General features: G+C 42.4%; 3 protein-coding genes across 3 annotated transcripts; 2 read left to right on the top strand and 1 right to left on the bottom strand.

Moving 5' to 3' along the window:
* Positions 1–32,049: 32,049 nt before the first annotated feature.
* Positions 32,050–186,763, bottom strand: SYN2 (synapsin II). The gene is made up of 13 exons (XM_066326944.1): positions 186,330–186,763; positions 131,731–131,788; positions 128,914–129,005; positions 123,962–124,118; positions 108,601–108,690; positions 72,216–72,278; positions 69,834–69,976; positions 63,936–64,010; positions 60,317–60,419; positions 53,677–53,826; positions 39,561–39,621; positions 35,522–35,783; positions 32,050–33,097 (listed from the first exon to the last, which is right to left on the bottom strand). Exons 1-13 carry the CDS (start codon positions 186,701–186,703, stop codon positions 32,962–32,964), a joined length of 1,764 nt encoding a protein of 587 aa, XP_066183041.1. The 5' UTR covers positions 186,704–186,763; the 3' UTR covers positions 32,050–32,961.
* TIMP4 (TIMP metallopeptidase inhibitor 4) lies at positions 80,769–104,819 on the top strand. The gene is made up of 5 exons (XM_066326943.1): positions 80,769–80,974; positions 98,033–98,130; positions 102,591–102,705; positions 103,362–103,486; positions 104,011–104,819. The coding sequence occupies exons 1-5, from the start codon at positions 80,830–80,832 to the stop codon at positions 104,206–104,208; spliced, it is 681 nt and encodes a 226-aa protein (XP_066183040.1). The 5' UTR covers positions 80,769–80,829; the 3' UTR covers positions 104,209–104,819.
* Positions 186,764–187,180: 417 nt separating the features above from the next.
* On the top strand, positions 187,181–188,428 carry LOC136366196 (proteoglycan 4-like). The gene has a single exon (XM_066327094.1). It carries the CDS (start codon positions 187,181–187,183, stop codon positions 188,426–188,428), a length of 1,248 nt encoding a protein of 415 aa, XP_066183191.1.
* The last annotated feature ends 49,563 nt before the right edge of the window (positions 188,429–237,991 follow it).

The following is a 237,991-nucleotide window of genomic DNA, read 5'->3' as shown; positions in this document are numbered from 1 at the left end:
CAGGGACGGCGAAGAAGAGCGGCACGGGAGAGGCAGCGGGGCACTGAGGATGAGGATGAGGAGGAGGAGGCGCGGCTCCTCCCTCGCTGTCCCCTCGGGCCGCCGCAGCCCGGCCGGTCCCTGCGGAGCGGGGCCAGCCCCGTGTACCTGAGGGCAGAGCGCGGGCCCCGCGGCGCAGCTGGAATTTGATCTCTGCTCCCTGTAATCTCCCGTAACCGAAAATTCGCTTTTTCCGCCTGCCGGCTGCTTTCTCTTTTGCCTCCCCATTCCGCAGCCGAGCTCCGCTCTGCGCTGGCTGCTTTGGCTGGGTCACCCCACGTCAGGCTGTGTCCTGCCGTGACAGGAGCAAAGGCTTTTCTGAAAAGGTTCTTAGCAGTAACAGAGGTAAAGCGAATTCTTTTTCACTTTTTTTTTTTTTTTTAAACATTTTTTTTTCCGCCTGAGATGATCTCCGGGCGCTCTCCCCCCGCTCCCAGGAATGCGGGGCAGAGCGGTGGAGGCTGTGCGCGGTACCTCTGCAGAGGCAGCAAGCCCCGACAAGCCTGTCACCTCCTCTATCTCAGCCTCTGAGGCTTTGAAAAAAGAAGTTAGATGTGGAAGGGAAAAAAAAAAAAAAAAAAAAAAAAAAAAAAAAAAAAAAAAAAAAAAAAAAAAAAAAAAGGCATAAGATCAACAGGCTTTAGAGAGAGAGTCATCCTGGAACTGGAGGTGCCCCGGGATACAACAGTTTATCTTGAAAACCTCCTGATCCCTTGGACATCACTGGAAGGTTGAGAGGATCCCAAATTTGCCTCATTATGGTTCTTAGTCATCCAGCGTTTTGAAAGAGAGCCCACATTTGCTTTATTATTTGTATACTGAAGGCAATTTATAGATTAGGGTTGAACACGTCAAAATACCTGGACTACCTACAGATACTAACTTTGCCTCCAGCCTTTTGTTTATGAGAACAATCTCTCTGTCTGCAGAGGCTTGAAGCCTTGTGTTAATTTTTATGAGAATTATCTTTCTATTTGTATAGGCTTGAGGTGTTACCTCTGCCTTGACACATCAAGGATTTTTTTTTTTTCAATTCCTTCTTTTTTTCCTTTCTTCTGATTTTTTTTAAAACCTTGGAAATACATTTTTTAAAGTGGTTATTTTTTATTGTTTGGGTTGGGTATTTTAAAAATTATTTTAACATACTGCAGTAATAACCTATTCCAGTAATACCCTGGCTCAGAATTAGAAGCCAGCTCCTGAAAACAAGTAAAACAAACCCTCAGAATTACCATGGATGAACAAAGAGGCAAACGTGGGTAAAGCAATCTTAACAATAAGAGGTTTTAAATACCTGGGTTATTAATATTTCTACCACTTTACAGCAATAGCTGAGGTGGAGTTTCAACAGAAAGTTAAAAGGAGAAGGATCTGAGGTGGACACTCACAGAGTTCTGGTGAGAACAGAACTGCTGCTCTCTGCCTGAGCTGCTGGAGAATCCCCCATTTATTTAAGTGTCTGAAAATAGAGGATCCCTCCCCAAAATCAAGGTTTTAACCTGCAAACTTTTTCAAACTCCCTGCGACTGGAAGCATCCCAGAAACTGGCAGATATCAATAACACCCAGTTGTGGCTGTGCTGCTTGGAGCCCAGGCTTTTAATAAAGGCAGAAATACAAAGCCGAGTTTGGATTTTAATTAAATTGCACGGGTGAGACAGATATATCTAAGTCAGCCTGGAGAAATCAGCCAAACACAGCTTGCACAGAAATATTACAAATGCAGTATCAGCCTATTTCTGTTCTCAGCATTGTTTCCTTTAGCAAGTTCACCTTTTGAAAAGAACTCATAAAGCAAAATCAGAATGATAACTTATGTAAAAATTACTTAGATTTTGTAAATGTGAGTTTTAGCAGATTGAGACAGGAAAGGAAAAGATTACTTAGTCTGATTTCCTGCTTAGCACAGATTTTTAGGTAGGATTTGATATCTCATTGAATGTTTCTTTTAGACAGATAATCTTAATTTGAAGAATCAAGAGATGAAATGCCCATACATTTCCTCTGGTAATTAAAAGTATGTCTTATTTATAATTTGAATTAATCTGGGTGGTTTTTTTTCTTAACAAAGAGTGAGGTTTTTTCCAAAGAAAGCCAATCATTTCTGTATTGGAAAAGAAATAAAACAGGCTACAAATACATTATCTGTGCTGTAATCAAGTTGCTTTATACAGCAATGAAATGGTCATAATAAAGACATTTATCAGTTTCTCGTAAGCTTTTGTTTGCATTGTTTGGCTGGGCAGTTTTTGATGATCCAGACTTTCTCCCCTGCTTATCTGAGAGAATTCCTAAGTTTGGCTGGGACCTCCAAGAGTTATGAAACAAGAATGAAATGTCAGGCTCAGGCCTTCCTGAGCCATGGGCAGCTCTTCCCTCAGTTCAAAGAGAAGCAGAAAAGCCTCTCTCAGCATCAGTTCTGCTTTTAAAATTAGAAGATAATTTGCCTTCACACAAGATCAATTATACTCTGTTTTTTCCTATTGGGTATAAACCCATTAGTTAATTCTTTTCATGTGAAAGAATTGCGTTTTATATTAACTTTAATCAGCCCGTTTGTCGTGGGGAGTCTTTTTGAAGCATTTATTGCATCTGAAAAAAAAATAATGTTATTTCTGCTTGCAGTTATTACTGACTGACTGTACATTACGTGTTTCAATTATTCAGAAAACTTGAAGTGGATTAAATTGAATCGTGGCAAAAATAGTTCTCACTGAGATGAGAAACCGAAATGAGTACTTTGTGGAATCTCCAGATGGATAAGGGTGTTAGCAAAGACAAAATACCCTCCCTGGAGCAGTTTCATTTCTCTTTTCCATCTTGATAAAGGAATTCTGTGCAACACTTGCTAAGGAATCCCAAGTAGGTGCTTATGGTTAGAAAAACGAATTCATTGGAGGTGAAGCTGTGATTTTTTACAATTGGCTCAAAAAGAGTGGTGACCTTACAAGGATTTCTCTCCCTTCCCATCTCTGCAAAGACCCAAATTCCATCTTTTCCTGACATTTGATGTTTCCCCTGAGCTCTCAGTGTCTGGGGTGCATTGCTCAAGTTTGGAATCATCACTCCTGCAGCGCGTCCCATGCTGGTGTTGTGGGCTGGAATGAAGGAGTAGCCAAGCTTTTAACATCTAGAGGGCAATCTCCTACCCTGAGAGTGCAGCCAGAAATCTGACAGCCTGAGCAGCAAGTTCTGATTGTGCAAATTGCATTGCTTTAAAGGAATGGAGTTTAAAGAAATTAAAAATGTCCTGTATGGCTGCCTTTTTTTTTTTTCTTTTCTTAAGTTACCCTGTATGTGCTTTCTCTTGGGTAATGTAATATTTTAATACATATGTCTGGTGTCCTTTTATTGATAAAAAAGCATATCTTGTTTGCCTCAGCATATCTTCTTCTGTCTTTATTGGCAGTTTTTTGGTCTGGAGAGGCATGTTTTTAAAAAGCAAGTCATAATATCACACCACACTCCTATCTGCAGCTTGCACACTCTTTACTTGAAGGGAATTCGAAGATTCAGCTGCTATCAGTAGCATTTTGCACAGATCTATGGCAAAAACTGGGGTACAAAGTGCATTCCTTTAAGTGCTGGTGGAGGGGGATGTGCCTGGGTGAATTTCTCCTGGGATCCAGCAGGAGGGATGGAACCAGCACGATGCAGATTTCTCACAGATAACTGCAGAGCGGGTCAAAACAAGAACCCCTTAAAAATCAGCCTCCTCTGCCTGAGCTTCGAGGCTTGGATAAAAAGAGAACTAAATCCAAACCGAGCCTGCTTTGAGTTCACTAAAGCCAAGATCACACCAGCCTGCCTACATCTAATTATAATGTGGGTTTTTTTCCTGACCTTTAGTGTCCCCCCAACTCTGAACTTCTCTGATTTCATCCTGTAGGGAATAACTTCCTCTCTAGGTCTGGGTCTTCTATAGTTGGATACGATATTCCTGTTCTGATTAAATGGGCCCGAATTGCACATCAGACAGTCAGCAGGCAAAAGAAAATAGAGGAATGAGGAGCTCAAGCACACAGTGATATCTGCCAGATGTGTTAATCCATCCAAAATTGATTTCTGAAGGAATCCCTTTAAAGCAACCAAAAGGTCATTTTGTGCCTCATTTAAAACCAGTTCATCCAAATTTCTGGGGTGATCCGCTAAGATGGATTCATGAATGTAACTTAACTTCAGAAATCCAGGTTTCTACAATTACACACGCTTGGACATCGGAAATGAGGAGCTGATGCAACCAAGGCTGGGGGTTGTGCTAATCTGAGATGGGAAGGAGGTGGCTGGGTTGTGGTTAAAGCATGGGACTGAGCTGCTGAGAGGTCTCACTTCTATTCCTGGTGCTGGCACTGACTTCCTCTGGGGCACTGAAGTTGCCCAGCTCTGTCTCCTTTGACTCAAACGAAAAATAGAAATAATATTGCACAAAAGAAGAAATAATATTGCATTTCTGAGGCGCTGCAAGACAAGTCACTGCAGTCCATACAATTGTTTTATGCTCATAAAAATGATTTTATGTCAGCAGATCACAACCATGTTCCTAAAGTAACTCCTTTGGGATAATTTGCTGTCTTACACAGCAAGTCAGTGATGCCAGTAAAGACTAAAAGCTCAAAAGTGCAAACTTTAACTAAAGAACTTTGCCTCCAGATTCCAATCAAACATTTGTTCATGAGGAGGATTGTGTTTCCCTTGTGAGAGTATGAGAAAGGTACTCACTCCCTCATAATTGTGAAAAAATAATTAATTCCCCCCTCCCATTGTTTCTTTCGGAGGACTGCTCATTTTACTCACATACAAAATAGCAATAATATTACACTGCTAAAGCTTTGAGAGACAAGTCATTGCTGTCCATACAATTGTTTTATGCTCCTAATTTGTGTAGAATTGCATCAGCAGATCACACTAAATCCCTGAATTTTTGGGAATATATCTAGTTGTAAAGCTATATTCCTGGAGTAACTCCTCTGGGATAATTTGCTGTCTTACACAGCAAGTCAGTGATTCCAGTAAAGACTAAAAGCTCAAAAGTGCAAATTTCAACTCAAAATATCTAGAGAACTTCGCCTCCAGATTCCAATCAAACATTTGCTTGTGAAGAGGTTTGTGTTTCCCTTGTAAGAGTATGAGAAAGGTACTCACTCCCTCATAATTGTGAAAAAATAATTAACCCCCCTCCCATTGTTTCTTTTGGAGGACTGCTTGAAGATCTCTTGGTACTTCCATTTCCTATAACCTTTGTCCCCCTTTATAGTTTTTATACATTGTTGTGATGGAGTTAATTTGAAGCACTATTTTTAAAAATCCCTGGGTTTTTTTTACATATTTTCCCCCAAATCTCCTGGGGGCTGGGATGGACGTAGGAAATGTTGATGATGCTGTGGAACAGCAGCTCACACTGCAGCTCCTAAATCCCAGGGCAAGCCCTGGAATGGGGAGCATCTCCTTGTCCTGAGGATCAGCTCCAGCATTCCTGTCATGGATCTCACATTCCCATCCCCACAAGTTTTATTTCTGCTGCAAAGAGGTTTTTTAAACCAAGGGCATCAGGGTCTCTTTCAAGTGTCCTGTGCATCAGGTTTATTTACTTAAATGCTTAAACACATTTTGGAATTATTTAGGGTGGATGTAGGTAATGAAAACTGAAAGAGAATGAAATGACATTCAGATTAATCCTACAGATTTAATGGTGGATATAGGAAATAAAACTGAAAAATAATTCGATGACATTCAGATTAATCCTGCAGATTTAATGATGTTTGTTAAAATGCCTTCATCAGTCTTTACAGAGAATGGGTTGCATGGCTTTTGATAAAAGACCAAAGGTTGAATAAAGCAGATTCTTGATTGTCTTTGTGATTAATAGACATTATTATAGCACACTTACATTATTGTGAGTGTTTATATATATAATAAATGTCCTAAAACAATGGCATTTCAGTCCTGTTAGTTCTGAAAGAATCACCAGGAGAACCAACAATAAAATGGGCACAACATCCTCATGTTACATCTCCCAAACGGGGCTGCAGAGGCTTTTTCACGCACAGATGTGACCTCACAAAACTCACACCAAACTCTGCCTTCTGACTTGTACCCAGGCAGGAGGGTGAGATCCAGACAGAAGTCTGTGAAAAATGACCCAAATATTTGTCTTATTAGGGCATCCTACATGCTGGGCTTGTTTTGGGTAAAAATGCACACGAAAGATGCTGAACCCAAAGGCCACAGATGAGGTTTTTTTAAAAAAATGTAATAAAAATCTCTTTACTCCATGATTAAACCTCCATCACAAAAACGTGCAGGGAATTCAGCTGGGCAGAGAAGCAGTCCCTTTAATCCTTAATTGAATTATTCTTTTGCAGAAGTAAAAGAAAACAAAATATGGCCAGGCAAAGCAGCTTGAAATAGGCGTTACATTAAAGGCACCACGTCCCAGCCATGCAAATTGTTCTCTTGGTTTGTCTCTTCTCCTTCTGAACTGACTCAAATAAGTCATTATTCTCATTTAAGATCTGAAGGCTCCTGAAAAATAAAGTTAATAACTGGTTGTTAGTCTGTGCTGAGCATTAGAGGATGCCAGGTAACTGGAGCAGTGAATCAGGGGCTATTTTGGGAGAAAAATATTACAATAATTTTCAGGAAATAACCTTTTTGTTCCAAAACAGCTGTCATTGAACACCATTATATCTACAACAATTAAAATTATCTTTGGTAACTTTTAGTATTTGGCACGGCTCCATCATTGTTCAGTTAAATATTTTTCAAGTGTTTTAGGACTTCTGCCCACTGTGCCTGAAACCCTTCACCATCACCGGAGAAGCTCCTGGGTTTGTCATGTTCTGCTCTCCCAGGACATTTGACAATTTCTGTGGAGGTTTTTTTTTTGCCATTCTATAGCTGCAGCCCTTCTGCTGACTCAGCCTGAGCTCTATAGAATTTGCCTTTTCATGGAAAGGGTTGAATGCCAAAAAAAAAATTAAAAAAAAAAAGTGCTAGCTAACGTATAAAGTGAATTAGGAAGCATGTGCAAACATCCTGGTGAATTTAAATAGCTGGTTGGATCAGAAATGGAGGAAAAATAACATTGGGTCAGGAACAACACACAAAGCAGCCAGAAACCTGGCATTTCTAATTGAGGATATAAATACTCCCTGCTAAAAATTTCTTTGTTACGAGAGGCAATTGATTAAATCAAGGCAGGTTTAGAGCAGGGGGTAGTGTTGGTTGATGGCTTTAATATGTTTTAAACCCCAAATAAAAATATTTCCACATTGCTGGGGTTTTTTTTTATTCTCTCAGATTTTAACTAGCTGATGATGCAAATAATATTTTTTGCGTTTTTCGGGATGAAATCGGAGTTATTTTTATTGTAAGAGCACTTGTGATTGCTCTCTGTGGCCCTGAGTCCTCAGTATGAGCAGAGGAGAGCTGAAAAAGCTCTTCAAAAAGTCTTTTATACACACCTAAGATGTGGTAATTTTTTATTACTGCCTCATTTGCATACTGTGGAATGTTTACTTTTATTTGCATCAAATAGAAGAACATTTATTTGCATAATAGAGAAGCATCCCTGCAATGGGACGTGGAGCAGATGTCATCAAACTCATTTCTTCCTACACAAGGTTTTTCCTCCATGAGCTTCATTTAACAGCATTTTCTTACCCTGGTGGTGTGTGAGCAAAACGATGCAATTCTGAGAATTTACAGAGGACCTTGTGCTGATTTCTGGCATTTGAGTTTTATATAAAACAATAAATAATAAAATGTAGCAGTTCAGTGCCCCATGGAGCAGAAGCTGGCGACCCACTGTTGTTTCAGTGAACTAAAGGAAATTTAATATAAACTCCCCGGCTTTTATTTGAAAATAAATTTAATATAAGCTCCCCCACTTTTATTTGAAAATAAAAGTAAATTTAATATAAACTCCCCCTACTTTTATTTGAGAATTTTGGAGGTTTGGGTCTGGCCATTGTTGTGTGCACAATTCTTTGCTCCAGCAGCTGAACCTGAAGCCAAACCTGTGGCAGCAAAGTGTAAAAATAGGGGTGGAATGGAATAGGACAAAAAATTGGATTCAACTGGGAAATTCTCACGGAATATCATGATTTATTTTGCATTTGATTTCTTCCTGCTCAAACATGCTGAGTAACAAACTCTCCACTGATAAAACCCTTTTTGTGTTGTGTGGAGTTGGGCACTTTGCTGGATATTTTTTCCTCTAAATAGACTTTATAGGTAATTCAACTTCTATCATAAATCAGTGAAAAACTATTTTTAAAGGGTAAAACACAGACAATAAAGTGTATCAGAAATCAAGATTATCTTATCCCAACCCCTCTGCTCAGGGTGTGACAGCTCAAATTGGGTTGCAATTTTTGGGTGAAAAGCTGGTTTTCCATAATTTTGGGGGTTTTGTTTTCAAGAATAATTTACACCTGCTTCCATTGAGCACAGAGTGAATCAAACATCCCTTTAAATATGAGAGGGGGAAAAAATATGCAGCTTTTTTTTCCAGACAGAGCAGAGAAGTTTCAGCTCACTGAGGGGGAGTTCTTCCTCTCACTCCTAGAAAGAAATGGGTTCCTGCTGAGGGGAGAGAGAAGTTGCAACAAGAAAGATATTTTTGGGGAAAAAATTGGCTTTTTGTAGACTGGGACTTGTGCAGCTTTGCTCTTCAAGGACATTTCTGCAGGCAGGAAAAAACAAGAAGGACCCACAGTGGTTTATAACAGAGTGAAAACATAACAACAAACGCCCAAGAATTGAAAGGCAGAAATTTCAGGTTTAATATTCCATGCAGTAATGCAGAGTAGGACGACTGCAGGGTTTGAACTTCCATTAAGATTAGGAGAACAGAAAAAGATAACAGAACTGTCTTTGTCTGTAGATATACGTGCAGAAAATTACTAGAAATTGGGAAAAAAATTACAGGTTTTAAGGATTCAGCCTTTTCCTCAGAACTGGATTATTAAACCTGCTAATCTTAGCACAGAGGAAAGAAAAAACTTGGGGTAAGTGCTCTTACCTATGGCAGCAGCTCCTTCCATTCTCTATTTTCTGCTTCCAGTTTCCTGTTTACTCATCACACAGCTCCAGGATGGTTTTGTCTGGAGTTTGATTCATAAATGGACTTTTTTTTTTTTTTTTGTGGTTGGAAATCTAAGCTCCATTGATATTTTACCTCAGTTTTCAGGTTTTTTGTTTGTTTGTTTGTTTTGTTTTTTTTTTTAATTTTATAATATTCCTATTTTTTTAACTGATGTGATGTGGCCTCTTATGGTCTGACCCATTAACCAGCTCAGGTTTTTAAATGCTCTCAAACTTTACTTTAAATTAATGTTTGTATTTTTGAGAAACAGTTCTTATAAAAATATCTGGCTATTTTTTTTTCCAAACAGAAAAAATACATATACTTATATAAGCAGTATAACTTATTTCCCAGAGACATTTATTTGGTTCTCTAATACTCTGAAACCACTGAAATTGAGAAAATTAATAAATGTTGATTTCTAGCAGCCAGGTGAGAGTGGGAATGTGCACGAGCTGCTCTGAGATCTGTGGGTATGGCAGCAAACCCACTTGTTAAATTCACCTCTCTCCATCTTTTAGTAATGATTTTCTAAATATTTTATATCTGTGTTTCTCCAATATCTGGTCAAGTTATTTATAAGCCTATATTTGACAACTCCCTCCCGTGTCTAAACCCCATTTTATAGATATTTCCTCCTGAGTGCTGTTGGCTTCCAGCTACACTTTTCCTTCCTACTCTCCCATTGCTCTGCTTTTCCAGGAGCCAATTATCTGTTTCCCTTAAATAATAACCACTGAGCTGGTGCTGCAGCTCTTCTGAGTGACCATTTAAATAAATTAGAAAACCAGTGCTCATTTCAAATTCAAATATTTGACTCAAAGGTAGAAAAGTTGCTCTAGACCCAAGCCAGTCTTAAAATTCCTTTTAAGTGAGACACGACAGCAATTGTTTCGGGATCTTTAATTTGTTGGACCATCATTTGTTGGGTTTCAGCTGCAGGAACATCAGCAGCCCCCAGGATTTAAAAAAAAAAAAAAAAATCTTCTTTTTGCTCTTTGTTTCTCTCAGAAAGGCCACACCAGTGGGGGATTGCAGACCAACACAAACCAGGTAGAAGAAATAATTCCTTGATCTAGAAATTTATGTTCTTTTTATAGAACACAACAGTAACCCCAAAGATCCCAAATACCAAACCAAAACGAAAGTAGCAGCCCAGAATAATGATCAAAATTCGCTCGAAAGTCTTTAGATTGGTTTGCATAATCAGAACATTAAGAAAAGCCAGAATTCATTGAAGAAAGGTTGACTTCAGTTCTTCTAAATTGGAAATCACCCTCATTAAAACCTGTGTTTTCTGAGCCCCAGAGACACCCATGGATGTGCTGCAGTTTGCCTGAGCTGAGAGAAATTAATCCAAAATTCTGGGACTTTATTCCCTGCCTGAATGGTGCATCCTGTGACCTGTGCCCCAAAATTCCATTTCTCCTGCTCAGCAACTGGCCAATTCAAGAGTGGGAAATGAAATTCCCCTGTTAGAGGAATAATTCCCCTAAAAAATGAGGGTAGCAGAAGATTTGGTTACACCTTCTGCCCTTTCAGAAAAGCCAAGCTGCAGGTGGGGAAAGCTGGATTTCAGAGAGGACCTTTCCAAAACATATTTCCAGATTTATTTCTTAATAAACCTGGAATTGGCCTTTTGCAGAAGAATTTTCTCAGTTGTTGAATCTCCAGGTTGGTGTGTTGGTTTATTTGTGGGGGGTTTTTTTGTGTTTTGTTTTTTTGGTTTTGTTGTTGTTGTTGTTGTTGATCTTCTGGTGCTAAAATTTCTAACTCTGAGCTTTCTAAAAAGCGCTGCACTTTCTCTCTTGGTGGGTGATGCTCCCTCTCGTGTGATTAAAAAGCTGGAATTAGTGAGAAATGTCAAAGAGAAACACAGCCCTGAATTAGCCATTACCTGTTCCCTCAGGTGAATGGCTCTCTGCTGGTTTATGGGCAGAAATGTTAAACATTAAAAATGTGCTCGATTGTGTACAAGATCCCCAGAGCAGATAAATGACCCTGCAATAACTTCAACTCCTAAAGCAGATGTTAATTAGGCTGGGGTAATTTTTTTAAAGCATTGCCACAGCGAAAGTTTCCAGAATGTTTTCTGCTCAGAGCAGAATTTGGGAGATTCCTTTTGCCAAGTGGCTTTAGTTATTCTTGGGATATAAGCGAATAAAGACATTTCCATAAATTATTGATTTTTATTGTTGTTTTAGCTCCTGAAACCAGTGAGGTGATTTGACTTTTTTAGGGATTTCCCTAAAATACAAGAGCTGAAGGATCAAGCCGGATTTTGAATGCTACAAAAGTTTTCTGTCAGCAAAGTTCTTCAGTATTTTCTGCCAATTTTTAAAACACCTTTTTATTATCAGTGCTTATCCCACAGTGCCACACAGGCTGACACCAATCTGCTGTCACCACCATGGAACAATTCATGCTCATGGGGTATGAATTGTGTGCCCAGGACTGCAGGAATCAAGGCTTCAATTCAAGTCTGACAGAAAGATGAGCAGAATTTAGGCTCTTGCTCCTTTTCCCATAACCATGGGCAGGTTTTGAGGGGGTTCTTTGCCCCAGCTCTCTGTTGTGGTGAGTGATCTGCAGCCCACTACAGAAAACAGACATTCCTGAACTGAAAATAATGAAAAAACCCATTGTTTTCTGCAACTTTGGTTCCTCAGGTCTAAAAAGCCATTTCAGACTCCTGTGCAACTCAGGTTGCCTGGCCGAAACCTGGTGTGCAGACAGGAATATCCATTCCTGCTAAAAACCCAAACCACCCTTTGTACAGAAAAATAAAAAAAAGCCTTCAAAAATGGGAACAGTGGAAGAGCCTTTCCTTGGACCTCCAAGCACAGGATTCCTTCCTGAGGGCGAGGAAGGTGCTGGAAAGTGACAAACTCATTCCGGAAAGGTATGGAGTTCTAAATCTATCTCAAGGGTGAGTTTATATCTGAAAATGACCCTCAACTTGTCCTCCTTAGGGGCATCTTCTCCCTGACTCTTCTTTTATCTACTCTCTCTGATAACTCTGGAAATATTCCTGCTTGGCTCCTTTGCTGGTGGTTCCTGATGAAGTGTTAAAGCTGAGAAAAGGCCCTGGCAGCTTTCTGCCCAGAGCCTTTGTGTGATCAGGAAGATTTTGGTTGATGCAGGGTGGTTCTGTTCTGTGCCAGAATGGCCTCACAGACACGGCAAGCAGCTTCTTTAGGTTTGGTTTCAACACCACCAAAGAATCCAATTAACAGTGATACGAGAAGTGATGAAGTGTCAGTAAAAGCAGGTGATGTTAGCAATTAATTAATTGAATTAATTAGCAATTTTAAATGGGCTTCTCCATTGCAAAGGCCACTGGAGTAGTGTTGGTATGACCTAAGGGTAATTTACAGCGTGTGGGAAGCTGGGCTGGGACAAAGTAAAAGCCATTTCTTTGTTGTGACCTGTAGACACCAGGGAACTTGGGCTGACCCCGAGAAGGTCAAGGTCAATGGATTGGGATCAAATCAGACCAAACCTCTTCTGTCTTTAACACCACCAGTGTCATTCTTTATGGGAATTTTTTTCTTTATGTGAATTTTCTTTTCTGAATGTTGAAAATTGGAAATACCAAGCAATTATTTGCCTTCATCTGCAGTTGCTTTCATCCATTCTTTCCTCTATGCTGAATAATTTCACAATCAGTAAAATCCATGTAATCTTTCCCTAAACATTAAATTTGTCATCACGTCGCCTTCATTCCTTCCTGAATCTACAGGAGCATCATTATCTCCATTGGAAACTTAACACAGAACACTCAGCTGTTCACAGTATTTTATTTATGTTATTTGTTTTATAATATTCATTATTTTAATCTATTTATTATAAGATATTCTATATTATTCAGCATGCAACGCAACTTTTGCATTCCAGCTTAATCCCCTGAAACTCTGTATTTAATCTCCGAATCCCTGAGATTCAGACCCTCCACTTTCTGCTCCTTATCTTCTTTTCTCCAAATGTGAACTGTTTGGCCAGGCTGATATCACAGGCTCTGCCAAACAGCAGAGAAAGGAATTGGAGTTCTCTGAGCATTTCAGCTCCAAATTCTCCAGTTGTCATCATCTCCCTTGCTGTAATCCTGGGGCTCCACGATCAGCAATTCATGGAAATCTGCTGACACAAACGGAGCCTCGCAGCCTCTCTCTGGGGCTGGGATCCATCCTTCCCTCGCCTGATGGGAAGGAAATTTGTTTTGTACATCCTGGTGCTGTTGTTTGAGCAGCAGCCATCCCTGGTTCGTCAGGGATTGCCACCTTTGTCCCCGTGGTTGAGGAATGTGCTAAAGGCAGCAGCTGGGATGAAGTGCTGTACCATCCCCACGGAATGGGGCAGCGGTCACATTCACTCTTGGCAGGAGCCTCCAGCCTTGGATCCCGTTCCTCGCATCCTGGGGCTGAAAGTTCTGTTTACTACAAGTTTTCACAATAGCCTCGGAGAACGAGGACTCCCAGAACACAATAGTGAACCTCCCCAGGAGTTGCCAAGAGGGGAAAAAAAAAACCCATTTCCTTCTGTGGCGGTGGTGGGATGTAGGTAAGGCTGCAGCAGCCCTGGCCAGCCAGAGGGGCAGAACAACACTTTGGGCTGCCATGGAGTTTCATTGGAGAAAATGGCTTTTTCCCATGGTCAGTGGGAGCCTAGAATGACTCTTCTTGTTCGAGGAGATTATGTAAAGGGAAGAAAGAAGGATGGAATGCAAACAGTGAAGGCGAAAGGAAAACTGTGGACATCTCAATTCTCCACCTGCCCTGCAGGTAACGAGAAATGCCATTTAAAGTAGAGGGTGCCCTGAGTGCCTATGGAAAACACGAGGACATCTTGATAATAGGCAGAGGATGTCTGGAAGATAGACATTCCTGAACTGAAAATAACAAATAAAAATGTGGCTTTCTGCCACTTTGGTTCCCAAGTTATAACACTGCTTATTAAATACCAGTAACAGAAATTCTAACGTGAGGAATAGACTGGGAATGCCCCTGAGAAGTTTCTGGAAGTGTGAAACACCCAAGAGAATTAACCAGAATGTACAGGGCTGCTGTTCCAGGTTTCTGCTGGTCCTTCTGGTTCCCAAAAATCCTTTTCTTGCATGGGAGAAGGACACAGGGGTTGAGGTAAGAAGCAGGGATGATATCCATGGTGTTTTTCCCTCCTTTTCCCTGGAAAGTGGGGAAAGAACGGCACAGCTCTCACTGAGGCTGGGCCTGGAGACCAACAGCTCCTTTGAGCAGCAACAGGACAGAGATAAAAGTGCTGGAGGACTTGGTTCGTGCTTTGCAGGAGAGAGAATCAGGAAAGGATAAAATGGAAACAAGTACACTCAGTTGGGAAAGGGAAACAGAGGAGCCAAACATACAAGAAACAGAAAGAGAAAACAGATGAGTAGAGGAACTCCATCTTCTGGATTCTGTCATTTGTGTTTCCCTGTGTCTGGTACAGATTTTAGCAGGATGGGAGCTGATTTTGAGTCAGTTAACAAAACCAGAGCTGCGCTCTCACAGCTTGAGCAGTAGCCCGAGTGCGGCTGCTCTGCAGGCAAGAGGCCTTTGCTGGGTTTTTTTTTCAATTGTGGTGTTAGTTTTGTTCATCTTCAGCAGCATTTACAGCAGAATTAGTCAGACTTGCACTCAGCTCGAGAGACATGTTTTTTAAATTAAGTTTCAGTCGAAGAACAAATGGGTTTTACTAACAGGAAAATGTGTTTCTTGTGAAAAGTTCCGTAAATCCCCAAACTTAAAAACCCCAGAGGTGCAGTGACACCCCTTATACAACCTCATATTTTTTTCCTCATCTGAGTTACCCTGTGCTGGACTGCTTGAAATTCCCAGTGCCTTTGGAAGAGAAGAGAGCTTGTACCTTCCACACCTCGGGAACTTCACCATCTTGGTTCAGAACTCCCAAATTTTGGCGTTCCCGGGGGGAGCTGGGGCCGGTGGCAGCCCAGGTGAGGGGCACAGGGCCAGGTGTGCCCTGCTGGGGGACTGCTGCAGGCTGCAGTGGCCAGATGCAGGATTGCTCTGGGGAAGGGGAGGATGAGAGAAGGAGCGTGGGCGGAACGCGGGAGCTCGCTCCGGTTGGCTGCGGCGGCGCTCGGCGTGGAAATTTGCTGACTTTTCTGGGGATGTGATAAATGGGGCTTTTAAGAATAGCAGTGATTTCTTCATCCAGTTTTGCAAGTACAAACAATCACGATGCCTTGTTAAAAAAAAAAAAAAAAAAGAAAAAAAAAAGGGCTGCTTGGATTCTGTAGTCCCAATGTAACAAAGATCAAACTTTCAGCTCCTTGCTGGTCAAAAGATCAAACTTTAACTCCTGTTAGAGGGAGGAGGGCAAGGAATGCCAGGGCTCAAAATCAAATATTTCTTTTTTTTTTTTTTTTTTAATATATGTGATTTTTTGGGGGGGAAATATTCCAAATGGATCCTACATTTTTATTCTTTTAAGCACTGGTGGCTTTAAACCCGGTCGCTGGTTTGTGCTGCAAATTCTGTGTGAGTTTTCTGACACCCCAGTGTGTATTGAAGTAGAAAAGGAAGGCATTGGAGCCCTTCGGGACAGAGCAAAGCAATTTTCCCTTCACACTTCCTACATTAGTGACGGGATCAGCTGGATTGTGCCCTTTTTAAAACACATGGAAGACAAAACCATTTTATTGTGATACATGCACAGCTGTAGTTCAGTTTTAGAAAGAAAAGGAAAACACAGGATGAGGTTTAAGCTCTATATGCCCCAAAGAACCCAACGTGGATCTTCAGTTAAAACACAAAATGTGCATTTTTTGCCCAGTTGAAGCCCAGTCCCCGACAAGCAATGCTGCAATGGCATTTGGGAACACACAGGGAATAAATCAGCACAACGTGTCAGTGTTGGCAGGAATATTTCTCTGTGTGTGGAGGATAATCCCAGGCCTGCTCTGCCACACGTGCTCTGAGCTGTCTCCCATCCCAAGGGTGAGTTATTCCCTTAACACAAGGCTGAAGGTGTTTATCCTTTTAAAGCAGGGATTACAGAACCTATGCACAAAACTGCAGGGAAAATGTTATAAAAATGGGGTTTGTTTCTCCTAGCTGGGATGCTCTAGAGCTCTGAGTTTAATGCAGTTGTAACTTTCCTGTAGGCAGCGTGGCCAAGATCTGTTTCAGAGCCCATGGGTGGAAAAAACCCCAATCTCTGTTTCTCCTTTTCTGTTCCCTCGTTTCCCTTCCATCTCCCTGTTGTGAACAGGGGAATTGGCACCGAGGTGCACTTGGGTCAGGGCCGGAGGAACAGCCCCAAAAAAATCTCCTTCCTGCAGCTGCAATAAAGAAAGTGAAATGTGCTGTGTGCCTGTACTCAGCCAAAGAGCTGAATGTGGAATTTTTAATTGGGTGGGTGTATTTCTTTTTTAATTTAGAGCTCTACCTAAGGATTTCCCTTTACAGCAGGCTTTTAAAATAGTGCAATCATTCTGAAAATGAATTTGTTATCAAAGGTAAGACACGGTGCATGATCTGGCAATATTTTTGTAGGTCACTCAGTTATTTGTAGCCTTCTCTCTCTCTTACTTATTATTTCCTCCTCTTGCAAACCCTTTTCATATGATTTCTTATTGTGTGCACATGGAAGTTTCCAAGCTAAGGCTGCCCAACCTGAGTCCAGCAAAAAGAGGAAAAATGAGGAAATGATTAATTGTGTTTGAATTTGATCATTCTTTCAGTTTTAATAGCCCTGGGGCTCTCAGCACTGAGTGAGTTTGGAACAAGCACCAACACGAGGTTGTTGCTGTGTGACTCTGGGATAACCTGAGATGTCCCTGTGGTTCTGGGCAGTGGGATTGGAGGGATGTGGGATGGGATGGGGTGGGATGGGATGGGAGTGGGATGTGGGGTACAATGGAATGGGATGGGGTGGGATGGGGTGGGATGAGCAGCTGGATGCAGGTGCAGGATGCAGGCCTGGATGCAGGGCTGGACAGGGGCTGGGACAGGAGGCTGGCTGCGGGGTGGGATGCGGAGCTGGACGCGGGGAAGGGCGGGATGCAGTGACCCCTTGGTGGCTGCCAGGACCCGCCCTGGAAGCGGTTCTTCGGGGCTGGGTGCAGGGTGGGCTGCGGGCTGCGGGATGAGGGGTGCAGGATGAAGTTGGGGATGAAGTTAAGGATGTGGTTCGGGCTGCAGGATGGGGTTGGGGATGTGGTTTGGGATGCAGGATGCAGTTCAAGGTGTGGGATGCAGGGTGCAGTTTGGGATGAGGTTCAGGATGAGGTTCGGGCTGTAGTTCCAGACGCAGTTTGGGATGTGGGATGCAGTTCAGGCTGTAGTTCTGGATGCAGTTTGAGATGCAGTTCTGGACGCAGTCCGGGGTGTATTTCAGGATACAGTCTGGGATGTATTTCAGGATGCAGTCCAGGATACAGTCTGGGATACAGGTATGATTAGTTAAGGATACAGTCCAGGATACAGTTCTGGATACAGTTCTGGATGCGGTTCGGGTTGTAGTTCTGGATGCAGTCCGGGATGTATTTCAGGATACAGTTCTGGATGCAGTCCGGGATGCAGTCCAGGCTGCTGTTCTGGACACAGTTCTGGATGCGGTTCGGGTTGTAGTTCTGGATGCAGTTCAGTATACATTTCAGGATACAGTCCGGGATGCAGTTCAGGATACAGTTCTGGACGCAGTCCGGGATGTATTTCAGGATGTATTTCAGGCCATAGTTCAGGATGTATTTAAGGACACAGTCCGGGCCGCGGTTCTGGATGCAGTTCTGGATGCAGTTCGGGATGTATTTCAGGACACAGTCCAGGATGTATTTCAGGACACAGTCCAGGATGTATTTCAGGACACAGTCCGGCCGCGGTTCGGTCGCGGCTCTCCCGGCGCCGCCAGCCCCGCACGCCAGCGCCGCCTGCTGGGCACGGCCGGGAGCGCCCCGAGCCGCGCGTCCCCCGGAGCCCCGGAATTGGGGACAAATCCCCCAAAACTGAGGGGCCGCCTCACCGAAACCAAGCTTAGGAAAGGAATTTAACAGCAGCGACTGCCGCGGTATTAACGCAGAGGAAGCTTTGTTCTAAACCTAAAGGAGAACTGGAAGCTGCCTTGTCGAGATCTGCTCCATGTATCCACAGCTTTGATCTTCTAAAAAACACCTATTTCACTTTTTTCCGTGATATTTTACGCTTTGGCATAATAATAAGCAGTAGATCTAACAGATAACACAAATGCGAACCCAAACCCTGGGTGGAAAACTCTTACAAATAATTACAAATGAATTAATGAGCAGCCATCTGAAAATCAATAAAATCGATCTCCCCGCCGCTTGCATCACCCGGATTGTAGGAGATGTTTGCCTGACGTTGGTGGGGCTGGGTGTGGTGGCAGTTGTTGGACCGGTGTGCTGCCTGCGAGTTTGGTGATTCATGGAAGTGCCAGGAACTCGGGACACGTGAAGGATGCATTCCCGACAGCAGTGGGATGGCTGCAACAGCTGGGGAGTGACAAATCATTCATTCTACACGAGCAGCACCACTTCCAAGAGCTCTGTGCATTGCAGCAGGGATTAGGCAGCAGACAAGTTAATTTATACAGCCTACTGGTTTCCTTTCTCTTTGCTTTGATTTTTTTTTTTAATGATATTGTGATCCAGCGTTTTTACAGAAGTTTTCACTGAGAGTTTTCCTTTCCAAATCCACGGTGATTATATGACTATCAGGAATCCAGCGGCCGAAGCAGAATTACAGAGCATCTCCAGTGAGAAATGGCAATAGGCTTGGCAAATCCATCCTGACCAAATCTGCCTTGGGGAAGGGACAGGGTGGACATTTGAGGTTTTGGCACATATTTTCTGTGTACACTGTTAGAAAAGCTGATGTGCTGGAGTGAGAAACGACACAGGTCACCGAGTGCAGTGACAGATGGATCACAAATATTGTGGGCACTGGGAGGGAGGAGGCTGATGTGAGCTGTCCACTCTGCTGGTGATCAAAAAGCAGTTTTGGACTAAGATGCACAGAATTGGTAAACGTATGCAGATAAGGCTGAAAAATGTTTCATTCCACAGCGCCTCATTCTGATTTTTATTTCTTTTTGAATCTATTTTAGGAAATTCTTCTCCAGGAGCTTGCTTAGGGCTGGGGCCCTGTGCTGTTCCCTTGGGTGAGGATGTGACAAAGGGACCTGGGTCAGGTGTCCCCACCTCCCCTCAGGGCTCACCTGCTGCACTCCAGGCTTGTCTTGGAAGGCTCCCAGAGCCTCTTGATCTCTGCTGACCGATGTTTGGTCCCTGAGGTTTGTGTTTTTCACAGCAGAACAAATCCACGAGGGTCCTGGTGTGCTGCTGGTGTCACTTTTCCTGTGCAGCAGCAGAACTGCTCAGGGTCACCTGCTTTTCGGGAGTTTTTGGCAAAACACTTAGAGGAGAGAGCTGGGCACAAAGGAGACTTCTGTCTTCTGGGCCCCCTTTAGTCCTGAAGTCCTCACTGGGTCTTGAAAATGACAGTGTTTGCATCTGGGAGATGGGTATTCCCTGCATTATGAGTACACCTTGTGAAGTAGTAGCATACAGAGTAACGCACACTCGCTCTTGTTTAAAATGGAAATTATCCCTGTGCTGGACAGCAATCCATTCAGCAACATCATGGCCTTTTCTGGCTCGAATCCTCCTCACAGCACACACAGCATTTTTAGCCTTCATTGATATTAAAGTGCATTTGGCTCATGAATTCAATGGACTCCTTTTGGTTTGGGTTTCATGAATAGAAAATGTTTGCCTTAGCAGCAGATCGTGTGCCAATATTTCACAGAGTGAACCACTCTGCTCCAAAAAAGTGACCAACTCCTCCAAAACTGACATAAATTAGTTTAATTGTTGCAACCCCACTTTCAACGCTGTTGCAGTGAGATCAGCTAAATAAGCAGAAAATCTCTTGGCCTTTCGTGAGGGTGTCAGGAGCTCTGTGAGAACTGAGGCTCTGATCAGTTGTGCTGTTAAATCACTGTGGATGCTGATTCGAAAGAGCATGGTGCTGAAAACCACAGCTGGCACGAGGATATTTTCTGGATTAGGTGATGGATTGTGTTTTGGAGCTGCATTGTGCAAACTGGGCACGAAAGTTGCTCTTGACTTCATCATCATTTCATCGCCTTCTCCAGCTTGCTGATCTCAATGCAAAGGAAACGGGCAGAATCCAAAGTCACTTTGAAAGTCTCTCCTAAACTTCACAAACAGAACCTAGAAAATGCAATCCCCATTTCAGGAATTGCTGGAACACCGCATAATAAATGACAAAGATTGATTGGTTTAAATGAATATTTTATTTTTCTTGTCCTTGTCGGTTTTATTCCCATATGTTTGTAATCACTCAGGATTTTTCAGAGTCCTGCTCTAAGGATGAGGCTGACTGGGAATGTAACTCTGAGATTTTTTCCACTTCTTGGAGGCCACTGTTTAAACATCCCCCATCCCAAAGGAAATGTCTGTTCTGTCACACTCTGATGACGAAATTCAAGTCTTGTGACATCTTGCTGAAGCATGCACAGACTTATTATTGCTTCCTGTCAGTGCTCAAGGAAGTTTCTGATTGAAACGTCAGAAAGCAGGCACAGAGGGGAAAGTGAGGCTCAGTTTTAGTCAGAGGGGGCTGCAGGTTTGAGCTGCACTCAGAAGTGAGGCAGAAATGTGGGCAAAGTCCAAGTGCCTGAAGTTTGGTCTCAACACCTGTGCTCAGGAACAGGCATAAATGTTCCTGCACCTTCTATTTCTAGCACAAACTGGTCAATTCTGTGAAGACCAAACCCAAATACCCACAAATACCCCCTTTTCACTCCCTTTTCTTGTGAGGAAAGAAATAGAATTTGTTTTCCACTACTGGCACAATTGCAATCCTGTTTCAGAAGAAATTTTGGCAACCTAGCCACAGTAACTTTAACTTGGACTGGCTTGAAGTGATGGGTGCAAACTCATTGCTTAGAGGGAAGAACAGAAAACCCTCCAGAATTCTCCTGCTGGATCCACCCAATGCTCAATCAAATTCAATATTCCATCTGTAATGGCATAATAAAAAAATAATTAACAAAAGGTATTTTACTATTTTAATTCAATATTTGACATAGTTACTTTTGTTAATCATAGTGCTTTGATGTACTGATTGATGAGAATTTGATGAGCTGTTCTACTTTCCTACAGAATGGACAAAATTCTGTTTTTTTGAGAATGTCAAAATCACAAGGGAGAAAAAAATTAACAATAATTTTAAAAATTAGAAAATTAAAAAGAACTAATGAATCACCAGAATGATCAGGGCTGTTTCCTCTCCTGTTTTGGTTCCAAATTCGGGTTTCCTCTGCTGTGCTGCACTGACTTGCAGCAGTGAGCCCTGCTGGATCCACTCACTGGCCACTAAAATTCAATATTCCATCTTGAACGGTGGCAGGAGGGGATAATAAAAAGAGGTATTTTATTATTTCAATACAATATTTAACATAGTTCTTTCTGTTAATCATGCTGTAGTCAGTTAATCGTAGTGCTTTAGTGTGGTAGCCAAAAGACAGACTCCTGATGGATGAGAATTCGATGAAGTGTTCTACTTTTTTCTTCAGACTTCTACAGAATGGCCAAAATTCTGGTGGGTTTTTTTGGGGGAGTTTCTTTTTGGACAATGCCAAAACCACAGGGAAAAAAAAAAAAAAAAAAAAAAAAAAAAAAGAGAGAGAAAGATAGGAAAAAAAAAGAAAAGATCTAATGAATCACCAGAATTATCAGGGATGTTTGCTCTCCTGTTCTGGTTCCAGATTCGGGTTTCCTGGGCTGTGCTGCACTGACTTGCAGCAGTGAGCCTGTAACTGAGCAGAGCAGCTGCTGAGCCCTGCACTCTGTTTTCTGCTGCTGGATCCACTCAGGGGTCACTAAAATTCCATATTCCATCTCTAATGGCAGTGGGAGAGGCTAATAAAATGAAGGTATTTTACTATTTCAATACAGTATTTGACATAATTCCTTTTGTTAATCATGCTGTAGTCAGTTAATCATGGTGCTTTGGTGTGGTAGCCAAAAGACAGACTCCTGATGGATGAGAATTTGATGAGGTTGGTCTATTTCTCTTTTCAGACTTCTACAGGATGGGCGAAATTCTGGCGTTTTTGGTGGCGGTTTTTGTGTTGGGTTTTTTTGTGTTTGTTTGTTTGAAGAATACCAAAATCATGGGGGCGGGGGGGGGGGGGGGGGAGAAAAAAAAGAAAGAAAAAGAAAAAAAAAAAAAAAGGAAAAAAAAGGAAAAGTACTGCTGAATCACCAGAAGTAGCAGGGTGTTTGCTGTCCCGCTGTGGCTCCAGACCGGCATCTCCTGCGCTGACTTGCAGCAGTGACCCTGCCTGGGGTGGCTGCTGCAGCAATCCAGGAGCTGCTCCCCAAAGAGCCCCAAAGGCCTGCTTTGGGGGAATTTCAGCAGCTCCCCAGAGGAGAAGGGGGCGGTGGGGATGGATTCCTGGGGATGGCTGAGCCAGGAGGTGACACGAGGCTGTGCCTGTACCAGCGGCAGTTCTGCGGATAATCCCGGGCACAGCCCGTGTTCCAGAAGCTCCCAGAGCGGATCTCAGCTCCTCGCTGAACCCTCGTGGTGGCAATTGTTGGGAAAATTAATCCACTCCAGAGGTTTGTGTCCCCAAAGGAGACAGAGGAGTCCCATAACTTCATTCGAATAAAGAGAGAGTGACGCTGTTGTACGCTACAACGACACGAGGCTTCAGAAGGCTGGAAAAGGGACTTTTTTATTGTTGGGATGTGTCTTTCTTATATACTGTTTTATACAGACTAATTTGGTTGGTGAAACAAAGATTAATTTCTTCAATCGCGTTGGTCAGACCAGAGGGACAGCAAGAAGAAGTCCTCCTTGGGGAAAGAATGTCAACAGATTTGCAGTAACAAAAACAAGTTTCTTGTTTACAGAAAAATTCCTTGGGAAAAGAATTTCAGAAAACTAAAAACATCTCAGGCACGAACTAGGGCTACAGGAGATGCCATGGGGCATTTCCCCTGGGGTGTCTCCAAGTTCTGGAGGGCACAGCCTCCTATTTTATCCCAATTTTCTGCTCTCTTCCTCCATTGGCTGAGGTACTTGAGAGTTACTTCCCGGAGTGCCCAAAACCTAAAATTCCCCTTTGATGTATAACCCCCCCCTTTCAATTTTTATTTCTTATGGAATTTATGGGTTTCCCCCATTGTTTCTTTCATCTTTCAATATCCAATTTAATTTATTAGCCAACTTACAGTTTGTTGGTAAAGGCAAATATCTTCTTTTCCATTCATCCATTCAGTGGAATCCTCTCCATTGTTCCTTTTATCTCTCAGTGCTGGTTTTATCTTCCACCCATGTCTGCCATTCCTCTCACCATGGTTTTATGTTTGCTGAATTTGGTTTGTTGAATTCAGCGTATTTTTCAAAGTTTTTACACTTTTATAACCCGAAGTGTATGCCTATATTTAATAAGCCAATCAAAACCAGCCACTAATTAGTCTTTTGCCATCCCTACTAAAGCAACATGTTTTGGGTTCCCCAATCCCTATCACCAGGAATAAAAGGTGGAAAATGTTGAAAGGCTGCGGGAAATAGCAGAGATATTCTCCATTTTCAGTCACTTCTCTAATTTTGCCCACAATATCAGCTCGTATCTGTTTAATTAAGCCACTTCCATGTGTGACTAAGCTAATAATGTTTTGTTACCAGTGGAATGAGGACCAGAAATGCTGCTTCATTTATTTTGTGAGACAAGAAGAAACTGTCCTGAGGATGTTAAGCCTGACCTGGAGAGAATTGTGATAAAAATTGTTCTGGTTTCTGCATAAAAAATCGCAAACAAACCAACCAAAACCACCCCAAAAAAGTCAAAAAACGACGAAAAATAACAACCAAAAAAACCCTACCCACCAAAAAAAAAAAAAAAAAGCCTCAGTGCTAGCAAAATGTTACTCTGGATTTTAAATTGGATATAGCATTAATGTAAATGAAAAATCACATTTTCAAGAGAGCTGAGGGAAATGGGAGATCAATGTATTGCTTGTTTTACTTCAGAAACTCTCCAGTTTAAAAAGTAATTGATATTCCTTCTTCCACACCCTCCTTCCATAATTATGTAAAGAATCTGGATTATGGTTCCGACTCAATTTAACTGTTTTATAATAAGTCACAAACATACCTTGCCTACTTGATGATATTCCTTTAAGGTTGTGCCAGTCTTTCCATTATTAAATCATGTTTAGTGTTATGTACTGGTGGCTTAAAAAAAAAAAATTCATTTCAAGCTTGAACTTGCCACGCATTCTCAGTTAGCCATTTGTGTGAGGGAGCACAAACCCATCACTGTGAACAGCTCAACACTCTGGTTTTCAGCTTCATGGAAATGTTGGCCTCTTAAAATGTTCATTCATGAGATCTTTAGTGTGTTAATTGGGGGAATAAGCTTAAAAATAAGGAAGAGCTGTATTTTGTGAATATAAAGCGTGTCCTGCCTCTATTATAAATCTGAGCCACTCACAGGAAATCTGACTTTTGGGTTGATCTTTGAATTTTCAGTAGGGAAATTCAGATACAAATACAGGTCCAGGAGCCCCAGTTACCTCCTCTCCTGCTGTGGACTTGTTGGTTTATCTGAACCTCAGAACTGGATGAGAATTGAAGACATCTTTTTGTAACGTTTTGACTTTTCCAGGCACATCACCCTCATCCCACAGGAACACACTGGGACTTTGCCTCTCAGCATCACTGAGCAGTCCATAGAAAAATTATGGTAAAAAAAAAAAAATCATCTTTGTGTTTTGTAGAACAAGGTAGAACATTTGAATAGTGAAATTCATGTTCCAGCAGAGTTAAAAATTAAACTTTTAAGTCCTTTATGTGCCACTAGGTTGAGTGGAGTGCTGAGTTTTTTTTGCATAATGTGCTGAAGGTCTGAAAAAAAAAGATGATTTGAAATATCTCCACCTCAAGAGGATGCAGGAAAATACCTGTGAAAGAGGAGAGCAAAAATCTTATTCCTGGCTTTGGCCTGAGGAACAAGTGTCCAGTGGCTTCAATCATTGTCCAGGGTGCTGCTGCTGGCTCTGCCAACACCCATTTTTGTGCCTTCAGTCCAAAAACTGACCTGCTCTGTGTCCGTGGACATCATTCGATTTTAGCCTCTGTTTGTCAGAATTGAATTCAAATGGAAGTCAGCCTTTTTTATTCAGTCAGTCAGCTTTTATTATCTGCTATTTGTAAAGAGAACTGGGGCTAATTAAGCCTCCAGTTTGTTGGGTTTTCTTTTCATTTTAGGGTTTTTGTTTGTTTGTCTGGGTTAAGGCTTTTTTTTTTTTTTTTTTTTTTTTTTTTTCCAGGGGGAAGCATTTTTAGGGGGATTGATTTTTCTTTGGGTTTTTTGTTTGGCTGGTGTTTTTAAAGACCAGTTTTAGGCTTTTGCTGCAGTCAGAGACGGGTGGGCTGAGAAAGGCACCCTAAAAGCCCCTTGGTGGGGACATTTAGTGTGGCTGTGTGTTGTGAGCAGCATTCCCATCCCATCCCATCCCAGCTCTCAGCCCAGCTGCATCCTGTGCTCACATTTAATGCTGTGTGGGATTGCCAAGTGGTCTCCTCTCCAAAGACTTCCTAGGCTGGGCTCTGCTATCTCCCAGATCAGGGAGACGGATTCTGATGTGGCTGGAGACTCTAGACAGTTAAATTCACACAAATCCACTGAAGGCAGCATGCTTTTCAGAAGTTGCTGAGGGCGAGATTTGGCTTTTCGCAGTTTGAGGGTGGGCTGTTTAACCTGAGCAAGTTTCAGCTTGTTCAATTGTAATTTAACAATGTCTTTTCCCCCTGCTCACCGTGTTCCTCCCAAGAGATGCTTGCACCTCCTTGCTGCATGAAAGGATGCCTGTATTTAATGTGCATATTAAATTAGTCTGTAAATTCTCACATAATTTTACATTTAAAAGTCCCACTTGAGGTGTGTGTGTGTGTGTGTGTATAATTTTGTTAGGTGCAGGTATAGAAATAAACCAGTCTTTGCTCTTCCCTTTTGTACCTCCTCAAGACATGTAATCTACAAAGCAGGAGAATTGCATGATCAAATGTGCCAGAGTGGAATGCATAATTATTCCAGAGGAGGGTAAGTCAGTTCAGAACTTGTACTGACATTCTTAAGGGCAGCAAGGAGTCTTCTTGCCATGAAATTACATCAGCTCCTGTGGCCCAGAGTCAACACAAATGCTTTCCCTTTCTAGTAAAAAAGGTGTGAGAAATGCTAATGCCTTCAGAAACGTACCCTAGAAGCAAGGTGAGGGAAGGAATCTTTATTGGAGTGTGGAGCTCACCTGGCAGTGAACCTCGCTGTGAGGGGAGAAGGGATTGAGACATTCCCAAAGGACCATCTCAGCTTTTTCAGTAGATTCAGTCGTGACTTGCAAACGGACAAAACCCATCTGAATAAGAAAAAGAAATGCTTCCTTGATCCTAGTTCAGAGACATTCCCACAGCAGGTGGGGCAGAGGCCTTTAAATTACAGGTCTCCTGCATCCACCCAAATTTGTTACGGCCCCGTCAGGTGCTGAGCAAACCCCGCTGGATGCAGACAGAACTCCCATTTTCAGGGGGGTTAAGACATGAAGGCTTGGCTGGGATTGTGTGGTAACAACAACTGAGGTGGAACCCATCCCACGTGGAAACACCTCCCCCAGTTCCCCAGGAGCTGGGAGGTGATGCCTGCAGCCCTCACTGCCAGGGGATTAATTGGGAATTATTGTCACCAGGACAAACACGACTCAGCACAGCTCCAAATTACCAGCCCTGCTAAGGTAGCAATTAGCTCTGGTTCAGCTGGTGGGTAGGGAGTGACTAATTTCCATTTCCCCACGAGCAGAGGGGAGGAAAGGAACATTTCCTTTCTCTTGAGCTAAAAAATCTGGCCCTGGGAGCTGTTTGGTGGATCTATTGTGTGAGGCCAATCTCCCGTGCGCTGGGAGCTGATGTGTCACCCTGGCAGCGCCGTTTGTTTGCACACTGAATTCCAGTGGCACTGCTTTCTTGGCACATCCCCATCTCTTACAGCCACGAGGCCACTGCAGCTTGGGACTGAAGGTAAAAATGGTTACATCTGGGGAAAAGCTGCCTAAAGATTCCCTAGGCTTATGGCACTTGGGGTGCAAAGCAAGGAAAGTGAGGGAAAAAGGAGTTGGGCTTAAAGCAGCCCAAAGTCTGAGGTATTCAGTGGTGATAGAGAGCCAGGATAGAAATCTCCTGTTTAGAGTAAATCTCCTGTTTAAATGAGGATTTCCATCATCCCCAGCTGCAGAGAGGTGTACAGCAGCTCTCCAGCTGCAGCAGCCCTGGCAGAGGGGATGGCTCTCATTTGCCCCCTCTGCTTCTTGGTGTGTTAAAACCACTCCTTTTCAGGATTTCAGGGGAGGAGGCATTTTAGGAGAGAGGCTGTGAGATGCTCATTTTGTCACAGCAGGTGTGAATTCAATAAATGTTTCCTCTCACATTATGATTACCCGGAAAAGCTTTGCCCAGTATCTCCAGTTCCCACCAAAGGAACCTTTGGTGGCAGAATTTGCTGCGAAGTACCTGAGGGGCAGGGGAAAAGAAGCATCAGCATCTTGCTTTTCCTTAAACAGAGCTGCTAATCCACATGAATTCTTTGGGGGATCACCTTGGCTGCTCTGAGTGACAGGAAAATGAAATCCCCTCTTTAGGGGGACTCACCAGTGAAGCCCAGCTCTTGTTAATTTTAATTTCAGTGCTATCCAGAGTCTCTTCAGCACTGCAGACATTCTGTGAGTGATGGAGCAGATCCAGCTGGGTAATTTTGAGTCCTTTCACTCCATCACCTCTGAAAAGTGCCTGTCACTCAAACACTTGTAACAGATTGCTGAGAGGTAGCAGCTCCCAAAAGAAAAAAATAAAATAGTGAAATATCAGCCCACATGCTCTACTTGTTTCTTTTCTTTGCTTTCTCTTCTGGAGAGACAACAGTTCTTTTGTATTGCCAGGGTAGGTGCTTTATAAATCTGCACGATTTTTTACCAGAAAATCATTGCTAGTGACAAAAGCAAGAGAAGAGCACAAGCAGCTTTATTTTTTTACTGCTTACTGTAACTGCCTTCATGGTGTTGGGAAGTACAGGTCAGTGCAAGGCAATAATTACAACCAAAAGCTTGTCTTTGGGTAAAAAAAGAAGGTTATTCCTCAGCGCTTACAAAGCCTTGAATGAGAATTTGTCCTGGAAAACTCAAGTGTTGGATAATGGGATGTGGATCAGTCTTTAAACACCACATCCACCCTTGGAAGTGCTGAGCGATGCCACTGCTAAAAGAGCTCAAAACTTCAGGCCCAGTAAAACCCCACAAATTCTGTTCATTTTATTTTGTTTTGTTTCAATTGATCCTCTCTCTAATTTTTTGTGTTGTAATTTGTGGTTAAAAAACTCCCAAACCTGTCTCTCCTGGGCTATCTCCGTGTGAAACAGGGGATGCTGTTTCTGTTGTTCTTCTTGGCTTATTTGAAATTAAAAGAACTGACTTGATACTTAAGTATTATTGGAATTCTTTCTCTTTTTTTACAAAAAAAAAAGTTTTATTTCATTATCTTTCTAATCTTGAGTTAAGTTTGGAGCTGCAATAATTTAGCTAGGGAGGAGTAAATCACTGTTTCATGAAGCCTGATGTAAAGTATTATCCCAAGGTGGAATGCTCTTCCTCAAAAAAGGGGGTGGGAATTAGAGAAACTGATGGGATTTTGCAAATTTAGCTGCTTATTTGAATAACTGAATATGCATTTGGGAAACTAATCACTAATTTTAAGCACCTGAATCTTTTGATAGGAGATTTTAAAAAACATCTTAAAATTTTTTGCTTGTTTAGAGGTGCCTGTCAGAGAAAAAGCATTTCCTTGTTGGAGACAGGTATTGTCACTCAGAACTTCAATCGATTTGTGGTGACACATGTGAGAGGTTAGATGATCTCTGAGTCCAAAATCACTTCTAGCTGCTTTTGATATGGAAAAATAAACTCTGCTAAGGACCAAAATTTGCAGATGGTTCTTTGTTTGCAGCCCTGCCTTGCTGAAGAGCTTTGATTTGCCAGGGGAGCAGAAGGGCAGAGCACAATTAAATTGAGCCCATGCTGGAGGAGTGACCAGGGACAGCACCCAGGGAATGGCTGGAGAGGTTTGGGGATGGATATTAGGAAAGAATTCTTCCCCCAGAGGGTGCTGGGCACTGCCCAGGCTCCCCAGGGAATGGTGACATTCCCAAGGCTGCCAGAGCTCCAGGAGTGTTTGGACACTGCTCCAGCAATGGACAGGGTGGGATTTCTGGGGTGTCTGTGCAGGGACAAGGGTTGGATGGGTGATCCTGTGGGTCCCTTCCAGCTCAGGATGTTCTGGGGCTCTGTGCACAAAGGAGGAGACAGCAGAGTGTCCAGACAAAAAAGGAAACTCAGTCCTGACCATTGGCCAGCTGAGTCCTTTGGGATGCCTCCCACAGATCCCACCTCACCCCGTGGATCCTGGTTACTGACAGGATCATCCAGCCCCCTGCACCCCTGCTGGAAGCTGCTGTTGATGGACAAAAGGCAATTAATTCGTAGTAATCAGCCAAAGAGCCCTGGCAGTGCCCAGACAACTGCAGTGCCTTTCCCAATTTCGTAAAAGGAGCTTCCCTGCCCGTGACCCGTCCGTGGAGGCAGCGCTGGCTCGGAGAAGGGGCTTTGGTTTTGGGAGGCAGGGAGTATGCAAAGCACACACTGTGTTTACCAAGTACCTCAGCACTATTTTGACTAATTTTTGCTGGAGAGTTGGTGGTTGTTTCAAAGTTGGATTAGTCACTTTGACCATAATTACGATCTCTTGAAATCTGCTTCAGCATTTTGGATTGGCTTCAGGCCTAATGGTCAGAAAAGGGCTCCATCTCAATTTCAAGACTAAACTTGATTAGTAGCTCTTAGCTTTTATTGTCACTTTATTTATCTCGTAGCTTTCTTGCAGCTCTTCCTGATTTTGAAGTGAAAGATGAACAAAGATGGAGTGCTGCGCATAGAAACCTGTGGCACTGTGAGCTGCCTGTGGATGGAAAGGTGCAGGAGAGGAACAGAACAGGGCTCCCAGCCTGGGGCTGGCAGAGATGAGCCCCCACAGACACCCAAATCCCCACTGGAGTGGAAATTCCCTGCACAGCATCCCATGGGATAACTGGCTGCTCACACCTCGCACACCGAGCCGAACCACAACCCCTTCGAGAAGCGAGACAAAACAGCCCAGGTTCGAGCAGCCCTCCATAAAAAACTCCTTTTTTCGCCCTGATTCCGCTCCGGACGTGTGCTACGGATGGAAATGCCTTAGCCAAGAGGCAGAGCCCGGGGAGGGGAGCGTGCAGCAGCTTGTGTGTGACACTCCTTGGCAGGCTGGCAGTGCGGCGTGTTCCGCACTCTGTGTGGGAGGAAACACCAGGCACCTCGGATTGCATCATCCCACCGCCTTTTTTTTTTTTTTCTTTTTTTTTTTTTTCCTCTTCTCTCCTTTCTTTCTTTTTTGTCTTCCAGATGGTAAAACAAAGGCTGTAGTGAAACCCGTTTTCTCCCAGGAAGAGGTGGGAGGGAATTTTTATATGAGCAAGAAACTTTGCCTGGAGTCGAAATCTGGGGCCTGGACTAATGAAGTACCTGTAATTCATATTGTACTAAATATTGCTGAAACCAGGCATGTACTAATCATGAACCGTGCCAAACTATGCATAATTACTATGCTTTCTCTGTAGCAGTAATTAATTTGCGTTAGCAACTTTGATTAATCTTTCTAATCTAAAAGTAAAGTGCTTCTCAGACATGAAAGGCTCTCCAAGTGCTCAGGGTTGTTGTTGCAGCCTCGTGGAGGGTGTTTCAATCCGGTGGGGGGCAAGAAGGGGACAAAGATTTTAAAAAAATCAAAGTCTAGCTGATATTCATGAGCTAATAACTAATAGGAATAGTTATAGAGTTCTGTTTGGCCACAGAATTCATCAGCTAAGACACTGGCTTCTGTCCACAGTGAAAGTGAAAACCTCTTTCCTCCTGCAAGAGAAGAGAATTGTCAGTCAGAGAGCTTCTCCAAGGGCTGCTCCAGAGACCAGGGGCTGGGATTTCATCTCACAGAGGGCACTGAGTCTGAACTCCCCCAGAAATTCATTTTGGTCCCAGCCCGAGGCCTTGTTCTAGGCTGGGTTCAGCTCTGTCCCAGTCCTTGTGGTGAGTCCCACAAAGGTCAGCTGTGCTTCCTGGGGCCCGTGGAGCTGCCACTGTGCAGGAGAAGGGTGTGCTGAGCTCATGGAGTGATGGTGCTGCCCAGGGGCTCAGTGAGCTCAGCTCTGACACCTCTGCACCTTCATTTCCACACCTCACCGCCAGCCTCCCTCCCGCAGGGATCCTGCTGGAAGCATTTGTGTCATCAAAAGGTGCTTGTGATTAACCCAGGCTCCACAAGCCACCACAGCTCCAGGAGCTAAAATCTCTGAAGCAAACAGAGGTGTCTCTACAAACCCACTACAAATCCAAGTGGGTTTTTAAGTGACCACGATGTTGCTCTTTTTCTCCCTGAGCCATGTTAATATAATATACGGTTTTCTTTCTTGTTTCCTCTGTTAGCACTGCTTCATAGCAAGGATTGCATGTAATTCATGGTAAAGGATTCAGAATGACATGAAAGTCATTTGGAAATGGATAGTCTAGAGCTTACTAACAAGCTTCAGTTTGATTCTGGTAACTTTTGTTACAAACTGCTGCTACTGCCTCAAAGTCTGGGATCAATTCTGTTTGCACAAGTCAGAGAAATATTTTTAAAACACACGACTCAGTAGAAAATGTAGATGTGATTCCTCGAATTTGTAGGTGGCTTTTTTTATAATGCTGATTCAACAAAGGGATTCATTGTGATAGTTTATTTTCTTACAGCTGTAGTTTGTGTCCAAATATTTTATAATCATAAAGCTACTCTCTTGATATCAGTCAAAATAGACAATATATATTGATGTCGAAACAAGCTTTGTAGAAGACATTTTTTTTTTAAATCAGGCATGGGACTTTACATTTATTAGGAGGTGTTCACAAAAATAAGGGGAACATCATGCATATTCTTTGCAACTAAACCCAGTTATGGTTACAGTCTGGAAATAAATCCTTTAAATAGACATGTGGAGATACAGTAGTACATATACACTCTATTTATGACATTTAGTGTACTGATAACTCCCAGCAATACATCAGAAGTCCACAACCAGCTGATGGAAGGATTGGATAAGGAGGAAGAAACTGCTTCAATTTCTCACATTATTTACGTGGCTTGACAAGAAATGTCAGTGTGAATGGCCTTCCGAACCTGGGAGGCAAGAACAAGTCAAGACTCTACTTCTGCAGTACAAAACATTTACACACGAAATACACATGCATTGCAAGGCATTGGAAATGGGCAGAGCCAGGAGGAACCCATTCCTCAACGCTTTATTAACACAATTCTACAAAGGAGTCTCAAATAGGATTATATGCTTCAGTCACAGTAAGGCCACAAAATTACAATGGATAAGGACCTTAGAATTGGACATTCTGTGGGAGAAATGGAACCCTTCCTTCTTTCCAGATGTTTTTCTTTTGCATGTGTTCCTGGACAGGATCTCCCTCACCAAAGTCCTCCTGCCATTTCCTTTGTGTTTCTGCAGGTTTAACATATTGCTTGGTACAACAGTGAGCACAGTGGAGAAGGGTGCTGGCACGGGGAGAGGACAAAACCTATGGGACATTCACGGCGGCGTCAGAGGCTCTATTGGGTGGACACGAAGCTGCTAATCAGAGAACAGGCTGGCAAAGGATTTCCTCAGGTTCCGGATGGTCTCGGCTTTGGCCTCGTCCTCGTTCACGGACGACCTGAAGAAGGAGGACTCTGTGAAGCTGAAGGCGTTGGTCAGGGACTGCGACTTGCTGCAAGACACAAACACAACGAGTTCTGCATGGTCACGCCGTGCCCCAGCCTCTCCCTGCCCCAGCACCTGGATCACTGGTGAGAAGAGGGGAAATTGTCCCTGAGCCTGGGCAAAAATGGGCTTTCGCCACCAGCAGTAGTTATGTCCCACACAATTCTGTACCCCTGACTCGAGAGGAAGGCTTGAGGAGAATATTTCTTTCAAGGAACACACCGATGGTTTTGTTTGCTTTCTCTGGATCTGAGTTGGATGATGAAAGTCAGAGCCTTGAGGAAAATGTGGGCCTGGCTACTGAATCCAAATCACAACCCAACAGGGATGATTAATAATTGTGTTTTGGTGAGGCTGCAAACAGTCGAGAGCAGAGAAAAATCAGGTATTTTACAAGAGCTTGAATCCTAAATTGTAGTGTGTTCTCCCTCTGTCTAGATGTACTAAACATTAGATCCTTAATAGAGGCATAAAGACATTTTATATCTTGGAAAAAATGCCTCAAATCAGATAGATTTTTTCTTTTCTATAGGCAGCGGTACTCCATTCTTACTGCTATCATGGAACTCCTGTGTAAGTTCCTGTAAGCATGTAAAACATGGCAAGGAAACCAAGAAGGAAACCAGCTAAAGCTTAAAACTTTAACTCGTGACTTGTCTGATAAAATAGCATCGGAAAAATAGGCTTGAATTGAAATAGAACACATTAATGAGTTACCAGCTTTTATAAAGACATCCCGACGTTGCTAAAATGAGTTACCTGATTTCATTTTTTCTCTCAGCACAATGGATTTCAGTTTTGGCTCCAGTAAAACTGAAGCACTTTCCTTATTCAGATTGTCTCAGACTGCTCATGGTTTGCAGCTTCTCTCCCTCTAAACTAATAATGTACAGCAAACAGTGCTGCAGGCGTTCTAGGTTTTTCATAAATTATAGTTGTGCTAATGAGAATAGACTGATAAATGTTTGTTTGTACTCACTGAAAGAGGGAGGGTGGGAAGCAGCACTTGACTTGATTAGTAACACAATAAGTAGCCTAATTAAATATTTATTCACAGATTAATAACATGTACATACAGGTTAGGCAACAGCATGTGGGTGAATACAAAGCATACACATGCAAATAGAGTTAATCCTACAGGCAGGAGATCTGAGCCTTGGTGTGGACCTAAAACTGCTTCTGAAAGTTAGAAAGCTGCTCTTATTATGGCTTGCATCTTAAAAACTTTCATTTCTCCTTTGTTACTTTATTTTAAAGAGAGACTCTTCCATTTGAAGAAGAGAAAAATGAATCTAGATGGGAACAAAAAGCTTAAAGGAGAAAGCTGGGAAGCAGCATGTGCTGGAGTTCTCCTGTAACTGTTCTTAGCTGCTTTTCTTCAACCTCAGAAGTTAAGTTTCAAACTAGGAACTGATTTCCATCTTGCCTAAAAAAAAAATCCACCTCTCTAGTCTCTATCATCTTAAATGATGGATGAATCAATTTGAGGTTTATGACTATAAAACAGAATAAAGAAATACATTGTCCCAAGGAGGCAAGGGAAATGCTGTCCTCTTGGCACAATATTGTCATCCAGCATGTCTTTGGCACTGAGCTGGGCTCAGGGGAGGACCCAGGGATGTTTCCCACCGGTGTCAGCTCAGGAGTGGGTGGAACAAGGGGATCTGTGTTCCTTGGAGGAAACAAAGACTCTGTGCAGGTCTTTGTACATACCAGACTAAGGAGATGTGTCTGAGATTCTCCTGGCAATGGTTGTGTTGGGGCAGCTGTGAGGGAAAACTGCAAACCTCAGCTGATGCACCCCTGAGGTTTCTGCTGGCTGGATCTGAGCTCTGAGGGGGCATTTTTTCCATATTCCTTACTGGCTGCAGGTAAATCAGTGGGGCAACCACTTGGTGTTTTTTAAGTTTTGTGCAGCCTTCTCTGGGCAGGGCTTGAGCACTAAGGCAGTGTCTCTGCACAACCAAGGGCAGCACAAAGAACCAATCTGGCAGCCACTGTCCAATGTTATCCAGCCCGGATTGTCCCTTTGGGAACGGGATCTGTTGTCCCAGTGACTGCAAGGTTAAAAGTTGAACCAGATAAGACTTCCTCTTGGAGGGCAGGCTGACAGCACACCCAGCCCATGAGTCAGTGGCACCAGAAGGAGGAAACAAAGACAAGAAAGATGAAGCTTTTTCAGACCTGGCTGGGGCAGGAATTGCGCAATGGGCGGACGAAATTTTTGTGCGGCGCTTTGGACAGAACTAATGCTAGTGGCTTCCTTCACTCCATCACCAGACATTAACCCTTTTGACCTGTTTAACCTCACTTTAAACTCGGCAACAACACCTTCATTTTCCCCCTGGCTGTCAGAGCAACCCCCCCAAATCCCAGTCCCGCAAAACCTGTGCCCTGTGGAGAGAAGAAGAACGGATAAAGCGACTCTTACTTAAGCTGCGGATGCGACTGAGGCTTTTGCTGTGGCGCAGGCTGTGGCTCCTGCTGGGGCTGTGGCTGTGGCTCTGCTTCCTTTGATAACCTGGAGCTGGGAGGACCTTGGGCCTGGGGCCGTGGCTGCTGGGTGGTGGGTCCTGGCGGGCGCTGGGGCTGCGAGGCTGCGGGCTTTGCTGCCTGCCCCGCGGGGAACACGCGCTGGGGCTGCAATGGCTCCTGGCTTTGGGATTGCATTCCTTGGGGATGCACTGGGCCCCCTAGGTTTCAGCACAAGAGAAACTTCATCATGTTATCGTTGCAAAGAGGCCTTACTTAGAGTTCATACCCAACACTTTAAAAGCATCCTCTCCAACGTGATTAACTCTACTCTCGAGGCAAAAGTCTACTCACACGTGCTTGCATGGAGGCAATAGAACTGTTCACACTCATTAGGAACTTGCTTGGAGCCCCCATGAATCAGCCTTAAAATTGCTAAATAGCACCCAATTCACCCCAGGTACTGACCACAAACCAAATCAATGGAGTTCCACCCAGAATAGTTTTGGCCCAAGTCAAGGAGAGGCTGTGAGGCAACTGAACACAGTAACAATATCTAATTCAGCAAGACATTCACTATTTTTGGTGTAGTTACTGCAGTTTTCTTCCTCCAAAGCCTTAAAATCATTTCTGTAATAGTCCTCTTAGATTCATTCTAACAGCAGTAAAACAATCTCATGCTGAAATTTGCTGGCTAATTGAAAGTATTTTCATAACTTACTTTAACCCCTTAGTGAGATATGTCAAGAGCATTACAAGAACCACAAGAGTCACTACTAATTGTCTACCAGGAAGGCACTTTACTGCATGAAGTGGGAAACTACAACGTGCAGGAGAGACTCAGGCTGTGAAATCTACAGCTGGAAGATGCTACAGCATCAACCAGTAGTGTTTTTTCTGCTTTTTGACTGAACGCTGTGTCAGGCATCAGGGCTTGCTGCTTTTATCTCAGCTCCCAGGTCTGACTGGGATTTGCTGGACTCATGGTTGTTAAAACTGAATTTTAACCCTTGCATATGCAAATGCACTCAGGACATCTGACCTTAGGGGAGAAAGGATGGGATGACATTCTGAGTGTTTGTATAACTCTTCACTCAGGATAAGAGCTGTTGTAAATGTCCCAGAGCACACCTGAGCGAGACCTTCTGGATATCTGGGCATTTTTTAGTCTTGCACAGATATTTAGTGCAAGTAAAACACTTTATCTGCTCAGGTCTCTAAAAGCAAACCTTCGTATCTAAAGGTACTGCTGCAATACATTAATTTTTTTTTGTTTTTAAATTGCTTTTATAGTTATCTTTCCCCTTACTGCATGAGTTCCAGTGTGTGTGTGTGACGACAGCACGTGCCAATGCCTCAGTGAGTTTTAACACGGTTGTAGCAGTGTATTGTGGTGTGGAAAGATAAATAGCACGTACTGAATGCTAAGGAATGTGCCTTCATTGTTTATTAATTTGAACCGCTTTTGTAGGAAATATTTGAAGGTGATAACATGGCCTTGCAACATCTTAATAAGGAGCTTTTTCTTATTAGTCTCCTTTCACTCAATATTGAAAACCAGAAAGGTTTCTTTCCCCCACTTGTACGTACAGGCTTGAACGCCAGAAACTTTACACTGAAGACAGATATAACTTTCTTTTATTGCACATTAAGCTGTACAAGAGATTTCACATAAAAGATATACTGCTGTCACATTTCCAGCGTTTGCTCACTTTCTTGCAGCTGGGTTGTACAAAAGGCAACAATCATGAAAGAAACTTTTACCAAAAATAACTCAACAGAACTGAACATTAAGCCTACACTGTAAAACATCTGTTCCCTGTTACCCACAATATTGCACCTAAGCATGCTGACATGCAGAGAGACATCTTGGCTTGTTTCTTGGCTGTGGGATGTAGGAATTGTGTGTGCCCCTGCGAATCCTTCCCAGGGAACAGGCTGGAATCCTGTCTGAGACACCCAGGTCTTCCACACACACACAACGCACAAATGTGGTGTGAAAAGCACTTGTGAATACTGGCACTACTCCATGCAAAAAAAAAAAAAAATTTAAAAAAAATAAAAATACCAACTGCTTGAAAGGAAAATCAGTCATCAGATTCAGTTCTCCACCCCAGGGCAGTATGGTTTGTTGTCTTTTAGGGTGTCTGGAGGAAAGGATTTGTGAACCTGATTTCTAGGTAGAATTTCCTTGATATAGAACAAAACAGCCAATGCCATCGGTGGAATGATCACTGACCCAGACAAATGCTGATCACTAAAGCAAAATATTCATGTAATTTACTGATAGGTAGTAAACAGTAGCACTTACCACAAACATTTAAATAGCTAATAATGCATACCTTAATTCTCATCTCACCAGCCAGCTCGTACAAATAAAAGAAACACTGAGAATGATGAGACTCACTGATAATTTTTTCCAGTGTTTGTAGGGAAAACAGACGTAGAACATCAGGCTGTTTTCCCTTTAAACATAATTGTTTGCACTAAACTAATGGCCACTACTCATCTTTGTACATATCCAAGATGAAAATTACAGTTTCGTGGCTCGCTTGCAACTCAGCTTTCTGGTATGCCAGCAGTGTGCAGCTTGTGATTCTAGGTTAGATTTCTCACCAGAGATTAACTGCCTGCCTGTGGAGCTCTCACAGCATTGCACTGGAAATCTCTCATGTAAAAATCACAAAGAGTTCACCTACAGAAAATCTAGCAGTGGTCAGGCACCTCAAGTCCTTTTGCATGTTTGGTGTCAAAGCAGTTCTCAGAAACCCTATTAGCGTGGATAACGTCGGGACTGGATTTTCTTTACAGCTCTCTGGATACTTGTAGGTGTAAAGCAGGAGACCTGAGTTGGTTCAGAAAAACCACTGACAGTTTTTTTTTTTTCTGTCTTGCATTTTATAACCCAGGATCCTCAGCTGGTTAAAGGTACCTTGGTCTGCCATCCCCTCACTTCTCAGTATTTGCAATGAAATGAGCTCTTACAGGAAGTTTAACAGTCCTTGAGGTACTTCTCACCAAATAACCTGGGATTTAAGTCTTAGGTAAGTATAAGATTTTTTGAAAGTATTTGCATTAGTTTTCATTAAAAATCTCCATAGATTACTAATTCAGAATGACAACAAAAGGTACTACTTAATTGAAATAGGATACATTAAATACTCACACTTTCACTGAGATATTGCACATAGGTGGCCCATTTACATAGCTTTGTAGCTAATAATTTAATGCAGAATTACTAAAAATATGAATACCAGTATGTAAAATAGAAGGTATTTTAAATATTCCTCGGGAAGAACTGTATTTCATGGAGTCACCAAAATAGCAGACTTCCACTCGCGTTTAAGTAAAACTCAAAGGTTAATAAACTTTATAAAATTATAACTAAAAAGCCTCACTTGCAAATCCTAATCTATGACTTTTAAAAATATATCTGGATCACCTACCTATTGGTCATGCACACGCACAGGGTAAAAATAAAGGCTATGAGTACAGTGTGCACACACTCACAGAGTAAGCAAAGGGACGGGGGGGGGTTTGCACCTCGGGGGGATTTTACTGAACGATATCAAATACTCCAAAAAAATACTGTCTAACCATCCAGGAGGTACAGTGGCACTGGGCTCTAGAGAGAGGCACATTCTTTGTACACTGTTGACAGCAGCCCTGCAATCACAAGTTTTACAGAGGAAGGTTGGAAAGCATTACACGCACAGACAGGAACAAGGAAACAACCAGACGGGAGAGTTGACACTGCATAGAAAAAACACAGTCCAGGTCAGCACTGAAACAATGGCAAATTGAACAGAAACTGGGATGCTTGCATTAGGATCGTTTGTTTCTTTGCTCTCAATTTGTTTTTTTTTTGTTTTTTTGTGGGTTTTTCCACTTTTCATTTTTGCTTTAACCCTTGCTTTTGGTCTCAATTATCTAAGTAGCCTGGACTTGTTTTGGTCCTACTGCAACGCCATTACAGTCGAGAATGTACTGTAAACAACCTTGAGGTGGTGGTCGCTGAGGAGGGATTTTGTTTGGCTCTGGCTCCTTTAGTGATCCACTCTGGAAAATACATTTGAAAACAGAAGAGAGAGAGAGAGAGAGAGAAAATAAAATTAGAGTAGCTCGGTTCCAATTTTCCACTAATTTGTCTTTATTTTCATTAGAAAACTCTCTATTGGTGGGGCTGAACGTATACTTGAAATTTATTCCAGATACCATTTTTTTCATTTAGCTGCTGCCTGACATGATATATGAATCCTGGGCTAGTCCAAGGCTGAGCTCTTATAAAAACTGTTTTCCCTTTGCAGCATGTGATCAGGATGCAGGCACTGCCTTCCCAACCTTACCTCCATTTGGGGAAGGACTTTATCCTCAGTTCCCAGCACCATTTTTTTTGTATCTCAATGCGTCTGCTCTCTTTCCTTTTTTTTTTTTTTTTTTTAAGACAGACTGAATAGGAAATGGATTTCAACAGATACCTTTGTGTAATTTAAGAAATAATTTATTTTTAACTACGTTCACTTGTATCCAGAAGCGTTTGCACAGCAGGAGTTTTGCCAGTGACAGTTTTCAACTTTGATTTGCTGGCTGTAAGTAGGGAGGGAGGTGGGCTGCTCCAGCTTCACTGTTTTGCTAAGCAAAATGAAAGAAGAAAAGCAAAAACCACAGACAAATAATAAAAATAATTGAAATGACTTCATGCTTCTCCATCTGACATGTTATTAGAAACACATGTAATACTTCACTTTTCAAAACAGGAGGTTGATTTGGCAGCATCCTTTTCACATGGATACTTGTGAAAGGAAAAGATGGGCCTGAACCAAAACCTTGGAGCAGAACACCCTCTGGGAACAGGAGGATTTGAATCCAAACTTTGTCACAGGCCCATCTCTGATATTTTGAAACGTGAAAGACATTAAATCATTGGACATAACAGCTTAAGATGGTTTTTTAAGGATCCAGAAATCAAACTGCCATCTGTCAAGAGGAAAAAAATGCAGAATTTATTCAAGAACAAATTCAAAATCAATTAAACACGTTTCTTGCAGAGCTTACTGAGATTTTTTTCTGATAGATTTGTATTTGATCTCGCTCCTAGTGCTTTATTTACAGAATAAATCTTGCTCCTGGTGCTCTGAATTCCTGCCCAGCAATGGCACAACAACTCTCCAGTGCATGCAGCTGCTGCAAGTTGCTGTGTCTGCTTTAGCTGCATGAATAAAAGCACACAGGGCAGCTCTAAAACTCTCATTATTCAGCATCACCAGCCTGCAGGAGACCAAATGAGGAGTAAAAATGATCCACACCAACTCTGCTCCTCGATTTACCTGACCCACTCACACAGTTCCTTGGTGAGCATCACTAAAGGGGCGACGGTAGGTAGAAAATAAGAAAATTTTGTCAGGAAAGACAAAGCCACCAGAAAATGTCACAGTGCTTTAGTGTGGGTTTGGGTCCTCTGTTTTAGCTTCCCTCCCTGCTCTGATTTTCAGAGCCTTGTGCAGGAGTTGCCGGGCTGCCCTGGGCACGTTCAGCACCCAGAGAATTTGTGGTATCCACGGTGAAAAATGTGCTCCCTGCAACATCTGCCTTGGCATCAGGAGCTCCCTGGAGACCAGGGCACTCAGCCCAGGGTGCAAAACTGAGAAGCAGCCCTGGAGGAGCAGCTCCTACCCTGTCCCAGAGCTGGGATGCTCCTGGCACCCCTCACCCTGCTCCCAGGGCAGTGGGACATGCACAGAGCTCCGGGAGGGAAACCACCAAAGCTGGGGCCCAAAGGTGTGACTTTGTTAGAAAATATGCACACAGCATATTTTATAATTGTAATTATCATGATTAGCACGTGATGGGCTCCCTACCCTTCCCAAGGGCCACAGCCCGAGCTGGGCTTTTTGCAGTGAGCTGGGGGAAATGGATTTGTAGAGATACTTTAGAGAAATAAAACTATGAAAGATGCCTTGTGGTAGGACCCATGAGGGGTAATTTTAGATGATTGGCTTTAAGGCAAAAGCTGATAGGCCAAGAAATGTGTATGTATCTGTATATCTACAACATATAATATATTCTTTATTATATATTCTATATTCTTTATATTCTATGTTATATATAATAAAGAATATAGAATACATAATATATAATCTATATATTATAATGTATTCTAATTAGGAAATAGTTTGGCTTCTGATTGTGATGGCGTGAATTGTAATAGCTGTACCATCTCCCCCTTCACATGAGACCGAAAATGGAATAAAAATTTTTAAGACACCTCTCAGGAGCTCCATCTCTGGGTCAGGAAAAAGGAATAATCCCAAAAAAAGAACATTCTAACAATGAGTGTTACCCTTTTTTTCTGCTAAAACAATGGACTATGTAAGTAAAATTCATGTTTTATTTAGAAACATAAAGCTGGCAGTTTAAATTCACATCCACTTGAATGTCAGAACAACACCTGCAGGGCCTGTGTGTGCCCCGTGCCCCGAGGCTGGAGCAAATCTGCCATTTGTTCCTGCAGAAATGTCTCGGGTGTGATCACACATCTGCCCTGACTCGACACACAGCACCAGCCCTTTCACAGCCCTCACCCTGTGAATCTCCCACCTCGCAAAGACATGGTTTTATCCTAAACCAAGCCTTCAATAAACATTCTAGGAGCTCCCTAATCCTTCCCTCAGCTCTCCTGAGAGGTGAGAGCCTTGTGCATTTTCTGTTTGCTGAAGGTGTATTTCCCCCTCTCCAGTCACTGACTGCAGCTGTCCTGATTTTACCACCCACACATCCTTTTTTTTTTTATTATTATTTTTTTTTTTTCCACCAGATATCACCTGGTGCTTCCAGGAACCTCACCCACACTCCAGGCCAATCACATGGGTATATTACTTTTGGCTAATTAGCCAACCCACCCAAGCTGACCCAAAAAAGTCTAATTAGCATCACATTCCTAATTGAGAAACCTTACTCATGCTTTTTCAATGGTCTGTAGTAATCCAGCTCTTTTCAGGAGCCTTTCTTTCAGACACTCAGAAACCTTGATACTTGATATTAAAGGCAGGCTTTGAACGAGCCTTGTTTGTTGCCCTGAGCCAAGACCTTTAATAAAATCCAGGCTCCTTCTAAACCCCAGTTGTTGGCAAATGAGCTGCAGACTGCTCTTCTCACCTCGGCAAGGTGGTGCCAGGGCAGCTGTGGGAGCTCCTCTCTGAGCAGCCCTGTCCTGCACATGGACTCATTCCTTTGGCTGATTTTGTGTTTTGCCCAGCCTGCAGGTTCACCCTCCTACCACCTTCTGGGAGCATCAATGTGTTTTCCTCTGCTGCAGACCTGATCTGCAAACGGGCTGAGCTCAAACACTGCAGGGATCAAGGGTTAAATGCCGGATTTTATCGCGGAAAATGGACCTGCACAGGTCTTCATTTGGATGCTCAGGGCTAAAGAGCAAAATCAGTGGCACAGGAGTGTGCTTGGGAGGGTTTAGGGCAGAATCAGTGGCACAGGAGTGTGCTTGGGATGGTTTAGGGCAGAATCAGTGGCACAGGAATGTGTTTGGGAGGGTTTAGGGCAGAATCAGTGGCACAGGAGTGTGCTTGGGATGGTTTAGGGCAGAATCAGTGTCACAGGAGTGTGCTTGGGAGGGTTTAGGGCAGAATCAGTGGCACAGGAGTGTGCTTGGGATGGTTTAGGGCAGAATCAGTGGCACAGGAATGTGTTTGGGAGGGTTTAGGGCAGAATCAGTGGCACAGGAATGTGCTTGGGGTGGTTTAGGATTACCTGAGTGAGACGCAGTGGTTAATGGCAGGAGGGACCCCTTTGGATTTCATTTTTTGGAACACAATTTTCACATCCCACCCGAATTCCCAAGGGGAAGGGGCTGATGCTAACAGGAACATTCTGGAGGGCTGCCTAAAGGAGCTCTCCTACTCAGAGGGGTTTGCTGTTTATATAACTGACCCCCCAAAATACAGGAATGCTGCAAATCCACTCCAGGGATTTCTCAGCTCTGGGTAGAACAAGTGAGGATTTGGCTGCATAATGACCTTTAGGAATACTCCTAATTACAGCCAGAGCACAAACCCCACTACTTATCTAAAATATACATGTCTGTAGATGTCCCTGTGGCACTTCCTCTCTTTCCATGCTCACCTGAAACTGTCTCCTTAGAGTTTTAGGGGTAGAAGTGGCAGAAAAAGCTGTTTATTCCTCAAATAAGTTGTATTAGAATTTGATCAGGCCATTACTTCTTTTTTCTACCTTTATATAAATGCAGATTGGATTCATAGACATGAATTTTGAAACAGTCTGAAGAATGTTGAAATGGGTGGGAGCAAAAGCAGCAACTTGGCAGGGAAATAGCCCTTGGGCAAAAGAGATGCTAAACAGAGTCCCAGCAAAAATTGATTTTGATTTGGCTGAGGTTGAAGACTTTGTGAACTGTAGTTGGAGCACGTAGAGTTGTTCTTGGGTCTCGTTTGGTTTTCTTTGTAATGCAAGGACAGGAGCTTTTCATAGGTATTTCAATATTTGAGGGGAAAGCCATGTTTTTCAGGTCAAGAAGAAGAGGGATTAATTGAGAGTTGCCAAAATATGAGCTGAGTTAGGGCTCATAAAAGAACAGGAATAAATAGTAAAACACTTAAGCAATAGGAGAACTGAGAAAAAATGTGATTGCTAAGGAGAGAGGTCATTGAGAGAGTTTAAGTGGAGAAATTATGTTTATTTACTACATAAATAGTAAAGGAATGATTGAAGTGTTACAGATGGTGATAAACACAGGAGTAAGGGTAAGGTGGCAGGTGGGATAAAAGCTGAAAATGAGATGCAGCTAAAGATGAAACATTCTTCATCTCGGAAATGAAAACCAGCTGACTCACGAGACACAGAACTCCAGGTTCCTCTAAAAACTGGGAATGGCCAAGTGACACTGCAGGAGGTAAAGCACTAATACCACACTGAGGGTGGGGAGAAAAGCAGTTATTGAACAAAAAGTACTGGGAAGGACGTCAGTTCTCCTGAAGTTGTGATAAAGAATTCAAAACCTTAGAGCAGCTTCCGTTGTTGCCCAACCAACTTTCCAAAGAACTTCTGCAAAACCTGTTGGAGTCTTCCCCTGAGTGGGTAGGAAGTGACTGCTCAGAGCAGAAGACAAGCTAAGCAATGAGATTTTGACTTGGAATAGTATATTAAAAATGCACTGAAAAAAGCTCTTTTTTTAACATTAAAGAGTATTCTAACTTTGATTTTATAGAGTGTTTTTCATTGCTAGATAATGAATTACTTCCCAGACAACAGCTTCCTTCTTAAATATTTTTATACACGGTCTTAAAAATCGTGAAATCACAGAACGCTTTGGGTTGAAAGGGACTTTAAAGATCATTTTTTTCCAACTCCTCCTGGGCAGGGATGCTCGCAGCAGGGCAGGTGGCTGAGGGAAGGCGAGCACCCCAGCAGGATTCAGTGCTGCTCTCACGGACACTCCAGCCTCTTTCCAGAGATACTGCAACAGCTGAATTCCCACTGTCCATTCCAGCCCCATTTTCCGTTACTCTGCTGATCAAGAAATAACTCCAGCTCTCAATTTGATGAGGGTTCTAGAGGAGTAGGATGTGAATTATCAGGGAAAAGGAATTTCTGAGGTACCATCAGTTACTGAAGCTTCCTGCTTCCTTCCACAGCCAGGAAATCATTGCAATAAACAAAGATGCTGTTTTTAATTTCTTCTTCAGCTCTTTTATTGCTTGAAGAAATCAGATGCCCGCTGGGGCTTTTGGGGCAGGGAACGTTCAAAGCAGCAGCTTCCAGGCAGCTCTCCGCAGGGCCAAGGTTGTGGAGCCTGGGATGGCAGCGAGCTCCCCCGTGTGCTGACACAGGGTGAGAGGACTGGGAGCAGGGAGAGAGCTCAAAGACAGGGAAAAAAGGATTCAGGAGATCCAGGGGAACCTCCTGTGGGTGCCCAGGTGAGTTTCCAGAGGAGCCTCCACATTCCCAGTGGGCGAGGCGGGGCTGGGCAGTGCCAAAATCCTGGGCTGAGGGTTGAAGTTGCAGGGAAGGTTTGGACCTTCCCTGAGCTCCGGGATTTGGGGTGATGCTGTGCTGCGTCTGCTCCTCTACTTTTAACCAAAAGAAGGTTATTTTTGTGACTGTTTTGAAATGTGGGGTGGCAAGTGATCCTTGCATGAACAGGGGGAGCTTAAAGTCTGCAGAACTTCACCTTGAGCCACAGAGATCCATCATCACTGGATCCATTCAGAGCTGAAATCCTTGGAGGTGAGAGAACCTGGAGAAGAGCTGGTGGAGCAGCCTCAAGCCCAGTCTGAGCGTCCCCATTTCGTGTTTGTACACAGAGGCGTGGAGTGGGCACAGAAAAGAGGCACGGGGGGAGCCACCCCAGCTCTCCCCAAATAAAAATGAATTTCGGGGCTCTGCCAAGAACCAAACACAAAAACCATTCCCAGCTTCTCTTCTTGCTCCTCCTGGTGCTGCTGCCCTCAGCCACCCACAGGAGCTCTGGGGGCTGCTCTGAGCTCTGAAAAGTCTCTGTTAAAAGCTGAAAGACCCTGGAGGGGGACTTTGAAGCAGCTGAAGGGAAGTTTGCTCTGCTGGCAGCTCCAGAAGTTCATCCCCACATTTCAGAGCTGGAAGTGTGTCTGTGTCTGAGGGTTGATTTTTTGATTTTTTTTTCCCTATGGAAAAAAAATCAAGAATAGTTGAAGAGGAGCTGCTTTGGGTTTGGATTCTTCCATCATTTCTCTTGGTGCTTCTCCTTGTTGCAAGATTTTGACACAGGTTTAGCACGTGGTGCTTATTGAAAATAAACCATGGCAGGGATTTCTGGGGAGAGGGGCAGAATTCCTGCAAGCTCAACATGGAAAAAAGCCAAGCCCTTCTGCTTCCCAGGTCAGAGAAATCAAACAGAAAAGTCAAGTGGAGACAGGGAATGATAACAAAAAGAAAAACAACAAAGAAACAACAACAAAAAAAACCCCAACAAAAACCCCAAAAAACATTCACTACGGTGGGGAATGGAAGGGAGACCAAGGAAAAGCCTCCAGAATAAAGATCTTTCTGTTAGGTTCAGCTTAAATAAACAGGATCAGAGTGTAAAAATCGATGAAAAATAAGATAAAAAAATTTAAAAAAAATCAAAGGATGTTCTGTATGATAGTAATTACAGCACTAAGACAAAACAGGTCCAGCCTGGGCTCTCCTGTCCTGTTTGTGTCTGTGGCAGCTTTTCCCTGCTCTGTAACAATTTGATCACTGCTTCCCTTACTCTGATTTGGAAAAGGGTTAAAATTGGAATGAGGAGAATATTTTTCCAAAAAAACAACAACGAAAAGAGCCTGTGGCACCAAAAAGCTGCTTCTCACAGAAATCTACCAAGAACAGACAGGTCACTCCATCGTGGTGGGCTCAGGATTACTTTAAACCCCAAATATTTTCTTTTTTTCTTGAGGGGAGGGACCATGGAGGGTCAGAATTCCCAACACCATTGGCAGATTGTGAGATGATCAGGAAATCATCTGGCAGGAGGCAATAAAAAGTGAGGAAAAGCATCATTTTGTTGTGGGACTGAGGACAACAATTGAATGTTAATGTCATTATGTTTAAGGGAAATGTGGGAACATGTTTATTAAGTGTAATAGCCATTTTTTTTTCAGTTTACCAAAGCTTTGTGGCTTTCTGAATTTAAAATCAGCACTAAGGCTGAAAAACTGCATCCTACAGACAGCTGAATTATCCAAACCCTCCTGAAGCCTGACTCTGTAAGGGGCTTTTTCTTTTCCTCTTCTCACTTTGTAAGCAAATTTTATCTTTTTATCTTTTTTTTATCTTTCGTTGGCTTTTCTGCAGAAATATTTTCTATTTTTTTCCAGGTACACTGCTGCTGCTAGGCATTCAGTGTAGACCACTCAGAAATTTCACATAAAATAAAAAAAAACAGGGTACACCCAGAAAAGTTCCTTTCATTTGGACAAATTTCTGTTGATGTCAGTATAAATTTTGACCAAATAACCCTAAACCTTTAAAATATGACCTTTGGTGTATTTTTCTAGAATCTAGAATCCCCTCAGAAGGGCAGCCTTGGTTATTCCTTGGCACAGTGAACCAAGCTGAGCAGTGCTTTGATTAAATCACTCTCCTTTAATGGACACATTCACAGCTACAATCCCACAGTGTTTGTACAGATTTATCTCCATTTTTCACCTGGGATTTCTGTTCAGGGGGAGACTCAAAACCAGCTCAGAGCAGCTCCTGTGCCTCCCTTGGCTCTCACTCCATCTGCTGGTGCAGGAGCTCAGGAAGGATTTTAAATCAATTCTTTTCACTTTCGCCATCCCTTTGTCAGTCAAATTCTTGCTCAGTTATTGATATGTTGTGTCCTTATCGATATTAAAGATTTTAGGGTTGATTTTCCGCCAGGAACGTTGTGGGTTTGACTTATTGCAGTACCTGAATGAGGAGTTCAAATGCTTAAAATAAATCAAACTTGGTTAATGAAATGGAGACTGTTTAAAATACACAAAGGTCCCTCATCCAGCAGTTCCAGCTGAGTCCTGCCTCTGTTGTCGCCTCGTGTGCAAAGGTGGAATAAACAACCTCAGAGTAAGGAAAAAAAATTTATACTTGTGATAAATAAATGTTTCTGGATGAACTGTGCCCCAAATGCAGCCTTTTACAAGGATGTGGTGAGCTCAGGCTCCTACTTGTTTATTTTCTGCAGCTTTTCTTAATTCCCTGTGTTTGTATTGGGATCTAAAAGAGGAACAGCTGTTCTCATATTTTCACTAATGTAAATTAGTAATTTGATTAAATAAACACACACACATAAACATTGTGTATATTTATATATATATATAGATAGAAAGAGTTATATATGTGCACATAATATAATACTGTATCACACATATATATAATGTATAATATAGTTATACACTATATAACTATATTATACATTAAATATATGTGTACATATATATTATAATTTAATATGTGCATATATATTATAATGTAATATAATGTATATGCTGTATATATATAATGCACATATATAAACATTATATCATACTATATAATAATAACACACATAGAATAGAATAGAATAGAAATGATTATACTATACTATAATATAGTATTATATATTATACTATAATATATTAATATTATAGTATAATATATATACTAAGCTAGCATATTAAAATATCGTTTATATTATATTATAATAATAATTTTAAAAGGAAAGAAATGCATAACAATAACGTGATGAAAACTTGTCAAGCACGGAGCATTTCTGATTTATAAAATATACAGGAAACAGATTTTTAATGGGATGCAGCTTGTGGAGTAGGACGTAATGCCTTGTGATAAAAAAGAACAGATTAATCCCCAAGTCATTTATTCCAGAGGAGAAGCCACAAGGTGTCGCTGGGATGCAAATAACCAAAATGCTGCAGTAAAGGGGCAGCACCTCCAGCAGAAATGACAGTTTTCAGAAGGGCTTTTGACTTAAATAACCTCTGCAATGTGTTGAGTTTCAGGCTGTGTGACTTCTGTGCCCCTGCAGTATGTTTCCTTCCTCTTTGTGAGTTTTGATGCCAATGGTTGAGATTCTCCATCAATATATTTAGGAAGGCATCCACAAGAACCCTCTTTCAGTATTTTAGGATGAAATGTCATTTATATTACCAAGGATGATTTATTTATGATTAAAAAGGATTTTTATGGATAGTGGACGAATTGTCCATTTCCACATAACCTCATGAGGAGATCCTTCCTAATTCAATGTGTTCTCTTCAGCTAAGATCAAACCAAAAAGCTGCATGTTCTGGTCATCTTAAAAACTTCTGTGATTGGAAGCAAATTGCTGCTCATCATAAGTAGTTTCCTTTAAAAAAATCCCACTAAATCCCAGAGATCAGAGGTAACAGAACTGTGACTACTCCTATGGAAATCCAGGAACAGGGAGATTGCAGATGGATTGATTTTCTCTCTGGAATTCACACTTTTTGTTATTTACACTCTCCACATGTGTCCAATTTTCTCTCTGGACACGGAACAATAAAACTGGATAAACTGCACCATGCAAAGGGTCAGGGAATGCAGAATGCACTGATTTTAGGATTGGTTTGTTAGCACTGTGCCCCTCCTTTCTTTGCCACCAAACAGAGCCAGGATGTAGCTGGGAATGTTCTGCTCCTTGTGGTGTCGTCATGTGGTGGATATTGTGCCTCTGAAACACAAATTCCTTCCTTCTTCCCTCCCCTTAAGGAAATAAATCCCTTATTCTTTCGTGGATAATGTGACAGGATCGAATGAACATTTTCCTAACAGGATTTCCCTCAGCTTCAGCTGCTCACACGTCCATGAACATTTGCATTTGATGGTGGTTCTCATGGACAATGTCATTTCCTCTGCACAATTTCCCCCAGCACAATTCACCTCGGGCAGCTCTGAGGAGATGTTTGACCATTTTTGTTGTTTTACATGCAAATGTCACGGTCAAGGAAGGAGCCTGAACCAGCTCCTGCAGAGCTCTGCAAAGCCAGAGCAGATTCACTGGGGGCTTTAACCTCATTTCTTCATTTTTAGGAAAAATTTGAAAGAGGCCTCTCTAAAGATCTGTCAAAAGTAGTCCAGGAGTTTAGAAAATATGGAAAATTCACAATTTTACTGCCTGCAAAGTAAAGCAGGTTTGTTGATGGAAAAGTTTTCAAACTATATTCCTAGACCAAGTTCTATTTTCAGCATGGTTTGGGGTAAAACAAATGATTTTAATAACAGAACCAACTTCATTTTTGAAGGATTTTTTTGACCATAACAGGCAGAATTTCTGTGAGTCCTCCTGCCCACCTTCTCTGCACCACCAGAACTTACTCCAGAGTCTGGGCAAGAGTTTGCAGATGAATAACCAGATAATAACATAGAAAACACAGATTTAGAAGTCTCCCGTTCAGATATCCCAGATTTAATGCTTTAACAATGCCAGGAGCTGCCCCTGAGAGGTTTCCCGTTGGAATTTGCTCCCTCTGGCACTGGCACAGGGAGAGCTTTGCCAACCCTCAGAGCCCTGCAGGGCCAACCATCCCCACCAGCACTTGGCTGCCCAGGGCTAAACAAAGGCTGATTTGCCCAATCATGGCTTTGTTTTCTGATGGATGCTTAATTGGAGTGGGGCTGACCATTAGAAATTGAGGCATGTTTTTATGTTCAGTTCAACCCAGAGCTACAGTCTGGACTAAAATAGAAACACTTTGAAAACCCTAGATAATTTATAAGAAATATGACAAATTATTATTATTGAAATTATTATTTCATTATATTAATAACTAATGATAATATATATGAATTATATAGAGTTGTTATCTTATTATATGTAATTATTATATTATTATAAATGATTCTATTTAGAACCAATATAATAAATTATTTATAAATTGCCCCCAGGTTATTTAGAATCAATATTATAAATTATTATAAATAAGAGCTAAATATTATTAATTGATTCTAAATGATCAGTGAAGAAATTCAGAGCATGGCCCATCTGGAGCTGTAGTGCTGACCATAGGCTGCTCATTCCAAAGCAAAACTCAGCAATTGCTCTTTGCTCTCTCTAGTGTTTTGGTTTCTACATGTGCACAGAGCTGATTTGGGATAAATTAATGATGGTTTTGCATTTTGGGTCACCTGGAGAAATGGGCAATGTCCCTCTGCCCTGCAGATGAACTGGGTGTCTCTCAAGAATAGGAAATTTCTTACACTAGGAAAGGCTGCCCAAAAGTGAAAGGGGCAGCTTTGTTTAAACAGACTGATTTTTCTCTTAGCAAAACCCAAATTAACTAAAAATTAACTACACGTGAGGAGTTATCTCCTTTAAATTCTACAGATGTGTTGTATGATATTCCCCTAAAGCTGGGAAGGTGAATGGGTACTTGCAAATGGCATCTTCAGCAGAAAATCAGGTCCCCTGTACCTGCCCTGAACTGGGGCAACAAGGCCAATTTTAATACTCTGATTAACTGAGAGGAAAATTAACAGAAATTGCAAATATTCTGAAGGAGGTTCTCTGGTTTTCAAGGCATTTTTCTGCTCAAGCTCAATCCATAGTGTAAGGACAGGTTAAGGAAAAGGAGATTCATGTGGATTCTTGTTGCCATCAGTAAGGGCTGAATCCTTCAGGAATAACCTAAACTAAACAGGAACCTACCAGAAGTCCACCATCCCAGAATATTATCTCTGCATTCACCCAAAACTCTGGTTTAAGAGCAAAAACCCCTTTCCATGGACATGCTGAGTGACAGCAATGACAGGAATTTAGGGAACTTCTGAAAATGCTCCCTAAAAATGGATCCTGTTTTCATTCTGGACTCAGGTGGGCAGTTTTTCCTTGGGAATGCTTGGAAACTTCATTTCCATCCAACAAACAGCCAGTTCCTTTGGATGACAGCAGTATCAGTAAATGCACCTCCTCCCCTGGCTGCTCTGAAATCCAGGACAGCTTACCCAAAACCTTACTTTTTTTCCCCCCAAAATGTGAAGTATCAAATGTGAATCTATTCATGTGGCAGCGACGTCTGTTACAGCTTTAAATTTTGATTTATGCTGACTTGTATTGCCTGGATAACTCTAAATTTGACTCGTTGCTTCATTTTAATACCTGGCTAATCTGTTGCTCCTGAAAGGAACTATTTTGGCAAAAGGTGATTTATTTTTTCCCCTTCTCCTTTCTCTCTCAGTGCCCTTTACAATGGACTTGAGTCATGTTGGATGGAAACTTCTCCATTGTACGTGGTTCTGTGGCTGAAACAATTTTGTGCTTAGTTTCAAGTGGCTGCAGCATAAATAGAAGCCATACCACTCTTTTTTTATTTTTTTTTTTTTTTCATGTGGGATGGGGTATTTTTATGTCTTAAAGCATGATGAGATATTTGAAGAACAAATTAGTCACTCTGCCTCAAGAACTGTTCTGTCTGAGGTAGGCCACAAAATTGTTCTCAAATTGTTTACCTGGTGTGGAGCCTGCTGGGAGCAAAAATAGATCCTTGATTTAGGCTTGGTATTTAGTTATTTAGGCTTGGCAATTCCTGGCTCACAGTTTGGCTGATTCTGGTGTTTGGCTGATGCCCGTCGAGTGCAGAGGTCCAGGGTGGCACCTTAACAGGTCATGGGCAGGCTGGGTTTGATTGTATTTTCAATATATTTGTATTATAGTTTCTCTGCACAAACTGTTCTTGTTCCTTACCACCCTCATTGTAAAGAATTGATGTCTAATCTAAGTATCTTTCAGTTTAAAACCATCCCATTGCCACTCAAAATAAAAGAGATTTATAAACTCCTTTTGAGTCCAGACCCCACAGGTCACCACTTGTTCCTGGCTTCTGTTTAAACACCCACCCAATTCCATCCCCATCAGATTCCACTCAGCAAATCCACACCTCTCCCAGTGTTTCTGCTCCCAGAACCTTTTACAAAAATGCCACATTCCCCAAAGTTATTATGAGGATCAGCACAATAAACTCCACGTTTTTTAAGCATGGAAATGAAAACACAAAGGGGATTCCTGGGAGGCAGCTGGTAGCAAAGTCAGGGGCAGAACTCTTCATCCCCACACTAACTGTCAGGCCATGCAAGATAAAACAAGTGAAATTCATCTCTTTGCAACTTCTGCCTCGTGTCTTCTACTATGCTGAACACATCTCAGGAGTTTCCTAAATGTCTGAGGTATTTTTGTGAATTGCAGCACATTAAAAAATATTACAATGCAATTAAGTTCTCACAAGAACAAGACTTATTCGGTATTATTTTTGACATCCTCAGGACAAGGGCTTTCCATGACAGTGCTTCTTAGTAGCTCCGTGATATTTTATATTTGGGACTGAAAAGAAAGAGTCCAAAGCCTGGTAATTGCCTGAACTCACAGGCAGAAACACAGCAACACTTGTATTTCTTGATTATATCTGGAGAAAATCTCGCTGAAATGTAACAAACTGATAAAATGCAGTGGGGAATTCTCCAATCCTTGAGGTTCCACAAACGTGTCCAGATTCTTGGAGGAAAACTTTGAGCTTAAAATGACAGACCAAGATGCTCTCTTTGAAGGGAATTGAAATTAAATTTTTATCCTACCTGAGGCTGCTGAGTGGCAGTGGGTCTCTGAGGAGATGGAATAGGAGTTTTGGACAACATTTGGTTCATTTTGCTTACGACTAACTCGGTGATGTGCTGCCTGTCTTCGGCCTGGTGCTCCCCAATCAGGGGCATGGCACAGTCCATCACCTGCAGAATGCAACAGGACATCAGTGCTGGCAAGGAAATCCCTCCCCATCCCTGCATTTGTGCATTTGCAGGGTTGTTTTTAGCAGAAGTGCACGAGAATGACAGGAATTGTATTTGTCCCATCAGAAAATAAACGAGAGAATGGCAATTTTGCAATGCTTATGCTTTCCCCTCCCAATCCCCTACAAAATGGACAGAGAAAGAACCTTAAAAAAAAAAAAAAATTCACTTCACACCTGGGCTCACTCTTTGGAAGAGGAAGCACAGGGCTCATAAGGAAAATGAGGTGTTTTTAGGCTGTCCAATGACCTGAAGGAATTGTTCTCTGAAGGTTTCCTCCCTTTTGTGGCCCACCCCACCATCATGAGCTGAATTACAATGTGCAAACGCAGGGTAAAAAGCTTCCCAGCAGCTTGTGGAGTTTTACCAGGGAAATCTGGATCCTTCCTGATTCATGAGAAACTTCAAATGACACCTTGTTATTATTGATACCCTTTTTAAAAACGTACTGTGGCTGCAAAGAATAAGTAAGAATTTCTGCAGGGAAAGCAGGGTGGCAGAGAGGCAGATAAAAATGGGCACATTTCCATTCTAAACATGGCAGGTTAATAGCGGTTATTTATCGAGCCATTCTGAGAAATAAAACTGAATTCTGCCACTTCAGTGGGCCCCCAAGCATTTGCTATTTCTCCAGAATATTTGTTATTTCTCCGGTGTCTCCACTTCTGCCACACCTGTGTTTGTTTCAGGGGAAATAAAAGCATCACACAACCCCGACTATAATTCACAAGGGCCCTGGGCGTTCCTACTTGGAAAAATAATAGGATTTAATTCACTTCTGAGAAGCTGCAATCCTTTTTGCATGTGCATCAGGGCGTGTCCATGCCACCTGCAGTGCTGCACCCTGGTGCTTCTCATGGGTCTGGGTGGAAGAATTTTGTTTTCTGATGGGTGCACAGGGATCAGTCTGAAGAGCAAGAGCACACCCACATTGTGTGGATCCCTCCTGAAGTGGAAGGGGTGGAGTGGCAGCAAAACTCCTCTCAACTCCCCAACCTCCACAGAACACCTCCTTTTTTTACAAAGAAATAGAGTTTTTGCCTTCCTTCTTTTAGATGTTCAAGGGTTTCTAGGAATTAGACACAGAAATCGGGTGTTTCAAGGGACATTGGGGTTTAAAAGAACATTGCACCTTGCAGTAGTTGGGAAGGAGCTGCATTATTAATAATATTAATCTAACAGTTATAAGTGTAATATGATAATTAATAATTATGTTATTCTAGAATATATTCATATAATAACATAGATATAAATAAATAAGCTTTTCAAACTATGGTGAGAGCAACAAAATTCTTCCTGAATGGCAAAAGCTACTTTGTCCCAATAATGGGATTAGCTGCAAGTCCCAAATCATTTCCATGATTCCTCCGTTTGTTCATTTACAAGATTCACTGGCACTTTGTGTTGGCAACCAAAAGGCTGGCAATGCTTGTGCCGGGATTTTCAGATCTAGATCTCCTCCGAGTTTCCTCACAGCCAAAAGGCTTTAAAATAACCCAGGGGAAACAGTGCAATAATCATTGAACTCCAGAAGAAATGTTCCCTGAGAAGTGAATGAATGGTTTTCCACTCTAGGGCCATATCAACAGCAGTAAAGAGATGTTTAATAAGTACACTCAAAGGTTCTTTAAATCTTAGCAACCATAATTTTAAGTGGAACATTCCAATGTCTTCCATTAATTGAGAGAATCTTTGATCAATCAGTAAGAGTTGATATTTCTGAAGAGGTGAAATGCAACCTTGCAGGTTGTGTGGCTCTTTAATATTAATTTCTGTTCACTTACTGCTATTTTTAAAGTTGCATAAACACTTTAAAGATCCACTCCCTTGTATCCTGAGCTGTTTCTTGCAAGAGGAATTTGCATTGTGCCTGGAGGGACCCGAGGAGCCAGGACTGGGAAGTGTTAATAATGAACATGGAATATTTTGGTGTGAAGGACATTGGATGTTTGGTTCTCCACTGCAAATCATCTGGTTTTCAGAGCAGCAGTTTTGTCTGAGCTCTAAAAATCTGTTTTAATGAGAGCTATTCTTAAAAATTTGCCCTATAGGGTGTAGATGAACCCCCCTCTTACCCAACACCAGTTAAAATTTCACAAGCATGCAAAAACCCCCTCCCTTTATTTACCATCCACTTATATTAAAACAATTACTTGGAATGACTGTGAAATAAATTGCCTCCAATAAGGTCCTGCCAGAGGATTAGACAGGATTAAGATCTGGAGGATTGGGTTTGGACCGAATTTCTGCTTTTAAGTCCTTCTACAACTGCAAGTTCCCACATCAGCTTCCTGTGGGAGACACCGCCGTGGTGTCGAGCAGAACTTGAGGGAGAAGTGAAAATAAGGAGCCTTGAAGTGTCAAATCTTCGTGTCCACTCCAGCAGAGAAGTTGTTGCACTCTTTGAATGAAGGATTTTCAGGCACAGTCACAAACTGAGGCAGATTCAAAGGGTTTTGGCATTAAAACCAGAGCCATTTGCCCTTATCAATCTCCTATCACTGGAACAGGTTCTAACCTTGTTAAATCCTTGGGTTTGTTGCCAACAGGGGCACAAATATTATTGGCCAAAGATGTGGCAGCAGAGCCCCTCTGCCACTCCCTGGAAAGCAGCTGAGATCCAGGTGGACCCTTCACATGGTGGTTTTGGGTGTATTTTCTCCTCCTTTCAGAGAATGCAGTCTATTTCCATTCCTAGTACCCGAGTTAATGACAACTGTTTCATGTTTTTATTTTATATAAATGTATCTTAAGAATATTTTGGGCAACGCCAACAGCTTTTAAATCCTGTGAGTGACTACAGGAATGTCAGGCTGGCATTTCCCCCTCCTTCAGGAGATTTGACAAAGTTGAAACACATACAAAGCTCCCTGTTTATAAATAGTCTATTTACAGCCTGTGCTGGATTTAAAATCCCATTTCAACCCAGCCAGTTTTTAGTTCACCATATAGTTCAGCTATTTAAAATATTGGAGTTTCCCACTAAGAGGATTTCACAGAAAGAGAAAAAGGACATCTGTAATTTATAAAATCAAGTCAGTTCCTTTTCAGATGCCAGTAAAAACATGGGTCACCATGAATTACAGTCACTTAATTCATATCTCTGTGAACCTGCATTTATATATCAGTGTATTTTCATTTCAGTAGCCAGTTCTTTGGGATGAATTTCTCTTATCACCCCAGGGACTGACTGTATATATTAGTGGGAAAGGTGAATAGCTAAAATTTTGGGATGCAAGACTGAGACTGGCAAGAGAAAAAAGAGAAAATCTGTAATTAGGAAGGGAAATGGGATGGGATTTATTAAGGAGCCAGAGCAATTATAAGTAGTTCAGTAATTACAAAGGGATTTGTGTTTGAGGGAGAAATTCCCACTGCCGCTGATCACACCCAGCTCGGCTGCATCCCCAGGGATGTCCTGGGCAGAGATTTGGGAATAGCTGGGAAAGGCAGAGCTGGGGAGGTGTCAAAGGAAGGGCAAAGGCAAAGAATCCTGTGGATAAAGTGGGGAAAAGGAGATTCCCAGGATGCTGAAATACAAGAGGAACATGACAGAGCCATCAGTCAGCAGCGCCCAGGGAGAGAGAGATCTCCTGAGGGAAAGGGCCCAGGAATTCCAGGAGAAAACAGGAGAAGTGGTAAGTACAGAGGTAGGAGGGAATAAAATCAGGGAGGTTTTGAAGGTCCATGGCTGGGAGGGTGAGAACTGGGCAAAGCCATTCCCTCTGCTCTGTGAACACAGCAATGTTCCAGCGCAGAAATGATGAGAGACTTCTGAGATTATCAGCTGGATCAAGCTCCCTCCCTGAGCTGAGCAGAGGATTTTTGGTCCTGGATGGGAAGCCAGGAGAAGCAGCTGAGCTTCTGAAGAATTTGAGGCCAAGAGCAGAACTTCCCACACAATTTGCACAAACACTGTTTCTTTAATTCGTGCACTGGTTTTCAGTGGCTGAAAGTTTTCTTCTTGAAATCCAGTTTTGCTTCTTTCTAAAGTCAAAAAGACCACCTGGGAGCTCATTTGAATTTAGCTCAGGGTGAAACGAAGGAAGTGGGAATAAGGCACCTGCAGCAGCCCACTTAATCTAAAACAAAATCTGGGAGACTTCTGGGAGGCCACTCAAAAGGATTCTCTTCCGTTTGCTCTTTTTTACTGCTCTCATCACCACACTCTGAACTTTTATTTGTTTCCCAGAGCTTTGGTTGTCCAAGAATGAAACAGGGAAGATAATATTCAGTGGGACCAGAAATACAAACAATGCTCTGCTCCTTCTAGTATTGAAACCTCAGAAGTGGTAATTTAAAAAGGGGGAAAAGTCATTATATTTAAGAAGTTAAAAGTTTAATGGGCCTTGATTTGATGTCTTACTCGGAAGAAGAAGGGAGGCGGTGAAGTAGCTGCATGTTGCAGTGATGTGTTAATAAAAATCCTGTTTCTACAGCTTGTCTGATGCTTGGCAGCTGAGAATTCCCACCGAGGGGGAAAGAACAGACACCAAATGAGGAGATGAGGCTGTTACACAGAATCACAGCTTGGCCCTCATCCTGATCAACCTGACAGCCCCTCTGCTCAGCTGAGCCACGCTTTAATTAATTCCTTCCTCCCCAGGAGGGGTTACGAGGCAGTTCCTTGGAGCAGGGCAGAACAGGCAGAAGAACCACTGTGTTCCTCTGAAGGAGGCAGGTTTTTTCCCAGAAAAGCTGTTCTGTTAAAAGGCAAAGTTCTCTCTTTACATCCCCAGCCTAAAAACCTGCAAAGAGCCCAAACCTTCACAGAAAAACACGGGTGGTTTTGGGCTTGAATAATAATATAGCACTCCAGTGTTTTAGAATAAAAATATCTGTCAGAATAATAATATCTCTTCAGCAAAACTGGTCTGGATATCTGAAGAACACTTGGGTAGAATTCTGCCCTAATTATTCCTGTTCTCTCCGAGGGTGGGTGACACACACCTCTGTCCTCCTCTTGGGGGCAACTCTGGCTGGATGTTCCAGGTGAAAATCAGCAAGAACAAATCTGCAAACGTTATTTCCCCCCATGAGGGAATCTGTGTTTTCCTTGTCAGGAGATCTCTGCAGGATTGAGGTGTCAGGGGTACCCAAACAATCATTTTTTTCCTGGGCATCCCCATGGAAAGACGAGGCCACAGCTCCCAGGATGGAGCTGCAGCCCAGCATTTCTGCCCTGCCTGTCCTGCTCAGCTCCCTCCAGTCCAGCATGCATGTGCCACACTTAATAACATTAATTTTCCCATGCTGAAAGGAGAAAATTCTCTCTATTTTGGTGCAGACAGTTTTCCACTCCCCCATTGTAGCCCAGAATTCTGTTAAAATTGCAGTGTAATAACTGTTGATATCTTCATTTTTCCAGATGTTCTGGTGGATGTGAACTTTGCAAACGGCCCCACATTTCAATGTCTTTCACAGACTCTAAATATCCCTGCTGACGAGCATTCCCATCTCCCAGACAATTCAGCTGATTCCAGACAACAGCAGGAATTATCACCCTTCCATCCACTCATTTTTTCTTTTTTTAATTGCAGCATCTATTCTGCACCCTGATTAAACTGCTCTGCAAACCCAGCTCCTGGTGGATCCTGCAGTTCTTAGAATTCTGGGGTTTAGAAATTGGGGCTGTCTGTGGCCTGGACAACCAGGGGGTTTGTTGAGAAGTGGGAAGTGAGGCAGTCTCTGTCCATTTCAGAACTTGCAGCGATTATTTCATTTTTAAAAACCTTTCCCCTTTTGCTTTATCGACTTCTTTTGGAGGGGGGAGATTCTGGAGTTCCTTGCCCAGCTCCTGCAAAAATTTCTAGGAACATGGAAGATGCTGAAGAAATTGTGTTATAGGAAAGTGGGGATAACTTGTTTTATGGCTGCAGAAAGTGCTGTTTCTCCATAAAAAAAAAAAACACCTCAAAGGAAATGAAAAACTTCAACTTTTCAAAATTACCTACAGCAGAAACTTCTGATTCATGAGGATTCAGGTCTTCAGGGTAGGATATTTAGGGTAGAAAAAAAAGTGAAGCTGTTTCCACTTCATCCTTAATCTCCCTTTCCCCAGCAAGGTATAATTTCGCTGGGGTTCCCTTGGGATGGTGCTATCTATAAACCTTCCAGGAAAAGCTGGTGAGCCTGCTCAGGAAAGAAATCATCAGGCTTGGCCAAATGTGCCATCCACATTTGGCTTTGTTTTGCACTTTGTGTACATTTCCTCCAACACCAGAAGACTTTCCCATCCATAGGGTTACGTTTTCCAGCAAGTTTTGCCACTAATTTGGACCTGTGGCTTTGTATAATGATTTCAAGAGTGCTCAAAAATACACGGCCTTGCCTGAAACACAAATAAGCCAATGCCCAGCTATCAGGAAGGTTCTTGCCTTGGCTGTTTGTCATATGTAAAGATATTGAAAAGAAAAGCAGGATTTCTTACCTCAAAAATATAATCTTTTCCATCCTTCCCATGTACAGCTTTGACAGCACAGATGTCCAAGCCACCAAATATTTCAGAACAGGTGTCAACCCAAAGCTTGTACCTGTTTCACAAAAACAATTTCCTCTGTGAGTATCTCATCAGGCTCTTGATTTTCTAGAGGCTCCCCTAATAAAGTCTTAAGTATTACATTCACCCTAAATTCAGAATTCTCTTTACAGTGGATTTGGTTTGGTTCCTGTATCAGGAAAATGAGCGAAAGGCTCCATCCTAAATCATGGCAAAACTGTTTTCTAAAGGAGTCAGGCTGGTTTTATTTGTACAGCACTGAGCAAAAGGAGAAATCCAGGCAGGAAAACCCTTCAGGTGGTGCAGAAGGAGCAAAAAACTGACATTGTGTGGGTTGTGAAGGATTATGTTCTTCATGCGGGGTTATAGACAACTACAGCAAAACTCAAGTGGAATTTAAATAATTCCAAGGAGTTCTACCACTCTTAAAAAGGTTATTTCATACAGGAGTGAGCATAAAAATTCTTCAGGTTTATTTCGTAATGTCATGGTGAGAGACTGAAGATGGACCCTTTACCCATTCTACAATTCTAAATATGATTTATTTTCCTTTTTTTTCCTCTATGAATAGAGCCATTATGTGACCAACATGAGAGTGAGGAGGGATTTGTTTAGAAGAGTGAGGCAATTCCTGTGATCCCTAAGCACAAGCACAGAGCTCTGAGAGCCCAAAGGCAAGGACTGAACCCCAGTTCCCCGAAACCCCTGGGAATGTCCAGTGACTCCCAGCAGGGCTGGCCATGGAGGAAATGATGCTGGGATGATGCAGGGTGATGTCACCCACTGAAGGGCATAAATTGTTAAAAACCACCATTTTTAAACATTCATTTCTCATGAATTTTCCTCTCCTCTTGGCTCACACTTGAGTCTAAAGCAGAGTTATTTCCTCTTCCAGCCCCTCTCCTGCTCCAGCCCTGGAGCCCTGATGATGGATTTGCCACCTCATAGTATTTTCCACTGAAAAAACCCCCAAAACCCCCACTGCTGTAATAAACAAAGCATTTGATTTCATTGTGGGATCAAAGGAAATTCCTTGTTGGGCTGAGAGTCTGATTCATGTATAAATATCTTCAGTAACAGCATCCTTTCCAAGTAAACTTATTAAGTCACATTCTTTATATTTTCTTACATCAAATCCGTTCCAGTGGAAAAGTTTTTCTTTTAGGCAGAATACAAAGCAATTGATTTGAAAAGATCCTGATGGTAATATCTTAGCAATGAAAATAATTTTTTTTCCTGTGAGAAACATGGTTTTTGTCCAACATAAGATGGTTTTTTGGATGCCTGACAATTTCAACATCTGTAGATGCACTGACTGACTGGACCTTTTACATGCACTTGCTTATAAATAACTTTTTTTTTCCTTTTTTTTTTTTTTTCTGCAAAACATTGTGTATCTTAGAAAGTCACGAGGACAACAAAACTTGTCTTGAACAGTAAATATCAGCTTGAAACGGAAACAAAAATGAGGGAATCTTCTCTAAAACGCTGCAACATCAATCAGATTTATGAAAGTATATTTAATAGCCCATCGTCTGCCAACAAACACAGAGCTGGAAAACTACATTTGGAAAGAGAGGTTTGGGATATGGAGCAGCCTGGAGTGTTGGAAACCCAAGGCTTTGCACAGTAGGTTTGATGAAAGGTCACGGTTCCTCTTTTCCCAGAGCCGGTGGGAGCAGCAGCAATAAAGGATCAAGGACAAAAGGATGAAGAAGAAAGAAGAAAGGATATAGGATTGCTTTATCGGGTGTGCCAGGGGAGGTGGGCACTGCTGGCACAGCCCTCTGGGCAGCAGCAGCTCTGGAACAAGGGGGAAAAGGGAAAATCTGCCCCTGACATGTGCTGCTCCTCTGCCTCTCACTGTCCCCTCCTGCCTCACTCCTGTCGCTCCCCTGAATTTCGGAGATTGCATTCAGCCAACAATGTCCATCAGCGCTTTCAGGGCGCTTCCTGCCCATTCAGGGCGTGTATCACACCCAGATCGCAGCAGATCCGATGGGGTTTGCTGCCTTGTGACACTAACCTGCCTTTGCCCCGGGTGCCCTGAGAACACTCCCTGGGCAGTCCCGCAAAACCAGGGCTGCGTCACCCACGCCCTTTGCTCTTAGGGGAAGAAGAGAAAACCTTTTCCACCACTTTTTTTCCAGGCTTTTGGCTTCACCAGCATAAAGGAAGTTTTGTTTTGTTGGCCGGTGTGTTGATGGGAAAACGCCTATTCTGCTCCAATGAACTTCCAGTGAAAAAGGGGAGCAGGGGCAAAGCTCAGGGAGCATTTCCAGCAGGAGCAGGGCGAGGGAGCATTTCCCCCTGCTCTGGCACTGCTGTGCTCGGGGCACAAGTGGAGTTTGTGTGTCTGCACTCAGCCCAGGGGCTGTAATTACACAGGGCAGAGCTCAGCCCTGCCTCTCCCTCCCAGGGAAGGCATAACCTCACTTTCTAGAGGGAGCTGGGAGGGAATGAGAAAGAGAAAATAATGTGGCTGCAGTCCATCCCCAGAGGGGAGATCAGCGAGGACACAGTCTAGACAGGGGCTGGACAGCAGGGAGCTGGAATTCCCGTCTTTCTTGTTTTCACCTTCCCAGGGCAGGCACTGCCTCAGTTCCTGTGTCTCCCTCAGCTCCTAAGAGGCACCAAATTGTAGTTTCCAGCCCCCAAACCAACAACCTCCCCTCAAACCAGGGCCATTGTTGAACTTTAAAACACCTTTTAAATTACACTTTCACTGTACAGACTCTATTTCAGCTTCCAGCCTTTGGAGAAGCTGAACAACAGAAAATTCATAGCCATCCAAAAGCCTCTGAGATTCTGTTTTGCAGGGAAAAGGGGTCGATGTGTTGTGGAGCAAATGAGGAGGATTGAGAAAAGAGTTCTGAGCTTCAAAGTGGTGCTGCATGAATGTTTTCAACTGGACTGCACGAATGATCCAGGATAAGAATGGGAAAGAAAAGGAAAAGCACAGTAAACCAAAGTAACAGAGCTGGAATGATGGCACAGGGGAAAGAAAGCTTCAGGGTATCCCAGCAACAGGGGAAAAGCCTCACAGTGCAGCTCAGTGGAAATTTATAAAATGAAAAGTAAGGAATTTGCGATTGAAAGCAGAGAAGAGAAATGGGATTTGAACAGGGAAAGTGAAGCTGCATTGCCTGGTTAGGTAGAAGGATGTAGAAGGAGGAAAGTTGACAAGAGTGTGCATGGTGTGGGACTGGTGGGTAAGAGAGGGCAAATGACCCAGGAGAAATGACTGACAGGCTGAATCTGTGAAATTCAGTTTTCTGAAGGGAATTCCAGTCCTTTTCTAGGAGCAGGAGTGACGTAGGAACCCAAGGGCTCACGGAACACCCGAGGCTGCTGAGTGTGGGTGGGTGATTCCACAGGTAACTCCTGGCCCTGCTCTTTCACCTAACTGAGAGATTCCTTTTCCCCTAAATGAGCCCAATGCATGCACTTACTGTGAACTGGGTACCAACAACGGCATCCTTTACAAATCCACTTAAACCAAAACACCGTTAATTTGGTTTAATTACCTCTTACACGAGACTCCACTTACTTATCTGACATAGCAATTTGTTCCAGCATGGCAGAGCCCGTGTTTGTCTTCCAGTTCCCGGATATGGAAGTTCTCCTGCAAGGGGGAAAAGATTACAAAGACAGCCAGTGGTTTCACGTTCTCATTATCAAAAGACTCTGTTTTCACATGGGAGCAGCAGCAGCATTGGCACCTTTGTCCTCGCTGGCAGCTTGTGACAGAACATCTGAACTGTGAGGGGTTCTGAGAGCATTCTCAGCAATACTTTGTGCTGCAGGGACAAAGGATGGCTGTGAAATTTCAGTTCCCCTTTTATTTATTTAAGGTTTAAAATAAAAACAACAAAAAAAACCCCCAGCCTGCTTTGATGAAGGGGCAGTGTTAGAAATGAGCTGGTGGCAGCTACAAAGGCACTGAATTATCTGTAACACACTGCTACTGCAAAGGTAAATGTCAAGAAGCTACAGCTTCTCCTTTCAAACCCATGCAATTGTGTCCCAACACATGAAAAGCAACATATTAATGCTTCTACCACCTCTGAAATTATCTCAGATGTGTTTTGGAGCTGGATTTTGGGTTCTCCTCCAGTGTTCACTCTTTGCTATTTACTAATACAACCCAAACACTCTGTGTCACTTCACCTTTTTCTATTTAACCTCTAAGAAAGAAAGAAAAAAAAATCCACGTAAAGATTTTTATTTCCTCCTCAGACCTTAGGACTGCTACCAGGGCTGAGAAGACGACTGCCTTGTGAAAGCTAAATGCTGGACTGGGAATAGGCTATGGATACGAGTTATGAAGTGTTTCCAGTTAGTAAAATCAAGGGAACATCTGCAATGTATTAAAAGTCTATCAGGCAGCAGCCAGAGCTTTCTCTCAATTTTTCCATTAAGTTAATTATGAGGGTCAGTAGCAATTGGTGGAGAAATGTTGACTTTTCTCTGGGACTCTCATAAAGTTTAAAGCATTAAGTTCTTCTGTGATGCCATGTGCTTTGTTGCTGTGGGAGGAAGTGGAGAGAAGAGAGAAGAGAAGAGAAGAGAAGAGAAGAGAAGAGAAGAGAAGAGAAGAGAAGAGAAGAGAAGAGAAGAGAAGAGAAGAGAAGAGAAGAGAAGAGAAGAGAAGAGAAGAGAAGAGAAGAGAAGAGAAGAGAAGAGAAGAGAAGAGGCCAACAAAGAGGTTATGTTGTGATTTCAACTCAGTTTTTAAGGTGGTGTTTATATACACATGCCTGCTTAAAAATGAATAACTTTAAGTTCATTACTACTCTACACAGACATTCTGCATCAGAGAGAAAATCTCACAGTTCAATCCTCTTGCAGATTTCTCACGGGAATTCATCACAATGGACCCTTTCAGGTGTCTTTTAGGAATGAAGATGTGGCCAAATCAGGGCAAGAAGTTATCCTGAAGGCTTTTAGCAAGAATTTAGTTCAAGATGCTCAGCTGCAGTGATGGGATCCCAGCACCACTGACTAGAGAGGCAACGCTGCTTTGATTTAAGCCCTATTTTCCCTCCACACTGGGAAAAGCTCCTGCAGAAGTCTCCCAGTGGATGCTTGGCTGGCTGTGAGGATGCTGCACGGATGAGAGGAGGGCTGGGGAATGCTGTGGACACAGAATTAGCTGGTGGAGTCTCAGGAGATTGTGGGCTTGACACAGATGAACTCCAGAACAAGAGATCATGCTGAACTGATCCAAAAGTACCCAACCATACACCCTAAAGCCTAGAGATGATTTCTGTAATTGTATCTATGAAATACGTTGGTTTCCCACTCTTCCTCATTTCTGCTAACTGCCAAGAGTCTTTCACATCGTTGTTTCCTCCTCTTTAACCAAACACTGAACAACAAATTAAACAACTCTTACTCCTTTAAGTGCTTTACACTTAGGCTTAACATGTTTGCACTCGATTTGGTCTTTGCAAGAAGGAAGAACTGTTTTAGAATTGCTAACAATTCATAGTAACTCGAGCTTTCCCTTTTCCAACACCTTCCTGCTTTATTTAGTAGCATTTGCAGTATCCAGTCCAAATTGCTGGGACAGGGACTTGTCATCAGAGAAATATGTAGAAATGTCTGCCTGCTATTCTTGGGTAGGCAGCCTGCTCTGTGGCTTGATCCTCCAGCACTATTCCTTTGCTTGATGTGCTTCACTTTTGCTTTACTGACCTTTTGATCAAAGAGCTTTAAGCCCTGGACTCGCAGTCCTGCATTTGGAAGGGAAGATTTCGATACGGGGCTTTTGTATTTCTGTTTTTTCTACGCTGTGTGTGACCCCTTTAAACCGGATTTCCTTGAAGTCATCTGAGTGCTGCCCGGGTGCCCAGGGCAGTGAAGTGTGTGTCACACAGCCTCCGGAGGGGCTGTGGTATTTACAGGGATCCTATCCTGCTTTCTTGGCCATAATCTCTACTGACAGACGATCAGCACCGCTGTTTGGTGACTCATGGATCCACTTAAACCACAATTTCCCACAGAATTATAAAACTGAGCCTCTTAATAACTCTCTTTAAACTACAAAAACAAATGTTCAGCTGGTATTTTTTGTGGTGGCTCTCTAAGTGCTCTGTTCCTGTGTCACAGAGCAAAATGAGAACCAGCTGTAGAACAATATTCTACTGACATCATGTATATGTATGTGCACATGAAGAATTCTTCAGACATTTGGTAAATCTTCTCCTTTCCATGCCGCTTTGTAATAACGAATCAGTATTTCATTTCGGTGGGTGATTTAAGTGTATGAAAGGATCTGAGGAAAAAAATGATCGCTAGGCTTTTAGCATTTGGATGAACCCAGAGTTTCTGAGTAGAAACTTAAAAATAAATAAAAGGTAGGAGGAACAGGCTGTCATTTTAACTTATTTTTGCTGTCCCTTAGGCCAACTGCTTCTTCTGCAAAGAAGAAACATTTATGTTTCAGAAGGATAAATCTACCGTGGCTGACTCTTCCAAAATGATTCCTGACGCTGAACAGCATTTAAATTTCAAGTCAAAGGGGAAACAAAGTGGGGTTCTCTTCTAAAAAATGTTGTGGCCCAGTTTCTATCACAGGGATGAGCCCACTATTGCATCTGGTAGCTGACCATGTACTGGAGCCATCAAGAGCTGGGCCCTATCCCTAAAACTCTGCCTTTGGGAGCTGCAAAAGGGGGAAAAATCAGCTCTGTTTATTAGAGAAGGGGAAGGATGGGCAGCACAACACAAGGACTCTGCCTGTCAGAGCACTGACAAGAGAGAACAGAGGGAAGAAGACAGAAAAGCCCCGTCCAGCCCTGCAGAGTGCCATGGAAAGTTCTGTGGGGGAGAAGAAGGCTGGGACTGGGAATAGGGGCAGGGCAAGGCTGGGGAATGGCACCGAGGAGAACCCAAGGGCTGAGGGACACCCTGGGGATTGGGAGCAGCTCTGGCAGGAGGGCTGAGGACTGAGAGACGGGAAGGTTGAGGCAGTTTGGGAAAACAGCAGACCTGGAGCAAGGCACAGCCCAGACACGTGGAGAGAAGGGGACCTTGGGGTGGAGGAACGTGATGCTGTCAGAAAAAGTAGGATGGGTGTCCCCAGAGAGGGGGCAAAGCCAGGGAAAGCCAGGTCTGGAGCACCAGTGTGAGACAGACAAGCAGAACTGGAATGAACTCTCCTGGAGAAGCTGGGGGATAAAAGCTCTGTCCTCTGCTTCAGCTTGTGCAGCCTGCATGGAGAGGTGGGGAAGGCCAACACACCTGAATTGCACAGGGAGCTTGAATCACAGCCCTGTGTCACTGAAAACGCTGAGCAACAGAGGATTCCAGACACCTCTGAATCCTTGCGAGCTTTTGGAGTGTCCTGCCTCAGTCAGCACACAGCTCTAAGCTTCCAACCTGCTGTGTGTGACGTTTAGTGAATTCTGGGCTCCAGCCCAGTGTCCCCACTGCAGGGTGGACCTGACCCTGGGAACAGTGCTTCCACCAGATCTGGGCTTCCCCTCCCGTGTAAGGGTCAAACAGGGTGGAAAATAACTTTACCACTAATAATTCTTGTTAGAGTGATATGTATTTTAATTGAGATTGAGATTGAGGGGAGTAATTTCACCAAAGATTCGAAGGAACACCAGAGAGTTTGCTCCCCCTATTATTTTTTGGGGTCTTGCGTATGCGTGGCATTGTACAATCTGCCTCATACATATTCATTTCTTGGCCTTGCCCGTCTTTGCCTCCTGTGGTAATTAATTTTATGCTCCTCTGGGCATGCTCAGTTCATTGTGGTGATCTTTGAGGGTCTTTGGAAGAGGAGGGAAATGGAGTTTTTCTCTAGCAAATTTTCCACTTTTATTTCTTTCGCATGTGCTTTGGCCCTTTTGGAACTTTTTCAAGGCAAGAAATCAGTTTCTGCTGCTAAGAGTTTGTGTTTTTCCCTTTATTTGCATTCTTAATTTTGTTATGCTGTTGAGTTTAGGTTAGTCTTTCTTCTTACTGAGGGCCACTGGATGCTTGTCCTGACTTAAAATATGTAAAGAGTAACAGACACAGCACTCAATATTTAGAAAATTACTTCAAAAATGTAGTTTAAAATACATTATAAAATACAGTGTACGCTCTTAAGTTTACTATAAAGATCAGCTGGAAATTCTAAGCCTGTGTTTCAAGGGAGCAGTGGTGGGATTTCTGAGCTGTCATGGGAAGGCCAAACCTTGGATATTCTTTCTTTCAGTACCAGGTGAGGACAGAGCAGCAGATCCTGGGTCAGCAATGTCTTGGTGAGAAGTCAAGAGTGTGTGGCCTTCCAAAATCAACCTTCCAAAATCAACCTAAGGAGACAACTTTTTCCCCTTGTCCCACCCTGGACCAAAGTTTCTATTTCCTCATGGCTGCTCTAAATTATTTGATTCTGAACATAAAGCCTGTCTTTTAAATTATGAAACATTTTATGGATTTGCTTTAACTCAGCTCCAGCTTCAGCTTCTCTCAATATTTATGGTTTGCTGTAATTCTTTACTGATAAAGAACCTGACTGTACCTTACTGATGATTTAAAAGGATTCCCTGATCCCTCCAACGTTCAGGAGTTCCTTGAGAAATATCTCTGTGTCTGGCTATGTAAATGTGTATTTTTATCCATGTTCTGCTACATTTTCCCTGCCTCAGGGTGGTAAGTGTGAGGGAACAAAGGCACAAGATGATCTAACTTGTCACAAAATGAGCAACGAAACGAGTGTTTGTCAGATTACACTGCCTGATGATTGAAAGAGTCAAAATCTGCATCCACACAGGGACCAGAGCTGAACTGCTGCATCCCAGCTCGGTGTGCTGCTCCAGCTTCACGTTGTGTGTGCAGCTGAAACATCCCTTGGGCCTCTCCTTTAGTCGTGGCCTTTAAACAAACACCCGGGCTCTAAACCCAGCAGAGGTTTCCACGCACCTCTGCCAAGGTCACTGAGAGACTGGATTGTTTCTTTGATGTGTGATGTTGAAAGGAGAGAGAGGGTTTTGTTCCGTGGAAGTGTGACAGTTCAGGTTTGTTTGGGTGAATGAATGCCACCCAACTTCTCCTCAGAGAGGAGAAGAAAAGTTCGCAGAAAATTTGTCCTTAAATTGACAAAAAGCTACGAAGAAATCTGAATTAACAAGTCCTCCATGAAACCAAACCCTCTTCCAACTGCTCCTTTCTTTAAATGAAAATAATGAACATGCTTTAGCAGAAAAACCCCTCTGGCAGGCTCACCTGGTGTCCCATTCTCCTCCTCCCAGCCACCATCAACTGATAAAAAGAATTGTGACACATGCAGAAAGTTTAAAATCCTCTTTCAGAAAGTTTAAAATCCTCTTTCCAGAGAGTGTGACGAGGGAGGCCATCATCTCACAGACTCATCCAAAACTCTTTTAATCTCACTGGTGCTTATCAATTTTGAAACAAAAGCAGGAAAGAACATAAGGATTTGGCTCACATGTATGCCTTGTAGTTACTGCCTATTTTTTGGATCCTGATGTCATATTTGGAGTCTATGAAGGGCTCAGTGGTGGCGTAGGTCTGAGTGAGTGCTACCACGCTGGCTATGTCCTGAAAATCGTAGTGGTTGTCTACCTTGATCTGGAGCCATCAAGCCACAAGAACACAGCACAGACAAGAGAAAAAAAGAGCAATTAGGAATGAAATGCAGAACTAGGTTGCAAATGGCATTCGTGAGAAGCGTGGTTTTGACAACATTTTAAAAAAAAATTCTGATATTTTGTCTGACTTCTCTAACATTCCTGCTTTAAAATACCTCTTTTTTCTCGGCAAAATATTACCTGCTCCTCTGGAGAAAGCAATTTGCAGACACTGGAACTTTATTTTGCCTTCTTTTTTTTAATTTTTTTTTAAGTGATGTTAGTCAGTTATAGATCTGCAGGCCTCACAATTTTTTTTAGGTGTGACATGCAATTCCAATCGATGCAGATTCTTGCTGGTTCTGTAAATTGCTCAGACAATGGAATATGTGTGGACCCCACCAGGATTTTTCACATCATCCCATCAGCTTTTCCCATGAGGGAGAAGCTGAAGGATCCCAAATCCTGGTGAGGGCTGGCTCCAGGCAGCAGAACCATTATTCTCATTTTTCCCTCTTCTCTGAAGGAGTTGGTCTTTCCAGGGCTGGGATTTCCCAGCTCTGCTGAGGTGATGAGAGGCACTAAATTTACATTTAAATTCACGTTCCCATCTCGAAAGAGGAAGGGGATGGAGAAGTGGGGGATGCTGATGGAGGGGAGAGGGAGGAGGAGGTTTTCGAGGGCAGGGGGAGGACAGGGACATCACCTCTGCTCAGGGAGGGCAATCAATCCCTCGGGGAACTCGGAGCTGGGGACAGGGAGCCAAAGGGGCTCGGGAGAGGAGCCTCGGGGCAGGTGGAAGCCAGGAAGGTGGGACTGCACCACGCTGAGCCAAGAAGGACATTTCAGAGTGGTGAGGAAGAGGCAGGATCAGGATCCCCCATGGGATCCAACATCAGGAGTTCACAGCTCTTTGTGTCCTGTGTGCTTCTCCTGGGACAGAAAAGGGGACCTGAGGGCCATGGCTAAGGGGGGAATGTGGCACAAAAAATGGAATTTGGTGGAGATAAAAAAGCCTAAAGTCAAAGTATTTGCCCCCAGCTCTCAAATGGAGAAAAATACAGAGTAATTTGCCATTTGAGAGGCACAAATCAGACACAAGGCCTGGTTTCAACTGGATTTTTTGGAAGCTGACTGGGCTGTGTGGGTCTAACTGGGACCCTCAGGGACGGCTGGGCTTCCAGGGGAACCTTCCTTTGCTCTCAGATTGCATTTCATCTCAGAGGGCTTTAAATATTTCATAGCTAAAAGAAAAAAATATCATTGCTAGACATCTGATATGAGGAACACTCGTGTGCATTATTTCCCCTTTTTCTCTAAATGAGAGGTGAATATCCAAAGTACAGCATAAACATTCTAACACTTCACATATGCAATCCACAGAAAGTGCAGTTTAATTAGTGGTTCAGTCTGCCCCCAATTAAATTTGCTGATGGACTTCCAATGATTTACTAAATATGAAACAAAGCAAAACAGTCACAGGCAAAAAATAACATACAGTACAAGTTGTAATTAAATCAGTTTTCTGTCTGAAAATAGGAGCAAATATTATGTTCACGGAGCTTTGGAGATTTAGGATGATAAATGTAACTATTCTCTGATTAATTGTTTTAAAATCTACACCACTTCTAGCACTGAAGTGTTTTCAGTGAGTGAAGTTGCTCTGCGAGGGCTAGAAATTGTCACTGATAGCAGTGGCGATGGGATTTGAATGCTCTCCCATTGGCCCTGCCCTGTGAGATAAGCGACACCAAAACATCTGTACTCACCACTGAAATGCAATTACTTTGGAGAAAGAAAGCAGCAGTTATACAGAGGTATGAAACAATCACAGGCAACACATCCAGATAGGAAATCACTGTTCAGTATCAAGCTGAAACCAACAGAGAACCAAGGCAAAACCTTCCCACACTCCCAGCTCCAAAAAAGTTGGATTGTGCAACAGACCTCGACTCTTGAAGAGTTTCAGACAACAAATTAATAAACAAGGTTTTGCTTCAAGAAAGCATCTCAGCACAGTTCAAAGCACATCCCACACAGGGCAACCCTTAAACCGCAAAGGCCTCAGCGTTAAAATACTTGGGGCACGTTTTTATTTCCCTAGAGATGCTTTCTTCGAATGGACAGGCAGAGGTTTGCAAGTTTGGGAAGATAAAAGGTAAAATATCGGGGAAGGAATGAGCATGCACGGGTAAGGGGCAAACCCCAGGCTCCCAACATGCAACAAGTAGCATCTGCACCTTTCCCATGCCTGAGTGAGCATGTCCAATCTTCACAACAACAGGAAAGGTTGGCATTGTGAGCTGGGGGGAAACAAAACAGGCACATTAGAGAAGAGAGACACCACGAGCTCAGTGATTAAACAGCATCGTTCAGGGAAATCACTTAAGCATGATCATAATGTGGCCAGAGCTGTTCTGGCCATGTGGAGCCTCAACCTGTCCATCCTCTGTGTTCTGGTGACTTGCTGGGTGTATTTTCTGAGCACAATGTTATTCCCAATACAGACAGTTGGTGTTCTTAGCTTTCCTTAATCATAACATTATTGTACGTCTTTTAACTCCGCTTTTTAAACTGAATTTCTGCTGTTTCCTATTTTAAGTTTTGCTTCTGTGTTTTCTGACCCACGCTCTTCAAGGCTACAATCATTAATGATGCCAAATTAACCACCTTTCCCCCTTCATTCCCACTATTTAGCAGGGCTGTACATACATTTTCTGACCACTTCTGAAAGCAGAGATGTATAATTCACAAAGATTTGCTTTAAAGGCAGTGATACAGAACACCAGAGTTTTCTAGGGAAGGCTCCAGTTTCTGCACAGAATGCAGGGAATAATTTGGAATAATCCAACCACTGAAATCAAATATAGAGAAGCACATGAAAACACTTTGTCTAAAGAAATGGGAATGCTTCTGTCCTTCCAAAAGTGCTCAGGATGACCACTTCTACTTCCATCATTCACTTGAAAAAATTTGAGATCTCCCAGTCATGGGCACGATAGGCATTACTTTTTTTCTGCTTAAAATCGCCCTGTATTGACCCTCTATCAATCAAGGACAAAGCTCATTTCACAGAAGAGTTTTATCACTAGAAATAAAAACCTGAACACCTTCAACGTGTAATTAAACTGGGCAGCAGCAGGACAGTGCTGCAGGCTCCAAACCCTTCCTTTAGTGCCACCTTCCAGCCCAATAAATACAATCAGAGGCAAAGCTGATGCTCTGGAGCATAAACTAAGAATTGTTAAAGGTTTTATGGGACATTGATTGGTTTCAGAATAACCAAAAGCACTTGCATGACACAGTAGAGGTCACCTCTACAGGAATTTAGGAGTGAAGTTCTTGCTAAACTGCAGCAACCCAAGTTCCTGCTTAGTCAACATCCAGTCACGGGTGTATCACTTTGAGATCTTTAAACCAGACTCTTCTTTTTTTTCAATATTTGGGGGTAGGAGGGGAACTACTCATTGCCAGACTCAAGATTCACCAGGGCAGCAGCACATTTCTGTGACTGAGCTGCAAACCACTGCAGTGGGGTTAGTAATGGAAACGCTGGCAGAGCTCTGAGCAGTGCAGATGGCACTCCTGTAATTAACAGCACCACGGATCTTCCTGTGATCCTAGAGCTGTGGAATCCTCTGTGGGCCACAGGAACCAGCAATAACTCACACTAAAAAAAAAAAAAAAAAAAAAAAGAGAGAGAGAGAGAGAGAGAAAAAAAAATAGAAGAATAAAAAAAGGCAAAAGAAAAAAACAGAAAGAAAAAAAAAAACCCAAAACAGGAAAAATATCAAACAGAAAAAAAAAAAAAAAAAAAAAAAAAAAAAAAAAAAAAAAAAAAAAACAAAAACAAACAAACAAAAAAAAAAAACCAGAATGAAAAAGGATTGGAAAAAAGTGCTTTCTCTCTCAGAAAAATACAGTAACATCATTTTCTCTGGACCCTGATCCTGAGATTCCCCCACATCCCAGCACAGACTGAGAGAAGAGACTCTGGATGCTGCAGTTCAAACTTCAGAGAGGAAAAAACCAGGCAGGCAAAATTCAATAATCCCAGCACTTCTCTTGTTTGTAGTTCTCCCTGGGACAGGCCCAGGAAGTTCAGCAGCTGTTATTTTGGGGGTTGAGCAGCTTTTCCTTTATTCCTGCTCTGATTTGAATGATCCCAGTTTTCCCTCTGCCATCGTGCTGCATCTCTCTGTCACCAATCCATGGCCAGGGGATTGTTCTGCCAACAAAACCTGAAATGTCCCATGGAAATTAAAAAAACCTCTTGATCTGAGTCCTCCCATCCATTTCCCAATCTTCTCTTTTCTGGTCATTTTGGCAAAACAGGCACTCCCCAGACTATTCCTATATTTGGTGAACATTATCTATGATACATAACTGTATACATGATATATAAGTGTATACATTCTATATATCATACAAGATATAGATGATAAACAAGTGTGATAGTGACAGTGAAAATCTACCAGCTCCATGGATTTCCCTTTAATTTGCATTATAATTACTGGTACCTATAATTTATATTATAATTACTGCTATAAAAGCTGTTTGCTTTGAAAAGTATCACTGAGGGGAAAAGGCCATTTTAGAAAAATATCAAGGATTTTTTGAAAGCTTTCTTAAAGTCAGGAAAGTGAAAATTCTAATCTGGCAATTAAAAACTTTCGGGGGGAAAAGCCAAAGAGCAACCAGAGAAAGTGAGAAATCTGCCAAGTTCATAAATGTGAGGGATGGAAGTGTCTGCACTGCGTGAGCCCTTCCACACACATAAAATATACACAGAATGCAGCAGAATTAAAAAATAGGATTACCAGGACTTCTAACTTAAATAGCAATGCAATAAACGACCATTATTAATTAGACAGAAACCAGAATATTTGGCAAACGTGGAAGAAAATTTTCCAAATTTATAGTCATAGATGAGTATGATTGGATTGGTAATAAATATTGGTAGTGACTGGAAAAACTCCTGGCTCGGTGTGGGAACACATCTGCAAACAGCTGAGGAACACACTGACATTTGTTAACTCAATGCCATTAATCAAAATAACAACAGTGAGTATTCCAATTTTATCCAGGGAGGATAAATTTCACTTCTAGATAAGCATGAAAATCTAAAAAGCCAGTTCATTTCATTATTCCCTCATTGATGTCACAATAGCAGGAATAATTACTATTAATTATGGTTTCTCAGCGTTTCATCTGTATCCACCTTCTAAAATTGAAGATTTTTTTGTACAGTGAGCTTAAAAGGCAAATATTTTATTGCAGCAATGTTCAGGATCTGGCCACCTAAAGATTTCATAACTGTGCTTAGCTTGTTTTTTTACTGTAGAAAGGAATATTTTAGTTGGATAAAATTCCACAATACCTCCAATATTAGCCTGACTAATCTGTGGTGTAGGTAATTCAGTGACCCAGTAGGTGACTACAGAATTAAGCAGCACAGTCCCCATCCGGATTGCTGTTTGCATTTTTCTAGATGGAATGGAAATCCCTATCCTTCCCCACTGCAGAAATTTCCTGGAGTTTCTAAGTCTGGTTAATACAGTGTCATCCTGCAATTAAAAGTCTATTAATTTAAAATAAAACCTTCAAATTTAAGCTTCATACACTCTGGTGCTCAATGGTTTAAAAGTTCTACTGCAATTTAAATATTTTTGAACCATTTCAATACAAGCTGGTTTTTTTTTTTTCTCCCAAGAGATACAATTTGAATTCTTCTAAATTTACTTTGAATTCTTTTAACTGAGACATGGTGTGAAACACAATCAAAGACTACTACAAAAATAGAACCAGGCAAGGATCATCTGCTAAAAAAAAAAAAAAAACAAAAAAAACCAACCCAAACCAAAAAAAACCCCAAAAAACAAAAAGCCAAAAAACCCTCTGTGCAACAATACAGACAGAAGAGCTTTCTGAAGGTGGTATTCACCCTGCTTTCATGTCCTCGGGGTTGAGCTGACGAGAAAAGCCACAACAGGGGAAAAAAGAGGGGGCGTAGAAGCAGTGACAAAAAAACCCCAGATGTTGCATAAACATGACTTACCTCAAGTTCATGTTTAAATATTTATCTTTCCAATAATCCCCAAGCAAAGTTCATTTAACCACTCGAGTTCCACGTAATTTATTTGTGGAATATGCATCAGCCTAAACCTAATTTTGCTCTGCTTGCTTTGGGGAAAGGAAATTAAAAGTGAAATAATGAAGGTGGCCTTTTATTCTTCTTCTTTTTTTTTTTTTTTTTTTTTTTTTTTTTTTTTTTTTTTTGCTTTCCCAGAAACAGGCAGGAAGAGCCCTAAATCAATAAACAAGCAGCAGATGTACTTTCTCTGGTCTGTTTGGTTTGCAGAAAACACAATTTCCAGATAAAGGGGGGGCTGAGGCAGGCAGGAGCTCCGCCACCAGCCCAGCCCTGGCCCCTCAGCAGAAAACCTCACACTCCACCAGCTGCTGGCCTCGACAAACACAGCACAATTCTGGGCATGTGGAGCCACGTTTTCCACTCAGCAGCTAAAAGTAGGTGTAAAACTCCCTCTGCAAGGAGCGAGGTTTAATACCCCCAAGCCAAGGGGGAAGCTGAGGTGATTTGTGTTATCTTTTTAGCCAAGGCAGTGAAGAAACTAAAAGTTCAAGAGGATAAAACGAGTAGAGCTTTAAGTTACTAGTGGGAGAGGAAAATGCACCTTATCTGTGAGTCCTTGACCCAGAGCTGAAGGTTGAAGTGGTTTGTGATAATAAAGTGTAACACAGGTCCCAGGGCCACCCCAATTCCCAGGGACATCCGTAGGGATTGGTGCAGGATTGGAAGTTCTGAGCTCCCTTTCAGACACCTTTGAGTGCCACCAGCACCTGGAGGGGCTGGGGCTGCACAAAGCAGCTCCCTGTGCCCCCTGAAATCAGGCAAGGCTGCAGTGATCTTGGCTTAGGCAGGGACTCCACCACACCACCTAAAACACCTCGGTCCCCACAACTGGTTTGTCTGTTAAAAAATCCCGGTGATCTAAACCAACACGCAGTGAGTGATCTGATGGCAGAAAGTCTGCTGTTTGCAAACCTGCACAGCATGAGAACAGAAATTGTCATTGAGGAGGAAAACACCAAGTGTGATTGCAGTGAATCAATGACAGCAGCTCCTGTCGACCTCTGGAAGAAACTCCGAAGACAAAAACTCAGCAGAAAAACAAAAAATCTGTTTTGATTCTGACGTCTCAGTGTTTAATTCATCCTTCCACCAACTGCTTGGAAAACTGCTGCCTCAAAAGTCGAGCAACACTTTGCCACCTTATAAAACAATTACCCAAATTGCTGTGACTATAAACTGTCAGGATTTTTTTTTACTGTGGTATTTTAGAGGTGACAGCTGTAAATACCTGCTTGAAGCAGGCTGTGGTTCATATGGGAATCTAAAATCCATGAAAGCTCACCTATTTGGTGAAATGCTACTCTAACTCTGAATTTTCAACATGATTGCACAGTTTGGTACAGGATGTGTAGTGTAACTCCATCAGGTAAAATGAAAGTGGGTTTTAGAGGTAATTGCAACACCAAATGAGAACCAGGGAGGAAAGAAAAGTCAAAGCATTAAGCAGGCAACAGATAAATTATGGGTGTGGAAAATTCTGCCCGCTACCGTTCTCAAATAAGATTCATTTGCCATAATGAAGAGAAAATCAGATTGGTGTGGATAAAAAAATTGGGCTCTGTGCACTGCCAGAAGCTAAAGCACAGGGCAGGCAGGCCAAGCAGAAGACTCAAACTGCCTGACAGCTGGAAGGGGCAATGAGGTGGCTGTGGCATGTCTCATGGCAGTGAAAACCCTTGGAAAAAGCTGTCTGGACAATCCCTGTGCAGCAGAGTTCAGTGCTCCGTGACACAGCCCCCAGGCTGAGTGTGAACTCAAACCCAGCGAGAAATGCTGGTGAGCAGTGCCCAGGGATGTGCGGAGTGAGCGTGTGCTGCTGCCTGCTTGGAAAGAAATGGCAGGAGAAAATCCCAGCACAGCCAGGCACACGGGGTTATCCTGCAGCCCTGGGTTATCCTGGAATCCTGGGTCATCCTGGAATTCTGGGTTATCCTGAAATCCTGAGTTTTCCTCACTTCTGGGTTATCCCCAGCCCTGGATTATTCTGAAATCCTGGGTTATCCTGAAATCCTGGGTTATCCCCAGCCCTGGGTTATCCCCAGCCCTAGGTCATCTCCAGCCCCGGGTTATTCTGAAATCCTGGGTTATCCCCAGCCCTGGCTTATCCCAAAATCCTGGGTTATCCTGAAATCCACAGTTTTCCTCAGTTTCCTCAGGCTGGGATAACCCAGCCCTGCGTTATCCTGCAGCTCTGGGTTATCCTGGAATCCTGGGTTATCTCCAGCCCTGGGTTATCCTGAAATCCTGAGTTTCCCTCACTTCTGGGTTATCCCTAGCCCTGGGTTTTCCTGCAGCTCTGGGTTATTCTGAAATCCTGGGTTGTTCCCAGCCCTGGGCTATCCTCAGCTCTGGGTTTTCCTGCAGCCAGAGGCCGAGGTGAGGAGGGGATGGGCAGGGTGGGGAAGGGCAGGAGAACACCCCGGAGCAGAGTTGCCCCTCCCCACCGCAGCTCAGGGGGATGTCCCTCCTTCATCCATCACCTGGAACCTCCAGAACTCAAAATACCCCAAAGTCTGGGGCTCAGGGGAATCAACCAACAGCAGGAGCTCAGTGGATTTAGTGCAGGGCTCTGGAGGCTGGTAGAAGACAATCAGTGATGGTAATTAATGCCCACACTTGCTGGTGCTGGAGCCTAATCACTGGAAAAAATAAGGAGGCCCTTGACAAATATGAGATGTATTTTTAGCATTTTTGCATTCTACACATTCAGGTGAAAGTATTTAATTCTCTTCTACATCTAGAAGATAGTAGACAACTAATTTGTAAAAAGTGTCATAAAATCATTTTAAAATTTTGTTCTGAGCATAATATTCTTCTATTGATTATGTAACTAATTTGACTGTATACTGGATAGAAAAGACACCCAGAACATAGCTGGATGTGTTGTTCTGGAGAATCCTGAACAAAATGTTCCTTAGGGACTGGTAGAGAAGAGTGTTTGCCCAACATATTTCTTAATTATCTGAATTTTGATGATTGAATTTGATATTGAATTTGATCAAATTGGTCTCTTTAGATGATCTATAACAGCAGCCCTGTGATGTCCTATGGGAAGCAATCAATGGTTCCCAATTAATTCCTTCATCCCTTCCCAGTCCTGCTGCCTTACGTGAGGTTTGAGGATGGAGAGGTAGTGATCCCAGAGCCCTGACACACCTGCCTGTGCCTTCCCTGCAGCCTGAACCCCCTGTGCAAACCTCCAGCCTTTGCCACCCTTTCCCTCACGTAAAAGAACCCCATTTCTTCTAGGTAAGAGCAGAGATGTTCACAGGTCTAAATTATTTTCAGGTGTTAGTCCTGGGCTTGGATCCAAGCTTGTGATTTGAAGCCAAAACTTGAGACTGGAAAAGTAAAAAAAAATCCAAGCGTGGCTGTGTGAAATCAGGATATTTTGTACAGGATTCCTGGCTCGCTGTTCTGTGTGGATCTGAAGGCTAAAAACTAGACCCAGTTCTAATAATTCTGAATATTTGTGAGGTTTTGTCCAACAGACAGAGTGTGTCTTGAGGGGGATGGGAATTAAAAAGAAAAAGATCCGAGCACTAATATTTGTATAACTGCTCAGAAATGAAATAAATCTGCTGCTGTAAAACATGTACACTTCTCTCTAGAGGTAACAAGCTACTTTGGGCACACCTAAACCTCAGCCTCAACAAAATACATTTTCATGAGCCTGGATTGGAACGGTTCAGGTCATGTTAATGAATTTTCAATTCCTAGGCTTGATTTGGGTTGTGACAAAACGCTGAATTGTTTAAGCAGCCCTGCCCTGCATGTCAATGCAGAGATGTTCTTTATTACTCTCTAATCAAACCTCGGGTTGCTTCCTCATGAAACATTTTTCTGCATAAAAAGAGGGTGCCCACAGGTCACACACACCCAGACTGCCACAGCAACCAATGCTCTGAAGGTGAAAAGGATTTCTGAACTCTGCATTTCTGTCTGTACTCCACCTCCAACATCAGCCAGGAAACACAGGCACAGATCTGTGCTGAGCAGGATTTGCATTAGTAAGGAATGCGGGGAAGGAGCTGCGCCTCCAAAACACACCACTGGGATGTTTGTCCTCGCTCTTCTAAATTAAATCTGCGATGAAATAATTCTGTTTCAAATGCCTTTTCTCGCGGCTTTTCTTTGTAACTCGTTATTGCCTGTACCCAGCGATTGTTGGAGGCTCACAAGCAGAGCATTGAGAGGTTTTCTTTCCATGAATGAAGTTCTGTCCAGCCTGCGAACAGGGACGGCACTTCAGGAAAATGCCCAGAAAGCGCAGGGGAAAATCGGGGGCTGCGAATGCAAACGCAGCTTCAAACAGGCCAGCCTTGTTTACTCGCCCAAAAGAAGATCGCAGGGCCGGCTTTTAAATCCCAACTGGAAGCAAACTTACTCGGCCGAGATAAAACGCTCCGAAAATCAGCTTTAAAAAGCTGGGTTTGTGGAAGCTTTTTTTTTTTTTTTTTTGGCGATTAACATTTCCACTCCCGCGCCGCCGGCCGGGGAGCTTCTTTTGGGGGGCCGATGTCACCAATAAATGAGCTTTGAAGCGAGGGAAGGCGGAGCCGGGGCTCGGCTCCGGGGCCATAAATACCACAGTCCCATGTCAGGGCGAGTCGGAGGCGCCGCGGGAAGCGCAGCGAGCATCACCGGGAGAACATCCCCGAGCATCCCGGCACACCGAGAGCCTTTCCCCCGAGCGGAGCATGAGGCCGGCGGGCAGCGGGAGCCGGGCTCGGAGCGCAGGGGCAGCGCTGCTGCTGGCGCTGCTGCTGGCGCTGCCCGCCGCCGTGCGCGGCTGTAGCTGCGCGCCCGCGCACCCGCAGCAGCTGCTGTGCGATGCCGCGCTCGGTGAGTGCCGCCCGGGGAAGGGAAAGGGAAAGGGAAAGGGAAAGGGAAAGGGAAAGGGAAAGGGGCTGCGCTGCCCCTTCCCTGCGGAAAAACGGGCCACGGGGGTGCTCTGCCGGAGGGGTTGGTGGTTATCAAGGCATGGGGTTGCTGGGGTGGAGAGTGGCTTTTTTAAAAAAATTATTTTAATTTTTAATAGAATTAAAGTAATATAAATTATAATAAGCTATAATAATTATAATAATAGAATAATTATATAAATTATAATAATAAAAATGAATTATAATAAAATCTATACAATTATATATATCTATATAATATATCTCTATATATCTATATAATTATATATAGCTATGTAGATCTATATATCGATATATAGATATATAATTTTATAGATTTTATCTATTTCACAAATTTATACCTTTTCCTTACTTTATATATACTATATAAATTATATATAATATAATGTAATATATGCGCTATATGCCATATAATATATACAATATATGAGATGTGTTATATATATGGAATATATTTAATATATACCAGATATGTCATATGTCATAGATTTTATAGATAATATATAATTTTAATATATTTAGTGTATATTATGTGCTTTGTATATTATATTCATGCTGTATTTTATACGTTTTATAGATTTTCTAGATTTCATAGGGTTTATGTATTGTGTATTTTTAGGTGTTACAGATTTTATAGCTATTGAAGATTTTATAGATTTGCATATTAGGTCCTAACTTAGAGAATACCTGAGCTTTCAAATATCTACTGCTATATAGCGCAGTATCTGCTATATATAAAATATTCTATCTGCTATATATAAAATAATCTATCTAAATATGCCTGCCATGTGTAAACTGCTCATATAGATATGCTTATAGCACTTCAGGGGAAAAAAACCCAAAAAACCCCAAAGGACCACCAAATGTAAGTTCCCAGTGCTAACTTGCTGAAACTTTTGAGCTCTGCTCTGCTATTCTCTCCTTGCTTTAATTTATTCGTGGTGTTTTCTGTCATTTTCTGGAGCAGGAAAGTGATAGGCCCTTTATTTTCTGCAGATAAACTGGCTCCAGCAGCTCTGTGTGAACGTAGCTCTCCAGTTTTGGGGCAATTGTGCCTCGTGACAGGCAGGCAGCTCCATGCTTGTCAAACAACTCATAGAAAGAGCCCAAAGATCCCAAAATTAGGCCTCAGGGGGATGAGCAAAAGTGACATTTTGAGAAAATGTGACATTTTGCAGCCTTTTGATTTCATGAGCTCGGGCTAAGGCTGGTTAGCTTCCACGGGGTGTGAGCGGTAAATGTAGAACATGAGTTTCCAAAGTGCCACAGAATTAGCATCTCTATGGGGCAGGCAATACCTTCTGCATACTGATTCATTGCTTTTATGCCCTGACAGAAAATCTTTGTGGCCATGACAAACTCAGAGCTCTGTTTGTGGCCATCAGTGAAATTGGTTTTTAATCTGCCCGTGTTCAGGGATCTCTTTCATGGAGGTGCCTCCACCAGGCATTACACACTTGGGGGTGTTTGAGGAGGGAAAGGAAATTAGAAGTTGTGCTACAGCTAAATGTGTGTGCATTTAACTGTGCACGGGAAAGTGACAGTTTCTCAACAGATTTAATGTAAAAATTTTCCAAAATTCATGACTTTACAGTATAGAGGAAACTTAAAATGTTCATTAAAGAGTATTTTCATTCATAGGGAAGCCATTCTGGTGATACAGATTCATATTTACTCATGTCTTAGATGTACTTGACAAACAGGAGCTGTATCATGCTAGTTTTTATTTAAATACTGAAGATAGTTTTGTGTTACAATGTTTGGACTTGATGCTCAAGCTCTCCCTCCTCTAAATATTCCTATCTAAGTAAACTTCCTCTTTTGCCTGAGGAATGTTTATGTCAAGGATCCCTTTGTTCCCTATTTATACTTTGAAAATACCATCCCTGTGTATTATAAAACGGGAGCTGAAGAGAATTCTTCAGATCAATAAGTGCACAGATATTTTTTGTGCATACATTTGCAAACACACACAAACACACACGTATAAAACCAGCCCTGAGCATTCACGGCTGAATTCCTGGCTGCGCTTTGGCCACAACATTTTGCACGAAGGGAGTGAAATCCCTGGGAAGGAGCTGGAGTGGAGCTGCCTGTCCCGTGTGAGAGGAAGCTCCAGGGAGCAGCTTGGCACAGCAGCTCCCCCAGGCTGGTGCCAGCAGCCTTTGTGCCCAGGAGAGGAGCTGTGCCCGGCAGGAAGGGGCACTGCGGGCTGGAGCCCTGGCCAGGCACTGCTCACACCCTGGGAACTGGGGCTGTGCCTCCACAGCTGCCTTGGGGACACACCTGTGGCCTTGGGGACACACCTGTGGCCTCGGAGACGCAGCTGGGACCTCAGGGACCTCAGGGCCACCTGGCCCCCAGCCATGTGCTGAGACTGTTTCAGTTCTTCAGTTATTAAATTCATTCATTCATTAGGTTCATAGCCAATGAATTAATGCCATAAACCCAGCCAAGGATTTCCTTGCACATCTTATTAAAATAAAGATGCTCAAAACGCCACAGTAAAAGCAGAGATAAAGTCTCAAACTTGCTTATGACACTATCCACCATCTCATGTCCTTCAGCAAGGGACACACCTGTCACCTCAGGGACCCCAGGGCCATCTGAGGGCTCCCAGATGACTCCCAGCCACATGCTGAGACTGTTCCAGTTCTTTACTTATTAAATTCATTAAGTTTATCCTATGGAGTAGCCACAGACTCAGCCAAGGATTTCCTCGCACATTTATTAAAATAAAGACACCCTGACCCAACACTCCAAAGTGAAAGCAGAGATAAAACCTCAGACTTGCTCATGGAGCTACCAACCATCTCACGTCCTTCAGCAAGGGACACACCTGTGGCCTTGGGGACACACCTGTGACCTCAGGGACCCCAGGGCCATCTGGTTCCCAGCAACATGCTGAGACTGTTCCAGTTCTTCACTTAATAAATTCATTAATTCATTAAGTTTATCCTATGGAGTAGCCACAAACTCAGCCAAGGATTTCCTCACACATCTTATTAAAATGAAGATGCTCAAAACTCCACACTAAAAGCAGAGCTCAATCTCAGACTTGCTCATGGAGCTACCAACCATCCCATGTCCTTCAGCCACCGTGTCAAGGGAATATTTTTCATTTCCTCCAGCATGACTTTGATGGAGCTGGAAGGATTGGGTTGATGTTACCTGAACCTCTGACTGAAAGTGCGAAGCCACTCAGCAACAGCACTTTTGGGAGATCCAAGGACAAAGAAGCACAGAAATTAATTAAGTCCGAACGAACTCGTTTGCTTTCCCTTTCCTTATGGTGATTGGTGCCGTGACACTTGGTCCTTCACTGCCAGGAAGGTTTTGTGGCTCTAAATGCCCAGGTAGCAGAGCACCTGAGGGACCTGAGAGTGCCCAGGGGATGTTTGACAGAGTCACAAATGTGACAAATGTGACAGAGTCTGGGGAGCTCCTGGTGCGCCCACATCCAGGGCTGAGTGTGGAGGGAGCACTGTGGGGTCTGTCGGGGTAAATCAGGAGTGCTCTCTCTGCCAGTGCTGCCATTCACCCACCCCTGGGTTTGTTCATCCTCCCACAGAGCCCTCAGAGCACGGGATTTTGTACACACACTGCAGACATTTCCATGAGCTTCTCTGTAGTTTGAAAGTTCACTCCAGAGCAAGGTGACTCCTGATTTGTGGGGAGTGCCCGGCACCACGAGATGCACACCTTTTGTACAAAAATAGAGAGACATCCCTCTTGTGCTCTTCTAAATGGTGCTGAGGCCCTCCTAAAATGTGCTGCATTCCTTCAGCCCCCAGAGCACAGCCCGGAGGACTTTCTCTGCCAATGATGAGGTTTAATTAAACACGCTAATTATCAGTGCAGAGCACAATGCCCAGGTTTTCTCCTTACAAAAGATGTGGGGAGGAGGTTCTGGATGACAAATTCAGTAGTGAGGCCCTGGACTGCCAAGCCAATACATGAAAACTCTTTGGAAATTTGCCTTTTTTTGGAGAAGAACATGGATGCAATTGAGTTTACCAGACAGTGCCAAGGTAACAGATTTCTCTTTTGCCACTGAATTTGTCAGCCTGGCCTCAATTCTGGACCAATGTGAGCTTCAAATCAGGCAGTCTGGAGACAGAAATGGGGAATGGACAGCCCTGATTCCATCCTAAAGTCTGGCACTTTCAACTGATGCTGGTTTTTCCTCCTGGGCTGTTTTTTGGACAGGAGAAGAAATATGTAAATGCTTCACATTTCTTAGCTCTGTAACACCAGTTCCCTTCAAAGCTGGTTGTATTCTTTCTGCTTTACACTGTCTTATTATTGTTTTTTCTTAAAAATATATTGAAAATTATATTTTTACCCAACAGCAATGACTAACAGGTCTTGAATTCATACATATATATATATATATATATAAAATATAGCTTCAGAAAACAGTTCTGCAGCTTTGGAGAAGAGTGACACATTTCAAAATAGGATGGAAACTTTACAGCTGGAGCTTGGCAGCATTTTCAGCCCCTTAAAATCTCCCAGGATCAAACATTGTAAAGATGTGCCAGATAATATATTAAATTTTAATCATATTTAAACATAACAATTGTCTTTAAATGCACCAGAGTTAAGTTTTCGGAGTCAGCTCTTCTGTGGGATAATCACAATATGCTGTTTCTTTATTACCAAGTTTCAAATGAAAACTTTCATGGTTCAGTGTCCCTCGATTTTTTTTTTTTTTTTTTTTTTTTTTGCCTCTCTGCCATGCAATATCCAGTTTTGTGCTGGAATGGATTAATTTGTTCATGATTAGGTGAGAAGTAATTTTTGCCTGGTGGGAAAAATCAGCTTTGGGGACTTCATTGGGAATAGGGACAGTGCTTGTTCTGAGTGAGGAGAGGAAATGAAATTCAGTGTTTTATTGTTATTTTCTTGTTATTGTTATTTTCTTTACTCACTGGCAGGGAGCAGTGGGGCTGGGCAGGGCTGGTCCCTGCATGTCCAGGCTGCTGAGCCCCTTCAGGGGGGCTTTGACCCCAAATTTAGCAGTGATGCCATTGCCCTTCGTGTCTTTGGGGCCACAGTGTCCATCCAAGCAGTGACAACCCCCACAAGGGACGGTGGTGTGACAAACCTTGGCTTTTTGTGAAGCTTTTTTTCTGAATCCTATTAAAAATCTGGGCTCCTGATGCTGTTCCTTGGGCAACACAGCTCCTGGCAGGATCCTGGGGCATGGGTGATGCTTCCAGACCCCCCTGACCTGGACTCATGGAATCCTGGAATTCCTACAGCTTTTTGGACTCCTCCAGAGCATGGAAAGCTCATTTTTCTTCCTGCAGAGGCAGATCCCAGTGCTTTGCACCACCTCTCTCCTCTAGGGTGCAATAATGCACATTTCCAGGATGTCAGTGACCAGGAAGGGATGTGCAGCTGCCATCCCTCAGGGCTCCCACACAGGAGTGGAAGCTGAAATTCTGCTCCAAGAACTGGGAATTGGAGGGTAGAAATGCTGCACTGGGCCTCTGCTGTGCCACTTCTGTCCCAAAGAACAGGTAGAAAAGCACCTGAGTGTGGTTCTTGGGAGGATTTTTGTGCCAGTTCCATCTGCAGAAGCAATGAATCCTCTCAAAACAAGCTAAAATTGTATTCATTTCAAAACTAAGGTTTGTGCAGAGGGGCTGAAAATGAGGCAAATCTCAGCCTTTTCCTCAGCAAGGGGCTGAGGAGAAAAGAATTCTAGCCTTGTGTGTCCCAGCAGTGCTCAGGAAACCAGTGCTGGCGGGCAGGAATCATTCACAGTCATCCTTCCCTAGATCCACATTTTGTTATGTGACAAATGTTACGTTCATCAACAAAAATTATTGAGAAATTAACCCATCTTTCATCTGTTGTGGCTGTAGAGTGCCCTGTCCAACTCTATTAGAGGAAAGAGGACCAGGTTTCTTGACTTCTCTAAGTACAAAAGGAATATGAATTTCTCTTACTGACTTTTATGCATACTTTTATACCTATTAATAGCACTTTCAAATAATTTTTTTAAAAAAAACTGGACAACATGAATTCTAAGAAGTAGTGTAGTTTAAAGGAGCTGCTGATGCATTTAGAGAGAAGAAAAAACATCTGGCACCTTGCAAAGGCCCATCACTGGTCAAAATGCCCATGGCTGGAAATTCAGGAATAATTGCAGGACACAGAAATTGTTTGGTATCACAGCCTGAAACTTCTCAGTGCTTCAAAAAGTGCAAAAATCCTAAAAAAACCTAGCTGCTCTGGCTGCAGGAATGCTCTGATTACAGTTCTGTGGATTTGTACCTGAATATGCAGTGAAACACCTCAAGATTGCCATGGAATGAATTCCTGGAATGCTGCTGTGGGAATGGCACCGAGTCCTTCCTTTTGCAGCTAAATAGTGGAAATAAATTTCACTAAAATACTCGTGAAACAGCTTCCTAAGACAGAGCCTGAATTTCCTGTTTGGAAATAGGAAGAATAAGACCCGAATAAGAGCTACAATTAACCCTACATCGACTTGAGGGTTTAAGATAGAAGCAAACACTTTGAGAACTTAAAAAAATCCAAGGAAGTTCAGTTTCCTAACTCACTTTTCAGGGCTGAATTCAAGACGTGAATCTCACTGTCAATCTCATGCAGCTCTAAGAAACGCTTCCCAATATTGTGTAGATGAGTGCTCTTCAGAACTCTGCCATTTCTGCCTGAAAATGGGGCTCAGAATGGGAAACCCCAGAAATTCTCCTTCCCTTTGCTCGCTGGATTTTCATGGCAGTGCTCCCAACTCTTCAAGGCCGTGGCTGTACAAATGAGGTGGCATCACAAAACTCAACAGCAGGATGGGATTTTAAGGGGCCAAACCCACTGAGCACAACATGCCTGTCAATTAGAACATGACTGAAAACCATAACATAATTTAGCTGAGTGAAAAAAACCAAAAACCTTCCAGAGCTGGCTGTTGGGTAATAAAATGAAATTTCAGAAGAATTGTGCTGGTTGCCTGACTTAGAAGTAACTCTGTCACACCAGCTTGTTGCTGAGTGTGCTCTAAATTCAGGAGAGGACAACTAAAAAAAATAGTTATTTTTACTTAAAATCATTTGTTGTCATTCTGGGAAACTAAACCCCATCATTTCAAAAACACCATTTCCACACAACACACCGAGGGGAGAAACAAAACTCGAGCTTAGAAACAAAGATGAAATAATATAAAACAGAGCCCATGAAAGGCTGCCAAACTCTTAATCCTATTAATGTGCCAACTTTAATCCTAAACTTTCTCATTAAAAACTATCCCAGCAATGTGGAAGGGCCGTGTCCCCATGAATGGAAATCCACAATAACATCGTGTATGTTGTCCTACAGGCTTTGGAGCATAAAGAGTGTGTTATTCTCTGGCTGAAATTAGGCAGATGTTGATTACCAGTCAAGTGATGTGGTATCTGAGGCTGGTGAAGCAGAGAGAAATGTTTCTGGTAACACGAGGAGCAGCTGTGAAAATAGAGCTGACCTTGAGCAACATTAGGAAATCGGGGTAGTTTTTAGGTGATATTTAAGTTAAAAAGAATCCCACGTTTCTGTTAAAAATACGCTCGTTTCTTCAGTTTGAAAGTTTATAAAAATTAAATTCTAAACTCTCATAAATTGAATGTATTCTTCTAATTAAAAAAATAAATAAAACCACATAATCTTCTGGTTTAACAAGGAAGCCAAACCTGATCAACTCCTGCCTTCAACATGAGGAATTTTGGCATCCTGAGCCAAAACCACAGAGATGCACAAAATCCTGACCTACCTGGGAGTCTAATGAGCTTAAATATTCCACACCCTGAAAGCCTGAACTGGAAATGCAGTTTGGATCCAGACTAGAACAGGTCTGTGTTAATAAAACCCTGCAGAGGAACCAAACTCTGCAAAGCATTTACACTGAGAAATAACACAGTGCAAATTAATATCCTTATCAAATAGTAATTAGAAAATCCTCAAAAAATCATTTGCTTTATCAATTTGGACAGTATTTGTGGGGTTTTCAGCCTTCAAAAGTTGCTGTGCAGTTTTAGCCCATGAATTTCAGTGCAAGGCTTTGATTTCTCAGTTACAGATTTGATTATCTCACCACCCTGATTTCCTCGTGTACTGGAAACATCACCAAGAGTAAGAAATGCTCTTCCATACATTGATTTCCATAGATCAAAGGGAAAATCCTGCTGCAGTTACAGTTAAATTCTTTCTCCAACAAGCTCTGTGTTTACAGATCCCAAACACTTTTGTTCAAATAATCCAAAAAGCTCCACAGTTTTTCTTTCTGATGATTTTAGAACCTGTGCTTCAGTTGATTGCTGTGCTGATGATTTAGTTATTTTACAATTAGAAGCGTTTATTGATGGAATTTTTAGGAAACAAAAACACAAAGTGGGAAAAAGAAAACTGCCTCTAAATCCCAACCAGCAGAAACATCTTTTGAACTAAAGATTCCTCACCTTTGGGTCTGGGAGTTGTGGAGCAAGAGTGCCAATGTAGATTTACAGATAAGAAACCCATCCTGAAAACCCAGAGGAGATTCTTTGTCACCCTCACTCAGTATGGGCCAGCTTTGCTGCTGCTCATTCTGTTTGCATCTGGAACTGAACTCAGTCCACAGCCCAAACATCTGAGCTGAGTTACAGTTTGGAAATTAAGCTACTGCTTGCTGCTCTGTCCTGCTGAAAGATTAATTTATAGAGGAGCCATTTGCTGAAAATATTTCTTCTTTTTCAGCTCTTTAAAGATCATCCAAAGAGCATTCAACACTGGCTTGTTCTCAAAAGAGAAATAAAAAATGTAAAGGTTTCCACTCCTGAAAGAATCAGGATGGAGCAGCACCTCAGCAGATCCTGAAATAAACATCTCTCTCTCTCCTGAGGTCTGAAACAATTCAAAGCTGTGCAATAATTCTGAAATCAACCCTGCAGAAGAAGGCTTGGGAGGTTGAAAGCATCAGAGGCAATTATAATATTTTCTGTATACATGAATGTGAAACTATGTGGGACACCTGCACTCCAAGGTGACAGGAGCCACTGGAAGCTATTCCCAGATTTTTTCCCAGGGCAGTGTGTTGTACCCATCTCATCCCCAACCTGGCAGCACCATTAAGAATTTGGCAGCACTCCTGCACGAATTTAGGAGTCATTTTTGACCTCCCTCAAGCACTGCCTGAACCATTCTTCATTCAGTGCCCAGACTCCACTTCCAGCCTACCCCTACCCCAACACTGGGAATCTGCTGTACAAGAATTAAAAAAAAAAAAAAAAAATAAATTTTTGAACCATTTCCTGCCCCTACACTTGGAATCTCTTCTATAAGAATTTCAAAAATGGATATTTTGAGCCATTTCCAGAAGTTGTGATGGTGCCAGCAAGTTTTGCTTTAAAATCCCCAACAAATCCAACTGGAGGTAAAACATACGGACATCCATGGCAAAGGTGGTCTGGAACTGACTGGAAGTGTCCCAGTAAATTCATAACAACCAGATTCTGAAAGATCCAATTAAATAGGAATTGATTTGCCAAAGTGAGAGTTGCCTGAGTTCAGCTCAGGCTATTTATGATAAATAAAGATGAGGATCCATATGACAGAAAGTTGCAAAGCAAATACCTGCAAAGGAGTAAAAAGCAGGGGAGCTTTTGCAAACAGAGTACAAACCTTCTTCATGCAATACAGAGCACCTCGAAGTGTGTGAGGTGGAGTTACAGCACTAGCAGATCCTCTTTTTTTTGGACTCAGACTAGAGAAAAATGAAGGCCATTTTAAGTGAGAAAAGAAATGACTGGCATTTTCATGAGAGGGTAGCTGGCAAATCCCTCAGCATGAGCAGCTAAACCCAGAATATTTGCTGTTCAGGGACTTGCTTTGGAAAGGACTTAATCAGTTCAGGTTCAAGGCAATTTAGTGAGCCATGAAATCACCCTGGTGGCACTGGCAGGGAGGGCTGCTCACGGCAGGAATGGTTCCTGCTCCCAGGGATCTGTGGAATACCCACAGACATTCCCCAGTGACTGACACCACACCACTGCCACTCCTGCTGGGAGCCAACAAGTGCAAATCAAATCCTGAAACACTGAGAAAATAAACCCTTCATCCTCCCCAGAATGATCTCTAAAATAATCTGCTTTAAAAATACCAGTGTGTACATAAAGGTACACATTGGGTATTAAATTAATTATTTTCCAACATTAATTTATGTCAATCAGCCGATAACTTTGGCCGCTTTTTGGGAGCATCAGTGATACCTGTGAGCTTCAATCTGAGTTGCAATCTCTGTTACCAATGCTTCTTTCCTCCTTCCTCTCATCTGTATTCTGAGAAATGACAATATTTTATGTATATGTGAATATTTAAGCAAGTTAATTTGCTCTCTTTGTTGGTGAAATTCAAAGCTTTACTATAAGCAAACACGGCAAGTAAATATCTCTGACACCACTGAGCAATCGAGCAAGTTTAGTTAACAAAAGGCAGAGAAAGGGAGAGTGGCAATGCTGGACAGATGGGACACTTGCTCTAAATCATGGAGGAAGATTTGACAACTTCTTGTACATTTTAGAGGTTTTGTGAGCAATATAAATCAGGGGCCAATAGACCGTGTTTAATTTAGAATCCTGTCCAATTTTACCTTTTCCATCCTGTGCAGAGTTGCTTTAAGGGGATTCATTAATTTTGCTTTTGCACAGATCCCTCTTCTTTTTTCGAGGTTCATTATTTACTCTCCTTGCCTGCTGACTCTGTTCCCTCTCTGCAAGAAAAGTGAAGTGTCTCACACGTTTAGGTCCCTACCTAATGAATATTTTTGTCATATTGACTCCTGAAACCAAAGTGTTTCACGCTGTTCTTGGGTTCCTTGGCAGCTCTGACAGAATTTTGTGCTATTATTCTCCTCCAAGATACCAAGAGTGGACCATAATATATTGGCTTCAGCTTCTGTGCCCTCCAAACACAAAGAAAGTCAATGAAATAATGTGGTCACACCCTCTCTCCACTGATTTTCTTGGACTCCTTGCATTATTTTACTACAACTTGACTTGTGACTGCAGCAGATGGGGTTCTGCTCACAAATTGCTCACAAACTTATTATTTATTTTGCTTTTTGGTTGCTTACATTTAAATTCTTGGCCAGTTCCAGATGCCTGACTCCAAGTGGAGGCAGATGTGAGCTGCAGTGGTGTTTTCTGGCCAGGCTGCACACAGACATTCCCCTGGAATTGCAGCTCTCCCCATGAATTCCAGTGCCCTCCTGGGATTTGCAGCCTCATCTTTGGCCTCCCACTGAACCCCCTGAATTCATTCACCACCCAAACTGCAAATGGACACTGCTGAACATCTCAGTATCAAACTTGTCCCCAGGTTTCTCTTACCGAATACAAATTTTAGCCCTTGTGGTGACAGGGTGTTAATAAAACCCCTTCTTTCCTAATCCCACAGCAAGGAAATCACCTTCTCACCTTTGTTTGAGAAAACTGAAGGGAAAACTCTTTGTTCTAAGCTTTGTTCTGGCTGGAACAAAACCTGTGGCACCACCAACACTGCACTGGGGTATTCCTGAGTGGTTTATCCCAATATTCAAACGAAAATCATTGTTATTACACCACCAATTAGGTGATGCAGCAGTTCTGGAAGCTTCCGTTATGTGACTGCAAAAATAAAATAGGCTACATAAAATAGGAAACGTGGAGAGTGAGACAGTTAAATGAGGAGCTCTTAAAACTAGACAGGCACATCTTTATCAGGTGGTGTAAAATTGCAAGGATTGCCACAGGTGAACTGAGAATAGAGTTCTGTTTTACTGCAGCCAGCTGAGAAAGCAGAATAAAGGAAAACCAACACCTGGAATTAACCCCAGCCTGTCACCTCAGGACAGCGACAGCCCCAGAGCCACTTCAGCTCTTTCCTGCTCTATTCTAATATTATTCTGTTTTATTCTATTACTCTGAATTCTGTTTTATGGTTCTAAATCACTGGAGCTGAAAGATTGCCCTTTACAGCTCCAAACCCCTCCCGTGGACTCTTCTGCACGTTCTTTTGACAGATTCTTTCAGTGCATAACCCCAAGACAGCTCAGAGTCAAAGTCATGTTCCAACCACGTTTGAGTAGCCTGGATCAGAACTGCTGCAGTGCAGGGGAGGGAAAATGGATCAAGAATTACTGGGATTCCTTTGGCTATGTAAAACAGGGTTGGAACTCAGTAAAGTGCAGCAATGGGGCAAAATCCTCATTTTCCTTTCAATAACTTCTTTAGAAATAAAACCAAAAAAGAGCCTATATATACACTTTGGAGGAAATAAAAGCCCTCTTCTCCCCCAGCTCCACAAAAATCATCACTTTGGACAAGAAGAGTTTTTGAACAGAGTTTGCATAAACTCAAGGTCTCTGTGGTTGGGCCTCCAGCAGTTTTCACTGTGGGATTTTCCTTTTACCAAAATTCTGGGTGGGATCTGCTGGGAATTTAAGATATTTATGGAGCAAGTTTGAAGCTCCTGCACCCCAAAAGAGGAAAAAAGTTCTAATAGATAGATAATAGATAGATGATAGAATTAATCTTACAGCAGAAGAGTGCTGACAGAACCAGCTGCATATTGTGTATGAAAGTGCTTTCCTTTTGATGAAAGGGCAGATTTTTATAGAGAGAACTTAATTTGAACATAAAAGCCTTCAAAATCACTCACATCCATATCCTGTGCCCATAGCTCTGCTACATTTCACACTGCACTCTCTGACTGATGTGGTATTTAAGGGAAAATCCCTTTTTGGATGTTTTTTATCTCTGTTTTGGATGCCACCCTCAGTCCAACCATGTGACAACCACACACTTTCATTTCTCTCTCTCTCTCCTTGTGCATTTTATTCCTTCTCTCTCCAAGAGCAGGAGCATCTCAGAACAGCTTGACTCAAGTGTCAGACATTAAAGAGGCAGGTGGAAGGAAATGCTCAAAAATGACTCTTTGTATTTTAGGTAATTAAATGAAAGGGCTAAATTGAGGCTTTCAAATAGAAGAGAAAAAAAAAAGAGCTTCATAAGTCTTGATGATAACTTTTTAGGAACTTACATCTTTTCCTGTCAACATAGTCTTTTGAAGTCTCATTTCAAGGTTTTTGTGGCAAAGCTGATTGTGTTTATAAACTTGTGAGATAGGAACTAAACCTTCCTGATTTCTTGAGAGGAAGAGACGGAGATCACATTTCTATTCAAAGAGCTCTGGTGTAGCCTGTAAAAAACCTGAAGTGAGCTGGAGGCACAACTGAAACAGATTCTTCCTCAATATGCCTATATCTATTTATCTATTTATATTTTATATTTTATATTTTTATAGTTTTAAAACAAGAATGCACATAAGTGTTATATATTACCTATATATCATATATATATATGTTATATAACTTACATATATATAAGATATATATAAATATAATTTCTTGTTCAGCAGTATCTTAAATATCTTCCTAGATATTTCTATTTCTAGATAATTATTTTTCACTATTTTTCACTATTAGCAGATGGAGAAAAAGACTTCATTTGTTCATCAGTTTTTTACCTTCTCCTTTACCTCCTGCTCCTTAAGATTATAAAGTTTATCTGGGGACTGAACTCCAACTCACTTTCCTTTTTGAAGGAGTAGTAAAATTGATTATTTTAGCTGAGTAAAGTTGCCTGTCTTCAAACACTTGGACTGTGAAAAGTAGCTAGAGGATAATCTCACCACTTAAGTCCAGCAATATTATATAAAATATTAAATACTGTAATACAGAATGCATTATTTAACAATACCAACTGGAGACAATGAGAGTAATTCTTCACTCGACAGTTTTCCCGCAGTTATTGCCTTAGAAATAACTCAGAGTGTAAAAAGGACACTTTTTAAGTAAAAGGGAATAGATGAATTTCAAGGATTTGGTTTATCCAGATTCCATCCATCTGTGCCTTGGAATGGGCCCTGCAGTCACTGCTCAGTTCTTTGTGTCTTCTCTCCTCTCATATTTCGTTGGTTTTGTAACCATGGTGGAGTAAAATCAATCCCATGGCAGGGAATTTCCTCAGAGTAAGGAAATGCACCGGGAAGAAAAGTAATTCCTCATACTCACAAAAATCTCTAACACACAAGGTGATAGTACAGTTTGTTTACAGGTATTAATTAGTGTAGCTAATTCCAGAAGGAAATCACCCAGGTTTGGATTAATTAGGCAGGATTAATGCCTAGCTTTATACTCTTATTAAATACAAACACTTTTGTGTTGTACAAACCCTGACACTTTTCTCCTGACTGTATAAACACAAATACCTCAAATGATAAACTAAATACGTTCTGTGTTCGTAGATGATCAGTTCATCTGATCTTCTACTGATTTACAAATGGTTGGGAGAGGTTCACTGTTATTCAGGAAAGAAGGAGTAAAGATATCCTTAACACATTTCTAACCCTGAGTTCCCAAGGGCTGAGCATTGTCCTCCTATACCTCAAACCCATTTCCCTTCAGTTCAGTCACCTGAGACAACCTCCAGCTGCAAAGGGAGGATAAAAAAAATGCCATTTTATTAAAGCTGAGCCCACAGAAAAGCTCCATCCTCCTACTGGAACAGCCAAGTCTGTATTTTTAGTGCAGAACGAATCCGAGGCATTGGGAATTACTGGCGCCCAAACGTGAAATCTGTGCCTGTGCATCGCAGAGATGCAAATTCCTCATAAGGAAGCAATAACAGCTAAATGACATTATTTCTGAACAACCAGGGGCCGTTCTCACTCCCACAGAGAGGCCAAGGCAGCCGTGGAACACTTGGAAGAGTGGCCTGAAAAGAAGTGTAGAGTCAGGGGAACCGTGAGCCCCCCGAAGCACGAGTGAGGAGAGGGAGATGCCCAGGAATGCTCCAGCAGGAAGTGCTTGTGGTTAAACCCAGGAGCAGCCACAGGAATCAAGAGCTCTGAGGAGACAGCCAGACGACACAGATGGCAAAAAAAAATATATATATTAATGCACAGAAAATAAAAATAAAAAGAAAGGCTAGAAGAATGAAAAGTCACCGAAAGATCTCTCTGTGTTTGAATCTGTTTTGAGAAGGAGAGAAGGGTGAAACCCAAAGAGCTGAAAGTTTAGACAATTAAACTTTTGTACTGTTAAAAAAAAAAAAAACACACCTCAATTTGTCCTCCTTTGCCATCTGGAAGCTTTCTCTTAAACAAACAAAGGAATGAAACACACACAGCACAAAAATATTTCTCATTTTCATCTCCACACCCACCAAAAGGTCTCCTCATGGCAAACCCCAGGATGTCACACTTTCAGCCTTGCCCAACTTCGTGGAGACCCCTGGAGCTATCAGGGATTATCTGTAACCTTCCCCTCATGTGCTAGCAAGCAGAATTTCATAAAAACGGGGAAATGCACAATGTTTCAACATTAAACACGTGGGGAAAGTAATACAGAATGTATTATTTAATTATTACTATTATTATGTTTTAATTATCCCACACTGAGTAGGCAAGAAGAGATTTCCTGCACATGAACCACGTCATGGTACTGGGAAAATAATGTTGTTTTCTCAGCCCTTTTCTTCAGAATTGAACAGATTCTTTAATGAGAAATCATTTTTTTTGTTTGTTTTAGGGAGTAATGCTGCAAAGGAGAGCATCTCAAAACAAAACACCCCCACCCTAATTTGTCCCTGCCAGCAGTGTAGAGCACAGACAATCCACAAGACTCTTCCCCAGGAAGGCGATCAGACACACAGTTAATTTGTGGCATTGCTCACATCTGCAGGTGATTAAAGACATGCTGCCACTTCCCGGGTGAAATGAGGAATTTGCTGCTGGTATTTAAAAAAAATGTCTTTCCTGCCAAGAAGTCTAAAATGCTCCTCAAGAAGGGTTCAATGGCTCAGGAGGAGCGGAGCATCCTGCTGCAGCTTGGAAGCAACACCTTGATTATTCCATCCAGTTTGCTGGGCTAATTAGTGAGGAAATGGGAATTGCCCAGGGTTAGGTGGGCCTGACCTCTACCTGCCTGGGTTTGCTATTCCTTTTCTTCAGCTATGATGTTAAATATGATAAAAACGAGGTCAGTCTAGTAAAAAAAATGGAGGTTTTTTGTGGGGAGGGAAGATGTGATTTTGATGTGACAAAACTTTCCTCTGCTCTGGCTTTGCCAGTGTCTCTCCACCAGCACAGACTGTTCTGACACCCAGGAGCTGCAGCCATCCAGAATGGAGTAAAAATGGGGCTCTCACTAATTTTGGGGGCTAAAGTTCCCCCAGATTTTGGAATTTTGGTCAAGCACCATGTTCTTAGAACCATAGTGCCAAAGAGTCCTGGAGTAGTTTAAACATCACACACAAGAGAAATGCCTCAAAGGAAGAGAGAGGAAAAGAATCCATTTCTTCTTTCCTAAAATCTCCTGTTCTCCTTGATTAAAGAACAGGAAATCCATCAGATACATCCAAACAGAAGTAATTTATTTCTACAGGTTAACACAACTAATGGTGTGCTCTGTGAAGCCTCAGAAATGTGACTTGAAAATTATTCTTCTAATTTCATGCATGAAATCAATGCTTTCATCTTCCCTGGCAGCACAGGCTTTCAGGAATTTACTTCAAGTCTATTTATTTGATCAACAATTCTGTCATCAAATTCTGTCCCTTTCCTCTGCTCACTGATGATAATGATGGGTATTTTGTCAAATTTTAGGCGATTCAAGCCTTCCAGAGATTTTGATGGACATTTTTTGTCCAAACTGAGTGGTAACATCAATCAGGTTTCCAGATTCTTGGGAATTGAGATTTCCATCACAGACAGCCCACTGACTTTTGTTTTCAGGAGCTCAGCTGATGTTCTTCTGGTAAAATCTTTAAAACCTACTTGTAGCTGAAGTGTCAAAACAACGCTAAAATCTCTCAATAGAATGTTCATTTTTGCTTGAAAAGTTGGGCATCTGCTCATTGCATTTAAATATTTCTCTCTCTCTCTCTCTCTCTCGCAGTGATCCGAGCAAAAATAATCAGTGAAAAGGTGGTTCCTGCCAGTGATGATCCCCTTGATACCCACAAAATGATCCGGTACGAAATCAAACAAATAAAGGTACATGGAATCACTCAGCTTTTTTGAAGTTCAATGCTGATAATCTCTGCATATTTCAGCCCAAAAAATATAAAATCATTTAACCCAAAATCCTGGGAAAGCTGGAAAAGGCTCCAGCTGTCCCCACAGTCAGACCCAGGTGAACTACACAGAATAAATCTCAGGAGGAATTAAAAAAAAGGGAAAGAAAAAAGAAAAGGAAAGGAAGCTGTCCTGACATTCAGGAAATTTTTACTAAATAATGACATTTTGATAAGGAACTTTGGAATTCGTAATTTTGAAGGTGCCAAAAAATGCTCCTCATTCTGTGAGTGGTGTCAGCACATCTGGTTTTGGGGGATCTCTGATCACCTGTGCCCTGATGGTGTGGCAGCTCTGCATGAGCCAAACTTCCCAAAGAGAGGGGAGAATTCCCAGCAAATGCCAGAATGTCCTGAGAGCAAACCCCTTTGTTCATTGTGAACAGGGATATTTGCAGGGCCAGGAGTCACAAAAACAAAAATCCATTTGTGTGAACGTTGCTGGGGAAGCAAACACCCAAAGACACAGGTTCAGAATCTCCCAGGATTTCTCCATTCGTTGTTCAGCTCCAATAAGGAGAAATACTCATCAATACAAGTTAAGACACAAGTTTTGAGCCCACTGAAGTCACTATCAAACTCTCACTGATGCTAAAATGATCCTGATTTACCCTTGTCTGGAATACACAAGGAGTAGGAAATCTCTCTAAATTAAAATGTGGGAGTGTGCACAGGTGAGGTGGGTTGGTTGGTTGCTTTTCAAGGTAGTTTCATCTCTCCTTTTTCACTGAATATTATTTTGTAATTTTGGCACTTTTACATTTACTGGGAACACTTAAGGAGATCATTATGGATGGCTATGTGCTTTAAAAAAAATGCAGTAATTCAAGTTGTATCCACTGATCCAATCCCCTGACAGGAGTTTGAGCAGGGAGAATCTTTGGTAAACAAGAATATCTCAAAGTATTCACAAGGATGGGTATCACACATGACTTCTGTTAAGGTTTTATAGCAATTTCAACAAGCAAATCTCTACCTGGCTAAAACAAACCCCAAAGCTCGTCACCATCTGCCACTTCCCATCTTCTTCAATATTCAGGATATATTCAAATGTTTCTTTACAGAAATAAGTACAACAATGTCAGAGAATTCCCTTTCCTCCCACTGGCACTTAAATGTTGTGCTGCTACTCTGCAGCACTTCAGGAACTTGATGGAAATTGAAATCACCTTACACTTCAGCACAAACAAGGAGAAGGAGAAATTTAATCTGAGTGATTGTTTCCAGCCTATAATACCATTCTTGATCACTCTGAAATCACCAAAATATATTTGTGTATTGAAACTGCTTCGGAGTTTCTCCCTAATTTTCACCAGTTCAAAACTCAGGCAGCAGGAAGAGGTGTTTATTTAATTCCACTCTGGTTCAGAGGGCAAGTCAGGCAGGCCTGGCCCCAGCAGAGATGTTTTTTTAAATAAAAGATGCTCTACATCATCACACACAGGCTTGGACTGACAACAGAAGGGTTGGGATCACCCCCACCCCTCAAATCCTTCCTTCTGACCGGAGAGAGCTCAGGACCAATCCCTCCCCTGCCCCCAGGACCCAGCTCCCTGCTCCAGGGAGGGAAGGGAAAGATTGTGGTTGGAAAACAGGAGCTCTGTGACCTGCCCAGCCTCTGTGGGGTCACCCCTGCATCCAGTGTGGCACCAGAATAAACCCAGCAAGGAAACAGTGCCCAATAGACCCCACAGGAGTGACAGAGGAGACAACCTGTGACACCCAAAGAACCTAACCCAGGTCAAAATGAAACGTGCTGAACAATCACTCAGTTTGCTGAGCAGCTGAGGGCAGAGCAACAGCTTGGCCACACCATGTCCTACCTCAGGGGATGGCATTTTAAAGAACTGAACTCCACAGAGGGTGGGAGAGGTGAGGATATTCCCTGCTCACCATTCCAACCTTCTCCCCAGTGCTGCTGAGGGTTTCTCCTGATGCAGTTTCTCACAAGCTGCAGGATGCCCACTGGCTCTGGGTAATCCAGTGCATAGGGTGGGGGACAGCCAAGGATTTGCTTTATACAACACAGCAAGAGAGAACAGACTCCCCAGTCATCCCTTTTGAGCTAAAAATACATCGAAAACTATCACCAAAAATTCACAAAAAATTATCACCTCGGTGTGGGTTTGGGGGAGGGCTTTTAGACCACTCGAGATATTCCCACTTTGCTTATCAATTCTCCCCTCTTGGAAAGGGAACACAGAACCCTTGGAGGTTATTTTGGACTGTAACATTCAGCACAACGCTGCTGCTTCTCTGCTCTGGGTTTTGAGCTCTTCCATTAATGTGATGGCTTAAATTCTGTTTTTCTCATTTTAAATCCAGTGCATTAGGCTTAGCATTAAAACGTTGCTATTCTAGGCAGAAATATTAGATATAATTTTGATATTCATTTTCTGAAATAAAAATAAATAACAAGGGGCTATTCATTTTATAGGGATGGGGCTGGCACGTCAAGAAGCCATAAACTTTTTCAAGTACTGTTCTTTTCTTGCAATATTTACAGCATTATATTAAAGAGAGACGATAATATGGGATTTACATGCAATTGAATATTTCTCCATGATATTTTTGTAGCTGACTTGGTCATCACCCTCATTCTAAAATCTGAAAGCAAAGCCACGTGCTGGTGCTGGTTCCACCCCTCAGGAGCACAGGGACAGTTTCCACACAGACTGGAGCAGCAGGTCCACATCTCTCCATCCCCCAAAATCCTCCCCCTGTTTTCCTATTTCAGTAAAGTCCCACCAGGAGCTCAGGTGAACCTGGACCACGCATCAATGCAGAACCAAATCCCACCACTTGATTCCTCTACAGAGAAAGATCCACGCTTTTAGGAGAAGGGGGATATGATTGAGAAGATTAAATATGATTTACTGAGTTAAACACAAGATTATAATCTTTAGAAATGACTGTAACTATTATATAGGTCAAAATCAGAGATAAGTCAGACAGTAATTTAAAAAAAAAAAACCCAACCAAGCAACCAAAAAAAACCCTGCAACAAAACAAACACTCAACTCATTTAAATATTAACCAAATCTCCATTATGAATTTCCATGGATATTTAAGGGGTTTATAGCTCAATCAAGGTGGGTTGTCTGCACAAAGCCTCCAAAGCTGAGATCCAAGGCTGAAATGTCCATGGAAAAGCTGCTCCCTACAACACCCTGAAGGTTTCTGAGCGTGGAGAGAGCTTGAGGCAAAGGACACTCGCAGAGCTCACGTGGTGGCCCCACACCAGACACATTTTCCTCGTCTTTGGGAGCTTTTCTGTGATTCCCACGGCTGCTCTGGACAGAGTGCCAGTTTGGTTTGTGTTTTGCCCTGGCTGGGCCTGTTTGGGTTTTTTCTCCTCCAAAGTACTTCAAATCCCAGCTAATATTTTTGGATCGGCCACGCGGTGACAGCAACGTTGGCTTTCTTCCCTCTCCTCCATAAACAAGGCTTCAGAAAAACCAACATATTACAGAGTATTTTCTAGTGGCCTGTGCTATTTCAGTCTCCTGGGAGGGCTGGAGGAACACAAACACATTTTCCAGTGACACCAGCTGGGGCTGGGAGAGCCGTGAGCCGCTGCCATTGTCCCCAGCTGTCAACACGTGGCATGATGTCACCAGGGCTGGTGGTGGCACACGAGGTGGTGACAGCAGCACCTTCTGCTCCCTCCTTGCTGTGCTGGGACACAGCTAAGCTTGTTTTTCATCTTTTAATGGCTCTTTTTGGATTTCTTTTTGGGGTTGAAACTGCTGGTTAAGGGGCAGCCAGCCCGAAAAGAGCTTTGATCCCAAATCTCTCCATTTTGGGGCTTGCTGGCTCACGTTTTCCAAGTTATTTGAGAAGGTCCCACTGCTGAAAATTTTGGATGTGGAAAACCACTTTGCTTTAGTGACCAAATCTGAAAAGAATGCTCAGGAAATGCTCCGTTCCTCAGCAGGCTCGTTGCCCCAGGAGATCCCACCAGCCACAGGGATCAAGAGAAGATTCCCCATAGGAATTTTCCCCATAGGAATGCACTGAGAAATATTTGCATTTTAGTCGAGGTGAATTGCTATCTCTGCATTGCTCCTTGAATGGAAGGTGCCAATAGAACAGAAATTGAAGAGAAAGTTTTAACAATCCAATAAATATGCTGGAAAAGCACATTTTAAAAGCTATAATTTAAAAAAATTAAGACCTGCTTAATTTCCTCCTGAAACCCTTGGATGTATTTCATGAAGTGTAGAGAACAAGTCCAGTCTTTGGTGTTTTCTCACATTAATTCAGACTTTGGAGCCTTCTCTAAAGAGACTCGCCCTGTTTCTCTTCCAGCTCTTGTTTGCAACTGGTTTTTTCATGCTTGTTTCCCACTACTGACTCTCTGCTTCTGATCATTTTCAGATGTTCAAAGGCTTTGAAAAGCTCAAGGACGTCCAGTATGTCTACACCCCTTTTGATTCATCGCTCTGTGGAGTGAAGCTAGAAGCCAACAACAAAAAACAGTATCTTCTAACAGGTAAAATGGAGCAAAATTAATGTAATGTGCCTGGAAATTCAGAAGTAGCTGTTTAGAGTGAAATTGCTAAAATATGCTACAAAGGAATTCATCTATGTACTAAATACGAACACAACAGGATGTAAAAGTTATGTTCAGCCATGGTCACAGTGGGATCTGCCATGTTTTCCACCCTTCCTCCAGCACTCTTGGAGCAGTTCCAAAGGAATTGAAGGTCAATAATGATATAATCAGTAAACAGAAGTTTTGATTCAGTATTTGCCATTATTATTTGATTAAAACCAACAATGCTGATCTTCCCAGGAATGCAAAGGTGCATAACGAGAAAACACTTGCCTGTGTGTGTCTGCAGGTCTGGGGTTCTCAGGAACTACAGACTTTTCTAGACACTTCTAAAATCCAGTTTAACTGCATTTGCATCCACCCCTCGCTGGCAGATTATCAACATCTTTAGAAAAAGATCCTTCCTCAGTCTTTTACATCCATACAGCATGCAATGAGGAGAATATCCTCTCTGTTAGAATGAAATTAATTTGAAAAATTTTCAAGTATGACTAATTTGGTGCAATTAGTTAAAAAGTCAAGGTGTTCTTACACTTCTGATATTTATAAAACATGTTTATTGCTTTGATTTTTTTGTGTTTTCCACGCTGCAGGCCAAATTTTAGGTGATGGCAAAGTGCTGATCCACTTGTGCAACTACATTGAGCCATGGGATGATTTATCCTTGTCCCAGAAGAAGAGCCTGAACCAGAGGTACCAGATGGGCTGTGGCTGCAAGGTGAGTGCAGAGCACATAAATGTAAATAAACATAATTTATCCGTATTTTTGAGAATAAACCCCTGTCAAAAGGAGGCTGCAAGGTGAGTGCAGAGCAGATAAATGTCAATAAACGCTGTTTATTCACATTTTTGAGAACAAGCCCCAGCCCAGAGGAGGCTGCAAGGTGAGTGCGGAGCAAATAGATGTAAACAAACACCATTTTTTCCCCATTTTTGAGAATAAACCCTGGTTCAAAGGAAGCTGCCAGGTGAGTGAGGAGCAGATAAATACCAATAAACACCATTTTTTCCCATTTTTGAGAATAAACCCCGGTTCAAAGGAAGCTGCAAGGTGAGTGCGGAGCAGATAAATGTAAATAAACAACATTTTTTCCCATTTTTGAGAATAAACCCTGGTTCAAAGAAAGCTGCAAGGTGAGTGCGGAGCGGATAAATGCCAATAAACACAGTTTATTCCCGTTTTTGCGAACAAGCCCCAGCCCAGAGGAGGCTGCAGGTGCTGAAGGCGCTCTCTGCCCCCAGATCACCACGTGCTACATGGTGCCATGCTCCATCACGGCGCCCAACGAGTGCCTGTGGACGGACTGGCTGATCGAGAGGCGGCTCTACGGGCACCAGGCGCGGCACTACGCCTGCATCAAGAGGAGTGACGGCACCTGCAGCTGGTACCGAGGGGGGCCTCCCCCGGAGAAGGAGTTCATCGACATCAGCGAGCCTTGAAACGCTCATTTCTCCTACAAACATGGCCCTGGGAGGCGCCTTCCACCCGACCCTGCACAGCTCTGCACGGCCTCGTGGTCCTCGTGTCACCTTGCTTAGAAAACCGACGCCAGTTTGTCCCCAAAGAGGCCGTGGGGTTGGCAGCGGTGCAGGACGAGGGACAAACAAACCTCCTGGAGGCACCTGCTGTGTGCTCTGTTCTGCTTTGCACAGAGGGCTGGCAATTGTCCTCCAAGGCGGAACAAGTTCCCTTTTTTTTTTTTTTTTTTTTTTTTTTTTTTTTTTTTTTTTTTTTTGCCAATGTGAATGTACAAGAACAAAAGAGTTGCCAGAATTTTGCCCCCTCCCCTGTTTGATAACCTGCAGATTAAGGGCTCCCCCCGTGTTTTATTCCAAAATCTTTCCCATGAACTACGAATGTTTTATAGAACTATTTTTTTTCCTTTTTTTTTTTCCTGTATGAAAGTCTTGAATACAAAAGAATTATTGTACAGTGTATATGTAAAGTATTATAACAATGTGCTATTAAAAAAAAAAAAAAGATTCACAAATATTTCCTTATCTGTTGAAATGAGTTGAACACTTCTGTGATTAAAACAATCTGTGCTCCACATTTTGTATGTTCCTTTATCCACAGAGTTGTAACTTCCATTGATAACTAAATCAAGAAACAGCGTTGATAATCCAAACTCCCTTCCCAAGTCAGCACTAAGCACAGCTTGCTGAAGGAAAAGCCAGATTTTTAATCCATGGGCTAAAGCGTTAATCCATGGATTTCAGCATTCCATGGAAGAAATTCCAAACCCCAAATGATGACAGGCTAAAACTGCTCAGAACTACAAAAACCACGTCCATGCTCAGGGCAGCTGCAGCCCTTTACACCTGCCTAAATACACCACCAGGTATTTTTTAGAACTTCAGAAACTCATGTGGAAAGACACGCAATAAATATTACACAACTTACACTGCAATGGTTTCTGGAAGCTCTCGGGTATTTGACCCTGTTCAATTGGATTTCATTGTTTGTCATTCAGGAACACCCCACCACAGTCTGTCAGTGAATCTGGCTACTTGTGAACTTCAAATAGAGAAGGGTTACAACACATTTTGTCTGTCACTTCTTTAGTGTCTTCACTTCCCTGAATTGATGACTGGAGTTAATAACTAATCCCTCACACACGTATTTCAGTTTCTAAAGGTAATTCAATTCACAGTGGTGAAACTTTGGGAAGTGTGAATGCCAAAGTTCAGACTATTTGTGCCCCAGAAAAAACGGGGAGAGGCCTCAGGCAGGAAGGGAATCTCTAGTAGCTGCCTCTTCTGACAGATTTTACTATCTAAAGGACAGGTTTGGAAACACTTTTCTAAAAAAGATTTACTTTTTCTGTGACTCAGTTTACACATTTCCAACAGGAAAACATGCCATTATTCCTTTAAGGAATAATAACCTCCTTTGAGGTCCCATAATAGATAAAAGCCAATGCTCCACTTTTGATTTGCTATTAATCACTCTGGCTCTTTTAATTTACAACCCTGAATTAAAACCATATCTGTGTGCTGCCAAATGCAAAGCTGAGCTTGTTCTCTGCTTTACTCAAGACAAACCAAAAACTTCCTAACACTAACGATTTGGACCATAGACTTACATAAATGAAACAGAAAGAATAAAAAAAGCTACATTTCTTCCCAAAAAGAATTAATACTGCAGTGACAGTACTGGCAGAGCTATTTACTGACAGTGCTGTGCATTTATATCTCTAATTTTCAGAAAGATTCAAAGCCAGGCCTCAGATTAAACCAATTCCTAGAGAAGCCCACAGAGCTCAACAGGGACAAAGGTTAATATTCAGTGGTTAATATTTAGTGGTTAATAATAAATGGTTAATATTCAGGGGTTAATAGTCAATGGTTAATAATCAGTAGTTAATATTCAATAGTCAATATCCAATACCATCCTGCAGCATTTGTCTCCAAATCCATTTGGATGAGCTGGTGTCTTTTGGATCACACTCTGCAGCAAACAGTTTCCTGCTTTTTAACACACCTGATCTCTGTTCTTATTTCAGTTTTACAGTAATTAGACCTTAAACTCAACTCACCCAGCCCAGATTGCCTTGGCAATGCACCTTGCACAAAGAAATGCTTTCTCTGATATTTATGGACAGACTATAATACAAATTATGTACCACAATTGGCTTTAAAAACATTTTCTATTTGCCCTGCTATAAAATATCCCATGTGAGGAGTTTCACAATTCAGGTCTGTCTAGTTTGATTTCTGGCTGAGCAGAAATCTGCCCAAACTTCCCACAATGGATAGTACAAAGAATATATTTTTTCCCCTCATATCAATAAATGTGGCAAGAAAAGCCTCACAAAAACCCAGCTCAGAATGAGATTTTATTTTCCCTGAGGAAGATTCTCAAAAGGCTCGACTACAGGGTGGTATTCTGAATACATTATTTCAATATCAGGATTTTTACTGTAGGGGCATTGATACTTTATCAACAGCAGATTCTTTCTACAACATTTTCACTTCTTGGAACTGTGTTTGTGTTACGTGAGAGGGCAGAGCAGAAATACAGCCTGGCATAACATTTGACTTTAATTTGAAAATGGCTCACATGACTTTTGAAAAGAGAAGGGAAAAGAAGAGAGAAGGGAGACTGTACAGGTGAACAGGGGAAAAAAATCACCACCTGGAATACTGCTGGTGTTTCCTCCAGTTCCAGTTCAGTTTTAATTAAATTGTTCAGCAATTACATTGGAAAAAGCCGTGTTGTTTCTTGCAGAGAACAGAAGAGGTGGGAAAGCAGTGAAATAAAGGGAACTAATTACTGAGGGCAAGGCTGTGGCTATGACTCAACTAGCAATGAGTTCAAAAGCCTCACAGCGTTTTCTCTAATCAGTCCGGGATGAATGTTTCTGTTTCCAAAAGTGTTTCATTAAAGCAGCTCCGTTTCTACACCAAAGAATGGCATCTTTGTTTATTTACCTTGCCTTGCCTAAAGCCTGGGCACAAACCACCAGCAGAGGATGAAAGGAGCACCTCTGGCAAGCTCAGCTGACCCTCAATTCCCAGAGATTTGGGGCTTTTTCCCCCTCCCCACGTCCCCCGTGAGTTAGTGTTCATTGGAGAGGGGGACAGCTCCAGGTTCCCGTTTGGAGAATAAAAAGGGATGGAGAAAAAGCAAGAGGAGCACCAAAAACATATTTTATACCGTAATTGCCAAATTCTGCATCAACAAATGCAAGCAACGCCAGCTGCTGATAAAAAGTGTTGAAACCCCAAAACAAAACAACATGATGTGATTTCAGTGCAGCACCAGAAAACTCTGATTTCCAGATCATCTTACACCCACTCTCAACAAAATCCAAACAGAATGCTGCCTTGTACCACATTGCCTGATTATTCCCCAAGCCACAAAGTTCCAGATCATTTCTTGAGGAGGAATAAAACCAAATGAGTGTCAGTGCAGCAGCTCTGAGTGGCAATGCAATACCCAAATGGATTCATTTTCTCTAAATTAACATTCATTACCAGAGAAATGTGTAAAAAAAAATTACTTGGCTATGGAGAACAACATCCAAAACATTCAAACAAAAGAGAAATAACTTATAAGTTCTGACTTTAATGAGCAATGTAGAGGGAATGAAGACAGGGAAAACCACTCACAGGGTTGCTACACTCAGAAAAATATGCCATATAAACTTAAAGTCTGACACATTAGTCCTTACCCCAAAATGAAATGTTCTTTGTTTCTATGGACTGCAGTTTAGCAATGCACCCAAAAGTCCTGCTCTTTTCAGTAAAATTACAGCCAATCTCAAGCTGGAAGGATCCCTTAAGGGTCATTGTGTCCCACTTCCTGCCCCTCACTGCTGCCTAAAATTAACCACACCCTAAAACCATCATCCAGGTGCTCCTTGGGCTCTGACAGGCTCATCTCTGTTATTTTTCTGTCAGTAAAGCCCTGGGAATCAGTGTTAGCTCAGGCACCTGAAGGTCACAGCTCACAAGCACCCTGATTTTGGCTGAGTTCAAAGCCCTGCAGTGCCCAGTGCATCATCTCCAAAGACAACAAACACCAGAAAGGACTGGAGGGAAAACAAACCATGAGGGTGACTCCTGCACTTTCAGAGTTGTTCAGTGTCTTTGGAATCATTTAATCTCTCTGAAATCTGCAGCTGGGCAGCTGAAAAATCACCAATTCCCATGTGAGCAGCCTCCAACTCCCCATCACATCAGCACACAATTTCAGGTGGTCACCCTGTCCCACCCCCCCGAAAGCTGCCAAAAATGCCTTTTGGAGGAGACAATAAACGGGAATTGTGTGTCCCAGCCCGTTTTACAGGCACAGAAAGCAGATTTAGCCCTGCTGCTGGCACCTACCATCTCCTTGTGGTTTGGGTAGAACGTCTGCTCGATGAGAGGGAACTTCTCTGGGCCCAAGGTTTTGTAGACAGACACCAGCTGGGCAAACTGCAAAACAAAGCAGGAGAAAGCAGAAAGCTCAGGAGGGAAACCACACTGTCCCCAGATGAGCCCACACTGATATTTAGCTTCTTGTCTTGGGCTGTTTGATAAACCCAGCAGATCCAGGTGTTTGATAAACCCAGCAGATCCAGGTGTTTGATAAACCCAGCAGATCCAGGGGTGCAGCCTCTCCTCTCCTCCTCACACCCCTCTTTAATCCACCCCAGCTGTGGCTTCATGTACAGCTCAACACAGAAAAACACCTTGAAAAGTGAAGCCCTCACAGGTACAGAAAATTAAATACATGGCAATACTGGATTTCAGGTATCTTGTCTGTGTGTTTGGAGGCGATTCTGGGATGATAAAAATCATTATAATTTCACCTTTTCTGTCATTTGTCACCTTAATTCTGTCATATATCTAAAGCCCAGGTATATTTACCAATTTTTTAGTGGCTACCACTCCCTGACATTGATTTGGCAGTGTTGGCAAAGAGATAAAAGCAACTGTGTCATGCTAAGAGGTCAGGTGAGGAACAAACAGAAGTGTCACCTCCTAGGCTGCAGCCATGAGCCATTCCCACATCCTTGGATGGAGATGATTTCAACTGCTCCATTTTACCCCATTTCTACTCATTTTTTAAACAGAATATTCTGATCTAACACGTGGCCATCCTTGGATGGGGATGATTGAAAACTGCTCCATGTTACCCCATTTCTATTCCTGTTTTTTATAGAATATTCTGATATAACACGTGGCCATGCCTGCACCACCACCAAAGATGTGGATGATTTCAACTGCTCCATGTTACCTCATTTCTATTCATTCTTTATAGAATATTCTGATATAATATTCTTTCAGTGCTCCTGTGACACCTCCTGTCTCCCTGTACTCTGGACTGCAGCAGCTTCACACAGAACATTTACACATAAACCAAGAGAATTCTTTATTAAGCAGAGATGAATTTGGGGCTGTTCCTTCTCTTTGCTGAGCAGATAAACTCTCCTCTGGTAACAGTTGGAAAACCAAATCCCCCCCGAGGCCGGGCTGGGGTTTCCAGGGAGCAGGAGGGCTCTGGCAGCCAAGGGCCAGAGCTGTTCCAGGACTCCAAAGCTCTGGCCTGGCCGTGCCTGTGATGTGTTCAGTTGTCACCCTGCCAACGTGGGACATAAACAACTCAGCACAACGCTCTGAATAGTGGGATTTGCTGGTTGCAAACAGCACAAAAAGCACGGGACAATGGCACTCTGTCCATAATGCAGATAAAATACCAACTCTGAGGAGAGGCTCAGGGGGCAGGGAGAGCAAAAACTGTTTGAAGGGGGGAAAAAAAGTCCCCCATGAAAGCTTTGCTTGCGTTTCCAGCTGGCAGAGAGGACTTGTTTAATTCCGTGGTGTTTGCTTAGGTTTGGTAAAATACATCTTTAAATTCAGAAGGCCAGTGGAAAATACCTTCCTGATGAGCAGTCTCCACCAAAAGCCCAAGAAATTGTAGTTGGGGTGTGTGCTGGGCAAATCAGGCCCCAAAGGAAAGGAAATATTATCACAGCTACCAAAATAAGGCGGTTTGTGCATAGGATTCCTGACAACTTACTCAATATTTCAGTTCTGATCCAAGAGCCAAACTCCAGAAGAAAATACTATTAAATACATGATTCTTTGCCAAGCAATTGTTAGGTTAAAATAAATCTATGTACCCATCTTTAAAGTAATGACCTCCAAAGAAAAAATAAAATCATATGATTGTGTTTCCCTGTGACTCTTTCCTTACTTTCTTTTCCATTTTCACTGGAAGGCACCAAAAGACACTGAGAAAGTGGCATTTTCTGCAGGGGTTGTGGCATTCATGCAGGTAAGAAAGTTGTAATTGAGATTAATTGCTTGCAAATACTTGTTTACTTAGAATAAAATAGTATCAAGCACAGATAACAGACATGTATCACTCTAAAGTATCCTCTAATCCAGTTTAAACTAGGAAATAGGTAGGAAAAGTAGGTTTCAGCTTTTGAGGCAAAGGAGAGAAATCTCTCAAATTGCCCCAGTTGGGGGAATGATTTATCCTTTACCCTGCTGAGATGCTGCTTCACCTCTGTGTCTACAAATCTGGGGATTTCTTGTCAATTATTTCTCCCCCCAAAGGCAACCTGATAAACTCAGCCCCAAATCCCATAAAATTTCAGCATTCTAATTGTACCTCCATAAACTGCTGTAAAATATTTGTTATTTTCCCTGATTGCTGCTGGGCTATTTATAAAGAAGAATTTAATTTAAGTTTTGATGAGCTTCTATCATTTTTTTAGTGGCATCTGGACTACATAGTTTTGTATTTGCCTTTTCAGCAGCTAAAGCAAATGAACTCCAGTCCTGGTGCAGGAGCTTCATCTTTTTAGATGATAAATTACTGAATTATCTAATCCAATGTCAAATGTTTACAGACACATGATGTTCATGAAGTAGGAAATAGTAACCGAGTCACTAAAGTATTTTATGTGGATATTAAACCCCATAATCATCTAAAACCCCCCATACTCCTTGAGTTTAAGTATTTCAGGAGAAGTAATTTTTACATCTTAAGAAAAAACAAGAAAGTGGAAAAAACTTCTTCGTTTAACAAGCTGAATTTACTTCTCATTTTCCAAGTCTGCATCTTATTTTCAGTCAAAAAATTTCATCCTCAGGTAGATGTGTTTACAGTTTGCAGATTATTTTTTTAAAAGGAAAATGGTTGGGGTTTGCAGCATTTGTTGCAATGGCAGCTCTTTTCTAAAGTCAGGAAAAAAATCCTTCCACACTGAGGCCAGGACTGGTCCTTTAGAACAGGACAGGACAGTGAGAGCTGTGCCTTTTCTCCTCTCCAACAAGGGCTTTAACACTGTTAAAGATAGATAGATAGATAGATAGATAGATAGATAGATAGATAGATAGATAGATAGATATTTAAAGATTATGATGATGAGGAGGAGGAGAAGGAGGATGATGATAGTTGGTATAGAGACACTGCCCTGTCAGGAATCCTGCTGTGGGCTTTGGGAAGTTCCCTGAGCTCTAACAAGGTGTGACACAGAGAAGAAATATTTAGAAAAATCCCCCACTTATTCCCCTTAATTTTGAATCAAATCTTTCTGGGCTTTCAGCACCCCAAGACTGGAACTCTAAATGTGACTGCACAGATCGTGTGAAACCAAGCAGGAGTTAACCCAAATCCTTTACTATTTTCACAGAGTCAGATAATGACTTTCCTTATCACTCTTAAGGAGTTAAAATGTGCTTAATTCCGTGTATGCCATCTCTGAGAGGCTCAGATTTGTTCCTGAGCCAACCATCCCAACTTCTCCGTGGAAGATAATCAGGTATGATATTTAAAACTAATTACTGCAGACGGTGCTACCTTTAATTCCGGAAAGCTGCTAATCCCTTTTGCCAGGCTGGAGGATTTGTAGCACTGCCCATTCCAGTGGGGAATTTCCTGGGATGTTGAGTAGGATTTTAACTCAAGGAATTGCATCTCCTGCTCCCTGCTCAGGCAGGACCCCTGGGCTGGGGCGTTTATTGAACCCTTTCTGTCAGAGATTTCCCTGTTCTGAGGGTTCATTACCTGTCCTCTTTACAAGCTGACAGCTCCAACTGGTACGTAGAGCTTCCTGGGCACTAAACCAACATCCAGATTCTCTGGATAGTCTGTTACACCCACCCAGAGGAGCTGGCATTCTCCAGGAGCAGAGAAATGGGAAATCTCGGATGGGTGAACACTTCTTTAATCTGTCTGTCATAAAAAATACCTTTCAGCTGAGATTTGTCATAAAAATATCTTTTTCAGCTGAGATTTGACTCATCTCTGGCTGCTCCAAGGTGTGGGCTCATCTTGGGAATGAAGAAATTCCATGAATTACCAGTTCACCTCTGGATGTCCATCTGTAAACCTGCCGCCTTCCAAACGCATTAATGAGGATCAGAATTCGTGACTGAAACTCCTGAAGCGAAATTTCCTCATTTTCTGGTGTGATCTCAGTGTTCACCATGGATGGAGGCCTCTGCAATGGGATTTTCCCTTCCCATGCACACAGGGAAGGTCCCTTTGCCCCACAGTGACCTGCACAGGGCTGGTGGAGGCTCTGCAGGTTTGGAAAGCTGAAAGATGAGCTGGTTTGCCTCAACGGGCTGGCTGTGTTACAATTTCAGGGATTTAACAAGGAAAATGACACATTGACTTCTTCGTCCCTTCAGATGGCATTAGGAAAACTGACCTGAAGTCCATTTTTTAGGCTGAAATGTCCATTTTACAGGCTGAAATGTCCATTTTCAGGCTGAGGCTCAGAAATGTGACTGGTCATTCCAGAAAGAGTGGATTATCTTTAGAGAGTGAGAGATGTTCAGAAGCACAAAGCACAAACAGGGCTCCCTGGAGGCCAACAAGCTGAGACACAAACATCTGAGACCCCTCAGAGGCAGGAGGAATGAAGTTCTGTGGAAAGGCCTGGAAGGACACATTTGACACACGTTCTTTTGGGAGGCAATCAGCTTTGGCAAAGATTTTTCCCTGTACCTGCATTTTATAGTGTCTGTACTGCATTTTAATATTCTATCACTGTATTTTTAATGTTGTTATTACCTGAGAAGCATCTGTTTGTGCTCACCATGTGCTTCTTTGCTGAGATCAGGCCACATCTCCTCTCTTACACTTTAGCAAACACTGAATGCTTTTCCAGAAGGCTGAGTTCACACACATCTGATTCACTCCCTGATCCCTCCAGGGAGAACGGAGGGGAGCAGACCTTTGACTGAAGTCCTCCTCTGTCAGCAGGAGCTGGCAGACAGCTCCATGCAAGTGTTCAAACCCCCAAAGTCAGCCCAGACCTCAGCACGGCCACGGAAAGGTGACACAGTGCCCACAAATCCTAATCCTTTTAATTCCAGCAGAATGCAGAGAAGATGGGGACTGGCAGTGGACCTCCAGTGGTTTTCCAGCCGGACCTAAAGCCAAAGACAACACAGCTGGACTGGGAACGTAAGGATTGCCTCCAGGGACCCTGCATGGTGAGTTTTCTACCACAGGTGAGTTGTTGTGATGCCTTAAGTTTTATCTCCCATGTATTTCAGGTTCTGTGGTGCCCAGGGGTGCAGCTCTGAGCTCACAGTCAGTGTCACTCAGCTCTGCACACAGCAGGGACACAAAACAAATCCTTCTCCTGCTGCACACCAAGGACAATTTCAGCCCCAAAGCACAAACAAGGGTGGGCTGGAGGGAGGAACAAGAAGGATGGGACCTCACAGCCTGGAGCTGGAATTGGACAATTAAATCCCAAGATGCAAATGGACCAAAGCTTATAAAAATGTGAGACCTTGTGACCATATGTCCATTTTGTGACCATTTGGGTCCATTTTGTGACCATTTTGGGTCCACCTTGGGTGCAGCCCTGGCCAGGCTCTTGTCCTGCCCAAGGTGTACCCTAAAGGCCTTTCAGTAAATCCCTGCTTTACTCTCCAGCTCTGTGCAGTGTCTCTTCCAGCTCAGCCTGCCCGAGGCACCAGTTTCCTGAGGCTTTTGTAGCCCACAAGAGTGAGGTGATCTCTGCCTCTCTGAGATGAGATCTGTCCCTAATGCATTTCCCCCTCAAGCCCAGCCCTGGGATCAGCAGATCTCCTCCTTGTCTTGGACTGCAGCTGATATTTCCTCACTTTCTCCACTTTCATCTCCCTCCTCACGCTCTGGGGGTCCTGCAGCACCTCCTGAGATGGAGCTGCTCAGTCCCTGGGGGTGTGCCGGCCCTTCCCAGAGGGATTTGGGCTCTCTGCTCCAGACATCCAGAATTTCCAAGGGCATCTTCTGGGCTCCTGCACCTCCCCTGAGGCATGAGAGCTGCAATCCAAGAGGCACAGCTTTCCCACTGCTGATCACTGCTGTAATTAACTGCTGGAATATTTTCACATTAGAATTACAGCTGATGAGATGCAAACCAGTAAGAGCTTCTACAGGATTGGGAAAAAAAAAAAAAAAGCCTCAAATTAAATAAAAATCTCATGCCCTTGGAAGAACTGCATGGACTGGCTTACAAATTACCAGAGTGCATCTGTGAGAGAAAAAAATTTTAAAAAAATTTCTACAACAATTGGAAAAACAGGATTTTAAAAAAATCCCAAAGAACCAGAAAAGGGTCACAGTCAGAGACATAAAAACATCTCCTGGCTTTTGCAGGGTTGGGCAAGAAGGCATCTGGCAAGGAGAGACACCTTGGCTGGTGGAAGAGGCACTGACAAAATGTGTAAACAGTGAGGAAAGCGAGATTTAAGGAAGGCGTGCGGATTAAAATGAAGGAAAACAGCCCAGGAACAGAAAAGGGTAGAACACAGATCGAGACATGCCTGGGATAAAAGAATTAGCAAAAGGCAATAGCATGAGGCCTAGATCAAGAGGCCTTCTGCAGTCCTCTATTTTGGAATGAAAATTTAGAGAAGGAAGAAAGTTTTTTGTGAAAGTGAGAGGCTCTGGGGACCTCTTCCTGGGTGCTCTTCCAGCAGTGAGAAAATGCACTTTATTCCACTGTTATGGGAACAGGGAGTTCAGTGTTCTGAGCAGGGAAACATTTGGGCTGTTGTTTATTTTGATGGGACTTGGCCTTGTGCTTCAGCACTTCTCACAAGGGTTTGGGGCTCACTGCAGCAGCGAGAGATTTTCTTCTGTGTGAGCTCCAGTTCAAATGGGAGGTTTCCATAAAAATATTGAGGTTAGTGAAACTTGCAGAGGAAAAAAATCAGGGGTGGATTTCCATGGTAGATTTCCAGGGTGCATTTCCAGAGTGGAGATTTCCAGGGTGGATTTCCAGGGTGATTTTCCATGGTGGATTTCCAGGGTGGATTTCCACAGTAGATTTCCAGCATGGGTTTCCAGGGCAGATTTCCAGGGAGGATTTCCAGGGTGGGTTTGCAGGGTGGATTTCCAGGGCGGATTTCCAGGGTGGGTTTGCAGAGTGGGTTTGCAGGGAGGATTTCCAGGGTGGGTTTGCAGGGTGCAATGCCATTCCTCACACACCACCAGCCAACCTGTGCTAGGCCCAGCAGAGAAAGCCAGAGGACTCCTTGGAGTGGCTGATCCCCACCCAGAGATCTCACAGCATTTTAAACTGAACCACCCACTAAAGATCCCTCCAAGAGCAGGGGTGGTGCTCACACATCCCAAAAAGAAACCAGGACACTTTGCATCCATCTCAGAGGGAGCTGGAGCTAAGGATAGAAGTGGGATATCCAGGAATGCCAGAGGGGAATGGCAGGGCTGGTGGGAGTGTGGAGACAATGTGGAAGAACTGCACTGGAGGAGAGGGAGAGGATGGAGTGGGGATTGCCCTGCTGGAGACAGCACAACAGGCAGGATTTTCCTGGATGGGTCAGGAAGGGGAGTCTCACCTCCCTGATCCTCCTCAGCTCTGAGTCACAACAGTCACACCTCAAAGAAGCAGATATAACCTAGATTTTGACTGAAAAAAAAATTTAAGGTAATTTAATGGGGAATATAACACATGGGTTTCCTTTGTAATTACCTATTAAGATTGCTCAAGAAATCAACCTTAATTTCCATAATCTGGCCCTCAGGTGTGGATATTTGCTTTAACCAAGCACAAAAAGGATTTCTGAGTCCCTAATGTAGCAGATAATACAACGGCTATGAACCACAGCTTTACAGTTTTGAATATTAACTTTCTAGCCTCTGTTTGAACACAGTTTCTTTCACTAGAAGGTAGGAAACAGTTAAAAAGTCCATTTGAATTTTCTGCCCCTAGAAATGTTCAATGCAATGAAAGTCTGTAATGGATGTCAAGAGCTCCCAAAAGCTCTGCTGCTTTTTAGTGCAGAGGAGAACGGGGCAAAGTGGTAAGAACCTACTACAAAATTTAGGAATGCAGTCAAAAACTCGGAGTCTACTTTTGCATTAAATTATCCTGATGGCAGTAAATGCTGGTCAAAGCAAAATAGCCCCATACTCAATTTCTGTATAATGCACTTGAGAGTGCAAGCAAGGATTGATAAATACAGAGCTGAGAGAATTACTGGCTGTATGAAACAGAAAAATCACCACACTGAGATTTATTTATTATTTAAGGATCTCTGCCTTTTTTTTTTTTTTTTTTTTTTTTTTTTTTTTAAAGACAGGAATTTCAAGTGAGCTTACTTATTTTAGGAAAGCAAAACCAGCAAGGAAGGCTGGAATACTACCTTCTTATTCCAAGACTGGAATATTCCCTTCTTATCCCAATACTGAAATATTCCCTTCCTATTCCAAGACTAGATTTAACTAATCTATAAAGAGGTGCAAACACACTACTAGGTTTAAGATATTTAGATTTCTAGTTATGCATTTAAATTTATATTTATGAATTTTGCTCCAGTTCAATGTTCAAACCCGGTATTAAATTGTCTTTTGACCAAAAAGCTTACAATGTTTTCACCTTCCTTCTGACACAGTTTGGTGAATTTACTTTCAGCTCTTGCAGAACAAATCCATCAACATGTCTTGCTTTAAGTGGCAAAGAGGGCAAAATCTTCACTGGCTGACAGAGAATTAAATCAGGTCATTTATTCAGGTTTTTTATGGAGTTTTTTTTATTCTTAAGAAAGTTCTGTTTGGAGGAAAAGCACCTGTTTGTTTATTCTCTGCCTGCCCTGGACATGCAGAAGCCTTTGACTTCACCTGAAACCCCTAAATCCAACACCTTTCTGTGAACTCCAAACTCCTTCAGTGCCTTTACCTGTCAGTGAGATCAATCTTGCCAGAGTGGTGGAAACAAGAAAGCTCAGTGCTGGTTTGATCTAATGAAATACATAAAACTGACTAAAATACATCTCAATGTTTCTAGCATTTGTCATGATGGCATATATTAAATCTGAACGTCCCTAAATGTCCCCCCTGTGTGAGCTGCAGTCAGATTGCAGGTAAAGCATTCTCCAAGCCTTGACCTTTAAGAAGATCCCCTCTGGCACATGAAAAAGAGCAATAACCAGCCAAATTCTATCCCATTGCTCAGCATTATTGTACAAATCTGACTTTTGCTAATGAGCACAAGGTTTTCTTATAGTGAAAGAAACACTGAAAATTTCTTTCTTTAAACCAAACATGTTTAAATCTCCCAGATTTACAGCAAATAGGTTTTCAAAACGCTTCCCTTCTCTCACACATTCATTTTGTTTGTTGTTTGCTCTCCAGAAGATGCTTTGACATGAAATTGAATCTCCTCTGCGTGGTTGTGTCTCCCATTAGCATAGCTTCAATAATTTGTGTCAACAGGAAGCTGGAAGGAACAGAGATCATCTCTTTTTTTCTGCTCCTCCCTGCAGAGTCCCGACAAATGTCCTGCCAGTGCCCCAATCTGTTGCTCAAGATTTTTAAAGTGTAACTGGGAGTGGAAAAAGCACAAGAGACCAACTTGGAGCAGTAACACAGAGGAGAAAACAAGATGGGGAAGAACACTAGGAACCATCAAATAGCAAGAAAGGGCAGGTAAAACAGACCTTCCAAGAAAGCCAGGTAAAAACAGAGAAGGTAAATGCCCAGTTAGAGCAGAAAGACAAAGACAGAAAAGTATCTGCAAAATAAACACAAAGCAGAACGAGGGACACGAAACCACAGAGTTGTGTAAGCTTGGCAAGAGGAGTAAAAACAAGGAAAATATCAACAAACTTGCAAAGAAGTGTTTTGCTGTCTGCTCCCAAACTGAAGGAAAGGAAACAAACAACAACTGTGAGATTTACAGTACCACCAGGTCTGACAGAAAAAGCCATACCCAGCCTTCCCTGGAACGGCTGCGGCTGAGCAAGGAGATAAAATTTGGCACAACCAAATGTTCTGTGGCACTTCTGTAACATTTCAAAGCCCTGATAACAATAAATTCCTACAAAAGGGCAGAGTGTGACATCTGAAGATGTTTGAGCACAGGATGGTTCCCATCTGGAGCTCTGTGTGAAGAACACCAGAACCTTCCAGCTCTCTTCACACACTCCCGAGTCTCTCTGCCTCCCTCTCTGCCAGCTCTGGCCCAGAAAACCCTCCCCGCTTGGTTCCTCTGTTCCCACATGCCCGCAGGGATGGAGCAGAGTGCCAGGAGTGCACTTGGATGGGGCCAAGCTGCTCAGTACCAGCTCGCAGCCCTGCAGAGCCAGCTGCCTCTCACAGCCTGGGACAGCTCTGCCCGAGCTCAGCACACCTGGAATTCCCAAATCCCTCTGGGATCCCTTCCACTCCTTCTTGCCTAAACACAGATCCTTCCACCGCCCTGCCAACAGCCAGTTAGGGTCACTGAGCTCACAAATGAGGGCTGTGCCCTCTCCTTCAGTGTGATGAAGGATCTGCAGGTCCTCCAAGCCTCCCAGGAGAACAGATGTGCAGCCAGCTGCAGGGGCTGGGATGGTTTCCCTCTGCACTAAAGGAACCAGGACTGCACTCATGGAACTGACTCTGTGAGGGTTTTCTTCCTTTCCAGTTGTGTACAGCTGCTCTACACAAGTGCAACAATTCTGGAAGGCCTGAAAGGTTCATCACTGTCACAAAGAACCTGGAAGCACCAACCCAGCCCCTGTAATGCCGGAAATTATCATTTCACAGTCAGGCTGAACTGAAATAAAACCCTTTATTCTATCTACAGCAGCATTGGACGTTGAACCTTTCAGCTCCTGAGAATTAAATCAAATTTAATAAAAAGAATAAATTAAATAAATTTAATTTGCCTGTTTGGTGTCACTCACCTCCACCTCCTTGCCTGACTCCACTTATCAGCAAGCTGCTGCACACAGTGGGGTGGGCAGGGAATAAACTGGGCTGTTCCAAAAATACTGCACCCCCATCACCAATGTTTGCAACTGAAGCTAAAATCCAGCAGGGTTCAACTGAAGGAAACCCTTCAGCATGCAAGTTTCACAATGAAACCATGAAAATAGATGCATGCAGGAAGAATTTAGGGGTTTTTTTTTAATTCAGCACAGGACACTGGCAAATCATGTTTTGTATTTTTTTTTAACATAGGTTGTTTCACTGGGGTTTTTAAAGCATTATTCCCCCAGTCTAAATAAAGAGATTTTACCCAGTGCTGCAAGCACTGATATCATCACCATGTTTTCCACTTCCTTCTGGCCTCCACAACCACTTCACACACCTCCACAGAACCACAGAATCATTTAGGTTGGAAAATCCCTCTAGGATCACCAAGACCAGGCACTAACCTTGAACTTCTAAGTCCACCACTCACCTTTGTCCTTGACTTCCACATCTATGTGGAACTTAAATCTTAAATTCCTGCAGGGACAATGACAGCAGGTGCTGTGAGAAAGTTTGCACACAGACTAACTCCTAAGCCTCAGTTAAGGGAAGCCTTCCTTATTTCCTGAATGACATTTGCTAAAGGGAAACAGGTAATTCAAATGATATCAAATATTAACTTTGGATCATTAATGATGCTCGGTTTTTTTTTCCTCTTTACTTTCTTTCCATAAATGCTTTACTGCAGGATCTGCACCCCATGAAACATGAGTAAAACTGTCAGGTGAATTGGGAATCCTACAAGGACAGTGGATGTTTTTGCCTCACCTTAACTCAGTGTAGCTGTAAATTGAAGCAGGTACAATTCTAGTTTTGTTTAATGGGGTTTTTTTCATGCCCAAGACAACTCCTTTGCAACATGACCCTGCAACTGAAACATTCTAATGTTTTAATAATAATTCTTCAGTGAGGGCATGAACCTTAAAATGGTTCCTCCGCAGCTCTGCGTGAGCTCAGCAATAAAGAACTTACTCTTTATTTATAAAGCCCACACTCTCCTCCCAGCTTTCTGACATCCTCACTAGTGAAATTTAAGTGAAATCCACCTCGAGCCAGGGCCATGAATTCTCCATGAGCTAAGTGTTACCACAGCAGTGAAATAACCCGAGCGCTGCGACAACCCCGCACTATGAACACGTTTGAGAACACAAACATCTCACCACACGCACTCAGCCCAACATTTTCTTCCCCCTGGCTGCTCATAGCCCAGCTTCTCACGGGGCTGTAGAGTGCTCTGAACTTCTGCTGTGCATCTGGGGGAGCTGTGCATGCCCTGACACCAGGGAACACGAGCTTTAAGACCTGGTCTCAGTACATTCCTGGCAGTCCTCCCACCACACCCCACCTTTCAATAATACACCTCAGATCAAACACAAATTTGTTCTCAGATCAAACACAAATTTGAACAGGCTCTTGGAAAATCCACAGGATGCCAGAGCACAAAACGAGCTTTCCTGGAAATTCAAGGGCAGGTGCTGCAGTTTGTGGCACAGAGTGTGAATCTGCCCTCAGAGCTGAAAGGATGTTGTACATCTGCAACTGTGTGTTCCAAAAGCAGCAAACACCTGACACGGTGAAGGGCATTAATTTAAAGCCCAAAGACCTTGTACATTGAGTTCCAACTCATTTTATTTGAGAGCCCTTTTATTACCAGCCTCACTTCCCTGACTTCCCCTCCTAGCAGATCTACACTACTCCGAATTTTGTTCTGATATAAGGAAGATTCATTGCCCATGGCTAACTCAATAATTTCCCATCTTTTTAAGGCCCCATTCCATCGCACACCCCCTTTTTTCCCCCTGCTGTTATCAAAGTTGTAATTCCCTCCTGCCACTCCACATCTTACCTGCAGGAAAGCCAATCTATTTCTCATGAATTAATAAAGACTGTTACTTATGGCTTTATGTAGCATTCTAATTCCCCATTTTCCATGGGGTTTTTGCAATTGAAATGTTTGTAGAGAGAACTTTGACACAAACATCAGGGCATTGGTGCTGACAAAGGGACTGTGCAGGAAGAAATCCCTGCCATGCTGTGAAGAGGAGGCTGATTGATGGTAAATCCATGGCCGTGGCCATGCAGGAGCACAGTGGGTTTTATCCTTTCTTTTAGCAGGCAGCAGCAGATTGAGGAGGGCATTCCCAACCACCCACAGCAACTTTCAGCAGAGATTTTGCCCAGGCAGGGAGCACACACCAGACTGGCCCGACCAAACAAGGCAGACAATGATGCTGGCAAAACCAGCAGTGCCTGGATTCTGCTGAACTATCTGAGCATCCAGGAAGTTGGCTGAGTTAATGGATTTTTACTTCTCAGGGTATCTATTCTGGAATAGCTTTATAGAAGCAAAGAATATCTTGACTTGGAAGGGACCCACGAGGGGCATTGAAGTCCAGCTCCTGGTTCTGCACAAGACATCCCCAAAACCCCCCATGGGCCATGAGTTCTTCCACTGTTTTCCATTCCTAAATCTGATGAGGATTTCGTGCTGCTGTGTGACATACCCAGAGGTCTCTACATCTCCCAGCACCATCAACAACACAAGGCAGGATATTCAGGTTAAAAAGCCAAACAAAGCCCCTGGTATTTGCACAGAAATTATTTCTGCGCTCACACTAAAAGCCCACACTCCTCATTAGGCCCCACCTGAAGGGCAGTGTTAACGTGACGAAGACACAGATTGGGCAGTCTGTAAGGAGGAATTACTCCTTTACTTTTTATTGCATATAAATGCTCCTGGCTTTCCCTCTCCACCTAGCTTTATTGCAGCCAGTGAATCAAAGCACTGGGAAATGCCACACAGCTGGAAAAATGTGATGCACTAAAGTAATGAATTCAGTAATGTACAGTGTGTACTGAGAAGTTGTAAATGCTCTATCAATTATTTATTCCCACCCCCCCTGCAGCAGTTTGCTGCAGCATAAAAGGATAATAAAATGAGCTGCAAGAGGAATATGTTCAAAAATGCTGACAACTGTTTGGAGGGGTTTTCATAGTAAGTATTAAAAAATTAACATCTTCAAGGCAATAAAAAGTATTGTGGTAAAACTTCCCTACAGTGTGAAAAATGTTGACAACTATTCTTTTCTTACCCAGCTACCAGAGGAAAAAATGAAGTTGTGGCTATTTTAAAGAAGTGGGATTTTTTAAAGTTGTGTTAGTTGTGTTAGCTGTTGGACAATGGAATTATAGGAGCAGTGACTGCACCTTTTACAGCATCACATTTTAACTTGTTGCTGTTGATATTTAGTTCTTTATGAACCATAAGGATCAACAAATTCTACCTCCATTTCTACAAAACTTGTCAAGAAAAATGGCATTGGCTTCTCCAGCAAAACTGGCAAAGATCAGTGGCTCACCTCACTGCTCCAGGGGTAACTGAAAGGACCAGCCCCTATCCCAGAGGAGCAGGATTATGAAAAGGGCTTTCAAAAGAGGAAACTACTTGCTTCAGATTTCCTTGCTAAAGCAGAGCCCCAAAAATCTCACAGGAATGAGGAAAACACTGGCTAGAGCCTGTTCAAATTATGTTCAAAACCACAAATATGAGAAATATTCTCTGCTTGCTTTTCCCAGGCAAATTGTGAATAAACACTCTTTCCTCACTTGAGGAAGCGTGTTCGCAGTGGGGAGGCTTTCCGTTGCATGCCTCACTCATTTCTCTATTTGTACTACAAAGATTTTCCCCCTCTGTCTCCACACTGGATCTTTGAAAACAAAAAAATAATTTAAGTATCTTAGTTTGGTTTTTAATCCTTCCTCTATTTCAGTGCTCAGCGAGGGAAGATTGATAATTGGTGTTCATGAAGGGGAACGAAACACGCAATTAAAGAAAGTCTTTGCAGCAGCTGAATTGCCAGGCCCAAGAAATTTCCAGGTGCGGGGATGCCTTAGGATTTATCTTTTACATTTTTCAGATCCTGTGCTGCTCTAGTGAAAAACTCTAAACTTCAGATAAAGTGCTAGTTACTGTCTTCAGGTTTTGGTCAGACAAAGCGATTCCTCTCCAGGCCTGGAACTCAAGGACACCTCACTGCCTCCTACCCCAAAAAGTACAAACAAAATTGAACTGGGGAGGAGCAAACTGGGGGTCAATGACTTCATTACCTGAAGCTCTAATTGGAGGATTAAACCTTGATATGTAAATGAACCAAACTCGGAGTTGTCTGAAACCTTGTGCCCATTGTCCATGCTGGATGCAGCCCAAGGTGAGCCTGTTGAAGGCCTTCAATAAATCCCCACTTTATTGTCTTTATTCAGGTGTTTTATTCATAATAAACCTTTTATTATGAAGGTTTTTTATTCTTAAGAAAGCTCTGCTTGGAGGAAAAGCACCCGTTCCTTTGTTTGTTCTCTGCCTGCCCTGGACACACACAGGTCTCTGCCTTCACTCAAAACCCGTAAACCCAACACTCTTCTGAAAACCCCAAAGTTCTAACCCAGCCCCTGCTGTGGGGAGCAGGCCCCAGCAGCACTCACCACCCAGGGCTTGTCACAGAAGTTGTAGATGGACTCGAGGGAGTTGACGCTGGGGATGCCGGCGTACTGCATGCCGATGATGAGGTTGCGGAAGTCCTCGTTCTCCGCCATGCTGTAGGAGTGCTGCCGCACCAGCACGAAGTCGGGCCGGAACGACCTGCCAGGAAACGTGCAGGGTCACAACCCACCACCAGCAAAACAGGCTTCTCCTGGAAGCCTGGAAGATGAGGCTTCCAGGAATTTTAGGCTTTCTGTGTCGACAGGCACTGACCCCCCAAGCAAACACTACGTTTGACCTGAGCCCATTGAAGAGGCTTCCAAAATTGTGTGACTGCACTGGGATTGTGGGTGTGCAGGGTGGACTCAATGTTTTCTGAGCTTGAGAAGAAGCTCTTCTTAAGGGAAACTTTTCAACAGTTTTTCTTTTTCCCAAAACAACCTTGTGGAAACAATGTTCCTTTCCCATAACAACAGGTATTGTTTGCTATATCTATTACTGAGCCAATGGCAGAGGTGTCAGCCCTATGGACCAATAACGTGCCTTTTAGCACAGCAGGTTATAAAAGGGCTGAATGAATTGTAAATAAACCTCCTGATTTCTACTGCCTCCTGACTGGAGTCAGGCATCTTTATTTCGTGTCCTATTGTGACAGTGTAGTTTGAATAGAAGTGTGTGATATCACAGGGTGGAAAATTTAGAGTTTAAGGCTTTAGACTATAGTGATATACATAAAGCAAGATTAAGGTTTTAGGGCAGAGGCCAGTCCTTCTTTTACACCTTCTTCTTCATGGGTCTGGGTGGGATTTTGTAATTGGGTAGAAAAATCCACATTGTGGGCCACAGGTGGTTGGTTATTGGGTTAAAAGTAAAAATAATTTAGGTGTTGTCTCATAATTGGAAAATTTATGCTTAAAAGACCTCGGAAAGCGTTAGAGACAGAGCCATTTTCTACCTTGTTAGCTAAAGCTCACAATTTGTGAGACTGTGTGATAGATAAGAATTATTAAACATCTAAGTCCAAACACAAACACTGTGTTTCCCGAGTATTAGTCCTGGATCTAACAGAAGAAAAGAAGATAAGAAACCCAGTGTTTTCCTTCAACAGCAAAATATGCAGAGGGGGGAAAATGGCTGGTGGGTGAAGTAGGGAAGGGCTGGTAGAACAGCAAACCAAAGGGAAGTGATAAAAGATGGAAAGAGCCATGACTGGTTCACTAAAAACACTCAAACCAAAGGGAAATGACAAGGGGTGGAAAGAGCCATGATGGCTTCATGAAAAACATGAAGCTTCATGATGGCTCCTGAGTGAAGCCACCATGGCCCTTTCTATCTTTTGTCATTTCAAACCAAAGGGAAGTGACAAAAGATGGAAAGAGCCATGATGGCTTCATGAAAATCTGCAACACCCTTGATCTGTTCAGCATCCCCTCAATAATGGGGTTCCATTAAGAGAAATTAAGAGAAATTCTCATGGATTTCAGGTTGTTTTCCTGCTGGTGGACAAATCACATCTATAACCTCTAGGTATGTCCATGGTTTGTGTTCTCCAGTTTCTGAGCAGTGATAACCAAAACTAAAGCACGCAAAGGGCTCTGCCACAAACTTGGGCTTTTGGGGAACAATCTTTTTAATTTTTTTTTCCAGAATTATTGTCAGGCTGTTTTAAGGACAGTAAGGGATGAAGCAACAACATTGCTGGCAAAAGAAATCAGGCCATAACGCAGACAATCACAACTGAACTTTTGATCAAGAGACTTGTCAAAACGAATGTTTGAGAATGAGAAAAGGCATTTCCCACATTTTCTCTCTGGTATCTGATCAGCATTTCCCCTGCTGCTCCCCTCACCTTTGCCAACAATCTGACACCATCTTCACCTCACTCCAACCCTGACATTTTGTCACTGGAGAAGGTTATTGGAAACAGAAAACACAAACCAACAGGACAGAGCCTCCAGAACAGGGGCAATTCACTTCTAAATTTGACTGTTGAAAAAGTATTTTCTGCATTCCAATTTTATAGGAATGACTATAAAAGCTTGACTAGCTCGAAGATTTCAACCTCCTCAAAGAGGTATAATTGCAGGGTAAATTAAATTAGCACAGTAAATTGGGGAAATTATTTACATGCCTTGAATAAATACAAGCTGTTTACTGGAGTGAGACACTCTGAAGATTACAAAACTATTCAGAAGTCTCAGTCTGGTAGAACAAAACCACCAAAACAATTAAAATCCGTGTTAAAATTGCTTCAGCAGTTCTGAGATCCCAGCTTGGATGGAGTAGTGAAAGTAGATTAGCTGGATTCTTAAAATTCACAAAGTATAGAACTGTTTGGGTTGGGAGGGAGCTTTTAAAGCTCCTTTTCTATTCTAGCAGAAGGCACCTTCCACTTTCCCAGCTCCAAACCCTGTCCAACCTGGCCTTGGAAACTTCCAGTAATGGGCATCCACAGCTTCTCTGGGCACCCTGTGCCGGTGTTTTACCACTGTACAAAACCAACCAAACAAAAAACACCAACACCAAACCTGGGTAATTTGGCAAAATCAACATTGTAGATTTGCTGTCAAGAGTTGTTGGAATGGCACTGAAGCTCAATGAGCAAAACCTGTAAAGAAATCCTTGCCTAAAAATCCTTAGGAAGTTTTTAGAGTCCTAAAACCTATCTGCAGCACAGCTCTGAGATGTTGTGATCGAGGTTTCACGGGCGATGCCAAGAGTTTGGAACACAGAAATCCAATTTACTGGCCCAGCATGGATATAATACTTAAGAGGATTAATGATGCCTTCATCAAAATTTCAGATCCCTCAGTGAAAGAAAGAGGCAGCTTTTAATTATTAAAATAAGGGGGATAACACATCCCAGACAGGGCTGTGTTTTCAAATAAAAGAACAGAAAGTGTCCTCTCACAGACCACTTTAATGGAACAATTGGGGAATGTACTTTTTAAACACTAAAAATCAAGAAACACAGTTTTCTTTGCAAGAGCTCCTCAAAGGAATATGATACATTGCCATAATTGTTCCAGTTCTGTAATTAATGCTGGATGGAGTAACTGTATACAGCAGGAGGTCAAAAGAAAAATTTTAATTGTGGCTCAAGCACCAAGATCCAAAAATCTCAGCATTATGTTACAGAAAATGTAATTTTTCATGGTATGATTTTCATTCACAAGAAACAAACAAGTTGGTGCCTGTTAAATACTTTTTTTCCTCCTAAGCTAAACCAGCAAAATTTTGTCATTGACATTTCTATGATTTTGCTAAGTAATAATTTGCTCATAAGTCTGTGATACAAGGTCACTCTGGGCCTCAAATTGTTAACAAATATCTCCAATAGTTATTCTATTCTATAATATTATATCATATATTCTATTGTTTAATAGAGTAATTATAATTCTATAATTAGAATTAATTCTAATTCTCAGAAACAGAGAATTGCTCTCCCATAATGTCTGCACCTCCCTCTCACACCACAAACCAAACCCGCAGGTATCTGACACCAGATTTGAGGGAAAATGATCAGGAATTAATATCAGAAAAGCATCAGGAATTAATCAGCTTCAGATAGTTCTATTTGGGTAAATAAACTGCCCATAAAACTATAATGTTATAAAACCCCTTGTTATCTCATTCTCAGAGTTATCTGATGGCACAAGGATCCTTTTTTTCCTAACACAAGCAGCACTTTCACCAAGTTTTCTCATGACCTGCAAAGCTTTGGAGATGTTCTTTTCTGGAGGTTCCCAGCCCTCATTTTCTCCTGATATGTTTTGACGGTAACTTGGCCTCGATACTTTTTAAAATACTTTTTGGAATCCTGCAGAAAAGCCACTGGGGAGCAGCCATCAAGATTTCTTGGCTCCTAAAGCTTCCATCATTGGGTAAAAAATTCCACCAAGCCTAAGAAAAATCGAATCTCTCACTCTTCTAAGGAAACAATCTTGTGGATTTGGCACGAGATCATTGTTTTTGTATTAAACTGCAATATTTTTACAACATGCCAGAGATTAAAGAGTTGGAATTTTGAAGCATAAACTTATTTTGAATATTTTTCCTGTAGTTTTTGATGGGGTTTTTTTAGTTAGATTTTTTGTTGGTGTTTTTTTTTTTTTTTACATGAATGAGTAGACATTTTCAAATCTTTTATTTGGAAAGATGTTCTGCAAACCATGAAGATCCAGGACATGCATGTGTGGCTCTGCCTTTGAATTCAATTTTTCAGCCAAACAACTGCTACAATTCACTCACACACAACTGCACCAGCCCAAATAGGAGCAATTCTCACAATTTAAATAAAATATTGGATTTAATTTTGCTAATAATTTTGCCAAGATAATGATTTTGCCGATATAACTTTGCTAGTACTTCCTTAAGTTTTTACTCTGCCCTGTTTTCTCCCCTCACATTTATGAGGCTGTTGATGTCCTCATTGAAAAAAACCCAAAAGTTAAATTTACCCTGCCTTCATTGGCATCCTCCTTTTTAGACAAAACAGTTGTTAGGAAATTGGAGGTGTTTAAACTGAAATATTTCAAACAGGATGAAATATTCCAGGAACTGCCCTGAGAGGGCTGTTATGACTTGAATAGAAAATATTCCATGTTGGAAATAAATTCTGCTATTCTGGGAAAGTCTGACACCTAAAAAATCACCAAATCTGGATCTTTCTGTAGCAAGCAAAAAACCCAAATCAATAATCCCAACTACCAACCACGTATTCTTTATTCTGGACTTCACTCCCTTAATAAATCCATTTTCCTCATGATTAAAATGTCAAATGTGTCATCCCTGTCACAAAGAGGTTTTCACAAATAAGATATTTTATTTTCTGCTTTCCTCGAGGGGCAGCACTCCGAATCCAGAGACACAACCAGAGCACTCAGCACCTTTCCCACTCACACATGATGCCATTTATTGCTTTTTGCTGTGATTCCCATTCAGTTTTTCTTACCTGACAACTTTCGTGCCATTTCGAATTACTTGGATATCAACTGCATAATTGCCATCAGCGTGGGCTATCAAGTTGATTTCTGAAAATTCTGCCTGTGAAGAAAAGACTCCCATTAGTCAGTCCGGTTTCTTTTACCTTTATTTTCCTAACTCCCTTATTTTCAGCATTATTTTCATAACTCCCTTATTTTCAGGCCTGAACTGCTGATGAGATACATTTGAAATAAAATGAGCACCCAGAGGGCATTGATCCAGCAGTATTTGTCAAATAAGACATATCACATTTTAAAAGATTTTAATCTAAAGAGAGCAAAAGGTTAAAAAAGAAATGTTGTGAGAACGGATTGTGGGGAAGTAGCAAGTGGATTTATTCTTCCACGTCTGCATAGAAATGTAGGGATTATGTTTCTGCTTTGCACAATGTTATCAAAGAGATTAATACAGGCTCAACATTGACGTAAAGTTTTGAAGGAAACAGCAGAAAAGCACAATTAAACCAACATTTTCTTAGAGAATTTAGTGGCTCCTCATACTGCTCACCCCTTTGGATTTTCTTCATGTGCATTTACTCTTCTTTTTAAAAGATCTGGTGCTAATGAGCAATTGTCTCCCAGAATTCTCAATTAAAGCACTTTTTCAAAAGTCTTCTCACACTGGAGATGTGGAATTTAAAGGGAGCCGCTCCCGTACTCTGAATCTGCAGTTATTTGAAAGGAAAGGACAGGATGTTTTTCATTTATCCCCAGCCTTTCACCAGCTTAGACTCTCAAGGCACTTTACAATGACATTACCCAGCAGAAGGGTTGAAATGCAGCCAACTGTCTTCTGGTGGATAAATAAAAGTGTCTTTGCTGTCCCGGACAGCAGCACAGAATAGAGAGTGTCACAATGCTCATTAGTCTGCTCCTGAGGAATGGAATCACTGCAATTCCTCCTCAGATCTGGGAGGATTTCACACCCTGCTGCTCAGGGGAAGGAGTGCTGAACTCTTCCTCCCACTGCTGCAGTGAGGGCTTGGTTTGCAGCACAGAGCTCTGCTCATTAAACTCAGACACCCTCACACCTCTGGGATCACTGGGACAGCACAGGGGACACTTCCCAGCTACTGCAAAAAAAGTGCAAATGGGGAGAAAATGAAATATTTATACAGGCACTGAAAATGGCAGACTCAATCAACTCACACCGAGACGGAATGGTTCTCTCCAATGAATAAATCACTTTCAAAGCTTGGGGTGTGTGATAGAAAAACACTGTACATTGAGAAAGGCCGGGTAAAAATGAAATAATTAGTATTATAATAAATAGTATTGGCAGCAGGGCACAATGGGGACAGAATGAAATATCAGTACAGGCACTGAAAATGCCAGACTCAACCAACTGACCCCAAGACTCGGAACAGATATCTCTAATTAATAAATCATTTTAAAAGCTTGGGATGTGATAGAAAAACACTGTACATTGAGAAAGGCAGGGTGAAAATGAAATAATCACTATTAATAAATATTATTTGAAATCAGTATTGGCAGCAGAGCACTGCAGCAGTTGTTATTCCTATGTTGATGTGTAACAAAGGGATTTGTGTGGCTCAGACACTTCCAGCCTCTCTCTGGTTAAAGTTCTGGTCCCACTGCACAGCACAGGAAGGGAATTCCAGGTTTACCCCAAGTTTTTGCTCCTGTTCAAGATTTGGGGTGTGTGCTGTCAGCTGCCTGCTCTGCCCTAGGTGTGAATGGACAAATCCTTTTCCTGCCTCTCCCTCACTACTCCTGAAGCCCCCTGGCAAAGCTTCCCATGCTCCCAAGCCAAGGGTGTCAGATATTCAGTGGTGTAAAGAGGGGATGCTGGACCATTACAGTGAATTTAGATCAGCTGGATCCACACACTTAATGAGAATTCTTCCCTCACTCCTTGAAAATCCAGTGACAAAACAACTCAAGGACTGATGCTTCGTACAGCAGCATCCATTTGGGGAATTCAGGACTCAAAATCAATGGAAAGCTTTCTTTAAATCCCTAGCTTCAGCTTAAATAAAACAGCCATCATTCTAGAGCACCCGAAATTATGTACCCATATTTATTCCTATTTATTATGGATTTATTTTTTTTAAACTCCCACAAGCTAGCACTGCACCCAGAGCACATTTATATTCCTGAGTGGGGAATCAGTGATACAGAACTGCCACATGTAATTCATGGAGTGTCTGGGAACTTCACAGTCTCTAAGCAACAACTCCTGAATACAAGATGTTTTTCATGCTGTGAAAATTATGGTCAAAATCTCCTAAGAAGAGCCCACTTTGGGTGCCAAAACAGGGCTGTTGTGGTTTAACCCCAGCTGGCAGCTCAGCCCCACATTTATTCCCACCCAGAGGGATGGGGAGGGAACCAGAAAGGTAAAAGTGGGAATTTTGGGGGTTGGGATAAACAGTATTTAAGAGATAAAGACAAAGCTGTGAGTGGAAACTGAAGAAACCAAACCCCACAGCAGCTACAGGGGGGGAAATTAACTCTGCCCCAGCCCAAACCATCACATTTCCTTAACTGAGAGGGGTTTGGGGTATAAAAACTCTGAATTAATCTGTGCATGTATGCACAGAGAATCAGGGAATCATCTAGATTGGAAAAGCCCCCTCAAATACTCCCCATTATCATTAATTAAAGGTCACAACCAAGTCATGTCCCCAAATGCCACATCCACACTTTTTAACACATGTATATAATACCCCTCTAAAGGAGTTTAAAAGTTTTAAAAGGAGTTTAATAGAAGTGTTTCTACAAATGCAGAGATAGAGAAATAACACCCAGCTGAAGTCAGTTACCTGCTCCACCTTTATGTCATACTCTCCATGGACCTTTTTTCCACGAAAAGCCTTGGCCCTGCAAGGAAAAAAAGGAGAAAAAATCAAAGATTTATATCTCTGTAATCAGTGTCTATAGAAAACTACCTGTATTTCCTCCAATGTCTGAAAATGCGCCAATATACTAATTAAAACACACAAATACATGAATTAAAACACACAAATACTAATTAAACCAACCTGCTGCACATAGACATTCCCCTTCCTTGCCACCCCTGTAATCCCCTCCCACGGTGTTTTGTATGGGAAGGCACAATGTGGTTTCCAGCCCTGAAGTGCAAACGCACTGGAAGGACGGAACATTCTGAAATACCCATTTCACAGCTGTTAAATAATAGAAAAGGAGTCCTATTAACCAGGTACAATCTAGCTCTCAGAGTCAAAAATGCCAGTGGAAATTCATTTGAACAGCATCCTAACAACCACTCCTCTTCATCTTTATCCACACAGTTCTTTTAGAAAAACTGGCTTATTTGGAACACTGTGCTTAGGAACTTTACACTGGTTTTAAGGTATCAGAGCCCTGGAGACTGCTGTTGTCAGATACTTGAGTGTCTGGTTGGTTTCCTAACCAGCTTCCCTTTCTCCAGACTGACTTGATATGAAATAATTAATGTGAAGGAGAGTTTATGAGCAATTATTATGCAGCAGGATTGTTGTGATAAAACAGAAGTGAATTCACTGATCCAGGCCTTACAAACAGAATTTTAAGAATCCATCCCTTGTATCCCTCAGGCTGAATGTACCTGCTTTGGACTAAAAGAGAATTCCAACAAAAAAGATGAACCTGTTGATAAAAAGGAATTGTTCTAACCCTCTGATGTTGTTGAAGGAATATGGGATCAGCCTGTCTGCATCTCCTTTGCTCAAGACAAAGCTTAGAGAATGTTCCCTGCTTCTTTTTTTTTTCTTGTACAAAGAAAAATTTGCTGCACAATTCAAAACCTGAACACCACAGAACATCAGCTCAAGTGTGAAAGAAGAGCAGCTTTGTCCACTCCCACCACCCAACAAAATGCTAGTTTATAACATGAAATCTACCTCACCCATGAAAGCAGTATCAATACATACATTAATGATTTATTTCCACTGTGGTTTCCATAGTGGATGACCCAAATTTCTCAATAATCAAATGAAAACATTGCCTTGGGCAGCATTTTGTAAGGAATAAGGATATTTCTTAAGGCTACAAATAATGGATGGTAGAAGTGTTTATACTGAAATCACACACTAAAATATTGCCCAACCATTAATTCTGTATAAACATGCAATTGGGAAGAAGAAAACAAGGAAGAAAGCATTATTATTATTATTATTATTATTATTATTATTATTATTATTATTATTAACTGTATTCTTGCAATAAATACACAGGAAAGATGAAGTTTGAAATCCATTGTTCTGTTCTAGGAGGTGCACACTCAGCTTAGTGATACCAAATGTTTTTGCTGATACTAAAAGTAGAAGTTCAATATAAACCTGATTTACAGAAATGGCATTAATCACTTGATCATCTTTCCAACTTTGTTTTGGAATCCCAGAGAAAGGAACGTGAGCATCACCTCTTGAAAGCTCTGGAGATTCTGGACGTGTTTGATGGGAAAACCCAGGAGATTTGTCTCGGAGCAGGGAGGAAGGTCTCAAAGCACCCAGCTCCCACCAACAGCCACCTTCAATGCCTCTCTGAAAAACTAAAGATTCTCCACTGCAAAAAATACTCCCAACTCCAATTCTGGTCCCCAAGAATCTCCAATCATTGTCCTGGTTGGATTGTGCTGGGAACAGGCTGAGCTCCTGGGTTTTACCTCTGAGGCAGTAACAGGTGAGGTAAATGTTCATTGCACATCCCAGGACACAGCTAATTTAAGCAGAATTATCTTGGCTACATTGTGGTGAAGCCGCCCCTTGGACACTGGAAAATCAGTTTAAATACAGTTTCTTCAAATTTAAATGGTAACTTGGCCATCCTGAGATGAAACCTCCTCCAAGAGCTGCCCCAACAAATACCAGCAACTGCTGCTTCTTTGAGAGAAGAAATGGAACTGGGAAACCACCAAACTGGGAAACCAAGGCAGAGCCTTCTGCTCTTTACTGCAAGTCCACTGCACGTATGTGTTAGTGAGATAACCAAAATATTCATTAACTGTTAATTAGTGAGCTGTTATTACTCTAAAGTCAGTTTTTCTACTTAAACATGAGGCAATCTCCAAAGAGCTGAACTTTGGCATGATTCACATTTCAACAAATGACTTCAGCTCTGAAAATAAACAGGAGTAGTCAGGACTGAAGTTAAGCAATCTGAGGCTTGAAAACAAACCTGACATTCAATCATTTAAAGAGAATCAATTTCACAGCAGCTTTAGCCAACAGCTTTTATAAAAATGTATAATATTCCATAATATTCTCCAAGTGTTGAGCCATAGACTGCAAGAATTCATCTTGGTGTCTCTAAAAAATAACTGAAAGTTTCATGACTAGAACAAAGTCTGAGACTCACTTAGCACATGTTTGTCGTGACACAGAACCCAGTTTTCATTTTATTTACTCTACCAGGCAATTCAGCCATGCCCTGCTTCAGTTATTTCTCATTTTCAACAAAAGAAAGAGGCAGTGACATTCATTATGGTATTTTTTATTTTTTTTTTAAGCGAGGAGAGCTGAGGAATGAAATTGTTGGCTGGCTGTTACTGATTTACAGAATTCCACTCAATTGTAGCTTTAAATTCCTGTTCAGCCTTATTCCTCTTGGCACGGTGTGTGGAATGGCTGTAACCAGCTCTCAGATCCCTGAGGAGTGTGAGGTGAGGTGAGCAGCAGTGAAATCAAACAACAAACACGCCCCAAACCAGGTAACATTTGTCTGCTGTCGTTGATTAATTGTTAATAATTGTTATAATAATAATAATTAATAATTGTTGAGAATTCTTTGCACTGTAGGTAAAGAAGAAAAGGAAAGAAATCCAGCTGGAACTCCAGCCCTGCTTTCCAAACCTCACAGAGAGAGCAGAGAGCTGTGGGAGGGATGCTGCCCATTGAAGTCACTGCCACGGCCTCTCACATTCAGAATCTGTTCAAAGTACCTGAAATATTGATGCATGTCTTGCTTCACGATTCATTTTAAAAATTAAACCACCAGAGAATATGCAGTTGCCATAGAGGCAGCCTGACATGAACTCACTCCACTCACTGAACTTCGGCAAGGACAAGGAATGAAGCCGAGTCATGAAAGGTGTTTCAAATACATAAAAAAATCCTGATTTGTTTTTTCTGCACAGCAGAGCATTTCCCTGGCTCTAGCACAGCACAGGTGATTCCAGCACGTTCCATGGCTCACACTGCCAGCAGTTCTGTCTGCTGTTCATCACTCAGCTGGTGAAATGCCCTCTCCAGTGCCAGCACAGCCCCAGCAAGGACACAGGGATTGCCCTTCAAAGCCATCCACCCTGGGAGCTGACAACTCACAGAAACCCCCACTGAAATTTGATTTATTTCTTACTTTTTTTTTTTTTTCCCAGCCTGCCAGGTAGGACATGACTGATGCACTTCTTCACTCTCAGTCCAGCATTTTGAAGGGGAAAATAAACTGCTCATTAAAAAAAAAAATAAATAAAAGTGCTTCTGCTAATATGTCTGAGGCTTCATGGTGTCTCTGTACCTGAAATCACTGCATCGAATATTTCTATAGCAGAGTTGTCAATCATAAGAGATGGAAAGAGAATTCCTGGGAACAAAGGCAAGAATTCCTGTCCTGGTGCATCTCAGCACAGTCCTCCCAGCTGGCCTGACCCTGGCACTGTCACACGTGTGACATTCTGATATTCCGGCAGGCTGCAGGGTCTCCTTATCACTGAGCTGCCAATTTGATAAGAGGACCTCAAGGGCACAGCCACCCCAGAGCTCAGACTGAGCAGGAATCACTGTTCCTCTTCCACAAGTTCCCTTCCCTCACTTCTGCAGCCTGGAGCAAAGAACCTTGTTAAGAACTTCCTTAAACCCCAAACCCTCCAACCCTTGCCCAGGAATGGCCAAACTCCTGAAAAACCACAGGGAACACCTCTCAGTGGAGCATTTCCCTGCCCAAAGAGATTCAGCTCTAGAAACTTATTTTAAAAATCCCCATGGCCTAGCTGGAAATAAACCCCACAATTTTATTAAGCATTACTATTAAGCATTATTAATGATTCCATGTCTCTGGGCTGCACACAGCTCTTGTTACAAAGGTGGGTTTGTTTTTTTTTCATGACAGCTTTATGTGGCACCTTCAGAGCCTTCCATAACCTCCAACTCAATCCCTTGTTTTACTCTCCTAATTTATTACCAGCCCTTTCTATTTTAAGAAGTTCTCCCATCCCTTGGCATGGATCAGGTCCCCCCTCTGATCATTTCAGCTTTCATTCTGTCCAGCCCAAGAAACATCTTTGCTGCTTTAATCTGGAGGGTATCTGTTTTCTGGAGCTACTTTAATCTGGAGGGTTTCGGTGTTTTTACTGGAGATGTGATGCAGAGAGGAAAGTGCCTCCTACTCCTCAATGTCTCCCTTGAACAGAAATTTTCTGGCTCTTTAGAACAGCCTGCTCAGCTGAAAATGCCTCATTTTCTGCCCACTCAAGGTGAAACAAGTCCTCTTTCATGCCCAGACACCAGTCTGCCTCGCTGGTAATGTCTCCAAACCCCCCACCTCCCATTATGTAATATTTACCATTAGCCCATTACTTCTCTGCAAGATTTATGGTCACGATGTAACTTCTGTGAGCTCCCTTTTTTTTTTTTTTTGCAAATTGGCTGACAAATGAGAGTATTTATAAATGTTCACTCCCTCATCAGCAGAAGACCCAATCCGTGATGCAACATTTTCTAACCTTTTCCAAATCTGTTAGACTCATCAGGACAACTACTACACTTTCCCAGGGCTGGGGTCATAAAAATATTTTGTACTCATGAGATGAACAGAAAGTTCCAACTTTTCTGCAGGAAAACATCGCCAGCCAAATTACAAAATATTTCTGTTCTGAATCCAGCTTTTATTGGTGCTCGGTGCTCAAGCCTCAAACTGCATCTTCTGCACCAGCTGCCCTGAATTCCTTATCTCCTGGAGCAAATGTAACAATAATCCAAGATAAAGTAAGAAAATTTGGCATTTTCCTACCAGCTAAGGAGTCCATTCCTTCCATTTCATCTGCTGATAACCAAGATAAAGGAGTACAAACAGTTATTGAGCAATCCTGTTTAGAAAGGAATTATCCTGAATAAATGGTAAAAATGTGCAGCTCCTGGTGAAGAGCTTGTGACAGGTAAAGCCCAAACCAGCTAGAAAGGTAATCAAAAGGTATGTTAATTAATTTTTTCTTATTGAGGTAAAGAAAATAAAGTGAACCTGAGGACTCCACACTGCCACTGGCAACATCTGAAAAGCCAGATAAATCAGCATGGGGTGAAAGAGCCTCGGAGACTGAATCCAATCCATTTTTTCATCAGAAATGCATCTGCTTTTTAATTTTTCTATTTATACCAAGTTCTCCAAAGTGTTTCAGATGTTTCTGAGGAAGATGTGTGACTCTGTGAGGTAAATTTGAATCATTTATGCCTGGAGACACTACAGTGTTACTTCATAGACAATGTGTTGGACGATGACTTTGTTTGAATTTTCGCTCCTGAGCATCCTGAATTTAATACAGAAACTGCATCTCAAAAACCTCTCTGAGGTTCTGAATGAACCACCCAAAGGGAGGAAAGAAAGAGGGGGAAGATGCAAGTCATGCACTCCCACTGGCATCATTACAGGAATATTTGAGGCCCCATTTGAACAAAAATCCCAAAGAATTGCTGTAAAACAGCATTTGACATTTCTTTTTCTTTTAAGTAGCTGAAACTTTTGTTTTTATGTTTATACTCAAGACAACCATGTGCTGGCCTTTTTTGGGGTTTTTTGGGGTTGTTGGGTTTTTTTTGGTTTTTTGTTTTGTTTTTTTTTGAGTGGATCAATCAGAAAACCTCCTCTTGGTTTAACACCTGCACAGCTGCATGAAGGAAAGGAGTTTATGGCTTTTACTGCTCTCTCTTCTAGGGAGAAATGCAGATGAGAGTGGCTGAAGGCTGGCTCCCAATCACTGATGAACAGATACATGATCAAACCCCTGGACTTCCTGCCTCTAAGGCTGGAAATATTGGGAATATTTCAGTGCCTGTGCTCAGGGATGGGTGACAGGCACCAAAGGCATGAACCCAACTTGTAAATTGCTTCAATCTGCCAGAAAATACACAATAACAGAACAGTCAGAACACTCTCCATGTGCTTCATGCAGCATTAGCAGCAGCTCACAAGGAAATTCATCACTGACATCTGAGAGATTCAATTACTGCTAATTGCTGATGCTTTCTATGATCCTCTGCTATTTGCAGGTGAGTGAATGAATTATTTTCAAGGTGGGCTTTTTCCCTCACACCTACACAGAGTTTCCATTGGTCTCATGAGTCTCCTCTGACTCTAAACATGGATCTAAAAGCTGGGTGGTTCTTCCCCTCCTCGAGGGAAGGAGAATTCCATGCACCGTGCTCAGCAGAAAACGAGAAGAATTTATCAGTTATGAGGGAAGAAGGAGCCTCAGAAACATGCATTTTCAGAGGAAAGTCCAGAGTGCTGCCACGGAAACTCAATTACTCCAAGATACTCAAGTCCTAATGGCCACGGGAATTACATTGTGCAGAGAATTCTCTTTGCAAATGGATACTAAGAAAGTAGAAAAGGTTTTTTGCCAGTATCACCTTCCCACGGTTTTCAGGCTTCCCAAGTGTGTTAGAAAACTAAACTCACCACCTTGTAGTTTGATATTACACCCTGAAGTACAACCACGTAATTTTGTCTGCACTTCAAATATCCGTGCTTGGTTTATTGATTTCAATATTCTCTAAAAAGCCAAGTAACCAAGAGCCTGTGTTTTGAGGTTTTTCAGCTCCTCACAACAGATTAGGGAACAACAGAAATTTCCAGTGCTGCTGGTTAGTGAGCTGTGTTTTCCACAACAATGAACTGGCACCAGACACGGGCATTACATCTCTTCCCCAGGTGAGCCTGCCCTATGGGAATACAGGCTTTAAAAATCTCTCCACAGAAACAGCCCATAAAGCTCAAAGCCAGGTCAGTCTGTTGGGATCTGTAACACAAAACAGAGCCCAGGGTGAGGAGGTGACAAAGGGGAAGCCGCCAGAGATGAGAATGAACTTTGCTGACAGTGGTGTCTGACACTTTATTTGCTCGTGGTGCATCTAATTAGGAGCTGAATTAAAACCAAAAATTGTCTGTCAGAGAGAGGCACACTCATTCTGGAGTAACTATGCAATGAAATAATACAAAATCCCACCATGGCTCACACCCTTCTCATCATTTGTACAGCAAAAATGAGCCAAGTTTGCAGTGCCTAATGAGCACTGGAACCAGACAAGCTCCACGCTGTCCCCAGGGTTTGGTGCAGAATTACTCCAGCCAAGGTCTGCAGCACTCAGGTCACGTCCAGCCTTGCACTGGATGGACCTGGAGCACCTCAGGTCTGGGATTTGGGGATGCAGCAGAGTCCCCAGAGGTTGTGCTGCAAACCCCCAGCACCCCGAGCCCTCCCAGCTGTGAGGAGCAGAGGCTGTGCTGGGCACAGGCTGGGATCCAAACAAATCTGCCCTTCCCCTTCCCTCTTTTAGTTATTTTTTTTGCACAGCTCAGTGCTGCCAGATCTGAGATTTACTGCTAAAACATGGCAGTGTAAGAGGCATGGAGCAACAAAGATGCAAACAAGCATGATTCTCTTCTGGCACACACAAAGCTAGAGTTGCAATAATTACATAACTGAAGGATTCAGATCCATAGTTTTAGGACTTGAATCCTTCAATTATGAAGGATTAATTAATAGGATTCATTCCCTCCAAGCCTACAGGGGCGAGAACAGGACCACTCTGTGTTCTTTGTTGCACACAACAGCAAAGCCTCTTCCAAAATCTCAGAGGTCTGAGTAGGGCTGATCTCTGTCTGCTCATTCCATGGGTGAATTTCACACAGCCCTGAGCCCAGGGTGCCCAGGAGATGGACTGGACCCACACTCAGGTCATCCTGTGGGATCCACCCATGGTGTCCAGGAGATGAGCTGGACCCAGCTCATCCTGTGGGATCCACCCAGGAGAGGGACAGGAGGTAAACAGGACCCAGCTCATCCTGTGGGATTATCCACCCGTGGTCTCCTCCCTGCTGCTGGATCCTTGGTCACCCAGGGCTGCAGCCCCTGGCAGTGCCTCACCTGGAGCAGATGCTGGGGAGACTTTTCCCATGGAGGAGCTGCCATTTGGCAGAGCCCCCTGGAGCAGCCCTGGTTATGTAAGAGCCCAATCTGCACTTGGTTACTGGGAAATGTTTTCACTTGTGAATTTTCAGCTCCGGGCAGGGACGATCCTCCCGGCGGGTGAAGGATGCCAGCGCTCAGAGGGAGAATGTGTTCCTGATTATCCCACACCGCTCCCCTTGGGACACAAGTTCAGGCTGTGCTGAAAAGCTCCTGGAGCTGGAGATCCGGGGTGTCCATCCTGCAAGCTCAGGAAAGGAAAGCTGCTGCACTCAGTCTGCTTTGCTACTGCATCCACACAAATTAGCCTGTGGTTCTAGCAGGGATTGCTTCCAGGCAGCTCTCCTATCAAAATCCCACACAATGGCGCTCTGCCAGCGTCTTCTCAAATCCTCCTCTTTTTTACTGGTGACCAGGGAAGAAACTAGAGCAGACAAAATGAGCAAGAAATGCCTCAGATCCTACCAGCACAATCGCAAGGAAATGCACCAGGATTCACAGACACGGCCATTAATTCTCCTAAAAGCAAGTCTGTGAATCTTTCTGACTACTTTAGATTTTTCTATCTATTCTCCTCTTTCACTTTAGGGGTTCTTTCTTACCCCCAGTACTTTTCATGACTTTCTGAACCAACCCCTATTTTCCATAGCAACCAGAACACACCTGGTGAGCGCTGTATTCATTAACTTCATTGCAAGCTCCTGCAGTCTCAGTTTCTCCATTCTCATTAATTACTTATCCTGTTCCATTGCCCAGCAGCTAATTCAAAGAAAAAAAAAAAAAAAAAAAAAAAGAAAAAAGAAAAAAGAAAGACGGAAAAAAAGAAATTTTAAAGAAATAAAGGAAAAAAATTTAAAGAAAAAATGCATTCTTGAGTTACAGACAGAAGCGGAAGTATTATTGTGTTTTGTTTTGAAGCTATTTTTAAGATTTCTTGTTAGCGGATCTCATGTTTTGGATAATCCAGCCGTAACATTCACTACCAGTGTGAAACCAAAAAGGGCAGATTCCTTTATGAAGATTTAAGGGCAACCAAAGCCAATCTTAGTGACTTTCAGTAAAGCTTTTTGTGGTTATGGGGGCATTTCTTCTGAATGCATTTTTCATTCTGCCAGCTCAACCAGGATTACCCGAGACAAAAATCCCACATTTCTTTCCATGAGTTTGTATCTCCAGCCATTTCAGACTTCCCCTCTTCCCCAGGAAAGGGAAGCAAAGCCAACCAATTCATTTCTGCGATGTGTGTTTGGTTAGGGAATGAAGAATGCCTGGAGTGAATCAGAGTTCCTGCCCCTTTCCATCACCTACAGCCAGTCCAGCACTGCCATCTGCCGGGAGCTGCAGCTCCGGGCAATCCCTGCCAAAAACACCCAAATGTGGAGTGCTTTCGCCAATTTGTCAACCTAATTGCTGATTAAAAAGTCATGGTGGTTTAATTTTAAACCGGAATATTAATCGCTGTAAATAAAATCGGAGCCACCAAAGTTAATTTGAGCAGTAATTTCCATTTATTCACCATCGCTACCTATTGAGCTCTAATTCTGCCTCTGCAGGATTTCAGAGAGAAGGGAAGGAGCTGAGGTAATTTCTCAGCTGGACCTTAAGTCAAAATTAAGCAAATGAGCTTATCAGAACCCAAGCTTCCACAAGACACACGGGTACAGAGCTGACACTGACCAAAATCCATCTCTGCCTTTCGCTTTTACACTTTACCTCAGTTTGAGACACAGAAATTCACAAATAATATGGAAAAAAACCATTCACGAAAAATTATTGACTAAAATTATAATAACAACTAGATTCGATTCCCTATATTTTTCTTTCTTCCATCAGAGTAGATGTCACTCTGTAAGTTCTGCCAGGGGTGGAGAGCCTGGTCCCCACTAGTGAAGGGACACCTGGGCCTGCTCTGCCTGGGACACAGCTCCTGGGAAAACTCCACGTTGGACAGGGAAGGGTGGAGGGAAAGCAGAGAAATGAACACAAGGCAGGTCAAAATGCCAAAAAAACCGAGACAAATAAAATGGGGAAATTCTCAGCACCGGTTTATGATGGGTTTTTTACATCACTGATCCAAAAGAAAGAAGAGGAAACAAGGTCACTTTTAGTCCAGTTTATCATGAGGTATCTACCCAGGCAATAAAGAACTCAGCAAAATTACCCAGTTTTCATCATCTGTAAGAGACTGAATTTTTATTTTAAGTGTCCTCATCTTGCCAGCAGCCCTCAGTGGCAGCCAGGACAGCTGGGGACGGGGACACATTGGTGGCTGCACCCGTGTTCCTCCCCATCCTCCCTTCCTAACTTTCCCTCAAATTATCCCCAGCACTCATTCCTTGTGGCAGGAGAACGTGTCTGAGACAACTCAGAACCCCAATTCCAACCCATGTGCTCAGAAAGGAGCAGACTGAGGTGAGCAGCTCTGCCCAAAGCTGTGTTAATTCCTTGGCGGCCCTGACAGAAACCAGAGGAGCATTATTGCACTTTCAGACACAGTTCCCAGCTTGAGAAACACCTCGGACACCCTTCCACAGCCACAAATTGGGCTGTTTTCTGCACTTTGCTGCTGCAGAAGAAGGTAATTGGGAGGGTTTGGTATCGACCTTTCTCTCAAAGATGCCTCTAATGACACCTGACTCGAGCCCCAGCACAGCCAGGAGGGCAGAGCAGCTGAAGGAATGGCAATTCTTGTGTTCAACTAATTCCCAGCCCAGCCAGCCCGGCAGGACTGGGAACAGCCTCTCTGCATCCCAAGGGCTGAGCTGAGACTGAGACAGGCACAGCTTCCCAGCCAAGGGAGGGAAGGATTTACAAATCTTCCCAAATTACAGCTTTTTATAAAAACAATCTCCAAAGGCAGTGGGACAAGGCTTCAAAATTTCATCCTTTCCATGCTCCTGTGAATCCCTACATATTGAGCCTCTTTCCTGGACTGACAGCTTGAGGCAAGCAGGTTTTTAAGGGCTTAATTCCAACCCACAATATTGTGGTACTTGGATTAATCTGCAGTTCCAACATGAGGCATCACTTGGTTTCCACTTTCCTGAGGGTTTGTTTTGGTGCTATCCCCCAATAAAAGGTATCACATCTCTCTGGCTCATCCCTGGATTCACAGTTTCTCACTCCTTCTCCCTTCTTTCCCCTCACATATTTAAGCATTGAGAGCTTGAACCCTTCTCAATCCCAATGTTTATCCAAGGTTTCCATTCCATTATCACACTTTTTTTCTTTTTTTTCTCATTCTGTAGGCAAGCTATAGCTCTCATTTCCCTGCAAGACAATTTCCAATTATTTATCCTATTTGCCTTGGATGGAGTAGTCCTGGCAACCAAGTTTAAGCAGACTCCAAGGACTAGTGGTGTCTTGAGATGAAATTCCTCCCCCAAATCCTGCAATATGCTCCTTTCTGAGCACAGGCAGAAAACCCATTAACCTGAACAGATGGGAGGTAGTCTGTGGGCAGGCAAAAGCTGTTAGAGCAAAAACTTAGAATAAAAAAAAAAAATTGAAAAAAAAAAAATCTGACTCACAGGCCTGATAAGAATCACAAGATTGGCATCAGAGATCCCTAAATTTTAAGAGGAAATGTGTATTTAAAAAAAAACACAGAAGCACGATCCTTTATTTTTGTTGACTCCCCTCAAAGGAAAGGTACCCTGATTTATTTGACAGCAGAACTGGGGTCATCATTTGTTTATTCAAGCTTTAACCCTAATTAAAAAACGACGACACAAAGAGAGGTAAATGGGCACAGTGGAACCTCCCTCAACAAACACTCCACGGTCTGCTGCTCAAGCTCCCGGCAAACGCACAGAAAAAAACAACCACAATGATGAGCATTTATTTTTTTCAAACCCGCTATTCCAAGGCTTTATAGTTTTCTGCTTAATTGGGGCTTCTCCTGGGCTTCTCATTCCCAGTGAAATTCATCCCAGAGAGCCCAGGGCACGGGGAAAATTTGTGGAATTATCCACAGTGTGACAGTGACAGGATGGAGAGGAAGATGCAGGAGGAGGAAGGAGTTTGGAAGGAAAGCACCAGCAGAAGAAAACAGACTGAAAAGTGATTTTTCTTGCTGCCCTGAGAACATTTGTGCTGCCAGTGGAGCAGCAGGAGGCAGGGACAGGTGAGGACAGCCTCAAACTTTGACTGGCAGCAGTGGTAGGTGACCTTAAAGAAGCACAGAAATGGATCACAAAATCCACTTTGGTGCAGTTTGTAATTCTGCATAAAGAACACAGTTCTACATCTTGTTAGTAATTCCTTTTAATTTTTTTAATATAAAGAACATTTATATATTTGTATCTTTAGATTAATGTAAAATATATTTATATACTGTAAGTATTAAAACCCCTTTTATATTAATTTTTATATAATATAAATATTTTTATTAAAACTCAGTTCAATAAAAAAACATTTCCATAACTTAGTTCACTATGATATCAATGTACCTTGCTCTGAAAATTGCCAGGCTACAAAAGGAATATGCTGATGTTTCCTTATTGAATTTTTAGCATTTTATCTAACTATAAATTCGTAAATTGAATTTTCCTGCCTACATAGGGCAGGAAAATCATTGCAAAATCACAGGCCATTTAACAGAAAAAAAAAAAAAAAACAACCAACTCTAAAACTGCAGTTTTAGAGGCATAGGGGAACAAGAAGGTGCCTGTAGGAAAACAGACTGTAAGGCAAAACAATTTATTTCCTTCTACACAAATTCCTCTCTCAATTAAGAAAAAATGGCATTACTTAAAAAACAAAACAGGATTTTTTTTCAGCTGGAAAAAAAAAATCAATACAAAATTTTAATTAGAGAATACACAAAACCAAAATGATTCTGTTCCCTTATCAACACATGGCTGAAGCTACCACGGGCCTGAGAGACTCTCAGAACAGAAAATCAAGTTTTCCCAGCACTAAGAGCACTCTTTAAAATATTCCATGACATTCCCAATCGTTTACACCATGGATATGTATTCCACAAAAAAAATATTCCTGATTGTTCAAGGTCATTTGGGTCGAATGATGAATGAAAATCTGAATGCAGGTAGTTCATTCATGGACCCATAAATGCTCTTAACAGACTTCCCTGGTGCTGACCTGAAAATAGTAAATCTCAGAGGTGTATTTATTATTAACATTGCAATTTGATGAGAATTTAATTTACAGCAGGTGAGAAGGGGGAATAGACAAAGGAGTCTACATTATAGCACTAGGGGAAACACAGGTTTTGAAATAAAATAAGAAAACTGAACAGCATTTGCCTTCTTTCTCATAACTCATGTACTTTAAAGGCTCACAAGTCCCAGTAAAGTGTCAGTTTTTCAGGGACTTTATTATTTCTGCAGGCTGAGGGTTGGCAGAACTGCCAGCGTTCAGGTGGGCATCAATGATCCAGACAAAAAGGATCACCTCTATTTTTCATTACTGCGACGACTCTGGGGAATTTTGTCTTCCCTGGGATGAAAAAGGAGGAATTACTTCAGCAGAGAGGCCATTTCTTACTCTGTGTTCTCCCCAAACACAATTTCTGTCACGGCTTCAGCTCCAGGCTGGAGACTGGAGATTCCAGAGCTGCAGGAATTGTGTGCACAGTCATTAAAAATGGGCTGATTTCCCTCTGCCCAAATTTCCCAGCCTCTTCCAGTGGGATCCCTGTCCGAAGGAGCCCACAGCCCTAAAAGCAGGAGCTGGTTATTCCTATTTATTCCTCTTTATTCCTGCTCCAGTCCCTGGTGCTGCTCTCAGCTCTCTCTCCCAAGGTTTTTATTTATAAACTTTATATTGTAAAGTTGATATTGTTCATCTCGCATGGGACAAGGCGGGTTCTGTGCTCAGAGCCCCCCTGGCTACAAAGCAAAATGCCACCAAAATATATTCCCTGCAAATCCCAAACGTCCCTCAGATCCCAGTGGCTTTCAAAGCAGAATATTAGATGAGCATTTAGCTATTAATTACCACTCTTTTATAATGTCAGCATCACCTTCCAAAATGCCATCAGCCTTTGCCTCAACCTGGAATCGAAGAGCGCCATTATTTCATGCAAAAATGTCTTTATTGTGCTAGAACATGTAAAGGAAGCCCTCAGATCTGTTTGACACAAGAATTATCAGCCCCAAACCCTCCTCTGGCCTACAGAACTCACACAGCAAGGCATTCCTAAGGATGGAAAGTCTTGCCTAAGCCAGGTTGTGAGGGTCTTCTTGCTTTTGGAGAAGTCTTTTTGCACGTGATTCCACGATTATGACCAGAGCTAAATTTGCTTTTGACCAGAAAAACGTCAGCACAGGTGGCACTGTAGAAAAGCCCGCAGAGAGAAAAAAAATAAAGCTGAAAGGAAATCTAAAAAAAAAAAAAAATACAGAGCAAAGTGTGGCTTGACAAAGCTCATTGTTGCTAAAAGGGACAGGGACAAAAGGAGTCTCAGCCGGTGCCAATCCCTTGGGAATGTGAGCAGGAGGGATTGCAGGGATGCTGGAAAAACTGGTGACTCATCCCTGTTCCCTCTCGCTGCTCTGAGAGCTTTCAACTCCCTGCTCCTCATTTTCACATCTGGCCACGAGTGTGGTGTGAGCTGCTGGAGGCACCTGGTCAAACACAGACACAGCGAGAGCTCAGCCTCTCCCTGGGCACAGCAGCACCCAGCGCTGCCAGGTGGCAACCTGCATCTTCTTCTCGCTGGGATTATTACACAAGATGGTATTTCTTGTTTGGATTCAGATATTTATTAATTCTTATCTATAGTTCAGTCTCACAAACCAGGAGTTCTACAGCACTTCAAGCTCACAAACTAAAAATGACCCCATCTCTCTCTATACAAGGCCTTTTAAGCACAAACTGCCCAATTAAGAAATGACACCTGAATTATTTTGACTTTTAACCCAATAACCAACCACCCGTGGCCACAATGAGGATTTTTCTACCCAATTACAAAATCCCACCCAGAGCCATGAAGGAGAAGGTGAAAAAAGAGGACTGGCCTCTGCCCTAAATCCTCCATCTGGCTTTCTATCTCTATTACTGTATTCTGAACCCTTAACCTGTGAGTTTTACACCCTGTGAGATCCCACACTTCTATCCAAACTCCACAGCCACAATCCCGGGGCTGTCACTCAATTTTGGGAGCCTTTTCCACGGCCTCAGGTCAATGCAGAGTTTGCTGGGGGTCAGTGCCTGTGAGCACAGGAAGGCTGAAATCCTCAGTGCCCAGGGCTCCAGCAGGGCTATTTCACATCTTGCTGATGCATTTTAAATCAGTAAATTTGTTCCATCTTAGGAGAGAACAACTGTTTGTCTTCCCCTGAGGACATGAATGGATCCAAGTGAGTTTCACACCAATTTCCTTTCATTTACAGCCACATGGTCCTATTAAAGCTGAAATATCACACCAGAATAACCAGGTGAAAAAAACAACATAAAACTAAATTTATGCCAAGTAATCTTTAAAACACCCTAAACTCTTCTAAAACAATCAACTTTATAATCTAAAGAATTATTTCCCGCAAGACAAAAATGTTTTAAAGGGATTTAAGACCAACATTTGCTAAATGGTGGCCTTCCAGATTTGGAAGAGGATGTGGATTTGTCTGTTCTGACAGCTGCCGTATTTTGATTTATTCATCAGAGAGGAGCAGTTGTCACAGAGAATGGCCAAGGCAAAGGGCTGGCGCTGCCTGGCACACAGGGCAGGGCATCTCCTGCCAAGCCAAGGGGCTGCAGAGCTCTGTGGATGCTCCAAGAGGTTTTAGAAATGGGAATTATAAAGCAGAATCCTCAGAATTTACCAAAAATGGGTTGAATTTCAAATCCTGAAACATCTGCAATTATTAATCACGCAAAAATATTTTTTCCTCTCCAAGCTCTTTCTCCCACCTGTGTCTACAGTGGAGAGTAGCTGAAGGAATGAATTTTTTATTTCCAGGCATCAAATGACATAGGAATTTCGTCAAAAAATTAATAACCCCCTCCCCACAGATCCAGAATCCCGCCCTACCAGTGCCTCTGTAAGAAGAGGGTCCATATTAGAAACAGTGACACAAAAAATTAAACTGCTCAGAAGTGATGGAATACACAAATATCTGCTGGTACATGGGCTCACAATAATATTTTATCTTGAATTTTTCAACCGCTGAAATAATTGGTGGTAAAAAATAATGGATTATTCCATGGATTACTATTACACAGCTGAATTACAAAAGGGAATTTTGTATCCATATTCTGTGTCCTTCACCATCCCTTCCTTTCCCAGCACCTCTCCACTAGGACTTTTCTTGAGGATTTTGAAAAGAACAATATTTAATTTCCAGGGTGGCATTTTTCCAAAATACCGTTTTGTTGCTTTTTTGCGTTCCTGACTTAATTATTCTGCAATAACACCGAGTCATTTTTGTGTAACCAGCTTTGTCAATCTGTAATTACACCGAATGCCTACAAATATTACAACTGCAGATACACTGCAATTCAGAAACCTCCCTTTTAAAGAAAGTGCTGCAATTTCTTCAAGACCAGCGTTCCATTGATGTTAAATAATTGCTACTTGTTAAAAGCAGCACCAATAAAAACGGGGAAAAAATCCAATGTGCGCTGCTCAGTGGAAAAAGCCAGGCTTTTTTTTAATCCCCAAATCCAACAAATGTGGATTTAAAAAAAAAAAAAAACCAAACACAATCCAAACACGTCCTTCCACACTGACTTCATAGAGAGGACTGGCTATTTCCTATTATCTTTATTATCTATTATTCTGAATATGTTAAAATCATCCATCTGATAAATAAAATCCGTTGCTTTCTTGCACTATTTATTCTGGCCATCAGTTTAATTGCACACAAAGGTTCTGGAAATAGATGACCTTTGCAAGAAGAGATGAATTCACTCTACGCACTCTGAGTCAACTGGAAGGGATTGAGCCTCAAGTTATGCAAGTCACAAACGGAGCTGAAATCCTGATTTCACATCTATCCCTCCACAGCCTCCTTACACACACCCCCTGTATATAGAGAGATGCAAATCACTTTATTCCACTTCTCCAAAAGCTCCTGTGTGGTAAAGACAGGGAGATCTTCTGTCAGTGAGCTGTGCACAGATTGACTCCTGAGTGAGGAGGAAATTAAATCCTCCCTGAAGGAACAGTCATAACTGTGCATTATTACATGGGAAAGAAGGGCCACACGTGAAAAATAAAATAAAAAATGCACTCAGGCATGAATCACGGACACATACTCAAAATACCCCTCTGGAATTGTCATCACAAGGCACCGTGAGCAGAATTCAATGCAAAATGTGGGTTTATTTTCCCCCCTTGCTCACACAGCTGAATTTTCTGACAGATGGAAGGTGAGTAAGTGGCTGTGGGCTCTCCCTGCAGCAGCAGCAGCTCCCAGAACCGCCCTGCCCAGTGTCCAGCTGACTCAGACTCTGCCACCTGAGCACAATTCCAAAGACAAAGTCCATTTGGGCACTTTGATGCCAGGCAGAAAACCAGGATGTGACACCAGCTTTGCTGCAGACAATTTGTGTCTGGCACAGAGGCGGGAGGATCCACGGCCAGGTCCCAGCACAGGGAGGAGCACCCACAGCATTTCTGTGCTCCTGGCATGGCTTCCCTGCTCACAAACATCAGTGCCAAGGCAGGGATGAGGCAGCAGGGACAGGACAGGATGAGCACTGTCCCTGTGTCCCTGTGTCCCCCTGTCCCTGTGTCACAGCACGGGGACACAGCGCTGGCACAGCCTGACACAACCCCAAGGCATCCACAGCCTCCATGGTGCTCCTCTCCACACCACACATGGAAATTGATGCCTTAGGATTTTGGCTTTTCAATTCTTCACATCCTGTGCTGCTCTAGTGGATAACTCTGGAGCTCCATAGACTGTCAGCTGCTGTCTTCACATTTTATTCCGGCAAAACAATTCCTCTCCAGGCCTGGAACTCAAGGACACCTCACTGCCTCACACCTCAAAAAGGATAAAGGATAAAAATTGAACTGGGGAGGAGCAAACTGGGGGTCAATGACTTCATTACCTGAAGCTCTAACTGGAGGATTAACCCCTGAGATGTAAATGGACCAAACTCAGAATTGTCTGAAAACCTCGTGCCCATTGTCCATTCTGGTGCAGCCCCTGACTGCCCAAGGTTGTGCCTGTTGAAGGCCTTTAATAAATCCACTTTATTCTCTTCAACCTTGCCCAGCCTCTGTTCTAGGGAGCCCCTCCAAGACATCAAAATCTCCAGCCTGGAATGGTGCAGGAGCTGAGCAGGACAGGCTGGGGGAGGCTGCAGTGCCTGGTGGCAGGTGCTGACTGTCCTGTGGTGTATAAACCTCACCCAAAAACCAGCTCTGTGAGACACTTTTTCGTCGACAGAGTCCCACCTGAGGACGGAGGATTTAGAAAGGGCTTGAACTGGTGGAGAGGAATTGCATCACCACTTGTGCTCCTAATTGGTGATTTTTGTCAATTACGTTAATATGCTGAATATGTAAAATCTTATAAAGCTGTATTCATGGGGAGGGGATGGGGAGCTTTGTGGATATTTTCTCTATCTACCCCTGGATGCCTCCAACAAAGACCAAACTTTATATTACTTCCTATACTAATATTATCTCAGAAGTTTTACAAATTAGCATAATTGACAGCAATTCTGTGGGAGGCTGCAGTGGTGGTGGCACACGCCAAGTGTCCTGTGGTGTATAAACCTCACCCAGAAACCAGCTCTGTGAGACACTTTTTCATCAACCAAGTTGATCCCACCTGAGGAGGATGTAGAAAGGGCTTGAACTGGTGGAGAGCATTTGCATCACCACTTGTGCTCCTAATTGGTGATTTTTGTCAACTATGCTAATGTGCAAAACTTATAAAAACTTATAAATCTGTATTCATGATGATGGAGAGAGGTTTGTGGATATTTTCCATGTCTGCCCCTGGAGGCTTCCAAAAAAGACCAACCTTTACATGACTTCCTATACTAATATTATCTCAAAATTAGCCTGACAAAAAAAATTCAGCAAATTAGCATCATTGACAGGAATCACCAAGAAGCTCCTGAAGAACAGTTTTTTAGCCTTGGCTCCCAGAAAGAACCAAGATAGGGCAGAGGCCTTGGAATGTGTTTTGTCTTTCTGCCTAGGGAAAAGAAAGGTAGGGAAAATTCCTGGGAAAACCAGCTACAAATAACTACAACAATAAGCTACAGAGCTCCCAATCTCTGTGTGAAGAACACAGAGAACATATCAAAGAAAAACAGGCCAAAATCAATCCGGCACCACTTATTTACATACCCTTCCTCCTGTGTGACATATATTTAGCAAAGAGCTGTGGTGTTTTTGTTCTCTCTCCTGAGCTGTGCTTGAGTCCTGCAGCACGACTTCCCCTGCAGTCGTGCCTCAATTTTCACCATTTCGCCACTCAGGCACACAAGTGCCCAAAAATAAAACAAGTGCTTTTCCATTAGCAGCAGCAGCTGGGGAAAAAAAAAAATATCAAGCTTCACATTTAAATTTTGCTTGCCAAAGAGCAGAGTCAGATCTTTCTACCAACTTTGCTCCCCTCACTTGTGTCTTCCTCACACCAGCAAGGACAGGAAATGTTTTGGGTACAAATGTGTGGTGGTGAATGTAATTATTGTAAAGCTGTGAAACTGTAAAAGCTGAAGCAGCTGATGAAAAAAAACAGAACACACCAAAAAAAAAAAAAAAACCTCCAGGAATCATAAAATTATTAACAATTACTGCAGCTAGGAAAAGACAAGCTTGTGGATTGTGGATTGTGTAACTGATAGGATTCTGCTCCTATATTTCTCACTGTTGAATAGAATACCCAGAATTAATCTTGGTATTTTTGGACATGTTGTGGGGTGCTTCACACAAGGGATTTCCACATCTGAAGTCCTCTCCATCTGATGGGCTGTGTTCAGAACACCTGCACATAAATTGTCAAAAAATATTTTTTTAATAGGCTCACACTGAGAAAAGTGTGGAGAAATTGTAGAGATTATTTTTTAAGGCTAAGGCCTAACTCATGTAGTTCAAGAACTAAAATTCTGGCTTTGCAGGTCTGAGTCAGATAGCAAAACCCATTTTATGTTATACTCTGCCACTGGATCTTCAGACTAAAACTAATTATAGTTCTTTAGATGATAATTTGCCAGTATTATTAATTGCATCTGGCACCTAAGATGTATCAGCTACACTGTACTCGATGTCCTGACAAACACCTCCAAAAATCAGTCATATGCTTTTCTCACTGGTATCAGAAGGAAAATCGCATAGAATGTGTTTTAGACTGATGAATTTCATGCACAAACACACACAGTTTTTTACTGAAAAAGCTAATTCAGCTTCCCATAAAAGCCAGGCTTTTGTGATCATCCTGTAGCCCTGGTAACTTCCTGGGCACTTCCAACGAAATCTGAGGGACAGATGGAACTTTACAATCCATTTGACTCTGAAAATAATACAGAGAAGTATAAAACGACTGAAACCAGCATTTCAAATTTAAGAATTTCATCCCAAACAAGAACACAGCCGCCAACAGATGCCAAGCAATGGAGTACCTGGTGCTCACTCGCTGAATTTCTGTAACAGCTCATAAAACTTCCACACAACCTCCCTGTTCCAATTCAAACCAGTCCCACACCCCGGGGAAAGCAACTGTTCGTGCCATCAACAGATGATGGAGCACACAACAGAAATTAAAAACCACCTCACCCACCAGCCACTGCTCCCCTTGACAGATCTCACAGCTCCCTGGCTGGATTTTTGTTTCCAGGTGAAAAACAAGTCAGTAGAGAAAATAACTTCTCCTTCCCTGAAGTTGTTAAATCATGTGTGAATTAGAAATGCTCCCTGCACTTGCCTGCTTTCCCACAACTGATATTGATGCTTTTATTTTGGTTTTCACTCCCCAGCTGGGGGGATGTGCCCTTCACAGGTCACCAGAAGTTTGTGGCAAGCCAAGGGTAAAAGGGGAAGATGGAAAAGCACAACAGAGGAGTAACAAAGACTACAGGATAAAATAAGTATGAATTAGGTAAAAACCACAAAAATGAGATTTTAAAATCCTTTCTTTGCTTTGACCCCACTCTGACATGAGAGGAGCATCCCTAGAATTTGAACCCACAAATCCAAAAATTAAACAAGGAGGGTAGAAATCGTCTTTTCCCTGTGTGAACATCCTGGATATAACAAAGACACAGCTGAAGGTACAAAGGAAAATGTCTTTTGAGCAATATTATCTGTGTAGTTCTTTAATATTCATAGTTAATTTGGCAGGGAGTGTCTTCATTTGGATCAAAACACAGGAGAAAATTTCAGATTGAACAAACTGTGCCTGACTTGGAAGAAAAATCAAATCCATACAGAGAGTTTCTGCGCCCTTCCTGGGTTTAGCTTCTGGCCATTACAAAAAGATGTGTAAATAAATAAGGCCTTTAATAGCATCACTTAGTACTGATTACGGAAATACCAATTATTGGATTTCATAAATCCTGACACTGCAAGAGAAATTAGAGTGAATTCATGGCACAGAAAAAGAGAAGGAGTTTCTCAAAAAACCTGCTAAAAAGGAATTGTAGTAACGTTTGAAGGTCTGTGATGACAGCAGCAAGATCTCCTCAAGAAAAATGTAATCACTGGCTTGTGCTACAGGCTCTGATCCACAGATAATTTAAAAACCTGGAATTTTGGGGGCTTCAGTTCTGATTTTCTAATGATGAAACAATATTTTTGAGGAATAGTTATCTTCTCAGGTAAAAAAATAAAATACTTCCTCTTTCATCCTCCTCTTGAGCTCCCCACATTGAGTGTTGTACATTGCAGCAGGGGCCTTCTCATCAACCAACAGCTTTTTCTTTTTTTTGTGCTGCTACTTTGTCTTTTGAAGGTTAATTTTGTTAATGGGCTGGAGCTCAATTTTTTAAACCAATACAAAGCCTTTAGAAAATATCGAAGCAATTTCTTGGAGGTAGGTGAAGAATTTTTTTTTACTTCTGAACCAACCATTCCACCCAACCCAGACCTGACTGATTTTCTGCAGAGTCGTCACCCAGCACTGGCAACATTTTTGGAAGGAGAGCATCCTGAGAGCCATTGAAAATCTAAAATATCACTGCAAGTCCACAGCACCGAGTTTTTCAAGTACTTCTTGCAAATCAAACCCCAATTAGGACACTACTCCAGCTTTTCGACTCTAATCACCATGGGCACAAATACCCTCATTTAAAAGCAATTAGCAAGTTGCATCATTTGTAACAGAACATTCTGAATATATCTGAAATCTGGCTGTGCCCTCCAGTTTGTTTTTTTACTGCTTCAACTCCATTTTTATCACCAGCAGAAAGAAATTGTCAGCCAAACCTGTAAAAACTTGCTGTTGTATTATTTCCAAAATCCAACATTTTTTTATCAGTGAAAGCATACTGTTGTTGGAAAAACGCTTTTGAATAAAACTGGATGAGTATTCCGTAAAAAAATTAAAGAAAAGGAAAAAAGCCTGTATTGTGTCAAAGTCCTAAATCTGCCTGATTCTAGCAGATAAAAGTTAGTGCTGTCATGGATAAACTTTGAAAGAACAGGACCATCATTAACTGTCAGGGAATAACCCAAATTAAATAATACAGTAATTCAAAATGGTACCAAAGTCAAAATTCAAAATGGAAAGCAAGTGACCACCTTCAGCTCCAACGACGTGGGTGAAAACACCTTTCACACAGCCACGGCCGACTCTGCCTCCCAAACCCAGATTTCACTGTCTTTCAGCTCTGAGAACTGCAAATACTATTTTATGGAAAGTGTGTTATCATATTTTAGCAGGAAATACAAATTTCAGAGGAGATGATGGCAAGAGACCCAGCCACCAACACCAGCAGCACTTGGGAACTGTTTGCACTGGGAAATTCCAGAACTCCAAGGTATCTGTGAAGTGCTGGATCCTAATGGCCAGCAGAGTTTTATTCTGGCACAAAGAATGCACAATTCCTTCAGGTCCTCAGCTCTGACTTGGAGAAATTTGAGGTTTTTCAGTGCACAGACACTGACAGATGGGATTTAGTGAGGGAAATGGATCACCTGACACGGTGTCCTGCTGGAAGGATTCCAAAGGGTTGGCAACCTTTCCTGTTCCCATAAAGATTTGCAAGTCTCCATAAAAAAAAAAAAAAAAAACAACCCAAAAAACTCAACAAAAAAACCCAACAAAAAAAACCCCAAACAAATTGAGGATGACAACAAATTTCCAGCAGGTACCTCTGCAATTACCAGATGGAAATGAATTAACAGCTCAAGATGCAACGAGTCTTGGAGGAACCACCCCAAAATACCCCAAATATTCAAAAAGAACCCACCACAAGCAGAGTGCAGGCACAGGTACTCTACAAAACAAGGGCCTGAAAAACCAGGACAAAGAGAAGAAGAAAGGTGTGGAATTATTCTCATTTTCCCAGCTCTAACTCCTCTGCAAAAACCAGATTTCCAACAGACAGCTGTGATATCAAATGATGACATTTTGGCCTGACCTCCACATCTCTCAGAAGCCATCAATTCTAAGCAGTGTTTTTCATCCTTTCAGCTCTGGAGCCGTGCAAACCAAATTCCATTTCTCATTTCACAGCTTATCTTTGAGGCTGTGTGCACAAATTAACATCAGTAATGCTTGAACAGTTAAAAAAAAAGAGAGGAAAAAGGGAAATCAGCAATCTGCAGAAAGCAGTGAGTAATGTCCTGGAGCTTGTCTGGGCCTTTATCACACAGGAACAGATGAACTACAACGAAATCTGAGCCACCTCTGCTGCCAAAATTTTACTTGAAGTGCAGCACATTTACAACAGGTCTACAAAAGGACTTGATTCTAACTTTTTTTTCTCTTTTTTGAAGTAAAAATGAATCCTGAAGGAACAAGAAGTGCGCAGAAGATAAGCATCAAGTACCTGCAGTCCTTTCAGGCCCATTTTGCTGGGAACTGCTATTATGACCATCCTCCAATGTCAAAATGTCGTTTGATAATAAAAGCTTAATATAACTTAGGTGTGACTTGCTGCTGACAAGCAAAATAATCCCCAAATTTTATCACTTACACAACACATAATCTTGCCTTAGTGTGTTCCATGCACGACTCTGGTCCATAAAGAATTCTCTGCTTCCTCAAGAACTTGCAGCATTAACATGTTAATTCAGAAATTTTTCTTAAATTCTTACGTCATGTTGTGGAAAACATAACCAATGGAAAATACAGGTATTAGCCAGGTTCATCCCCATTTTCACAGGAACCTCAAAAACTTGCCTGAAGAAGTTCCAGCTTGGGCTAAAATAACTGGACTGTCAAATAAACAATATGCAGGAAATAAATTAAAAAAAAAAAATCCAACTGGCAAAAATCAGGGAAGGAGTAAAACTCCTGAAAACATAAATCCATGAGGAATACTATGGTGAAATGGAAAATGGGGGCAGAAATTTAAACCACAGCAAAAAGCCACAGAAAAAGGGAGAGAGAACCCAAGGAAGAATCCATGAGGGGTGTGTGTGCATTTACTGGTCCCACACAAATACAAATTGAGTTTATTGCCATGGAATATCTCATTTTCTGTTACCTTCTGCCTGTTCAGTTAATTGGTTTCTGCCAACTGGACAAGAGTTTCTGGTGCTGGATAAGCCTAAGGAGATTCCAATAATACCTCACCCACGGGAAGCTGGAAATCTGCATCACCTTCTATTTGCTCCAAGCTATTCAGAGCATCTCTCTTTTCCCAAATATCCTGAGCTTCAGCATTGCTTGGCCTTGATGAAAAGCACATTCCAGAAGCTGGTGAGTTGACTCATCCACTCGACTTTAATCGGAATATTCCTCCTTTGAAGTCGGTAGCGGAATGCTGACTCAGACCTTCTAAAACCCAAAGACTGCCATGCAAATTAATAAAAGATTTGATTAATGTTGACCGTGAAATTTTATTTTTGTAGGCTGCCCCAACTACTGCGAATGCGACAGAAGGGCTAGAAATGATTTTATGTTCTTGGGGCAGCCACCAAATGGAGGATGGCACATCAAAAACTCGAGTTTGCAAACAAAGGCACTTGTTGTTAAAAATACAAAAATTCCGTCGATTCAAACAAATGTCCAACCTCTGCATCTTTGCAGTTCAGCTGGAAGACACACAATGCGCTTTCCTTCCATTTTAATTCTGCTTTTTATAAAATACTTGGCTTCTGACTGGAGGCAAAATGTTCAAAGGCAAATGACTCAATGCTTCAAAACTGAAAAGGGCAAAATTTTGATTACTGAGAGGTGAAGCATGAAACAAATGAAACTTGCACCAAAACTGATCAGCACATCAATCTATATTTGACCTATCCTCAGAAACAAGCAACAGAAGCTCCTCACACTGGGCTGTTGCAATCTGAATAATTGCCATATGGTGTGTGTGGAAAATAAATGCAAATATTCTGCGTGCAGCATAAGTAGATCCTGCCATAAACTTGTCTGGGGTTTCTCTGTTTCCTTTTCCTGGCAGTGCCAGCAAAGCCAGAGCTTAACTGGGTTGCAGAGCCTCCCATGCCACCAGGTTTAGGTAGCACTCATAGTTACTTTTATTGATGTTTTATTCATGTTTTTCTGGTTTTTTCAGGTTTTCTGTGCTTGAGGAACTCAAGAGAGCTCCAAATTTCTGGAAAGAGGGACCTTCTAACGCCCTTCCCTCTAAACATTGGTGCCAAGCCCTCCACCCTGGTGGTTTCAGCACTTTGGGAGAGCAGAACCTGAGCTTCCACACAGTGGGTGGAAAAAGTCTGGCAAGTTCCCTTGGGAAATTACAGCTGGCCTAATTACACATTCTCAGCTCAGAAAGAAAGAAAGAAAGAAATAGAGTTTTATTGGGTTAGTTAGTGGGAGCAAAACCCTGCTCCAAGGAAAAACCGTGAGCTGCAGGAAAACAAATGTTGAATTTTCCTGCTGGACGGTGTCTGAGGCACTCAGCTGCTCGTTCCTGAATTGAGTGTTCCAGCCCATGGAATTAGTGCCATGGCCCAGGGAACACGGTCATTAAAAGACATTGAGAAGCCCTGTGGAATGTGAACAAAACAATGATGCGCCTCTCAGGCATCAGCATCTAGATAATACCAGTGAAATTTGGTTAAACTGATCCCTAATAAAGTAAAAAAAACCCAAAGCAATCAAACAAAAACTCAAACAAACAAACGAACAGCAACAACAACAAAATAAAATAAAAACCCACAAAAACACCCCAAAAGAACTCCAAACCTGAAGCCTAATTTTTGACCTTTCTGACCTGAGTTACAGTGTAATTACCTTTCATAAAAGCAAAGGGAATGGTACCAGAAAGTACCATTATTATTATTCACTATTATCAGCATAATCTCAATGTATTAGCTTTAGAGAAGTAAAATAAACCTGATATTTCTAAGCAGTCCCTCCCCTCTCTATCAGAACTTGTCCAGACTTATTTGGTAAAGGAATTCCCTCGTTTTCATAGAAGAAGGGATGATTTAACTCTCTATTGGCAGGAGTTTCTGGGCTTTGTGAACATTCCCATCCTTTTCTGCCCAAGGGAGTTCTGTGATCACCAAGACAACAAGTTGGATAAAACCATAAACCCTTTCCTTCAGGCTAATACCCAGTCTATTTCAAGGTTTGTGCTCCTTGAAAACAGTTCAATTGAATATGGAACCTGTAACCAGGATGAATTTATTTATAACTGCACTGGTGCTGTTTTCCACCAGCTGGAATGATTATCTGGCTATTAGTTTAAAATATCATCATTTTTATGGTACTAAATAAAAAATAAATACAATAAATACAAATACAAAAAAATAAATACAATAAATACAATAACGTAAATAAAAACACATCAGCTCTGCCCTAATGACAAGACAACATATTTTGAAATCCCATTTCAGCTGGAGAGTGGCAGGGCTGGGTTTGCTCTGTGCTTTTGCAGCATCCAGCACATGCTGGGGGGTTCTGGTTCCAAACTCTGACACAAACCAGCTACAACAGGAAGGGCATAATCTTGTTCTGAGAGGGATGAGTGTGAGCAGAGCCCCTTCCACAGCCTCAGCCAGTCTCCAATTTCCCCTCATTATCAGATACTTCTGACACAGGCTTGGTGCTTTAATAATTCCCCATTAATTGGGCTGAGTAACCCGTGCAGATACAGCAGAGCAGAAATGCTGAACTCAGTTACAGCAGGAGTCAATTCTGTCAATGATTTATGGAAATAGAACTATAAAATTACGATTTTCTTCTTTTAAAGAGTGTTTTTAAGACCATATCTTAAAAATTCTTCCATTTAATATAGATATTCCAAGGAATAAGCTGCTGAGAGCACAGCTCATATTCTTCTTGCCATAAACCCATCTTTCAGCGAGGGGAAGTGGAAATATACTGAGCATCCACTCAGCACAACTAGAAATAAAATCTCCTGGATGTCAGAGAAAGCTGTCCCCATTCTATTCAACCAGCTGCCACTGAGTAAGCATCTTTTATATAGGGGAAATAAATTTTTAAAAAATCATTTCAGTGGGTGGACATTTAGTGTTACAGAGGAGTTGCTTTCCTCCTCCCTGACCTCTGTTCTGATCAGCAGAATTGTAAACAGAAAATACAGAAAATATCTTCCATTTTTTTTTTTCCCCACAGATGCTTTGGGAACCATAACCTGCCCTTTTATAAGAATAAGAAAATAATTTCCCCTGCTCTCATGTGCCCCTGTTCTAGATTTTAATGACAAAATTTTATCTCTGCAGCGGCTCAGCCTTGCACTAACTGGACTGATATTTCTTTTAGATTTTCTAACGGCAGAGGTGACCTTCAGTGTTTTAAATTCTGCTTAAACAAGGCACAGACACCTTGAAATGCTTATTCCAAACCCAGTTTCCTACTTTCTGCTTATTCACACAAACAGCTCATGCTGAAAACATCCAAGTTTTTTTACAGGTCTGCCCTTCCCTCATTTGATTTTCTCCCTGAACTGGAGAATGGCATATACCAAAAACAGCAGTTTATTTTGATTTGTTCACCACAGTTAGATTTTTGAGAAATTTATAAATTCATAGGATCGGTGGGAAAAAAATAACAGAACAAATAGAATTCGGATTGAGGGGTTTTTTCTAATAACCAAAATAAAAACCAATAAACCCATTCCTCAGCTTCATGACCAGAGCAGCTCCTGTTCCTGCCTGTGTTTTCTGCTGCCCTAAAGATCCTTTCCTCCTTTCCTTCCCTACCACTGGCACCAAGTTTTATAAACTGATTTTTCTCCTCCTGCTTGCCCCTTTCTTGTTGCTCCTACTGCAAAGAAATAATGGTTGTGCTGCAGAGAAATGCCTCAGAAAGCATACAAGAATATGAGAGGAAAAGAGAAAACCAACCAAAAAGCAGGAAACAAAACCAGAAACTCCAAAACAAACAAAAAAATCCACTCAAAAGATAAAAACAAACAAAAAAGCCAAGAGAAAACACCTAAAAAACCAAAGGCAGAAAATAAAAATCTTACACATTTCCCTTTCATAACACATTCTACAATTCATTAAACTTCAGTATCCAAACCCTCGTTTCTAAATGTATTTTTATCTACAAACACAGGCTGTTTGTGCAGCAGAGTTGTGGTTTTGACTTCTAATTTTGCAAACTGAGCAGGTCCCTGACAGAACCCAGCCTGCAGCTGAGGGATGCTGAATGCCAAGGTTTCACCCCTCATGCTTCCAGGAATTCCAGGAGCGGAGTAAGTGGAGCCTAAAATCGATCTCAGTCCATTCTGAGAGCCAGGTTTGGATTTCATGTGGGGTTTTTTTTAATTTCATGAGGCTTTGATGCTTTCTTGGAGCTGTGAGACACAGAGCAAAGCATCTCAGGGCACAAATAATGTGCAAAGTGAAGATTTCATGGCCATGGTTGTACACAAAGAATATTTATGCAATGTTCAGGTTGTTTCACAGGCTATCAGTGAAGTCATTAACGTGTAAATATGTTTGAATCTTGTCAAAAAATACCGTATTTTAAAAGTGGAAAATACTGTCCTCTCAGAAAAGCATCTCGTATACCTCATCATTCACCTTTAAAATAAATATAAGTATTTTATATGAGAAAATAACTAGCAATAGTAGGTCTGTAACATCCTTAGCTCTGGATAAACGCTGAGCAGCGATCAGCTAAAACAGCTCAAAACACACATTTTGTGCCCTTTTCTCCACATGTACCTAAGACAGCAGGCCTGTTATGACCTCCAGGAAAAAACCTGCAATAATTATTGTGTGTCAGGCCCAGAAGAGAAACCCTGCCTGTGGATTTAGCCAGCACCATCATGGGAGGTGATTTCCCTCCCAAAAACACAAAGCCTTGATTGCTGGGAGCCATCTCCTGAACAAAAACTTCAAAGAGCCCATGCAAATCTCCTCCCGAGATCTGCACTGCCTGATTCCAATATTGTCACTGCTAAATGGGTACTCAGCAATCATTTAAGGCTCGATATTCTTCCCCTTGTATATTGACTGGAATATGTTTGAAGCAGGCTATTTTTAAATCCCTGATCTGAGTCATAGGGAAAGCAGCAGGGCAGGAGGGGATGGCACAGGGATTTTGTGCCAGCATCACCCCCCTCTGCAAGAAATCAGAAAGGAATCCTCTCCACAGACTCAGGACAACCCAAAACACAGCTCAGAGGTGAAAAATTCCCACTATCCTGTAATAAAGCATTGAATTAAAAGTACCTGCACGGCTTGTAATTTCCTAAATTCCATTTTCACCCCGCAGAACTGATCTCATTTGTAAATACTGTCCCCTTTACAAATCACCATAATCATACTACAGAAGACAGGGAATAGCTTTATTCACACCAGAGTAAATTCAAACTAATAAATCCAAATAATACTCCAAAAACTGCAGAGGGCTGGCTGTCCTGTAATAAAGCAAAGCATGGCCTTGGCAGGAGAGAAACAGGACTTGTCAACACTGCCACAATTATCATAGCTGGAGATTCATTTTTGGTGTGTCCAACCCTGTTATCAACTGCAATCAATGCCAAGGCACCTAAATCCCACCTATTGCACACATTATTAAAATTACTCTGTGAATGCCACAGCCAATAATTAAAGTCAATAGCAGGGGGAAAGGAGCTGATCAGAAGCCAGGCTTTTCCTCCGAGGCCCCTCCTTTCCTGTTTGTGGAGATGTGTAAAAGCTCACACATTTCTACATCCCATTTCTAAATCCCATTTTGACATCAGGAGGAGCCAGGCAGGGCGGCTGAATTCCCCTGGCTCGGGACAGATGAAGATCCTGGCAGCAGCAGGGGAAATTCAGAGGTGACAGCAAAGGACAGCAGAGATGGCAGTGCCACTGCAAGTGCCAGGACAAGGACCGGGAGACCTTGGCAGGTCCTGCCCAAAATGCATTTCCACACCTGAGCACGTGTTTCCATACAGGGAAAGGTTTAAGATTCGCCCCAAAGCCTTTTAAGGGGAAGAATTCTAGAAGTTTCTTCGCTCTCCTGGCAGTAATTAGCTCGATGACAAGACAAAAACACTGATAGGTCTCTTTATCTGTTCCTCAACAAAGCAGCTATTTTTTACTGTTTGCCAAAAACCCACCTAAATCATCCAATATTTAAAAGAGAGCACGAGGCTTCTCAGAGCATTTTTGGGGTGTTGTAACAGGTGTGTGGAACCCCTCCCTACACTGTGAACAGCTTTGTTCTTTGTTCTTAGATATTATTTTCTTCTTTAATTAAAACCTTTTTGCTTTTTCAAGACACACTCGACCATACCGTCTCACAAAGTTATTTAAGCCATTTTCTGTGAGGTGCTGGAGACCCTCAAAGGTATTGAACCCTCCAGAGCTAATTCCATCTGGCTCTTTGAGAAATTCAATACTCAGCCAATTCAGGATTTTGGTGGCAGCACAGCAGGGAGAAACCACCCAACAGGATAAAAACTCTCAAGGAACACCCCTAAGGACCCTCGGGGTTTTACTGGTGGAGGAATAACTTCAGGAACTCAGACTGATGCCTCGGGCAGGCTGAGCTGAAACAGAGACTGCACAGAGCTGCAGAATAAAGTAGATATTTATTGAAAGGCCTCCAGGATCCACCTTGGGCAGGACAAGAGCCTGGCCAGGGCTACACCCAAGGTGGATTAAAATGGTCACAAAATGCACAAATGGTCAAGAAGTCTTACGTTTTTATAAGTTTTGGTCCATTTGCATCTTGGGGTTTAATTGTCCAATTCCAGCTCCAGGCTGTGAGGTCCCATCCTTCTTGTTCCTCCCTCCAGCCCACCCTTGTTTGTGCTTTTGGGGCTGAAATTGTCCTTGGTGTTCGGCAGGAAAAGGATTTGTTTTGTGTCCCTGCTGTGTGCAGAGCTGAGTGACACTGACTGTGAGCTCAGAGCTGCACCCCTGGGCAGCACAGAACCTGGAATACATGGGAGATAAAACTCAAGGCATCCCTTCCCCGCTCAGAGTGTTGGCAGGCCGCATTCAGCACATCACGTGAAACCATCTTCATCCTGAACTTGATGCCTTAGGATTTGAGCTTTTATATTTCTCATCTATTTGTAATTCTGCAGTGTAGAACTCTAAACCCCACACACAGTGTGAGCTGCTGCTTCCCCATTCTGGACAGACACAACAATTCCTCTCCAGGCCTGGCAATCAAGGACCCCTCACTGCCTCAGCCCTGAGAGATGGGAACAAAAGTGAGTTGGGGGCAGCAAACTTGGGCTGAATGACTTCATTAGCTGAAGCTGGAATTGGGAGATGAACTCCCAATCTGCACATGGACCAAACTGATCAAAGTGTGAAAACCCGTGAGCTGTTGTCCATTTTTGGGTGCAGCCCCTGGGGGGCTTTGTGTGCCCAAAATGTACCTGAAGGCCCTTCAATAATCAGACCAGCTTTTTATCCCCTTAATTCTGTCTGTTGTCTGATTTAGGTAGCCCCAAAAGGCATCAAACCTAAAGAAAATGTGGGATTGTTTTGCCAGGCACTATAAGAAACACAATTCAAGGACAGCACAGAACAACAGAGTTTCCATTTGCTTACAGGAGCTGAGAACAAAACATAAAGCAAACAAACAACCTGGGCATTATTAAATGTATTCTCAATCAAATGCTGATGTTAATTAGCAGAACAAGCAGTAAAGAAAGGCAGGAACAGCCTTTTGGCACCGTGAGTAAATTTTGCTGTCAAAATTGCTCTTGTGAAAAAATAATTAATGTCATTGTATCTTGGCTAGTGCAGACACAAGGTAAGAGAAGTAGAACCTGAGAAATAAAACATCAGAAATACCTCAGAAATTTATAAATGGGATCTGTTTAAGCATCACAAATTGCTGGCTTTACTTTCTTGAGTGCACTCATTTCGGGGAGCATCAGCCCGTGATGGCTTCGGGGCTGCTGTGGGTGTTTGGGGATGTGTCACCTCTGGCAGATTTGTCACCAGAAACCTCTGAATAAACCAAAAACCAGCTCCTGAGGCAATTCCAGCCCTTTAAGCCACACACAGAAGCTCAGCAAGATAACAACCAAAGCTTTGGGATGACTTCTGCACTCAAAAAGAGCCTCTCCTTGGAATGAACCATTGCATTGCACCAAAAATGTCAATCAAGGTGTTGGGTTTTTTCTTAGCCAGTCATTTTCCCATGCATTTCGAGCCATTGTGACACTCCAGAGTAGCATTTGAAGCTCACTCTTACATTGTTTACAGAAGGAAAAATACCGGATCAAAGGAAATGTTTCCATGGAGGAAACTCCACCCTAAACTGTGTCAGACGTAGACATTATTTTGCCTCTTTGCTTTCTTTGCAAACCTATTCTAGAAGGACATTACAATTCTGTCAGGGGAAAATGCTGATTTTTTTGGGTGTAAAACCAAAAGTATTTGTTGATGTTTGTTCCTCTACCAATGCCCTTTACATAATCATCTCCTCCACGCACCTTCACACATTCCAATGGCGTGGGAAGCAAATTAAAATTAACGGTTCCAGTAAAAAGCAAACAACTTGAGATTTGATCCAGGCTGGAAGTCTTCAACAAACTGCCTGCAAGGCTGGTGAGAGTCATGCATGTGTTATATAGGTCAGTGCGAGGAACTCGCTTATTTTAGAGAACATTGTATTCCCCAAAGGGACTGTGAGCTACTGAGACAAAACCAGACTTCATCAGAATGGGAGAGTGAAGAGAAATGGGTTTAGAGTGTCAAACAACACTTTTCTACCCTACCCAACTTACAAAAAGTGGAGGAGAAGAGGCTTTATTAATCCGAATTAACATTATTTCAGTCAAAATCGCTTAGTGTTCCCCTAACTTTGGACAAGTATTCAGTTGTCAGGAATGCAGCCGGTAAATGGCCTGAGAGAATCCCTGTGTGCACAGAAAATCCACTCGACACAAAGGTTACTGGCAGCTTTTATGCCCAAGGTAAAACTCGGCAGATACTCTGCAAACCATTTTGTGAAGCTAAAGGACTGTGAGCAGTGGGAAGGAGCTGAAATGGGAATTCAGAATTCAGTTTTTAGCCTGTGGCCATGTAGTAGTAGCTTGCTAGGAAAGGCTGGAAATAACTCGTTTCGGACTTATTTTAAAGTACTGAAAAAGCAACATCGTTTCCTCTCGAACCAACAGCTTCTCCAGATAGAGTTTCTCACAGAAAAACTAAGAACTCCCTCAGAAAACCCAGTTCCAGTCTCCTCCTGACACAACCTCCACAGATCAGCTGTGATCTCCCAAGCACACACAAATAAACAGTCTTGCCTTGGTCGAGCTACTATTCCTTCAAGGATAAAACAAACAAAGCCAAAATTATAATGAAAAAATTAAAAAAATAGAAAAAAATAAATCCACATTCATTTTGGCTTCTTTTTCATTGCTGTTATTTAACAAAATGGAATTTTTGGAAAACCTGCATGGACTACAGCCAGGACGTAACAGTCACCTGCTGTTTGAAGCTGTGCCTTTGACAGAAATCCCACCAAAAATGCAGGTTTTGATACTTCAGAGAGAAAAACGGAGTTGTTACCTTTACCTGTAGATGTTAAAACTCTGAATTATGCATCCCACCTCCCTGAGGGCCAGGCTGGAGCAGTCACAAACTCCAGTGAGCACTCAGCCCTTGCTCACACACATTCCAGAGCGGCTAAAACACACCACAGAACTCACAGCTGAAAATGGTTTTGCTGGAATCTCTTCGACTTCCTCACTTCTGCTCCCTGCTAAATAATTTACAAAATCACTTTCTGCACTCCCCAGTAGCACAGTTGGTCAGGCACAACCCCGTGGTGTTGGCTTTGGCAGTCCTGGCTGCCTCCCTGGCTTCTGCAGATGTGGATGGAAATTCTTGAGCAGCACAGCCCCAACTGGGGAGGCACTGGGGGAACTGGGAGTGAAGGGCAGGAGCTCCAGACTGGGGGGGACCAAGCCCTGCCTGTGTCCATCTCCATCTCAATGGGGACATGTGGCCCAGAAGTAAATTTCATATATTAGATTACATTAGATTACATTTATATATATATATATATATATAATATTACATTACATTACAGTATATAATATCAAATCATATCACATTACATCATATTATATATTAGATATTATGTTGTATAATATAACATAATTTAATATATTATGTAATATTATATATTACATTAAATTCTATCATATATCATATTGTATCATATATGAAATATTACCTATATTATGTCATGTCATATAATACATAATATATTATATTATATATTGTCATATCATATTCATTGTATCTATTATGTCGTTCAGCTATAGATAAATACATTTTTCAATGGCACAAAAGCAGTAAATCCCTCACTTTGCATTCCTTGCAGCTGGAATGCCACGGGGGGTCACACCCGAGGCAGCTCCATGGGGTGACACCCAGCTCTGGCTGAAGCCCCTGGTGTGGTTCAGTTCTCCTGAGGTTTCTGGGATCAGGATTTTCCTCCAACAAACAAAATCTGGGGTGTTGAAGGGAATAGCTCAGCTGAGGGAGAAGGGATTCTTCATAGGAACACAGATAGATGAATCAGAGCAGAACATTCAGCATGTTATCTTCATTACTCACAGGATTTAAAGTGATTTCCACCCCTAAATTAGATTTTGTCTAATTTATAGATGAGTAGCTCATACCAGACACTTTCAGGATGCCTCTGAGGTCACTATCTGGCACTATTAATACACTCCAGAATTACCAGAAGGCCTTAACTCACAGAATTTTATTACAAAAAAACAAAATACCAAGATATTAAATTTGCACACTCCACCTGAAGAAATTTCCAAATATTTCACAAGATCTATGAGCAAAAAGAAACAAAACTTAAATATTTCATTGTTTTTGTTACTAAATTATTGCTCTCTTCTTCTGGTAAATCAATTTAGATAAAGAAGTTACCTTATAGAAAACACTCTGACTCAAATATAAGAAGCCCGTTATCCTCCCTTGTGGTTACAGGTTCTTTATTTTGCAGACAGTCAACATTTATATGTATTTAAACCCCTCTTTTCAAACTGCTTTCCATTAATGACATTACCTCAATTATGCAAGAATAAGCTTTGGAACACTGTGAGCAGGTGCCGTGATGACACATCAAGCAGAACGTCTCTCACTGCAGAGTTTGGAAAGAGTAAAACCAAATCCTGAAATTTTAAACATGAAAATTTAAAATGCCTACAAAAAACTGAGCAGAAAACTTGGTTTACCCAGCAAGACGATCTCGCCAAAGTGGGAACCTGGATGCCACTTGGAAAAGTGAGAAAAAAAAATCCATAAAATTGCCAATCTAAAGACTACATAAAGAAAATCCAATTGAAAGAATAGAAGTTCTTGTAAACAACAGGGAATTTCCTCATGCCTGCCTTTCTGATCTGAAATGAAAACAAACCTGTAATGATTCAGCCCAAAATAACTTTCTGCAACTTGTGCTTTAAATTAGAATAGAATAGAATATCTAAACTCCTGATCTCCTCTGTCTGCAATGAAATATTCACTCAAACCAGCCCTCTGCTGCCACTTGTTTATCTAACACAAACCCAGAAATCAAAAGCTTCACCTCACCAGCCAGCAGAACCTGTCCAAATCATTTCCCACTGAAAACTGATCTGGAATCCAAGTTGCCCATAAATATTCCAGCCTGTTCTTTCATGGTGAAACATCTCACTGCACTCAAGAGTTCCTGAGAGCAACTGATGGAGGAAAAGGCTTCCACAATCACCGCAGAAGCAACTGATGAATTGTGTACCTCAGAAAAGGGTAGGAAGCATGGGAAATGTTCTGTTGGTTTGCCAAAAGTTGTTTAGGGAAAAAAAGAAAAAAGAGCAAGAATAATTAGTTAGATAACATTTAAACACTTGTACTGAAGCTGTAATCCCCTAAATCTTTCAGGATATTGCATTCTAAACTTCCCAAAATGTCTTCTCAACTGGCACCTTCTAAAATAACTAGAAAGCCTGTCAGATTAACTTCATCCTGAAACCTCAGATCTTTGCTGTGTGCTTAATCTCCACAAAACAGGGTTTAAAATGCCAACACCGCCAAAGTATGTCCAAACCACTACAATTAGCTTCATCATTTACAAGTATTCAATGAAGAAAAACATTTTAAGAGTTAAAAAAGGCTGTCAGTGAGTGAAGAAAGAAGGGGAGTTTTATTAAAGTAACAACAAACTGCTTTTTAGCCAACCTGTAAACTGAAAAAAGGTCATCTCAGTTTATCACCTGATAAAGGGGTGTAATGCAGAAAACTGGGACCTAGGCTGGGCTCTGAGATGGTTTTGAACTCGAATATATTTGGTCAGTGACATTTGACTACAGCACTTGGATACCCACAGGTGAAACCCAGCTGATAAGATGCTGACACTGGTCAGTAAAACAGGATTTGCAAGGTTGGTGTCTGTGGTGAAGCTGTCACACAAGTGCCATGGGAACAGATGCCCTGGAGACTCCAGAGGAAGAATGAGAGCACACACACACACAAATCCTCAAGGACTTCCAAACAGTGCAGCAAGTCAGGAAATTATCTCAATTTTTGTCATTCCAAGCAGGGACTCATGCATAACTCAGCTGTAAACTTGAAAACCAACACACGTGAGAACAGAGAGCCAGGAATGGATGGAACAAGAACTAACACTGCCACACTAAGGAAAACAGGAGAGAGATGGTTTTTTTCCTCTTCCTTTCATTCCCGATGACACAGCAATGCAGAACCTTTGCTGTGGAACCAAAAGCAGGAGCAGCCCTGACCTCCCTCCAGTCCCACAGCCGCCCATCCCCGGCCTTCCAACAAAAACCAGGTTCAATAAAACCTCTGACAGCTCTGACAGCCACGCCAGCTATCTTAGCGTAAAGAAATAAGTCTTGATTCCTCTGATTTCTCCTGAAATGAAAAAAATACCTAATAATAAAGCCCCGCTGAAAAACACGGCCACACTTCACACCGAAGATGTGACAAACAGCCGGAGCACGGAGGTGGCCCAGAGCATGGATGGAGCCGTCCCTGTGCTCACAGAGATGGCTCTGTTCCGGTCATTTCTCCACCTTCCTGCCTGAGTGCTTTCCCCTGGGAACGTGCTGCTGTCTGTGGGACAGGAATCTGGGACTGGCAGGGTGAAGAGGCCTGTCCTGCGTGTGAGAAGGGCCGGGCGGCCGCGGGGAGCGGGCGGCGTGTGGGCGAGGGCAGCGGCGGCACTACCAGCAGCATTAGCAGCAGCATTAGCATTAGCATTAGCAGCATTAGCAGCAATACCAGCAGCAGCATTAGCATTAGCAGCAGCAGAATCAGAAGCAGCAGAAGGAGGAGAAGAAGCAGCAGCAGCAGAAGAAACCCAGAAGCAGCAGCAGCAGCAGCAGCGCAGGCCGGCCCCGCGGGGCAGGAGCCGCGGCTGAGTCACGGCTGTCCCTCTCCCTCCCGCCGGGATTTTCTCTCCGAGCTCACACACATCGCTGTGACGAGCGATTCTTCCTTTCGGGCCCGAACCCGCAGCGTTTTGATGTCTGAATGAGGAATTTGTAGCAGCATCCGTGTCCCTGTTCCGCGGTCAGTGCCACCGGCCCTGCCCTTTCCCCGCAGCAGCTCTGCTCGGGCTTTTGCCGGAGTCCAGGATGGAACAAAATCCATCGCCATAAAACATCAGTGGACATTTTCACACGAATTAATTTATCCTAACAGTTATATTTATTTAAACTACAAAGTATTTGCCTTAGGCTCAAGTTGGTGTTTTTTGGTTTTTTTTTTAATACAATCCGAATCCGCACAATTTTATATTTATCACAAAATCCTCACCAGCCCTGGAAATTCAGGAGACGGATCCAAACTTTGAACTTCACAATTCCTTCGGATAAAAGCTTCAGAAATGTGGCAAAATCTGTTCCAATGGTTTGCTACAATGGACAAGGCTTAGCCTTTGCTGCCCATCCTCAGCTGCCAGGAGGTCAAAGCCTCCTTTCCCAAAATGTTTTCCAATTGACAAGCCAAGGGAAAGAAAAAAATTCCAAGGGCAAGGTTCAGAACTGCAAGAATTATATCATAATCATTAAAAAAAAAAAAAAAAAAAAAAAAAAACAAAAAACAAAAAACAAAAAACCACAAAAAAAACCAACCCATTTGTAAAAGTCAAATGAACAAAAGATGCTGTTTGCCACCCAAACTCTTTAGTATTCCAAGCTGGTTAACATATGGAACACGAGACTGAAGCCAGTTTATAATTACTTCACTGAAAATTTCCTGTTAGTATTTATGTATTTAATTCTACATTTGCTAGATGCCCGTGGGGATAAATATGCTTTGCTGCTCGTTCTGGATGTGTCTGAAAAGCAGCAAAGAAATAGTGATAAATAATAATTGTTTGTGTTTATTTTAAATCCCGCTGTTTTGTACAACATCACTGCGTTCCACCAATTCTTCATCTACCAAAAACAGGCTACAAAAGTTGACCTTGGTGCATCCTGGAGGTGTCCAGAGAAGGACTGGATGTGTCAGAGCTCTGGTGATGAGGTGGGGATTGGACACAGCTTGGACCAGCTTGGATTTAAATCCAATTTAAATCCATTTGCTTAATTTCATGGAATTTCTCACTCCTATGATAATTCCATATTGCTCATTTAAAAAAAAAAAAAAATCTTAAATTTAGGGAGTTCCCTACACGTCATCACCAAAAGCACTCCTGACTTGTAAGAAAACTAAAAACCAAAAAGGCCAATTGGGCTTGCCTGCAATTCCTGTACTCATTATCAAGAAGTTGTGGTGGTTTTAAGTAATTTTCTGGATCAATACCTGACCAAGAGCCAAATTATCTCCTGTCCCAACTCTGCCCATCCTTGCAGAACTGGAGCCCTAACTCAAAGCTGTCCAACTCTCAATTTTACCCTCCTCTTGATTTATTTTGCAATTTGTAACTCTGTGCCCCATGATTCCAGCAAACAAATCACAGGTTCAGGAAAGCCCTGCCAAACTTGACAAGGTGAATGAGATTTTCTCTGCATTCCCCAGCCTGCCACCAAGATTTGTTTCTCCAGTAATTCTCAGCCTTAACACCAAATATAAACAGTTGCTTCTGAGTGTTGTTACTTCTTCCACATGATTCTGTCTTCAATCACAATCCGGAGGCAGATGAAAAAATTGAGATTATTAATGGATGTTCCTTCTCCAGGAGCATCCTGCAATACACTCAGAAAATTCAGGACTTGCTCAATCTGTCTTCTCAAACGCTGAGCTGCTGCAATGCTAAAAATGTCTACGAGAAAAGGGCAATAAGATTTGGAATAAGTTGCTGCACATTTCAAACACTCCCCTATGAAAATGTGGCTCCAATATTCCTCCAGTGTACTCATAACTCACCAAAAAGCAGCTTGGAATAGTGGATATTACAGGAATTTATTTCTGACTTAAGCTATCCAATTATGGAGACCAAATTCCTACCAAAGTCTGCTTTGGAACTACAAGGTGTTGATAGTACATGTGAACCAATATTCAAATTTCACTTCTCTACACATCTTGCCTTAGTCCGAAATCTTTTAAAACACCAAGAGTCGTCACAGGGAATCTGGAAAGTCAATTGGGCTTTAAGGAAAGAGCAGATATTGGGAATAAAGAGCCACATGAATGTGTGGTAATAACAGATTCTTATAGATATTCTAATGAATTAGGAGTACTGGTATTTCACCTTTGATAAATTCTGTTCAAGAGGAACAGCAAGAGGAAAAGTTAATTTCATCCAGACAGCAAGAGCAAAAGGAAAGAACTTTGAATTATGACAACCTAAATGCATTTGATCCTGTAATTTAAATGTATGGCAAAACAATAATCTGTTCAGGTACTGAATGTAATTCACTGTATCTCTGATGAATTGAATATTTCAACAACCAGTCATGAGAATTTTCAAATCCATTATTACAGCTTGAGCAAGGATGATTTCTTCCAGCCCATGTGCCCTTTACAAGCTGAGTTTTTCTAATCAGTGAGAGGTGAATGACCAAAAGGAATACACAAGAATGGGAGAGGGGAAGGGATGAAGAGGAGAAAGCAAACCCAAAACTTCTGGAAACGTGGATTAGGGACGACTTGGCTCTGCTGTAAACTCACCCATCCAACAGAACTGAGGGAGGGAGGTGAGCAGAGCAAGGAGCCAATTTCCAGCACTCTGTTTCCAGTGCCTTGTGCCTTTCTGGTGGAACCATCATTTGCATTTAATCAGGCTCTTCATAAAAGGCCCTTGGAAGGCGACAGAAATAGGAGAATGTAATCCCATTATTGCAACACAAAGGAATAGGAGACTGTAACCCCCTTCATTCCAACACAAAGAAATTCCTGCAAGGTGATCTCCCCGTGGCTGAGCCACGAGGGAATTACCAGTCCCAATCATCTGATTTTATTTTTCTTTTCTCCAAAGAGACACCATAAATGGATGGAAAATTTCTCCAAGTGAAAAAGGCATAAACTAAACACATATTTATCCCACCGAAATACCAGAGAGGGATTTTTAACAATGCCTGCATTAGCTACAAGGACACTTTATGCAGAAATTAGGCAGGTACCTTTGAGAAAATGTGTTTGAATAATGACAAGTATTTTACTTTTTTGACCACCTCTTGAGCTGCACAATAAGAACAATGTCACTCTTAGTTCTGTGATAAATTCTCCATTCTCTTCCAACTTTTTCTTTAAGAGGACTCTGGAAAAACTGAAGGTGAAGAGGAAGAGAATTCCCCAGGTGACAATTCCTGGTGGACTGTGGCTCTCCCACACTCTGGGGGTGGTTTTAAGGGGTAGTTGTTAATGGTTTGTGGGAAGGGGAACTGGAAAATGTCACAATGATCATGGAATTGCAGCTCTCCTGGTCTCAGAGCTGTGCTGGAGCTGCACTCCAATGAATACTTTAATTTGCCTGGAAAACCCTCAGAATTCCTGGTTATGTGGTGTATTTACACCAGTTTACAGCTCAAGCCAGAAATTTATCAGCAGAGTATCACCACTTTTGTCAAATTAACTTCATGACATAACTTTTGCCTATTTGAAATGAAGAGTGACAGATTAAAGCCAAGAATCAATTCCTCAGAAAAAATCCACAAGCAGCCTGAAACAGCTCTTGTAAAAAGGAACAGCAAGTAAAAATGTCATGACTCACCACAGCACGTTATTCCCCCCAAAACCATCATTGCTGCCACATGCACATACTTCACTGCTCATGTGGAAACAACACAAGAGTAAATAAACACGGGAATTGTGAACAGAATGTGCCTAATCACTATTTCGTGCCTTTCAACTGCCACTTCCAAACCACCACAGTAATTTCATCCTAAATGTTCAATTTCGGTTTCAACACAAAGGGCCAGATTAGCAGTTTTTAATTAAAAAGAAGACAATGACACGAAAACTTCATATAGTTGGATTTTTCTTCTTCATCCTTTCCAAAAGGTTTCTGTAATGGTTGATTCAAGCAAAAGTTCTGAAACAGTCTTTTTAAGTAAAAAATTTCAAATTTTTAATAGTTTTTGAAGCCTGCTCTATCTTGTTTTAACATAGTTAAGTGACTGGACACTGACCTCAAAATGTGCAGCAGTGTTAGTGGACAGACAGCAGACAAAGAGAACTGTAAAGGGCACTAACTGTGCATCAGTTTAATTTGAGTTTGGACAGAAAAAACTTTATTCTGTCTGAATACAATAAAAGAATCTACACAGGCAAGTCCAAACAGAAATATTTTTTGAGAGGGTATTAAAGATAACTGAATATTTATAATTTTATCTGATCAGAACCGTTTCTAATCACTTTATTTTCCATTTACAGACATACAGAACTTCTGCTGGTCCTACGTTATGGGTTTTTTACCCCGAGCTTTCAGGCAATGTTTCAGACAAAACTGAGGGATTTGTCCTCATTAAGCAGAATAATTTTATGCCTTGCACAGCTCTTGCAGGAAAAACGCTCCTGGATCCCTGCAGACAAAGATGTGCACACACTTTTACGCGTGTGCAGATTAAGCTGCTTCTTGCCCCAAATGAAATGAGTTGTGTGTGTTGACAAGAGCAGCAGCACACCACTCCAGCCCTGGTGCAGCAGAGATGGGGGCTTTGATACTTTACAGCAAGCTGCTTTTGCTGATTAACATCATTAACTCTGACATAATCCTCTTTTCCAACATGAAAGTTATTTGCTGAGGTCCTCAAAGTGAAAATATTCTGTTCTTATCTTGAGGAGTCCAGTGTCTAGATCTAGAGAATTCCACTCATCTATCAAAGAAGCTACTCTAAAACACAGACTAATTAAAGAAGTACAAAAGTGATTTTAGAACGATTGTTCATCCCTCAAAAATAAACGTTTTCTTGATACCAATTAGGTTTGCTTCCTTTCAAACACTCAGTTGAAAATTCTCAAAACGGAAATACTCCTTGAAATGAAGTCATGAGCTTTAAACCTCACATTAGTGTTTGTTAAAGAGTGACATGCACAGTCCTCATCCCGTCCTGATAGACAGAAAGACAGACAGAGCAGTTTGCCACGTGTTTTTCCAAAGGCTGAAACCACTCCTGGAATTCTGTTCCACAGAAAGCATCACAAATCTACTGTTTGAGCTAAGAAGTGAGTTCAGGGAAAGCCTCCATCAGTCCAGCGACAAGCCCAGCAAATCAGAAAAATCGAGATTTAATTCTATTGTTACCACATAAAGTCACACAGAGCCTGGATTTCAGGACAACAGCACCTGGGGTGTTTATTCTATGTTTAAAGCCTTCCAGAGAGCTGTTCCTCAAATACAGGGACATGATCACCCGGGGATTTGGACAATAACAATCACACTCTGCCATCTCCTTTTACTGTGCAGTTGTATTTTACTCTAAAGGCCACTTAGGAGCTGATTTGTCATCAAAGCACAGCCCAACAGCCAAGGATCTGGGAGCTGAAAAAGACATTTATAATGGGTCACAATATTCAGGAGGAAAAAAAAAAAAAAAAAAGAAAACAAAAAAAAGAAACTCACCGAGCAACAACCCCAATTAATAATAACCCCCATGAGCTGCCCGATTTTTTGGAAAGGTGTTCTAGCAAATAAAAGAGTAAAACAACTGCAAGACTTAACAGAAAAGCACTGCTCAAAGACCCTCAGCAACCCAGTGGAAGTGATTTGAGTAGAAATAATGTAAACCTTCATGCACACTAATTATACTTCATTACAATATATTATAATATTATAATTATCTTAATGTCACTCTTGACTCCTCCCATGTATTACTATTGCCAAGGAAATCAATCTTACCCTTGTGTATGTTGAGTTGCTGCTGGCTCACCTCAGACATTTCTTCCTTAGTGAGAAAATAAATCAGCATCAAATAATCCCAGAACATGGGTCCGAATGAAAGAATGTAGGCAGAGACCAGCCTGACCCCAATCCTGAATCCCTAAATCCCAAACTCCTGCACTGTAACCCACACAGTGGATGCTCATCAGAGCTGCCTTCAAAAGAGCCGAGTGACTTTTCCCTGGCACCACGGAAGAAAGAGCTTCCTTTTATTGCAGTGCAGGAAAACTACAGCCAGGAACAACTCTCCATCTGGACAACATCCACCTGTGAAAATTCCTACAAATCCTTCTCCAAAAGAGCCTCTCTGTGTACAGACAGATAGGATTACATCCACACAGACACGTTCTAGACGGCCTTTCACAAACACTTGGCATTTATTGATACATATTGTGTGGAACAGCCACACAAGACTCAGGAGAATCACTTTTGGTTATTTGTTCAAAGACAAAGGCTTCATAAATAATTTTTCCTCATCAAAAGTATCCCCAGAATTTTTATTTATCTGGAACAGTGGATGGCTGAGACAACAACTCTTGAATAAAACAAGTTCTGCACTCATAGCACACTATGAAACCATATTGCCACTCAGTGGAATTGGATGTATTTATCATATTTTATGATTAAACCTTTTTATCACCCTTTCAGAATCACAAATTTGATGTGATGGGTTTGCTAATATTAGTTTAGAAACCTTTAACATCTTTTAAGGCTTTCTCAATGCTGAGAAAGTGTGCGTACATGTAGAAAGCTTTCATTGGAAATTATCTTCAGTGCAAAAAGAAATGATCTTCAGTGCAAAAGAAACCACTGAAACAAAAGAAGAGGTGATGAAATAATACTGAATCTTCCTCTCTGGAACCATCCTGGCTTCCCTGAGCAAATGTGAGACTTAAGAGGCTGTGACTGATCTCATATTGGAGTTTAATCCTCTAAATCTGGGCCATTTCAGTGGAATTATGATCATTTTTATTAGTAAGGAATCAGAAGGAATAAAGAAGAAATGAGGTCAAAGAGAACAAACATGAGGTCAGGCACAGAGCTGTGTACACACAGAGCTGGAATGAAGGAAATGAATCCCACCCACACCTGGATTCCAGCAGTGAGCAGCTGTGCCCTGGCAGGAGCAGCAGGAGCCCACAAATCCCTCATGTGAAAAACCAGGTTTACTTTTTTGGTGAAATTTAAAAAGTTTAATTAAAAAATAGACAATAGGAAAGGGTTAAAACAGCCGGGTGCTTGCCATTCAGCTAAGAGCACACTTACTGTTTTCAGAAATATTTTTTTAACTATTTTTTTTAAATTTATCAGCCTGTTGCATATTTATAGACTATTATGTATATTTATACTTTTCTACAAGCTAATTTCTACATTCCAGGAACTATTTTGTATGGCCACTCCTTGGGTCCGCCCTTTCAGAGCATCTTTTTGGCTGTGGTTTTAATCTGTTTTTTTTCTTATTACTTCTAGTTTGGGCCTTGGTCTGTATTTTTACAGATGGTTGGTGTTTCATAGTTGGTCTGTCAGCAGCAGGGTCCTCATCATCACCACTGGATGTTATCCAGCCAAGCAGACAGTCCAAGCATACTACATTAACTATTATACTATATCAACTATTATTACTGTGCTTTATTTTGCTAATTGCAGAAATAAAAACTGTATCCATACAGCAAAGCCATTTTAACATTAGTCATATAATATTTGTCTTAATACTTGTGAAAGCCAATATAACATTATATTAGTATTTATAACACTCAGCATGCCCTGGCACAGCTGGAGCTGAGCTTGGTGCTTTCAGAGCCCTGCACTACTCCAGACATCTGGGGTCTGCAGGAAAACCAGGATTTAACATTCAGCATCCTCTGAATTAAACACTTCTAGCACTTCAACTTGAAAAGCACAAAGAAAGTTTTGACCTCAGCCACCTGATGCCTTAGGATTTGAGCTTTTATATTTTTCATATATTTGTAATCCTGCAGTTCTTTAGTGTAGAACTCTAAACCCCACACACAGTGTGAGCTGCTGCTTCCCCATTCTGGGCAGACACAACAATTCCTCTCCAGGCCTGGCAATCAAGGACCCCTCCCTGCCTCAGCCCTGAGAGATGGGAACAAAAGTGAGTTGGGGGCAGCAAACTTGGGCTGAATGACTTCATTAGCTGAAGCTGGAATTGGGAGATGAACCCCCAATCTGCAAATGGACCAAACTGATCAAAGGGTGAAAACCTGTTGTCCATCTTTGGTTGAAGCCATTTTTGCTGGAAGCAAAGGGAAGGAAGGAAATAATGAATTTCAGGGAGGCACATTTCAAGGTAATGACTCTGAAGTGAAAGATAAAAGGAATAACAAGTTTCTTGGTAGACTATGGAACCACGTAGAAAATAAGAAATTCCACTTTGCAACCTATTCAGGATTTGATAATGGCTTGCCAGTAGCAAATTGTGACCTGTTGAAATAGGAAAGGCATGGAACAGAAGGGTATGAAAACTGTAACATTAGATGTTTCATTCTTCTTATTCTGGGTACTAAAACTACATCAAGTGAAGTCACTACTTTTAGAAAATCCTGTGGGAATGTTTAGCATCAACTTTTTAGGGAAACATGCTTCCAGCAAAAATGGCTTTTCCAGCATCCTGCAGTGTTTCCACAATGGTTTACACAAACCCCATTCATATAAAACAGCAAGTCCTCTACACCCTGGAAGCCCCCCAGGGGCTTTGTGTGCCCAAAATGCACCTGAAGGCCCTTCAATAAAATAACAGCTTTTTATTCCCTTAATTCTGTCTGGCCTCTGTTTTTACGTAGCCCAAGCAGGCATCACAGCAGCTGTTTGTCAGGAATCTGTTTGTTCACGTTTGTGTGTCAGTAAACACAAGGAGGGATGGAAACAGAGCCAGGGAGGGATGACCCGGGGGGACAGAAAAAAAAAAGGACCAAATCTTTGCCCTTTTTGCCCAAACCTGAAGCAGCCTGGAGCTGTCCCTGCCGGCTGAGAGCACGGAGCTGTCCCTGTGACTGGGCACAGATAAAGCAGGTTAATCAGCAGAAGCAGTGCAGCCAAGCAAGGAGTTTTCATCCCAGACCCAGGGCTGAGCTGCTCTCCCTCCCACCCACGGTGTCTGGGAAGTTTTATCACCTCACTGCACATTTTTGTCACTGGCTCCTCTTCGGAAGCAATGTCATTACTGAAGGTAACATTTAACTTCACTATTTATGGCTTCACTTTCTGTCGTCTACAACATTGCTTTCTGTGACAATTTACTCTTCTCCATTCTTGACGATTTTTCCACCTGCCTGTAATTACCCTTTGCTGCTGTGTTCAGCCAACCAGCTCCAGATTCCTTCTGTGGAGGTTCTCTATCCAAACCTGGCTGCCTGCATTTGTTATTTCCTTCCTCACACACATGTTTCTACTCAAACACAGATTTTCACTGAAATCTTATCACATCTTTAAATGCAGCCTGCAGTGTACCTTATTTATAAATGCATAAACCCCCAAACATCAATTATTTCAGTGGTATCAGAACAGATTTCTGTAGTACAAAGCATTCCTAAAGGGATATAATTATGTGATATTGGATCAGATATTTTGTGGGTCACTCACAAGGTGCTATTAAGAACTGGGTACTAAAACTGCACGAAATGAAGTTACTTTTAGAAAATCCCGTGGGAATATTTAGCAGCAACCTTTTGGGGAAACCTGCTTCCAGCAAAAATGGCTTTTCCAGTGTCCTGCAGTGTTTCCACAATGGCTTACACAAATCCCATCTTTACAACACAGGAAGTTCTCTGCACACACTTTTGCAAGATGAAGAATAAAACATCTAATATTATAGTTTTTATACCCTTTTGTTCCATGCCTTTCCTATTTCAACAGGTCACAATTTGCTTTTGGCAAGCCATTATCAAATTCTGAATAGGTTGCAAAGTAGAATTTCTTATTTTACATGGTTCCATAGTCTACCAAGAAATTTGTTAATCCTTGTATCTTTCACTCCAGTCTCATTACTTTGAAATGTACCTCCTTGAAATTTATTATTTCCTTGCCAGTTTTTCCATTTCCTTTCTCTGAAGGCAAACTTTAGAAGAAAACGTTGGCAAACTTTTTTCTCTAATACCACCCATCCACCTAACTGTGTTATTTTATCTTTCATTGAGCTTCAGAGGCATTCCTATTGTCTCTTAAAGACAGGAAAAAAAGAAAAAAAAAGTCCCTTGGGTCCTGAGCACAGAGGACAGGGATGGCATGGCAGTGACACCAGAACCTGTCCAAATTTGTGGCCAGCCATCTCATTCACACTCAGCTGCATAAAATAACAGTAGAGCTTGTTTAGCTACAGCAAGACACAGAACATGGAGGAGAAAGTGTTTTCCACTGAGAGGTTTGCTTCTCATTTTCTATCGTGTCCAAAAGGTAATCTCTCTCACATACCGACTTTGGCTATTTCTACCAACATAGCCAAGTCTTATGCACAACAGAATTGTAGATAAAGAGGAAAAAAAAAAACCCAAACAAACAACCCAGCAATTCTCTTTCTTAGATCATCTTAAAATACAGCACAGACACTGTCTGGTGCTGCACCAGCTGGCTTTTGGGAGAGCACACAGGGAACACAGCTTGGCTGAGGTTGCTGTACACTACAAATTCAGATTTCACATGTTCCATAACCCTAACCGGAATTTAACACGTGTTAAATTCAGATTTAACATGTTCCATCCTTTAAACACAAAAGCCACAATTTGGGTGAGGTTGCTGTACACACCAATTCAGATTTAACACCTTCCATACTTTGAAATGAAACACACAAAGCACATCTCAGGTGAGGCTGGTGTACACCACAAATTCAGATTTAACACCTTCCATACTTCAGGTAGCTCAGGTGCACACCCTGCTCCTCCAGCCCTTGCCCAGTGTGGAATTAATATTTAAAAACTGGACAAAAAGCAGTGTCAAGGCCCCATGAGCTGTACTTTACCCCTTGAAACACCCCATGCAGTGGCTGAGGAGACAGAGCTCAGGATGAAACTGCAGAAACCCTCGTGGTTTCCTGTGTGAGCCCTCCCAGCCTGCAGAGATGGGCTGTTTGTGCCTGCATCCCGCCTTTAATTGTGTTTTTATTGGGATTGCAGAGGCAGAGAGCCCTTAATGCAGGGCTGGGAGCTGCAGGCTGATCTCATTACCAATTACCTGCTTGGAAAAGCACGCACTGGCCTCATGTAAAAGCTGCTTGCCAGCTCCTTTTGGGAGGGCTGGGAGCCCACCCCAACAGGCCACAACTTGAGTTAGACTGAAATGCCTCACAAAGATCATTTTGAAATCAGAGAGAAAGTAAAGTAAAACCTTTGCCACTCCTGCTCACTTCCAGAGGTTTTAAGGAACCTGTTGCCTCCGTGAAATATCACAGTGTTATACCAAAGGCAAGGTTGTTTTCCTTTAATATCCTTGCTGCAAAGGGTATTTTAAATTAATGAGAGTGATTTAGGACACGCTTTTTCTTCCCTTATAAAATATACATATTGATAAGATTATCTTTTCCTTACACTCCACATTTGGCCATTTGGTCAAAGTCTTGAGAGCAGAGACCCTTTAAAAACCTCCCTCCTCCTTTATAACGCTGCTGGATTTGTCTCCAAACACATCCCACCTTCAGTCCCAGTGCCAAGGAATCCCTTCCATGCCCTCCATCAGCTCCACACTTGTCCCAGACTGGGTTTCCCTCCCCATTTCCCACCTGGCTCTGGATTTTTTGCTGGTAGCAGTGAGGCTGCAGGGACATTGTCCTGCTCCAGAGTCCTCCCAAAGGACTGGAGAGTGCTCTGGCAGAGCAGGTGACCTCATTTGTACATTATTAAACTCAAGCAACCTCTTCTAAATTTGAAAATAATTTGCTCATTGAAGGCTCACCCTGAATGAAATGAAAGCTGCAGCCACTAAATCAACACGTTACAACTCAAAATGTGAGAATTCTGGGCCAACTGGAGTTAGGAACTCCTAATTAATTATGCACAATTGAACCATCCTTAAGGAACAGGAGAACTGCAGTGGAATTGTCACTGCAGTGTGTTCACACGCGTTTGGTAGTTACAAAAAACATCACACACACTTTGAATTGAAACTGTTTCCACCTTCTAGCGAGTGAAATAAAACCCCAAACCAAAAATCAAACCCTAAGAAGCTCGTGCTGCTGCTCACTTGATGAAATTTTTGTGTCTTCAAGCAGTGCTTTCCTGCACTACAACAACAGTGTTCATATTAAAGATGTTTCTGATGAGCAATGTTGGCCCATAAATGATTGGGTAATTTTTAAACCAGAAAGTTTGCTCTTCATTTAGCATTTGTCTCAGCCATTTGGGGTTTATCTTTGGAGCCTGTCACAAGCTGAGTAACTACTCAGGCAGTAAACATGAAGTGAAATGCGTAATTGTCTGTTTAAAAAAAGAAAAAAAAAAAAAGAGGTACTGACACTTACAGCCAGATTTGTGCTTCAAAAAATTACAAGAACGAAATTTCCCAGCTTTGTTCTTTTTATAATTTCATGGCTGCTGCCAACAAGTCTTATATTCAAGCTTTAAAGGACAAGATACACTAAGTGATGATTAGTTTCCAATATTGAAGCGGTTCCCTGAATCTTCTACATAAGTTTTTTATAAAGATAATAATCTATGCACAGCACCTTGGCCCCTTGCCACTGAGGTGTGGCCTCTCATCAGGTGCTTGTTCAGCACTGAATATTCAGGACTTGCTGTGTACAGAACAAAATGGTTCTTTCCTGAGGAAATCCAAGCATATTTTAAAATAAACAAACCCGTCTAGCTAGAAATTTCGGACACTTAATGCAGAATTAAAAGAGAAGTTGAAGCAAGCTGTCTAAGCTGAATTTAGCTCTGTCAGGAGTCACTTGGATGACCTTGACCAAATCATTTCACTCCTCAGTTTCCTCCATTTATAAAATATCAACAAAGATCCTCCAAGCTGTGAAACAACCACGGAAATCTGTCACATCCCATCACCATTAAAGCTCACAAGTGGTTCCTGAAGCTCTGCCCTCCCCAGCAGATCTGTGGGGCATCAGACACACCCCTGCTGCATCCCAAACCACATCCACCAGGGGTGGGGACCCATCAGAGGGGTCTGCAGCTCAAGGTATTAGAAATACCTGCTCAGTGTGCAGCTGCAGGTGCAAAGGACCAAATCCAAATGCATAAAGAACAAAAAACAAAATCAGCTTTTCCAATGCCTTGATGTGAATTTATAAGAATTACTGGTCCACTGGAAGGGTTTTCACTCCAGGCCACCTCTCCCTCGTGCTGCTGTTCTGGAATGACAGGGAAATTCTCAGCTAACTGGGGGAAATGGTTGCTGGCTCTTTGCTTCCACCTCTGGGCCAGAGGATCATTTATTTATTGTCCAAAGTGACCAGGAGAAAATCTTCCATAAGCAGAACCAACCAAGACCACTCACTATGGATTTATTGACTACAACCTTGAGCCTGTTCTCACTTTGTCCCTTCAATTGCCACCAACGCTGGTGGAAAATCTTTGATTCAGATTTTTGATTTTTTTTTTCAGCCCTACCTTCAGGAGAAGCACAACCACTAAATGTGGTTGGAAGTTTCCAAAGGACCTGTAGGAAAAGAATTATCTTTGACAGGCTCTAACACACCCTGGACTGAGGAAGGAGGGTGCTTTGACACAACTGCATTTACTCTTCCCTTAAGGAGTCAGGGAAATGGTAAAAAAACCATACAAATTAGTGTAGATAAGCCAATCCTCCCATTTTTTGCCCCTGTCCCATGCCATAGAAGTAAAGTAATTGAAATGGAGAATTTCAAGTCTTGCAATAGGACAAACCTCTTAGGGCAAGGAGGAAAGATGTAAGTGAGAAAAGGATCATAAAATGCAAGCAACAACTGGGATTTGGTTCTAGGCAGAATATCCCAAATGATTCCATGAGCAACAACAACAAGGTTGGGTTACCAAATCTTGGACTTGAACCTTTCACAGAAATAAAACATATTGGAACAGAATGTTCCTCTGTGCCAGGGGTAAGAGGGAATATCCTTTGCTGGCAGAAAAGGGTTTCTGCTTCCTCTGGCCCCTGCTGAAGAGAAGATACTGAAGCAGTACAATTTCAGTGTGATCCAGACAGAAATGCTTTGATTTCCAGTCAAACTGCAATCCACAAGCAACAGGGCAAACAAACAGAGTGCAGCTCCAAACACCACAAAACCAAAGGGCGAGCGTCTGATCCTCCTGTCAGGATTAGAGCCCAGCAGCTGGGAGGGTTTCTGGAGGCTCTCAGAGATGCTGTGGTGCTGTTTGTGCTGTTATTGACGGGGTTTGCTCAGAGCATCACATGACAGAGCTCTCTCTGCCAGCCTCCCCTTGCAGCACAGCCCAGGGGAGCCACTGGCACTCACCTGCTGCCCCTCCCAACCTTTCCTTTCCCTGCCCAAATCATAATCCAGATTCTTTTTAGCCCCTAGAGTCAAACACCTCAGCACATCAACGCCTGCCTTCATGGAGATCCCAAGGTATGGAACAAACTCCTCTGCAGGAATTACCAGAATTCACACAGATCTGGAATGGGGAGGGACTCACAAGGGTCAGACACGTCACTTTTCAGAATATATTTTAAAATCTTCCAGATTTCTGGGAGAGGAAAGAGCCAGTGCAACGACAAACTGTTTTTTTCTAGAACTACTATGTATCCATGTCACATACTATGAGGAGGAGAAAAAAAAAAAAAAAAAAAAAAAAAGGCAAAAGCAAGCAGGGATGAGTAACCTTGTGCTGATTTGTGAGGCTGGCTCCTACCTGGAGTACTCCCCAAGCAGGGCTTTCAAAGCTTTGCCCCTTAATTAACAGATTGTGTTAATTTGGGGTGCATTTATCAATATTACATATTGCTATCACAGGGAGCTTGATGAATTTAACAGCACATAAACCCCTGTCTGGAAAAGAATAAATGGCTTTTTTTTTGGTCCAGACTACTGTTTGTGATGCTTGAACTCCTCACAGCACATTTGTGAGGTAATTCAACAAAATTGTGTCTAATAGGAAATGTAAAATCACGTTCACTTAGGCTGGCTCCAGTGAGCAAAGAAAAATCTCCCAGAGAGAAACATGATGAACAAATGCAGTTATTGAATGTCTCAGGCAGAGAGCTGTGCACTACAGAATGTGAAATAAATAGATGTTTCTGCAAGGCAGGGAGCAGTGTCCATGGATGCATCTCCATGACGTAGCTACAGAGGCTGCCTGTCTGCCTGATACAACCACCTTGTTTTGTCAAAAAGAGAAAAAAAAAAAAAAGAAAAAAAAGAAAACCACCCGCCTTACACACACACAACCAACCACAAAACCAGACAGGAGAAAAAGCCTGGAAAATGTAACAGGTAATGTTATCCTAACATAAATAACCTATCTGCTCCAGCTGCAGGCTTAAATTTTCATTTCATGTATTTTATGAAAGGACTGTTTGAAAGCAAATTGGATCAGGTCACAGCACTGCACGAGCCCATCCAGACACCGAGGCTATAAATTGGAGACGCTGAGAATAAAACCCTAAACCCACAACCCATCACCGGATGATCTCAGCCTTACAAAAACAGACTTGTTTTACTCCGTATTATTTTAAGGCGCTGCTAAGACCTTCTGCGCCGTAATTAGCAACCAGGGAACGAGACGATTGTGAGCTCCGATGTGCGAACACCCAAGTTAGCGAGGGGCCGGTAGGAATCTGTCCTTTCCCCCAAAGGCACAGCATCCGAACAGGTCTGGAACAGCCCTAACCTCTCCTCTCCTGCTGGAACCGGCCAGGCACGCTCCCGGCCAAGTCCAGCGCTTGGCAAACCCCACATTTTTCATGCGATCAGTGGGAGCGGAACACGCAAACAGGAGGGGGTTAATGCAGCCCAGGGAGGCAGGGCAGAAGCGAGGGCTGGCGGTGATGGAGCTGCAGCCGAACGCCGCGGGAGCAGCGGGGGCTGCTGCAAACAAACCGCCTCGTAAACACCAACTCACCCCCGCAACGCCACGGCCACACAGAGCCCCGCGCCCAGAACACCTCCGTCCAACCCGGCCCCACACACGGGCTCTGCATTTCGCCACAGAGCACGGAACGCGCTCGGGCAGGGCGCTGGGTATGTTTTATTTAGTGTTGTGACGGGAAAAGGATTTCACGGCTAGTCAGGCGCTCCAGGGCTCGCTGGGTTTGGGGCTTTTTGGGGGTTGTTTTTTGCTCCATCTTGCAGCCCGTGAGGCTGCGCTGCAGCCCCGCAGCGGGGCCGGGAGCGGGGCCCCAGGTGAGCCCGCACCTGCCGCCCAGGGGAGGACGGGCAAGGAGAACGGTGATGATGGTGATGATGGTGATGATGATGATGGTGATGATGATGATGATGATGATGATGATGAGGGCGCGGAGGGACATGCCGGGGGACACCTACCAGTCCGTGTGCGGCTCGTCGATGACCAGGAGCAGCTTGAACTTTCTGCCGACAGCCGCGGAGACGGCGGCGGACGCGTCCACCAGCCCGGCCGAGGCCGCCGTCTGCTTCACGGCGTTGGAGAGCGAGCTGAAGAAGCTGCTGCCCGTGGACTGCTGCTGCGGCGGCGGCTGCTGCTGCTGGGGGGCCGCGGGCTGCGGCGGCTGCCGGCGCTCGGCGGCCGGGGAGCCCGAGGCGGGCGCCGAGGAGCCCGCGGAAGGCGGCGGCGGCGGAGGCTGCTGCGGCTCCGGCCGCTGCAGGTCGGTCATGTAGCCATTGGGCAGGTTGGCGATGAAGCTGCTGTCCGAGAGCCTGCGCCGCAGAAAGTTCATCATCTGGCCGGGCTGGGGGCTGCGGCGGGGCCGGGAGCGGGGCTGGGCGATGCGCCGGCGGCAGCGCTCCGCGCCTCGCTGTGTGCGCAGAGCTCCGCGCCGGGCGGTGTGCGCGCAGCTCCGCGCTCCGTGCGCCCGCCCGCCGGCAGGGGGCGGCCGAGGGGCGGGAGGGGCGGGGGACAGGGAGGGGACAGGGAGGGGACAGCGATGGGGACGGGGATGGGGACGGGAATAAGGATGGGCACGGGAATGGGGACAGGGACCGAGACAGCGATGGGGACAGGAACAGTGCAAGGATGGGGACAGCCATGGGGACAGCGATGGGGACAGGGATCGAGACAGCGATAGGGACAGCGATGGGGACAGGGATCAAGACAGCTATGGGGACAGCGCTGGGGACAGGGACTGAGACAACGATGAGGCCAGCAGTGGGGACAGGAACGGGGACAGCGACGGGGGCAGGCCACAGCCATGGCAGGGATGGAGCTGTGTGTCCAGCCGGCACAACCAGGGCCGCGGTCACCCCCCCGCGGCAGCAGCCCCGCCATGCTCAGCGCTGTGCGGGGGGCGCTGGGCGAGCAGGGACAGCGGAGCGGTGCTGGGGACAGCTCCGAGCTGGCTCGGGGCCCCCCGCCTGAAAGAGCATCCCCCGGACAGCTCCAGCATCAGCATCAACATCCCGGGACAGCTCCATCCCGAGTGTCCCGGACAGCTCCATCCCGAGCATCTCAGCTCAATCCCGAGCATCCCGGACAGCTCCATCCCCAGCATCCCGGGACAGCTCCATCCCGAGCATCCCGGACAGCTCCATCCCGAGCATCCCGGACAGCTCCATCCCGAGCGTCCCGGGACAGCTCCAGCCCGAGCATCCCGGGACAGCTCCATCCCGAACATCCCGGACAGCTCCATCCCGAGCATCCCGGACAGCTCCATCCCGAGCGTCCCGGGACAGCTCCATCCCGAGCATCCCGGACAGCTCCATCCCGAGCGTCCCGGGACAGCTCCATCCCGAGCATCCCGGGACAGCTCCATCCCGAGCATCCCGGGACAGCTCCATCCCGAGCATCTCAGACAGCTCCATCCCGAGCATCCCGGACAGCTCCATCCCGAGCGTCCCGGGACAGCTCCATCCCGAGCATCCCGGGACAGCTCCATCCCGAACATCCCGGACAGCTCCATCCCGAGCATCCCGGACAGCTCCATCCCGAGCGTCCCGGGACAGCTCCAGCCCGAGCATCCCGGGACAGCTCCATCCCGAACATCCCGGACAGCTCCATCCCGAGCATCCCGGACAGCTCCATCCCGAGCATCTCAGACAGCTCCATCCCGAGCATCCCGGACAGCTCCATCCCGAGCATCCCGGACAGCTCCATCCCGAGCATCCCGGGACAGCTCCATCCCGAGCATCCCGGACAGCTCCATCCCGAGCATCCCGGACAGCTCCATCCCGAACATCCCGGACAGCTCCATCCCGAGCATCCCGGACAGCTCCATCCCGAGCATCCCGGGACAGCTCCATCCCGAGCATCCCGGACAGCTCCATCCCGAGCATCCCGGACAGCTCCATCCCGAACATCCCGGACAGCTCCATCCCGAGCATCCCGGACAGCTCCATCCCGAGCATCTCAGACAGCTCCATCCCGAGCATCCCGGACAGCTCCATCCCGAGCATCCCGGACAGCTCCATCCCGAGAGTCCCCTCGGGCACTGCACCGTTCGAGGCAGTGATAGCAGCCCCGTCCCGCCTTGGTGGCTGCGAGCAGGATCGGGCACTTCCATCCCCCAAAATATTGATAAATCCTCTGCTATTACAGACCCCCACACCGGGTTATGTCAGAAATCCTCTTGAGGAAAGGGAGTGCTGAGTATCTTCAATCTGTTTATCGTTGTAATAAGAATTATGGGTGCTTTTTATTTGGGAATATTTTGCATCCTCTTTCCCCTGAGTTTTGGGGTAATTACTGGGTGTAACATAAAACACATAACTCAGCCCTTACCCTTTTATCCAACACACACACAATCACAACTTCTCTTGCTGCTGAGCTTTACAGGCCACATGGAGAGTGCTCCAGTACAGGTGCTCCAGTAATAAACACGGTAAATCCATGCTGCAACTTCTTTAAAGTTAAGAGTTTTAATGAAATCCCGGGTACTAACACTTCCACAGTTTGAAGTTTACACCTCGGAAGATAGAACTGCACAGGATTCTTTAATGAAATAGAAATGTACTATAGAATGACAGAATCAACAGGGCTAGTAGGCGATGGTTGCAATTTAAACACCATGGACACACCGGGGGAAAAATTATATGTACAGATAAATTATATTTTAATATTTGTTACATTCCTGTTCCAGATTGAGGGGAGGTTGTATAAAAACACCCCCTCTTTGGACACACTGGTTCCTGTACAGCCTCAGGGCCTGCCTGTTGTCCTGACAGCATTCACTGACAGGGATGTCAGTGACACAAGATCCTGTTTAGAGTGTCTGTGGAAAACCTGTTTTCTTATTGATGAAATCTGATTTCTGTTCCAGCTCTTTGTTTCCTGGCGCAGTCTCAAGGTTTACTTACAGGTTTTAGGGGCTGATTCTGGTAGTAACCATGGCTCTCAGACTCTTCAGAACAGTTGCCCACTCTGGTTCCTCTCACTCTCAGAGGTTTGGGTGAGTAGCAGGAGCCTTGTTCACCCACCCTGTGCACTCTAAAGATGTCATGGCTATACAAAATAAATTATATTTCCCCTCCACACACTTTATTCACTTTGAATCTGCTGGTTCTTCCCCGTGAGAAAACTTCTCAGGGTTTTTTTCTGGTGGAGTTTTATTGTTGGTTGATTTTTTATTTCCCGCTTTACATTGTCACCACTATGCTGCCAAAAGCTTTTTAAAATATCCACCATTCTGAAATGCAATAGTCAGAGGGTTTTTAAAACATCTTTTTAATCCAAATCTGCACCAAGGCAACTGGCAACTGAACTTGGTGGAAGAGTCAAAAACTTGGATTTTGATGCAGAACAAGCCAAAACGCAGAGCTCTCTGTGTAGCACTGCTGTTACTGTGAGGGAAAACTCTGTTCAAAGAGTGGCAGTAGATATCACAGGGAGCTTGATGAGTTTAATAGCACATAAACCCATGCCTGAAAAAGAACAAATGGCATTTTTTTTGGTCCATACTACTGTTTGTGACGCTCGAACCCCTCACAGCACTTTTGTGAGGTAATTCAACAAAATTGTGTCTCATAGAAGGTGAGAACAGTGAATTGCTGGCATGTTAAATGACAGGAAGGCTCAATACCAAAGAAGAGAACACAACAGCAATCTGAAATCCAGTTCTGTTCCCTACCCCTGAAAACAAAGTGCTGAAGGAGATCAAATTATTTACAATTAGCTGTGTTGACAGACTGAGAGAAGAAAAGGAGAGGAGGAAGCATCCCAAGGTGCAGCCTTTCAGTGAGTTTCATTAGACACTCCAGTGAATTCTGTTGCTGCTGCAATGGCCCTGGAGCTAAAACATGTCAGCTTTCTATTTCTGCTCTCCCTGGCTCCTGCCCGGCCAGGGTGGCAGGAGTGCAGCTGAACCACCTGCAGGTGTGACAGAAATGACACAGGGTGAGGCACTGTAGCCCTGATTCCGTGCCTGAGGTGTTTTGGTTCTCTGAAGTTCTTTTCCCGAGGAATTTCCTGTAAACAGGAGAAATGTTTTTGTAACTGTAACTTTGTTTTCATTCCTTTTCCTAGGAGGGATTTCTTCTCGATGTCCCTCTGCTCTGACAATGTGAGGGAAAAGGTTTTGCCTTTGTGTCACCAATCAGATTGGTCTGTGTAAAATAGAAGAAAAGGGAGACACATCCCAAAAATGAAGGAGTCATTTTCAGCCTTCTGAAGCTCGGGGTCTGTGTCGTGGTGTAAAACAGCACCAAGACCCTGCCTCCCTCATGGCCCCCAAAGGACACAGAGGCAGCTCCAGCCTCCCTGCCCAGCCCAGGCTCTCCCTCTGGGACTGATGGACATCAGCAGGGAACACAATTAACCAGAACTGGGGTTTTGGTCAGGTGGTCATTTCCTGAATGATGGTTGTGTTCCTGGAGGAGCAGCACCAAAACTTGTGCTGCGTTCGACATCCTCTGTGCTCAGCAGTCCATTAAATGTTATCTGGAAACCCCATGGCAATTTATTTCATAGATCATCACTCATTAATGGCTAGACTTTTACCTCGGCAAGCTCTGAACAGGGAGGAATTCCTGCTGCAGAAGAGGGGTTGTACTCTCATGGATAATTCTTGCTGAGATGTGAGAGGGAGTTCAAAACAAATCCTGTGTGTGACATGAGAACAGCCTGCAACAGAAACAGGCAGGTGACAACACACATGAGTGACAGGTCAGATAAATAATTCCAGGTGATAGAATTCTCTCTCTTCCAAAACCTGAAGTGATGATAGCAGCAACAGTTATCTTCCCATTTCCTACTAAGACAATATCTGATTTTTTTTTTCTGGTTCAGTATTTTCTGTACTTTACTCCTGGTTAACATTTTTTTAAAAAAAAATATTTTATTTTTTAAATACCTTGCTACAAATACAAATGACTTTTGGGCAATTTAAAGCCCAAATACTGCTGCTCTTACTCAAACTAATCTGTAAAGGTAATCTTGCAGGTATTTCAGAACTCAAGCCACAGAAATCTAAATAATTAATTTTCAATACAATTTATTTTTAAAAATTACAACTATTACACATACGGACTGAAACAGGATAGATAAAGGTGTGCGCCACATAAATTTGTGTGACAATATAGATATAATAAAATATATATAGATATACTGTTTATTGGCATTGTACATCTGGGGGAATGCAGCAAAAAACATGCTCTGCCCATATCACCTGCTGTACTTCTTGTGTTTGCACTCTTTTGGGTTTGAGACCACAGTATTTATTGTACTCTTAGAAACAGCTGATTTATTTCTTCTCCTCTCACTGAGCTGTTCCTCCCCCACGCTTTGCATGGCAGAAAAATCAGCAAATGGACTCCAAGCAGTGAGACACCCCCAGAACCTTGCAGAGCAATAAATACTCATATTTTTTTGAGCAAACTCTTTGCAAACTTCAGGTACCACATGGGGAGAATCCCATCAACAAAACTTGGCCATTTCTCAGCCTGGAGGAGAGGCAGCATGGTGAAAAGCAGCAAAGAGCAGATGTTCTGAGGCACAGAAATCACCTGGATTAGAGTGTGACACTGGAATGCCACGAAGGCAGCAGAGTGAACAGATTTCTAACAAACAAGAAAATACTGATTCTTTATAGGCTCTCGTTAATGGGTTGCTGCTGGTTGTGGCATGTGGATATTTAAGAATAAAACGAACAAGGAGTACTGTGGGAAATGCCCTGGAAATACTATGGCAGTGCTGGAGAAAAGGGATGGGAGACAAAAAGGAGCAGAGCTGGGGCTGGAGTCACACCAGCTGCATTTCTGTGCTTACACAGTTTGGGATTCTTGGCCTGTCACACCTGAAGGTTTTCCTAATCTGAGAAAACCCCACGACAAAATAACATTTTCATCCTCCAAGCAGGAGGTTAAACAGCCCTATAAGCATCCCCTGATGATGAAGAAACCTGCCAGGTAAATCACAGATAATCAATTTAATCAGCACAGAAGTGGTTTGGTCTGGGTTTTTAACGTTTTCCTCTTGCAAATGTTTTGTTCACATTATGAAATTGAGAGTGAGAGTGTCCACCCACTCTGAATCATATTCTGATTGACCAAAGGATAAATGTGAGATCAACTACAGCACAATTCTGTACTGCAAAATAAATCCAGCACTGGCTGCTCATAAAACAGAAGAAAGCACTGTAAACCACAATTTGAGCTGAGATGCAGCAAGCAAATACGACATTTAAGTCCAGTTTGGTCATCACAATAAAACTCCAATTTTCTTTTAAGATGACTAATCAAAGATGAATATACATTCGCCCAATTAATTGCCTGCTTTAGTGACCACAAATGAACTTGGAATACCACGTATGTGAAAAGCTGATAAGTGTGACAGGCAGAATGAGCAGAGGACTGAAGGGATGAAAGAGCACGAGCTGAACAATCAAATTGAAAAAGTTTAACGTTGTGCAATTCCCATGATTTTAATGGGCAACAAGGCAAAATGGGAAAGGGTTTGCCTTGTCACCCATTGAAACCCTGTGAGCTGGGGAAGCTGTTTTTCGGTGAGCAGCCAAAAAAAGGTCCTCTCCTCTTTCTACAAATACACAGAATTTGCAGAGATTCTCCTTTACAGGCACTTAAAGCCTGGATGTCCTCACACAGAAAGGCCAGGAGAGAAGGGACACTCCCCTTGCCTTGGAGCTGATAACCCTGGGCTAAATCCTCCATTTAATCTGTGCAAGGGAGTGCACAATAAAGGGCGATTTATTTGCTGTGAGCAGGTGGTTTCCATTCTGTGTTCAGCCAGAATAACTCCAGTACCAGCTGAGGAAACTGAACAGTGCCCAAACTCCTCTGTGGTGAATTCTGGATGGGAGTGAAGCCCTCAGTCACCCCTCGTGCCCTGGAACACTCCTGTGGTTACACCACCACCAATCTGTGCCCATCTGAAGCCCTGCAGCTGCTCCAGCTGCCCCCTGCTCAGAGAACAAACCATTTCTGGGAGTCACAATTTCAGCAGACAATGGAGAGAGGCCTCTGTTCCAGCCCAGCCTTGCTGGACTAATCCCAGCCTCAGCATCCTGCAGCACAACCTTCAGCACATCTTCATTCTGCTCTGGGGTGCAGAAACACACCAGTAATCAGCTGGACAAAACATATGTGGCTGGGTGCTCCCTAGAAGCTGATTTTCACCCTGTTCCCAGTATAAAAATGTCTGGAAACAGCCCTAAAAGCTGATTTTCATTATGTCCCCAGTTAGGAATATCTGGAAACAGCCCTAAAAGCTGATTTTCACCCTGTTCCCAGTATAAAAATGTCTGGAAACAGCCCTAAAAGCTGATTTTCACCATGTTCCCAGTTAGGAATATCTGGAAACAGCCATAGAAAGCACGGACACAATCTCCCCAGGGTATTTGGGTGTTGTGATGAAGACTGGTGCAGCACAGTGACGTGTCTGTGTGAGGCTGGGAGCTGGGATCATAAGGCAGTTGTTGCTAATGTGCTGTAATTACTCTGAAAACTGTCACAGCAGGTTTGAAATTTTATCAGTCTCATGAAGTGCCACACTCAGAGACCATGAATGAAGGGAAACGGAAAGAAATCTCCTTCCCACTCTGCTCTTGGAGATCAATAGGGCTGGAAGATGCAGGGGCAGGACAGAACAGCAGATTTAGGTCCATATGAAGATTTGAAGGTCACAGAAAATTAGGAAAAATTCAAAGTTTTGGGGTGTTACCATCATTTTGTCGTCTGTTCAAATGACTCTGAGGGTGATTGTGCTTTAAGCACCGGATTCCTCTGAGCCATTTTAGAGTCTGGGGTTTAATCCTGGTTATTTGACGGATCTGAAAGAGAACAAGAGGGATCTCAGGCATCTGGCACTCAGAAATGCTACAAGGCTTTTTAAAACCAGTGCAGTAATCACCTCTCTCATCCTTTACAAGACTGCTGTTCCCATACTTTCCAGTATATTTATTTATTCCAGTTTATTTATTGAAATCAAATAAAACTACTGTATAAAGTGCATAAAATAAGTTACATTGCTCCTGCTTACAGGGATTCATAGTTAAGCTTTTTAAAATAACAAAATAGCTTATTTTTGAATAATAAGACAGGTGATGTTTTATTTTACTCCCCCAACCTTTTCTGTGTGGGATTTCCACAGTCAGTCACTGACCTTTGCTTGGCTGCAGTTCCTTCTCAGCTGTTCCCTTTCACACCTTGAGATCTGAACACACAAAGCAATTTGCAGTGGTCTGGGATGAAAAACCCACAATTTTTCCCTGTCCCTTCACAGAGTAAGAGTTACAGCTCGTGAGTGAAGGCCAAACCAAAACATGGAGGAAAAATGTGAAATTAGAGCTGAGCTAAGAACGCCTAAAGTAGATTTGTTCTTAAAGCGAGGTCTTAGCACCCATGGAAAACGCATTTATTGGATTTCTCTGCTCTAGAAACACGGGCACAGCTCCAAAGGTGAGCTGCTCTCTCTGCCATCTGCCAGGACCAGGGGAGATGCCCAGGCTGGGCTCATTTCCCTGCCCCAGCAAAGAGGTAAAGAACTAATTTGGACAACTGGCAGGAGCTCTTCCAGGAGAATGCTGGGATGAGAGAGGTGCCTCCTCCAAGAGCAACAAACAGGTACTGGATGTGTAAACACAGGGGTCTCTTCCACAGCAGGAACCCTAAATGATGCTTACCTGTGAGAGAACATCAGTTTTACCAGCTGGGAAAGTTTCCGGGGAGAGATTTTTATTTTTTTTTTTTAACGCCTAAAATTTGGATTTCTAGAATAAAACTCTTTGTCCAATATGCACGGCAATTCTAACTTCCTTAAGTTAAAGAAAGGCCCCTTTCTTAAGAGGGCTCAGGTTGCTTTCCATAAGATGTTTCCTCCCATACCCAAATCTATGGATAAATAATAATACTGAATATAAGGCAATGAGACTGACAGGAAAAGTGCCTGCACTTTGCAGGAAATCTTGATTTATCACAAAATTTGGCAAAGTGCTTGAAAGTGATTAGCTAAATTTATGTGCCATTAATATGGATTTCCATGCCAGTCTGCGTATTTTTACAGAATATCCTGTGTGGTGGTTCCATATACAGGCAAAATATTCAAATTCAGGCAGAAAAGTCAATAATTCAGCTTGGCTGAGTCACTCTTTCGGAGCAACAGTCCCATCTCAGTGGGAAAAAAAAGGGATCAGTGAAGCTCATGCAGGAGCTGAGGGCATCACCAGCAAGGAATAGCACCAAAACCAGCCCCCAAAAGCCTTGCATTGGGAGCACCAAGGTCACCCAGGAATATCTTTATACACATTTCAGGAATATCTTTGTAAACAGTCGTAATGAGTGCAGAAAATAGAGCTGATGATGCTCAGAGGCAGAGCAGGAAAGGTTAAGTTATAAAAATAGAGCAGTTTGCTGCACACTGTCGGAGTTTCAGCCAGTGAAATCAGTGAATTAACCCTTAGATCTGATGTCTCTGTCTCCAGGAATCCTTTATTGGAGGTTCTCTCAGCCCTCAGCTCATCAGTGAGGCAGCAGAGCCTTGTGTTTTCTCCAGGAACGAGGCTGAAGGCTCACAAGTAGCTCTCATTACAGCCCTTGGGGATCAGAGGGAAAAAAAAATAAAAAGAGAAAATAAGATGATGAATTTGGTCATCTGAGTCACCTGGCTTGAGTGGTGGCACCGTGCAGCACACAGAAAGCTTCCCAGATTGGGTAGATTATTATTACAGATAGATTTTATAGATTATTATATTAATATAGTAATATAGGACTATATATTAACAGCATAAAAACCTCATCAGACAGACTGAGTAAAACCCTGTCAAAAAACAAAGAGAAGTCACTTTTAAAATATGTATTTTATCAGTAAATCAGTTTTCATACACTCAGCCACCAGGAAAATTTATTCTAGAGTAGAGAATTCCTTTCCTAGGAGTATTGATCAGTATCTGTGTTTTTAACAGCTGCTTCCCCGTGGTTCCTTCACATTTTGTGAGAGCTCTGGGCCTCTGGCACTGGATTGTTATTTATATTTGAGGCTGTGCATCACTGCAGTGCTGCATCATTTTGAGCTCTGAAATGAGCCCGTGACACATCTGGAGCACCTGGAATGTTTCAAACACACGAACCCTGCAGTGTTTCCCGGCCAAGGGGCTCTCCTCTCAGAGGGATGACAAACCCACCGAGGCTTCCAGAGCTGCCCCACACTCTCACAAGTGTTCATTTGCAAGTGGCAGGAAAGAGTTTGAGTTTCACCCCTGAACGTTTAGGGAAGAAGAACCTGAACCATCCATGCTCCTCTCACCATAAGTGGTTCCTGGACAAAGGCACCTGTTGGAGCCTTAAGCTGTTCCTTAAGGAATGTGGCTGTTTTCTGTTGGGCAGCAAAGGCAAAAACCCCTCCTGGATCGCTGAATAGTTAAGAGAGAGCACAGAGATTCTCAGGGCTCTTTTGGCATGTCTTAGCAGGTACAAGGAACCTCCCTGCACTGTGCATGGCTTTTCTTGTTTTGTACAGTTTGCTGTTGGAATTCTAGAAACTTGGACTGTAAGATTTTAGTAGATGGAAGTTAAAATAGAGGACTTAATATTTTGGTTTGTTTTGGTGTGTTGTTGGTTTTTTTTTAATTATTATTTTCTGCTTTAATTAAAACCTTTTTGCTTTTCCAAGACACACCTGATCATGCTGCCTCACTGATTTTTCGTGAGCCATTTTTGGGAGGCTGCTGGCAACCCTCAGAGCTTGATGCACCTTTGTGGGGTTCATAGAAACACTGGCCACATACAGAATTATATCACTGATTATATTAATCAGTGCTCAGAGTTGTGTGGTGTGAAACAATCCAGGAGAAGCAAATAGCTGCGAGGAACAGATCTTTGTGTTCCTGCTCTGCTCTCCCAGGCCACCAAAATCTGCCTTTTGCTGAATTCCCCAGTCACTCCCAGGGCTGCACATCAAACACTGATAAAAACGATCTGAAACCTTTTCTCGGGGTGAAGAGGGTTCAGCTGTGTGGGGCTTTTGGGAAGAAGGTTAGCAAAGATGTGTCTGTGTGAGAATCCCCTGGGTTTGGCTTTTAATTGCTGACAGACAGACAGACAGACACAAACTGCAACCAGCCTGCTGCTGCTGCACCTGCAGGTTCTAACTGGAATTGAATCACAGCTTTGCAAGGAAGTTTTGGTTTTTTGGGTTTTTTCTTTGGAGGGAATGACAATATGACAGAAGAGCAATATTAATATTATTTGCAAAGGACATGCAGTGGAGCAGAGTGAGCATTGCCCACTGTCAGTGCTCCCCTGTGCATCCTTTGCTTTTAGATCCACCCACTTGAATTGTGGATTTTATTGTTAACTATTTCTTGCAGCACAACCCAGTGCCCTTGGGAGGGGAAAAAAGCAAATAAAGACTTAAAAAAATAGCACTCCCTTACTGTGTAGAGTCGTGTTCTGCCGTTTGACAAATCTTTATGGAGCCAAATAACAAATTTTGGTCAATGCTTTTGAATTCCATGAGGAGGAAAGTTTGGTTGAAAAAGAGAAGAGAAGGTTATTTGGGTGACAGGAGGAATCTGCCACTTTGTGAGGCACCTAAATGAAAAGTCATCACATCCTGTAGGTACAGAGGCAACACAGTGTGAGGTTAAAACCTGCAAGCTGAGCATGTAATCAATAATTTCCACAAAGATTGCTCAAACTTTGCAGAGGAAAGCACCTTTCTTTATGTCAGAGAAGTGATTTTCACATTTGGGACAAACTAGAGTTGAGGGGCATTAATTTTATATCAGAAATCTGGTGAGAGCAGCTTGGGCAGATTGGTGGTGACCCCTGCAGCCCTGCAAGACAGACACACAACCAAAACAATGTCAATAACTGGGCTGGAGTTCGCAGAAAATCCAAAATAACTGATTAGAAAGAGAAATATTCTCTTGTTTCAGTAGATGCTGCTCAGACCAACCATGATGCATTCACTACCTGTTATTGACTTTGGGGATGCTGAGGGTAAGATCCATATCAAGAGAGTAAGATATATGCAGATATATGTTTTTTCCAGGTTAATGCAGTTAATTGGGCTGAGCTTTCATTTAATTAATTACTAACATTTATTTTTAATTAAATTATTAAAATTACATTATATTGTATTGTATTGTATTATACTTGTATTATAAATATTAAATTATGATAATTGCATATTATACATTATATATTATATATAATACATTACATATTATATATTGTACATTGCATATTATATATTCTATATTATGCATTATACATTATACATTATAATATCTATATTGCTTTTAATTATATAATGTATTACTATTTTATATTATTTCATTATTATACTTGTTTTAATGATTATATTATATTAAAATAAATATTAAATTATTAAAATAATTATTAGCTATTAAACGCTGCCTTCAATGCCACAGCCTCAATGCCTGCATTTTCAGGCATCTGTTTTGCAGAAACCTTGAGCCCGCAGCTCTGTTTCACTGAGCAGCTGATGTGTCGTAGCCCAAAGAGACGAAATTTCCAGCAGATCCACAAAAACATTCGTGCACCATCATTTGCAATGCGATATTAATTGTGATCCCTTGTAAAGCATTCAAAGCCCAGGTGAGAAATTGGAATTGTTGCCAAGCAGAGGGCTCAGTCCTTGTGCTGCTGCCTGCTGAGAGGATGGGATTGTTCACACCACCCTCATGAAAAGGGCTTTTTTCTGCCCTTGTTCTCCCAGACCAGGAAGCAGCAGGATCACACTGAATTTTTTGGTTCACACGCTTGTATTTCAGGAACAGAAAAACAAACATCAGTCCTTTCATTGCACTCCACAAATACAGAAGGCATTAATTAGCAGCCCATTTAATAATGCCCAGCTCCAATTGTGGGTTATTCCTCCTGGGTTTGTTTTCCAGGTGCCTTCACCAGGTGCCACTCACTAAAAACCTTATTTCTCTGATCACAGCTTTGGTCTTCCTGGCAGGAGGGGAGGAGAAAGGCACAGAAAGCCAAAACAATGTCCAAAAGAATCACTCTAGGCTGAGGTGTGATAAAAAATTGGGAGTGAGTCTCAAAGTTGTCATCAATTGTCAAACACGGGGGAAACTGAAGATCCAAAGCCTCCATTTAAAAAAAAAAAAAAATTTAAAAAAGGATCTTTAAATGAACATGTTCACAAGTACATCAAGGTAATTAAAAATAATTCTTGTCATTGATTTTGCAATTCTAAAAACGTCTCCAAGGTTCCTCAGGACACCTGTTCACACAAGGGGCTGAGGGAAAAACAAAGCCACAAAACATATATAAAAAGCTTTTTGAAGGGAAAACTGATTTACTTAAAACTCCCTTTTACATTCAGCTAATCTCCAATAAAAACTGCATCAAAATGCACATTGACAGATAAACATCCTCCAAATGAGAGAATTAATGACAGATTGGACAAAACCCAGCAGAGTCTGCACTTCAACTCTCTATTCTACTCCTGCAATTTCTAATTTATTATTATTATAGTTTATTTTCTGCAGCCATACAACAGTGCAAGCAGAGGAATGGAGAAGATTTAAATTATAAAGCATGAAATGATCAAAATTTTAATATTATAAAACTAATTGACTATATTTTTAAAGTTACAGCAGCTAAACCAAGTGAAATAGCAGAAAATCTTTGAATTACTCGAAAAAACCCTGCCTCAGTTTCACTCTACTTTCAGTGTTGTTTCGTTCCTAAAACAGAAGAAAAATTGTTAGGATTTAATGGAAACTTCTATTTAAATAATCATTTTGCATTTAAATAAATTAACTTTGAGCATTTTGCATGGCTTAAAGTTAATTTATTAAGTTAAATGTTTGTGGGGAGGCAATACATAGAAAAAAACCCCTGCAGCTTTACAATACATCCCTTTCTGCCCTTTGTTCACAGACCAGGCCAGTTTTTAAAAAAGCAGATTGTTTTTTTAGAAGTTTTGCCTCATTTTTTCCTGACCATTTAATTGTCACTCATATTTTAAACAAGCTAATTTATTGGATTTCAACTGAATCTTCACAGGTTTTGTCTCCACACACAGAGCATAACTTAGGGAAGAAACACATCCAAACCTGTTCCCATTTTCTTAATTAATAATAAAAAAAGGAAAATAAGAATTAATAGGAAAGCAGGAGTGGTTCCTGTGGCAATGGTTCCACAGGAGAATTTAAGAGATAAAAAAATAAAAGATCCTTGGTAGAAAGACGCAGATTCAGGGAACATTTCTGGGCCAGTCACAGGAGTTTTAGGGGCAGGTAAAAATCAAAAAGAAGCCTCATTGTAGCAGCAGAATTTTCCTGAAATGAAGCTGCACCTCCTGAAATCCAATCCCTGCCAAATTCAGCCCGTGCTGAGGGACGGATGGTATTTAATGTATTGATGACTACATCTGAAAGCAGAATATTCCTGAAGTGCTGCAGGAATACGTTGGACAAACGGAGCTGTATGAACACATCATGGGTCTGCTGCTGCACCTCTCGGCTCCCCCCTGCTGCCTCTGCTCTCCTCTTGTGTGCCAGCACTAAAATAGCAGAATATCTGGAGAAGTGATTAGTTCTGAGGCCCCTTTAATTAATTATAACCTGCAAACACCAGCACAACAAACTCAGCAAACAGACTGCCTAAAACCTTGTCAAAACCAAGGATAAGTCATTTTGAAAAGAGATGTTTTACAAGAAAATCAGTTTTCAGACACTCAACGAGGAAAAACAGAAACAAAGTGAGTTCAACCAAAGTTTGAAGATAACATTTAAAAATAAAATTAATTATTTTAAACTTATAATAATTTTATTAATGTAGCAATTGGGGGGGGGGGGCGGGGGAAGAAAGGGCACTTTGTAGTTTCCATAGGAAGCTCACTGCTACACTTGGTCGAAATACCCCAATATCTGCTCTTAATCTAATCTTAATCTTTTCCTACTTCTGGCAATAAATCCCATCAGCAAATGTAATGGAATTTCTTTTCCAGAAGTAGAAGGGGAGTCTGAAGGCAGGCTGGAAGGCTCTGCAAGGTCCCAGTGCTCTTCATCCTCCTCCTGTGATATTGTCAGTGTGTCCCTTCAGGCAAGGCCTGGGTTTGCAAACACACACCCTGCCAGCTGGTACAGAACCAGCAGAACAAAAGAGGGAAAAAAAATCATGTATTATTAGAAATAACGTGAATAAGAGAGCCAGGGGGATTTCATGGACGTTTTAAGCTGATTTAAACTGAAGAGATTTTGTGGGAAGGAAAATCCTGATGTTTCACCCATGGAGTCTGAAGGGCTCGGTGGGGTATTTTAAGATGCAGACAACAGTTCCTTTGCCCTAAATAAAAAGCTGATGGGTGATGCAAATGGGATGCACTGCAGGATGAGTCACTGGCTGAGGGAAAGGAGCAGAGGAGATGAAAGCTGGGACACACTCAGAGCCTGAGTGCTGCTCCAGTTGTGCAGGGACACCCAGACTTTCCTCCCTGCCTCAAAAGCCAGAGGAGTTAGGCAGTAAAAATGATCTAAAATCTCCATTCCATGCCTTTGGCTTTTGTTTTCAGGCAGATTTGTGGGATTTCATGTTGGAAATATGTCACTGGACAGACACAAAAAACCACATTCACCCATCAGGCTGTGAAACGAGTGTTGTGGTTTGGAAACAAACCGAGTGAGAGGCTCCAAGCCAGAAATACAATTTAATGAGAAGAAAGGGAAAAAATAAAATAAAATAAATGCTACAATACAAAAAGAAAAAACCACTGACAGAGTCAGAATACAACCTGATCAGGGTGATGGAAGCAGTCCAGGTGAGGTGGTCTTCCTGAAGCAGTGATCTTGTAGAAAAGGTCTGGGAGCTCTGGTCCTCTGGGAATCCAGTGGATGAGGGCTGCTTCCACTGTCCCAAATCCCAGCTTATATTCAGGTGAGAATGCTTGGCTCCTCCCCCTGGGTGGAGCATCTCCCAATGGGATGATGAGTCATAGAGGGGCTCCTTGATGGCCCATTAAAGAGAGATAACTCCCAGAGGGAGTTATCTGTGAGTCCTGCACAAGGCATTGATGGGCCATTAACTGAAGATGGTGAGAGAATACATCCTAAACTACAACCCAGGACAACGAGAAAGAAGGAGAAGGTTTATTTTGGGGATCTCGGCTTATATAGTCTTTGGAATTTGATCAGGGATTGGGGGATGAGGTTAACACTTCTCTGAACCCACTGGTCAACCTCGAGGTCCATCAGTTTGTCCTTCCCCCTGCAAAGGAATGTATTATTGACAAAACATCACTCTTAGCTTATATTACAATGTGTGAGAAAGCTCCAATAGAAAACTGCAAAACATCAGAAGGCTGAAAACTCAGAAATCCTCCAGGAATCAGTGGGGTTTGCACAGGTCAGTGTCAATAATGCACAGGCACCACTCGAGCACCGTGCCGCAGGTGAGAGGCTTCCAGGGCACTGCACAGCAGGGAAGGGGCACCCTGTGGGAAGAATTTCATTGCAAATGCAGCAATCAGACTGCTTTGAAGCCCATTAATTTGATGAAAAGCTGTGGATATTTGATAAAAAGCTTTTTTTTTTTTTTTTTTTTTTTTGCAATAGCTATTGCAGACATCTCAGGCAAACGCAGGGGAAACCTCTCCCCACCAACCTTCCCAGCAGGGCAGGAGCTGCAACCTTAAAGTGAAATCTTCTTTAGAGATTCTGCTCAGTCAGTCATTCCCCTCAGTGTCAAAATAACAAAATGCTGCTGCTATTTCTGTTGGATGTGTCTCATGCCAAACAACAACAACAACAAAACAAAACACAAAACAAAACAACTCCCCACAAAACAAACAAACACCAAAAAAAACCCAACCAAAATTAGGCATTGTGACTTCAGTTTAATCTTATAAAGGAGAATTCACTTTTGGGATGCAATCCTCAAGGGTAAAAGGTCACAGGCATGGTTTTCAACCAAAAGGAGATTTAAATATTGGTAAATATTTTGCAATTCGTTTTCATGTCATCATTGGATCTTCCAGCAAGTGTTGTCTTAATTAAGTTCTTTTGTTTCTCATGCCAAGTTGATTCTAGCATTTCAGAGATTTCATTTCAACTTTTCCTTTTCATATGAAATAAGTAAACAAGTGTTGAAACATTAAAAGCCACCTTTGCAATAACTACCCTGTTAACTCTGACCAGTCTCTATTTTCAATATTTTGTGGCTGTTAGCACCTATCCCATCTCTATTTTCAGTATTTATGACTGTAGAAATGATCCTCCCCAACCAAAAGAATAGTGCTGGTAATTTATTAAAATTACATTTTTAATTTTAGATAAATGACATACATTTGTAATGAAAGCACTTGAGGCTCAAGGCTTGAAATGCAGATTTATCCTACAGGTGTCTTGCTTCATTCACTTATCTGAGGGTGATTCAAACCGAATTATTTGAAGCTTTAGGAATATAAATTGGGAGTTTTGCAATCACAGCTGAGTGGAGCTGCACAGTCTCTGCAGCCACATCTTTTCACTGCTGTCAAAACAAGTGAGCCGAAGTCACACATCTTTAAAAATTTTAGCATTATTTTTCAGCTCTGCCCCTGGAACAGGGAGTGCGGAGAATGCAGACTGAATTTGGCAAATCAGGAAACAACTTCATTTTAGACAGAAGAAACCACCCAGGCTGACACCGAGTTCTTATGTTCTCACAGCTCTTTTTGTTCTCTATTTGAGCTGTGATTCAAAGTGAGCTTCAATGCTGATGCTTATCTGAGAGCTCAGGATAGTCAGAAATACAATAAATAAATAAATCATCACCCACCAGAGATCTCTGGGCTCTAATATAACACATCTAACTTCTGCCTCCTTTTGGATAAACCTGGTTTATTTATCATCATTCTGCCCATCAAAACATAAAACACTGTGACCTCTGCAGTCACTCTGCCTTCCATCCATCAGTTTACTCCCAGAGGGATTAATTCTCTCTTTTCACAGCTTCTCACAACTCCCCTGGCAGAAATTCCAGCCCAAATTGCATTATTATTGCACCCTCCTTTTGTGGCTCCCCTGTCAGAACTCGACTGTGGCAGCTTCATTAAATAAACTCATTTTAACATTGGTGGTCTAGAGCAAGTATAAAGCATTTATCCAGGGCCTAAGTGATTAAAGAAGTCTTTGCTCCACTGAAATTGGTGGAATTAAGTCCAGACTTAAAACAGGTTGAAAGTTTTGTCAATTACTGCCAGGGGAGAAAAACTCAGGGGAGTTATTGACAGTCAAACTCTTCAAAATCATGAATATGTAAAATTAGGACCCAGTAACATGGGAAGGGAAGAACCCAGCATTTAAAGGGGAAAAAGATATTTGAACTTTTTTAAGTATTAAAAAAAAAAAGTTCTTTGAGTTTTCAGACTCCCCCTAAAACCACACAAAACAAAAAAAACAAACCCATGAACCACCCAACCCTCACTGCATGGATTTTAGATCAATTTATCTTCATCATCAAAGTTTCATAACTGTAAACGTTGTCCTGTGAACCATCTCATGATCTTACACTATTTAAATATCTGATTTTTTTTTGGTAACATGCTGATTTTCATTCTCCTGGTTGGATGTTTATTGGTGGCATTGCTGCTTTTTTTTTTAAAAAAAAAATTAATGAAAAATTTGGGCATTTCAATTAATTGTGTAAATTAATAATTCATATTTTGGTCATTGTTTGAAATAAATTATTGATTTAATGATAGTTTCCCTAAAGGTAAATATTTTGATCCAATTAGGCTTTGATGGAGAACAACTTCATATTTATCAGTTTATTTATTGTGATTTACTGTCTTCACCAGAGGGGCTAAATAAAGAAACTCTGTTTTCTAGTGGCATCCAAGCTGGACAGAGACTTTCCTCACATCTCACACCTTTTGTCTCAGAAGTATTTATTTAAATAAAAAAACTCATCCCAGCACTGGTTTCCTCTTGAGGCAGATCCACGGACTCAGGTGGTTGAAAGGGACTCAGGTAAGCTTTGAAATTGATTTTATTTTCTCCATAAAACTGATCACAGAAGAGAACACACTGATTCCCATTAGCCCAAAAGTGAATTTGCTTTTGGAGGTAATTTATTACAAATGGAAGAGGTTTAGTGGTTCTTAAGGGCAGTTATTAAATATTGATTAAACTAAAAAACACCTCAGCCTTCATTTCAATTTGTAGGTATTGATTGATACTTACAGATTGATATTTTCTCTTGCTGGTGTCACCATGAACCCGTGAAGATTCATATCCCTGCATAAAAATAAACACTGAAAAAGGAATTGTAATGAAGGCAGAGTGTTTGCAGGGCTGAAGTCCAGCAAAGCACTTAAACACACATCCAAATTCTCATTTACCTGAGGGAAACTCCTCCTGTGCCTTGAGCACTCTGCTGGGGCCAGCCAGGAGAGGATTTCTGTCCCCAGCACTGTGCAGAGAAATCCGTGCAGCAATCAACTCCCTGTAAATATTTCATTTCCATTAAATCCTGTTCAGTATCTACATCTTCACTCCCAATCTATTTCGTGGCATTTTCCTCTCAGGAAGTGTCTGACGTGGGAAGTTTGTTTGGAAGGAGTGAATGAAAGGGGAAATACTCTAAAATGTGCTCAGGGAAGGTGTGTGGGGCTGGGAGCCCCGGAGAGCTGCCAACAGCAGCCCCAAGGAGGAGCTGCCCACAGGAAAATCAATAAAAAATCCCAAATCATTGACAAACCATCACAATCCCATCCCTTCCTTCTTCAGAGACAGTGAGAGGAGAGCAGAGGAGTCAGAAATCTCATCTCTTTTATCTGCAAAGGCACTGGGTACTCCCATCCCACAGACATTCTGGGCTCTGCAGAGCTTGTGAAACACAACCACAGAAGCTCCCCAGTGCCTCCATCCCATGCTGCTCTTGAAAGTAATCCAGTTTATTCTTGAAAATATTCACTGTGTGAACGAGCTCTCAGAAATGCTCATTCCGGAGAGGGAGAGGGAAAAATTGTTCAGAGCTGTGATAAAGGTTCTCCTCTGTCCTTCCCTCACATTTCCACACAATGAATTCATGAGATGCAAAGGAATTGTGGAGGCTTTGCTGTAAGGAAACAATAAATGAAAATGCCTTTTACTTAAACTTGACTACTATGGATTTATCTTGGGTTACTAAAAGAATGTTTTTCTGTTGGTCTCAGTAATGCAATCAATTTCTTAATGAAAAGCAAAGTAACAGAACTTGAATTATTCTTCAGTAGCACAACACAGGGAACTGAGCTGAGGTGGGGAAACCAGTGCAGCCAGAGCACAGGGGAAGGGTGGGGAGAAAAGTCTAGGAAAAACAGTAAAGAGGTAGCATTAATGCTAAATTGATAATTTTTAATTGCATAACAAGCCTGCCCAAATCAGTCAGCACTTAAAGTCCTAATTAAGGAATTCAGGATCCCCGGGAGGAGAAAGTGGAACCCAATTCATGGAGGCATCAAGAGGCTGGAGCAGGATCATGCCCTGGATTTTTATTTTGCTGATAGTTTGGGAAATTGAAGTTTAATAACCTGTGATGGCTTTGCATGGACTCGTTCAAAACTGATAAAGATGTCCATTTGAAAACACAGTGTGCTGAAAATTCGGCAGGGTACTGATGTGGTAACGCAGTTAAATGTAACTTATTTGTTTTTTGTCCTAATCAATCCAACCCCATTTCTGGTGGTTTCCCCCAAGAGCTGGAAGTGTCCTTGCCCAGGGAGGCTCGGTCAGACAGAAGGGTGCAGTGAAAGTGCTTTGGTTAGGAGCACACCCACCTGTGCCACATGGCATAAAAATCACAGAGTGCAAGTAGGGGAGTAATAAATCCCAAACCCATCAGATCCAGTGGGACAGTTCACCTCTCTGTCCTCCATCCTCATTGGCCATCATCCTACTCCCATCCTCTGCTCTCAGCCCTGCTCCCAATGCCCCAAAGACTGAGGTTTTGCTGCTCCAAACTCCCCCTCATTCCATCCTCCCTTTCGTGTCAGTGCAGGCCAGCAAATGGCAGAGTTTGCTCAGGATCTCATCCTCTGAATGACCCCTCCTGCAAACCCTCTGGCTTTGCTCCAGCTTTGATGTGGTTTTAGTCCTGCCCAAGCTCACATGGATAAAAAACCCCCAAATGCTCTCCCTCCCTTGGCTCTGCAGGCACAGCTCACCCCTCAGCTGTGTCACTGCCACACTTCTCCTGCTCCTTGAATTTAGGATTTCCCACATCTGGAGTTTAGCTCTCAGCTTCTCTGCCCAAGTCCCCAGATACTGGGAATTGTGGCTAACTCTGGTTCTGTGCTGGTTCCTCTGCCTCCAGCAGCTCTTTGCAGTGTTTTATTTCAGGTATTTTTTATCTGTCTGCTTGCCAGGCTACGCTTTGATAAGAACATCCTCTCGTTTCGTCTGGGTTTTTTTTTTTTCTTTTTTCTTTTTGGTCATCCTCTCCTTAATTCCTGGTTTTGTTCATTTCTTCAGTGCTGATTTTCCAGTGTGCATTTATTTGACAACCTTCCCTCCATCTCAAAACACAGTTCCCTTACCCAAAGTTCTCCGTATCAGTGTAAAGTGGATTTATATCACCCAATTTCTGTCTGTGGCACAGCCCCCTGCCTGTGTCCTGAAGGGAAGGAAATGAGGCATTGCCAACCTTTGCATCCCAGTTCCTGCTCCCCAGAGGAAACAAGGACCATCTCAAAATTCCTCACAGCCTTGTTGATTGCCCATTCCTGCTGTTGCCCTCTGTGGCCACTCCTCTTTCTCTTTTAAGCCTTTGTAACTTTAGATGAACAGAAATTGAAACAACCTAAAAATTAAAAAGTCTGCGTTGAAGTGAGTCTGGAAATTTCCCTCCTCCACAGCTGATAAAGTCCATTTCATCATGTGTAGTCCCTAAAAAGTGTGGGGTTCAAAATTTACCTGCAAAATTATTTTCTTTTTTTTTTTTTTATGATGTCTTTAAACTGAATTTTTTCCTCATGTACTCCATATAAGTAAGAAAGTGTCGTAATGCTCACGTCTCCCAGGGTGGTTTTTCCAACCCTGTCCTGTGCTCTGTGGATAATTATATTAAGTTTTAGGAGAGCTCTTGGCTTGTTAAAACCCCCTGTCTGGAGATGCCCACCAGGCCAAACAGCAGCTGGCAGCTCAACAAACCCTGGCTCAAAACTTCACATGGTGTTTTTAAAGGCTACCACTGCTCTGGTGTCAATAAATCTGAATTAATGGAATAAAATTCTACTCAATCAAAGCACCCTCAGCCTGTATCCTGATTTACACGTGCAGATAACCACACCAGGACAGGCTCCTGGGGGAGACAGGTGTGGGTTAAAGAGCTGGACCACAGCTTCTCTTTACACAGGGGAAAAAGGGATTTTTAAAACAATTGAGCATTGCTCAAACACCCCAGTGAGAAGAGGAGGCTGAGGGCTGCTCGCTCCCATTGAAGCCTGCAGTGTTTAACTCCTGACAGCGTTGGTGTCAGCATCCTCATCATCAGACAGCGATTGGTGCTCCGGGCAAGGACCGGCGTTGTTGCTTGGTTACCCGACTTTCCCTTCCAAAAGGCAAACCCATGGCTCCCTTACATAAAAAACACGAGCAGAACCTGCCTGCCTGAGGGGAGGGGCTCACCAAACACATTCCCATAAGGAACAGGGAGGGTTTTTTTCCCCCCATTTTCCAGGTTCGCTCCAGATGGTCCGAACGGGCTCTGGATGTAAAAGGTACGGCAAAATACGCAGCGAAAGAGGAGATTATGGAGCCTCAGAAAATTCTCTGGTCTCCTCTGCAAACATGAAAGGGATTAAAATGCAAAGTCTTCAGTGGATCCCATCCCAAACACTCCCTGCACACCAAGAACAACTTGGTTTCATTTCCCTTGCTGCCTGTTAAGGAGAATGAGAGAACAAAACAGCAGCAAAACCCCAGCAGTGAGACAACGCCAGGAACAAACGAGAATTCCTTGCTTTGTTTTTTCTCTGCTAGACAAACAGCTCGTGGCAAATTAAATGGCTGCTTAATTACCCTCTTCCAAGCTCTGTGCTCAAAACAAGATTAAAATCTTGGGGTTTACCTTTAAATGCAGGGAATTCAAGAGAACTTTGAGGGAAGAGAGGAGCAAGGAGCGGTACACAGCGTTGGAAGTGTGGTGTTCTCCCTGCCAGGGGTTGGCATGGCTCTACATGAATAAAAGGTTGGATTTTTGATGCTGATGCAGCATATTCCTGTTGCAGAGTATTTCTGTTCCCTTCCCAGCTCACTTTCAGCTTCAGCATCACCTCTGCAAACTTCCTGACCTGGGAGAGGAGACAGAAAGTGAAACAAAACCAAGGTTGTTCTGCTACGTTCAACAGAAGAAGGAGTATCAGAAATACTTAAGGGAAAATATCTTTTGGTCAAGTAGAACCTTTGGATTTTGATCCCTGAAAAGGATGGAGTTTTTCTGTGACCACTGGAGATGCTGCAGTCCTAACTTTGGAGATGTTGTATATTCAAATTCAAATCTACATCCAGCCTGAATAGTGGCAGAAAGCTCAGGTATCAGCAGACACCATTTTTCTCCAGAGTCTGAACAGTTCATTTCCTGCATAAGACACGTTTTTCCCCATTTAGCTACAAGGAAAATAAGCTAAGTAACAGCAAAATGAGTTAAAACTCCCTAATTTTAGGAATGATAAGAAGTGAAAGCTGCAAAACACAAACATTGTATTTTTCTAGTCCAGTCTAGTCTAGTCTATTCTTCTATAAAGTTTTCTTAATGACTTCTTGAGATCATTAATGGACTCTTCCAAATACCAGTGAAATGCCATGGCAGTCCTTCATCACTGAGAGTCAAAGACCAGCACATTTAGTTCAGGAGTTAGCTCACATTAAAATTTTGGTACAGTTTTTTCAACTCTGCTGACTAAAACCCAGTTCATCGTTAATTAGGCAAAGCCCATCCTCTCTAGGTTAAAGGAGGGGATGTTGTTTTCAAGGTTTTTTTCTCTTGAAAGGGTCTGTGACATCAGCTAAAGTGCAAGTCTGGATGGAGGAAGGTTCAGAGCGTCAGAAATAATTTAGGAGTTGCTAAGGGAAGATTGTTAGTAAATCCTCATTTCAGTATTGTCTTTCATGTTACCTACATGGGAGAATACTCAGACAACTTCTGTCAGATAAGATTAAATAAAGGATGAAATAGTTTTGCCTACTGTTCTACAGAAAAGCTCTCCTAAATCAGACACTGAATTATCCCAAGTGAATCCTGATTTTCCCAGGAATCTCCTCTCTCTCAGCACTGGGTTTGCTAATCTGGGCACTTCATTTGCCAGATTCACTTTTTAGCACTTTGCAACCTGCTCTGTGTCTATTGAGGGAAATTTAATTGCATCTTTTTACTTCATTGCATCGACTATGGCATTATTAATGCAAATGGGATTTGTGCTGCTGACGTAGGGAGCCAGAATCTCAGTGCCTGCAGAGAAAGGAGAGCACACCCCAAAGCAGCTCAGCTCTCTGCTTTTTTAGCAGACAAGCCCTCCACCAGTGACTTCTAATTTTAACCTACTCCTGAAAGGTTAGATGAAGCTCAAGGGTGCATTATTTGCTAACTCTAAATAAAAGCTGTGTGCACTGTGAATTAATGCTGTACAATATCAGTATTATTAAAGGCTTGCACACAGGAATCCCACTTTGGGCTCTGCTTCAGGAGTGATTTCTGTTTGGTTTCTAGGAAAGCAAACCAGACTTTCTGCCTGCCTGATCCTTCAAGGCTTCCCAGGATGAAACCCAAGCACAGAATAATAAAGGCCATGAGATAATGAAGAGATCTGAGTATTTCCTCTTGGTTGGGAATGTGTGTGTCAGATGGGAAGCAAACACTCTCAGAAGGAACAGCCCACAGACTGTTCCAGCGATCTCCTGGAGGCCAGGAATGGCACTTGCATTGAGCCAGAGGCAATTGGACTTCAGCAAATGTTGCCCTGAGCTGAAAGCCCACTGCTGCTGCTGTTGTGATTTCCCTTGGAGGGACTTTGTGGGAGCACTGCTCATTGCCATTCACCCCGTGCCTCAGCCAGCCCAGCTCTGCACTTTAACAATCAGTTCCCATTTGTTATTTTGAACACTCCTCACACTGATCAGTAAAAGATGACCCAGCAGAATCTTGCTGTGAGAGCAGCCAGAGAGATGGATCCCAGCCACCAGCAGCACAGAGCATCTTGTCCAGGTGCCCTCTTGCTCAGGGAAAACACCAATATCTGGAGTTTAGCCAGTGAAATAAAGAAAGAGAACTCTTCAAAATGTTGGCACCTCAATAGCTGGCAAAGTGAAACAGAAATAAGTGATGAAGAAGAAGTTGTTTGTGTATTTGATTGCAAAAATCAGGCATGAAATTGCTTCTGTTGAGTGTTATCACATTCAGCTTTTCACTGAGGTTATCACCCTGGGGTTCTTGCCCAGGTCAGATCATACTGCAACAGAAAGTCTCCAAAAAGAGGAAGGGTTTGCCAGCAAATCAGTGCTGGGAGAGGAAAAGAACTTTATCACTGTTATAAGGCCTGTCAAAATGAACCCACATAAATCAGATGAGCAGATTTCAGTGATCCGTCACCTCCGAGACAAACAGCACAGCTCCTCTGGAAAGTTCCTGCCTTCGAAGTGTGGCTGGGCAGTCCTGAGCCCCAAAGGGATGCAGGATGGGAATGGTTCCCTGCCAGAGGGCACTGACAGCCTTCATCCTGCTCAAACACAGCAGGAAGAGGCTCTGGATCAGAATTGATGTGTCTTGCCTCATTAGCAATAAAATTTCCACTTTCTGCTAAAGATGGCTGCAGAAACTCTGCCTGCTCTGCTGGCTCCAAAACTGCCCAGGGAATGAGCAGGGAATGAGGAACGAGGGTCTTTTCAAAGGGATTGTTTGTGCTGGATGGAGGGACTTCAGCTCCTCCTGCATTTCCATACTGGGCATGGCCCAAAGCTACAAAATTAGCACCCGACTCACAATGTGATGATAAAAAATCAGTATTTCCCTTTAGAAAGGGGAAGCCAAAGTATAAGACATAAGTGAATTTTCCAAGGTCATTATTCAATGAACATGGAGCATCCCAGTCTTCCTTTCTTCAGATTTCCTTTCCTCTCTATGAAATTGCCAACAATTCCATCTCCACTTTTCACTGATTGGGAAAATTCTGATAAAGCGACCCAGAACCACAAATGCCTTTGTTATGGAACTCTCCTAATAATTCGCCATAAAATAATTATAAATAAAGATTATTAAAATCAAATGCTACAGCAGTACCTTCCAAAACTGTTTCTCAACTTTCTACAGAGAAATCCACAGTTTGCTGTGGGAAATGCTTCTGCTGTGGCTCTCCTCCCCACCTGCTCTGGCACAATGTCACTGCAGAGCAGCAGTGCTCAGAAAAGGATTTACAGAAATAACAGGCATTTTCATTTCCTTTCATCATTTCGAAAGATGACTAAATGGATGTCAAGAAGTTTGAAAGAGAAAGAAAATTTGAGTTTTTCCCTTCTGTTCCACTGAATTTCTGCAGAGGTCGGTGTAAGAAATACTGAATAATCCCAAAGAGGGAGAGAACGTTGCCTGGGGACTCCAAACTCAGTTAAAAGTTAAGTGCTGAATAAGTGTTTGACAACATTGACATATCCTTAACCAGCTTTCATGAATGAGTGAGATAAACCCATATCTTTCATATCTTTCCTTCTCAATATTTACACAACCCAATGGCTTGCCAGTGGCTATTTGCATCCAAAAGCCTTAAATAATTAGCATTAATTAAATTTATCAGAGCAGGAATATTCGATGATCTCTTTATAAAGATTGGATTGTACAATTCCATTTCTCAGTCTTCTTATTTCTTCAGTGTCACTCCATTCACACAAGTGAGATGAGTATCCAGCTCAGGCTTTCTTCTCTCTCTCCAAATTTTTCCTGTTAGAGAGAGAAACTGTGTGTGGTTTCTTTGGTTTTAAGAATTATTTAAATTGTATAACTCAGGTTATCCTATCAGGACAAGCCATGACTTTTTTTGTTACAATTCAAACCCACGTGCAGCTGCTTACAAAAGCCCACAATGTAAATAAAAACATGTAGGAAAAAAAACCTTAATAAAAAAATCTGACAAAATTCTAAACAAACCTAGTTTGGAGCAGTTGCTGATTCTTTTTAAAGGACAAATTTATTCTTTCTTCTCAGCTATTTCCTGATACCACTGTCACAGAGCAAGAGACAACAAAACTCAGAGACAGGGCCAGTCCTTATTAATGAAAGAATCGTGGAACCAGCACTGCTGGGAATCTCCGTGGGAACCTTGGAATTTGGTCTGGATCTTTGGCTACAAAGCAGAAATAGTTTTTAAAAGACTAAGCTGAGTTTTAATGATTTTCATTCATGATTCTGATATATCTGCAGAATAAATGGTGGCAGAGGGGAAGGCAAACTGTGTTCACTCAGTGCCATTTTAAACCAGCTCAGTTTAACCTCACATTATTCAACTCCTCAAACAAGGAAAAATCATGGCAGGACCAGAGAGATCATATTTATCAGATTATAGATCCATAAGGAGAGCCAGCTCACAGGACAAGAGCCGTTCAATCTCTGGGATTCCCTGAGGAGAGCCGTCCAGACCCAGAGCATTCCACCAAAAAACCAAGCTGCTTTGTTAATAAAAGGAATAAAAGCACTGGGTTTAGGTGGGCACAGCCACATTGAGACATTGAGAAGAAAAGGGGGAAGAGGAACCACAGAACAGGAGTGGGAAGGTGGAGAGAGAGAGGTAAAAAATACACAGAATTTGTGTTGCTTTTATTTCAGAGGAACCACTTTGATGAACAGGGGTTTTGTTCTGAGCAAAACTGGCATTTGAGGCAAATCAATACCTTTCTGTATTAGCTTTGATTTTCTTCAGTGCCAGGTTCGGAATATTGCATAGCCACATCTATATCTACGTCTTAATTCATTTAGTTTTAAAAAAATATATATTCAGGAAAGTCTACTTTATATTCCTCTTAGATTTTCCTAATGGAAATTATGTAGTGGCCTTCAAAGAGATTGATGGAACACATCTGAGGACTTTTACTATTAACACAAATTAGAGAATTGTAAAAATGATTTTCTGAGGATAAATATGCATGAAGAGAAAAATCAATCCTGCTGTTTACCTTTTTTCAATTGAAAAGATTCAACACCAGTTTTATTTAAAGGAATTTGTAAAAAAAGCAATACAAGCAAAACATCCAAACTGCTGATTCTGTTTTACACTGGGAAGCCAAAGGAACCCTTCCCTCCCCACCTCCCAGTAAAATCACAGGCTCAGGAAGAGCTCAGCTCCAATCCTGTGTTCCAGGAGCTGTATCCTGTTCCTGGGGCTGCTGGAACAAAACAAATCACAGAGAATTGCTGGGTCAGGGTGGCTGCAGAGCCCAGAACAGGCTCTTCTCACAGGCAGCAGCAGATGATTATCTGTAGGATGATGCTCTCTCCAAAGTGTCCCTGGGGGCAGGACAAGCTGCTCCCACCTTTCTGTCACCTGTGCCATGTTCTCTTCTGCCCTGGGGGAAGAAAATTTGATAAATTGGAGCTGAACAAAGAACATCCTCCATAATTCATCTCTACAGTTGCTTTGGGAATTTTTTTTAAGCTTTGTATTTCTTAATAGCAACAACCAGACATGGAAAGGTGGCAGAGGCCACACCTATGACAAACCTCAAATTTTAATTTCATGCTGCTGTTTTCCCTCAAAGCTGGCACCAAAGAAGCTTTTTATTCAAGTTGTCTGTTGGAAAGAGCAAACTGCACCTACCTACTAACTAACAGGTAGTTAGTGGGAGATAACCAAGTTTGTAGTTGAACTTTTACATTAGCCATGGATAGATAAAACAGGAGCAGTCCCGTGCCTCCACGGGGAGCTGGAATCAAATTTTGTAGTGACATTTCTGGTATTTAAATAAGAAAATTGAAAGGTGAAGGGCAGCAATGCAAAGAGTCTGAGCTGCCAGATTATCTGGGGGAGGACTGGCACCAAGGACACAGAGATGCTCACCTGAACTTTGGGAAAATCAAGTTACCCAAAGGTTTGCTGCACCTGGTAATTAAAAGCCCTTCCTGTTGCAATATCAGGCAGCCACTCATTATTTTATGCTCCCTTTCTCTTTTCCAATGGTATCCCTTTGCCATGAAGGCAGCCTCAGTTAACTGTGTTTTCATCTGGGAGCTTTTCTTGACACAGATGAATACTTCCTTGTTTATATTTTTAATTTTAATTTTAATTTTTTAAATTTTAAGGTTTTATTATTTTTATTTGATTTCTTATTTTAAATTTAAAATTTTATTTTTATTTTACTTTATTTTAAATTTTTTTGTTGTTATTTTTAGGGTTTAATTTTTTATTTTATTTCATTTTTTAATAGCTTGAAGACTGGAGCCTGGCTCTCCTGAAAAAGCTGAGAAACCTCCCCAGATGAAATCCCCCATGTCTAGGGCTCCAGTGACACTCAATTCCAATATTTTTGGAATATTTTGCCAACAGTCACGTTCACATGATGTTGCTGCCTTCCCACACCGCTGCCACTTGAAGAGACAGCAATCTGTGAGGACAAAGCCTGGGGAAAACAACCTTTAGGGCCCTTTCCTTTGCAGAGATTGGGAATGACAAACACCAGCTGGTTGTGAATCAGGCTGGATCAGCCCAGGCTGGGCATGACCAGCCCCAGACCAGCCCCGGGAGGAGGATTTGGGGCTGTGTGGCTGAGAGCTGGAGCTGTCCCAGCTCAGGAATCCCCATCCCCAGCACGGGCAGCAGGGAAGGGATTGGGATTCTGCCCCTGTGCTCAGGGGAGAGCTCACCTGCAGAGCTGCCCCAGCTCAGGGAGGAGCTGGAGCTGCTGCAGAGAGCCCAGAGAGGCTCCAGGATGATCCCAGGGATGGAGCAGCTCTGCTGGCAGGAAAGGCTGGCAGAGCTGGGGTTGTTCACCTGGACAGGAGAAGCTTTGGGGTGAGCTCAGGGGGGTGTTCAGTGCCTTTAGGGGCTATAAGAAAGATGGACAGTGACTTTTCTGTGAAGGGGCAATGGCTTCAAACTGATAGAAAGTGGGTTCACATTGGGAATTAGGAAGGAATTCCTCCCTGGCAGGGTGGGCAGGGCTGGCACAGGTGCCCAGAGCAGCTGGGGCTGCCCCTGGATCCCTGGAATGTCCCAGGCCAGGTTGGACATTGGGGTTGGAGCAGCCTGGGACAGTGGGAGGTGTCCCTGCCATGGCAGGCTGGCCCTGGATCAGTTTTTGGGACCCTCCAAACCCAAACCATCCTGTGATTGCATAATAAGGCAAAAAAAACATCAGTCTAAGTCACAGGTTATTGATAGGAATTTGCCTTTCAGTAAAAATAAACCCCACACTTGAAATTGAAAACGGATCAGTGCTGTAAGTGGGCACAACCACCACACTCAGAGGAGAGAGGGGACTTTTGGGGCTGGAATTTGCAGATTTCCAGCTGCTGGAGGTGTCTGCTGCACACAACAGCAGCAGCATCCCCTCATGTGTGAGTTACCAGTGTGAGAATTCTTTCTTGCCTTTCACATCTACAATTTATTTAACTTGCTCACAATTCCCTTGTTGGAGCAGGTGCTTCTATTTCACAGTATCAAATGCATCCAAAGAAAAATAAAAATTTGGGATCACACAGGGAATTGAACACTGTGGTAAGATTCTTCCATATTGGTCAGCAGTGCTTTTACAACTCTAATTGATCAGAAATAGATCCCAGAGCTTTGCAAAACCTGCCCTCCTTGCAGGGCTGTGACTAAGGCAAATCCTGCCTTTGCCATGGGAAATGTGGCCCTTACCACTGAGGTTTTAGAAGGAAAATTGAGAGGTTAAAAATAGAAATATTGTCCTCTCCCTTTTGTGGCTCCTGCTTTCCTCTTTACGTGGGAATTTGTGTCATCACCGCGTCAGGGCTTTGGCTCTGGTCCCCAGGAAGCCACTAAGCACAAGTGTTTTCATTTTCACATTTCCAGCAGCAGTCAATCAGTGCCACAAGTGTCACCCCAACAAATGTCAAGCCCAAACCTTGGTGATAGATGGGTCAGAAATTTAATTCTCTCGAAGAAAGTTGGGAAAATCTCCCACAGGGAGTGGCCCTTCCATTGCTCCTGAGTGAAAATCCCATCCACACACAGTGACAGACTCACTTATGTCACAGTATCTGCTCCAGCTGTAAATGGAGAAGCAGTGAGCAGCTAACAGAAAAACAAAAAAAAGGGATAAATGCAACTCTGAAAATTCACCACCTCATCTGTAAGATTGTGCACAGACACGCCCAGAGAATTTCATGTTTCTATTTACCCAGCCAGACCTAAAGAAATCTCTGCTGCTTTCAGTCCAGTCAGCTTCTATAACATTTTCAGACCTTGTTTTGAAAGCTGCATTTATTAATTGGCTTCTCTTTAAAAACTACAATGACAGCTCTCCTATTCCCACAGTTGAGCTCATTCTGTGCAGCCCAGATTTGCCTGAAATGATCTAAGCCATGTTATTAGGCATAATAGCTAGTGGGAGAAAACCAAACAAATAAACACTAAAACCAGATGAGGACACGAACTTTAGGAGAGCAGGAAATTCTCTGGAGAAAATGTAAGTTAAAGCAAAAGGAGAAGATGCAGCCATCAGAGAAAGGCCAAGTGAAAGGAGCTCTTAGAAGAAATCAGTGTATCAGCTAAAATTACATAAGTGTGCTGTAATGGGAGATGTCAAAGCTCTGACATCTCACCAAAGGCTCTTCAGGACAATAAATTCCCTCGGAACAAAAAGAAAAGCCTCTGCATGGACAAAGATTTTAATAAACAAAAAGGTGAGGAATAAATGGAGAATTTTCATACAGAAGCAAAATTAATATGGAGGTCACCAAGCCAAATTTTTGGGACTGGTACTGTTAAACACTTGCAGGAATGTTCTACAAGAAAGGGTGAAAACCACCGAGTTTTGAAAGGGTGAAAGCCAGAGTTTTCCAGTGTACTCAAATCTAAAACAGGCTTCAAAGGTCTCATTGTCTGATGAGAAAATTAAATGGACAACGTCAAGAATTGCAAAGCAATGCATAGTCAGGAAAAAACAGTTTTCTTACTCAATTACAGCTTTAAAATCAGCTGTTAGCTCACAGAAAATATAGGGAAGACATTCTGATGGCTCTTTAAGAACACAGGATTAACAAGGAAAGACACTGAAAGAGTAAGAATGTAATAGGAAAAGGATTAAGAAGAAATTGGAAGATTAGAAGGTGTTCCACTACTTAATAACTTTCTTATAATGAATACCTGGGGGAACAGTGACTTCTGTCCCACCTCAAAAACCACAGATGGATTGAAAAGGATGAACAGAGTGAGGGAAAAAACCCAGTGAGGAGTGCAGGAAGTTCTGTGGTGGGAAGGGCTGGAAAAGCAGGAACAGCATTGGTGGGAGATGGGAAACTCCGGGAAGTCCTGCAGTGGAAGTGGGAAGCAGTGACATCCAAACCCCAAAGGCAACGCTGTGGGAGACAGAGGGAAAGTGCATTTGTTTTTAATGAACTGGTTTAATTGAAGATCTGCCAGTCGGTGGCTGTGCAATGCAATGGCTCCTGTGGCACAGTGTCCATTCTTCTTTAAAGTTTCCTAAATGAGTTCTTGAGATCATTAATGAAATCTTCCAAATACCAGTGAAATGCCATGGCAGTCTTTCATCACTGGGAGTCAAAGATCAGCACATTTAGTTCAGGAGTTAGCTCACATTAAAATTTGCTACAATATTTTTCAACTCTGCTGACTAAAACTCAGTTTATTGTTAATTAACAATAACAACAAGAGGAGAGGACAGAGCCATCTGACTCCAGCTGACAGCTGCAAACACAAAACCTGACAGGGAGCACAGCCAGGGCAGCATCCAGAGCTTGGAGCTCCCTTCCCACTGGCCATGAAGAAAAAGGTGTTCAGCAGCCCTGGAGCCCTGAGCACAGCCCATGATGTCCTTGAGGAGCTCTCTGGAACAGAGGCTGGGCAAGGTTGAAGAGAATAAAGTGGATTTATTAAAGGCCTTCAACAGGCACAACCTTGGGCAGTCAGGGGCTGCACCAGAATGGACAATGGGCACGAGGTTTTCAGACAGTTCTGAGTTTGATATACAATATATAAGTATATATATATATACACAGTGTATATGTGTGTATATATACACACACATATATATATAAATATATGTATATATCTGTGTGTATGTATACACAGATAAACAGATATACACCCCCATTTACATATCAAGGTTTAATCCTCCAATTAGAGCTTCAGGTAATGAAGTCACTGACCCCCAGTTTACTCCTCTCCACTCACTTTTATTCATCCTTTTTGAGGTGTGAGGCAGTGGGTGTCCTTGACTTCCAGGTCTGGAGAGGAATTGTTTTGTCTGAATAAAATGGGGAGACAATAACTCACATTCTATATGGAGCTTTAGAGTTATCCACTAGAGCAGCACAGGATCTGAAAAACAGAAAAGCTAAATCCTAAGGCATCCCCCGGAGGGATGGAGCCCTGTCCTGGGCCAGCTGCCCATGGCCCTGGCTGGCTCATCCAGGAGTAGGGATAGCCCTGCTTTGAGTGGGGACTTCATCCAGATGATCTCCAGAGAACCCCTCCAGCTTTTCCTCTGCTGGTTCACTCTGCAAAAATTCTGTTCCTTCTGGCTTTTACCTGATGGCCACTACTGGCAATTATCTTGCTGCTATTATTTGACTCACATGAACGCTGTCACGGCCTCTTTTAGCTGTGAAAAATGCCTGAAATGGAGTTTGGTTTGACATCCCTTGTGCCTTTCCCTGGTGAAAATGCCCATTTTCAGCAGGCAGGATTTCCTGGAGCTGCTCATGGTTCTGGCACCTTGTTTAGCCCTGCTCTTGGCCTCTGCATTTTCTGCTGGATCTGGACAAGATGAAGCTTCTGCAAATAGAAGCAACACCCAGAGGACAGACTCTGGCCATTTAGTCTCATTAATTACAATTACCAGGCAGCAAAAGCATTGTAACAGGAACACTCAGGGGTCCTTTCCACTCTCTGACTCTGAGGGAATGATAAACTGGAGTAATATGTAAAGAAACTTCCTTTGAGAATATGAAGCTTTTTTTTTCCACATAAAAACTCAGAACAGTACCGAACCATTAATTTTATTTCCTATAGAATGACTAGCCACATGCCAAATTAGCCCTTGAGAGAAAGAGTCTGGTTTTTGCTCCTCCAAAACACCGCTATTACTAGAGAACATAAGAAATCTTTCATTGTTCACCTTCTCTCAGGATAAGAAATAAACTGTGATTTTTTATGACAAGATTCTCTCATTAAAAGATTCCTACCTCCAACAGTTATGAAATAGATTCTGTTCTCTCAGGTCCTGTGAAGGGCAAGTGGGAGAAGGCTCTAACTCATAAACCAGCATCAATTTCATCATCCCTCCTTCTGGAAACCAGTCAGAAAGTGGGTTGTTTCTCCTTTAATTAGAATGTAAAGGGCAGAATTGAGAAACTGTGGCACATTTATCACTCCATATGCCAGTGTAAAAGAATGCCAGAGAGATTTGAGCATTTTAAAAGCTAAATGTGTCATATAAGTATTTAGACTGAGAGAAACAAATATTTTCATCCCATTTTAAATCAAAACACCTATGATCATAGAAAGGTGGTTTTCTCCATCTCTTTTCGCCATCACTTACTCTGACTACTATGCTTTAAAGTAATTTTAGCCTGATTTGTTTCTACCCATACAAAGACAGTTGTGTGTTTAAAATACTCCCTTGACGTTTTCTTTGTTGTTGTTTTGGGTTTTTTTTTCCTAATTAATGGCCTGCATGACTCAACATTTTCCACTGTTTTTATCAGTCTGTCCAGGCAGACTTCTTTTTTCTAATGCTCTCCATATTTTCAAGCAACTGGTCCATTACAGCAGGGTTAAAATCCTCTTGGAAAATCACTTCTAAGATTTCAAAGAGGTGGCTATTTAGACATAGATGATACAAATTTTTTTAGCATAGGAAAGAGAAATTTAATAGTGTCTGTTTATTGAACAGCTCTGACTCATCTTGTCCAAGCTGTCAGGGCTCTCACTGAGGTGGAGAGAGGGAGAAGAAAAACAAAAATAAAGCAGAGTGTGCACAAGAGAGCAAGAGAAAACGAATGTGTTCATGTCATTAGAGACTGCATTCTAAAATATGCACAACAGGGAGCTGAATTAAGATCTTGAATCCCCTGTGTTAAGCGTTAAATTTGTCTTGCTCAGAGAGCACACCCATGTGCTGACATTCTAGCTGGCACTTTCTGAGGGAAGTAGGCAAAGGAAAACAGCATCACTTCCATAGGAAGCAAAATACTCCTCCTGCATCTTCTCCAGGCCTGTCTCCAAGCAGCACATTCCTGTTTCAAAAACAGGGCTCTCAAAAATCCCAGCTACCTGTATCACAATTTGCTAGAATTTTGATAGAATTTATTGCCGTCCAGCAGATAAAAATGTAACCGTGTGCTTGATTCTCTTCCCCCAATACCCTGAAATCCAAATCCATGATTTCCTCTGCACTCACATCCTTCACAGCAGCCAGAACATCTGCACAGGATCTGGGCTAAGAGGGAATTGGGTTCTTCTCTTTCAGAAGTGGGGCTGCTCCCCTGCAAAGCCTCACAGGGATTTATCTCCTGAGGTTTAAGTGACACAAAGAATTCTATAAAATTCCTGCAAACTCCCCGGCCCTCAATGCTGTTGGCTCAGGCTGCAGGAGGAGGTTTTTCACTGTCAATCACATGGTTTGTCAGAGGGAAATGAGAATATCATTCCTATCCCACCTCAACCAGTTCATGGCTAAAGGCCAGTTCAGCGCTCCTTTCAGTGCTGTGGGGGATGGATGGATGGATGGAGGGAGGGATGGATGGATGGATGGATGGATGGAGGGATGGAGGGAGGGATGGATGGAGGGATGGATGGATGGATGGAGGGAGGGATGGATGGATGGATGGATGGAGGGAGGGATGGATGGAGGGATGGATGGAGGGAGGGATGGATGGATGGATGGATGGAGGGAGGGATGGATGGATGGATGGATGGATGGATGGATGGATGGATGGATGGATGGAGGGATGGATGGAGGGATGGATGGATGATGGAGGGAGGGATGGATGGATGGATGGATGGAGGGAGGGATGGATGGATGGATGGATGGATGGATGGATGGATGGATGGATGGATGGAGGGATGGATGCAGGGAGGGATGGATGGATGGATGGATGGATGGATGGAGGGAGGGAGGGATGGATGGAGGGATGGATGGATGGATGGATGGATGGATGGATGGACGGATGGATGGAGGGATGGATGGATGGATGGATGGATGGAGGGAGGGATGGAGGGAGGGATGGATGGATGGATGGATGGAGGGAGGGATGGATGGATGGATGGATGGATGGAGGGAGGGATGGATGGAGGGATGGATGGATGGATGGAGGAGGGATGGATGGATGGATGGATGGATGGAGGGATGGATGGATGGATGGATGGATGGATGGATGGATGGATGGATGGATGCAGGGAGGGATGGATGGATGGATGGATGGGATGCAGGAGGATGGATGGATGGATGGATGGATGGATGGATGGATGGAGGGAGGGATGGATGGATGGATGGATGGAGGGATGGATGGATGGATGGATGGAGGGATGGATGGATGGATGGATGGATGGATGGAGGGAGGGATGGCATGGATGGATGGATGGAGGGATGGATGGATGGATGGATGGAGGGATGGAGGGATGGATGGATGGATGGATGGATGGATGGATGGATGGAGGGAGGGATGGATGGATGGATGATGGATGGATGGATGGAGGGAGGGATGGATGGATGGATGGAGGGAGGGATGGATGGATGGATGGATGGAGGGAGGGATGGATGGATGGATGGATGGATGGATGGATGGATGGAGAGATGGATGCAGGGAGGGATGGATGGATGGATGGAGGGATGGATGGATGGATGGATGGATGGATGGATGGATGGATGGATGGAGGGATGGATGGATGGATGGATGGATGGATGGATGGATGGATGGATACAGGGAGGGATGGAGGGATGGATGGAGGGAGGGATGGATGGATGGAGGGATGGATGGATGGATGGAGGGATGGATGGATAGATGGATGGATGGATGGATGGATGCATGGAGGGATGGATGGATGGATGGATGGATGGATGGATGGATGGATGGAGTGATGGATGGATGGATGGATGGATGGATGGATGGATGGATGGATGGATGGAGTGATGGATGGATGGATGGATGGATGGATGGAGGGATGGATGGGCAGAAGATTATTTGTATCACAGAATAAATAGATGAGTGCTGAATATACACTAGAACGAGATGCTTCTGGTTTTCATTTCAGAGCAATCATTAACCAATTGAGCCAGGTGAGCAGCCCAGGTTCCAAGTAAAAATATTCCCAATTCCCAAAACACTAACTCATTAAATAGGATTTCAATTTTAAAATCCCATCAAATGTTTTTACATCTACGTAGCAGGATGCTAACTTTGAGCCACCAACAAATTCTGGCTAATGCATTAATATTAGCAGCTCAGTTAAATTATGCTCTAATTATTAACTGCTGTGATAGGAATTTCTGGAAAAGGCCATTCCGGCTGTATTTACTGTATTTATCAAAAACACACTACAGGAACACTTTTCACTCTTACAGATTTGAGAAATGCTGTAATTTAACTCAACAGTCTTATTCCTGTGCCAGTCCTATTCCTGAAGGAGCAGACCTTGTATTTCTGAGTCCAGTTTAATTTTCTGCCTTGATATCATTGTATTATGGCTAAATTGTGAACTCTGCTTATGCTCAAACTGGTGCAAGGTCTGAATTTGCACTTTTTGTAGTGCCAAGACCAAAGGATTCTATGCAAATAAATTCTCCAAAAGGGGGGTCTTGTCTTCTGCCTGTGCAGGGGGAGCAGCCCAAGGGAATGACTCCTGGGTTTTCTGTGGGAAATACCAGTGCCAGTTAGCCCAAAGAACAGATTTTATTTCAAGCCTTTACTTATTTTTGGCCAGGCAGCAATGTCCTTCAGGCTTTGTAAGAAACATCCACTCCCTCCAGGGGACAATCAGCCTGTTTTGAAGAAAGCCCCTCTCAAAATGCAGATTTGTTTTCATCATTCTACTTGGGGGGGAAAAATCACTTCATGGGTGAAGGTATTGGCAAAACTGCCAAGCAATTAATTCTGAAGTGGTTTTCTTTGTTCACCACCTAAAGTACCCATAATTTTGTTAAAATGAGTATATTAGCCCTGACTCCCCAAGGTGTAGAACCTTCCCAGTGCCTGTCCAAGGGCCGAGCAGTGTAGATACAAGAATATTCTTATATATCACTTCTAGAAACACAGAAACACCAGGAGTAACTGGCAAATTAAGAACTGAGTCCAAAGGAACCAGGTTCCAGCTTGTTTGGAACCACTGTTTGACACTTCTCTCAGCTTTCATTATCATAATTAATTGTTATTTATTATGCTGCTCACTCTCCCACTGCCTGAGGTGAGGAGACAGCCTCAAGAGGATCCTAAACCCTGCTAAGATGTCGGAATTTCAGTGAAGAGACTGAGGAAATGCTGCCTTAGCCCTGCACCCACCTCTGCCAGAGCCATCCTCATCTTCAGTGTGCTGACAGAAATCCATTTCCTTTCCAAGGATCTGCAAATGTTCCCCAAAACACTCCCATTTGAGCTGAGCAATAAATAAGTACAGAAGTGATCAATGGATGTAAGGAGATGATTTTTATCTGCCTGACGTTGCTCTGTTACATCACCTCAGTAAGTGGAAACATAATGAAATTGCCGAACTGATTTGTTACAAATCCTGCTTTATTAACTGCACTGACTCCTTTATTCCTTCCCCTTCTGCATAGATCCTCTCCTCCCCAGAGTGATTTAGTTTGTAGGAACAGAAAATAAGCACCGTGGGACTGCAGGGAATTGTAAGTGATGTTCAGCTATCAAATCCCAAGCAGAAGGTTTCCAGATATTTTTATAAGTAGATATTATGAATTATTTCCCCATCTAATGCCAGAATGAGGTAGTAGGTTCTGAAAGAGCCCTGCAAAGGAGACTGATTCTGAAATTAAAGATCTGATATCTTGTTAGACCCACTTAGATTGTCACAGAGCACCATAAAGACGTAAAATTCTGTATTTCCCTCCTCCTTTTGATGAGTCACTGCTTGTGACACAGAGACATTGTGCAGACTTGGTGTCTTCATGAAGATGAAGTTGTCTTATGAAATGCAATTGGAATAAATATGTACCTGCCAATTTGTAATTGCATTCAGAGCCAACCTCACGTTAGCAGCAGAATTAGGAGCCAGCAATAGAGGAATAGAGTCTGCACAGGTCCAGCCTGTTTCCCTGGAGCAGCAGGCAGAGATTCACAGCCAGCCTTCCTTTCTGAGTGCAGCAGTAATCAATTTATGCCCCAGAGCACAAAATAGGAAGCATTAGGGCTCTAAAAATCCAGGGATATCTGGTTCAGATGGCTGCTGAATCAGGGGCATCTTAGTGGCTCCATGGGAGGGGTTTCTAGATAATCCAGTAATGGAGAGGGGCTGGAACAGAAAGAGTTCGGGAAAGAGCCAAAGGAACTCCTGTTTGCTGTCCATTCGGTGAGGAAAGGAACATGTGTGAGGGGAAGAGCTGAGGTTTGGATGCCACCCTACAGACTGCCCTGCTCAGGCAGTGCCACCCACACCTGCACCCAGAGATTTCTCATAAACTGACCTTAAAAATCTAAACCAAGACTTATTTTTGCTATTTGCTACCTCTTGTGCCTCAGTCAGCCAACTCTGAGCTTTCCTCTCACCTAATTTTCCTTGGAAGGCATAGCTAAAAAGCAGAACCATTTAGAGACAAAATGAGGTACCACTACTTTTACTGCCTCTTCTACATTTCTGATGTGATGATGGCTGTCCCTTGGGAAAAAACAAAGCAGGAAAGTGCTGCAGATGCTGCCAAGCGTGGCCCCAGCACAGATTTGGCACCCAAGCAAAAGACAATACTTCAGTTCTCTGAATCAATATGAAGAAGCCATCAAACCCCAGGTTTGCCTGATTTTTTTAACCACACAGAATTAATGACTGCTAATTACTATGCCCAGCACTCTATGAGTTTATTTACAGAACTTCCTCAGGAGCTCTGTACTTCACCTTGATTAAACAGTGAAATAACAAAGTTTCAGTTCTTTCAAGCAAAGAGGAAAGTATTCAGTGTCTCCACGTTGGCATGTTCACTGGTGCTGCAAATGACGTGTATAGAATGCCTGTGAAATGTGGAACCTGTGCTGGGAGGGCAAAAGGGGAGCAGGGGCAGGCAAGGAGCTCCCTGAGGAAGAGCAGGAGCCCTGAGCAGCCTGAGGGAGAAGGGAATTCAGTGTTCTCACTCCTGCAGTGGCCCAGCAGATGCTGCATGCAAAGCCTGAACAAGGAGAGCACAGTCAGGCACTGGGAAATGCAGAGAGGAAATCTCTCACCCTGTTTGATTTGTATTGACCATCACACCCACTGCTCAGGGAAAGTTTTAATCAGACCTGGTGGGGAGTTTGCCAAAAGAAACTCATTAGTCTGGTGACTGTGACAATTGGCTACAGAGTGAAAACCATTCCTTTAACTCCTTGCTCTGTCCTTCTCCCACGCTCCCAGGTATTTTTCCCTGGCCAACAGTTTCTCTGTGGCCAGCTCTTTCTTAATGCACATATTTAACCTTCTGTAAATATTCACAATTCAGAAAAAGGTTTTCCAAGCATAGGTACTTAAAATCTTGGCAATAAATAAACAGCTACACACACTCTTTTTGGAGTTATACAGCTCCAAAAAGGACAGCTGGGAAAATTTGACAAAATATCAGCCATAAAGGAACTCAGTATAATGGGAGACCTCTGTTTCTGGAGAGAGGAAATATGTTAATATTTCAGGTTATTTATTCATTTCTTCTTCCTGTTCTCTGAAGTGTTTTTGAAAACGTTGGGATCATTCCAATGAAGAACAGGGATATATGTTTTCTTAAGATTTTGTAGAATGAAATGATGTTTCTGTGAGCACTTCTAATATATTGTCCATTTGTGGTTCTGCACTTGCAAGTCTTTTGTTGGCTCACCACTCGTGTAGTAATCAGAATATTACAAATGCTAAAGGCTATAGACAGTGTTAAATAAAAATAAAGATACTCCTGAACGTAGCTAAACAAACCTCATCATATTATATGAACTCATTCTCTTCAATTGCAATGCCTCAGAACCTTTGGATGAAATCCAACTTCTTTCCCACACAGAAATTTCAGCCAGCTTGGATGCACTCAGAGCTGACAGAGTTATCAAACTCCTGGTTTCACTCAGAAAAAGCAAAGGCAAACAGGATCTCATTTTGCTCATTGTCTTGCAGGAGTTTGTGTCTATTCCTGTGTTCCCCAAAGAAACTCCAGTATTTACCCAGAGGTTGCAGCAAGTGTGCACAAATGAATTGGCTGTTTAACAGGACAGGGCAGGGTGCTCCTCTTCAAACAGTTTACATCCATCACCATCAGTTCAAGTGTCCCTGACTGTGTTTCACATTTACCAGGTACAGCTGCATGGCCTTATCCCTTGGGTTTACAGGGCCCAGAGCTCTGATTGAATTTCTACTGCATTTGCTTTCCCACTATTTAGCAGCTGAATATCACCTGCAGACCAAAATGTTTATTTTTTTCCTACAGGTCTGACATACAGGTGTACAACCTGTTTTATCCTAACTTGTAAACCTGCACAGGAATGCACAAAATAAAATTCCTACAGAAAACAGAAGTTCAAGTGACTTGAAACATTTCAAAAGGACATTCTTTTTTCTCTTTTGCCTCTACCGTCCTCTCCTGTCACAGAACACTTGGAAAAATAATGAAAGCATTGCATGATGGAAAATACATTTACTGGGGCATAGGAGACATTTTTAATGCTTCTACTGCCTGACATATCAAATGAGACCAATCAAACACACACCCCAAGCATCAGCAGACAAAAAGCACAAGTGACAAACACAGACAAAGGAGGGTGGAAGAAACACTGGGGCTTCAAGGATGTGACTGTGGATTTTCAGACAAAATACCTCAGTGGATTTATCAAGTCAACAACTCTATGCTAAGAAGTTTTTAAGTGTCAATCCCTTTGTTGAAGCTTATGCAAGGCAACGAGGGTTTGGTGAAACATTTCAGTACCAAATGAAAAATCAAGGAAGTATGTTATATTATATGATATATTATTATATGATATATTATTATAGTATAGTATAATTATTATAAAATAATATATATTATTATATTGTATTATGTTATATTACATTATAATTATATTATAATTATATTATATATTGTATTATAAAGCAAGTACAGGCAAGTTCTCTGTACAAACAGAGCAAAGAGAACTCAGGCCCTAATGAAAGCACATTTTATTGCAAGGCAGTTTTGGGATAATGACACCCATAAATAGAGCAATTAGTCTCACTGCCCTTCAAGCAGGGGGACTAAAAACGTCCTGTGTCATGGACACGGCTCCGCATTCATTGATTATCCAAATGATCCAAATGAAATCCAAGTTAAAGTCATCCAAGTCAACCTTGTCCAAGCTGGTGTCATCCCAAAGTCATCCAAGTTGAAGGATGACTTTGATTGTCGCAGTCATCATCATTACCTGAGCTGTCGTCATCACCATCATCATCATCATTCCAAGATGAGGTAATCCTTATCTGAGCTGTTCTCATCAAAGTCAGCCTCTGAGTCACCACTGGCCATGTCCAACTCACCATTTTTGCTCTGGTCATCCCAGTGATTGTTGTCCCTTCAGTCATCCCCGTCATCGTCGTCGTCATTGTGGATACTCAAGTCATTTTCTAATTTACTGTAACACGTCTCCTACTTGAGGAACAAATAAGGATGAAGAAATCACAAGATTTTTTTCCTTCAATAAGCCGTCCAGTGCATCTCCAGCAGGAAATTATAGCCCTCTTTAGTATTAAACTTCAGCTTTCCCCCCTGAAATTAGGATCCTATTATGCATAATTTAATCATGTGTGTATCAAACTGGAGGTTTTCAGCTGCTAGAAACCTTGTTTTCTCTCAGTTTCATACTTTTTCCCCCCTCATCTTAGACATATGCACTGATGAAATTGCTAATACAGACTTTCAACAGAAACTATAATTTGGCAGCTGCGAATTGCACTGCAGCATTTATTTTCAACTTTAGAGATGTTATTAAGGAAAAAAAAGAACATTCTTATTTGTCAGATATTTGTGTGTTTCCACTTTATTCTGTCTGCAGTTCTGGCTCTGTGCTCTCTCCAAGTGAGAGCCCTTCCAATGCTTTTGCCTTCAGCGGGTTCACTCTCCACTAATGTTGTTTACAATGATGCCCATGAGAAAAGAGAGTTTTTCCTTGTGTGTTTTGTTGTAGACAGCTGGCAGACAAAGCACTGTTCACCAGGACAGCCAACCACTCACAAGCACTCTGAGATAGTATTTCATCAGGAAGTCATTTCTTCTCCCAGCTATAAAAACATGAGCATAAGAAGCAAAATAAGATACCACCTTGCCTGGAATTCAAGGCTTCAACAAACAAATAAACACAAAGGTAAGTCTGACTTGTCAAGGGGAAAAAAAACCCAGACAACGAACAAAAACAAACAATCATTTTCTAATTTTGCAGAAGAAACCACTTGCCAGCACCTGAGTGTTTAAACACATGGCCCATGCTGTAACCTCCCCGAGCCAGGCACGCTGCCACTGCCACCATCAGCTGCTTGGCACAGGCAGCAGTGAGGTCAGGCAAGCATTGCAATTCCTGGAACTCCTGCCAAAACCAGGCAAAGGCACCTTCATAAAGGATATTCTAATGCCTAACACAGGCTATATCCTCCTATGGCTCATCAGAGATGGGCTGGCTCAGAATCCATGGTTTTTGTTTTGATCTTGTGGGGTTTTCTAAGGCCTCAGTATCGTCTCTACACCATGGAAGCTCCTCCAGACTCCCTGTGTTGCTATAGGAACAGATTATTTCACTTACGCTGCTCTTTTAAATGGTCAGATTGGGTAAATGCAGAAATCATCAGCTGCAAAACTGAGCTGATTACTCTTTTCAAGTTCCCTCTGAGCGTACCGAATTTAAAGAGAAGTGAATCAGCAAGGCATTTGGCAACTGAAAGCAAAATCAGATCTTCATTGGGTATCTTTAAAAATCTCTTTCAATAAACTATATAACTTAGTCTCTTAAATGAAAATTAAATTCTGTTTAATTTCTCTTGAAGTCTGCTTGCTGCTTACTGTATCATCACTTCTGGACTGTTTGTAGAAATCTAGACTGAAAGAACAAACATTTCCCACCCCTTCTTAGTGCTCAATATCTATGATCACCTCCAATTTCCTGTTAAAATTCAGCAAGGAAAGGAAACTTTAGGAGGAGAAGTATTTTAATTATTAAATCATGCTGTAATAAGGATGACATGGACTGACCAAAAGGAAAAATGCCCAAATGATATTTCCGTTGTATTTGTGAACAAAATAGCTTTATACAGCCATCATTTGTGATATTGTTCATACATAGTAAATAGAGTATTGACAATAAAATTGAGGAGGAGAGGGAGAATGATGGCCATTATTCCACAGCCAAAAAATTAAAACAATCCGGAATTCCAAAGAAAACTTCATTTGCAAGCAAATCAGCATTTGGGTTTTTGTGATGGTGAAGGCTATAGACTTTTTTTTTTTTTTTTTTTTTTTTTTTTTTTTTTTTTTTATGGAGAGGATTCATAAAATTGGGATAAAAAGAAACACTAAGGAAAGGATGTGTTTCTTTAACACACAGACATTCATCACCTTGACTGTCCTCATACACTGGAATTACTTTATGTTATCAGTGGTATGTGTGGATAATAGTGTGGTTGTTTTTTTTTCTCTCAAAAGAACTTTGGACCTCTGAGTATTTTTTCATTGTGCAAGTGTTGTTCCATTAAATGGCTTTCTACTGTCATTTAAGAGCCAGATTGCTGAAACCATCCTGAGTGAAAGAATGGGAAACCTTAGGAATATTCTATTTGGATTCATAGCTCACCTTTTTACTTGGAGAGTGCAATAATCCCTTCAGAGCACAGAGCAAGAGAGAACACCAAAGAATTGTTTTCATGCGCAGAACAGCCCTGACCATTTCTTCTGCCTCACCTTGTGCATTAGCAAAGTGTCCAGAGGGGATGGGGCCAGCAGATGGTGATGCTGCATCCCAGTGAATGCCAGACTCACCACCCTGCAGGGAGTCCCTGGGCTGACGCCTCAGGATTTGAGCTTTTATATTTCTCATCCATTTGTAATCCTGCAGTTCTTTAGCGTAGAACTCTAAACCCCACACACAGTGTGAGCTGCTGCTTCCCCATTCTGGGCACACACAACAATTCCAGACCTGCAGTCAAGGACACCTCATTGCCAATTCCCATCCCCGAGAAATGTGAAAAAGTGGATTTGGAAGGGAGTAAACTTGGGCTGAATGACTTCATTAGCTGAAGCTGGAATTGGGAGATGAACCCCCAATCTGCAACTGGCCCAGACTGATCAAAGGGTGAAAACCCGTGAGCTGTTGTCCATTTTTGGGTGCAGCCCCTGGGGGGCTTTGTGTGCCCAAAATGTACCTGAAGGCCCTTCAATAAACAGAACAGCTTTTTATCCCCTTAATCCTGTCTGGCCTCTGTTTTTAGGGAGTCCCAAAAGGCATCAGGGTGTCCTTGGGCAGGGCAGGAGGCCCTCAAGGCACATGGAGCAGCTCCAGGTGAACGTTGCCAAAATGTGCAGGGTAAGATAAGAGAGAGAGAGCCCAGGCTGGGCTTGTCAGAGCTCAGAGAAAAGGCAAAAATATTGAGTGTTACATTCTGAAGGGGAAAGGGAAGTTTGTGATAAACTCTGGAGATGAAGGGTAGGTGATGGTATAGTGAGAGAAGAGGGGGGAAGAAAATTAAAGGAAAGTCCTGAAATAAAACAGTGGAACCTGAGGTAATGAGAAGTGGCCTGAGAAAAATCTGTACGTGAACAATCTCAGACATTTGATTGAATTAAAGATGGACATTCTTCCGTGAGTGAATTTGACAGGAATATTCTTTATGTCTGTCTGAATCCCTAATTAGTATTTGCTAGCAGCAGAATACACTAGACTTGAATTTTTGATGCCCAACTAAAAAATAAATCTGTGCCTGCATTTAAAATTCTGGTTGCGCTGCAGAGGCTCAAGTTCTTCTGCAACACTTTGACTAATTCACCTTCCCTTCAGAATAACACAAGTTCTTTCTTACACATTACTTTATTATTCTTCATCCTACAGCTGTATTAAGGATATGACTCACGAAATAATAGGTGGTTTCTCACATTTTAGTGATTTTCTAGCAGGTTAGATTTTAACTGTGTGTCCACAGGACGTGTCACAGGCAGAAAAGGTTTGCTTTGCACAGCCAGAGGCGGTGCAGACATTTGAATTCTCACACTCTGCTCCCTAGCAGGTCTCATTCTTGCTGGCAGGATGAGCTCTTGGCTCCCTGAAACTGATGGGCTGCATCAGCCCAGCTCAGAGCTCGAGAAAAGCCACCCTGTGAGGCAGCAGAAATTTCTACAGTCCATTAAGAGTCTTCTACTGCACAAGACCCTAATACACTTCCCTCTATTTGTCCTGTGGGGAAAAAATCTTTTGGTATTTTGCAGTTCTATTTTTCTCCAGTGCGCTCTGTAGGAGAAAAAAAAATCATTTGCTCATGATTCATTTTTGTCTGAGAAGCTCTGCACATGTCACCATGTGAAAGAAAGCACTCAGTGCCAAGCTGTGAAGTATCCTGCATTGCCAATGTGCTTTCATTATTTGGTTACTTGAGATAGATCTGTTTTTTTAAAATGAAAAGTGAAATCTTCGCTTTGAAAGCCAGCCCTAAGATTGTCAGAAGGATCAGTCTGTTGTTATCCAGGAAGGAAACAGGGTTGGGGTTTTTTTAATAATGCCCAGAATGTCAACAGAAACACTTGACATTGATTCTTGCTCAGGAATGGAGGAGTCTTAAAGAAGTGAGATCTGAGCCAGCTTAATTGGCTTGGATTCTTTACCAATCTGGCCTAAAGTGGGTGAACTACTCAGTCAATAGAGTATTTTGGGAGGCTGTGCATTTTATTCTGAAAACATGAGCTTGAAGCGGTGACATTTCAATTCTCTTGGAAGACAGCAGAAAAATAGATCAGAGAATTAAACCTCCTACATGGCCAGAGACCAGCAACAGAAAGCACGAAGTGGCTGCTCCAACTCCTGTGCTTCTGCCAAAGAACTGCAGAGTTCACCTTGACAGATGCCTCCTGTGCTGCCATGTAAATATCCAGAATTACAGCAATAACTTACACATTTCATAGGGATAGCCTTTCTTTGGATGTACACAAAAAGCAGGAGCCAGTCATGGACTGGGTGGGTTCCTCCTGGCCAAAGCTGGTCTCCTGCCATGTGAAATGTGCTCCAGCCACTGCTCAAACAGGAGAGCTGGCAGCTCCCTTTAATGACCCAGTTTGTATTCTACTCCTTCCATTCAGGGTACCTGGAAAGGTGAGAATATATTTGATTTAGCTAGCACAGAAATCTTTTCCTCCTAAGTGTTATGTAATTAAGTCTGCCAACCAGACCTATTAAATCGTTCGCCACCTATTGAAATAAAAACATTAAAGCACTCACCTCGTGCAACTTCAAATAAGTGTGGGGAAAGCAATCTAGCACTGATCAAATCTCTAAAAAACTGCTGTGCAAAATCCAAGAGTATCAGAATTTAACACTAAATTTGAGCATAGATTGGCTATATAATCACTTTTATTGAAAAAGGGTTAGCAGTAACATCCCATAGGCTGGACTCAAAATGTATCCAAGGTTTCCACCCAGGTATGCATAAAGTAATTAAGTCACTGTTGTTAATGAAGGCAGAATTCTGTGGTGAGGAGCTAGCAGAGCTGTACATCCTTTTGCAAAAGCTACAGGAGCACCTCAAACACACATCTAAACCCTGACATCATTAGAGCAGAGAGTGACCCTTCCAAGAACTGCTGATATAAACATATTTATCTTCACATTTATCTACATCATTAGACCACACTGTTTCTAACAGGGCACTCAAACACAGCAGTTTCACTAAGAAACAGTTGTTATTCTCGTTTACTACAAAGACAAACAGCCAGGCCAGGAATCATCTGAATTTTCACTGTGTTTTAAGATGCTGCTAATTAGAACCTAAGGAAAGGACTAAAAATACCCAGAGCTGCAGCTGACATCTCCCTGATTCAACGTGAGAACCTTCTGTGCTAGCTGAGAGCAGTGACTAACACAACTGCTTCAGTGTGTGCTCTGCCATCAACACTGGCACATACTTCTGCCTAAATAAGATGGATAACTTAGGTGAGAAGAGTTTCTTTTCCCCTCCTGAATGCAAGCAATCATTAAGTTATTCAGGAATTTAGTGAGCAGAGCAAGCAGCCAAAATTTAATATATTCTGAAAGCAGTAAATTGAAAGTTGCTGGGAAAAACAACTCCTGATCTGTATTCTCAGTCTATCAACTGTAAATGATATTTTAAGCAAAAGCTTTTTAGTGTTTCTCAGACTTCTGGTAAAAGTCTGTGGTTTTGCTCTGACAAAACAGCAAATGAATGAAGCAATAGTCCAAGGAGCAAACAAATAAATAAACCCCAGATAATGTCATTAACACTACCAGGTCAGAAACGGTGGAACTTTTTGTTCTTTGTGTCATAAAACTCTTCAGCATTATTGTGGCTTCAGCTTAAACTGAAATATAATCTCAAGACTTCCAAGGTTTTAGATTGGTTAGAATGGGATGACACCACTTTCCCTATTTTTACTGACACACCAAAGCAAGGAATTAGAAGAACACCCCAAATTACTGATCAAAATTCAGGCACTCCCATCTATAGTTAGACTAAAGAGATACATTAGAAAAAGAATTAATTACAAGTTACTGGGCAAAATTAATTGAAGCAAGGTCCCACTCCAGCAGAAGAAAGGTGCCTAATATTCTCGTCAAAAATTTGCTTCTAAATCTATTATTAAACCTATGACAAGTAGACATAGGTTCTGATGACAAGCAAAAATAGTTTCCCACTAACCCTAAACATGAAGGCAGTAGAGCATCACACAAGTGGTATTCAAATTCAAGTTACCCAATTTAAAAGTTGGCTTGGAGCTTGGAAAAAAAATTAAACCATTTCAAGAGCATTTAATTATTTTTTTTAAATTGAAATAAATTGCTTATCTGCAGGTTTTTTGGTTTTTTGATTGTGTTGTTTTGTTTTGTCTTTTTGTTTGTGTGGGGTTTTTTTTACTGGATGCATTAGGCGGTTCTCAGCCTTTGGAACACAGAACTTTTGCAAAATAAATAAGAATTTAAGAACTAGAAGTCAGCAAAACTTCTCTGAAGTTCACCTTTATGTGCCTCCATCTCTGCAGTAGCTCAGTGCAGTTTGCATTGGAATATGAGCTCTTCAATTTAAAGAAAATCCAACAATCAGAAATTACCTTTTTCTGTTTTAATGTCAAAAAGAATAAATTTTGCGTTGCTTTCTCCATGGCTGCACACTTGCATTCAAACAGGTTAACCTGAAGAGACGTGGGAAGTGATTTAACTCCCTAGTTACACACAGGGGATATCAGGCCAAATTTCAGATTTTTGTATTTCTCTCCCAAGAATCTCTTGCTCCCTCCTGCTCCTCTCCTACCTCATCTGAAAGAATTCTAAATCTGTGAAACAATACTCCTTTTACCGTTTCCTTGGGGAAGTTGGTAGGCCTGTAATAAATCATTTATCCTGAAATGCATTCATCTCTCTTCCTTTTTTAATTTCAGCTCAGCGATGCTAAATCCCCCAACCACCTACCTGAATTAAAATTCTGTCTCTCCACACCGTTTGATACCATTTCCATCATGAAACACTGATGAGGTTTGGTGAAACATCCTGATGGAAAACATCGTGCCAGACGATTTAATGCTTCCATCTAGAGCACCTCAGTGATTTGGGGTGAATTCTCCAAGTTAAGATTCCCAGGGAATTCCCTTTCTTCCTGTAATAAAAAGGTTCCTCCAGATGTAACTATTTATGATTAGTATTACTTTGGACACGAGACGATTCAGATGAATTTTACAGATCTATACTATTAACTTCTTGCTTCAGCACCTATGTGCAAGACTGCTTTCACCAGCTTATTACAACTTCTTCAAGGAAACTCAACAGAAACGTCCTATTTTGTTTTGGAATCTAAAGCAGACTAAAAACCCAGAGAATATTTTACAAAACCATATGTACAAGCAGAGACAGACAGCAAAGAGGGGTTTGACAGTCTCAGAGTATTAACAAGGCCAAGAACATCTAATAACTTCCCCTCTGGCAACAACAAACCTCACACAGCTCTAAAACCCAAACTGCTTTATTGGCCACACTGGGATGTTCATGGTCTGCTTGTAAAAGCTACTGTTTCTACTCTAAATACATTTAAAAGGCAAACAAATTCCAATAATCAATAGAAGTGTGAGACTTTTAGAAAAATAGCAGTAGTCTGGATGAACTTTGATAGCTGATATGGGGGAATTTTTTCAGCACTGAAGTGTCACCTACTTGCAGCTAATTAACCTGGAGTGACCGGATGAGCAAAGCCAGGCCTCTCCGAGGGGTTGAACTACACTGCACAGCAGCAGTTACACACCAAAGCTTTTTTGTGGTGAATATTTTTCTTTTGGTCTCCTTTGCAGTTACAAAATCTTCAAGGTGCTGTGTTTAACACACACCTCCAAACTTCAGTGAGCTCATAATTACATAAATGCAAGAGAAATAGTTGAATTTTAACATCTGTTGAAAAGGTTTCTCTTTCCTTTGGAGGTTCAAAACCATTGCAAAAATCCCAGTGGTGAGTTTATTTTGTCAGCTTTGCAGGTTGCCTTGTTTGTGTGCCTTATATGATATCTTTATGAGGACTAATTATGTTCATGCTCTATTGTGCTTTTTATAAGTCTAATTAATGATGAGATTAATGTTATTTGTAACAATTAGAATCAGGTAGCTCCACCACCCCAAGCAAAAGTTAAATTAGGTTCTCACAGAAGTTTAACGAAAGTTAAACTATATTCTTCTTATGTATTACCTATGGATCATATAAGATATTCTATATCATATAAGATATTCTTGTTGGTGTGTCTCATAGAATGTCTTGTGTGATCCACAGGTAATGGAGGAATATTGTTTACACAAGAGGAATATAGTTTAACTTTCAGGCAGAACTACATAGGCACTTCCAGGAGCCTGAAAAGAAGAAAAAAAAAATCAAACATAAATCCTATAGGACTGATTAGCTATGTGAAAATGGCCTTTTAAATATTTTTCATTCCCACTACCGATAACAAAGGTCATGTGAAATGCAGATAAGCATGGTCATTTCTGAATTATTACAAAATGTCAAAAGATGCACATTCTCATTCTTCATGATCATGGTGCATTATTGCCATGACATT

Source organism: Sylvia atricapilla, chromosome 11 (genome assembly GCF_009819655.1).
Source record: "Sylvia atricapilla isolate bSylAtr1 chromosome 11, bSylAtr1.pri, whole genome shotgun sequence".
NCBI lineage: Eukaryota > Metazoa > Chordata > Aves > Passeriformes > Sylviidae > Sylvia > Sylvia atricapilla.
Note: the sequence above shows the minus strand (reverse complement) of the source record. Positions and strands in the feature narration are given on the sequence as shown.

Bases quoted from the DNA above. Each gene is read 5' to 3' on its own strand.
- SYN2 (XM_066326944.1), bottom strand. From the start codon at position 186,703: ATGATGAACTTTCTGCGGCGCAGGCTCTCGGACAGCAGCTTCATCGCC. The intron at 124,119-128,913 runs GTAAGAAAAACT...GTTTCCTGGCAG, and splicing joins AATGGCACGAAAGTTGTCAG to GTCGTTCCGGCCCGACTTCG. The intron at 64,011-69,833 runs GTGAGCCAAATC...TCCCCCTTGCAG, and splicing joins AGTAACTACAAGGCATACAT to GAGAACTTCCATATCCGGGA.
- TIMP4 (XM_066326943.1), top strand. From the start codon at position 80,830: ATGAGGCCGGCGGGCAGCGGGAGCCGGGCTCGGAGCGCAGGGGCAGCG. The intron at 80,975-98,032 runs GTGAGTGCCGCC...TCTCTCTCGCAG, and splicing joins GCTGTGCGATGCCGCGCTCG to TGATCCGAGCAAAAATAATC. The intron at 102,706-103,361 runs GTAAAATGGAGC...TCCACGCTGCAG, and splicing joins AAAACAGTATCTTCTAACAG to GCCAAATTTTAGGTGATGGC.
- LOC136366196 (XM_066327094.1), top strand. From the start codon at position 187,181: ATGGAGCTGTGTGTCCAGCCGGCACAACCAGGGCCGCGGTCACCCCCC.